Source organism: Heteronotia binoei, chromosome 4 (genome assembly GCF_032191835.1).
Source record: "Heteronotia binoei isolate CCM8104 ecotype False Entrance Well chromosome 4, APGP_CSIRO_Hbin_v1, whole genome shotgun sequence".
In the NCBI taxonomy this organism is placed as follows: domain Eukaryota; kingdom Metazoa; phylum Chordata; class Lepidosauria; order Squamata; family Gekkonidae; genus Heteronotia; species Heteronotia binoei.
This window is the reverse complement of record NC_083226.1, coordinates 71,279,422-71,567,779: the sequence shown is the minus strand read 5'-3', so window position 1 is coordinate 71,567,779 and position 288,358 is coordinate 71,279,422. Positions and strand designations below refer to the sequence as shown.

Below are 288,358 nucleotides of genomic sequence, written 5' to 3'. Positions count from 1 at the left end.
GATTCTTCCAAAAATAGGTGCAGACCATAATCCATTAATGTGGTTGGCAAAAGATAGGAAAAAGGTGAGGAGATGGAGGATAAATGAAGATTTACTGCAAAAAGTGGAAGTAGTGGCATCTCTTGAAAAAGAAATTAAAACTTTCTTCCAAATAAATGAAAATCAGGATGTTCAATTTCAAACCATGTGGGACATGTATAAAGCTGTGACGAGAGGAATATTAATTATAATGAACAACAAAGATAAAAGAGACAACGAAAAACAAATGGTGGACTTACAAAAAGAAATAGGTAAAAAAGAAAGGAAACTGAAAAAAAGACAGGGGAAAAAGAAAATTTTGCGGGAAATTATAATATTACAGGGTCAATTGAGTCATTTATTGAATAAGGAGGTGGAATGGAATTTAAAATGACTGCAGCAGAAATCCTTTGAGGGTGCTAATAAACTTGGGAAATATTTGGCATGGCAAATGAAGAGAAAATGAGAGAATAAATTTATAAACAGAATTTTATCGGAAGATAAAGAAATTGTGGATCAAGCTGGAATTAAAAGGGAATTTTACAAATATTATGCTAAACTATTTAAAGGTCAATAAGTAGACAAAAAGAAAGTAGAAGCGTATTTGCAGAGAATAAAAGTAAAGCCCTTAACAGAAAGCATGGAAAAAACTTTAAATGAACTAATTGAAGAAGTTGAAATTGAAGCAGCAATATGTTCAATGAAATTAGTAAAAGCACCAGGTCCTGACGATTTTTCAGCAAAATTTTATAAAGTTCTGGTAGATACATTAGTACCCAAACTTCAAAAATTGATGAATAGTATCAGACAAGTTGGGGATAGTGCCAAATACATGGAGGGAAGCAGTTATTTCATTGATTCCAAAAGAAGATAGAGGTGCCACGAATGTTAAGAATTATAGACCGATTTCGCTTTTTAACAATGACTATAAAATATATGCTAGAATACTAGCAGAACATCTCAAATAGCATTTGAATATTATTGATCCAAAAATTGTTGAAGGTTTTCAGAGAGATATTTTAAAGTGCTGTGTAATGTAAAAAAATTATAAATTGACTTAGGAGAGTGTTGGTGGGTTTATATAAATTAGTATAAAAGCGATGAAAACTATTTACAATTGATTTAGGGTGGGTTTGTAAAAGACCAGAGGTATCTTTAATTGCTGATATTCCTGAGGCTTGAATGCGCTTCTTAAGCTTCCAGGCTAATAAATGCGATGAATTTGGGCCCTTGTACCAGTGGGCTTGTTTCACAAAAAGTAGGTTGCACTTAATTTTAGTAGTTTCTAGTGCAGCTAGCTTATCTAAAGCCAAATATATGACTTGGAGAGGATCTAACAGGTCCATACCTTGCTGTTACCTCCCTCTAAGGGGACCAAATTGCCCAGGAACCTCGGAGGCACTCCATCCCCCCCACCCCTACCCAAGTTGAGGATTGGGAACCTAAAACGAAAGGCGAAAAGAGGAGAGGAAGTGAGAGGAGAACTTCTCCTTCCCCCTCTCCCCCCTCCCCCGTCCTGATTAAACCAGAGCACCTAAAGTTGCATAACTAATAAAGACATTTTTTTTAAAAAAAAGAACACTTATCGTTTCCACACTTTTTCTTGACTAGAAATAGTAATGCTAGTGGTCAGTCTTTGAGTCCAGCACTGGGAGTCTGCTGATCTTGGAGGTTTTTTGAGGTGACTTAAGATCTCTCTTCCGCTTCTGGGTAGCCTGGGTAGTCCATCGGAATTTTAAGATCCAAAACCTGTAGAAGGTGTCGGCTGGCATCCATGGTGTCGGCTGGCATCCATGTTATTGATGGACCAGAATCTGCCTCTGTGCTGGACTTTGAGGGAGCCTGTCATGGTCCATCTATAACTAATTTCCACCTTCGAAAGCTGATGCACTACCAATTTCAGCATCGGTCTGTTTTGCAAAGTCTCTGAGGCCAAATTGGGGAAAATCAAGATCATACAATCCTTGAATGGCAGGCCATTTTTCTCACGTACAATGCCTAAAAGTTGTTTTTTTTATTTTAATGTCGGTGAATTCAATGATGATGTCCCTGTTACTGTTGGGTCTGGTTGAAAGACATGCCCCAATTTGGTAGGCTCGAATTATGTAGGCCTCAAGATCTTCATTCATTTGCAGCACTGATTTCAGCCAGGTGGTATAAAAGGGAATGAGTGGTTCTGCTCCCTCCTCTTTGTCAACAAATTCACATAATTTTACGTTGCATTTCAAGAGTCATTATTAGATCTCTGGCCCATTTTTCATGGGCTTGGAGGTTATGGATCCTGTCTGCGTTCGCTAAGCTTTCCTTCATAGCGGTCTCAGCCATCTCCGTGGTTTCCTTAAGAATTTTTTTCATAGAATCAATTTGGTCAATTATTGGGTGCATAAAGTCTTGAAAGTCTGAGAAAATTTCATGTTTGAGATTTCTAATAGTGCTATGTGAGACCGCTTCCATGAGGGGAGCTGCTTGAACAGGGTCTTGGGAGTCTTTGGCAGCCATGTTTGTTTCAAGCAGGAAAACAGGTGAAGAAGGCCTTTGCAGTTCTTTCGCTTGCAAGAAGTTTCTAAAAGTGTTCGAATTAGATTTGAATGATTTGGGTTCAGTCCCATCAGGCTTACCCTTCTTCTGAGAGCGCATAATTAGTTAAAGGTGCTCTTAGTTGATAAGGTGGGGGGGAGAAGGCGAGGAGTTCAGCACTTATGCATCTTCCTTCATCTATGTCAATGCCCCACCTCCCATGTCATAGAGTTATAAAAGATGATAAGAAAAAGTTAATGTTTGGAGGACAGACCATCAGTATACTAGAGGTGTCTAGAACAGCTTTCCCATTTGCCGAGTTCCGACTCAGTAATGGGCCACAGATGCCTCAATACTGGTCGCATTAGACTCCCTACCCCACTCTCTCCGCCGCTGCTACCACCGTTGTTCTCCTCATCCCACTCTGCCCACCGCCACCATTGCTCTCCCTGCCACTGCTATTGCTCTCCCTGCTCCGCACTTTCCGCCACCACCATTGCTCTCCCCACTGCCACTGTTGCTCTCCTTGCCCCACTCTGCCCACTGCCGCTGTTTCTCTCCCTGCCCCGCTCTCTCCACCACTGCTGTTGCTCTCCCCACCCCGCTCTGCCCCTGTTGCTCTCCCTGCCAATTGCTGTTGCTCTCTCTGCCCCGCTCTTCCTGCCACCGCTGTTGCTCTTCCTGCTCCACTCTGCCTGCTGCCACTGTTGCTCTCCCCGCCCCACTCTCCCCATCGCTGCTGTTGCTCTCCCTGCCCCACTCCCATTGCTCTCCCCACCTCGCTCTTCCTGCTGTTGCTATTGTTCTCCCTGCCCCGCTCTCCCCGCCACGCCATTGCTCTCCCCGAGCCATGGGTTGGGGAGGAGGAGTTTGGGAAACCCTGGTCTAGAAAGATAAGGTGGTGGTGTTTCTGTTCAGATGGCTGCTGGAATTGTATAAGTGAGGATCTTTAAGCACAGGTTGTATTTTATGTAAACTAACCTGCCGAGTTTCTTCATAAGTGGCTGGGATCAGTTCTTTGCATAACCTGGAGGATTTTTTAAAATTCTCATTATAACAAAATCTTGTATTTGAGATTTATATTATAGGGATAGTCAGGCCTTAGATTCAGTAGGAGCTCACAGGAGCGCAACTCCTGAACCTTTCTGAGGCTTCCCCCTCTGCAACTTGTCCATTGAATAGTAGGTGCAACTGCATAACAATCCCTGGATAAGCTCCACCACCTATTTTTCTACAAAGGGACCCCTGGATATAGTTCTCAGGATCTTGGGGTGACTGGTGAAAATCTCCCAGGTTATCACCTGATAGTTTTCTTTGCCTGCTTGTGGCAACTACTTAATATGTAGATTGGAGGTGGGACACAATACTCCAGTATTAACATTTTAGCTACATTTGATATTGACCAATTCATAGTGATGTATAACATTCCACATTTGTAGTGCTATTCAATTTGACACCACCAAGCCCCACTCCATGAGTTTCAGAGTTTGGAATACAGATGGGCCTGGCAGCCTTCAACAAAACAAAGTGACCTGTCCCTAAATTTCAAGGGTGCATGATGGACAGATCACGAATGGAAGCATAAAGGGCATTTTAAAAATATAATAAATAGATCCAAGCATTTCAGTAAGGGTGTTAATTTTGCTACTTCCTTTGTATGACCCTTGTCCTACAAGTGTTTTAAAACCTCCATTAAATGTCACTTCTTGGCAAGCAATAGGGAAAGAGTTAGCAAAACTGCAAATATTACTGAGCTAGAAATAGGGATTTGTCTGTTTTGCTCAGGAAAATAAAATTCTGGCATTTCTGCAAATCCATACTGAAGTGACATTTTTATTTTGATTGAGTGACAAATAACTTCTTATGACTTTAAAACAGAAAATTATGTGTATTCTCCTGGGTTATAAAATGCTCTCAGCGAGCATTCAAGAATAACAAATGTGCTGCACAGTTTCATGTCACATCTAAATCTATAGAAAACAAAGAAAGCAAAACACATAGGGAAAGGAGAATTGAAACATTTGATAATGTAATACAGGTAATATCAGTAAAGGACTGACAATTAAAAATGTATATTTCTGAGATTCCACAAACATATGATCCAGAATACAGAGATAAATAAACTGAGAATTCAGATATAAATATTTAGATTGAATATATTATCATATTTGCATACTGTCCTTTCTTCAAAGGCTGTACATAGAGAAAATCCCTTTTAATCTTCCCAACAACCCTGTGAGGTAAATTAGGCTGACAGACATAGCCCAAGCATGGGGGCAAATGGGGACCAGAGCTTCTGGAGGTCCAGCTCTCTCTGAATATTCATTACCAAGAATAGGACTACCTTGAAGTTGACTCTGGAACTATAGCTGATACAAAATGCCTATTTGTTATCAGGGGATAGCCACAGGAAGCATATTATTCCCATTTCACAGTGATTAAATTGGTTACCCATATATTTCCAGATCCAATACAGCTACTGGTGCTTTCCTTTCAAGTTTTTGAACTGGGCACTCACAAACTTGAAGGCCTGTCTTCTTCAGCGTTAGCCTATGCAGCATTTTTCAGTACACCAGCATCTGTTGGTCATTTTTTGTTGCTATCTATTCATGGTCTTTCTTGTCTTCTCCAGCCCTGTACAATAGTCTTCCAGAGGAGCTAAATCCCTCTTGGATATCCTCATCCTACCCCCCTATTTTGTAAATTATAATTGTATGAAACAATATTTAGTTTGAAAGTCAACTGATATACGTTAATTCCTAGCTAAAAGACCTCTTGTATTTTCTTACAGGCTTCAAAGGCCCTTTTAGAGCCTTTGAAGCCACTTGATGGCTTTAGTGTCTTTTGGACTTTGGGGGCAGGATCTACAAATAAGTATAATTTATTTGGTTTTCTGGCTGTCTAAATTGTTTGATGCTTTCATATTTCTGTATTTAAAATTTAATTTTTAATTTTTATTACATGCTGTGCCCTTTATGCCTGGGGAGAACAGTAGGCATAGGAATGTTCCAAATAAATAAAATGTTGCATAATTTCAGAAATAAAAAATATTTTTCTTTCATGATACATGAGATTGTATGTATGGGATAGTACTATGATGGGAGAAGGAAATGTGTTACCAGTTAATAGCAGGCTTAGGAAAATGACACACGTTCTGCATAATATCTGCACAGAGTCATTGAAACAGAATCTGGAAATAAAACGTGAAATACCATGTCACTAGTAGGCTTATGATTCTCTCTCTCTCACACACACACACAGTTTCTTCAGTCTCAAGTGAAACAGCTGAAATCCTGAGCAGGACTTTGGAGACAGTAACAAATGGTAAATAATTTGAAACTTTATTCAGACAACAGATAGATAATGATGCTCAGGGGATGTGGTGAAGCAGTTGACAGGTGACATGCCTGACCTAGATAATAATGGCTGAAAAACAGATTCACACCTTGTGGGTTCTCCTTGACTCAGCTTTGCTTCTCAAATCACAGATAGTGTTTGTGGTCCATGGTGCTTTTTATCAGCTTTGGCTAATTTGCCCACTATAACCTGGTAGTGGAAGAGAAAGACATTGCTGCCCATGCATTAGTCACTTCTACCTGGGGTCTATCTTGAAGAATGTTGAGCATTTCAATGGCTTCAAAATATTGCCATCTGTTTTGTTGGGTGAATGCAGAAGAAAGTCTGTAATGCCTGTACCTCAACAATTTTGATTACCAACATGCTTCTGAAGTCCACTCTAACGTTCTAGTTTAAACCTTTTTGCCTAGAAACAATCCGAATCAAGATCTGCTGGTAATGTTCTGCTCAAAAGTAGATAAAAGAGTGGTTTCAATCAGGAATGCCTTTCAGTAGTTGCTACAATTCTATGGACTCATCTGCTTGCCTCATCTAGAAGGACAATGAAGCTGTTCTTGTCCTGCTATGTTTTTTTTTTATGGTGCAATATAGCTATTTGATGTGCTGTTGTATTAGAATTGTTTGTCCTTAATTGTTATCATTCTGAGATGTATTGTTGTTTTATGGTTTAACATTGTGAAATTGCTTTGACTACTGGATTTTAAAAGTAGCATAGAAGTTTAGTAAGCTTAATAACAAAGTAAATAAACACATACATACTGAGTGATTCAAGGCCACCAGGACATAAACACAGGTACCTAAACACAGGTCCTTCTGGTGTCAGCACAATATTGTACCAACCCCCATTACACTTGTGCCAAGTATGTGTAAAACATCTGTCCATAATGATTTATTGCAGAAATTTCGTTTCTAGCAGCCAGCTGCACGCTGCTAGGCTGCTGGAACGACTTTACCTCCCTGGGAGGAAAGGGAGGATTTTTGCGGCCCATTCGGGTGTGCTTTTGAAGGGGCGGGGCTTGCTGTGATAGCAGCAGCACCATCTGCCCCCTACCTCAGCCTCTAGGCTGAGATCAGGGCAGACGGAGCTCTGTGGGCTGCTCTGACGCATTTGTTAATTTCAGGCTGGGAGGCAGCATGTTCGCTTGCTCCTCTGTGGCCTGATGGGAGCGTAGATAAGGGGCACTCCTGAAGAGCAGCCTTGACGGAGGCTATAGGGGCTTGTATTAAGTTCAGCTGCTGCGATCGGGCCTCTGATAAGGCCCCGCGGCTGGCTGTTTTGCTACGTTGGGCTGGTGGCGTTTAGGAAGAGGAGCTCCATTTCATGGCTGTTATTTCTTCCCCTTCCCCCCCTCCCTTCCCCAACTAGGGATTTGTGGGTACTCAGAGTGGGGGTGTTTTTCTGTGCACCTTTCCCTTTTAGTTTGGCTAAGGGGAAGGGGATTTTGTTTAGGGCCAAAGAATTTTGTTTTCTTGGCTGCTTCAGACAGGGTCGGCCATATTTGCTTCTTATATATAAGGACAGCGACCATTTTGGAGGCAGTGAAGCGGAGGCCATTTTGGGGGGTCTGTTTCAGTATAAGGCAGCTTCATATGGGCATCCAGTATCAGCTTCCGGTGGTTGTTCTTTGTGAAGGTGTAGGCAGCCATTTTAGGGCGGCAGCCATTTTAGGTCAGTTTCAGTGAATTTAAGGGCAACCAATTTTTAGGAGCATTTTGTTCATTTTTATTCTTATCTTGGTTTGCAAAATGCCTGGAAAGAAAGGGTCCAGAAAGCTTAAAGGCAAGCAGCTGGCACCGAAGGCCCCTAAGGCCCCACCAACGCCAGCCCCCTTTTCATCTTCTTCTGATGAGGAGGGTGATGAGGGGGTTAATACAGCTATTCTGCAAAGGCTTTTGGCATTGGAAAAGGTGGCGGGCATTACTTCCTTGCAGAGGTCAGGCTTGGGCTTGGGGGAAACCTCTAAGTGCCATTGCAGGCTGATATATTAACTAGGTTGTCCATCCTTGAGGGCAGATCTGCAGGACTCAACTCTGGAGGAGTTGAGGGCACCGGCGGTGCAGATAGAGGTGCAGCTTTGTTTCCAGCAGATGCTGGAGCAGGGTCAGCACTAGTGCCGATTGGATCCGGGGGTAAGGCTGGGGGCACTACACAGTCATACTCGGGCATGGCTTGGCCATGGGGTCCTTGGGCCCCTGCTTCTCAGGTGGTGCCAGGTGCTGCTGCTGGGGCTTCAGGTACCTCTCCCTCCATTGGCACAGGTTGGCAGCAAGCTTGGTCATGGCCAACGGGCCATTTTGGCTTCTATGCACCCTGACCTGTGGCTGGTCAGCAAGGGATGCCATGCCCCTTTTCGGGGGGGATGGGACTCTTCCCCTCAGTTTGGTGCTGCATATGGGTTGGTCCCATTTACTGCCATGCCTTTCAGAGACATAGCATTACCTTTAAGCGATCATTTGTTGCCTGCAACAAAGGATAAGATCCTAAAGGGTGAGTATGTTGACATTTTCTCCTTCCTCTTCCGTGAATTGGAGAAGAAAGATAAAGAGGAGTTGGATGACAAAGAAAAAGAGAAATTGAAGAAGTGCAAAGTGGACCGAACTTGGGCCAATTGGCTGCCTGGGTTTTTTATATATGCTAGCGTGGTTGCATGCGCACAGCCTTGGTGGGCGGCTGCACTTATCCAGTATATGAATATCATTTATAAGGGGTACACGATATTTAGTGGGCCCTCCTGGATTCAATATGATGAAGAATTCAGGATGAGGGCCACTTTGTACCCTTCCCTTCAGTGGGATCGCATCTACCAGCAGTTGTGGCTTCAGGTCATGTCCCTGGCGTGACCAAATTTGGGTGACCACTCTGACAGTGGTCATTTGGTTGCTAGGACATTGGCTACTTCTGCTTTGTCATCCTCTTCTCACAGTTCTGTGGAGCAGGAGGTTCAATCCTACTTGCTTTGCTGGGAGTTTGACTCCCAAGGAGTGTGCAGCAGGAAAGCTTCTCAGTTCAAGCATGAATGCCCCATGTGTGGTAGCCCGCACTCCTTTAGTAAGTGCCCCAGAGCCTGGCCATGTAAGGGCCAAAAGAGACAAGATAGGGGCGGAAGTACTTACCAAGGTGGAAAAGGGATGCAGTTTGATAAATGTGGGACCTCTTGAGCAATGGCTATATAGGTACCCACAAAAGGCTGACAGGGTTTACTTGTTAAATGGTTTCACATTCAGTTTTAGAATTCCTTTTCAGGGTCCCCAGGTTGCATTTCAGTCTGAGAACCTTAGTTCTGTTAAAAGTTTAGAGCATGTAGTTGAGGATAAGATTGCCAAGGAGTTAGCAGAGGGCAGGATTTTGGGCCCATTTCCTAATCCTCCAGTGCCTAACCTTAGGGTTTCTCCCTTGGGAGTGGTGCCAAAGAAGGCGCCTGGTGAATTTTGTTTGATTCACCACCTTTCCTACCCCAAGGGTGCATCAGTTAATGATGGGATTCCTGAGCATTTATGCTCAGTTAGGTATACCAGCTTTGATCAGGCTGTGGGTGTTGTACGACACTGTGGAATAGGGCAGAGATGGCTAAATGCGATATTAAGTCTGTGTTTCGCCTTCTACCTGTCCATCCGGCTGATTTTGAGCTTTTAGGATTTTCCTTTGAGGGGCAATTTTACATGGACAGAGCTTTGCCAATGGGCTGTTCTGTCTCATGTCCAGCTTTTGAGTGTTTCAGCAAGTTCTTGGAATGGGCTGTTTTCGAAAAAGTTGGTCTGCAGGATGTTGTTCATTATTTGGATGACTACCTCTCTGTGGGTCCTGCAGGGACTGGACATTGCACACAGTTGTTGTCTGGCTTCATCAAACTGGCTGCAGAACTGGGGGTTCCGTTGGCTCAGGAAAAGACGGAAGGTCCTGCCCAAAAACTTATCTTTTGGGGGATTGAGCTGGATACCCTGGCACAATTGTCCAGAATTCCTATTCAAAAAGTGGAAGATTTGAGGAGTAGGATTAATTCCTTCCTTAAGAAAGTCACATTGCTTGAGCTCCAGCAGCTGGTTGGGCATCTTAACTTTACTTGCAAAGTGGTTGCTCCTGGACGAGCTTTTCTTCGTAGGCTATATGATGCTAAATGAGGCCTCTGCCTGCCCAACATAGAACACAGGTTACCAGCAGCATGAAGGAGGATTTAAAGGTACGGCAAGAATTTTTGGAGTCCTTTAATGGGATTTCTTTTTGGAGAGATGACATGAGGCTTGAGGCGGAGCTTCAGGTCATGTCTGATGCTACTGGGTCTTTAGGTTTTGGGGTTTATTTCCACAGACATTGGTGCATAGACACATGGCCAGAGTCATGGACTCAGGCAGGTTTGAACCAAGATCTAACGTTTCTCGAGTTTTTTCCCATTCTTGTTGCAGTTTCACTGTGGAGGAATTATATGGCCAATCGCACAATTCATTTTTGGTGCGATAACATGGCAGTGGTCCATGTCATTAATTCCTTTTCATCCAAATCGCAAAGGGTTATGAAATTGGTGAGGGCCTCCACTCTGCGCTGTCTGCGGCTTAACATATTGTTTTTTAGCCAAGCATGTTCCTGGGGTAGATAATGGGGCAGCTGACACTCTCGTAAACAGATGGAGAGGTTTCATCAGCTGGCCCCAGATGCCAAAGAAGAGCTGGCGCCAATGCCCCAGGAGCTATGGGTGATTGGAGAGCTGAGGCCTGCAGAGCGATAGGCCTAGCCATTGCACCTAGCACCAGGAAGTCTTACAAACATGCTGTGCGGCAGTTTGAGGACTTTAGGGCTGAGATAGGGTATCACATTGTTTGGCCACTCCCGGTGGAGCAGTTGCTCCACTACTGTGTTTCTCTAAAAGGTAAGGGATTGGCTGTGCGATCCATTAGGGGACACCTGTCTGCTCTGGCTTTTCCTAGCAAGGCATTGGGATAATAGGAGGAAACAGCAGACTTTTGGCTTTGAAAGATGCTGGAGGAATGGGCCAGAAAGTCTGGGACTAATCTCAATACTAGGAAGCCTATTTCCCCTCTGATTCTTAAGAGTTTGAAGGGGTGTTTGGGCACAGTGTATGCATCTTATTTTGAGTCCACACTTTTCCATGCTGCTTCCTCGGTTGCCTGTTTTGGGGTCCTTAGAGTTAGTGAGTTAGTCATGGGCTCCAGAAATGACGTTTCTGGTAATGCTTTGTTGCTGAGGGACCAGAGGTTAGTTGAGGGTAAGATGCTCTAAGACTGACCAGCGTTGCAAAGGGACCATGTTGGAGCTAGGCACGTGCTCTGAGTTTGAGTTGTGCCCAGTTTCTGCTTTGGCTGCTTATTTGGCAGTTCAGGGGACCAATGATGGGTTTTTGTTTTGTCACATTAACAGCAGCCCACTAACAAAGCATAAGTTTTGGGTTGTGACTTCCCAGGCTTTAGCTAAGCTGGGGTTGTCTGGGGTGCAGTTTGGTACCCACTCCTTTAGAATTGGGGCAGCCTCCACAGCTGCTGCCCTGGGATATCTTTCTTCCTCCATTCAGTGCTTGGGCTGTTGGCAGTCACTGGCCTATACATCTTATGTTCATCCTCTGCTCAGTTCCTAGCTTCATTTGTTTGTAATTGAGATGTTATGGTTCTTGTTTCTAGTTTGACTGTTTTTTTCTTTTTAGATGCTGTTGTTCCTGGCCAGAGCAGTCGAGTTCTCATCTAAGGACACAGCTATGTGTTTTGGGCCACACAACAGGCTCGGAGAACTTCGGTTGACTCTCAGGTGAGACTCAGCCAATATGTTTCTATCGAATGGCATGGCCGCTGTGGTCTTCAGTGGTCTGGCCTGCTGCCATTGTTATTTCATGGGAATGCGGGCCCTCCTCCTGAGGTTATAATCATCCACCTGGGAGGGAATGATCTAGGGCTAGTAAAAGGCAAGGCTTTGGTCTTGCAGGCCCGTGAGGATTTTTGGTACATTAGGGAGAGATGGCCCAGGACCACTATAATTTGGTCAGCCATGATCCCCCGCCTTGTTTGGCATAGTGTTTGGGACCCTGCAGGTATAGAGAGGGCCAGTTATAAAGCTAACAAAGAAATTAAGAAGGCATTGGAAGGGGGGTTGGGTCACTTTCTGCCCCACCCGGATATTTCTATGAAATTTCCTGACCTCTACAGAGGGGATGGGGTGTATCTCTCTGAAAAAGGTAACTTCCTTTTCTTGAGAGATCTCCAGCAAGGGCTTTGGGTGGCCTTGGGCTTTTTGGTGGGTGCTAAGCCCTAAGCAAAGACTTGGCCTTAGTAGTGGCAGGTTGTTAATGGGTTTATGGTTCTATGCGGCTAGGGGAGGACCAGAAAGCATCCCCCTTTTGGGGAGTTAGGGGTCTTGAAGGATCAATCTTAGGGTTTGATGACCTGGGGTGTGAGAATGCAGACCATCCTGGAGGCTCGACTAGAGGGTGCCTTCCATTGAGATGTGCATCTGGTGGTCAGGCCCTCTGGGCCTTGCCTCCTTGCTGGGCTGGCCTGGCGGGAGCTGTGCCACACAGCTCTGTCTGGGGGGCTGGGTCTCTTGCCCACTAATGGCAGGGGAACAGTCTGTTGAGACCCCTGTCCTTGACCAGGCCGCAGTTCTTGTTGCCCTTGCTTTTTATTATTATACTTAATAAAGTGGCCCTTAGTTATGCCAATACCTTGTGTCTGACTCTTCATTCCGATTTGGGGGGGCAAAAAGATTTAACATGTAAATGTTGTTGCACAAGAATAGCAAACCATGACCAAAGATGCAAGTATAAACCAGTCCATAGTTATCAGCTTGTGGCCAAGTGGTCCAACTAAGAGTCTTTGATAAACTATATCTGTACAGATGGGTTCTTCATTTGCTTCTGAGAGAATGGCACCGCAAGTAACTGCCATGATGGGCCCAACAGTGGTAATTGTTGCTAGGACTGTTACATCAACCCATAGTGCTATAGACAGAGCTTTCTGGGTTATGTCCTAATTAATTAGTCACATTTTATATGTTTTATTGCCCATTGCACACACACATGCACAAACACTTTAATTACCATTATTTATTGCAAGCCTTCAGAGTAATGAAAATTAAATATTTTAATAAGTAGAGTGCCATAAACTGTATCACCATAGCTAGTCTTGTCCCTAATTGCATCCCCTTTGCTGTTTTGATCAGTTCCCTACTCTTTGCATTTAAGGAAACTGTTCTGTCTATGGGAGAAAGGCAGGCAATCCTGAATTGCAACAACAAATGTTCAGTCTGGCAGGAGAAAATAACATCTGTTTCACATCTCTATTTTTCATTCTTATTTTAACAGCCATAAACACTATATAAAGATGAAACAGAGCAGGGCTGCAATTCAGACAAAGTAAGAATTCTTACAAAGTGCATACTTGGATACATGTACCTAGTCAAATCAGAGTACATTTCATGCTGAATGTGGATTTCTCCCCCCCCCCCCCTTTGTGAGCCAGAAAAGGTGTTGATGGATTTGCTAATTTTCTTTCCTTTGGGTCTTATAGCTCTATGACTGGTGATAAAATGCTTATCTCTCCTGATAATCCTGCCATCTCCCTATATGGGGAAGGTTCATGTTGGTATTGGTAAGGCAAATCCATTGTGTTGGGTTCAGGCTAAATTTTCCTTGAGCAGAGTGGAATCTTCCTACCTCTGCCTTGTAACTCACAGATCACCTTGATATTCTGGTCCTAGGACCCTGAGGAAAGACATGAGATAACAACAGAGAACTGGTAAAAACTGCCCATTTAGTCTGAATCCAGCCTGTTGGCAGAAGTTCTCATAATAAATGAGGTTTGAAAACCTCAACAATTAGACCATTTTGAAAGTTTAAAATGTAAACAGAATGAATCTCAGAGGGAATAAATAACTGAAAATATTTTTTTCCAATTTGAATGCTTTTCATCCAAGGTATTATATGGAACAAATCAGAACTCTCTTCAGTTTTTTTGTCCCCAACCCATTGCTGTGCAGCTGCTCTCAGCATTCCCTATGTACTGAAGAGCAATGAGCATGCTCAGACCTCATAATGCTGGGTGGGATAGGGTGTGTGTGAGGAACTGGTCAGGGTCAGCTTGGGAGGATGACCACTATGAATTTTTCCCTGTCACCTTCCCTCAGTACCTCAGCCACCTCCACAAAAATCTTGCCAGAACTCTAAAAATAGGCACCAAAGGTTTTTAAAATTCCAAACCAAAATAATGTTTATTGGTTCACAAAACGAAAGGAAGAATGATTAATACTAATTAGTTATCAAAATGAATCAGTTGGCAGGCAGGAAATCAAAATAAACAATCTCACAACTCCAGAGATTTATCATGCTGAGATAGTTTTAAAATATAAACTACAAACAAGCAGGCTTTTTATAAATACAAGAACTTTGGACAGGCAGGCAGTGCCTAATTGACACTAGGAACACTAGGCAGAGATGATGGTATCGCCCTATGCTCTGGCTTCTCAAATCATAAAAATAATAAACTGACATTCACTCTTCCAGACTCAATGAGGACTCCTGATTTGTGTCAGATCAATAATCCCTCACAGACATACACTCTAGCATACAGGATCCACACCTTCTGAGTTCTATTTCCAGCCCCTCCTGTGTGACCCACTCAACTAGATTCCTAGTCTGAATCTTGGGATTCCTTCTAGCCACAAGAATCCAGTCCTCTTTTCAGAGTGTTAGAGTGTTCTCAGTTTTCACTAGAAGTCTGTCCTGTTGTGCTGACAGACCTCCACAGAGAGTGCCTGGCTGTGACCCCCCCCCCCTTCTGACCAAAAACTCTCTTCTTGACAGGAGTTTTTTATTTGGATCTGTCCACACAAGGAACTCAGCCCCACTGGCTGTTCTCAGCTCCTTCCAGTTGCTTCCCACAGCAACTCAACAGCTTATGTACCCAGACTCCACTCCACTCCACTATTCAGTACTCAAACTCCAGCTCCCGACTGAATCTAAAATCCTGAGGCGTTTTATTTCCCTCCAAGCATCTCTCAATTTGCTACATTTTTGTTACCATAGCTGCGGCCCAGCCAATCATTGAAAGGCTGTTCCCAGCTTCCAGGCTAACTTGTCTGAGTCCATCACAAGGGGTTATGCTTCTTTTATTTACTCATACCAGGCCCAGCAATGGCTTTTTCAGCGCCCCAGGCCAAAGTCAGTCCTCTGCCCCCTTTGTTTTTAATTTTTCGTGTGCATGCCTGGGGACATCACCAGAAGTGACATCATCAGGCCATCCCTCCCCCCCATTCTCAGGTCTCTCCCGCTTTAAAGCAGGACAGGGCTGGGACCCCCACCCACCTTGCGAGGCTTGCAAAGCCTTGGTGAGGGCAGGGAGACAGTGGGCAAGCTCAGAGCTGCTGGCTCTGAATGCACTCACTCCCCGCCCCCCGAACTCACTGAAGGTTCACTGCCACACCGCCTCCCGACCTCACCAATATTAGGGGGGGGGGTGGCAGTGGCAGGGAGTTTTGGCAAGGTGGAGGAGTGAGGAGTGGATGTGATCACAGCATCCCAGCAGAATCTGCTGCCCCTCCACTACCTCCTCCCCCCACACCCAGCACAATCGGCTGCGCCTGGGCCCTTCCGCTCCCACCTCCCCCCCACCCAGCGCAATTACAGCACACTGCTCCCCCACCAGCTGCAATGCGGTGTGCTTCTTATCCTTTTTCTTCTAAGAATATGCTGGAGTGGAGGACACTTTTCCTCCCCTCCTTTCCAGAATCGGAAGGGAAGGGGAGTCAAGCCTTCTCCAGCACATTCTTAGAAGAAAAAGGGTAAGAAGGACACTGTATCGCAGCTGGTGGAAGCGTGGTGTGCTGCGATCGCGCTGGGTGTGGGGGGGAGACGGGAACAGAAGGGCCCAGGCACAGCTGATCGCACCGAGTGTGTGTGTGGGGGAGACAGGAGCAGAGGGGCAGCCAATAGTGCCGGGAGGGAGGGAGGCACTCCTGTGGGAGCTGGCTCCCTAGACAATCACCTAGTTTGCCGACTCCCACGTGCCAGCCCTGACTTCTACAAAGGGGAACATGCCTGTTTTGCAATTCTTGTGATTTGATGATTACATGCATTTTCTATTAGAGGACAAACTTAGGTCTATGAGGAAGTAGGGGAATGGGTACAGTAAATGATTTAGAATTTTCTCCTATGCCTACTTTGCCCTCACCAAGATTCTGCCTCAGGAGTTTGTGCAGGTCAACTCCCCTCTCTTATTTCCCACCCCCTTCGATTATCAAAATAATTAATCATTCTGTGGCTCTACAAAAGCTCAACTTGCATTGTGCTGTTTTGGGTTTTTTTCTCTCCTGTTCATTTTGTTAATTTACTTGGGCTGTTCATTTACCTGATTAAAGATGATGAGAGTTTCTTGGTGAACCATGCATCAGATGGCCTGAAAGCCTTATTTTTCTGCATATCTATATGTATATGTAGAAACCTCTACCTTGTCTGTGGGAAGCCTGGTGTTGTTGTACTTGATTGGTGTGAGCCATCTATTTAACCATTAGATATTAACTAGGTGGGAAACAGCAAGGTTCATAGGATGAAGGAACAATTTGTAAATTGCCCAGACTTTAAACTTTATCTCCTGAATTGTATAAGCCATCAGGATCTTGTACAGTCTAATGTCTCCTCACCCTTTTCTGTGTTTTAATTGACTCTCACAGATCTCAACAACATTCTTGTTCAGATTATATTCAGGTCTTTTTTTGTAGCAGGAACTTTTTTGCATATCAGGCCACTCACCCCTGATGTAGCCAATCCTCCAAGAGCTTACAGGGCTCTTGGTACAGGGCCTACTGTAAGCTCCAAGAGGATTGGCTACATCAGGGGGTGCAGCCCAATATGCAAAGGAATTCCTGCTACAAAAAAGCCCTGGTTATATTCATAGTTCATCAGGCCAATCCCCTCCCCTTTAGTTAAGTTGCAGTATTCTACATGTTCGGGAGCCCTCCAAGTTCTCCTTCAGTGTCCATGGATAGTCCTGCTATGCTGATCATGCCTCCAGTCAGGCCTGGTGCTAGGAGTTTTGGCACCCCAGGCTGAACCCCATGCTCCCGCCCCATTCTAAGACTCACCTTGCATGCGCTTTGCATGTGCAACCCAATGACATCACCAGAAGTGACATCATCGGACCGTGTGCACTTTGCACAAACGCTCAACCTGCCTCTCTCATGCTTCAGAAGGTGCTGGAAAGAGGCCACATCCTTCTTTCTTTCTTGTTTTCCATCCTCCCCCCCACTCATTCCAACCTTCAAGCGAGGGAGGCAGCAAACACCAGCATCACCACTGCTATTGGAAGCGGGGGGTAGGAGGTGTACCTGAAGTGCTGTGGAGAGGGGGGAGGGAGAGATCCTCCTGTGGCTTCCTCTGAAGCAGGAGAGGGCCAGGCAAGGGGTGGGCCAAGCCATGAATTCAGAAAGGACATGTGGCTCGGCCTGCCCCTTACCCACCGAAAAAATGAAAGGGTTGGCATGAGCAGGGAGGGGGTGTCTGCCTCCCCCATGGTGAGGTGGCACCCCAGGTGTCCACCTACTTCCACACACCAGGCCTACCTCTAGTCAATCCAGATGGCAGTTTCACCAGCCCCAATGCAAGTAGGCCTGTTTCTCTGTATCTGCTTCATCCAGTTCTAAAATCCTTTGCAGAATGTGTTAGAATGTCCCTATGCCTCAGACCTCCAGAGGCAAGTGACCATAGAGTAGGTAGGCATACACTAAGCATTTTTCTGTTTACTCTCTACTGTCACAGTCTCCCTTTGAAGTGCAGATGAACACTCAGCTGCCCTGAGCCCGCTTCGGCGGGGAGGGCGGGATATAAATAAAATTTTATTATTATTACTCCTAGAGAAAGGCAACTTCCATCCCTCCCCCCTCTCTGCCCTCCCTTCCCTCCTCCCTCCCCCCCCTCCACACAAAATGGGGAGGATGCTCCTCTCTGCATCCTCCCAATCTGCCAGGTAGGTAGTATAGGATCTGTCTCTATCTCTTACCCTGCACTGACATGTATTTCTAGAATAAAGCAGATATTATTTTGACAGTGTGCGTCTGCAATAAAAAAGGCCAACGCCATGCTGGGAATTATTAGGAAGGGAATTGAAAACAAATCAGCCAGTATCATAATGCCACTGTATAAATCGATGGTGCGGTCTCATTTGGAGTACTGTGTGCAGTTCTGGTCGCCGCACCTCAAAAAGGATATTATAGCATTGGAGAAAGTCCAGAGAAGGGCAACTAGAATGATTAAAGGGCTGGAGCACTTTCCCTATGAAGAAAGGTTGAAACGCTTGGGACTCTTTAGCTTGGAGAAACGTCGACTGCGGGGTGACATGATAGAGGTTTACAAGATAATGCATGGGATGGAGAAAGTAGAGAAAGAAGTACTTTTCTCCCTTTCTCACAATACAAGAACTCGTGGGCATTCGATGAAATTGCTGAGCAGACAGGTTAAAACGGATAAAAGGAAGTACTTCTTCACCCAAAGGGTGATTAACATGTGGAATTCACTGCCACAGGAGGTGGTGGCGGCCACAAGTATAGCCACCTTCAAGAGGGGTTTAGATAAAAATATGGAGCACAGGTCCATCAGTGGCTATTAGCCACAGTGTATGTGTGTATATAAAAATTTTTGCCACTGTGTGACACAGAGTGTTGGACTTGATGAGCCGTTGGCCTGATCCAACATGGCTTCTCTTATGTTCTTATGTTCAACTTGAAACAGTGGGTCTGTGTAACTTTGTAAGTTTGCAACCACATAGTCTGCTCAGGTTCAGTCCAAGAACTTGTGTTAAAGCCTTGTGCACTCTGCTAACTAAAGGAGAATCTGGACCACTAGAACCAGTACCCTTCCCAGCAGGATGACTGCTTTCTTTCAAACAGTACTTCAATTTGTAATTATAGTCCAAATGCGCCTGATGACTATGTTATTCATCATCAGCTGCCTTAATAGATCCAGCTTTTACACTCTTCCTGTATCACTTATCCAACCAAATTACAAGTTCATTGATCATTGACCCTCCAGTCTTTATTGGAAATTTCTTCTTTAGATAATATTGTTACATTTGCATCCTTTTTCTTTAAACATGACAATAGCAGTCTCTAGGTATAAAGTGCCTTAAGTGAGGTGTTCAAAGGAATTTTTATTAGAATCGCTTTCCCTAAAGTGTGCACCAAGTTCCCAGTGAGTACAATCTGACATACAGCTTGTAACTTTATACTTCTCACTGGTGTGCTGTTGAAGGCTAATGGAAGTTTAAGAGTATCATTCCAAGGCATTAGTGAACCCACGTTAATTTTAAACTATGCAGGGCATCTTGCAATGCCCAGCTTAGAATGTCATGATAACCAGCAAGGCTTCCAAGGAGAAACTAAGGGAGACATGCAGCTATGATTGCTAAAAACTAAACTAGATCCTGATAGACAATATTAACCTTCAGAATGAAAATTAAATGTGTTTCTCAGAGCTTCAGTAAAGGACATGGAGGTCCCATTGGATGCATGTTGAGCCCATCTGCTGTTAAGAATTTTTTCTTTGGATGATTATTCCTGCTACCTGTAATTCTCTGTTTGGTTAGTTTATCCTAAATACACCTTAGCATACACATGTATATTAGTAGCCATATCTGCAAAAACACATTGCTCCATACAATCCCTATGTTATCTTTGGCTGCTGATATGCGTATTTTACAGCTCAGGTCTGTTTGTGACAGCATTTAATTTATGGAGATGTATTCAATACTACCAATCAAATTCCAGGGTGTATTCAACAAGGTTGAATAGTCCAGGAAGAGAGATCTCAGGCAATACACACACACATATATTCATTTCAGCTCTCCCATTGGCTATGGTGCATACCTCATCAGCCATTGGCACATCAACCACCAGTCAACAGTACTTACCTCCTATTGGTTGAGTCTGCTCCTCTCTGGGTCACTGGGGAAGCTGTTAGGCAGTGGCTATTCCTAGGCAACCAAGTTTGCTTCTGTCTGTGAAACCTTACCCAACCATACTTGGTTTTGTCAGTAACAGGGGGGGAGGCCCTTTTCTAGGCCTATTTTGGTCTTTGAGGGAGAACTCATTGGGGTTAGTCTCCCCCCCAGTGTGATGCATCAGTTAGTGTTTCAGAGCAGGGTCTGCCAGACCCAGGTTCTTGCTGTGGAAGCTGACCTGGGGATTTCAGACCAGTTACAGATTTTCAGCCTAACCTACCACACAGTGTTGTTCTGCAGATTAAAAGGGGAAGAGAAGAATGATGTAAACTGCTTTGGTCCCCTCTGTGGAGGAAGACTGTACTTTTCCTAGGTAGAGCCTGCATGGAGGGGGGACGAGATGGAAAGCTGAACTCAGGGGGCCCAATAAAGGTAGGCTGATGTTTGGCTGAGAAGGAGATAAGGTTGCCAACTTCAGGTTGGGAAATTACTGGAGATTTGAGGGGTGGAGCATGGAGAAGGTGGTGTTTGAGGAGGGGTGGGACCTCAGACTGGTACAATGCCATAGACTTTATCCTCCAAATCAGCCATTTCTGCCTGGAAAACCATTGTTGCCAATCTCCAGGTGAAGGCTGGAGATCAGTCAGAGTTGCAACTATTCCTCAGGTGGCAGAGATCAGCTCCCTGGGAGAAAATGCCTTGAGGCACATACTTTATGGTTTACGTTATCACAACCATGCCAGGCCAAAAAAGACAGATCATGCCACAAGTTCACACTGATGCTAAATGCCTCAAAGCTGAACATGACAGGAAAAGGTGGCAACAGTGTACACAAACAAAAGGAATGCTGAGCTTCAGTATCTGCGTGACCATCATCATGCCCTCACCCCATAGTTTGGTGTAGTGGTTAAGTGTGCAGACTCTTATATGAGAGAACTGGGTTTTATTCCCTACTCCTCCACTTGCACCTTTAAAGCCCTATATGGCCGAGGACCGGCCTACCTGAAGGACCGTCTCTCCCCGTACGAGCCCCAGAGAGCACTGAGGTCAGTAGGAAAAAACAGATTGACTATCCCTGGGCCAAAAGAAATCAAACTCCAGAACACCCGCACACGGGCCTTTTCTTCCGCAGCCCCATATCTTTGGAATCAGCTCCCAGAGGAGGTGCGGGCCCTGCGGAACCTTGATCAGTTCCGCAGGGCCTGCAAGACCACGCTCTTTAAACTGGCGTTTATGAATAGCTGAATTACAAGTGCACAACAAAGAAATATCCGCCATCAATACCAACTGATAGATAGCGCCAACGATAATATTATGGTTAGATTTAACTCAATTGAATGTAATTCAATCTAATGTAATTAATTAATAATGGCTTTTAATTAATGTATTAACTGGTTTTTAAGGTTAATTTAATGTTTATTAATGTAATGGTTTATCAATGTACTGTTGTTTTCTGTTGTTGTTAGCCGCCCTGAGCCTGCTTTGGCGGGGGAGGGCGGGATACAAATAAAATTTTACTTACTTACTTACAGCTGCTGGAATGGCCTTGGGTTAGTCATTGCTCTCACAGAGCTGTCCTTGAAGGGGTAGCTTCTGTGAGAGGTCTCTCAGCCCCATCCACCTCACAGGGTGTCTGTTGTGGGGAAGGAAGGTAGAGGAGATTGTAAACTGCTCTGAGATTCAGAGTGAAGAGTTGAGATTTAAATCCAATATCATCATCTTCTTCCACCCCCTGGCACCCCACATAATTATTTTTCCTTCTCTCCATTCTGGGCCCATTTCAGGGCTTTGAGCCACCACAGACACAGGGACAAACACAAGGAATCTGGCATCTGTTTCAGCTGTGGAAGGAGTGGGGAAGACAGCAGGGGTGGTGGTGAGTGAATGCCAAGGGTTGAGGGTGGATGGGAAGACAGCAATGGTATAGGGTACTGAAGATCACGAATCGGGGGAGTAGTGGAGTGCTAAGGGTGTGGGGGTAGTTGAAAGGAAGAGGTGGATGGAAAGACACCAAGGGTGGAGAGGAGTGAATGCCTTCACTTGAATGGGTAGGAAGACAGCGGGGGGGGGGGGGGATATTTGCCTAGAGCCTCTTTCTAGAGTCCACTGCATTTTTCTTCACAATGGGCCTTATTCCTAGTCTGTAATTATGACTGATTTCTCACTTCCTGGGGTGTAAATTAGGTCATTTACATTGTAAACCTAAGTAGAGTTCAGTGGATTTAAATGGGTCTAACTTTGTTAAGTATTGCACTATTAAATAGTTTAGATACGTGGCAGTGAGCAATGGTAATATATGTATTTGTATGAAGAACGGACTCACACATGCACACACTACCTTTGATACTTCAGCATTTGATACTTCCTTTGATACTTAAGCACTTTCTGTTGATTAGATAGCAATGCAACAGCCTCTGTTCTCCTGGAAAAAGGTAAGATATATCAAATTAGCACAGGAAGATGCTTGTTTTTCATAAGTGATAAAGGTGATTAATTTAGTCCAATGTGGATCTTAACAGAGCTACATCACCATCAAATTTGCCTAAAACCTTGTTATATATGTTGGCTGAGCCTATTGCAAGAGTAACAGTGCAGTTCTTATACCCTTCTAAATCCACTGAAAGCAGTAGATCTAAAATGCTGTAATTCTGTGTAATGACTGGGGAAGGCAATGGCAAACCACTGCCTTGGGGAAGGCAATGGCAAACCACTGCCATGAAAACATACTGATGTGACATCACCCCATGGGTTGGTAATGACCCAGTGCTTGCACAGGGGACTACCTTTACCTACCTTTACCTACGTTTATCTTTTACTTAACTTTTTTATAAACTGATGCTAATACTGTAATGGACACTTGTATTATTTTTTAAAAGATATTGAACTAGAAAACCATTTTACTTGAGGCTAATTATGAACAGAGTATTAAGAAAATAAAAGAAGCTATGTTAGGTCAGTCCAATTCCTCATTTTGTCCAACACTGTCACACAGTGGCCAAAACCAAGGTACTATCAGGAGGTCCACCAGTGGGGCCAGAACTCCAAATGCTCTTCCACTATTGCTCCCCAAGCACCAAAAATACAGAGCATTACTGCCCCAAACATAGTGTTCTATCTATACATTGCGGCTAATAGCCACTGATGGACCTCTGTTCTGTATGTTTATCCAACCCCCTCTTGAAGCTGAATATACTTGTAGTCACCACCACTTCCATTTGTTAATTACTCTTTGGGTGAAAGAATTACTTCTTTGTATATGTTCTAAACCTAATGCTCATCAATTTCATTGAGCACAAACAAGTTCTTGCGTTGTGAAAAAGGGAGAAAAATACTTCTTTCTCTGTCTTTTCTATCCCATGCATAATTTTGCAAACCTCTGTTATGTCACCCTCAGTCATTGTTTTTCCAAGCTAAAGAGCCCTAGCCTCTTTAACCTTTCTTCATAATGAAGTTGTTCCACCCTCTTAATAACTTTAGTTGTCCTTTTCTGCACCTTTTACAATGCTATAATAACTTTTTTGAGGTGCAGTGACCAGAACTATATACAGTATTCCAAATGAGGCTGCATCATCAATTTATATAAGGGCATTATGATACTGGCTGATTTGTTTTCAATCCCCTTCTAATAATCCCCAGAATAGCATTTGCCTTCTTTTTATTGCAGTCACACCCTAACTCATCATCTTCAGTGAGTTATCTACCAAGATCTCTCTTGTGGTCAGTTAACACCAGTTTGGAGCCCATCAAGTATATTTATAATTAGGGTTTTTGTCATTACTTTGAACTTGCCCACATTTAACCTCATTTGTCACATTGACACACACTTGCCCAACCTTAATCCCTCCGGAACACCTCACAATCTTCCCTAGTTCTCACTGCCCTGAACAACTTAATGTCATCCACAAATTTAGCCACTTTACTGCTTACTCCCAACTCCAAATCATTAATGAACAACTTAAAAAGCACCAGATGTAGCACCGAGATGTAGCACTGCTTACCACCTTCCACTGTGAAAACTGCCCATTTATACTCACTCTCTGTTTCCTGTTAATTAACCAGTTTTAAACTCACCAGAAGACTTGTCCTTGTTTACTTAGGAGCTTTTCACGACGGATTTTATCCAAATCTTTCTGGAAGTCTAGATAAACGACATTTACCTGGTCACTCTTCTCCACATTATTGGGGAGGGGGGCGTTGGATTTGTGATGGGTATTTCATGTTTCATTAAATATGATGTTACACGTATTGGTAAGCATGTATGTCTGGATTGTGGTAAACTTGTATGTCTAGATTATCCATTTTCTAAAATCCTATAGCACTTTTTATCTCTGTGCTGCTCCACATTAATATGGCTGCCCTTTTGACTTCAGCCTACTCCATTACACAACAACCCAACAGAGTACCAATAGAACCCCATTCTATTCAATTGAATTTTTTTAGTATACTTAGATATTTATTGGAAGTCCACATGGAAGCAAAATCATGACAACAATCAGAATTCCCTTTAATATGAAAGGACTATTTCTTGTTACCTGTTCCGTTGCCTGGAAAAGAGCAATATGAAAGAGCTGGTAGGCCTATATTGATTTGCTAAATGAGTATACAAACAGCATACAACCATGTAATTGAATAAATTGCCTTGGTGTACCTTTACTATCTGTCACTGCTGAAAACTCATAACCAACTGACAAACACTCAGGTAACTCCAGAAAGTAAAACAGTTAGAATAGACTGCATAAAGTTCATGCCCTTGGGCCTGAAGGTATTGTATATCTATCCAGTTGAAGGAGAGCAGATCAAAGCAGACATGCTGCCTCCTGATCATTTCCTCTCAGCATCAGTTTCACCACTTTAAGTATCTGCTTTCTCTTTTTACATTACCTTGTCTGTACCTCATGATTCCTCTGGTTCTGTACATGCATTGCAGTATTAAACCGCTTTGGGAAAATGGTATCGCCTCCCAGTTTCTTTGTTCTGTATATATTTGGTGTATATTAACACTTCCAGAAAGACTAGTTGCTTTCTCAACTTCTGCATATTTCTGAGACTTAACAATAAATCATATTTATTTCATGAAAACAGTTGGATTCACCATTGTGGTGAAGTCACTGAAGCAGTACTGGTTCGTATTGATGAAAGCACTTGCTAGATGTACTTGTGGTCTGAGCAAAGTTTTTTGCTCCTGCTATGTACTTGTGAGAATACATTTCATTACAAATGAAGAGTTTGTGATTGTCAAAGAAGAAAAGCTTTGTACCTGATGCAGAGAAAAGCATTGGGTTAATATGCTCATGGCCCATTTAAAATCTTTGTTCTTCCAAGAAGTTTGCTAGATGGTGCTGGGCATTTTACTGTTTCTGGATTTTGTGACATAATTAACAGCACCATCCTGAGCAGTCTTCCAAGGCTTCAGTGCTTCAGTTACAGTGCTGTAAAGTTCATCCTGAATGTTAAGTTTGAAAGAGTTCTGAAATCCCTCAATGTCTTAAAATGATGCTGCCATGGATTAAATCTATATGTTCCCATGGAGAGCAGGGGTAGGTTTGGGTATACTTCATTTGTAGAAGGATGGTGCCTGTGGGCTAATGGAGGGAAAACATACATCCTTCCAAAGCTCATCATGCAGTGCCCTGTCATTTGAAGCATTTCACTTTAAGCAAGTCCTCAATTGATTCGGGGAAGCTGGTTAAGCTGGTTGGGTAGGGTTGCCAGGCCCAATTCAGGTGGGGCGTCAGCATAGCTTCTCTGAGCCAGACTTCCCTGCAATGTCAATAAATGTGGGTGATACCCAGCTCTATTTTTCTTTCCCACCTAGTTCCAAGAATGCTGTTGAAGTTCTGATCCACTGCATTGAGTTAGTAGTGGGCTGGATGAGGATGAACAAACTGAAACTTAATCCCGGCAAGACAGAGCTTCTCTGGGTTAGTGAAAAGACAGACCAGGTATATCCCTGGTCTCTGATGGGGTTTGAAAAACCAGGTTTGCAGCTTGGAATTGTTTCTTGACAAAGCCTCACCTTAGAAAACCAGGTGGCTGCTGTAGCTCAGAGGGTGTTTGCCCAGCTATGGCTGGTGTGCCACAACAGTGTCCATTCCTGGGTCAGATCTAGCTACAGTGATCCATGTCTTAGCTACATCTAGACTGGACTATTGCAGAGTGCTCTACTTGGGACTTCCCTGGAAGAGTATTTGAAAGCTGTAGCTAGTGCAGAATGCTGCAGCTAGACTGCTGGTCAAGGCCAGCTATTGGGAGTGTATGTCCTCAGTGCTTCAACAATTGCACTGGCTACCAATCTACTCCTAAGCCCCATTCAAGGTGTTTGTTTTGTCTTTTAAAGCCCTACATGGCTTGGGAAGGGGGTATCTGAAGGACTACATTCTCCCATATATTCTTGCCCAGGAATTAAGATCATGGGACAATGCCCTTCTGATTGTCCTACCAATTAAAGATACTCATTTGGCACACAAGAGTTGGCTTTTTCTGTGGCAGCCCTACAATTATGGATTGCTGCCCCCCTCCCCCAATTATCACTTTTAGAGTTTTATTTAGGACTGTATTTTTATTTAGCTTTTATTACTGGAAGTCTTAATTGGAGTTTTTAAACTGAGACTTTTATGGGTTTTATAATTGTTACTTTTATTGTGGTTTTTAATGTTTATTAATTTCATAAACTGGCATGAGCTGCAATGGAGAATGGCAGCTAATAGATGTTTTAAATAAAAAAGAGGTTTGGAATTTTAGAATTAGGCTATAAGAGTTTACTTGGTGCAAAGTCGACTAATTATGGTCTACAGCAGGAGACCTTAGGCAATAATCTTTTCCAGGTCTACTGAACCCAAGTATAGCTTTGTTCAGTCAATGGTAATTAATCTATGGACCCTCCCTATTGTACCTGTGTTGTGGTTGAAAAGAAATTTAACACACTTCTTCATCCACTCTGCTGCTATTATAATGCCCTGTCATTTTATTTTTCCAATACCACTTTAACATTCACAGTTCTAGAACATTTAAAGCATGATCAGCGGCAGAAGAGGATTAGTTCATCCTGGCAAAAATTCTTTTTTTTTGTTTTTCTCTTAGAAATGGTGCTAATACAATTAATGAAAAGAAAAAAAAGCCAAGCCAGACAGGATCAGTAATTGTATTTAATTGGGTTTCCATACAGCAGGATTTATATTTCCCAAAGCTACTGTTATGTGTCTTGTGGTAACAGACTTTCTTTTGTGGATCTCTTTTTCAGAGCTGCCAAGAAACATTTGTCCCCTGGCAAGCAGCCAGCACATATATTAGGCCCATTGTAGGAGGCTGCTTTCTAATGTGGGCACTCACTAGTCGAAAAGGAAAATGGAAAGGTGTTCTCCCAGCACTGTTGTGATGAATATGAATGCATTTAGTTTGCATAGCCAGGTATTGATTAGAGGTAGGATGTGCCAAGAAACCTTGACCATTCCCCTATGACCCACCTGTTCTGATATATGGATGAGGAACTGTAGATGGACCACTAAGATGATCAGGATGATGGAATAACTTCATGTGAAGAAATGTTTAAGAATCTAGTATATTTTACAGTTAAAGAGTAAGCTGATATATGGGATAAAGACTGCAAGTCGTGTGAAGAATGACACAAGAGAATACAGACTGTTGTAAGAATAAACTGAAGTTCTAGTATGATGTTAAAGAGGATAAGAGATAGCATGTTTGGTTTGGCCATGACAGAAATTCTCATTACACTAGAACTTGCTTTGGATGTGTTCTAACAACACATTTCTCTTTTCCTTTGCATAGACACACTCCCCTTTGGGGTTACTGGCTGCCCATCTGTGACATGTCTAGGGTGCAGGAAGATGCCATACCTCTTGGCCTTCATCACATGGCCGAGGCAGAGCCAACTGACATCAGGTCAAATCCTGTATTTTCTGTACAAAGCTACATAGGCCCTTAATTGTGCCACTAGGTCCAGTGCTGGTATCCAACCATTGACTGTTTTCTCTCAATCACCCCAGGGGCTAAGCCCTACCTGAGACCAGGTGGTGTGCTGCTGAGGTATGGTTCTTCTTCCTTCTCACTCCCCAACACAGTATTCCTTGGGGCTTTCTACCTGTTTTTCCTCACCTGACTCTACCCCCGCATGTAATTGCAGATGTAACCCCCACCACAGCCAAAGATGGTGGGATTACTCACACTAGGGGTGTGCATTTGGTTCAGCCGAATCAAAGAAACCTCTGAATCACCCCTGATTCGGAAGTATACAGCGCTGTATACTTCCGAATCCATTTTGAAGCCATTATACGGCTCCCTGTATACTTCCGAATCAATATTTGGAAGTATTTGGAACTCCATGGAAAAGGCGGGAAATGAGTTTCTGCAGCTTTAGGGGAGCTGCTTGCATCTCCCACCTTTGGAAGCCTTTTCCTGCCTCTCCCATAGCCTCCCTGGGATCAGGGAGGGAGAGGGAGGGGGAGAGGAGCCCCAACAGCCAATCCAAAGCATGAATTTGCAAAATGTGTAGCTGATGACTGGACTAATCCGCCATCCATCAGCAACATTGTTGTTCTTTTCTTTACTTGGGTATCCAAGTAAACAGTGTTCTCTGGCCAATCACAGCGCAGTGGTATTTTTTGAAACTGCTCTGTGTAGGGCCAGAGAACCTTTTTAAGGAATCTGCCTGGCTGGACTCCATTCCATTGCTGCTTTGTTGGTGTGTGAGAGAGACTGTGCTGCGCTGGCCCTTGGCCTCAGCTGCTGCTGCTCTCTCTCAGCCTTGTCTGATTTGCCTGGAGAAGAGAAGACATCTAAGGTAAGACAGTCTTGGGCTTCTTGTTTTTATTTTAGTTAGTAAAAGGAATTTTTTAGACTCAGAGTCCCTTTACTTATCCAGATTGGGTGGGTGAGTACTGGGTAGCTTATTTGGGGTTAGGGTGTTCTGCTGGGGGTGGGGGCCTGGGGTGGGGGGATTGCCAATTTGCCCATATCTTACTTGAGTGAGAGGACTTTTAAAAGTGCAGTATCCTTTTACTTTTCCTGATTTGGGTGGCTTGGATTTCTTGGGGTTAGGGTGAAGGTTTTTTTGCGGGGAGGGGTTGGTAAAGTTCCTGTATTGTTAAAAGTCAAGTTTTTTACTGTTTTAAAAGGATTCTGTGTTTGATTTGTTGCTGCTGTGTTGTGCTGCTGTTGTTTCTTTTCTCTTCTGGTTCTTTTTTTTGGGGGGGGGGGGCTGTTTGGCCTAATTTCCATTGTTAAAAAGGTCACTTTTTAACAGTTGAGTTTGTTGGCCTTTTCTCAGTGATATGTTTGGATCTATTCTCTGTTGTTGCTGGTTTTGCATCCTGTCCTGTTGTCCCTTTTCCTGGTTCTGGTTTTTTTTTTTGGGGGGGGGGTGGTGGTGTTGATGACTGATTTGGCTTGAAGTTTTTTATTGTTGAAAACGTCACTTTTTAAACAGTTGAGTTTGTTGGCCTTTTCTCAGTGATCTGTTTGGATCTATTCTCTGTTGTTGCTGGTTTTGCATCCTGTCCTGTTGTCCCTTTTCCTGGTTCTAGGGTTGTTTTTTTTTGGGGGGGGGGGGTGGTTAAAAGTTAAGTTTCTTTCTGTCACGTTATGTTTTTTTTTTAATTACCTCTGGTTGTGTGGGGGTTGGTGTGTGGGCTGTGTGGGGTGGGTTGCTTTCATGTTTTTATAGAGTTATTTTTGGAGTCTGAGGGTGCTTTCGGTTTGGCTAGGGCCACTAAATAGGCTGCCCCACTAATAAGGGTGTTTTTAGGGATTGTGTTTTTTGAAATTAAAAAAAAATAATCCAGTTTAAGGCTTTATCTTCTTTCAAAATTCAACTAGGCCACATAGGATTGATTTAAAATGATTTTAGGTTTATCATAAAAGGCAGCATGACTACTAGGCCACATCAGGCTCCCTTTTAAAGAGACTAGGGTTGCAGTGCATCTTGCTTTCAGCCACTGAAAGCTGGTGCATCCTTAGATTTCCATAGGGTAAACCACAGCTTCTCTCAAGTTATAGGGGACACCTGATTTCTAGTTTGCAAGGAAATCCGGTTTGTCCCAGGATCTAGTTAGGAGAAGTTTAACTAGGAGGATATAACAAGGATTGCCTTCATCTCAAGGTAGCCTTTTTAAAAACTGTAGCCGGGTAGAAGCAGGATCACCTAGTCTCCTAAACTTTACCAGACTACTACTACCCCAACCCAAAGAAGGACAGGTTAAGGACCAAAAAAACAAACAAGTTTTGGTGGGAGGGTTTTTAAAAAGAAGTCAGGACACTTTTTAGTTAAAGGTACAGTGTGGTGAGTTAGGTTTGTAAAAATCCCCACTCTCAGTTCAGGTTGTGTGAGACTGGCCAAGAGTGACATGAGTGAAAGCAGCAGAAGAGGGGCCCTAAGGACAAGGACAAGACTAAAGGGGTGGAGGGGAGGGGGAGGACCCAGTTTCCCCCCCACCTGCGCGTACGGCCACTCCACAGCCGCCTTCCAGCACTCCAACCTCTGGCCGGAGTGTGATGAAGAAGTCCCACCTTGGGCCCTTCATCGAGGCTGCTGCTGGGGCGCCCCCAGCAGAAGTGCCATTAGGTGCTGGCACTGAGCAGGGGTCTGCTGTTCAGGCAGTCTCTCCTCCAGCAGACATCGCTCGGCCTCAGCAGCCGGAGGAGGGGCAGCAAGAGCAGCCCTCCTTGCAGATGAGCTTTGGGGGTGCAGAGTGTCATGCAGGAGCTGGAGGAGAAGCTGGTTGAGGAGGACCAGCCCCCTTCTTCGGTTCTTTCGGGCATTAGCAGTCCTTCGGGGGATGGCCAGGAGGGGAGGCCACATGGGGTGGAGGGGGAAGAAATGGAGACACACGAGGTGCCTCCATCTCTGCCCACTTCCCCCCGATGGCCAGCCCCTTCTGCCACCCCGAGACACGATGTGTCTGCCCTGAGCACCTCACAGGAGGTGGTTCCGGACACCCAAGCTGCCGGTCAGCTTGGGCATCCATACACCTCTGAAGTCTGGAAGCATTTCTGACTTATGGCGGATCCACGCTATGCGCAGTGCCAACTGTGCAGGGCCCGGATCAGTCATTGGCGGGACCTTGCCCACTTAACTCCGGGGGGGATGCGGAAGCACCATCAGGCGGTGCTTCTTAAGGGGGAGAAGCAGGCTGGTGCTGGGGTGCCCAAGCAGCCAACACCACCCAACCAGGAGGTGGTGTTGTCCCACTGCGACTACCTCCAGAGCTCTCCAGGAGAGTTCCATGGCAGTGCAGGGACACCAGCCATCTCTGCCTGAGATGTTTGGTGGGGGTGGCACCTGTGTGCCAAGAGGGGAAATCAGGTACAGCAGGAAGATGATCGCCCATGGGCTTCCATTTTCAGTGGTCGAGGATGCTGGGGTGCTAAGGTTGCTCGAGTACCTGGCGCTCTGGTACAAAATTCCTGCTAGAACCACAATTAGCAGGACCATTGTGCCATCTGTTTTCAGGGTGACCAGATCTGTGGTGAAGGCGCATTTGTCCCATGCTGCTGAGGGGACTGTTCATTTCACCTCAGATATCTGGAGCTCCCAACATGTGTTTGAGGGGTATCTCTTCCTGATTGCGCATTGGTGGCAACCCAGTGAGCTACAGGGTGGAGGTGGCAGTAGCGGCAGGTAGGGTCAGGGCCGCCAGGCCAGCTATCGCTGGGCCTTGCTGCTCGCTGAAGCAGTTGACGAGCTGCACAAGGTGGACACTCTCATTAGCCATCCTCTCATGGAAGTTAGAGGGCTGGGTAGGCAGCTGGGATGTCGCCACGGGCTTCGTGGTGACTGACGGTGGCTCCAACATCAAGGTGGCTGTCCAGCATCAGGGCCTAAAATACCTTCCTTGCATGGCCCACCTTCTCCACCTCATAGTTAAGCACGCATTGGGCCAGACGAAAAGCCAGGATTGTCAGTATCTAGCCGCGACCCATGAGTACCGACTTCTGCTCCAGAAATGTCAGCTGGAGCACTTTCCCTATGAAGAAAGGTTGAAACGCTTGGGACTCTTTAGCTTGGAGAAACATCGACTGTGGGGTGACATGATAGAGGTTTACAAGATAATGCATGGGATGGAGAAAGTAGAGAAAGAAGTACTTTTCTCCCTTTCTCACAATACAAGAACTCGTGGGCATTCGATGAAATTGCTGAGCAGACAGGTTAAAACGGATAAAAGGAAGTACTTCTTCACCCAAAGGGTGATTAACATGTGGAATTCACTGCCACAGGAGCTGGTGGCAGCCACAAGTATAGCCACCTTCAAGAAGGGTTTAGATAAAAATATGGAGCAGAGGTCCATCAGTGGCTATTAGCCACAGTGTATGTGTGTATATAAAATTTTTTGCCACTGTGTGACACAGACTGTTGGACTTGATGGGCCGTTGGCCTGATCCAACATGGCTTCTCTTATGTTCTTACGTTCACATCACGGGTCACTTCTCATGCAGGAATATGGACTCATATCTGCTGCGTGAGAAACAGACACTGACAGGCGTACCAGGGCACCGCCTGATCGGTGACATCAGCACACGCTGGAACTCCACCTGTGCCATGGTGGAGCAGAGAGCAGCCCCAAATGCCTTTTGTCTCTGAGACGAGGGTCTTTCAGGATAACCATCTCACCCAAGAGGATGGAGTGGTCATTTCTCAAACTGTGGAGGTTCTTGGGTCCTTCAAGACCCACACAGAAATGCTCTCATATGACACGGCGAGCATCGCACTGGTCATCCCCATGGTCCACATGGCCCGTGAGGACCTGGCCTCGTTTCCAATCCTAGCTCATGGCCGTGCAGACGTTCTTCCAGCGGTGTGCACCCTGGTTGTTAGGCTGCAGGAAGGTCTTGAGGCCCGCTTTCAGACTTTCACCCAGGATAAGATCTACATGATGGCGACCATGTTAGACCCATGCCTTAAGGGCACAATTGCCGAGTGGGCCAATGAGCTCGATTGCTGGTGCGACGAGCTCTCTCAGAAGGTTGAGCGCTGCAGAGTCAGGGTGGGCCCAGTGCCGGTACCTGAGGAGGAGGGGGGTGGAAGCAGCTCATCTGCCACTTCCACTGATGTTCATCCCCAACCTCCCCGGCTAGGCAGTGTTTCCCAGCAAACTCACACCACGAAGAGTCCCAAGATGGCACTCATTGGCCCCTCTGGGAGTGGTAGGCCCCTGAGAGCGGCGATGGGTGCTGCGATGGTGAAGGACTATCTTTCGGAGCCCAATGAGTTGCAGGAAATGTCTCCTTTGGACTACTGGGTCACGAAGGAGGGGGTCTGGCTGTCCCTTTCCTCCGTGGCCAAGGCGTTCCTCTGACGCCCATCGACTAGCGTGCAGAGCGAGCGCGTCTTTTCGCATATGGGCGACATTGTCTGCCCACATCACAATCGCCTGCAACCCTGGACAGTTGAGCGGTTGGTCTTCCTGAAGGTCAACTTGCCTCTGCTTGGCTCCCCAAACATAGACTTTGAGAGTGAATGAAGTGAGCACCTACTTGTGTCTGCATCCTTTCATGGCCCGTGCTTGGAAGGTGGTTGTAAAACGCTCTCCCACTGAACATAGACGAGAGTCCAAAGACAGCCCAAAAACTCACAAATTGATTGGCAGTGTATCCCCCTTCCTACCCATCATCATCCCCAAACCAAAAGTGAATGCTGGTTTAAAATCTGCGAAGCAATCCAAATTGCCCCAGTCCCTATCCACACATGCCTAATGATACTGAAAGGGCGATTGCAGCCCCCAACTGTAACCGACAGCAACCACAGGCTCAGCCAGGATAACCCAGGTTTTTTCAGGGGCAGGAGGAAGAGAGAGGGAGGTGCCAGTGATGATGACAGGCAGCCAGCAGCCATACCAATGCTGAGGTCCCTCTAATGGTGTGTTGCTGCTGAGTTGAGAGAAGGAATAGTTCCCTTCCTCTCACACAATCTGAGGCCCTCCCAGTGATCTTCCTCATTTGGGGTGCAACTCTCCTACTCGTGGTGCAAAAGAGTAATGCATAAGAGCCTGAACCAACCAACCATTCATCACTCAAGGTAAGTCTAAATGCTTCTTGCTTTGTGCCAGATACAGAATGATGTGGAGCTAGGTGTGGTCCACCTCTTGTTTGAGAGTTGTGTTGTTTGGGGCAGGGCTGGAGAGCTGGCATCTGTAAATTACATGTTCTGTGGCAGGGAAGCTGGCAGCTGGGTGAGAGACCCAGAACCAGCATGGTTGTTGTGCTTGGCCAGCTCTCCCTGCATTGTTTGGGGCAGGGCTGAAGAGCTGGCATCTGTAGATTGTGTGTTCCTTGGCAAGGAAGCTGGAACCTGGGTGAGAGACCCAGAACCAGCATGCTTGTTGTGCTTGGCCAGTTCTCCCCATGTTGTTTGGAACAGGGCTGGAAAGCTGGCATCTGGGTTTGCTGCAGCCAGGTCTGCAGAGCAGACCTTGAGCAGATTGTGTTTTGTGTGGCAGTGACATTGGCAACTGGGTTTATATTGGTTCCAGGCCAGCACGGTTCATAGAACAGATAGATGGATGTAGTGCATTTGGATCCTATAGAGATTCTCTGGTGTGAAGTTAGGTTTGGCTTTGGGTGCCCCAGAAACTGGACCCCCTTGTCTAATTTTTTTTTTTTGGCCTTGTGGGTTTTGTGTGTGACAGCACCCTGAAGCTGCACAGCAGTTTGGGGAGCTCTCCTCAAAACCCCCTGCTCCCCAGAGCCACTTTTCCCATGACAATTACAGTGGGGGAAGTGGCTCTAATTGTTTTTTTTCTCACCATTGGGAACAGTGTTTCTTTTGGGATGCCCACAGATGGGTGCAGTCTTTTTGGGCCAGGGGGATTGCATGTGGGGCAGTCCCCTGAAACTGCCCTGCAGTTTTGGGGCCTCTCCCTCAAACCCCCCTCTGGCCAGAACCACTTTCCCTACAGTAATTATAGTGGAGGAAGTGGCTAATTGGGCTTTCCCCAGCATTGGTGGCAATGGGCCTTTTGGAAGCCCAAAGACATGGACTCCCTGGCCCAATCTTTTTGGGACTTTTGGGGTTTTGTAGGGGAGAGTCCCCTGCAGTTTTGGGGGCTCTCCCTCAAACCCCCTGCCCTCCAGTAGCCTCTAATTATGCCCTATGTTGCCATTGATTTCAATGGCCCTTAGGGTATAATGGTGGGATAGGGGTACCCTCTTTGGGTGCCCCTGGAATAGGACTCCCTGGCCCAATCATTTTGGGACCTGGGGGGTTGTAGGGGAGAGTCTCCTGCAGGTCCCCTGCAAATTTGGGGGCTCTCCCTCAAACCCCCTCCTCTTCAGGCAGCTGCCAATATACCCTATTTTGCCATTGATTTCAATGGCCATAGGGTATAATGGGGCCGTATATTCGGAGATAGCCGCACATATACCATATATGCGGCTATTCCGAGTACTGGTATTCGGAAATATATGGTATTCCGAATTTTTTGGTCCCGTATATTTCCGAATCCGATTTTTTCCAATTTTTTTTTTTTTGCACACCCCTAACTCACACCATCAGAATATTAGTTAGATTGTATTTATTGTGTGGGGAAACAGTGGGAGTTGGATCTAAAGTAGCATCAGGAGAACTCTGCTGACAAAATAAAGCTTCCTGCCTTGCCTCAGCTGCTGTTCACTAAATTCACCCAAATATTGGTCCTGTTGAAGAGCTGGCCTTCAAAAACATGGAAGCCAAAGTGGGGGCCATTAGTAAAAATCATCCCTTCTGGCTTCTTCCATCAGTAAAAGATGACCTTTAAATCCACAGCAAGTGAAAGTTATATTACTTCTTTTTCCATGTGTCTAAAGCCTTTGCAATTGTTTGATAAATTTTAAGCTATTTTACTACCGGAAACTGCTTTGGCACACTTATCCTAGCATTGTCAATTATGGCTGTTCTCGAGGATTTCAGGCATGGATCATTCTTAGACCTGTTAACTGAGTTCCTACTAACGAAAACAAAAACTGAAGCTTGGCTCTTCTAAACATAAAGCATGTGGTCTGCTCAGAAATATGTCCTTTTCCTCCAGACACTTCAGATCTGAATCAGGCCATAGACACAACACGTGGATATGCTTTTCCAGAATGCCTGAGGTATATATAATGTCCTGGAGCTATCATGACATGAGACCTGGAGCCACATCTTCTGATAAGCAAAAAAGAAGAAAATATGTCATTAAAGGAACCAGTCATGCATATTTATAAAACCCTCTTCTAAGCTAACCTGTATTACCACTGAAAGCACTAGTCAAGGTTACCACTAAATAACTGGTTAAACATAAAAAAACAAAATGGCATAAGTCAAAAGGTGGATATGTTTGCTCTAAAAAAGCATCTAAGAGTTGAAAAGACCTTGAGTTCAAATTCCAGTTTAACAAATTACTAATTTTTAATCTCAGTTCTCCACTAGCAAATTGAAAATAGTGCTGATCAAATTCAGAGAATTATCAAAGCAGAGACTGGAAAACATAGTATGTATAAGTGTTATACATATTTTTAAGACAAATATTAGCTCATCAAATCAGAGCAATCATAATGAGGTTCTTCTAATTCATCAAGATGATGATAGTTGCAGTTTTGATGCACAAGCTATTACATGAATCTGAGGAAATAATTTCCCTGGATGATTTAGATATTAACGTGTGCTTGTAACTATTCATTGTTCACACTTTCCTGAACCAACACATTATTCATCACCATCCTGCATTTTTTCCAGTTCTAACTTCAATACAAACTTCCAACCAATGGAAGATTCCATCCCATTCTTCAATTGTCTGAACAGACTTTGCTGATGCTATTCTGTCAATCAAGAAAGGGATGAGAAAGAAAAATACTACCTTGATAGTTAAACTCCGTTTTCCTGGCAGGACAGATATACCTTTGGTCTTTTTATAGTCAGCAATATCAATGGACCAATTTAAATTTCAAATAATAACTATCATATGGCAACACTGTGATTTTATTTGATTGTTTTATTGTAGCACCATTGTGATTTTGATTGTTTTGTTATGGTTTTAATACTGTTTACTAATGTTGCCTCTGCTTATTTTATGTTGTTAGCCACCTTGAGTCTTTGTAGAATGGGTGGGATATTAACCTAATGTAAGAAATAATAATAAATAAATTCCATGTAGAAGAGCCAGGAGATAAACAGGTTGCTTATCTGTAACTGATGATCTTCGAGTGGTCATCTGTGCAATCACACACATTGGGGGTCTTGCCGCAGGCAACGAATCCATATCTCAGAGTCTCCAATAGCTCACCTAGAGCGCTTTTTTGGCGCGCTTTCCACTCACTCTGGGGAGCAGGCATCGACTGCGCATGCCTGGAGCGAGCGGGAGGCGCCATTCCCACTCAGTTTCTTCCAGCCGCTACTGACAGTCTACGGAGGTAAAATCCAAAGCAGAAAAAGCTAGCAGAAGGGAAGGCTGGGTGGGAGTGTGTGACTGCACAGATGACCACTCGAAGATCATCAGTTACAGGTAAGCAACCTGTTTATCTTCTTTGTGGTCTCTGTGCAGCAAAATAGGCCAAATAATTATTCAGCTTTGAGTTGGTAGAAGCAAGGTTGAAGATCTTCCGTGCTAAGGTGTCTAATTTATGGCCCTCATGATCAGGAGGAGTTGGGTGTCTGGAAGGCTTAGCCTTGGTTGCTGAGTGCACTATGATGGAGTTAGGAGCCGGATGAGAGGCTAGAAACTTGGAGTCAGGGGCGTGTACCCTGTAGAGGGAGTCGAAGAGCTTCAAAGTGGGTGGGATTGAAGCAGGCTTGTCCCAGGCCTCACGCAGGCCCACCAGGTGCACCGGCAACATAGGGAGAAGGGAACCCGCCGGGAAATCTGCTTGGACAAGGTCGTGTACAATATCCAACACCTTGGGTGAATCGGAGGGAAGTGCAATCTTTAAGGCTTCAGCCATGGTGGTAATCAGGTTTAGGTAAGCCTTCGGACCATCGGAGGGAGAAAGATGGACTTGCTGAGTGGAATCCGAAGCAGGAGAGGCAGGGGGGTCCTTGGAGTCAGAGGAGGCTGAGGTGTCCCTGTCGGAGTGGGATTCCTCAGTGGATGGGGAAGTCGGAGGCTTGGCCGGTCCGGAAGTGGACGCTTGTGCATCAGAGGATTTGACTTGTTGGGTAGTAGAAGGTCTAGGCGGAGTGGTCACCGTAGGTGGAGCAACGGAGATGGTGGCGGTGGCAGTACGAGGCATCTCTGACTCCTGGTACCAAAGGTGCTCGTGGACTCGGAAGAATTCTCAGTGTTGAGAGGAGAAGTACTCTGGATCTCGAGTTCGAGAGGAGTCACGGAACCGAGGCAAATCTACTTGTCGGATGCGAGGTGTTAATACATCACGACCAATGGAAGCGGATTCAGATTTGCGGTATCGGGAGCAGCGGACACCCTCATCCGAGGGGGAGTGCGAGTAGCGATGGTAGGGTCGGTGCCTGGGAGATGGTGACCTGGAGAAAGATGAGTAGTCATATCGGCCTCTGACGTAGTAGTCATGGTGTTCGTAATAGGTGGGAGAGCGTGAGCGGGAATCATGACATCTGCGTGGAGAACGGGATCGGACCTGATGAGTGGAGACCTGTGTTGTAGATTCTCTGAACAGCGGAGAAACACCAATGTCCCGGAAAGATCCAGCCCGAAGAGAAAGTCGAAGATAGATTTGGGTCGGATCCGAAGCACAGGGATCGGGTTTGAGGAAGTCTGAAGGCACCACACTGTGAACCGAGGGCGAATGAGATTGTATCGGAATCACCTCAACAGTAGCAGGGGAGTGAGGCGTGAGTTGAGGCATCTCAGTGATGACATCAGAGGGCGCCGACAGCTCTGGTGGAAGCAGCAGTTGGGCCGGGGCCGATTGAGGTGAAAGGGAATCCATCGAGGTCGAAGCCGAGGCCGAAGCCCTTGCGGGGTCGCGAGATTTTTTCGAGGCTGAATCCGACAGATCGCAAGATTTTTTCGGCGCCGAATCCGACGGATCGGTATGTCGAGACTTCTTCGAAGCCTTGTGGATGGTATCGGCATGCTTCGATGGTCTCTTGCCGGACTTATGCTTCTTCTGCAACTGAAGAGCAGCCGACGAAGCCGAATCTCCCGCTCGCTGTGGGGGAGGCGGCGAATCGCAGGTGGACATAGCCCGCAGGGACCTTTCGAGGAGGAAACTCTGAAGCCTCACCGCTTGATTTTGTTGCGCCTGCTTGCCGAAATTGGCGCAATGCGGGCAAGTATCTACGCGATGAGCTTCCCCGAGGCAGAACAGACAGTGGCTGTGACCGTCTTACGTGGGAATTTTTGCTCCCCACCACCTACACTTTTAAAAAGTTATTTTCCCTTCCATACGCTCCGGATGGGAGAGGGGAGAGAGAGAAACAGGGAAAGAAAAGCGCAGAAACCGGTCTTTTTTTTTAATTTTATAAGGACGAAAAAGGGGAGTGGACAAAAATAGAGAGAAAAGGAGGAAAATACGATACCAGGATATGGAACGGAGAGGAAACGAGCTGAGGAGAAGGAACGCAGCAAGGTAGGTGTTGTCCGGGCGGCGAAAGGGAAGAAACTGAGTGGGAATGGTGCCTCCCGCTCGCTCCAGGCATGAGCAGTCAATGCCTGCTCCCCAGAGCGAGTGGAAAGTGAGCCAAAAAAGCGCTCTAGGTGAGCTATTGGAGACTCCGAGGTATGGATTCGTTGCCTGCGGCAAGACCCCCCATGTGTGTGACTGCACAGATGACCACGAAGAAGATCCTAAGATTGTCTGGCAATCAGAAGTGCTAGCTCTTTTACCGTTATGCATCACTAGATGGTGAGCTAGACTTTTTTTTTAATGGCAAGAGATGTTTCAGAGGTGGTTTGTCATTGCCTGTCTCTGCGTCAGGCCCCTGATATTCCTTGGAGGTGATGCTTCCAAATACCAATCAAAGCCAACGCTGCTTAGTTTCCAAGATCTGATGAGATTGGGCTAGTCTGGGCTATCAAAGTCAGAGCTTCAATGGATAAGATGGAGTATATGCTTAATGTCCTAATCAATAAAGTGGTTTCTAAACAGTGGAAAAGATCATTCTCAGAAAAAAAGGTTGATTTCATTTTTTTCCATTCTCCTGCTTTCTAAACTAACTACAAAAAAAAGTGACCTTGGTAAGTTTATGTTTCCCTTTAATCACGATAGCCAAAATAAAATTGCTGAATGAACACCGATTTCTATTGATTTAACACACAGTGGCTTCAAGGGAATTTGTAAACAGAATGAGGGATATTACCTTATGCAGTGCAAAGATGAAAAACAGGTTCATTTTCAATTGTGACAACTGGGATTTGGTGTAGATAAATAAAACTTCAAGAAACTATGAAGCCATGGAAACAGCAAACATTTCATAGATAATTTAAATATATGCAGAATTTACTTATCAGACCTAAACTGCCCACAGGAAATAGCCAACTGAAAGTTCATCAAGACCTTCTTTCAGGCCCAGAAAGTGAGCACAAACCACTTTTAGCTTCTCCTGCCTTTGTACATCAGAATTTACATAAACCATTTCTAATCCTGCCTAAATATGACTGTTTCAGGGTATCTATGGCCATTGCAAGTAATCAGGCTGTCTTTGGTTCAGACAGTGACATCAACTAGACTTCTGTATGCACATACAACAACATTTCAAGGAAATTATAAACTTTCCTTTTATCTTGGCAAGAGTAAGAGCTTCATGGTAAATTTTAATGTACTGACATACCATATACAATTTGTCACATACAAAGAGTTTGAACCACTTTCATGTTAACAAATCACAGCTTTTCATCATCGACTTGCTAAGAGGCTGACACCTTTTGTACCTGGCAGAGAATCACAGTGGAGACCTTTTCTAGTTAATCTTACACCTGGCTTCCCACTGGCAAATCTGCTCCATTATACATTGGTTCCAACTTTGAAGCCTTAACTTTCACATATTTTGCCTAATTGACACCATCTGACACACAAATCTGGATGTAAACATAGCCTGCAATAAATCCTACCATAGCCACATTTTAAAAACACACAACTTGGATGAAGTAGGCAGCCAAGGGTAGCCATTGATTGTATTAAGAAAAGCATGATGGAACTCCTACAGTTCCCTGTGTAATATTGTTTTCACTCAAGTGCTGCTTTAATGTTAATTCACTGAGCTGGAATTTTAATGGACTGCAAATGTCATGTGATCAACAGAAATCCAGAGTTAACAAAAACCATTACTTTAAGTGATAAGCACAGACCAGAGAATAAATTTGTTTTATACCCCCGTCCTTGTATTTAGACCAGGTCTGAACTGGAGCAAAAATATCTAAATACCCTTGTAATTCACAATTCTATCGAAATTATTCAAATGATAGCCTATCTGTGGCTGTGGCTGCTATGTACATGTATGTGGAAGTGAAATCTGTTGAACCTCAAATCAGCCGCCCTGAGCCTGCTTCGGCAGAGAGGGTGGGATACAAATCAAATAAATAAATAAATTGAACTCTGGGGGACTGAATTCATAGGTGCTTAGCATCTATGTAGCATGCTTTAGTGTTCATATAAAATGCCCCAAACAGTTCTATAAGGTAGAGAAGTAGTGTTACTCTCTTACTGCAGATTAGTAGCCCTGGCAGAAAAACTGTAGCCTCTTTAAGGCTATCTAAAAGTTGCTTCCAGTTAAAAATGTTACCTTCATTACCGCTTGCACAATTAAGTGCCTATGAACATATTTAGAAATTGTGGGACTGAGCTACATATTCAGTCGGTAGAGCTCTTGTAGGTGGAACCTGGGAGTTCCCTGGAATTACAGCTCATCTCCAGACTCCAGTGATCAGTTCCTGGAGATTGTTATTAAATTTAATGCAATGTACAGAAGCAATTAGATTTAATGCAATGTACCTGAGCTCAAGTCTAGGGGAAACTGGCTTCAAGTAGCCGGTCAAGGTTGACTCAGCCTTCCATCCTTCTGAGGTCAGTAAAATGAGTACCCAGCTTGCTGGGGGGAAAGTGTAATGATTGGAGAAGGCAATGCCAAACCACCCCATAAAAAATCTGCCCAAAAACATCATGATGTGATGTCACCCCATGGGTCAGTAATGATTTGGTGCTTGCACAGGGGACTACCTTTACTTTTTACAGAAGCATTAAAAACATTTCCCAAATAAAACAAATAAGAAAATAGAAATACAGTATAAAAACAGATGGCAGATATGAATACATTAATTACCCATATTTGCAGACTGCTGTCTACTTTATAAGAGGGGGGGGGAGGGGGGCAAACCAAGCATGAGTAATAGAGGAGGGTGCCAGCCAAAACGGATGCTTTGAAGGGTGGACTCTATGGCATTGTACCCCACCGAGATCCCTGCCTTTTCCAGGCTCCAACCTCAAATTTCCAGGAGTTTCCCAACTTGGATTTCACATCCTTACCTCTCCATCCCCTGCTGGTGGGCGAGGGAGGACCTGGCAACCCTAATTATACCACATCAGGCTGCAGATGAGCAACTGCATCACTCCTCTCTTGCCCCAAAAAACTAGTATGTCAGGGAGATAGTTTTAGGTTGCTAGCCTCCCCATTTTGCTAGCTTTCTGTGTACACAATTGGTTTTTGTGTGGGAAGCATTTAAGATACATGTTCACCTACAGCCTGAAATGGTATAAAAAGAGAAAGGCTATGACATTATTTATGCTGAATGTGCAAATTCTTATGTTAAATTCCCTAGATATACAGGGTATATACTAAATTATGTGAAGACAGGACAAGATAGCAAAGAAACACAGGAGCGAGTCTGCAGAACATGTTATAATGCATTCAATATTCAACTTTCAGCACTTAGGATGTGTATGTTTAAGGATCAATAAAGAGCCATTGTGGGTAGGACTCTGGACTTTCAAACTACTAACAGTGCCTGGATCCTAAGCTTGTCAATTTATGGAGTGATGGGAAGCAGCAGAACAAAAGGTAAGAAACAGAGCTAAGACCAGGAACAAAGAGCTAGCAACTGAGCAATACATGCACACCTCTACCTTCCCTTCCACTTATCCATTAACCTGCCAAAGAACTTTCCACTTCAGCTCCAGTCATCTAAATGCAGCTTACCCAGGAAGTCTATTTAGGATGGAGAATCATATAGCATGGCTTGATTTTAATTATACCAAATCCTGCTCTCCGCAGGAAGAGATGCTTGATTCTGAAGGAGTCTCTCTTGGCATATTACCCATTTGTAGAATGACTCTGCATACTCCTGTACTATTGCCCAACATACTTTAGAAGTCAAAAGTGCACTACATTCCTAATAGCTCAAAAGCAACCAGTCATTTTGGGTGCTCAACAGAGAGAGGTATAAACAGACAAAAGTACAGGGATCCATAATGAGGGGAGAGCAGGACTCTCTCTTTGTATCTGGGTTTAGATACTATCTACCTCTCACTCCCTAAAAGGGCAATGCTAAGCAACTGAGCGCTCTTCAGAAGATTTAGGCTGTAAAATTACAGTTACATAGCACTCTTGAGAAGCTACGTAGTTCTCATAATGTGCTTTATTTCTAAGTATTTTGTGGACAGATTTTTTTCATTAAAAAGGTTTTATTTCTGTTCTAGAAAGGCGTGGCACAGAGTGGTAAGCTGAAGTACTGCAGTCCAAGCTCTGCTCATGACCTGAGTTTGATCCCAGTAGAAGCTGGGTTCAGACTGCTGGCTGTTAACTCAGCCTTCCATCCTTCTGAAGTAGGTAAAATGAGTACCCAACTTGCTGGGGGTAAAGTGTAAATGACTGAGTAAGGCAATGGCAAACCATACTGTAAAAAGTCTGCCATGAAAACATTGTGAAAGCAACGTCATGCCAGAGTAGAAAAAAATGGTGCTTGCTCAGGGGATTACCTTCACCTTTACAAAGGTCTCAATTGTGCTTCATACTCTTTTGTAATAAACCAAACTTTTAACTTCATTTCATCAGTTGAATATTTTTAATTTTTTAATTTTTCCTGCTCTTTTTCTTAAATGCTCTAGGCAGCACATATTTTTTCTCCTCCATTTCATCTTCACAGTCACTTTCTGAGGTAAATTAGGTTGAGGATGAACAGTGGACTTCATCAAAGAATGGTTCTCATGGGCCTACTCCAACTCTTTCAAACAACCTTGAACATTAGCACGCACGCACACACACACATTATATAAAGGCGTTTTCCTTGCTGTCACTGAATACCACTCAAATGATAAACTGATTGAAATAAACTGCTGCAGAAGTTACTCTGAATGTAGCATCTAATATTTGCTCTGCTACTCTTAGTTTTCACTAAATTTTGCTTCAAAATTCACAATACTACTTTTTCTAATATCCTGGTGTCTCTGAACAACACTTTCATAACTTTGAGGGACTCAGAAGCTTTTAAGGAGTCAGATAACTTCATTGTCCTCCACAAAACACATCACAAATGCATAAAAAAATAAAAAGTAAGCAACATTTCCCAACTGGATCCACATGGAGTGACCCACAGATGTACTTCACTGCAGTCAACAGCAGTTTTATGGGCATGTTGTAAATGTCAGGTTACGCCTTTTTTAAATAATAAAAAAGATACCACAATACTGTTTTCTTGTAGCCAGGACAGAAAATCATTTGGTAAAAGTAAAAACATTTACTGGGTTTGTCATAAGAAAAAAAATCACACTGTGAGGTGGAGATGCAGTACTCCAAATACCGGAAGAAACGTGAAGTCTCGAGGGTTATGTTCAGTAACTCTCAGTTCAAAAGCAGATGCGGCAGGTGCATTATTTAAGAGCTTGTCAAAGATGATCGTCTGCAGCACATTTCTTCAAGCTTCATCTCTCCCAGTGAATGTGAAGGGGGCACACTTTGGAAAATGTGGGTTTTGCTATTGTCTGACCATTCTGTCTCCATTCCATTACTTCAACACTAGCTTGGTTATTGCCCTAAACCATATTAACACAACTAAAAATAAGTCAGCCTTCCAAACATTAATGTCCAAGATCATGACCAACTCCCTGTATAATCTGCAACCTCCAAATTATGACTATTCACTGATTATTAGTATGGCACACAGTATATGATCCATATATAACCCATACATTCTCTGGCAATTATTGATATCATCATAGAGCTATTTGTCTCTGTGCATTCTGCTTTTTAAGAACATCTGAAATATCTGAATAGAAGAAATGAATGGTTTCTCAAATAAAGACGCATATGAGTCAATAAGCAATATCTTATCTCACACTGAAACAAATACTGTCCTGAAGGAAAGAAAGGTGCATCATTAATGCTTTGAACAATGCTAGTTACTTAAAAGGTGGCTTAAATTAAGCTATTACAGGAAAACAGCATCAACAGGGCAAGATGGACAGCTGACTGCTTTTCATTAAGGCCTGATTAATGCTGTCCTGAAGTGCATGGTGGGCTGTTTCATGCTGGTTTGAAGCTCAGTTTCAAGTGTGCTAGTACATAAGGATTGTATGAGTTTGTTATCATGATTATGCAGTTCGTCAGTGTGGCATTTTAAACAGCCTAAATCAGGCTGAGCGGCTGCAATCCAAACCAGAGCATTCAGATACTTTGTTCGAAGCACATTTTAACCTAAGCAGGAAAAAGTGGCTGATCATGATTAAAGACCTGGTGATTCAGGCCTAAGAGCCAAAAGAAAGACAATGTACATCAGGGGTCTCCAAAGTCACATCAGTGGAATTCCATGACACACAATGGAATCCTTCCTTGGATGTAGGAAAGGCAATCTCACATAGACTTCAGTTGCTGTTGTTCTGCCCCTAGGCTTCTGCTCTTGTCAAATCAAGCAATCAATTCCCCACCTGTTGCTGTGTGGATGCATTTTTGACCCGCAGCTCCCTCTGATTTTCCTTGCGCCTCCTCTATCTTGTTTTTAGAGATCAAGAAGGCACAGCAAGAATTGGAGGGAGCCGTGTGTCAAAATGTGGCTGCACAGCAACTGGTGGAGAATCAATCACTTGAACCAGGGAAAGCAGAAGCCTGGGGGCAGAGCAAGAGCAACGGCAGGACTGGTCATGTTGAAGCAAAGTCTGACAGCTGCATCAACCATTTTTGTTCAAGGGCTTATAAAAACTACACACTTTCTGTGTACTTGTAACTACTGGATATAACTCATCAGCCTAAATGAAGAGGAATGCTGTATGCTGCTTTTCAAATTGGAGTTAAACCTGTATGAGTACAAATCTGCAACTATGTTTTTAAGTCTTGAAATATGCAACACAGCCACACTTCTTACACTGATCTCCATGCAGTGGAACAACCTGCTGCCCCAGGCTGTTCATAAAATAGAAGAAAAGTCCAGGGACATATCTGCTCTACAAACCCTATATCAATTTTATTTTTCTCAAAGCTATGACTATTCCTGGGACTGATAACTTGCCAAGAATGCTGAGAATTATTTGGTAAACATTTTAGTCGCTTTCCCAAACTATAGAACTAAAATTCCCAGTGTTTCCTGAGGGGAAAAGAGTATGATTACTTTAAAATATGAAGACAAGATAGTTCTTGATCAAAACACGTGAGCAGGAGATGAGTGCTGTAAACTGAAGTCTTACTTAGCTTCAGGGCTCCTTTTGTAGCAGGAGCTCCTCTGCATATTAGGCCACGCCCCCAGATGTAGCCAATCCTCATAGAGCTTACAGTAGGCCCTGTACTAAGAGCCCTCTAAGCTCTTGGAGGATTGGCTACATCAGGGGGCTGTGGCCTAATATGCAGAGGAGCTCCTGCTACAAAAAGAGCCCTGCGCTCTAACGAAAAGGCAAATAATGCACTTATTGTGGCTATAAACTGGGATCTCCAATAAGGTGCTTGTGGGTGCCATGGTGCACACTGACACCTGTCCTGGGACCCAAGGGCCTGGTTCACACAGCCTGTTGAGTCTGTGTTAAACTGATCCGGTTCTGTTCCGAATATCTTTTTTCCAGATATTATCAATCAGACTGCCATACTGCAATTCCAATCACTCCGCGGTGAAACTGTCTTCTGCTGTCCACATGACAGAACCATGCAGTTCTTTTTTCTCTCCACTATTATGCACATGTGCATGCATGCAGTATGCACATGTGTGCATTGTGCACAGTTTAAAACATTATGTGGTTATGCGCATATCGCTAAGTAGTAAAAAAATGGCAACCGTAAATTGGACGTCTGGGGCTCCTTTTGCTCTGGGACAGCCTTCAGACATCTGGAAGTTGGTTAATATCGCAGCAGAACTATCCAGACAGAGAAAGTTACAAGGTGAAACTGGAGAACTCAAAAAACGCCACAAAGGAGCAGGTAACAAAATAATCCGGTTCCGAGAAGGATTGGGGGGTGGGGGTGGCTACCACGAGTTAATACCGGGAGGCAGTTGTTGCTGTCTGATCAGCCACTTTAAATTCGGAAGGAAAAAGCAGCAACATCTGATTATACTGTGCGTCTGAACAGGGCCAACAAGTGTTTTTAGAAAATGTGGGGCCTTGTGGGGCTTTTGCTCAGCAAGGCTTTTGCTTGGCTATGAAGATTTTTACCTTGTTGGTAGCTGCCACCACAGCTCAAGGATCAGTCACTCTGTGACTGAAGTTAAGCTGAGACAGGCACAATGAAGCTGGTTTGACCTCCTGCAGCAGCCATTTTGTGGATGTGCCCATCATGCCGTGCCAGAGCTCCAAATGTGTCTGCAGGCTCAAAAAGGTGTGTGTGTGGGGGGGCTGCTATACATTGTTTCTATGAACAAAGTTAACTGAGAACATATACACTGGATGAAAAAGCATCCTTTACCACACACTGTCCACTCTGAGGTTTGAAATGGGCTTTACCTCTGTCAGATCTCCTCATTTTGCAATGCAAATAGGAAGGAAAAATAAGGAAAACAACATCTTACAAGTTACTTATGTTTAATGCTTAAAAGTTTGAATGCACAAACAATAATCTACCATTATAGAAGTACTTGTGGTCAATACAATGCATTAGAACTATGTACAATGACACAGTTTAGTATCAAAATCTTTCTACACTGTAGAGTATTACGAAACTGTTAATGACATCAAACACTGAGCACTTAAAACACATTTTTTTTGCTACCACATTTGGAACTTCATTGAACAGTCCATTTCAACTTGCAGCATTAACCCATTTCTAGTATGAAATTAAGTAATTTTCTACTTACACAATAAAGGTTTATCTACATAGTTCTTTTGATTTTGATCCATAGCAGCAAAGGCACTGTACATCAGCAGATCCACAGACTTAAAGATTTTTTAAAGCATTAAAAAAAGTCACAGGTCATAGTTTAACAGCAACAACAACAACATAAAAAGATAACACAATGTTTCTGGCACAATGGCTCAGCCTCCGTCCATTTCAGGGACATTCAACTAAGACTTGGATAGAACTGGCGGTAAATAAAGCAAGTCCTTCTCCCAAGTGAAAATCCATTCTGTTCCGCACTTCAGAATGAGTGCTCTTCTAAATCCTACCTCTAAGGTCCCCGCTTTTATAGTTTGTACACTTGTAGAAATCCATTCCCTTCTCAGTGCCATTTCCAATGAATATATCAAATATTTTTCTGTACTCTTTGTAACTGCAAAATTGCCCAAAGACACACATCTCCCTTTTCAAAGAAATGTGGCAAAAATGTCCAGGAGGGATGAAGGTGATTCTTTGAGACAGGTTATTGTACTTCTTGCTGAAACACACAAAAGAGAAGTGATATTAAAAAACTTGAACCACACACTGTATTTAAAGGTCTCAAAAGCATAACATTGTACGTAGCTCTGTTTACAAGCCATCTAAAATGGCAGTATTATAGAAGTGAAGAGTACTATTGTTTGGAGAACAAGTCTTTAGTGTCTTCTTTAGATGCATTTAAGTCTGACCGTGAATTAGGCAATTATTAAACTTGCCACTGACAGTTATGGCATTTTCCCCAAAACATGGTACTTTACAGATGGGCTGGGATGGGCAAAATCCTGCACTCTCATCATGCTCTAGATTCATTTCCCTAGCAGGTTGTCCAGCCAGGCAATGGACTAATACAGTAATGACATTATTTGTAAAACAGGAGCAGTTCACAGGGCTTTTTTTGTAGCAGAAACTCCTTTGCATATTAGGCTACACCCCCCTGATGTAGCCAATCCTCCAAGAGCTTACAGGGCTCTTTTTACAGGGCCTACTGTAAGCTCTTGGAGGATTGGCTACATCAAGGGGGTGTAGCCTAATATATAAAGGAGTTCCTGCTACAAAAAAAGCCCTGGCAGTTCATAAGGCATCCACTTTAAGAACAAAAGTGGCAAATAGTGTAACAGTGAAAATTAACCGTTTTCATTTTTCCTTTGAATTTCCATTTACTTCCCTGGATGTTATGCTAAGCATAATCTACTCCCCTTGGGGGTGTTTACATGAGTGGGGCCTATCAGTGCTGGACTTTACATGTATAGGTCCAGCATATTTATGGTCCATCTGCAGATACTTGGAAGACCCAGAAGCAGGACAGGCAGCCCTAGTGAAGTGAGAGAAGATTATCTTCTTCTATCATGTACAGTCTTTGTCCCTCTAGAAGTTCATTCAAATCAGGCTATTGCCTCTGACAAAATGTATGCATTATTTCTCAACAGTGCCACTTAATGAACTCATTTGTGATCAGAGCTGGTAAATAGCCGACGTGCCCCCTCCCTTAGTAATGCATTGTGATATTCTTTCTTTTCCCACAACCACTCATGCCCCAACGATATAAAAACAAACGCACCTTTAAATCCAAGGCAGAAGCTGATTACTTTATTTAGTCAGTTCCTTGTTAGAAAGTTTTCTTTTAAACAAAATAAATACATTACAGCTATAATACATAGTTAAAAGAGTCAGTTCCCTGTTAAGTATGCTTATTCCATCTTCTTCCAAGTAGATTGCTGGAGATTTGGTATTATAGGTTCTTAAAGAGTACTTGCTACTAAATAGCAAGTTTGGTGGGGGAAATTCCAGGTTTTTGAGTCCTCGGTTTGTGAAGGAGAGAAAGAAAAAAGTAATATACAGCAAAGTGCTACAAGGAGGAGTACGATTTGTCTCTAATAAATAACTTCATAGACTGTAGCTTTCTTGTCCCCAGAGCCAGTGACAATGTATTTGTCATCCACAGAGATATCGCAGCTAAGCACTGAAGAGGACTCTTTGGACTAAAGAATCAGAAGGGGAGGGGGGTGGGAAGAGGAACAGAAAGGAAAGAGTTATTAACCATTCCTTGTACCAAACAGTTCCAATATTTCAACTTTGTATAAATACTAAAATCTAAGATGGCTAAGCCACATTCTTTACTTTCTCTAATTCTTTCATCTCTATGTCCTCCTCCATAACTGTGTTGTGACCTCATTTGGTGGACTTGAAACAATGACCAGTCAATGGAACTGCTTGTCTAAGTACAATTCCATATATACCAAACCCCCACAAAAAAAATCAGCTGCAGACTAGTACAACATGAAACAGCTCAAAAGTGATTTTGAGATACTTGTGTTCAGAAACCACAATGAAAGCAACCTGGGCTAATGATCACACAAATTAATTATCGTATGGCAGTGTGTGTAGTATAGGCAGAAGATCCCAAGTGTGTCTGTCAGCTAGAAGTTCTAGCTCTTTTAATGTTACTAGGTGATGAGCTAAAATATTTTTTATTTTAAATAAGAGATATTTCAGAGGTGGTTTGCCACTTTCTATCTCTGTGTCATAACTCTGGTATTCCTTGGATGTTGCACATCCAAATATTAGCCAAGGTTGATCCTGCTTAGCTTCTGAGATCTGATGAGATCAGGTTGACAAGATTGGGCTATCCTGGCCTATTCAGGGCAATAAGAACTGGACAGGAACACAGGGGGGAAAGTTTGAAAACATCTCTAACTCAAAAGGAGGCTGCTGCATGCTGCTGAGAAAAGTTCTAGATTTCACAACTGGCTTATGTAGTTTCCAATATAAGATTGCACAGTAAGGGAGTATTAAGGGAGACCCATCTGGAAACAGTCAACAAAGGACTACATTGGCTTACAGGTGACCTAATTATTATTGTTATTTTTTACTTGGTTCAGAGGCTGATGGATTTCTTCCATATTACAGGTTTGGTTTGAAAAGTACCAATTCCTCTCCATATTGCTCTTTAAGTGTACATATCCCAACCAACAGTTTGCCATTTTACAAAGTTTCTATCTGGCTGGAATCTCTCCAGGTTTTATTAATACAACATAACAGAAAGGCTTAGCAACATTATCATTCTTGGCCAGCTGCTGGAACAATGAATTGATTCAATTTAAAGCTAAAACCCTCAGAGGTTGATGAAGTTTTACAATATTTTCCTAAAATCCTCAAGAATAAATATTGCAAAACTGCTTGGAGAAAGATTTAAAGATTATAACTCAGATACGTTAAGTTGCCACTTTCCAAGGCAAGCTGCAGGCCATTTGTAACTTTTCACAGCATTCCTAACAGATCAGCTGGACACCCAGATAGTCACTGTCCTACTATCATTCCCCAAACTCACTCACTCCAAACTGAATCAAGCCCAAGCAACAAACATATTGTGCAAAAAAAATAGTTCAACACGCAGGCCTAGAGTCCAATAAGATCTCTAATCATAATACAACTTTTTCACCCAACTCCTATAATTAGTTGTTAGAGAAAGTGAGTTTTAACTGAGGCTGCTATGTCACATTTATACCTCACATTTATCTCACATTCTTCCTCAAAGGAGTATGAATGCACCCCCTTTTTATCTTCACAATAACCTTGTGAGTTGAAGAAGCTAAGAAGACTAGTCCAAGGTCTCCCAGGGAACTTCATGATGAATAGAGATTTGAACAAAGTTGAAATACATAAATCTTAATTGCAGCATAATTTCACTGTGCCTAATAGCTCTGTATGCATGCAATAGCACTGTAAGAATGCACTGCGTGTGCAAAGGAACTGAGATTATATACAACTTCTTGCCACCTGTATGTCAGGGCAACACAAACATGTAAGGAATTTAAACACTTGTTCCTTTGATATGAGCCTAGCTAGGCCGGCTCAGATTAAGATAATTAAGACCTTTGCTTGAGGGCCCACACAATTTCCCTCCATTAACTGAAGATACTATTAGATTATTTTAATGGATAATCATATTTTTATTGCATAGCTCTTTTTGTTTGTAAAGCAATTTAAAAGCCTGTATTGGCTGAAGAGTGCATTTTAAATATAAATAATCATAGAGCTGAGAACAAAAATCTCAACTGTAGATGTTTTTTAAGTAAACATGGCACTTGATGCTTAAACTTGTAAAACTGGGAAATAGCTAACCCATCTGCCACCCCACATGGAAAAACAGGTAGGCAGTGTTTAGAGTGATAGCATGTCTGAAGCACAAGCATGTGGCAGTGCACAGGCTGACCTAAAGGAAAGGCTGACGATGGGTGCATCTGCTCTGAGGTGTGTTGGAAGGGATGAGGGAGCAGGTAATGTCTGGTCTCCCCAGCTTCTATGATTTTACCTGAAATATACTTGCTCCATAAGGTGTTCTCCATGCATTCAGAAGATTATCTTTTCCAGTGCTTACAAACCATTTGCCTGAAAAAAGATATTACAATTAGAAGCTGCTGGAAAATAGTCATTTTAACATCCTCAAACTATATCCTCTCTTTCCCCTTTCTTGGTGAAAATCACCATATGCACCAGAACCAGGGCGTTTTTTGAGCAGGAGAACACAGGAATGCAGTTCCAGCAGGCTTGATGTCGGAGTGTGGCCGAATATGCAAATGAGTTCCTGTTGTTTTTTTTCTACAAAAAAGCTCTGCGCGAAGCAATGGTGATCACAGGGGGTGTGGCCTAATATGCAAATGAGTTCTGCTAGGCTTCTTCTACAAAAAAAGCCCCTGGCAACTCTTTACCAAAATACGAGGTATTAAAATTCAGTCATGCCCATAAAATCATGCAACATTAGACACCTGGCTTCTCCTTCCCTATTTTGAGATATGTATTTGGTAAATGGAAGAAACTACTAGTGCATATATTCAACTGCTTACCACAATGAGCAAATTTCAGAGACAACACACAACTCTCATGAAGATGCAATTGATACTTGTCCGGTTTAGTGACATGCAAGACCTCAACATTGCTGTTCTCCATCCCTACAGCCAACCATTCTCCAGTTGGGCAATAACCCAATGAAAAGATCTGAAAAATAAAACTGTCCATTACTTGATGGTTCAAAGGAAGACATAGGATGCTTCCTAAAGAGCCTGTTATGGTACCTCTAGAAACAAGGAAGCACATTTCTGTCTACCACACAACATTTTTTTACAATGCAAATCAGACTGCTGCAGTACATTAAGATGCAGCAGCTCACAAAAACAAAATTCATCAATTAATGATATTTAACATAAGGCACTAATCAAGATCTCAAATTTATTTCTGAGTTGGGTTAAATTAGATGTTTTTAAACATGACCTCGGAGAAAGATCTACAGAAAGGACAAGTCACCAAGCCATTTAGTCTGGCAACCAAAATATATTAATAGGATTATCTGCTCCTTGTAGTGAAGTGAATAGTTTATTGTACATGGCCACTGGCCATTACAATATAAAAGCACAGTATAAAAAACACAATGTAGAATTTACATTCAAAATACCAAGCTTAAAAACCAAGTTTTCAGTCTGCTCCTTGTAGGGGTGACTTGGGTCAACCCACACCTATGGTACTTCAGGGTGGAGATGTAGAGAAAGATTTTTCTACCCAATGATAACCAGTGAAGAAAACAAAGGAAAGATTCTTCTGTGGGTTCCCTTCAAGACTGCTTTGAAAACACCTTGATCTTATAAAAATTAACACTGTCTAACTTGGCTTTTAGTAGGAGAGCACCTGAGATGTGAAGTCATGTTGCTGTAGCTGTCTTCCTTCCCTCAGATCCCAGGATCTCACAGTGTTGTCCAGGCCTCCTGTCCAGAGCTTAGTGCCATCATTAGAAATGTCAATGCAGCTGGCTCCATCTGTATGGCCCTGGAATTGTCTGAAAATGTCAAGTTGGGAGAAAAGTGAAATATGGAGCGAGCACATGTGCTTTGGAAATATGTTGTTTTGAGATGCAAGTTTCAAAGTGCTTCAGTACTAATTTTTAAGTGTGGAAAGTGTTCTGAAATCAAAACACAAGGGAGAACCAACTCATTTTCTATTTGCTGGGAACAACCTTTTGAATTACAGTGAACTCTTCTTCACAAGCATAAGCATCTTCCTCAGGGACATTTAGCACACTGTCCTAAATTTGCCATCTTACAGCAATTTCAGTGCAGAACAGTCTGCACAGGATTATTAGCTGATGATGTTCCAAATATTCATGTACAATTACTTATTAGATTATGTACATGTTATATTTCAGCTTAGTTATCCTTTCACTGGAGGTAACTGCAAACCAACGTGTATCTATGAATTCCCAGCATGAAGCTGCTCAAAATCTTATTTAATTAGGTTTAAAGCCTGGTGACCTATCCACAGTTCCCAGGAGTAAGCTGCACATTTTTCCCCCGAAAAAGGTATTCCTTTCCCCTGAAAAGACTCATAATTCAGTGACAGTGGAGAAATAGGGTAGGAAGACATAAGGCCACAAATGACTATGGATAATAATTCATTTGCTCATCATTGCAAATGGTTCCTGTTTGGTGGATTACAGCTAATCTGGAAATTGTCTCTTGAGAGAATGGAAAGACTCCAAGCATACAACAGACCAAAAAAATGCCCCTGCACCAATGGGATGATGAGTACAAGAAGTTGCATTCAGGCAATCAATTTTTTCTCAGGCTGTTTAGGTTCTGGTTGCTGTTTATGTATGGGTCTAACAATGTGACACCACACAGGCAAATACAGGTTATAGTCAACATATTCATCACAGCCTGACAATCCAAGCTTAGCTGACCTACCTGACTAGAGTCTGATTGTGCAGATCCCACACGGCAATGTTCCCATCACTGCAGCAGGAGAAGCAGACCTTGGAGTCAGGGCTGATTGCTAGAGCATAGCAGGCAGGAGCAGAGGATGTCAGTTCCGCTTTGATACGTGGAGTTGGAGCTGCCAGGTCCCAAATGGATAATGTGCTGGCTTCCCCACCGACAATCAGGGTGCGGCCATCTGGGAGCAATCTGCAGGAACGGATGTAGTTATCTCTGTTCTGTGGAGACAGAATCCATCAAGAGATTATTCATGAGGAAAGGAAAACAGCATTAACATGAGAGCAGAAATCCATAAAAGTATTATATTCCCTCTTGGCTTTAATGAGCCATTTATACTTATGACAATGATAAAGTGGATTAATGCCAGAAAATTACATGACATTAGGGAAGTACTTAAACTAGATCTACAAAATTCAGCAGTGAGAGATATTTAATCTTAATTAGCATCAAAATGCACAAATCCGCGCCCAGCCCCAAACAGTTCAAAGCTTGTGTAGTTGATTGCTTCTGTGGCTGGCTATATCGAAAAACAAAAACACAGAGCCCACTGCTTTGATTCCATTAGTTTAACCCCTTGAAGGAGACAAATACAGTTCTCAGCAATCACTTCATAAATTTTGCTGCCAATGCCAAGGAAAATTCTGAGAGAGATCTGGCAAACATTTTTACTTTCTAGTACTTTATTACTTACAGATTGATTGCCAAACCACTATGCTGGTAACAGCAGAAGACCACAATAACAATGCTTATTCTTTAAAAAGCACTGTAAAGGGGCTCAAGGACTTCATATATATTATTTCAGTTATGCTTGCGACAATTCTGTAAAGGAGGTCAGAATTATATTTCCCCATATTGACATTGGGGTACCCAAGTCCCACAGGGCAAATTACACTGGAAAAAAGTTCCTAATAAATGGTGGCTCTCGTTAGCATATACAAATAATGTGTATGTTCCTATATAATACCTTTTGGAAGATTTTTGTTGTGTCATATGCTAGGAGGGGAGAAAAGTGAATCAGACTTTAGGCTAGGCTGTATTGTTACAGCTACAGGACCATACTGGCTAGAACACAGCTTTAAATCAAATAGTACCAGATTCAGATGTTATTTCTGCTGTGAAGCTATTAGTAAATTTTAGGGAAGCCATTACAATTAACCTGGGTACCCCAATGTCAATATGGGGAAATATAATTCTGACCTCCTTTACAGAATTGTCGCAAGCATAACTGAAATAATATATATGAAGTCCTTGAGCCCCTTTACAGTGCTTTTTAAAGAATAAGCATTATTATTGTCCTTGGAAACATGCATACCATTATAAGATTATTGCTAAGGTCTTCCCTATCTTCAAAGGCTGAAAAGAGTTTCATGATTATTAAGACATTGCAGAGAGATAGAGAGGACATGATTCCATGGCTCCCAGAAGCTTACTCAATGAGACTGGAACATCAAAAACTAGTTTGTCAACACTAGTTAAGCCACTACATTTAAATCACTGTAGCCTCATTGAGTTAATGGAAATATACTGTCATGAATTCAAACGCTTCAGCTTGATGAAAACTTCTGTAGAGTACTTGCCTGCCTTTAAATGGTACAGATTTTTGATTCAGGCAACAATTAGAATCTCTATTACAGCAAGTTTTTTCTCTTAGCTACACACAAAGCTAAACTTTTTTGCTTTAAAAGCACAGAGTATATTGCCTAAACTGAGAGATTCACAAACTATGCCATCAGTGCTGAAATCTCTCATCAAAAGGGACAACCCCAATGAAACCCAATTAAATTAAGTTCCACAGTTTAAAATATGTGATTAATGGATTAAACACTTGGTAAAATGGAATATTAAATGTTTTTTAAACCCTGCTGGGGAAAAAAAACAACAAAAAACAAAACTATATATAGAAACATGAAAGAGGACAGTTCATTTACAACATCTATAACTACCAATGATGATTATGCCCTACTATGGCTGTCTTGTCAACATCACATTTCTATCCTGCCTGGCTCTGAATATGCATTTTTACTCACCAGACAATCCAGCTGAGACACAGGGCTTTTGTTCCCTGGATGACTGATATCCCAGACCTTGACACAGCCTTTCCCACCAGTATACACATGTCTTGTAGGATTGCTGATGGTCACTGCACATACCACTTCTCCATGGTTCAAGGTGTTAATCTGTCGAGCATGGCGTGGGATGCCTGGCCCAATAAGGGCATCTGGAGGGAAAGGAACCGGCTGCATTTGACCATCAGCGCTAACGTGAAATGAGTAAGCTCTGTGGGGGAGGGAGAGAAAAACATTTTAATTAGTCAAGCAAAAGAAAACTGCATCAAGTATAAAGCACATTCTTTAAAAAAACTTCCACAGTGATGTATATAACTTATCTAGTCATATGCTAGATTTTTATAGTCCTACACTTACTTTTTGACATGGGCACCAAGGAATTACATTTCTTTCAGCAACAGTTCCAAAACAGCAGGCCAATCAATGCTGAACTGACATGACAACAGTCAAGAACATGTTGTATGAGACTGCCAGCTTGACCACTTGTGAATAACCATCTCAAACACCCTGCTAGGGAGAGCACTTCAGTGGCCAAAATTTTGTTCTAAAATGAATGTGCTAGAGTACTTTTGTCATTGAAAACAACTTTATTGAATACACAGCTGAAGCACATTATATGGAAATATATGGTCACAGAAGCAGAGAGAAACTAGCTGTTTCGTAGAAGTAGTAACCATGTGGAAAACTCACACAGGCCTCTGAAGATACCTTACAAATCTCTTGGAAGAGAACTTCTTCTTAGTTGTGGTACTGAAGCCGATGACTGAGCAGCAAGTCTTATTTAAATATATTCTGGCATCTGTAAGCAGTACCAAATGGCATTTTCTCTGGGTTTTTTTGTATATGCTTGCATATATTTAGGACTTTGAGCAGGCAAAGCCAAACGGTAAAAGGTAAATTGGCATACTTCCATTAAATTGTATGAAATCATGCCAGAGAACAGCAAACTAAGGCTCCAGTTGATGTCCCCGAAGGTCATTCATCTACTGGATCTTCAGACTTCTTTGTATCTTGTGTAAGGGTTCTGAACAGTAGAACAAACTACTCTCACCAAAAAAAGGTAAAGGTAGTCCCCTGTGCAAGCACCAGTCATTTCCAACTCTGGGGTGATGTTGCTTCATGAAATTTTCACAATAATAAAACAGAACACAGTAGAAAATTCAAACCAAACAACAAAGCAACGGTGTGGACAAACAAGTCACTTAATATCTTGAACAAATTTACTTCAATAACTTTCTACACAAAAGTATCTTATGCAATACAACGTCCCGCAAGGCAATACATAATCTCAAAGTCCAAACAGTCTTGTAAAAATAATTCCAAACATGAATGGAGTGGTGAAAATAGGTTCAGAGGATGACTGTAGCATCCTTGTGGAGAGGAGAGAGGACGACTGCGCTACAGTCATCCTCTGAACCTATTTTCACCGCTCCGTTCATGTTTGGAACTATCTTGGTTTGACCACAGCTTAGTGGTTTTTTACAAGACTCTTTGGACTTTGAGATTATTTATGTATTGCCTTGTGGCACTTTGTATTGCATAAGATACTTTTGTATAGAAAGTTATTGAAGTAAATTTATTCAAGATATTAAGTGACTTGTTTGGCCACACAGTTGCTTTGTCATGAAATTTTTACGGGGTGGTTTGCCATTGCCAACCCCCTCCAAAATTCTACTTAACCATTAGAGACTTAAGAATTCTGCAATTGTTGAATATAAGTCGGAAGCAGCTAAAAATGAAACAAAGCAAAAGTCCAAAATGTGTAGAAAGAGAAATTAGTACTCTACCTCATGTCAAGTTTGTAAAAAATCTGAATAGTTATTAACTATTCTTGACTTCAATATTATTTAATTTGTTTTGCTTCCATAAAAGGAAGTGTAGTGCCACAAATATACAAACATTTTGGATCACTGTTACTTGCTCTTCACTTAAAGAGAAGTGAGAGGGAAAACTTCATATTAATGCCACAATTACTTTCTTCTTTGCTCCTAGGGAGCCAAGCTTGCTATAGTATGTCACCTTTTCTGGTCAGCTCTATCAAGAATGTATTTGTACATTAAGATACCATAATTCTTTTCAGTATTTTCAATCAAACAGAACATTTCAGTGCTCCTTTCTTTGCACAATGCTGTTTATGGAATCCAGTAAGTCTGCGATTGATTGAAGGGCTTGTTTTGTGCACAAAGGAATTATTTTTATACCAAGAGGCAGCATATAGAAGACATGCACACCAGAGAACCCTTTGCAATTTACATTTTTTGCCAAGTCGTGCAACCTTAGTCCAGCACGGCCAAGTGCAGAAGTATAACCCCATCCCCATGCCCTCTTTTATCCACAGCATCTGATATCCTTGGCGAACGTTCACCTATGAGAAAAACTGCCAAACAGGCTTTTAAGATTAAAACAAGGATTAACCACCCTCTGCCACACATGGAATTCAGTATTGCAGAGGAAGGAAAAGGAAAAAAGCTTAATAATATGATAGAGTTAGTACGTTTAATACTCACGGTTTTCCTCCTGGAATGCCTGTCAGGTTTGGAGGGATGCCTGGGACTCTCATATGATGATGTGGATCGAAACCAACCTGAAGTTTTCACAAAAAAAGAAAGAAAAAAAGAGAAAAGTTCACAGCATTACTGGGAAATGCTAACATTTCTAGCTGGTCCTCTTAGATGAAGGGCTTGCAAACTTCACTCCCCCCAAAAATAAAAACAAAGATGAAACCTTCTGAAGGTCTACCTAGTCTATTTCTAACAGAGCCCAGACCTTTTCAGCCCTGCTGAAGGTCTACCCGAAGGTCTATTTCTAACAGAGCCCAACCCTTTTCCTCTCAAAGGTCTACAAGCAGAAGATAAAGCTTTTAAAATTGAATTTATTATTTGTTTTATATCCCACCCTCCCTGCAAGCAGGCTCTGGGTAGGGTACAGTTAAAATACCACATAATATTAATACAAGTCATACAAGGTTAAAGATTTAAAACCAACATCACAGAAACTCAATTTCAGGCATCCGCAAATGCCTCCTACAAGTACAGGCCATCATGGTGACTAAAGCAAGGACCCATTCAATGGATGCTGTAGCAATCTTTTCTTTTTTTTTTTTAAAAGGCAGTTCACCAGGGCAGTGTAGGCAGGGGAGTCCAAGGTCTTCAGGTGTCTGCCACCTCAACCACAGGCCTGGTGGAACAGCTCTGTTTTTCAGGCCCTGTGGAATTGCATCAAATCCTGCAGGGCCCTGATCTCGAGTGGGAGCATATTCCACCAGGCTGGGACCATAGTAGAAAGCAGAGTAGAAAGCGAACATCTTTCAGGCTGTGGAATACCAGCAGGTGTTGCTTGGTAGAGTGCAAAGTTCTTTGGGGCACATAAGGGAAAGTCCCCCAGGCTGTACAGGGCTTTAAGGATTAGTGCCATAACCTTAAACTGGATTCCATACTTGATTGGCAGGCAGTGCAATTGGTTTGGCACCAGCTGAATGTGCACCTGCATTCCCTTTCTTGTATGTTCCAAATTTCAGAAGTACTTTGCTCTGCATATTTTAAAATACCCAAATGGAGAGAGAAAGAATAAAAAAGTACAAAAGAATCTGATCATTTTATGAATCTAAATAATATAACCAACACCATTCCATCAGTATGACTCTTATGTGAAAAACAACTGAAAATGCCTTTTCACTGTAGTATTTCCATTCAAGAAACACCAAGAACAAAAGTCTCTCACTATGTGGGATTGTCTTTACTGCCTAGAGCAGGGGTGGCCAACGGTAGCTCTCTAGATGTTTTTTGCCTGCAACTCCCATCAGCCCCAGCCAGCATGGCCAATGGCTGGGGCTGATAGGAGTTGTAGGCAAAAAAACATCTGAAGAGCTACTGTTGGCCACCCCTGGCCTAGAGTATGGATCAGAGATCCAAGGGCCAAATCTTGCCCCCTGAATACCTGTAAAGTGGACCAATCAGTTGTCAACCTAAACAAAAGATAGCAGCTGCAGCAACAGGACCTTGGAATTCCTTTAAAGGGTCTTACTTCTATATATCTAACTGGTAACGGGCATAAAGACTTCTATGCCTAAAAGTACAGTGTGAGAACTGAGTTCACAGGACCTATTAGAAGGGTTCAAGAGGAAGCTGATGTCTCCACATAAGCATTTCCTGCTCTCAAGATGGGCCTGTCATAGAATCATAGAATTGGAAGGGACCTCCAGGGTCATCTAGTTCAACCCCCTGCACAATGCAGGAAACTCACAAATAACTGCCTCTAAATTCACAGGATCCTCATTGCTGTCATATGGCTATCTAGCCTCTGTTTAAAAACTTCCAAGGAAGGAGAGCCCACCACCTCCTGAGGAAGCCTGTTCCACTGAGGAACTGGTCTAATGGTCAGGAAGTTCTTCCTAATGTTGAGCCGGAAGCTCTTTTGATTTAATTTCAACCCATTGGCTCTGGTCCTACCTTTTGGGGCCACAGAAAACAATTCCGCACCATCCTCTATATGACACCCTTTCAAGTACTTGGAGATGGTGATCATATAACCTCTCAGCCACCTCCTCTAAACATGCCCAGCTAAATATGCCCAGGTCCCTCAACCTTTCTTCATAGAACTTGGTCTCCAGACCCCTCGCCATCTTTGTCGCCCTCCTCTGGACCTGTTCCAGCTTGTCTATATCCTTCTTAAAATGTGGTGCCCAAAACTCCAGGTGAGGTCTTACCAGAGCAGAGTAAAGTGATACCATCACTTCACATGATCTGGACACTATACTTCTGTTGATACAGCCCAAAATTTCATTTGCCTTTTAGCCACCACATCACACTGCTGACTCATGTTCAGCATATGGTCCGCTAGATCCTTTTCGCACATACTACTGCTAAGACAAGTCTCCCCCATCCTATAACCATGCATTGGATATTTCCTACCTAAATGCAGAACTTTACATTTATTATTAATATTCATTTTATTGGTTTGAGCCCAGTTTTCCAGCCTGTCAAGGTCATCCTGTATCCTATTTCTGTCTTCTATGTATTTGCAACCCCTCCCAATTTAGTATTATCTGCAAATTTAATAAGCATTCCCTCTATTCCTTCATCCAAATTGTTTATAAAGATGTTGAACAAAACAGGTCCCAGGACAGATCCTTGAGGCATTCCACTTGTCACTCCTCTCCAAGAGGATGAGGAACCATTCACAAGCACTCTTTGGGTGCAATCTGTCAACCAGTTACAGATCCACCTAATGGTAACAGGATCCAAACCACATTTTACCAACTTGTCAACACGGATAGTATGTGGAACCTTATCAAAAGCCTTACTGAAATCAATATAAATTATGTCTACAGCATTCCCCTGATCCAGCAAGGTAGTCACTTTCTCAAAAAAAGAGATCAGATTAGTCTGACATGACTTGTTTTTGAGAAAACCATGCTGGCTTCTTAGTAATCACAGCCATCCTTTCTAAATGTTCCAGGACTGAATGACTGATGATTTGTTCTAAAATCTTTCCAGGTAGAGATGTCAAGCTGACGGGTCGGTAGTTAGCAAGATCCTCCTTTTCCCCCTTCTTGAAGATGGGGACAACATTTGCCTGCCTCCAATCTTCCAGAACCTCTCCTGTTCTCCAAGATTTCTCAAAAATAATAACCAGAGGCTCAGAAATTACATCCACAAGCTCTTTTAGAACTCTTGGATGCAGTTCCTCTGGCCCTGAGGACTTAGTTTCATTTAAAGAAACTAGGTTTTTATGTACTACCCCTATGCTGATCCTAGGCTGGAACTCCATACCCTTATTATATGTTCTGTTTATGCCATGTTGAGCACTGTTTTCCTCAGAAGAGAAGACTGAGGAAAAGTAGGAATTGAGCAATTTCACCCAATTTTCACTACCTGCTAAAATTTTACTTTCCTGTCCTCGCAATGGGCCCACCATGACCTTGCTCTTTTTCTTGCTCTGAATATAAGAACCCTTCTTTGTTTTTTTTAGCATCTTTGGCCAGCCTAAGCTTATACTGAGCTTTAGCTTTCCTAACGTTTTCTCTACAAACACTCGTGATTTTTTAATGTTCATCCTTGGTTATAAAGCCCTTCTTCCAATTCTTAAAGGAGTCTTTTTTATTTCACAAGTCTTTAGAGAGCTGGTTATGGAGCCACCTTGGCTTCTTTAGGCTTCTTCCATTTTTTATTCTCACAGGAATTGTCTGTGATTGCACTTTCAGTATTTCATTTTTAAGAAATTCCCACCCCTCTTGAACGCCCTCCCTTCTTCCTAAGAATTTCTGACCATAGGATTTTACCCAGCATAGTTCTAAGTTTGCTGAAGTTTGCCTTTCTGAAGTCCAACCTATAAGTCTGACTATGTGTAGCTTTTCCCTTCCCTAAGACTAAATTCCAAAATCACATGGTAACTACTGCCCAGGGTGCCCACTATTTCAACTTCTTCAATCAATTCTTCTTTATTGGTAAGAATCAAGTCCAAGATAGCAGATCCCCTTGTTTCGTTCTTCACTTTCTGGAACAGGAAGTTGTCAGCAAGACAAGTCAAGAATCTATTTGACCTTTCATTTTTAGCAGAGTTGGACTTCCAACAGATGTCTGGGTAACTGAAATCTCCCATGATCACTGTGTCCCTTCTCCTGGAGAACTTTGCAATCTGTTGTAGGAGTATCTCATCCAAGTCCTTTGCCTGGCTTAGTGGTCTACATAATATCACTGTTATTTCTTACTCCTTTTATTTTTACTCCTTTTATTTCTATCCAGAGACTCTCAACTGAGCTGCCATGCTCAAATTCACATATTTCCTCACAAGTATATACCTCCTTCACATATACTGCTATGCCTCCACCCTTTCTCATTTGTCTGTCCCTTTTAAATAAGTTGTACCCCTGAATCCTAATATTCCAGTTGTGAGTGTCTCATGCTTTGAAGACTATCTTGAATGAAAATAAGACCTGCCTCATTCAAAAACAAAAGTGAGAAAGCACAAGTGCTTACCACAGGAGACCTCCCATAAGCTGCAGCTGCAGCCGCTGCTGCAGCCGCCGCACTCATCTGAGGAGAGATGTTATGCAGGCCAGCATATGCAGCTCCAGGGCTAGTCAGCTCACCGTTCATTCCAGCATGTGGTACTATTCCAAATGGTGCAGGGTAAGGACAAGGTACTGCCATGGGTGTTCTTAGGCCTGAAGCTATGAAGAAGGAGAAAACAGACTTTAAAAAATACAACACAAAGGATTTTACCAATATGAAAATGTTAGGAGTATGTTGTTAGGGAAGGAAGTAGCAAATATTCAGTGTTTCAATTACACCCCCCCCCCCCCCCCAGTAATAGTTCAGTTGAACAGCTGTACTTCATTTCAGACCACTGCTGGGAAATTGTGTGGGAATTATGCCCATACTTACACTGCAGAGTATTCAAACAAGAAATTCCATCAACAATCTGAACTGGGATAGTCTAGGGAAGACTGCAATTTGGATACATTGGTAATTTCCATGGGCAGAAGAGATTTCCATCTGTGGTATGTGACTTTCTCACCCTCCCCTCTCCACTGCAGTAAAAAATATCTACTTAACATGCTACTTCTCAGAAACAAGGAACCCCCAAGAACAGCATAAGGGGAGAGTCAGAGTTTCAGACAATGACCCACCTCCATCTACGGATAGCTTCTTGTTGATCCAAGCCTGTACACCACATGCTGTTTCTGCTCATTTAAATAATCTCAAATAGAAACAATAATTACAGCTGATCATTCTATGTAGTGGACATCTAACGTTCAATGTGCATTACTAGCTGCATTACATTCTTCTTCACTATAGTTTTGTGAGATGGACCATTCTGCACCACAGTGACAGAGATACAGTGACTTGTCCAAGGTAATCTAGTTTAGCCTATGGCAACAGTGACAACTGACCCCAGATCGAAACCCAAAATATTGCATCCATTAAAAGCTCAGTGGCTGTCAGAGGACAATACATTTAAAAGCCCACTCCCAGGCATCCAATCTCTACTAACCTAATGGGTCAACACCTGGTGGCTTGCCAGGCACGGGCCTCAATCCAGGTGTAGAATTACTGCCTGGAGTAGGAGCATCAGTCCGCGGAGTGGGAGTACTTGATTTAGAAACAGGGGTGGTGGACTTCTCATTCTAAAATGGAAAAAGGAAAAAAAATTACTTTCACCATCAGACAATGACAGCCATCATACATGAGGGATGCCTGACTTGCACAATTATGCTGTGTCAATTTATGTACAATCCACATCGGCTCAATTAATATTTAAGGTCTGTTTTCCTATAGGTCACTCAACAACAGCAAAGGTAATACTGCTAATGTACAAACTTCTGTACTTATTCAGTCATTCTCACACAGACTAAAGCATAAAAATGTTCTGGGAGATCCATACCTGGATGCTACCAAAGTTTTTACTATGCTAACAGAAACTGTACTGGCAAACTATTTATACTGAAGCTACATGAGAGTAAAAGAAGAAGGAGTTGAATACATTTTGTCTCTATGAGGTTTTGTTGATTGGAACCTCCTCCTCCCAACCCCCAGCCATCAAAGGAGGAAAAAAAAGACATACTGTCTTGTGTCCTTCAACAACTATAACACTACAAGGGATTAGTCAGTTTCAAAAGTCACACAAGGGGAGGGGAGACTTAAAAAGACAGATTGCTTACCTGTAACTGTAGATCTTCAAGTGGACATCTGTGCATTCACACTCATGGGATACAGCGCCTGCGCCAATCCCTGAATCGGTACCTAAAAAGCCCGGGATTTTTTCGTGCTCGGCACCAATGTGCATGCGCAGGTGTCCCAGTGTGCATGCTCGCCGGCGCCAGCGCGAGGATCCCACCAGTTCCTTCCTGACCGCTGGAAGCCCCTACTGGAGGGAGACCGTCAGCAGTGGGGAAGGAGGGCAGGTAGTATGAATGCACAGATGACCACTCAAAGATCTACAGTTACAGGTAAGCAACCTGTCAATCTTCTTCGTGGTCTCTGTGCTTCACACTCATGGGAGATTAGCAAGCAAGACATACCTGGAGGCGGGAAGACGGTCAACCAGAAGAAACAGCTTGCAGCACCGCCGCTCCCAGACGAGTCCTCTGCTGAGCATGCACATCCAGCGCGTAGTGCTTCATAAAGGCATGCGGACAGGACCAGGTGGCAGCCTTGCAAATGTCCATCAGGGAAACGCCTTTCAAGAATGCCACCGATGTCGCCATCGCTCTCTTAGAGTGTCCGTGAATAGGCCCAGGTAATGGCTTCTTAGCCAACAAATAACACAGTTTAATAGTCTCAGTGAGCCATTTCGAAAGCCCTGAGACGAGATCCTGGAACCTAACTTAGGAGCAGCATAAGAAACAAAAAGCTGCTGATCCTTACAAAAACTCTTGGAGCGACTTAAATAAAACAATAAAGCATGCTTCACATCTAGAGCATGCAACCTATGTTCCTCATCCGAGGAAGGTGTAGGATGAAAAGTGGGCAACCAAACTTCCAAGTTGAGGTGGAACTGAGAAATTACCTTGGGGAGAAAAGAAATATCAGGAGCTAATGACACTCCAGCCTCCTGAAAAACTAGATATGGGTAGTAACAACGCATAGCTGTGAGCTCCCCTGCACGGCGTGCTGATGTGATGGCTACCAAAAAAGCAGTCTTCCAAGAGAGAAGCTGTAACGGACATGTGGCCATCGGCTCAAAAGGACGTCGAGTCAGCCTGTCCAACACTAAAGTCAAATCCCACAACTGTGGGGGTGATCTTGATGGAGGATGAAGCCTAAAGCAAACCCTTCAAAAACCTCTTAGAATGAGGGTTGGCAAAAACAGAGTGCCCCTCAACTGGTTCATGGAACTCAGAAATTGCTGCCAAATAAACCTTGATGGAAGAAAAAACAAGGCCAGCATCCACCAGAGATAACAAAAACTCAAAAATTACCGACAATCTTACCCTTTGGGGTGAAACTGAGGGATCAACTAAGAACTGCAGAAACTTCTGCCACTTCCTATCATAGAAAGCTATCTGCTGTTCAAGAAAACATGTTGGACTCTGCTAGAGAACCCACAGGGTTGATGAACCATGTTGTCAGCTTCAGGTGGGGCATGTTGTGATGGAGTACATGACCGTCCTGAGCTGACAGAAGGTCAGGTTCTGCCGGAAACTGGTAGAAGACCCCCCTCGCCAGTTGGAGCAGGATCAGGAACCAGTTCTGGCAAGGCCACCAGGGAGTCACCAGGATACAGCATGGTCTCTCGTGCACGATCTTGTTGACCACCCTCATCAGTAGTGGCAGATGTGGGAACAGATAAAGGAACCGACCTTCCCACGGGAACAGCAGACCGTCTCCCAACAACTCTGGATCTGAGCCCCCTCTGGAGCAAAACAGAGGACACTTCCAGTTTTCAGCTGCGGCCAAGACATCCACCTGGGGATACCCCCAGAGCTGAAACACGGGTTGGAGGAAGCGCCACTGTAACTCCCACTCGTGCGGGGAAGCCGCACCCCTGCTGAGGGAGTCTGCTTGCAAGTTGAGGACCCCTGGGAGGTGCGCTGCCTTCACAAAGATGTCGTGGTCCAGGCACTTCGACCACAGATCCAGCGCACAAAGCCATCGAGAGACTGTCCCTCCCTGCTTGTTGATGTAACACAGGGCAGTGGTATTGTCTGTTAGCAGAGCAGCAAACTTCCCCGCCACCATGGGGCGGAAAGACTGAAGAGTAAAATGAACTGCCAGCAGTTCCAAGTAATTTATGTGGCAGTGAGTCAATTTCGAAGGCCAAGGGCCCCCCCCCCCACAGATCGTCCATGTGGGCCCCCCAACCCCATAAAGACGCATCTGTCGTGATAGTCACAGTTGGTGCAGGTAGATGTAAGGGAGCTCCCTGACAAATGCTGTCCTTTGAGTTCCACCATTGCAGCGTTTGAAGTGTCACAGATGGAATTACAAACCTCTTTCTAGGTGAGTCTCGTAATGGGCAAAACAGACAAAGAAACCAAAGCTGTAGGCCTCTCATCCTCAGCTTCGCAAAGAGCTGCAAGCTTGTAGTCGCCGCCATCAGCCCCAGCATCCGCTGCAGCTGCTGCGCCGTGCCCCACTTTTGACTCTGCAGAAGTTCGACAAGGTTGATAATGTCCATCGCTCTCTGCTGAGGCAGAAACGTGCGGTGAAGGTTCGTATCCAGCAAAGCCCCTATGAAATGAACTGTCCTTGATGGAGTAAGGTGTGATTTCTCCAAATTGACCTGCAGATCCAAGGTGTCGAGAAGATGAAGAGTGACGGCAATGTGGGATGACAAACTCTCTTTCGACTCCGTCACAAGGAGCCAGTCGTCGATGTATGGAAAGACGACTATCCCTTGAAGCCGGAGATGGGCAGCCACAACGCTCATCATCTTCGTGAACACCCGAGGTACAGTGGACAGGCCGAACGCAAGAGCTTTGAACTGGAAGTGCTGAGAACCTACTGCAAACCGAAGGAAACGTCTGAATGCAGGATGGATGCTGACGTGGAAGTATGCATCCTTGAGGTCCAGCGTTGCCATCCAATCCCCTTGGTTGATGAGGGGCAGAATTGTTTGCAGAGTGAGCATTCTGAACTTCTGGTACAAAATGAATTTGTTCAGATTCCGAAGATCCATGATTGGTCTTAAACCCCCGTCCCGCTTGGGAACCAGGAAGTAACGAGAGTAGAAGCCTCCTGTCCTGGCCTCCATCGGGACCCTCTCTATGGCTTGTTTCTGTAAGAGGTTGCTCACCTCCGCCGGCAGAGGTGGGGAAGGGGGAGTGATAATTACCACAGATTGGTTCGGAATCTGAGCAAAGTCTATTTTGTAGCCTTCCGCTATGATGGAAAGCGACCACCTGTCCGTAGTGATGGACTCCCAGGCCGACAGGAATGGGCGGAGGCAGATAGACGAAGTGGAAGAGGGAACGGTGACGCGTTCTGCCAGAAAGTCAAAGGCCCTGCTTTTGAGGGCAAGCGCCCTTGGATTTGCTGGTGGTCTGTGAAGCATAACGGTTTCTGTTGTTCTCCCTGTATGGGGACCTACTCTCAGTTTGAGCAGAGCGAGGTCTCCACTGCTGTTCCAGGGAGAACTTTTGGTATGGCTTCTTTGCCCAAGGCTTGTGCCACTGTTTCTGTTTCGCAGCTCTGGAAGATGCCGGTATGCCCAGGTTCCTGGAAGTTTTTATACTTTTGTCCATTTCCTGGAGCGCATTGTCGGTGGTAGAGCTGAACAGGCCTTCACCCTCGAAGGGCAGTTCTTCAACAAAGGCCCTGGTGTCCTGCTGGAGAACTGTAGATCTGAGCCAGGAGTGGTAGAGGAGGCAGACGGCAGAAGTGATGGTCCTTGCTGAGACGCTGATCATGTGCTTTGCTGCAGCCAGTTGTTTGGCTACAGCAAAGCCTTCCTTCTGCAACTTCTTTGCAGCCGACCTCTTCTCCTAACTCAGGAAGGCAGGAGGGGGGTTAGCCGTTCCCATACTGAGTATTGATATCTAGCCATGCATGTGGCATAGTTAGATACCTTTACTCCCAGCACCCCAGCAGAATAGAACTTCCTCCTGACGTTATCCAGCTTCTTTCCCTCCTTGTCTGGTGGAGAGGAGTGCGTCTTGTGGGCCTTCAACGAGGAGGAAATGACCACCGAATTTGGCTTTGAGTGTGTGAACTTAGCCCCGGACTCTTGGACACGGTACATATGGTCCAACCTTCGTGATGACATGGGTTTAGAAGCAGGCTTCGCCCAAGGCTCCTTCACTGCCTGTAGGATGACCTTCATCACCTTCGTCACCGGCAGGCAACTGCTGTAGACGTATCCCGTTGCATGTCAAACACGTTATCGTCTACAACGGGTTGTGGCTGTGACACCGGAAGCGAGAGGGAGAGTGCCATCCTCTTCACCAGGTCCCCGTACGACTTCAGATCCTTTGACGGTGAGATGGGAAGATCCTCAGCCGTATGAGACACCGGGGAAGGTTCCAAACCCCAGTCCGGATCGTCGGTACTGACGTCGGAGTCCGACGATGAAGACTCTCTGTGTAGAGACCTTCTGAGAGCACCGGAGTAGACTCTCTGACAGGCAACCGGATCGACCCCGACGACCAAGGTTGGACATCCTCCACCACCACGCCACGTCTGTCAAGTGGGACAGCGATTGATGCCGAAGGATGCCGTCTAGAATGTTGAAACAGCCTGGACATGTGGGATGCCTCAGACTGCTGGTCCCAGTCTGCGAACTCGCGAGGAGGGTACCATTGGTACGGTGGGTAAGGAGGCCATTGGGGCTGCTCCCATGGCGGAAGCGGTGGGAAGTGACGAGCTACTGCAGTCGGTTCCAGCTCTCTGGCCTCTCACCTGATCCATCGGCGCCGACACCTCCACCTCCACCTCCGAGACCGAGTTGCTCTCACTGCGATGCCTGGACCCTGAAGAGTGGGAGCGCTGAGTCAGGTTGATCTCGTGCTCCGATGCCAATAGGCGCAGCTGCGAAGCACTGCCTCTCGACACTGAAGGGCTACGACATGGGGACGCCGAGATCTTCCTTGGTGGGGCTGTTGATGTTGAAGTGTCATGCGAAGGCGAAGGGGTGCGAGATGGTCTCTTCTTCCGCCTCTCCTTCGATTGCCCCTTCTTCGGCGCGGATGATCGGGTCCCCGAATCATCCCGACGCCTCTTAGCTGGGGTGTCCACTGACCCTTCAGAAGGGCGTTTCGTGGAACACCCGCGCTCGACCGGCATCTCGGTCCTGATCGGCGAAGTGACCGTCGGGGCCGTGGCCTCACCCATCGGTACCGATGGGCCTGATGCCATTTTCTGCGGACAAAGTGCCGACTCGACCAAAGCCGCCGAAAGCCTTGCTGCTCGATTCTTATGAGTTTGCTTCAAGAAACTCAAACAGTGAGTGCAAGAATCAACTAGATGTCCCTCGCCCAGACAGAGGAGACAGAGGGAATAGCTGTCGGGGGGGGGGCAATCTTCTTCCCACAGGAACGGCACCTCTTAAAAAAACCCCAATGTCTTTCCATAGACGCTCAGGAAAAAACCCTGCCCAGGAAAGTCTCTGAAGGGGAAAAACCGAGCCCTGAAGGGCAAGTCCAACAAACTTTTTTTTTTTTTTAACCAACACTAACTGTCTAACAACTAGCTAGCTACACTAAGAAAATAACAAACGGGCTATATACAAAGGCAAAAAAGCAATCCAAGATTACTTTACCGACTGGGGACACGAAAGGAGATCCTCTCAGTGCGGCGGTCAGAAAGGAACTGACGGGATCCTCGCACTGGCGCCGTCGAGCATGCGCACTGGAACGCCTGTGCATGCCTGTTGGTGCCGAGCGCGAAAAATCCCGGGCTTTTTAGGTACCGATTTGCGGATCGGTGCAGGCGCTCTATCCCATGAGTGTGAAGCACAGAGACCACGAAGAAGATCCAGGGGTGGCCAAACTTGCTTATCATAAGAGCTACATAGAATAAACATCAAATGTTTAAGAGTCACAAGGAAGGAAGGAAGGAAGGAAGGAAGGAAGGAAGGAAGGAAGGAAGGAAGGAAGGGGAGAGAGAGGTGGAAAGAAAGCAACTTTAACTTTAAATGCATTCCCAAGCAGCCAACTGACTTGGCTTGAAATGATTTAAAGAAACAAATGCTTTCTCCAATCCAGCCAATGGGGCAGTGGGGGCTTTGAAAGCCACATGATATTTGTGAAAGGGCCACCCTTGCTTAAAACCGTTTTTTATTATAAGGCACTGTTCCAAACCAGATCCTCACACAACTTCTATTAATATTTTACATTGTGAAGAACCAAACAAGCGCAAAAGATGTCTTGTTACAATGAGATAAGAAAGGATTTCAGCCAAGCTATCACATTTCCAAATTTTTGATTCAGAAAACCACCTCCCTTCTGGAAGAAGAAGAGGAGGAGGAGGCAGAGGAGGAGGAGGAATTCATAATGAAACAAAGTATAAACCAGCTTCTTGAAGAACCCAGCACACAGTGCATCCCACAGGTCTGGCTCTAGACTGCCTGGTACCCTAGGCAAGACTAGCTTCTGGCGCCTCCCCCCGCATTGATAATGTCATCAAGTCACATGGGGTGCCCAATTTAGCGCATCCAGAAGGCTGGCACCCTAGGCAATTGCCTAATTTGCCCAGTGACAAGGCTGGCCCTGCCACAGTCAATGCTCATTACAGAAGTGACACACTTTTAACTTGTTCAATGACTCAGTGGTTGTACAGTCCATTATGCATAATTGTCTTAAGACAACATATTTAATTTACATGTCTACCATGCTATGACTATACAAATCAATAAATGCTTGTGAGGAAGAACATGTCATCTGAACTCACCCTTTCTACAGTAGTGACCTTCAGACTTTCCTGAGTTAGGACTGTTAAGTATACGTAAAATGAATTTTGAATTTAGCCTAAGAACTTTGGATAACTAAGGCATGTAATAAAAGTTATCTAAAGTAGATGTCTACTCAGTCTAGGAGGTGATTCTCACCACTTTCAAGGGCTTGTGGATACATTATTATTATTTTTCTCTAAAGGCTACCATTCTTAATGCTAAACTCACATTTGACTTCTTCCATTCCCTAAGTAATGACATAAGAAATGCAAGAATTCTGCAGAGAAGCGTATGAAAAATCATGGCATTTTCAATCCAGAAAGATGATGCACTACTGTCACAAAAGGAAGAAGCTAGCACCACTCTGGGTATGCAAGCAGTCCTTCCTTCTCTGAATTGTGACTAACTATACAAGTCAAGAAAGGCTCTTATAAATGACAGATTATTTTTTAGATAGAAAGTGATTGTAGTTGAACACAGCCCAGGAATACAAATAAAGCCAAGAACCAAATCACGTTCAAGCAGGTAGCTGAATTTACTGTAAACTGCCATACAAAAAATATTCCAAGAAACCTTGTGCGCTCTTATTTATCCACAGAATGGCAAGCTCCCTGATGCAAAAATAAAATAAAGGCATGTACATCATTTCAGACACTGCTAGCAGAAAAAAAACCACTGCTTTCTCCCCAAATATTCTGGATTTCAATTGTATCTTTTTGTACTGAAAACAGTTTTATATCAAGAAGTGCAACTGGGGCACATCTCATTATTTTCTCCATTTAGATACCAAATGGTGCATACTGACATATGGAGACAGGCATAGATCATACAGTCACTTACAAGGCTAAGTTCTTTGGATTTGGAGGATGGAGTGCTGCTGGAAGAAGCTATTGAGGCTGGGCTAATTGGTGCATCTTTCTTGAGTAGACGAGTCTTGTCCAAGCCATTCTCCCGTGGAGAATGTGCTGGGCTTCCTCGTGGAGAGGAAGGATCCTGAAAACAAACTGATATTATTATCAAGGCATGCTATTTGCTGCAAGTTGGAAAACTCCTTTGTTTTTGCGATGCAACCTATGCACAGCACTTTCCTTTATGGCCTTCATTAACAGCAGCTGGCCATTACAGACATATTCCATCACCATCCCTGCCAGACAATAGGAATAGCATTGTTACTTGATCTATAGGAGAGACAACTGATTCCTTCTGTAAATTAATCCTCCAGTAACAGAAAATATTATCCTACAGAAGCACCCAACATTCAACCATATGTAAATAGTATGCCCAATAAGCAATTGGACCAAAAATCCCACTGCACAAACCTCATTGGAAACATCAACCACCAAGTTGTCATCACTCTTCTCACCATCACTGTCCTGCATTGAAGAACAAAAAAGCATAAGCATCTCTGACAGATTCATTCCAAGCAGTTTAGTTCACATACAACTGTTGGAAACAGGCCAGTTTTGGAAACCTTTAAGAACACAAATTTACAACATTTGCTTAGTTACTTAAATTATTCAGATTAGAATGGATATTCGAATTTGAAACATCCAACAGAAATCCTTTACTCACATAACGAGTTGATATTTCTTTTTCCTCTGTTTTCTGTTTTTTAGTGTCAGAGGAGTAATCTGTTGAGTTTCTGTGTTTTTCCGAAGCTCTGAAACTGGCTGAGGGAGACACAGATGAGCTCTGAAATGAGAGGATAAGAGAGAGGAGATTGTTAGTGCAATTATCCTTTGATTCAGGTTGGCTTTAGTGCTTATACCTCAAGAAGATGAACTACAGGCGACATGATCAAGGAGGTCCAAGCTTCATCCAGTTTCTCGCACAATCACAGAGCAGAACAAGAATTACTAGGGAATGTGAAGCCTACCACACATTAAGCACCAGGCAAGGTGGTGTGCTTGGTATGAAGAAACTCCATCTTCCACTGCAAACAGGAAGCTAAATGTACTTGCAAATATATTCACTTGATTCTTACAACCGTGTATATTACAAGAAGGCAATTCTGTGTTATCTTGTCAGGCTGCAGAAACTGCGTGCTTACCTGAAGGTAAATCTACTGAGTGAGTATATCCACTTAGACCTCCTTCAGCTTAGGCATCTGCAGATGGAAAGACCTACTTATAGACACTCTGGGGCAGGGGTATCAAACTCATTTGTTATGAGGGCTGGATCTGACATAAATGAGACTTTGTCAGGCCGGGCCATGTTGGGCTGGGCCACGTGTGTACCTATTTAAGATTAGGTAGCAGTGATATAAACAGGGCTTTTTATGAGCAGGAACGCACAGGAACGCAGTTCTGGCTGGCTTGGCACCAGGGTGTGTGGCCTGCTGGGCTTTTCCTATTTTAAAAGCCCTAGATATAAACTTTATAAAGGACACAACCACAATTAAAGATTTTTTTTTAAAAAAACTTAAAATATGTTTAAAACATTAGCGCTTGCTGGTCTTAAAGGTGCTTTCTTTGTATTTCTCCAGTGGCATCCAGGGAACTAGGAAGCTCTGGCTCTTTCCTTCCCTCCCCAGGGGACCAGGAGGGGTAGGAGCCTCAGCTAATGTAGAAAACAGAGGCTTTGCTCTGTAGCTCCTGTGAGATTGAGCAAGCCTTGCAAAGCAACTTGAGATGCAGAATGAAGCAAGAGAGAGAGAAGGAAGCAGACAACAGCCGATTGCTTGGGAGCCTGATAGGATCCCTCTGGGGGCCTGATTTGGCCTCTGGGCTGCATGTCTGACACCCCTGCTCTGGGGATTGCCACTTCAAATTACAAAATAAGTTGGACACAATGTCCATTGTGATGGTCCTACAGGAATAAACATCTTTAAAAGGGGACAGATTAATGGAGGATAGGTCCATCAGTGGCTACTAGCCATGGCGACTGAGGGGAACTTCCACAGGCAGAGGCATTAAACCTCTGAAATTCAGAGCTAAGAGGCAACATCAGGGGAAGATGCTCTGTGTTCTGTTGTTAAACCTCCAAAGGAATTGGTTGGCCACTGTGAGACAGGATGCTGGACGAGATGGACTACTGGTCTGATCCAGCAGGGCCCTTATGTTCTTGAATGCTGCAGAAAAATTAACAGCTCACAATAGAACTAGAAGTGGAGTTGCTTTTCCATGCCGACAGGTTTTTACTCAAGCAAGCAAGAATTCTAGTATGTTTCTGAGAATTTACTAAACATATGAATTGACAAAAATAAAAAAAAGAACCTTACCAAAGTGCACTAATTAAAACAAACAGCTTTAAGGCTGAAATGGAATGGCCTGTTACTTAATCATTAAATGCAAAATTTGTTGGGTACCTGGATTGACCCTTGAAGTAAACACCATTGAAATCAATGGCACTTGGTTCCAAAGTAAAGACAGGTAGCCAAGTAAAACAAATTGATGAAGGAAGTGGATTTTAAATGTTTTTCTTCAGTCAGGGCTACCTCTAATTCATGCTCAAGAACAAAGTCGCTGATTTTATAAGAAAGGGAAAAAACAAAATCTGTAATCTTCTAACAAAAATCTGTAATCTTTCATTGAAATCTGCCTCTGTTCCTGAGGCCTGGAAGGTAGCAAATGTCACTCCCATCTTTAAAAAGGGTTCCAGAGGAGATCCGGGAAATTACAGGCCAGTCAGTCTGACTTCAATACAGGGAAAGTTGGTAGAAACCATTATCAAGGACAGAAGGAGTAAGCACATTGATGAACACGGGTTATTGAGGAAGACTCAGCATGGGTTCTGTAGGGGAAGATCTTGCCTCACTAACCTGTTACATTTCTTTGAGGGGGTGAACAAACATGTGGACAAAGGAGACCCGATAGATGTTGTTTACCTTGACTTCCAGAAAGCTTTTGATAAAGTTCCTCATCAAAGGCTCCTTAGGAAGCTTGAGAGTCATGGAGTAAAAGGACAGGTCCTCTTGTGGATCAAAAAGTGGCTGAGTAATAGGAAGCAGAGAGTGAGTATAAATGGGCAGTCTTCGCAGTGGAGGATGGTAAGCAGTGGGGTGCCGCAGGGCTCGGTACTGGGTCCCATGCTCTTTAACTTGTTCATAAATGATTTAGAGTTGGGAGTGAGCAGTGAAGTGGCCAAGTTTGCGGATGACACTAAATTGTTCAGGGTGGTGAAAACCAGAGAGGATTGTGAGGAACTCCAAAGGGATCTGTTGAGGCTGGGTGAGTGGGCGTCAACGTGGCAGATGCGGTTCAATGTGGCCAAGTGCAAAGTAATGCACATTGGGGCCAAGAATCCCAGCTACAAATACAAGTTGATGGGGTGTGAACTGGCAGAGACTGACCATGAGAGAGATCTTGGAGTCGTGGTAGATAATTCACTGAAAATGTCAAGACAGTGTGCGTTTGCAATAAAAAAGGCCAACGCCATGCTGGGAATTATTAGGAAGGGAATTGAAAACAAATCAGCCAGTATCATAATGCCCCTGTATAAATCGATGGTGCAGTCTCATTTGGAGTACTGTGTGCAGTTCTGGTCGCCGCACCTCAGAAAGGATATTATAGCATTGGAGAAAGTTCAGAAAAGGGCAACTAGAATGATTAAAGGGCTGGAACACCTTCCCTATGAAGAAAGGTTGAAACGCTTAGGGCTCTTTAGCTTGGAGAAACGTCGACTGAGGGGTGACATGATAGAGGTTTACAAGATAATGCATGGGATGGAGAAAGTAGAGAAAGAAGTACTTTTCTCCCTTTCTCACAATACAAGAACTCGTGGGCATTCGATGAAATTGCTGAGCAGACAGGTTAAAATGGATAAAAGGAAGTACTTCTTCACCCAAAGGGTGATTAACATGTGGAATTCACTGCCACAGGAGGTGGTGGCGGCCACAAGCATGGCCACCTCCAAGAGGGGGTTAGATAAAAATATGGAGCAGAGGTCCATCAGTGGCTATTAGCCACAGTGTGTGTGTGTGTGTGTGTGTGTGTGTGTGTATATATATATATATATATATATATTTGGCCGCTGTGTGACACAGAATGTTGGACTGGATGGGCCATTGGCCTGATCTAACATGGCTTCTCTTATGTTCTTATTATTGTGTACACATATTGCAAAATTAAAATAGAACATTAATATTGTACTATTCTACACATCACAAATATAAAATGAATAGAGGAACTACAATTTGGTACATACATGCATGCTATGGCTTGATACATTGCTGGTACAGCATAGCAGATGCTTCCATACATTCTGTAGGAGTACACTATGGAATCCCATAGAACTCTGACTTGCTCCCCTTGTTATTTAACATTTACATGAAACCACTGGAACATGTCATCCAAGGATTTAGACTGAAATGTCACCAACATGGAGATGACACCCAGCTCTGTTTCTTCTTAACAACTAAACCAGGAGGGTCTGTGAATGGAAGCTCAATCCACACAAAACTGAGATGCTATTTGTCAATGGAGAAGTTTCCTGGGAGTTGCAAGTCAGCCTGTCCTGGAAAGGGATGCACTTCCTCTGAAGCAGCAGGTTTGTAGCTATGGGGTTTTATTGGATCCCAGCCTTGTGTTCATGATGGTAGGCTCAGGTCTCCTCTTTGGCACATAGAGCATTTTAATCAACTCTGGCTGGTTCAGCAGCAAAGATTAATCTTTGGGAAAGTATGATCTGGCCACAGTGATTCAGATTAGATTACTGTAATGCACTCTACATGGGGCCACCTTTGAAAATGGTCTGGAAACTTCCAAGTGATCCAAAATGCAACAGCCAGGCTATTGTCAGGGTTGATTACAGGGATCATAATCTCTCCTGCTGAACTGGTTATGTTTCTGGGTACAATTAAAAATGTTAGTTGGCTTTAGGTCAGGGTTATTGAAGGACTGTCTCCTCCCATACTATCCAGCCCTCCAGTTAAGACCTGCTTCTCAAGCCCTTTTATTCAGCTGCGATGAGCATGGCAAGGAACATGGCAACTAGAAATTGGGCACTGTCTGTGGTGCCAGCTTACCTCTAGAACACCCTTTCCCTTCCCTTGTCTGCCTGATGCCTACTTTTTTGGAGGGACACCAGTCAAAAGTAATCTTCTAAGGATGCCAGGTAAGGCCTGGGGATCTGGCAGAGTTACAGCTCATTTCGAGAGTACAAAGATCAATTCCTGTGGAGCAAATGAATGCCTTGGAGGGTGGAGTCTAAGGTATTGTATCCCACCAGGGTCCCTGTCCTCTCCAAGCTCCATCCCAAATCTTCAGGAGTTTCCCAGCCTAGAGTTTCCCCACCTGTGGACCTGGCTTTATACAGGGTTTTATCTTACTCGCTTTTAAATGCTCAGTTTCTGCTTTATGGATAGCTTTTATGCTGTTTATGTTCAGTGGTTTTTTTTAATATTGTGATGTGGTTTTAATTCTAAGCCACCATGAGCAGGACCCTGAAGAAGTGGCACAGAAATATCCTAAATAAATAATAACATGAAAACAGGAATATGCGTATCGGGTGTAGGAAGCTATCACCTTATCAACCTATGAATGTGATACAAGCATTATCGGACAAATCCATGCCTCCATTGATTCCATCCCATGAAGCATCTTCATTGTCTCAGTCACTCAATGATGTGATACATGGGGAATTATCTTTTATGAAGGATTCAAGACTTAGAAGAGGGCAGGGCGGGCAATACATAGAGATCAGAATTTGTATGCCTTTCCTGCAGACTCCTTCCCTGTGTCCCAATACTTGTAAAAACTAGACACACTTTTAACACACATATCTATGCAAATAACCTTATGCATGTTTTAAGAATACCCCATCTCTATTTATATTCATTCCACAAATGAAGAGAAGGCAGATTATAGTTTGAATTCAATTCAGTATGACTCATTTTTTTTTAAAAAAGTAATTGGCTGCAATAAAGGGGAAAACTAATTACTGAATGACAATTAGAATGATGGCTAAAGAGCCAAGAGTAAACCACTGCACTGATTTTAGCCAAAGTATTTATTTTCATAAATTCAAAACCACATGAATTCATTTTTCTCAATCTAGTTAGTCTCAGTGCCATAAATATCCATTTAATCTTTGATTTTGGTGCTTAATAAAGTTATAATTTAGAGCACCCCACTAGCATGAGAAAGAAGATAATTATGACTAGCTCTTTAAAGGATGATCTAAGCATTGTATACTGCTTAGTGGCTGAGTGGCTTTCTAGGGTATAATCAGGTATACACATACTTGTAATTATCTATCTAGCTGACCTCCATGCTATAGAGTTTGTTAGTATAATATGCATACATGTATTTCTTAAAAGAACTGGAGAGTAAGAGCCCATTTAACACTTCAGACAACTGGTTTCACAGTCAAGTCCTCTCCCCAGGAACTATAATCCACGGGGAGGGAGAGTTCTCAGCATGTTTATGAAATGACTTCCCCCATCATGGCACTTTTATCATTTAAAAAAGATAAAGCAGATATAAATGATAAAGAGTAACTCATTTAAACAAGAAAGTTTAATTTCTCTATGCAATTGCGCACTTGTGTAAATGGCTATATCAAGACATTTTAGTGAGAGCTAGCTACTTATATAAGGATGGTCATAGGTCTTTTGTATTTTGTGCAGGAGATTAGTGGCAGGGAGGGCAAGTATTGGCTTCAGTTTCAGTTTTGGCTACCAGCTGCATATTGCAAGTAAACCTTGTAAATTAGAAAGTTTGCAAATCGCTTGGTGGGAGACACTCCAAAATAGTCCAGAAATAGCTTGCAAGTCCCACTGATAGAAACAGAAATTACTTAAAAAATCAAAATGTGGATCTTTATGTAGCTAAAGACATTTTGTTGTGCATCATACACAGATGCTATCATTACAGTATTACTGTCTCAGATATTACATATGGCATTTGTGGACATCCTCTCCAAAAGAAAAAGTGCTCAGATACAATTCTTTTTTTAAAAAGTGAAGTTTTGTTATTTATAGTCTGCCTTTCTCACTTGGACCCAGGATGAATATGACAAATGTTTCTCAGATGTTATGTCCATAACCAAGTTCTTAGAGATTATCATGAATAAGTGGTCAATGTCTGGTAAGTTAGGAGCTGTGAGGATTCCCCCATGTAGACAGCCATCTTACTGACACATTACTCATATGTCCTTCAAGAAAAACTGTTAATGAAAGTGAAAAATGCAAATATGTCAAATCCAATGATGGAGAACAGTTCTATGTGCAGGAGACTCATAACTTCTGTCTTCAGGTTATTAACATGTTTAGTCATCTCCTCGTCACCATCAACCAAACTGACCTAAAAGATCAACCTTGCATTCATACAAAGTCTTAGTGAAGATAATAATGATCAAGAGGTTATGCTTCTATTTGAAAGGGATCTCTCCAGTACTACATTAAAATAATCCCATCAGTTATATGATATATCTATGATATATCTAGCTTGGCATGCTTGCAGCAATTTGCAAAAAAACTTAAAGACACTAATCTATCACAGAAATAGTTCTGCCTTAGTGTCATTAGTTGGTTTTCTATATGCCCATGTACACAAATAACCTTTCATTAGGCTATATATCAAATGATTTTAAGGAAAGTATGTAAATAGGCAAAACATAATGTCTTGCCTTAGAAACTGGACCAGATGACAGAATTTGCTCAGTAACTCCAGATCTGGAAAGCCTGAGACCATGAACCTGAGACGTCGCTATTAAAAGCTTTAAGCAATTAACAAACAGCAGATCTGTATCTTACTAAGCAACTCATCGAATCCCTCCCATGCCCCTTTCAGCCTAAAAATGTTGTGTTTCTTGAATTCATCCATGAAGAGGACACGAAATGCAGCAAGGCAGGCAACACAACATTGAGAAATAATGTAAAATTTCAAGATACTATTTTTCAGTGAATCAGTGCTCATAGGTGTAGGAGTATACAAGCTTTGCAGAATAAGCTTAGCAGCAATTCAAACACACAGGCTCAGATTCTGATCCAACCACCCAATGGCTTCCTTAATTTTCTACATGGAAGATTTTGGGTTTTGTGCCTTTGGCTGAAAATACTACAACTCATTTTGTGCCTATATTTTTACAAATACATACCAAGTATACGTTTAGCATAAAATACAGGCACAAAATTTATTCAGCCATTATTTACCAGCATACTTTTTTCTAATCTGTTGATTTGGCAAACCAAGACATGTAACCTGACTAGCACAGCAACCATCTCCTCTGTGGCTACTTTTCTGTATCACTCAAATTCCCTAGGAAGGCTTCTATCTATCCAACTTCATTTTAGAACAGTCTGTAGGCAATATGGCATAAACTGTGAGATGCCACTGTTGTGTGTTATGCTAAATATACAGATGGAAACTTTTATCTCATGAACAACTGTATTGGGGCAGTCAAAAAAAGATTCTGTGAATCCTCAACTACTAGACCAATCTATGACAAAAAACTTAATTCCTTTATCATTATGTTAGGGTGACAATCAGCATTGGAAACAGGTGCCAGACATGGCCTGAAATATCTTCCCTGACAGTGCACAAATTAGCTGATCATAAAGGTGGTAATAGAAACCATCTTACAAAGTCATAAATATCTGGCCAGCAAGAGGGCAGCTTCAGTGTGCTGCCTGCCTGCAGTAATTAGTACTTCACATGACTTCAACAAGGCAAGAATTATTATTACCCTTCAACCCCCAATGGCCATTAAAGATTACTTACATTACCCATGTGTGGCTCCAAGCGCAACAAGGGGGTGGGGGGAAGCAATGGAGTAAAGAACAAGCTGGCTTTTCCCAAGCCATGCTGCTGTTCAGCCATCTGACAAAGCACCTTGGATTGCTGATCTCAGATGGGCAAACAAAAACTCAATGAAATTAGCAGTAGAAATAATAACTAAAGACAGCCCAGAATCCTCCCAAGCAATAAGCTAAAAACTTTAGAAACCTTTGCAAAATGTGATCATTCCCTTGTGAAACTTTACAACACTGGGACAATGATATATTTGGAGTGCCATAATTAAAACAATAATTCCCACCAAAGTGGGAATTATGAGATAATTGACCATTCTAAGGTATTAAGCAAGCCATAGTAAAAGCCAAGGATGCTCAGCACTAAGGTCAATTATGATACAACTATCTGAACAACATTATTGCTGCTATAAAGTCTGCTCAAAGTACAAAGCAAACAATTAAAAATGGATAAAGTACTGTACAGCAGGAAAATGACCTTAGAAGAAAAGAATACTTGGCTGACTTTCCACCTGTTTTGAGGTCTGCCAGGTATATGAACGAAATGATCACTCAATGTTAGGGTTGCCAACCTCCAGGGGGTAGGTGGAGATCTGTTATTGTGACAGAAATCAGTTCATCTGAAGAAAATAGCCACTTTAGAAGATGAAATCTATGGCATTATACCTTGTTGAAATCCCTCCCATCCTCAAACCCTGCTCCACCTCCAAAATCAGGTTCTACCCCCCCCCCACAAATATCCAAGTATTTCCCAGTGCTGACCCTACTACTTTTTTCATGCTGAAGAAATTCTGGGGGATGCCATACAAACAATTCTGGGACACTTGGGTGTGAAAATTCAGCACAGCTAAGGTCACATGGGCACCTCTATACAGCTCACCTCTTTTCAACACCAATGCTCAAATCTATCTTCTTAGTGCTAATAAGCATCACCTAGCATATATGATGTTCCCTTTAGGTATTTGGAACAACTTTAAGCAGGTCAAAACCAACACAAGGTTCTTTTTTGGTAACAAACATTAACAATGAGCTTTGCACAAACTACTTTGTATCACATGGGCTTTCTCAGATAATTAGATTGTCGCTAGTAATCCAAGGATCTGATTATTTCATTTTAATGGAAATCACGATTCTAAAAGGCAATATTTGATGTTTTTTATTGCATCTTACCCACTAATTAACTTCACTAATTGCTGATTAAATGATGTTAATTAACAATGGCTTTATATAACACAGCATACTATACATGTGGTCAATTTTGAATAGTCAAAGAATTATGAAATAAAAAGGGTGAGATGTTGCTTTTAAAAACCAGAAGCCCATATAAAGTAAGCCACTGTGAAAATGACTCTAACAGCAGCATTCATTACATAACAGAAGACGTAAAGACCTAAACAGTCACGTATTCCAATTCTTCTACACAGAAGAAAGGATATTTGCCCACTATTATTTAAGCTAGGTATTAGAATAGGATGAAGTAGTTAAAGTGTTGGGATAGATTAACGAAGTCCTTCTAGGGTTTTAAAAAGAAAAGCCTCCTTAAGAGGCTATGTTTTCAGTGGAAAGGAGGGGCAGTTGCATGTACTTAACCCCCTTTTGTTAATTGTTTAATACTTTTTGCTCAGTGGTAAAGTGTGTGTCTGGGATAAATGTAATTAGCTTTTCTCTCTATTTATGTGTGTCCCTGTATACCTATTGTTCCTATCTTCACTCTTTCACCTCATGCCAGCTCCTGCTCACTGCCCTTTTAAGAAGAGCCTTAAACCCCACCTCTTAGGCAAGGTTCTTGACATATCCAGGAACTGCCAGTTGTAAGAGGTACAACTGGAACTGCCAGCACAGTTCTTAAGTAGTGTTCCATTCCCTGTTCCTTAGATAAAACTTTAGGAAGAAGAAGAAGACTACAGATTTATACCCCGCCCTTCTCTCTGAATCAGAGACTCAGAGCAGCTTACAATCTCCTATATCTTCTCCTCCCACAATAGACACCCTGTGAGGTGGGTGGGGCTGAGAGGGTTCTCACAGCAGCTGCCATTTCAAGGACAATTCCTGTGATAGCTATGGCTAACCCTAGGCCATTCCAGCAGCTGCAAATGGAGCAGCGGGGAATCAAATCTGGTTCTCCCAGATAAGAGTCCGCACACTTAACCACTACACCAAACTGGCTCTAAAAGACAAGTAGTGGAGAACTATTTAAGCTCCAATCTGATTTTCAAAAAGGGCTCCAGCCATGCCTCTGAAGAACTGCTTTTGGCATGTGGAAGCTGGCTGTCAAGCCATGGAGAGGGGCTGGTAAAAATCACAGGGACCACAGAAAATTGTCAAGGTGCAAGGCTCCTGGATTTCTGAAAGCCTGGCAGAGCAGCCAAAATATTAACGCCACCAGGGCTTTTTTTGTAGAAAAAGCCCAGCAGGAACTCATTTGCATCTGACATCACAAGAATGATATCACCCATTCAGTAGGTTATTTTCTGCATATTGACACAGAACAGTGTGTCCTGGGAGTGCTCATATCTCTTGCTCTCTTCGCACACCTGTAGTAAGCTTGCCCATCCCTAGGTCCCAACGGGGGTTCTCCCACTTTCCCAGGCTCCTTCCCGCTCCCAGTCAGCTGGCCGCCGAGGGGAAGCCCTGCCCCACAGCCCCCATGTACCTTTCCACCTCCGGAGGCTTTCAGACTCCATTGGAAAGTGGAATTGGGATGGTGCATCTGCGTCTTTAAGGCTGGGCGGGGGAGTAGGCAGAATAACATGGCTGTGAAAGCAGCCCAGGCCCTCCGTTGGTTGCACAATCTTTGCAGAGGTTGTTTGCAGCCCAGGCCCTTCCTTGGTCACATAATCTTTTCAGAGGTCGGTTGCTCTGTGTTATTTTGAAGAAGTTGTAAGTTCAGAAACTCGTGAGTAGACATTCCAATCCCCAGGTGGGAGCAGGCCGTCCCCGCTTCAGAGTCGTCAGAAACAGGGATGGGGGGGGGGAGGGAAATGTCTGCTCGACACTTCATTATTCCCTATGGAGATCAGTTCCCATAGGGAATAATGGAAAATTGATCTGGGGGTATCTGGGGCTCTGGAGGGGCTGTTGTTTGAAGTAGATGCACCAAATTTTCAGCATAGCATCTAATGACTCTCCTCAAAATGCGCTCCAAGTTTCAAATAGATTGGACCAGGAGGTCCAATTCTATGAGCCCCAAAAGAAGGTGCCTCTATCCTTATTTATAATGTAGGGAAGGCATTTAAAAGGTGTGCGATTCCTTTAAATGTGATGGCCAGAACTCCCTTTGGAGTTCAGTTGTGCTTGTCACAACTTTGCTTATGGCTTCACCCCCAAGGTCTCCTGGCTCCACCCCCAAAGTCCCCAAATATTTCTTGAATTGGATTTGGCAACCCTAGTCTGTAGAGAGGATGGAGCATGCGGTCTGGCTGCATAGTGCCTTTCCTCTGCCAGAGACCTTTTTTTGAGCCAGAACCCTGGCCTAGCAAGCTGGAACTGCTTTCCTGTGTGTTCCTGCTAAAAGAAAAAAAGCCCTAAATAGCACTACATGAAAGTTCACTTTTTGTACACGGCTGGCCTAGAGAATTTCCCTACCATAGTGCCTTTTCCCTCTTCGAAAACTGAGTGAAGCAAAAAGACACAAGATTCTGGGGGCTAGACAAGCCATTCTGTATACTCTTACAGTGAATCAAATTAGTTAGACTGTTCTTAACAAAAATGAGCCAGAGGGCTCTGGAGAACGCCCCCCCCCCCACAAAAAGCATAAAATGCTTAATCAAAGTTTTAAGAATGACAATATATAAACATTTAACCTATTTGGAAGGTCTTGCTAAGATTTCTCTAGGTTTGTTTGAGTGCCTTGCAGTTAATACGCACACACACCAAGCACTTCAGTATTTGTACAGACATCTCAGGTTACACAGCATAAGTCAAAGAGCAGCATTTTTGAAGAATAATTCTGTCAGCATGGGCTGCTGAGTCCCTGGCCCCTTCTGATGCACAAGTGCACAAAGGCCCACTTAACAGGAATTTAAAGTAATGGACAGGGCTGCTGCCTAGTGCCACACAGGTGAATGTTTAAACTTAATCCTTTCACTTCTAGCATCCTCTGCAATCATTGACTGAGGGAGTGTAGCACGGTTGAGGCCTTGCTGCTACTGAACCTACAAGGGTCAATGGAGAGAGAACGTAACTAGCCATGCTGAAGTACAACCAGTACAAATTACTGAGCAGTGCAGCAGCAAGAGTAAAAGGAAGGAAATGCTTAGGAGGAAAGGTCACTGGAATGCCATCCTGGGAAGGCAAATTAAAATAAAGGCACATGGCACAACAACAGGTAGTGGGAAAACAAAGAGGATGATACAGAGGTAAGAGAAACAAATTTAGGAATTCTTCTGGTCCACTTGTTAATAGCAAACAAAACATCATTCGTGACTTCCTGTTCAACTAACCAGCCCACCAACATCAACCCACAAAGGGTAGGCTTTGCATCTCAATGGTGAAATGTTTCAACGGATCGAAGGTGCCTGCCTTGGGGCGCACCTTCCTCTTTGCTCTGCCTTGCAAGCATAAGCAAGTGTGCCTCTCTGTCTGGTCTCCTCTCTCTGCCTCTCCAGAAAGCTGGAGTCATGGCCCACTCTTCAATACCAAAGCCAATGATGCATGACAGTAAATAGTACTACTCTTATATAAAGAAGACAAGCAAATGAGGCTGCTGAAATTCTCAAAATGCTTCATCACATGCGCAAAAAAAATATGAACCTCCTCCCCCCTGATGAACAGATGGAATTCCTGAGGGGAAGTCTGAATGGATCCCACTGATAGCATAATCATCAGAAGCAGCACAACATGCACAAAAATGTGAACAGCAGCTGCAGTCTGAATAGGATTGTCTGGTCTCCTCTGGCCACTGGTGAGGGGCAGGGGGTAGAGTGCCCAGGTCCAGGTTGGGAAACTCCTGGAGATTTGAGGATGGAGCCTGGAGAGGACAAGGACCTTAGTGGGGTACAATGTCACAGAGTGCACCCTCTAAAACATCAATTTTTCTCCAGGGAAACCTGATCTCTGTAGTCTGGAAATGAACTGTAATTTCAGGGGATCCCCAGGTCCAACCTGAAGGCTGGCATTCCTAAAATCATTTACAACTATAAAGAAACCTGCCAATAAAGTCCATAATTGTAGTGTATCGTCAGCTAAACGCGCCACACGCAGAGGCGACCTGGCTGCCCCAGGCGCTCCAGCGCAGGGCACGGAATCCCCCGCCAATCACCAGCTGTGGCGGGAAGTTTAACAGGCCAGGATTGGCCTGACCTGTCCAGTAGGCTGTACCGGGAATTGTACATAAGCGGGACCCGGCCCGCGTGTTCTCTCTCTTGCAACGTGCTCCGAATAAAGAATGTTGCCCTACTCGCGTCTCCTGTTTGAGTACGTTACAATAATCACAAAACATTTAGCAGCCTAAACTATCACCATGATAGGAGCATCTCATTAAAGTGGTTTAAAAGATCGAAACCCCAGCTTAAAGCCTTGGTAAAAAGAAAGGTTTTGTTCTGGTACCTTAGCAGATAGAGTAGGTGTCAAGTGAGCCACAAAGTGCAGAGTATCCTACAAGCTAGGTGCCACTACTGACAACTCAAGTCTCCAGTTGCCATTGACCTCATCTTTGTAGGTAGGCCACAAAGGACGAAACTTGTAAGGAGGATTTTAACTAGTGAGCTTGATAGTATACAAGAGGAGGTTCCAGGGCTCCAGACTGTTTGCTGTCAGATGGAGGGAGGAACATTTCCTGTCTTAAAGAACACATCAACAATTGTGCAGGGCCGCAGCATCTTTTGAATGAGATTCTGCAAATGTTCAGAAACTCTAGTAAAAAAATCAAATTTGCAATATTCCTTCAGTAACACTCAGGGCCACCTGGCACCATTTCAACACAGTGAAGGCTAGGGAGCATCTGTCAAGAGAGACATAAGCAGGACATTTTACTAGAAAGTAGCAACAGTAAGCAGTATGAGAAACAGAAGATGCAATATAAGAAATGAGCCTTAAGGCATACATGAATGACAGAAGAATGCAAGTATTATGAAGAAAGCCAAAAACACCCACCACCATTAGTAAGAGAAAATGGAAGCAGACAATGGCCGTTTTCCCACTAGCGTTTGCTCCGGCGTAGCGCCCCATTTACCTCCGGATCTTCTCTTGGATTTCGCACATGTTGCTCCGGCGCTGCGCTTTGCTCCGGCGCTTCAGGGATTTTACGCCGGAGTATGTTTTTCAGCAAGTTGCCGGAGTTTCCGAAAACCTCCGGATCCACTCCGGATCCACTCAGCGGAGTTTCCTGTGCGAAATCCATCCACGCCGGATCGACTGCTTTGGGGGCGTCACCCTCTCCCTTTCCGTCCTCCCACCCCATCCACCCGCTTGGCCAATCATCAGCATTTCGCGGCGCTTCCCCAAAGTGCCGGCACGGCCATTTTTTTTTTTAAACTTCACAGTTTTGCGTAATAGCGATATTTCGAAATTAACAAATAGAAAAAAAAAAAAACCCTCCTGGAATAGCCTCAATTGGCACTTCAATTGGTTTCGTTAGAATTTTTTTTTTATTATTGACTTTAGTTGCGTTATTCCGCTGTTGCGTTATCTCGATAATGCGAAAACGACCATTGCTGGGGGGGGGGGGAATGTAGTGCCGGTGCGGGCCACAGCGTCCATGTGTGTGTGTTTTAAGAAGGGAATGCCTCCCTCAGCTGTGCCACCAGGATTTCTGGACCTGCACAAAATCGCCATGTATAAAATGGGAAGTTGGAGTCCTGCATTCTTCTCCCTGGCTACATTCCGCTCGGTTAGAAAGTAGACGCGACCGAGCTCCTCACACGCGCCACAGAAGGGGAAGGAGAGAATGGAGCGGGGGGGGGGAGCTCTGGCAGCAGGAATCAGTCAGGTCCCCGTTGCAAGCGCCAGCCGGGGAGGGGAAAGAGAGCGGAGGAAATTTGGGGGGGGGGGATCTAGTGCTTCAGAATTTGGGGGGGGGAATCTAGTGCTAGGATTCTCCACTGTGAATGCTTCCGTTAATACATAAAGGGCTGTGGAGGATTCTACAGCTGCAGCCAATCCATAAGCAGCAGCAGCACACGTGATGCGGTTTGTCCAAGAAATGAAGGGGAGGCAGCAGCTCGATGTTACGTTAGTACGTCATTACGCGACCAGACTTGCGCTTAAAAAAAAAATGATTGACAGGGCATCGGACTCAAGCCGATGCCAGTGGGAAAACGATTTGAGCCGGGGCTTCAGGGAAGGCGACGCCGCAAAGAGTCACTAGTGGGAAAACGAGAAAAATGCTCTGGACATAATTGCGCCGCGGAAAAAGGGGAGCAAACGCTAAGTGCGAAAACGGCCAATGAATTTTATTCAGACTGATATTTTTAGCATTATTTCCTATTGCTGTAAATAACTCCATACTAGGTTATCACACCTTCACTCACACAAGGTGATAAGCCAATCCATACAGATTCTAAAATGTACCACAGGGCAATAATATTGACAGTTTTGAAGAGGAAAAAAAACCCCAAGGAAACCCTGAATTCCTGCTGCATATTTAAATAACCCTCAGGTGGGTCCGGCTGCGTGCAGCTGAAAACTAGCCCAAGTGGAAACTAAAGGTAACAGATGTGCTCTACTAATATTTTATCAAGCAGCAATCCTTTCCACATTTACTTGGGAATATGCCCCATTGAACTCTAGATTTCTAAGTAAACATGCATAGGGTCGGGTTGTGATATAGGATCAATTGTATTAATGTAATGGATGGAATACAGAATCACTATTTTGTCTCTTGTTCTCAAAATTTCTGCTAATGAAGAATCACGGCAAGGTCCATCTCTAGAATCCAGAAGACTTGTGGGCAGATCACTATAGGTAGAGATTATACAGTGAACAGAATCAAAGGATTTTGTCTTTCAGGTTAGGATTTCAGGGCACAGGGTTCAATCACAATATCCAGTGTGAAGACCAAATGTGGACCAAGCATCAGGTCAAAGGGACCATCAATCCATGCCACCCTATATAGTCCACTACCACTTAACAACATTCCCACTATTTTAAGTAAATTAATTAATAGTAAAAACTGGTTGGACCTTAACTCATTTCAATGCTGTTCAACTGACTGGCTAGGGTACCATAGAGATTTAGGGGATAGACTTAGACTTCATCTAAATGGATAGTCATGGTCTCTCAATGGCTCTTAGACCCCTCCCTCCAAAAGACACATTTGAGGTTACTCTAGATATCTAGGATATTCGACTCCCACCCCCTGTAAAATATTATCTATCTCTTCAATACATTGCTCTTTTTTTTTCATATCTGAAAGAGTGCAAAAAATTACTTTTCTTTGTTATGAAGGTGATCAGCAGTTAAGATACTGAGTGCTTGCAAGAGCCCTCCTACAATTTAAGAGTGAATGTCAGATAAAATTAGGCAACTAAGGCCATTTCAGTCCCATAACTAGGTCTAAACCAAGACTGGAAGGGATCAAAACACTTTGCTTCATCCAGGAAAGCTTGAAGTTGTCTAGCTACCACATGTTCTAGCTACCATGTTCTAGCTTGAAGTTGTCTAGCTACCACCTTGCCCAGGAATGGAACACCTGAGAGTGGTTGATTAATTATTGACATCTCTTGGGTCAATGGCAGGCTTCATAAAAGTGGATGAACCACAGACATTTCAAGCCTGGGACGACCACTCTCTTAAGGAAGCATTAACCACCTCTCAAACCAAGTCAGCTACCTCCTCACTGGAATAGTCAGGTAATCAGGAAGGGCAAAGGTGGCAGACTTCAAACTTCCAGAGATCTTGTAAATAGGTGACAGACCTCAAACTTCCAGTGATCCTGTTTTTATTATCTAGCAAATAACCACAATTATGCCACAGGTGTGGAGAGAAGACTAACATGTAACTTCAGTTTCCTGCTTTGCCTCCTGCTTTCTACTTCTCTGGTTCTATGGAACTCAATAGGATCAACTGAAAATCAAGGCTCCTCCTATATCAACTCCAGAAGCCCTGATCAGCTTCCGGGACATGCTGGGAGCCCAAATAATGTAACCATTGCAACCACAACAAAATGAAGGTGGAAGGATGCTTGCGTGAAACACCCCAATTCAAGAACCAACCTCAGAAAATCCATTACACTTATCCAGATAAAAATAGGAGGAAGATACGGATTCAAAGAAGGCCACATAAATCATACAATTAAGTGTTCAGGAAACTTCAGCTGCTCACCTATTTGTATTCCTTTTGGTTTACTCACGTTCAAGCTGAAGGCACTGCTCTGCAGCTGGAATCAATAGACAATGCTACCTATTTATGGCAATCTGTGCAGAGTCCCACATGACTTAAATCTTGCAAAAAACTCCCCAAAATACACCCTTGCTTTGAAATCTTTTTCTGGTTTTGAAAACAACATGGCCTTGTTATCAATCAATACTTCTGGATTTTTTTCCATCATTGCACTTTCTTTATTCTAATAAAGTCTAGTAAATTCAGTATTTATCATAAATACATTAGATTTAGTTCACCTTCTATATGGCTTTTTCTAGTAAAATATGCTTCCAGTATATACTTACAAGTTACTCCTAATGTTCAAATAATCACCCCTTGGGCAACTAATGTTTCCAACAAGTACACATTGAGCTGGATCCCCTTTGTTCAAGACAAAGGAGAAAGAAAGGAATCACGGGCACAACACAATAAAGTTAAGAAGATTTTTTTAAAACTGGGGAAAGGACAATAATATGAAAGAATTTGTAATGGCTCTTGCTTAAAGCAGGATTAATACAGGTAAATAACAGAGGACCAGATTTCTATTGATTTGTTTATGGCAGCAATATTCAAATTTTTCACAAGGGGAGGGTTTAATGTTTTCTATTTCTCTGTCCAGTTCGGATGATCAAATCACACGTGGCAACTTTTCACAAGCTCACCATCAAAGATTTTTACTACTTTTGAATTTGTGAGAGGAGCCTCTTTATTTATAACACTGGTAAAAACTTGATACAAAAGGCTAGTACATACGATTAGAAATAAGATTTGAAAGAAAGGAAGTTTAACACCTAAATTACCTACTTCATATGGATTTACCAACTTCATATGGAGTTTTGGTAATGCAAAGAAAACGTAATTGCCTCTAGAGGTTTTTAGCCAGCATTTCTTTTGACTCTGTAAAGTGTAAACCAACTCTCAGACTGGCTTGTAAGAATGCCAAATTACCAAGGTGCCTAGCAATACTGAATTGATCTAAGAGCAGCTGCTTAAATTGGCTGAGGAAAGACAAGAGGAATACGTGTCTAGCGTTGGCACAAGTGATAGCCATAGATGGATCCATCCATATTTAGGGTAAGCAATGTGAAAACACCCACTTAGCAATTGTTAAAACATGCCACAGACTCTTATATATCTAAACATTTTGCCTCTCTGAAGCTTCATTTCTTTTCATTTTTGGTAGGAGACAGGGCATTCCATTAAATCTTCAGATGTTAAAAGCATGATCAAGACTGTCTGGCTGAAAATGTTTTAATGTCAGCAACGAGCAGCCAATAAATTTTTAATCCAAGCTAGAGCAGCTGAAAAACAGGCTTCGTAGTCTAGTGCTCTCCCACATTCTGCCAACACGTTAAGTGTGATAACTGATATTCAAACATGTAACCTTCTGTTCTATTCAAATGAGTTATCTTTAGATACATTGAGAAGCCTTTTTTTTGTTAGTAGTTCATAATAGAATCGTATTTCATTTTGTTTTTGTTAAAGGCAGACTACAGAAATCCCTCTAAAACAGTGTTCTGGCATACACTTCTAAATTATGTAATTCACCAGGGTCAACTCAGCTGTTACAATCACTTTCAAGGAAAAGGGGTATAATACATTATCATTACAGCTCTACAATTTGATTTGAGCGTTCCTTGGCCCCATTCCTAACATTTTCATGCTGAAATTTATCTGTTTTAAAAACATGTTTTTGAATACTATACATGTTCAAGCTCTTCATTTTAAATAGTTTAGAAATGAAATGGTATAAACAGGAGGGGAAAATGTTTCTGTTCTCTAATCTAGCATTAAGTACCATTTTAAGGAACAACAGGCATGTTTCCAAACAAACTACTGCAGTGTACAAATTACCCAGCAGGGATGGAGATAACAATGTCTCTGGTGTGGGTTTAGATCTTTGTGAAAGCTAACATTTCATCAAGGTTGTCTAGGAAACCATATCCTTAGATATCTTTCTTCAGATGTGAGCAGTATGTATCCAAGTTTGAGATGCTTCTTGTGAAGCTACTGGGCTACAATGGCAATTTAAGGTTAGTTATTGCTTACAAGGCAAGAAAAATGCCAGTGCTTAATTACCGGAAGGTCCTATCAATATGTTAATCTTCTTAAGGACTCACCCCACCCAAAATGTCCTTTATACACACCCAGATGACCCAAAGAGAAGTTGTGAATTTCTCTCCAGTCCTATTTATTTATTTATTTATTTTTATACTTATATCCCGCCCTTCTCACCGAAGTGTCTCAGGGCGGCTTACAACATTGTAATTTACATAACTTCAGTTTAAAAACATTTACAAATAAGTTACTGATGTTTACAAAAAGAAGAATTTGACTTTGCTGGTGGAACTTACCGATGAACTCAAGGTTAAACTGATCAGGTAAGCAAACTGGCTAGTAAATACCATTTCCATGAATCATGCAAATGGAACTTCAACAGCCTGCTAGAACCTGCAACATTTCAAACTAAATTTGGTTTAGCCAGGAGACAGTGGTCCTAATGGTGGATATGGTAGAAATAGCTCTGATCTCCAACTTATAAATATTTCCTAATATTTCAACTTTGAAACAGCACTTCTGACATACTGCATTCAAAACAACTATGGAAGAACATTACTTGACCCACAGATGCAATGATTTAAGATTTATGGATGAAAATATAAGGTGGAAAAACCTGGAGAAATCAGTTAACATAAGAAAAAACAGATACGTTCACAAGTGGCTGCTGATCAAGTGGAGGGAAGGTTAGAGCTAACCATTTGATATCCTTTGTAGATATGATGCATTTCTGCTAGCATCACCTGTTCTGACATGCTGTGGGTGTTGGTCTAAAACCACAAACATTTGTATAAGACATCTCTAGGCTTCAGAAAATCTTGAAAGGTCACCAAATGCAGTGCCTATCTACCCATTAACACTTCAATGCAAAATCAACCAACATGTGTGCAGGGCTTTTAAGCACTATTTTGTACTATGTAACCTTTGGGAGTTAAAATCCAACAGCAGACCAAAGCAGGGTGCTCCCCCCCACCACTCCCAATCCTTAGTCTGGTAATTTCACACACATTTCTATGGCTCCCTGCCATTGCTATGCTGTTTGGCACAAACACAGCTGAAAAAAGTTCAACAATCTCAAAAGACTATCCCTTTGTGTTGTAAATGCTCATTCAAATGTGTTCAGTATATCCTTTCTCTTAAATACTATTTTTTTTTGTTTGAAATCCACCAGGTTTACTGATTTTCCCAACGGACTACCACTCTGAGTCTTTTCAGCAGGTCCCCAGAGAAAATCTGACTAATCCTGCAGGGTTTTGTACTAGTCCCCTCTGACTTTCTGAAGTGTGTGAGGATGGGAGGGGAAATGAGAGGGAAACAAATTTCCCTCTCTTTAGAGAGCTTAAATGAAATCATCTTGCAGAAAGGGGACAGCCACTTCCTCATATTCAGTCATTCACAGTCACACTATGCTGTCCAGTAACCTGCATTGATAATTCCTCATGAATAAAAATGCCAGTATTATCATCCACAGCTATGTTGTTGACATGCTTTTTTGCTATTTCACTAAAAATACCATTAATTTTCTGGCTTCACAACAGCTGAGCTACTCCCTATTTGAATATACAAAAGAGCATTTTGTTTAAACCAAATTAAAAGCGTTCCAGTAAATGACTTCAATTTTGCTGGCTATACTATTCCAGTGGATAGTAGTCTAATCCTGCCTTCCCCACACAGACACAGTTGTTCAGCTCTTCCTTCACTTCCCCAATTTTTATCCTCTTCCGCTGCCTAACCCTTTCTTGTCAGGAACCCAAATTACCCAGCATGGCAGCCATGGTCACTCACACAGCAGAGACTCTATTAAATCAAAACAAACATTCAGTGCTAAAGAGTTAAGATGCAGTAGAAGCATTTGTTTTATTAACACCTTTGTTTGCAAACAGCAATTGAAACTGGGTGGGGGGAGGGAGAAAAAAAGAGGGAATACAAACATTCTGAGGCACCTTCCAGACACTTTCCCATCCTGATAAGTGTCGACAGCCCTCATTTTAGTCAGCCTGTAAACCACCATGTCTGCCAAGCCCTCCTGGCACCTCACCACTTTACTTGTTCCCATTTGTATCTAATGCTTTTGTCAACAGTTCAACACAAGGCAAAGCAAACAACCTACTACAAACACTGGGGGTAACAGCGAGAAGCTCGAATCCTTCACAATTATCCAACCCCAGCTGCTCAAGCCCTGTCTAGGCTGCTTTCATTTACAACAATGTCAACAAAAGACTGAAACCCAATAACTAGGGGTGGGTCAATACTACCACTGTAAAACCCTCTGGAGGAGGAAATGCTCTTCTCCCGCTTTACTGCTTCAGCAAACATGCAGAATAATTCAGCCAGATAGACGAGGGCTTGTCTAATCATTTGTCGTGCATGAATTATTCAAGGCTCGTCACATAAACTGCTTAAAGGACGGCTCCTCAAATATTTCAGAGGAAGTACCAGCTGTCCAATTTGTTAAACGGAAGGTGCATTAGGCAAATCCTGACACAGAGGACAGAACTAAACTTAGGTCATTAAAAAAAAAAGACTAATGCCATAATGTTCAATTGATGGATTCTATTTTCACCCAAAGGATCTTGGCACAATCACAGCAGATAGCATTCGAATACAAACTACAGTAATAAATAACTGATACTGGTGCTCTGGGATCATAGTGATGCTTCTGAGATCATAGTGATACATTACAGTTTTATGAGAAAAACACGTGTTGATGCAGTTATAAAAATGCTAAATCTATAGAACATAGATATATTCCTTTCAAAGTCTGTATTTATACCAATTTCTAGGAAGCTTGGTTTTATATGAACTTCAAGAGTATACAGATTAATACATACATAGGCTCGTCCAGGGGTCATTTTGTAGAAAAATAGGTGGTGGAGCTCATCCAGGGATTGTTATGCAGCTGCACCTACTATTCAGTAGACAAGGTATGTAAGTGGAAAGGAGGAGGGGGAACCCTCAGAAAGGTTCAGGAGCTCTGCTCCTGTGAGCTCCTGCTGAATTCAAGGCCTTGGCTCATCCTGACCTATATCCTAAAACACGGAACCTTTCTCAAACAGGCTTTTCAAATCTGTTTCATAGCCCAGCAGGAACTGATTAGCATATTAGGCCACACCCCCTGACATCACTGAAGGTGTAGTCATCCAGTCATGCCCACCTCAGTTTCTGGTGACTGCTGCTGGAAGTTTTAGAGCAGGAGTGGCCAAACTGTGGCTCAAGAGCCACATGTGGCTCTTTCCCACATTGTGTGGCTCTCAAAGCCCCTACCACCCCCATCAGCCAGCTTGGAGAAGGCATTTCTCTCATTAAATCACTTCTCCAAGCCAAGGAGCTGGTGGCTTGGAGAATGCATAAACTTGCTTTCACTCCTACCCCCATTTTCCTTCCTTCCTGCTCTCAATAGGGTTGCCAAGTTGGAAAATACCTGGAGACTTTGGGGATGCATTCAAGAGAGGGTGGGGATTGGGGAGGAAGGGGTCTCAGCATGGTACAATACCATAGAGTTCACCCTTCAGAGCAGCCATTTTCTCCAGGATAGCTGATCTCTGTCAGCTGGAGATCAGTTGTAAAAGCAGATCTCCAGGCCCCACCTGGAGGCTGGCAACCCTAGCTCTCAAACATCTGACATTCATGTCTTGCAGCTCTCAAACATCTGAGGTTTGTTCTGTGACTCTTACACTAAGCAATTTTGGCCACCCCTGTTCTAGAGTAAAGATACTCTAGTCACTCAAGTAGACAAACACCACACATACCTTAGCTTTAAAGCAGTTTCCAACACAATTGTTAAAATTCTTCTCTGAAATGTTTTTGCTTGTTATCCTGCTGTTTGTTGTCAACCTCAATAAAATATTATTTAAAAAAAAGTTTCTAAACTTTCAATGAACTTTCCAAACTTTAATTAAAAAATGGGCAAACAGATCTAACCTTAGTAGTCACACACTTCTGGCCTTTAATAAACTTGTCCTGAATAAAAGCCTCAATTGTAAACTTCTTTTGGTAGGCAGTGGCACTGATGTAAAATGCCATGTGCAAGTCAAGAAAGGTAAACAAACTGCCCTTCCCTCTAGCTTTCACCTCTGGCGTACTGTAAATTGTTAATTCCAGAGGTGTAGCTGCATTACTTTGCTGGCACCTCAAACACCAGCCAACATTAACTTTTTTTTTCCAGAGGTTATATGACAGATACATGTTGTGAGTCCTCATGAGGCAGATACACACACACATAAAATACAGGACGAGACATTATTGCATCAAAATCTGGAGATAATGTCTATGCTGTAGCAATGTATAATTGCTATAATAGTGCTTTATCCTTAGCTTCAACTGCACATGGCACGTTTATCATTTAGGGAAGACTGCAGGGGCATCCTGGAGAGGTCTGATGATGATGCCAAGCAAGGACGTGGGTGCTCAGAGGCACACTGTAAGGTTTTGCTCTGAGTATCAGTCAAGAGAACTTCTCAGGATGAATGCAGAAGCAGCTTTATTTGAGATAAATCAGTGAAGTAAACACTTATGGCAAGAAAACCTTTCCTTGTAAAAACTGAAGTAAAATGAAACTTTAAAATACACAAATACACATACAGATAACCTAACAGCCCCAAGCCTTACACACCAGAATTCTGGGCTCGCAATTCCATCGCCAAAATATATTTAAAAGAGTTCTCAGGTCCATAATGTTTTGGGTAAATCAAGGCTGTTTATGCCAATAAAGGCTAACTTGACTTGACCTGAAGTCAAGGCTGCACATTCCAGTTCTCTTGTCTCCGTCTTCTGTTTCCAGGGAGAAGTGATAACCAGCAATTCTTTCAGGGTCACATTTCCCTCTTCTGGGCCTCTAATTTGGAGCAGTCTCACGTTAGGAGGATTAAGTATAGACAGGGCTTTTTTTGAGCAGGAATGCATAGGAACGCAGTTCTGGCTAGCTTGGTGCTAGGGGGTGTGGCCAAGTATGCAAATGAGTTCCTGCTGGGCTTTTCCCTACAAAAAAGCCCTGAGGATAGAACATAAAATTCGTGAAATACAAATCTTATAGATATATCTGTTGTTAATGATGCACACCAGTCTATACTACTATATATGAATACATGAATATATGAATAACTTATAAGCAATGAAAATACAGCCAAAACATAATTCATAAGCAATGAAAATATGACAGAGGACATTCAGTTGATCAAACAGGGTTGGCCAAAAGACCATAATAAACTACTACTACTACTACTACTATTACTACTACTACTAGCAGTTGATCAAACAAATAGAACTGCACTTTTAGCATCAATAACATTCAGGAGTATTCAGTACCACTGTCAGAAGACCATCCTGAGACATGTAAGTCAAGAATCCTACAGTCCAAAGAGCAAAAGCGGGGGGGGGGGACCACCTAGCACATGAGGGGGTGGAAAATTGGAAAACCAAGATGAGGGACAGGCAGAGCAAGGCCATCTGATGATGTCAAGCCAGGATAGATGGGCAGAGGTACAAAATTTGAGGATCCTAGGTCCAAAGTGCAAAGAGGAGGAGAGAACCTTTATAGCTTCAGGTGGACTCTACCTTACTGTAGCCGACTATGCCAAGTTCTCTCTCCCCCCACCCCCATTCATGCCAATTATTTATTGAACTAGATTTCTGTACACAGTGAAAAACCCTAAAAAAGAAACTAACACACAATCTCAGGAAAGAAAGGAAGTCAGTGATGATTGGTGTGTGGAGGGGGGTAGAATAGGCTGCATAGGCTGTACCATGGCTCCCCGGGAGGGAGAACCTTCTGTCTAACAGTGATTTTAAGGTGGATGGTGGTAGAATAGGGTTTAGGGGGCAATCATTGCAAAGTTGTGTTAAGAATTTTTTTCATAATCTATTTACAGGGAGAATAGTAAAAGGAAACTATTTGGAAATAGAGGAGTGGGGAAAATGGGGAGATGTATTTGCAGTTAGAAAGGGGGTAAAGCAGGAACTTAAAACTAGGCTGATTCTGCACTAACCTTGCTCCGTGCCAGCCTTCTGTTTCTCCCCAGAGCAAGCTAGCGATTTCACACCAACTGCTCCGTGCTGCCATTTTGTGCAGGGGCAACCCGCAATTTGCTGCATTGCAGCGTCAACCTGAAAAAGCAGGTTTACACTGTGGCATGGAAAATCGTGGGTTGTCCCCACACAAAATGGTGACGTGGAGCAGCTGGTGTGAAATCACTAGCTTGCTCTGGAGAGAAATGGAAGGTTGGTGTGGAGAAAGGTTAGTGTGGAATCAGCCATACTCTTTTCTGTGTGCCTTTTGAGAGCACCTCCTTCCCATCTACGTGAATTTGCAGTGCTGGGGAAAGATCCATGATGGGAGAGGGGGCAGGCTCTTGGCTCTTTTTTTATACTACACTGTAGCAAAACATGGGACTTCCTGCAGGAAATTCAGATGCTGATGTCAGAAGGTTGGATTTGAAAGGAATGGTTGGCTGTGCCCCCACCACAAGCTGAGGTGGGGGAGGGAGAGAGAAGACTCTTGTTTTCAGTAAGGAAAGAGAGGCACAGCCAATTAATGTCACAGATGGACAGCCGATGAAAGATGAGAATGGAGGTGAAAGAAGAGGGAAGAGTCAGGGGAAGGTCTGACTGAGAGATAAAAACCAAACAAAAACGTTGACCAAGAGGACCTTAAAATCAAGATGGGACATACTAGAGGAGGGGGGGAGAGAGAAAATGTTGCAGGCAGCTCTCTTTGCCAAGCTGTTTGGTGGAGACAGGAGGAAGGTATGGTATGGTGAGGGAGCAGGGTATATTTTGGCTTGGGTGGGGAGCATTCTACCTCATCTCCACCACTTGTTGCAGCCTGGATCAAAGCCCTGGGAGGGCTAGATCTCTCCTGTGTAACATATGTTTGACACCCCTGACTTTAGATTCCTAACCGGGTGCAGACAGACATTTGCTAAAATTCTACCTAATGTGTAGGCAACTATAACCAGCTCCTCGTATTGTTGTGGGCTCAGCATAACATGGTCAATCACAATCTCTTGACCCACCACACCTCACCAATGTGGGGATTTGGGGGATTGCCTTACAGTGCCTCTCCTCCTTTTCTCAAGGTTGGAGACAGAAAGTGGTGTTGGGGAAGCGTTTCCCAATGATTCCCACTGGACAGTGGGGTCCCTCAGGGAGTGATTCTCCTCCCAGTATTATTTAATATTGATATGTGTCCTCTCTCCCAGCTAATCAGGCTTGGGCGTCACCAAAATGCTGATGACACCCAACTGTATCTGTTAATGGATAGATGGCCAGATGCAGCCCCAGACATTCTGGACTGGGCGTTGAGAGTTGTGGCTGGTTGGGTGCAGCAGAGCCAGCTGAAGATGAATCCATCAAAGACAGAGGACCTGTACCTGAGCTGCAGGAGTTTAGATATAGGAATCTGGTTCTTGGCCCTGAGTAGGGTGCCAAGGATTCTGGTGCCCAGGATTTGGAGTCTAAGCATGATACTGGATGCCCAGGTCACAGTTGTTGCCAAATCAGCCTTTTTTCATCTTCAGGAGGTTTGCCAATGAGTCCCCTACCTTTTCATTCATGATATGGCTACAGTAATCCATGCAGTGGTCACTTCCCAATTAGACTATTGCTCCTAGCTCTATGCGGGCCTACCCTTGTACCTGATCCGGAAGCTGCTGTCTGTGATGCCTTCACAGGCATATATTCAGTCGGTGCTGTGCAAACTACATTGGCTGCCGATAGTTCCAGATCCATTTCAAGGTGTGGGTTCTAACCTTTAAGGCCCTGAGTGGCCAGGGACCAACATACCTGTGGGACTGCCTCTCCCATTATGTTCCCCAAAGGACTCTACATTTGGCCGATCAACATCTACTGGTAATCTCCAGCCCCAAAGACATCCATTTAGCTTTAACAAGGGTCAGGGTGTTTTTGACCATGGCCCCGATCTGGAGGAATTAACTCCCATCAGAGATCAAAGTCCTGTGGGATCATCTACAGTTCCAAAGGGCCTGCAAAATGGAGCTATTCTGCCAGGCTTTTAGTTGAAACGTCTTTTAGTTGAGGCAGCGGGTGTCCAATTCTATCAGCCCTTCCTGCTCAAACTGCCTGCCAAAAACTGCTTTTCCAACTGTTGTTGGCTGAGAGCCATTTAATTTAGGAACCCATGGATCAGGATATATCCAGTAGAATCTGAAACAGAATCAAAATAGCATGATCCTTTCAGAATGCCATCCTTATTATTGTTCACTGTGTTTTTAATTGATGTTTTAAAATTGTAACATAGTTATTCTTATAACTTCTTATACTGCAACTCGCCCTGAGCCCGCTGGGAGGGAGGGCAGATAGAAATCAAATTAATAAAATAAAATAACAAGTTACTAACTTAGTCACCTGTATTTATCCAAGTAGTGAATTTAAAATTAGCACAAATATGCAAGTAACATATTCATATTTTGAAATGTATATTCAACTATTCAATCCCAAGCTTCCATGTATTAAAGATTTTTATGTAGTACAGCAGTCTGTTTTCTTTAGAGTCATAATGTACAAACTAAAACTTCATATACATGTGAATGTGTGTGACACTCTCATAAACACATTTAGCCTTTGACTCTGGCTTGGTTCAGACTGGGGTACCCAAACTGAGGCTCAGGAGCCATGTGTGGTTCTTTCACACACATTGTTTGGCTCTTGAAGCGCCTCCCACCCTATCAGCTGGCTTGGAAAATGAATTTAAAGTTGCTTTCCCCCCACTTTTCCTTCCTTCCAAACATCTGACGTTCATGGCTTGTGGTTCTCAGACATCTGATTTTTATTCTATGTGGCTCATATGTTAAGCAAGTTGGGCCATCCCTGGTTCAGACACAATTCTCCAAATCATAGTTTGGACTTTGTAGAACTGTAAGCAAGTCCTGGACTTGTGTTCTCTTCTCCTTCTCTCCTCATTGCAGTTTGCCTTCCAATTTCCATTTAAGTGTTGATCATCATAGTTTGCTGTGGTGTCCAGATTGGCTTCCTTATTTCTGGTCCTTCATATTAGTCTGGAGGATTGTATGAACAGAGTTAATTTCAGTTCCATAACAGAAGATAAGCACCTCTAACCAATGCAAAATGGGGTTGAAGTTCCTAGCACATCTGTTAAGAAAGTGGTGAAATCAGGAAATAAAGGCTTTCCTTTACAGGCTGATTACCAGAGCCAGTTTGGTGTAGTGGTTAAGTGCACAGACTCTTATCTGGGCGAACTGGGTTTGATTCCCCACTCCTCCACTTACAGCTGCTGGAATGGCCTTAGGTTGGCCATAGCTATTGTAGGAGTGGTCCTTGAAAGGGCAGCTGCTGTGAGAGCCCTCTCAGCCATACCCACCTCACAGGGTGTCTGTTGTGGGGAGAGAAGATATAAGAGATTGTAAGCCACTCTGAGTCTCTGATTCAGAGAGAAAGGCAGGGTATAAATGTGTAGTCATCGTCGTCTTCTTATCATCAGTGCCTCTTTTCTCTCCCTGGGTTTTAATGGACAGGAAATCCTTAATTCCTAACATTGATCTATTCATTTAGAATAACTGTTTTATTAAGTATGAAACGTTTATGGATTAGGGTTTTAATTGCAAGTCTGGTGTTGGACAGCAAAGTATGCATATGAACACAAGAGTAAACATGGTTTTAAATAATTCACATAAAAACTACAAAAACTGCAACAAAGAAGTTTCAACAACAAAGCATAACTGGAATTATGGATAGATGCCATATATTTATAGTCTTGTGGCCTCAAAAGTATCAACTGCTAATCAGGCAAAAGACAGAATACTGACAGAGAAGACCCTCAAGCTTACTCTACTCCAGGTAGTCTTTCTAGTATGACAATATTCCCCCACCTGACACACACATTGACACATATACCTTAAGCTAACAACTGTCCCATTACATGTCATATTACCTATGTAAGAAGGCCATTCTGGTAGTTATGCATTCATGTGCATTAAAATATAAATCATGGTGATGAATACAGAGTCTGTAGGAAGTAGGAAACAGATAGCTTATATTTGGGTATGCAAGTAACAAAGCATAACTAGTATAGTGTTCCAAAATCAAAGCACACCAGTCTTCACAACTGATGGCTAGTTTTTTAAACTTAGTACAACCTAGTAACAATCTTTCCCCCTAATGCATTCAGTCCATTCTAAGCAATATGGCAGGGTTGGATACTAAGCTTGCAAGCCCAGAGGTGCTAACCCTCAGGAGAAGGGAGAGTACGAGGGAGAATTTCAACTATCAGTGTCACACCAGTGTTATAATGGCAGTACCATCACAAACCCACAGAATTCTGGCTGAGTTCTAGAGAGTAATGAAGATGCAGTGATATCACTATCAAGTTTATGACAGAACTGACATTGTGGTAATTGCACAGTGCCCATTCCCCCATCACCAATTTAGTTGCTGTGGCTCCACTGAGCAGTAGCAGAAAAAGAAAGCCTCTCACCGAACTGCAACACCTAGCATATCTAGTGGGTACCTGGTGAAGGTATTATACTGTTCATATGTTTAAAATTAAGCCTTTACACAGCGTGACATAAATGGTTCATTTAAGAAATGTGGCAAAGATTTATTTATTTATTTAGGGTTTATATCCCGCCCTTCCCACAAGTGGCTCAGGGCGGCTTCCAACAATTAGTCGAACATAAAAATTGAACAATATTTAAATATGTAAACAGTTAAACATTTAAAACAGATAAAACCTTAAAAACTAATAAACAATCCAAATATATATAAAACAGAAGTCTGGCAAGCTACATTGAGTTCTCATCTTAGCTAGGTGTAAGCTAGTCGGAAGAGGGTCGTCTTACAGGCCCTGCGGAACTGAACAAGGTCCCGCAGGGCCCTCACCTCCTCCGGCAGCTGATTCCACCATGTAGGCGCCATAACAGAGAAAGCCCTTTCTCTGGTGGATTTCAAGCGGGCTTCTTTTGGCCCAGGGATAGTAAGGAGATTTTGTGTTCCCGACCTCAGTACTCTCTGGGGAACATGTGGGGAGAGACGGTCCTTCAGGTAGACAGGTCCCAGGCCATATAGGGCTTTAAAGGTAATAACCAGCACCTTGTACCGGACTCGGTATATCACTGGAAGCCAGTGCAGGGTCCGAAGACCCGGCCAAATTTGTTCCCACTTTGGGAGACCCAGTAACAGCCGGGCTGCGGCATTCTGCACCAGCTGCAATTTCCGAGTTCGGGACAGGGGCAGCCCCATGTAGAGGGCATTACAGTAGTCCAACCTCGAGGTGACTGTAGCATGGATCACTGTTGCTAGGTCGTCGCGCTCCAGGAAGGGGGCCAGCTGCCTTGCCCGCCTAAGATGAAAAAACGCGGACTTGGTAGCAGCTGCTATCTGAGCCTCCATCTTTAGGGAAGGCTCCAATAGCACCCCCAAGCTCCTGACCCTGTCCGCCGCTGTCAGCGGTGCACCGTCAAAAACTGGTAGGGGGATTCCCCCTCCCGGGCCGCGGCGACCAAGGCAAAGGACCTCTGTCTTCGCAGGATTTAGCCTCAGCCCACTCAGTCTGAGCCACTCAGCCACGGCATGTAGTGCCCGATCTAGGTTTTCCGGGGCACAGACCGGCTGGCCGTCCATCAGTAGATAGAGCTGGGTGTCATCAGCGTACTGGTGACACCCTAGCCCATACCTTCGGGCAATCTGGGCAAGAGGCCGCATATAGATGTTAAATAACATCGGGGAGAGAACCGCCCCCTGGGGCACACCACAATCGAGTGTGCACCTACGGGATAGCTCCCCCCCAATTGCGACCCTTTGTCCCCGACCTTCCAGGAAAGAGGAAAGCCACTGTAGGGCCAACCCCTGAATCCCCGCGTCGGCGAGGCGACACGTCAGTAGCCGATGGTCGACCGTGTCGAACGCAGCCAACAGGTCTAACAGCATCAGCACCGCCGAGCCACCCCGATCCAGATGCTGTTGAAGGTCATCCACTAGGGCAACCAACACCGTCTCCGTCCCATGTCCCGGGCGAAAGCCGGACTGAAATGGGTCAAGGATGGAAGCGTCCTCCAGGAAAGTCTGTAACTGCATCGCCACTGCCCTCTCAATACGTTTGCCCAAAAAAGGCAGATTTGAGACCGGCCGATAATGTGCCAATTGGGCCGGATCTAAAGATGGTTTTTTTAGGAGGGGACGGACCAACCAGATTGCAAGTGAACTGGTTGACCTAAATTCTAACATTCATTGTGCAATGGTAGATGAAGTATAATGATGTGACATTTCAGATATTTTATAAATATCCAATACAATGTTACCAAGTAGTGTCATTCAAAACGTTATATGACTTTCTAACTCTTGTACTTAAGACAATCATGTATTTCCAATTCACTCGAATATATCCTTTGCTTTAAGCAAAGAAACCATATTAAATAGTCAATGAGAAGTCAGTATATGCCCCAGTTATTTGGATATTATACAAAGTCTAGCAAGTACCTGAAGCCTCTGTATGTGCTTTATTGGCTGTTAATATTATAATTCTCCACTTGACCTAGCCATTTTCATATATCTGCTTGTAAATCCACATGCATTTTCCTGACTGAAAGCTCACCTTAATGCTGCTTCAGTGCATCACACTGATGGCAATATGAAATAATTAGATCATCATACTGTGATTTTTTTTTACTGCCAGATGCTTAATCAGGGTATCATTTAGGTGTTATCTGGAGGTAAAATTAGATGTATTGCATTTTGTATGCAACAGTTGGACTACTCATAGACCAATTTCACACTGGGCTTGTTCCTGTCTTGGAGCCCTTCCCCCCCCCTGGCACTTCTGTCTGATTTCACACAAGTTGCTGTGGGGCTGCGACTTGGCCCGCATCTTTCCCACAGCAAGCAGAAACCAGTTTTCAGAGGAACTTGCTTGCCATGAGAAAGAGGCGGGGCAAGTTGCAGCCCTGTAGCAGGTTGTGCAAAATTGGACAGAAGTGTCGGGGGGGGGGAGGATGGAGGGCTCTGAGACCAGAACAAGCATAGTGAGAAATTGGTCACATTGTAAACACATTCTGTAGGGATGTATATCATTGGCTATTACAGAGGAAAAGAAGCAAAGCAAGACTTGTGGATACATGAGGACAATGCAGCAAGATTAACATAATGGAAGAATAATGGTTCTCCATGAAAACTGCCTATGTCACACTTTTTACTCTCTGAGACATAGTGTAATATAGTGGACAGGCTGTTCGACTAGACCTTCGAAGACTGGAGTTCTAGTTGCCTCTCTCTCATGAAACTCACTGGATAACTTTGGGCTAATCACTTTCAGCCTAACTTACCCCACTACAAGGCATTGTGAAGGTAAAATAGAAGGAGGGAGTAGAGAATAAGAAACTGTGCATGTTGCCCTGAGCTGCTTGGAAGGAAGATGATATAAAACTAGACTTGCCAGTCCCCAGGTCCTGGCAGGGGAGCCCCCAGTTTCACAGGCTCCTCCCCACAGCCAAGCCCTGCCCCAACAGCCACAATGTGCCTTTCCACCTCAGAAGGCTTAGAAGAAACTTGGAAGGTGTATGTACCTTTAAATCTCAGTAGAAGTAAGGCTGAATGGGGGTGGGGTGGGGCGAGCCAGCAGAGCCACGTAGCTGTTCCCAGTGAATATTGTGAAGCTGTGAGAAAGCAAGAGAGCCCAGTCCCTCTGTTTCTTTTACATTATTTTCAGAAATCGTTTACATAGTAAAGAGTAAACTAGAACCTTTAATTTCCTGTGTTAGTCTGCAGAAGTTGGTGGAAATACAGCAGATGGTTACATTTAGGTATCTGCACGAGTAAATTGCTCCAATGAGATCACAAAAGACTGTGCTTGCAAACTGTGTTTATTTGTCTGCTTTGTAAGTGTATGTGGGTGTGTTTACTTTCATTTAGTGGAAGTGCAGTCAGCTGCTGGGGAAAGAGGAAATGAAGACTATATTCAGGGAAACTGCACTGATGTATTTTTATTTATTTATTTTAGGGAATGGGAAAGTCTCTTGGTTGCACCCCCCAAAGTCTCCTGGCTCCACCCCAAAGTCTCCAGGTATTTTCTGAGTTGGACCTGGCAACCCTATATCGAGATTTTCAGGCTGTGCTGCAATAAGATTCCCCATGGTGTTCCTGGGAATGGCAACTGCAAAGATGGCCCATGTACTTTGGTCATCCCATTTGAGAAAAGTAGGCAGCAAGAGACAGGTAAAAAGCACACAGATCAGGTCAACAAACGGTAATGCCTGTGGGGGTGGGAGGAAGAGACACTGAGAGACAATACATGCATTTGGGGAAGCTATTAAAAATTTAATTCCAAGTTGAGGACAAGCTAAACTGATCCCTATGTAAAGTCAGAAAAGGCTGTTGTATATGGGAGCTCTGTAGAACCTAGGGAAGGATTCACTCTGCCAAGTGCTGCTGTGAATTCTTCTGTTGGATCTAACTCATTTATTCTAAAGTTACAATTATTTAAATTGCTTCACTATTGTCAGTCTTATAGTCTATAATCTTTGGATGCCTGTCATATAGTTCAACTATGATAGGAAATTAAGTACCCAATGTAGTCTGTTTCGAGTACTGAAGTAGGCCCTTAGAGGCCAGGGTTCAAATCCCTATTTACCAAGCAACTCACCAGGCATCCTTGGTCTTCTTTCAGAATAACTTACTTCACAAGGTTGTTGTGATCATAAATGGAAAAGGAGAGAATGATTAAGCTACTCCAAGCTACTTGAAGGAGATGAAGCATAACACACATACCTTAAAGCAACTGCAGTCCCCCTTCTCCCTTATTCTTTAATATGGGTTTAATGAGCATTTGTACAAATCTAGAAGGGTCAAGAAAACCAAGACGTGCAGCTGTAATCACTTAGTATTTGGATACTAATGAGGAAAGGCTGAGTGGATGCAACATGCATAACTTAAGAGCACCTCAGTATTCTTTGGTAAACTCATAGCTCAAAAGGAAGGAAGAATAAGGAGCAATCTGTTTTCCTCTTAATGCAATTAGCAGATTAAAGCAGTATTTCACTTCATTAAGATACTGACTGCATGCAGCATTAACTGATTATATGACGTACACAGTGTTCCCCCTACAGTCCTCTCGGAGACACAGTGGAAAACAACAAGGGTAAGCCAAGCAGTTTACAAGTGAGCATCTGGTATTGACATTAGGAGCTGAACACAAAATCTACACTGTAGTGTGCCCAAGGGGTGCAGTGAAAGAAACACTACTTATCAACAGTCAGATTCATCAGTGAGAACCACCGAACAGCTGATTTTGATAATGTTTAATAATTTTTGAGTGTCACACTGCAGTTCATTGCCACACACACAAAACTCCCACTATTTTGGCTCACAAATTACAGATCCAGCAAAATGTGTCAGAATTCTACTGGGGCTACACTGCCTGTACCCCCCCCTTCATATTTTCCACCTGGATTTGTTCTAAATCTTTTTCCTCTCTCCATAAACCAATGAGAGCCAAACAGAGGAGTGTAAGGTCCAGTAAACTGTGGTATAAACACAAGCGATTATTTCAATTTTCTCCTCAGATTATTCTTTCGTGGCAAACCAATAAACCCAATAATGCCTAGATTTACTAGAAAATTTTTTATTCATTTCCCCAACGTAGCAGCAAGTAAGCTAATAACGTCCCACCGAGAGGGCTGTCAGACTAAATCCCTCAACTACTGAAAGCACTGCCTGGATAAATCTCACTTCACTTTCCATTCTGCCAACCACTTAGGGCAGGGCCCAGGGGAACTCTTCAGCTTATCCGTCCTCACGCAATGTCACAAGCGCAAGCCAGAGTGGTCCAATCAGTGCCAAGAAAAGAACAAACTAAAAAAGATTAATTCACAGATGTTCATGCATTTCACATACACTGTGCCCTATGGCCCGTTGCTAGGACAACAGGAGACCACCAGTGTGCGCTTTATTGGCTTTATGAAGTGCATCTCGGGGACTATAGTCCAAGAAATGCTGCATGATAATAGCACGGCTTTTCAGAAGCCTTGTTTTGTGTTTATCCACATTTAGCCCTCAGAGTATTATTAAGTACATTGCTATGCACAGCCATGGCGTGTGCATACGCACATACACACACACCATCACCACCACCACAGGAACAGGTTGGGAAAGATGCTCAGCTTCCAGTTCCGATATGTGCTGACACATTTCCTAACATTTGGGTTCAGACAGGCCTAGGATAAAATTCTGTGCAAGCTAATAAACTCCTAAGCATGTTGAGTGAATCTTGAGGCAACATATTTTCCTATCCTTAACAAAAAAGAATAAGGCATTTGTCTGCCTCCTCCCCACAATTATGTACGTTAACAGTGTTAAGATTACAATATACTTTACAAATTTGCACAAGCCTAACACCACACACCAATTTAGAACTTCCTATTGTGCTTCATTTTCTCTTTCAATCCAACATCACTCTTAATCTGAGTTTATTCATACACAACAGGCAAACAAATGCTTATGAATGAGGGTTTTGTTTTTGGTTAGAACCCCTTTCCCTCCTCCTTGAAGGGATGGGGGTTAAAATCACAAATGTCACAACTCTTAGACCAGCAACACATATCAAGTGTTAATCCAAAAAAGAGAGTGGGGGTGGGGTGGGGAGGACTAGCAGAATAGATCAATAGAAGAAATAGTTTACATTCAGATTCACAAGACAAATAATATGCAGACACAATCATTTCCTGGGAAAGCTGAAGCTTAATGAGAATTTACTTTGTCTCTTTTCTTCACACAACCAGCCCTTTTGTGGCAGGGGCTTCCTGACTGACAGGAACTCAGGGCCCCTTAATAGGATTTCCATATTATTTCCAACACCTGCCTAGAAGTTATTTGTTTACATGAAGGAGGTAAAATTCTCAAATCAGACATCTGCTTCTAGTTCAGGCATATCTTAAGAAACCATCTAGAAAGCAGCTTTGTTACCATGGTGACATTTTTTTTATTTCCTTCCCTTAGTTGGCTGAAAAAAACGTTAGCATTTCCAATTTTATTTTGTGCTTCAAAAGGCCAATGTTGCTTAAGAAAACACAGAATTTCCAAAATTGCTATACACAATGGGTCATCCAAGGTGCATGTGTTTATTTAGTTTAATTAAAAGAATCAGGCATAGAAGGTAAAGAAACAGCAGCTTAATTTCCTTGAAAGATTGCAACAATTAGTTGATATCCACAAAATGGTTTTAAAGTTAATTTATTATTAACATATTTGTTCTGTAAAGCAATATAAAATCAAAACTATAACACATTGGTGTGGTCTTAACATCTATTTATCCACAATTTACAGTAAGGGAATATACAAAATTAGAAGGGGGAACCACCTTTCTTGCAATTTAGATCATTTTATATGTTGAGTATGAAAATGACTGGTGCTTGCACAGGGGACTACATTTAACTTTTTATGAAACTTTTACAACTTTAAAATTGCATCATAAAAATCCTACTTTGCATTACAGGACCAGGAAGGATCAAAATCCTATAAAACCCACCCTACTCTCCTATTTGAGAAATAATGCACAGTCATCCCCTCAATGATCACATCATCAATGTGCCTCAGACAGCAGAGGCACTAAATCTACAAGGTGCCTGAGAAGCAAAACAACTCAAGCATAGTAGATAAGTCATGTGCCTTAGAGAGTATCATCCTCAAGCCATGAGTTCATAAACCAATGTAAACTAGGAGCAAATTATTTCATATTGGAATAGATCAAGAGCATGGGCAAAACCAATCCACTAAATAATCTGAAGGACAACTGAGAAGTACGTTATTCCTACAATCAGCCCAGTATCTCATTGAAACAGTCTGTAATGTTCTCAGAGGAAAAGAGAACATGACAAATTAAAAATATGCAGCGAAGACAATGCTTTCTGACTCAGTGGGTCACAACTGAGGTCAATTGACTCACTGTGTAAGAAATCTGTGTTCAGAACTCCTGGGGCATTTATAAATCTTAAAAACGCAGCCAGGTGAGAGACCAATCTGAACTGGGGCCATGCTGTTGAGAAAGGAGCTTAATTTTCCCATTTATAAAGAAATGATAGGTTTAACAGAAGTACCAGTCTTTTCCCCTACTGGACCTAATAATAACTTGGGAGATTTCTACTGGGAAAGTGGCATGGAGTGACCAATTAATCCAGTCTCCTCAGTGCAACAGCTCCAGTCCAAATATCATCCCAGTAGCTGCTTTTCCATACTTAAAACATACCTTCGGAGATCTGATCACAGAACTGTGTTGTCTTGTACTTGGATGCTCCTGAGGTACTACAAAGAAGTTTGAGTCTATAGGGTACAGTGGAGAGATTTCTCTCCCCTTCTTGCTTCCCTTCCCCAGCAAGGGCTGGCTGAAGAAGCAAAGAAAGATTGGAGAAAGGTTCAGCTGGGTTGCCCGATTGAAGCTGGACAGCCCAGCAGATCCTGCAAAATGTGGGAGAGGTCTCCCTGTGGGCTCTGAGGGTAGGCAGTTTGAACTGCCTTCATCCCTGGAATTGACTTCCATGGGTGCCCCCTTCCATGGATTTCAAGCTGCCTTCCCTTGCCTTCCCTGGGGGGAACCTTGGGGAAGCCAGGGGTGGATCAATTTAAGCTTCCTTCCCTCCTGGGATAGGCTTCAGCCAATAACAGGAGGGGAGGCAGTTCAAGCTGCCTTCCATTGCCTTCTCCAGCGGGAAGCCTTGGAGAAGCCAGGGAGGCAGTTTAAACTTCCTCCCTTCCTGGGATCAGCTTCCACAGGCACCCCATGGCTGTGGGGCACCTGTGGAAGCCAAGGCATGCTATCACATACACCATGTTATCACTTCTGGGAAAACCTGGAAATAAGCTCATGTTGCTCTAGTAATCACTGGAAACTCTAAAATAAAGCCATGGAGTTTCTGGTTTCCCCCAGAAGTCACATCATACTGTCACCAGTTGGAGTAGTGGCAGGCAGTGAGGGTTGCTGGCAGGAGGAATCCCACCATAGTGGGAGAATCTAAAATCCTAATACTATCCTGAACTAAATTGCTCACTGAAATGGCTGTACCACTTTGGATTGTAGGTACCATCATCTCTATAATAAAAGCACTGTAGGGTGGTGTCCCGACTCAGGGGGGGTCTTATCAGTTGCTGCCACCACTCTGGGTTAAGGGTCTCCCTTGAGAAGGCCCAGAGTACCCACCCAAGCCCTCCCTTAGCTTAGGACAAATAATGGGCATGAGGACCAGGCAGAGTTAACAGGGGAGAGGGGGGAGGAAAGGTTTATTTAAAGGTCAGTGCAATATAACAAACAAGGTGCATAAACAGTAAAAGGGGTGAAGGGAAAAATAACCAAATGCCCTATTGCGTCTGAACTTACTGTCCCTAACTGCCTCAGTCAGACCTGGGCCTACTCACCCTACCTCACAGGGTGAGGGTCTCTCCCTGGCAGCAGCTCTTCCTCAGCTCTGCCTCCTAGGAAAAGAACACCCACTTCCTGGCCTTGGCCTTTATATATTCTCTTCCCAGAGGCTCACTCAGTCATGTGAACCTCCACTTACAGTCTGACTCAGACAGCCTAGGTAGTTTTATCACCTCAGTAAGAACAAGGCCCAAGACCCTTAGAGTAGGCTTCCCAAACCTCCCGCCCTGGAGGGAGACCCCCGGATTCAAAGCCTCTTCCCCCGGTCTCCCAAAAAATGGCAGCGGGGGGAGGGGAGGGGGGAATGGCACCAAGCAGCATACTGAGCCGTGAGTCCGGGTCCTGAGCTGGTCTCGGAGGAGCAGCAGCTAAGGCGAAGGCGAGAAGAGGCGGTGGCAGCATCGCAGCGGGTCACCGGCTCCGCTCTCCTCCCCTCTGAGGTAAAATTAGAGAAGGGGAGGGTGGAGGCATTCAGGCACCGCCGCCGCCGCCTCTTTCCCCGGCTCCAGGCCCGGGGTGGGAGGGAAGGTTGGCCGACGCTGCTAGCGCCTTGCCTTGACCTGGGGGTGGGAGGAGGCAGCCTCCTGGTGCAACCCGTCCCCCACCCAAAGCAGAGGCAGCCAAACGCGCCTCCTCCTTGCAACAGGGCCGAGCTTTGCACCCCCCTTTTCCCGCCCTCCCCGGGGCCTGAGGAAATAGGTGGGTACAGCAAGAAAGAAAAAAGAGCATTGCAAAAAAAGAGGCAGGAGGGGAAGAAGCGCTGTCCTCGGCAGGTCGCGCCTTTGTAATGGCGGGGCTTTGCAAATGCAGGAAGGCGTGTTTTTTTTGTTTGTTTGCACGGAGCGGCTGGGGGGGGGAGGCAGAGATGGCATTGCAGCAGTGTGTGTGGGGTGCAATTCCCGAGGGAGCGTCGCGCTTGGGCCTGTTGTGGGGCTGCCCCCCCTCCTCCTCCACCCGGTCCTGGGGGGTTTTTTTGCAAGGCACTGCTGGGGCTTTTGCTCCTGGTGCCGGCGCTTGCGGCGACAGCGGCTGAGCCCCTCCGCGATTCCTTGAGAGAGGAATTATTGCTTAGTCCCCTCCCTTCCGGTGACCTGGCCGCCACTTTTCAGTTCTGGACGCGCTGGGACTCAGACTTGCAGCGGGAGGGCGTTTCTCACTACAGGCTATTCCTAAAGCTTTGGGACAGCTCATCTCTAAGTATTCAGTGTGCGAGTTGCATCTCTCCCTCACTCAGGGCTTCTGGCGAACACAGAGTTGGGGGCAGCCATACCTACAAGCTCCTGCTGGACCCGAACTCTGGGTCTGGTTTCAGGGCTCTGTTGCTGATGTCGACAAGGCATGGAAAGATCTCAGTAACATCCTCTCAGGGATATTCTGCGCTTCTCTGAACTTCATTAATTCCACTAACACAGTCATTCCAACAGCATCCTTCAAACCTCTGGGATTGGCTAATGTTACAGATCATTTTAAAAGGTGTGCTGTCCCTTTAAATGTGATGGCCAGAACTCCCTTAGAGTTCAATTATGCTTGTCACACCCTTGTTCCTGGCTCCGCCCCCAATGTCTCCTGGCTCCACCCCCAAAGTCTCCTGGCTCCGCCCCCAAAGCCCCCAGATATTTCTTGAATTGGACTTGGCAACCCTACCTTAGAGTCAATGTCATGACTTGTTCTAATAAAATTATTTTGATAACCCATACACATTTTTTGCCTTTTGGATGACTAGAACATCAAGGAAAAATATTTAAGTTACTCTGAACCATTCAATGGCTGAAAGTATGATAAAATGAGCAATCGAAGATTTTACAAGGCTACGTAAACCAACTCAAGTAAGGCTGGCAGAAGATACTGGAGAAGATTTTCCAGCACACAAATGAAGAGGGGCAAAAGATGTATACAGTAAGCAAGGCCAACAAGACAGACAGAAGAATCTCCTTTTTTCTGAAACCAGAATACTTGCTGTTGTTCTTAAATTAATACCATGCTAAATTAAAATATACAAAATGGTTTCATTAAAAAGGAAATAACATGACCGTAAGATCAACAAAAAACTGAGAATGAGTTCATCAGAAAGCATTTACCAGTGTATAAGGCAAATGATATACTGATAACATATCTACATGAGTAAAATACCTGTGAACAAAAAAGGAGGGAATCATAAAGAACAATGCTAAACTTAAGATAGACCAAGACAACAAACAGGGCTCTGCTAATTAATATTTGTTTCACTTCAGCAATGGCTAGATGAGACTGCAACAAGCAAGCCTGTCTCATCCAATCATATCAGCTACCCACTCATGTTCCACCACCCAAGGACTGACTCTGCCTCCTACTCCAATATTTATAAATTTGCTTCACAATTATAACATTTTCCAGAATTAGAACACCTGTTACATTCCCCGTGGTGCAGAGTGGTAAAGCTGCAGTACTGCAGTCTGAGCTCCCTGCTCATGACCTGAGTTTGATCCTGGCAGAAGCTGGGTTCAGGTGGCCGGCTCCAGGTTGACTCAGCCTTCCATCCTTCTGAGGTTGGTAAAATGAGTACCCAGTTTGCTGGGGGGAAAGTGTAGATGACTGGGGAAGGCAATGGCAAACCATCCCGTAAAAAGTCTGCTGTGAAAACGTGAAAGCAATGTCACCCCAGAGTCGGAAACGACTGGTGCTTGTGCAGGGGACTACCTTTACTACATTCCCCACAGTTTACACATCCAAAGGCAGGTAATCAATTAGAGGAGGAGGACGACGACAACAATGATATTGTATTTATACCTCACCCTTCACTCTGAATTTGAGTCTCAGAGCAATTTAAAATATCCTTTACCCTCCTCCCCCACCTTTGTGAGGTAGATGAGAAACCCTGTGAGACACCCTGTGAGGTAGGTGGGACTGAGAGCACTCTCAAAAAAGCTGCCCTTTTAAGGACAGCTCCACAAGAGTTATGGTTGACCCAAGGCCAGCAGCTGAAGTGGAGGAGTGGGGAATCAAACCTGGTTCCAGATAAAAGTCCGCACACTTAACCACAACAAGTTCCTAATTGAACAGCAATAAACCTACTTTTCCCCTGCTAATGACCTTTGGGAAAATAAACCCACTTCAAAGGAGTATAACTCACACTGGGCTTCTTTACAAAAACCCATGGTCCTGGGATAATTAACAGTATGCTAAAATGAAAATAACTGATGGCCCACACAATGGCTGCTTTCAAATAACTTGCTATCAAATACCTAATAACAGGGCCGGATCTAGGGGAGGCAGAGGGCAGTGCCTGCCTCGGGCGCTGACGGAGGGGGGCACCAAATTGGGTATGGAGTCCATTGTATTCTATGGGACCATAAGAAAAAATGGCCCATAAGAGGGTGCCATTATTTAATTTCCCCCCCGCCCTCAAAAACACGTAGATCCGGTCCTGCCTAATAATGAGATCTGGCCTCCATCTATGGATATCTACAGATCAGGGCCACACTGACACAAAACAGATTTTCTTGCAAACATGAGAGAACCCCTAAGTTTGCAGAAAAATCTGAAATCTTAAAACATACAGTGTGTGTGTGTGTGTGGGGGGGGATTAGATTGCTTCCTAAATTAAAAAAAAAAAAGTAGACGTCACTTGTCTTTACTCATCAGAGCTGATGGAGGAGGATGCTGGGAGACATTCTGGGTCTGGCCATGGCTGACCCCAGGAGGCACTCTGGGCCCAGCTGTGACTCCCAGACACCTCTGTCACTGCTGCAGCCAGGCCCAAACGTGGGTGTGAGGGCCTGGAGCCATGCTGAGCTTAATGGGGGGATATGGGATTCCCACCCCCCGTGACTCTCGCAGGCCCAACCCTTGTGAGAATCTTAATGTTACTCCAACCAAGAATTTGAGAAAAATAAGATTTGCAGCAAATCATGCTATGGGTTGATTTGCCCTACCCCCAATTTCTTTATGATGAGACATGAGATTCTATTTCACGGCAAAGCAGAGTAGCCAGTCAGATGAGGGCAGCAGGCTGTTTTGCCCAGCTGCTTCCTCTCACTTTCAACTTTCTTGCTGTGGCACATCAGTAGAAAAGGAAAAAGCTGAGCACCCCCTGCTCATACAGCACAGGTGACAGCAAGCAAGCCAGTTGTGCAGTTGGTGGTAGGCAAGGCCAGCTAAAATGTGGGTTGAGCCTGGAGCTAGAGTGTATCTGCCCAAAAGACAGCCCATGTGGATGCCCACTCTCAAAACTGTCAGTTTATTGAGAGAAGCACAAATCAGTCATTTTTGTAAGCTGTATATGTTTAAATAAATAAGTTCAATCCACATTTGGTTGTCTCATGTCATCAGCTGGGGAGTGCTGGGGCAAACAGAAAGTGTGGCAGAAGTGGATGGAATCTTCATGTGGCTTGTTACCTGTTGAAGAATGACCATGTAGCAACTAGTTATAAATCTTCCATTATATACCTTAAAGCAGTAAGCCCAAGGCTGAGTTGAACTGACATTCATCAGCCACTGTCTAAATGAAAAGTTTTTGAGGCACCTCTCTTTCACCTAAAATGTGATTTTGTAAATACAAACTGAGTTCTCTCTCAACAGAGGTATGTTTGGAATACGGCACTATTAATCAATTCTCTGTACTGGTTATTATTACAATATTCATTTTTTTTCTCAAAAAGTGATAGACTGCACAGAAAATAATTGTGCTGAATACAAGAACATGCACAAATTCATAAAAGTCTACAATTATGCATTCATATACCTTTTCACTAGCAACATTGATCTAGTAGGTCGCGTACTGCAGGTACTTATTTCTGTTGCTTCTCATTTCACATCTGCATCCAAGCCCCACTTCTGGTTTCCCTGTACAATAATTCTTGGGATTTAAATTAGGTTACCAGAGAGGGAAGCCTCCAGAGAGACTGTGTTAGTTCTAAACTCTGTAAGTAAAACAAAGTGAAATATCACTGCAAGTCCTAGTAGGTGAAACTATTCCCACCTCACTATGGGTCCCACTATGAGCCAGGAAAACCACACACCTCAAAAACTAATTCCCTATTTTAAAAAATCAGCTATTAACAAGTATTATAAACATCTAAGGCAAGGGCATCTCAGCTATGGCCTGGAGTCACCACTACCCCACTGACCCTTTTTTTATCCAGCATGTAAGGAGCTGACAGTATGATCAAATAAAAGGCTTTAAAATGTCCAAGACAGCTTTGTTCCTTTCAATAGCACACCTGGAAGGAAACATGGGTACAATGAATTGATATGGAGCTGCTTTAGGGCCTGTAAACAGGAGTTTTACTGTTGTAGATGGAACATTCTTGGGGTGAAAAGGCAGAAATGGGAAAGACCCCATTCCCAGCCTAGCCCACCAAATGTTTTCTGTATCACAACATGACCCTCAAACCAAAAAGTCTGGATGCTCCAATCCAAGGGCACTCTACCTATATCTGTCTGTCTGTCCATTCTTCTCCATACACAGCCTTCTCTCATCTGACTCCTGGATAGTTTCTCTTCGGCTTTAAAGAGCAGCAGAGCACCAGTCCCCTTGCTGGAAAGAACAAGACATGGCTGCTCTGCAAGCCATCCAGTTGCAAAATATATTTACTTTTAACTTTTCACCATTTTGGTCTTGTCATAGTTTACAGAGGTGTGCCAATAAAGTTGTTCTCAGTACTGATGGTGGTGGAATTTCATGCTTATTATATTTAGAAAACTTGTATGCTGCCTCTTCAGAACTCCTTGAAGTGAGTATGTAGATCTTTCATTCCAAAACACTTTTAAGCCCATTGTCCACACTGGATGAGGTTGCCAGAAGATAAATATCCTCTGTAATAGCTCTCCAGCACTATCCATTTGTATGTGTATTGCATTTGTGTTGTTACCACCATTTGCCAACACCAGTTGCTTCTTGCTGGCCCCAACCCTTCTAACTCTCACTGCATGCCCATCCCATCATGCTCCAGTCAGGATGGGACAGATTGGATAGAATTCAAATTTGTGATAAGACAATCATTTCAACCCCAAACTTCTACACCAGGGGTGTCAAACTCATTTGTTATGAGGGCCTCATCTGACATAAATGAGACCTTGTCGGGCTGGGCAATATGTGTCATAAAGTGTAATGCCAGGTAGTGGAGATATAAACTGTATAAAGGACACAGACAAACACAATTAAAGATTTTGTATCTCTTCTGTGTTATCAAGGGAACTGGGCAAAGGAAACTCTGGCTCTTTCCCTCCCTCCCCAGGGGAGGAGGGGGCAGAGCTTCAACCAACAGAAGGAAAAGAGGCTTGGCTCAGTAGCTGTACTGTGCAATTGAGTGAGCCTGGCAAAGCAAGCTCTCCCTCCTCCCCTAGAGAGGAGCCTCAGTCAATGGAAAAAAATAGAGGCTTTCCTCTGTAGCTCCTGTGCAACTGAGCAAGCCTGGCAAAGCAAACTGTGACTCAGAAAGTAGTGAGAGGGAGAAAAAAAAAGGACTTGCTCGTGGGCCTGATAGGAACTCTCCTGGGGCCTGATTTGGCCCCTGGGCCACACATTTGACACCCGTTCTACATTGTATATGAGTTGAGGGGCAGCCTTCCTCCAGTTTCAAGGCTGATCAATCAGAAAACCTACTTTTGTGTAATAAAATTTCAGAATATCACCTGTAGATCTGGTAATTGCCAAGTGAGCTCTCCAGGACAGCGTTTTGTTGAAGGTTACCCTAGATATTTTAAGGTGATGAACTGATCTACAGGGATTCCATCTATGGGCCACTTAAATTTATGAGGTCTTTTCCTGAAGACCATCACTTTGGTCTTCGAATAGCTGATGTTTAAGGCCTCTGGATTTAATGAATCCTTTGATCTCAGAGAACTGAAGGGGGAGAGAAAGGACTGAGCCAGTGTAGTCATGACAGAAAATAAGGAAGTCAGAATAATGAAATCTATACTACCTGGAATAGTGACAGCACTTTTTAAAAAATGGGAATAAAACTACAATACAATCGGACATATTTTCTCTTCACACTGAAGAGTTGGTTACCTTAATTATCTCATTCTTACAGCGACACTTAAATTTACATTTTATGAGCTATTCTAAAATCTGCCCTGTTTAATAATCTGTATCTTCAAGAAAACACTTGAAAGCGTCTCTCACAATTAAACCCAGCCACAACCTTGTATAAATCAAACTTTTGCTACCATATCAAAACGTTACACTGGGGCTACATAACGTTGCCCACATCCTCATTACATGGTACACTAATTACTACCAGCAGATTCAGAATTTTCTGCACATTAGAGGCTTTTAGAGGAGCTATAAAAAATTTCAGGCACCATTAATTTAAATTAGTATTGAAATTTCCTTTTGACAGATGGCCAAAAATTACTTATTATTTAGAGCACCAGAGCTGCCTGTTTGCACATTAGAAGAGGAAAGGGAAAAATTAAAAGCAAGGAGGAAATTTATGTCACGTTCATTACCTGTTAAATGTTAAGGAGCATTATCTTGCATGAATAAATTATTTCATACAAGCACGCAGTCTTCAGCTACGGGCAACTGGCACGTTCTGGCTGATAAAAACCATCTCAAGTCACATAGCAGACAATAATAAAAAGCCTCTCTTAACCAGGAGCCACTTAGGAGAGGGCAGATCAATAGAACAAGCAACTAACTGCTTCTTTGGGCATCACAGATAACATTTAAGGAAATTAGCAAACTATTTCACCTTGCAAAGCTGGCAACAAGCCCTAGATGCCCTGCTGACATAATCCAACTTGCGACACAAGACAAATATTTATAGCCATCACTATCTATCAATTAGTGCAAAAGAGTTGCACCTTGAGTGCTGTCATGGTTTAGGAAAAGTAAACTCCAAATAACTGCAGATAAATTAGTCTCCTCTGCTGAAAAATGACACACCTCATTGGTTACTTTCTATTGCCTTTTCCCCTGTTTCTTATGCAGTGTAGCGGAATACAGCAGTAGCGCACAAGATGTTTTTGGTCCACAGAACTTTCTTAGGATTGGAACTCAAAAGTGTGGGGTCTTGCTGTTCATACAATGTAAAAATCAAAAATCAAAATTCATTCCACACACACACTCCAATAAAGACTGCAGCAGAGTTTGAGCTCCTAATAAGAAACTCTCATAAATTATATTAAGAGAAAGAACAGCACATTCATATGGAAGCAGACATTGTTATTACACCACAAACATCCCCCTCTTCCACAACAGCACAACCTGTGATCTATCTAATCTGATGCATCCTACCAGTCATTTATTGCAAGTCGCCGACAGCTGCTCAAACAAGCCTGCAGTCTCAGGCAGGAAGCAAAAACAAAAGGCAGGACCATTAGCAGTTATCCTGGCCAACAATCTGCACCTGTATGATGTGTCACAAGAATTCAGCCACAGCCATCAGTTTGCATATACCCAAGGAAGAGATAAAGAGGCACTGAGACTGATGGTGTAACACTAAATAGATTGTAAAGAAACTGTTGCACACTCATGGGAAGTTCTAGATTAATGAATGCATGATGGATCTCTGGTATTTCCCCACTATCAGGCAAGTTTTCCCACCAAAAATTAGTTCCCAGTTGTGACTGAGCAGTCCCAAGTAGTGTGGATTTTGTTTAAGAAGTCTTTCTGTCCCATCCTAGCCCAGCCCAGGAACATGATGGGATAATCAGGAGCTCTCTTGTTTTTCCCTTTTCAAATGGCACTTGAGATGGTATAGTATTTGAACCAAAATAACTATTTTATTTAACAGGCAGAAATTGGATAGGTGTAGTTAGGGGCTGTAAATGCTGAGGTAAAAATTGTTGCTAATACAGATTACTACTTTTAACAATCACAAGTGTTATTGAAGTTTATTTTCATATATTCTTGGATCTTAACAGTGAGAGGCTTTTGCCTGAGTATTTTAGTTACAGTTACAGTGTTTCTTCATATAGTTTCCTATGACTCTTCATGTATCCTGGAGACAGCCTCTTTGTGTACTCTATCCCTTTTGGAAACCACAGTTTATTTCAATGTTGCGAAGTGTCTATATCCAATTCTCTTATGACAGACCAGGAGTCTCCTCAGAGCAACCTCCTCTGTGTAACTGGGCAAGAATTCTCCTGGCCTGAATGGGAGTTTCAGCATACTACCTACTTGTCCTTGCGAAAATCTCAGTCCCAGTTCTGCTGTCTTGTAAAGTGGACTTTAGCTTAGGTTGACTTTCAGATGTTCAGATCTGATACTGAATTCCTCCTCAGAATTAATAGAAAACAGTTAAGGCAAGGAGTCATTTCCCTTCACTCTGAAGGTCCTTTTGACTGACTCCATCAGACTTACTGACTCCAACCACCTCTGTCAGAAACCAACCGACTGACTTTCAGAAGACCGACTAAGATACTCCAAAAAAGACCATGCCCTCAGCACTCAGCTAATCATATAGTTCTCCTCAGTTGGCACTGGCCATTCAGAGGAATGGAGAAGGGAAAGGGAGCAGCCTGTCACTCAAGCTCTCCACTCCAGTGAAGAGTTAACTCTTCACCTCCCAGCTCTCTGAAATTGCAGTATTAGGAAACCTTTAGTTAAGGGCAGTCCATCACAGAATGCAATTCCCATTATACTTCTCCATCCATTTTGCAACTTATACTGTGCCTTCAGATGTGGATCCTCACCCGAGTTTACAGTCATAAAGTAAAACACAACAAATAATTAAACATTGTTATCCCAAACAGAGCAACAAGAACATGAAGACGTTCCTGAAGCCATATAAGCTGATACTTCCGAAGATTTCTAAAATTAAAAAGGATGTTCAATAGTTTCCTGAGGACCAACACAGAGCAAGCCCAGAAAAGGAGTTCCATAAGATCTGGGCAGAGACCATGGTTTGTTTGAAGAACTTTGTATGAAGAGGGTCCCAGGTTCAATTCCTGTAAATGCCAATTAAAAGGATCAAGCAGTAAATGATATTAAAGATCTGTATGTGAAGAGCTGCCATGTCAACGTGATCTTAATCAATCCTATTTAGTTAAGGCAGCATCATGTGTTCATGCATGTTTATTTCTTGCATCCAAAAGTATGCCTTCAAAAAGCTAAGGCACTCAAAACAGAATCTGGTCAGGATCCAGGGGTATGAAAACATACATCTGTACGAAAAAAAGAAAAGCAAAAGAAACAGGGCATGATAAACCTTATCACTTTTACTCCAAAGGTGAGTAGAAAAAGGTATCAAAGGGCTGACACTGGTTTACACAGATTTTAAAAGGTTGCCTAAAAGGGGTTGCAAGTTTCTAGGTCTTTTTGTGTGGAAACTTGAACCAAGTGTAAATTGATTTAGTACTGGCTTTTCAGCCTGCTGAAAGGTAGTTCTACCGCCTCTGCTGAACATAGTGAAAATTACTGCAGATAGGAAACTGACAGTTCTTGTCATTTTGCAGCTGTTATTAGGAACCCTGAGGGCAACTGTGAAACTGACAAGAACAAGATCAATTTCACTCTGTTGTGCTATAACAAAGGAAAGAGCAGCTCCAGCCTAAGACTACAGTAAATTCAGGCTTAAGACCACACCCACCGCAGGAGGGAGCTAAGGATGGTTTTAAACATGAAGCCACCCAATGAGTTTGCAATGTTGCTCACTGCATCAGGGGAAATTCCCAAGACAGATGCATGACTGACTTGTCTATAAGACAACATACATAACATCAAAAAAAAACACATTGCTTTGAATGTTGTATTTTCTGTTATTAGTAAATATATATTTGGACACCTTTCTTTGTGTATGCTGGGAGTAAAATTTACTGTTGCCTTTGTAGGACAAAACTACAGCTATAGCTGATCAAATGGAAACTTGAAACCATCATGACACTTCCTAAAGTCCCCACAGTAGACAAAATACCTCTGGGATGAGGAGAAGGAATGTGAAGTATATGCTTAGGCAGGAAACACAAAGCATATGTTTTGCAAACAGAAAACCTATGGCTAGGAATTGGCTAATGTAACTTGTGAATTGATGGGACAGCTGCTGCTGCTAGATGTGCTTCCCACTGCCATAGGTTCATACCCTCAAAGTACTCATTCTGTCTAGATTCTAAGGTTGTAGATGTGATCTGGAATACTCTTCTCCACGTTTGAGGCTGAACATATCACTTGTAATACATAATTTGTGAATTTGACTCATCCCAAGAAACCCTGGTGAATTTCAAAGTACCATAAATATCCAGATTATGAGACTCCTCTTCTCCATTTTATCCAAACAAAGACTTTGTGAAGTAGACTAAGCTGAGTGTGTGTGTGTCTGGCCCAAGATCACACTGTGAGTTTTGCAGTTTAACTGGGATTTGAACCTAGATGTCACCAGTCCCAGCTTGACAGTCTAACAAGAACAACGTACTAGCTCATATATCCAGGAGCATGGCTGAAGAGTGCAATCAAAAGGACATATTCACATTCACATTTAGGTTGCCTCAGAGACCTAAGGATCTGAAAGGCCATGCTTCCATACTGTTCATTTGCATTAAAATATTCTAGGCATAAATTCTCTAAAAAAAATTCTAGCACTAGACTCAAGTTACAAGAGTCACATCAGATAACAGTTTAACAGATGGAAGAGAAGCCCACTGTTTAAAGTGAAATAGAAAGTTACTTGGGAATTACAAGTTCAGGAAGATCCCGAAAAAACAGGATGCTTACCTGTAACTGATGATCTTTGAGTGCTAATCTGCGCAGCCATACTGATGGGATTAGGCGCCAACGCCGATCACGATTGGTAAACTTAAAAGCTGCGGATTTCCGCCCCTACATCCCAGTGCGCATGTCCAGAAGCCCCACTGCGCATGCTTACTGAGACGAGAGTGGACATCCCGCCAGTTCCTTCTGACCACTGCATGATCCCGATCATGGACCGGGAGCAGAGGGGAAGGAGGATGGGTAGTGTGACTGCACAGATGATCACTCAAAGATCATCAGTTACATGTAAGCAAACTGTTTATCTTCTTCGTGGTCTCTGTGCATCACACTGATGGGCGATTAGCAAGCCAAAATCCTACTTGGAGGCGGGTGCAACGGTCCATCAGCAGGAAAGAGACTGCAGAACAGCACGGCACACCGACGTATACTGGCGAAGACGCAGTTCCAGTGCATAGTGAGTCACAAAAGTATGCAGAGAGGACCAGGTGGCAGCCTTGCAAATGTCCCGGAGCGGAACGCCCTTCATGAAGGCCGCTGAAGTCGCCATAGCTCGAGTGGAGTGGGCTCGTATGGGCCCCGGCAGGGGCGTCTTGCTCAATAGCAAAGTTTTATGGTTTCAGTTATCCATTTAGAAAGTTTTTGGGGCGATATCCGCTGCCCCAAGGATGCAGTGGCATAAAATGCAAAAAGTCTGGAGTCCCTCCGAGAGGGATTTACATGATGGAGATAGAAAGATAGTGCCCGTTTCACATCCAAGACATGCAGTCTCTGTTCAGATTCAGTAGTCGGATTAGGAAAATATACTGGCAGGTAGATTTCAGTGTTCAAGTGAAAGGAAGAGATTACCTTGGGAAGAAATGTGATATCTGGACGAAGTACTACACCTTCAGTGGTGAAACACAAGTAGGGGGCGTTGCATCTTGAGTGCTGCTAACTCACTCTCCTTGCAGATGTAATCGCCACCAAAAAGGCTGTTTTCCAAGCTAGCAATTGGAGGGAGCACGTGGCCATCGGCTCAAAGGGTTTCCCTGAGAGAGCATGAAGAACCAAAGATAGGTCCCAAGCCGGAGTAGGCTGTCTCACAGCAGGATACAGTCTAGAGAAACCCTTGAGGAACCTCTTAGTATCAGAATGCGTGAAAACAGAATGACCATCGATCTGGGAATGATTAGCAGAGATGGCAGCCAAGTAAACACGTAGCGATGAGACTGCTAATCCCTTATCCAAAAGGAAAAGAAGAAAATCAAAAATTGCCAGTAAGCCCACTGATGACGGGTCTAAGGAAAGATTAGAAGAAAACTGAACAAACTTCGACCATTTGTAGGCATAAAATCTGCGTGTAGATGGTTTCCTGCTGTTCAATATGATGAATTGAGCTCTGTCTGACAACTGATTCACTGCAGATGCCACACTGTTGGTTTCAGATGCGGAACATTGTGGTGTACCACACAACCTTGATGAGAGAGAAGAAGATCTGAGACCTGAGGGAAATGATGGAACGTTCCCTTGGCTAGGTGAAGAACCCGGGAAAACCAGTGCTGTCTGGGCCACCAGGGTGTTACGAGGATACCCACAGGTCTTTCCCTCAATATCTTTTGCACTACCTTGGTGATCAGGGGAATGGGGGGAAACAGGTATACATGATGTTGATGCCACGGCACGAGAAGGCCGTCCCCCAAGGATAGGGGATCTGCCCCTCCCCTGCAGCAGAAGAGTTTGCATTTTCTGTTTTGCGCATGGCAAAAACGTCTATCTCTGGAGCTCCCCAATTCAGGAAGACGGGTTGAAGGAATTCCCAGTTGAGCTCCCACTCATGGAGTGAAGCTCCCCCTCGACTGAGGAAATCTGCACACACATTCAAGTCTCCTGGAAAATGTGTCGCCACCAACGACACACACAGTGTTGTGCACATCTCCCATATGTTCAGAGCGAGTATACAGAGTCTGCGGGAGACCGTGACCCCCTGTCTATGTAGGACACAGCTGTCGTGTTGTCTGTCATAATGGCTACCATTTTGCCCCTGAAAAGTGCCTGGAAAGACTGGATAGCATGGAAGATCGGCAACAGTTCTAGAAAATTTATATGGTGATGCGCATGATGATTGGGCCACCTGTCCCCCACGCAGAGGCCGTTCATATGTGCTCCCCAACCCCACAGGGACATGTCCGATGTTATCGTGACCGATGGGGATGGACTGTGGAAAGGTGCCCTCTCCATCAGTTGATGCCACTGTTGCCACCAGGTGAGGGAGGATAGGACTTCTGGAGGGATGGTCATCAGCAGAGATGGCGAATCGAGATTGCATTTGAAGTGTTTGAGGAACCATAGCTGCAGAATCCTCATATGAAGTCTGGCGAAGACCAGAACAGAAGTGGTGGCAGCCATGAGGCCCAGAAGACGTAACCGGCAAGCTGTGACCCTGGGACTGCGGCGAAAGGTCTGAACCAGGTTGACGTCATCTGCTCGATTTGATGGCAGGAAGGCCTTGCAGGCAAGAGTGTCTATTATGGCCCCTATAAACTGCACCCTCTGGGAGGGTTGTAGGTGCGACTTCTTTTGGTTGATCTGTAATCCTAACTCCCAAAGAAGGGAGAGAGTGATGGTGATGTGCTGCAAAAGACTGGTCTTGGATTCTGCCACGAGGAGCCAATAGTCTATGTACGGGAACAGGGTCACACCCTGCAATCTCAGATGGGCTGCGATAACCACCATAGTCTTGGCGAAAACCCTGGGGGCCATAGAAAGACCGAAAGGCAAAGACCGGTACTGGAAGTGGGCTGCTCCTATGGTGAATCTTAGGTACTTCCTGTGGGAGGCGTGAATAGAGATATGGAAGTACGCGTCCTGTAAGTCCAGCGTGGCCATCCAATCTCCCAATTGAGAAGAGGGAGAATGTTGGGTAGAGAGGTCATTCTGAATTTGGGATATGAGATGAACAAATTCAAGGCTCGAAGGTCCATGATAGGCTGAAGACCTCCGTCTCGTTTTGGGACCGTGAAGTAGCGTGAATAAAAGCTGAGTCCCCTTTGGTTTAATGGAACTTGTTCGGTGGCTTGTTTGAGAAGGAGCGACTGAACCTCTTTTCTCTTATGGTGTTTGAAGGGTTGGTGGAGACAAAGGTCGGGGTGGGAGGATTCTGATGAAATTCGATCACATAACCCAGCCGGATTATGGAGAGGACCCACTGGTCTGTGGTTATTTTGGACCATGCCTGAAAAAAGGGAGAAGGGTGGGTATGGCACAAAGAGGACGGTTGGGGAGGGAGGATGAGCAAAAGGCAGTTAAAGACCCTGTTTGGGCTGTTTAGGGCCCTTCTGGCGACAGGATTGAGAAGACGAGGGAGAGTATTTAGGTTTGGCAGTATAAGGCAGCTTGGTGAATAGTGGTGTGGATTTCGGACGCCAAGATTGATCTGTGGGAGATTTCGAGAAAGGTCTCTTATTCCATGGCCAGGGTCGTTTATTTTGGGAATGTGGCGTGGAAACCCCTAGATTTCTGGAGATTCGGATACTCTTATCCATCTCCTGCAACACAGAATCGGTATTTGAGCTGAAGAGACCATTGCCATCAAATGGCAAATCTTCGATGTAAGCCTGCATGTCCGGTTGTAAGGCCGTAGAGCGCAACCAGGAATGGCATCTCAGAGTGATGGCCATTGTCAGGGTCTTGGCACAGGTGTCACCAGAGTGCTTGGCCGATACTCTTATCCATCTCCTGCAACACAGAATCGGTATTTGAGCTGAAGAGACCATTGCCATCAAATGGCAAATCTTCGATGTAAGCCTGCATGTTCGGTTGTATGGCCGTAGAGCGCAACCAGGAATGGCGTCTCAGAGTGATGGCCATTGTCAGGGTCTTGGCACAGGTGTCACCAGAGTGCTTGGCCGAGTTAAGCTGCTGCTTGGTTAGGGTCATTCCCTCTTTTTGCATCTTCTTGAGAGCATTCCTTCTCTGGTCCGGAAGACTAGGCAAGATGTTGGAAACTTGCTCCCAGAGAGCGTATTGATAACGACCCATACAAGCTGCGTAGTTGGCAATTTTGATACCCAAGGAACCAGCAGAATACAGCCGCCTACCCAGGTTGTCTAATTTCTTCCCTTCCTTGTCAGGCAGAGCAGAGCGTGTCTTCTTCGCCTTGGAAGATGAGGACACTACCACGGAATTGGGTTTAGGGTGGGTGCAGAGGAAGCCTGCACTGGACTCTTGTATACGATACATGTGGTCCAGCCTGCACAATGAAACTGGAGTGGACGCTGGTTTCTCTGCTACCATTCGAGGCCGATTAGGTGGGCTCCTTTCGGTACCGGAGCATTGTGCCAGCTCTATCTCGCAATCGGAATCAGAAGATATGACGAGCTCCGTCGACATTGAAGCCGGTGAAGCGAAGAGCTTCAATGGTGGAACGATCAGTGCCGTTGGTTCCGATGGCAAAGTCGGAGAAGCTGGAGAGACGGATTTGCTATGTTTCGGCTTATCCAATCTCTTAGCCTTCTTCTTCCTCTCCGGGTGAGAGCCCTTATCCCTTATCCTCCTTATGCCTTTTCGCAGGCGTAGAGGAATCCGACATAGCAGCCAAGCCTGAGCGTTTGTTAGGGTGATCGACGTCGGAAAGGTAACTACCGGTCTCGAGCGACTTCGAGACTCCCACACTTGGAGCACCTTCTGAAAAATCCCCAACGTCTTTCCATACGAATAGCAGGAAGGAAGGACGGGGGTGTGGGTGTGTTCACTGACCGTAGCTACGAAAAGATCGACTGATCAGCGCGGCGGTCAGAAGAGAACTGGCGGGATGTCCGCTCCCGTCTCAGTGAGCATGCGCAGTGGGGCTTCTGGGCATGCGCACTGGGACGTAGGCGCGGAAATCCGCAGCTTTTAAGTTTACCGATCGTGATCAGCATTGGTGCCTAATCCCATCAGTGTGATGCACAGAGACCACGAAGAAGATGTGTTATTTTGCCTTTCACACAAAATTTCTCACAAAATGGCCTGCATATATCATCTAATCTTTGTCATGTTTTATTATGAGATTCTGAATCTGAGAAAGGTCACAAGAATATGAATTTAAGTAATATTCACTGGTTGATTATCTGGCAACAGTTGATATTTATATTATTAGAAACTGTCTTTATGTAACACCATTGGAAAAATCTGCTACTTGTGATAATCGATCACACATGCTCAACAATGCAGTTTCAATCCATTTTCAATGCACTTTCAAACTGGATTTTGCCAGTTCATATGGCAAAATCCAGTTGGAAAGTGCACTGAAAGTGGATTGAATCTGCATTATTTAGCATGTGTGATTCCAGCCGATATGCATGTCACTGGCCAGTTATAATTAATGCAACATTCTCAGTGCAACTGTAATAAAAGGCACTAAACATGACTGAGGCTACTAGCTGTGAAATGGAGTCTTACCTTTATAGAGTCTCTGTCTTCATGCAGAACAGCAGCAACATGAGGAGAGATAAGCACAAGAGAAATATAGTAGTTAATTTACAAAAACTTACACATTTTTCCCATTACAAAAACACATTATCCCCATTAAATAATGCTACCATTCCAGTGGGACTCGGAAGGACTCTAGGTGGAACAGCGTTTTCGTAATACTTACTGCGAATTCACTTGCCCTGAATCCGTATGACATATCACTGACCCTACATGCCATAGATAATCTATTCATGAATTTTTTGAATGCTAGTAGTAACCTTGCACTTGGTGTTTCTCCTAATCCTCTGTTCCTGCTGCCCATAAGCGTCTTGGACATGCTGCTTCCTGCTAATCCTACTTGTCAAGGATTATTCATTGGGTTTCTGAAATTTTTTATCTTCTTAAAAACTTATTACACATGATAAATATAACAGAATGCATATGAACATGAAAAGCGGGCTTTGTGTCATAGCGGGATCCAGGTTCTTGATAGAGTAATTGGTGGGATATAAGACACAAAAGGTTGAGAACCACTGAAATAATCAAATGCACAGATGTTAACTTTACTGTAATGTTCAACCGTACAACCAGTTCTCTAACTACAGTAAAGGCAGATAAGCAGTAAAAAGTCTAGCTGCTAACTAGGGGTACAAGAAAAGAGCAAAACTATTTCCTTCCTCCTAGGATGGACCCAATTGTATAGTTCTTAACTACTGTACTGTATCATGGTCCCTGATCACCACGCTCTGCTGCTATTTCTAAATCCTACTGCAGACACCTTTCTCACAATACTATCTTTGCATATTTTTAAAAAGCAAGCACATGACAGGTATGTTCTGAGTGAGTTGCCCATGACCTGAAATGCCTGCCTTTGGAAACTATGCAAATCTTCTGCTACCCACTCCATGCTGTGCATTCAAACAAGGCACATTCCCTCCCCCTTAGATCAATGAAGGATCTTGTACCTCTTTGGTGATCATTATCATGATGCTTCTTTTCATCTTTAATGGGGAGGTGGGACTGTCCCCCGAGGGCACTCGACAAGGCTAGAAGGCCAGCACTGCTGCCAATGGGTGGGATGGCTGGTGGCTGCAATCCTGAAGGGTGTGGAGTAAGAGGCACTGGGAGACCATGACCATGTGATAAATGCTGGGCTTGGAGTTGCTGCTGCTGTGAAAAATCAAACACAGATATTGAATTTGTTCCAAGAAAGCTGTGCTTTAAATGCAGTTAATTGTGTGCTGGATTGCACTTGTGTATTTGCAAGGCCTGTCAACCAATCAAATTAATCCATCAGTAAAAATGGGACCAATTAAAAATGGTATACCCATACTCAGGTACAGGTGACAATGTCTGATGAATGTAACAGTTTCTCTTGGATGAAGTGAACAATTGTTTATTGTTTGGAAACCTTCTTAAAACATAGATCAAGTGCTCACTGTGGGACCAAAACGGGGGAGAAGTTACACAACTGTACAGACTTTATTAAACCTCATTTTTACTGCAACATTAATAAGATCAAAAATTCACATAGGGCGTTTTCCCACAGAGCTTACCTCGGAGCGACGACCCTCTTCACCGCACAGCGTCTGCACGGATTTCCCACCAACTGCTCCGCATAACCAGGAAGTGCCGGACCTTTTGCGTCGCAGATGTAAACCGCTAAAAACCAGTTTACATTAGCGATGCAAAAGCCACAGCTCTTCCTGGTTATGTGGAGCAGTTGGTGGGAAATCTGCACAGACGCTGCGTGGTGAAGAGGGACGTCGCTCTGAGGTAAGCTCTGTGGGAAAACGCCCATAGTAAGGACAGCTCTTTTGGCGTTAAACTTCTGGAGCAGTTACACACAGATACACATGTCTAATCAAAACATATGAGCTAACCATAAATGCAGTAATAAAGCTTTTTTAAAAGAAAGCTGAAAATTGAGAAAATTAGCGTTAAACAGTTCTCCCAGAGCTGCTGCACAGCATGCAGCGAGAGTTAATTTGAAAGAGAAAACCTGAATTAACAATCCAGAAAAAGAAACTGGTTGCAGCCACCGTTTTAAGTCCTTTAAGTGTCCTCAGCGGTACTTGAGCAAATTACTAAAGAAAATCTAATGTAGCAAGGCTTGGGTCCTCCTGTAGGCTTGCTCAATAATGCTGAAATAATTGGGCACTCTGTGCACGTTTAGTGATGCTCGAATGAAAAGCTAGAGGCCTGCCCTTGTACTCTTCTCTAGCAGCTGACTCTGTGTTGTGACAGGTTTATTTGAGTGGGACTGTGATGCATGCACCAGTAACTGCACTGACAAGAGTTTAAAGTCATTTTTACCAGTACACTGGCAACACATACAGAAAGCCCTTGAGAGGTTAGAATTGGAGTGCTTGACCTCAGCCAAGGCTGCATCAAGCTTTCTGCTATACTAACCATTGTGGGGTAGATGGTTTGTTGATGCTGTTGAATGAGGAGGAGGGGGGGTTGAGGTGGTAGAGGGAGGCAGAGAGGGAGGAAATGTGTCATGCTCAATCTATCCCAATAGGGAACTGTTTCACTTCTGTGGGACTGTGATGCATGCACCAGAAACAGACCAATTTTCCTCCTTACAAAGAATTCACAGACTGACTCTGAAATCAGCTTTCACTTTCACCAGCCAGAACAATCTCCCTTCAAGCAAATGAAAATCTTCTTTTACTGCTTGCTTTCTCTTCTTCATACCCGTTTTTTTTTTTTTAAATGATTGGACCAAACATACATTCCTATGTTTCAAAGATGCCTCCTTTAAATATTTCATTGCTTGTTCACTTTGGATTAAACTCTGGATTAAAACCAAACACAGGAGTGACTTTATTTACAAGTGTATAATCTAAACAAAGTACTTCTAAAGCTTTGGAAATAATAGTCAACATCTGATTCCTATTTAAACTAAAATTAACCTTTTAGCCAGTGAAGGTGCATCAGGCCAAAATTTGAAAACGCAATCTCAAGAAGGTAGGTGATAATTTTGGGGGGCAGCTATTTACACTTTAGTTTTCTGAAAGCAAAGAGTGTGAACAAAGTTTTTGAATGCACCAGAGATCCTCACTTTGCTATGGACATCTGGGTCTATCATCAAATAAAAAGGACATGCATATAAAATGTGCCATCTTTCTCTTTAAAATCCTGGGAAATGGAAGCCTAGTGAGTTAATCAGAGTCTTTTAAAGGAACATGCATGCATCCTTGGCATTTGGCAAGAGGTGCCAGTATCCTGTGTTTGATTTTGTGTGTGTGTGTTTGTGTATCTGGGCATAAATAAAGTAAAAATCAATCCAACTTTACATTTTAAAGGGCTATAAGAAAAAGAGGAGGGGGATGTGAAAAAAAACCTGAGGCTTTACATTGATTTGATTGCTCTTTCCCACCAGGAAGATCTCATCTATTGATGGCAAACTGAAATCTCCTCCCTACATATCTAAAAAGGATCAAATTAAAAGCACAATGTGCTTAAACACCATGGACAAATTAGCTTCTAATGTTCTCTTGTTAGAGTCAGCACATTCAGAAGCCTATTTTCCTGGCCAGGATTCAGCTTTCTGCTGGATATAGTCCAAGCACTGCCCATGCCAGAGTAATCTAGCACTTTCTCCCTTATAGACACTGAAAGCTCATTGCCATTATCCAAACAGCCCTAACATCCTCCTCCAGCCCTGAAACATTTCTAATGTTAACTGACAAATTAATCTCTCACAGATCTCACTTTGTATCTCATCCCACATGCATGATCTGTGTAGTTCCTTCCAAAGTGCCCTCCCCAACTGAGGCAAGATCCAATAAAAAAAATTCTCATTAGTATTGCTATTAAAATCACATTGCATTTAAAAGGAAAAGAAAACTACCAAGCCGTTGAAAAGCAAGGAAATAGAACAGGAAAAGAAAAGAAGCAAGCCTCATATAAAGAGGGAAAACAGAATGGACATTACATACCATACAATTAAACATATTATAGAGAGGATTGACCCTTCTGGGACACTGCATACCAATGGGTGATGTAATGAGGCCCTCTTCACAATTGCCACCTTCTGTTTCTGACCATGGAAAAAGGAGACCAGGCTCTGCAAAGCAGTCCCCTTATTCCCACATCAGCAAGGCATTGAGTCATAAGGTCATAACTGACCATGTCAGATGCTGCTGTCAGGTCAAGAGACAACAGCATTGCTGACCCACCCAATCTAGGTGTCTCTAGAGGTCATCCGTGAGGGCGACCTATGCTGTCTCTGTCCCATAACCAGGTCAGAAACTGGATTGGAATGGATCCAGGACTGAGGAGTCATTCAGGAAGATCTGAGGCTGCTCCACTACTGCTCTTTCAACCACCTTGCCCAGGAATGGAAGGTTTGACACTGGGTAGTAGTTGGCTGGATCTGTAGGATCTAAAGTTGGCTTTTTCAAAAGCAGTTTCACCACTGCCTCCTTCACAGGCTCTGGGAAAGTCTCTGTGCTCAGGGATATGTGGATAACCCATAATTCATCACTGCTGGTTTTCACCAGCCATGAGGGACACAGGTCAAGGAGGCGTGGTAGGTGCTTCACAGCTGCCAAAGTCCTGTCAACCTCATCCTGGAGCAGTTGACTGAATTGGTCCAATACAGGGCCGAGATATGGCAAAAGGGCTTCCAGTTCACATACTGTATTAAAAGTGACTGGCAAGTCTTGGTAGAGCAACAAAGAGCTCATTCTTAGCAGCCTTCACTGTCATCTCATAGGTTATCATAAAATGTCATTTAAGATGCTCTTGCAGCTTCATCACGAGTGTGCCACCACACTCACTCAAGCCATCTTAGCTCTTGCTTCATTCTACATAGCTTTGGGTTATACCCAGGGCTAGTTTGGTACAGAAGCAAGGAGGGCTTCGGGGAGTGATCTTATGAATGGCTGCAGAGATCCAACTATGGCAGTCCTCTACCAGCTCATTCAATGAGTCACTAGGGGGCATCTGATCCTGCAGAGTATTCTGGAAACCAACTGGATCCATTAGTCTCCAGGAGCACTCATAACTCAGTTTGCTATCTAAACAGGGAGGGGTTGGGATACTCAGATGAGCCTTCAGTACCAAATAGCCTTACCATGACCCAAGCTCAGTTTATTCTAGATTCACATTTATCAGAGCCCCCCAAATCAAGTCCAGCATGTGGCCTGCTCAATGCGTGGGACCAGATACAAATTGAGGGAGTCCCAGTACTGCCATAGATAGCACTAGGTGCATAGCCTGAAAGGAAGCAGAATCATCTGCATGAACATTGAAATTTCCCAGAACTAAAAGCCTGCTGTACTCCAATGCCCAACCTGACACCACCTCCAACAGGCTCAGCATGATATCCACTAGTGCGTTAGGTGGTCGGTACATCAGTCAAATAGCTAAACTCTCCTCTGCATCAGGCCAACACAATCAATGCCAGTGATTTCTGGTGTGGGGAGTGGTCAATCACTCACTTTCTCACTGAAGGAGAAAGACTCTTGGATAAGCCCCATAGTCCGGAACTGATGAAAGACTGAGAAATCTGGGGGAGCCAGTTGGTTCAGGATGACTGTCTCACTCTCTTGCACCCAGGTCTTGGTCACACACACCGGGTCTAGTTTAGCAGCTGCAAGCAATCTTGGAGGGTTGAGGTCTTATGTAATAATGGAACAAAATATGTAGTAATGAAATAAAATTAAAATGCTAGTTAAGACCCAATTATCTTACTATCACACACTTAATTTCCCTTAACTCCTTCCTAAAAGAGGCCAGAAGCATTCATTGTAATGTTGGATATAAGGAATGAAAGCCATTTGGAGAACTCTGTTCAATTTACCCAATCCAATAAATGATAACTTAAAAACCTTGCTTACTGTTCTTAATCAGAGGGGCTACTTCAGTAACTATCCAACTCTTCTTTTAGTGATGCTTCTCAAGAATCTTCTTCTTCATCAGGTGAAATGATTACAATACAGACATAAGGAAGACTGCTTCCCACTGGCCTGCCTTAACTCTGTTTAAAGGGACTGGTCTCATCCTTTCTTGCTTGACTCTTTCCGGCCCCTTCTTCCTGAGCACTAAACTCCAACTTTCTTTAATGGGCTTTAGTGGGGGGGGGGGGCTGTCAAGAAGACAGGTGTTCTGTGTTCCTCTTAGAAAATCACACTTTTTTTTTAGCCCTCATAGGGGCCTAACCACTGCTCATTGTATTTATTATTTCTGTAACCTTGCTATGTCACAAATGTCCTCATACTTGAAAAAGGTTTGCAACCAGAAGGCATGTAGAAATGGGCTCTTCATCTGTCCTTATGAGACATCTTCCTTAAAACAAAGCCTGGAAGTAAAGGCACACAGACCTGCCCATCTCAGAGGATTACATGGCAACTTAACCACCAGGTTACTGGTGGCAGTGGGAAGATTATTATTACAACATATGACATTGTGTGTAGCCCAAGAGATCCTAAGATTGTCTGGCAGCCAGAAGTTCTACCCAATCCCAACATTCCCCTCCCCAGCTACAAGACCTCCATCTTTGATGGATTTAATTTCAGCTGGCTCTGCTTCAACCATCCTGGCACAACTTTCAGTCCCCTTCCCAGATTTTCTGGGGCAGCATCCATCCATCCATCAACAGATACAGCTGCCTGTCATCAGTGCACTGGTGACAACCCAGCCTGAAACTCCATACCAGCTGGATGAAGGGACAGATGTAGATGTTAAATAACACTGGGGAGAAAATAGCCTCTTGGGGGGACACAACACACCAATGGATGTCGTCAGGGGTGGAATTCTAACAGGAGCTCCTTTGCATATTAGGCCACACACCCCTAATGTAACCAATTCTCCAAGCGCTTACAAAAAAGCGCCTTGTAAGCTCTTGGAGGATTGGCTACATCAGGGGGATGTGGCCTAATATGCAAAGGAGCTCCTGCTAGAATTTCACCCCTGGGTGTCGTGGTGAAACTCTTCTCCCCTTGAGCCACCTTCTGTCCCCAACCTCAGAAAAAGGCGACAAATCACTTTAAGGCTGTCCCCCAAATCCCCACACTGGCAAGGCAGTGGATCAATAAATCATAACCAACCGTGTCAGATGCTGCTGACAGATAAGGTAACAACAGCAGCACTGACCCACCTTGATCCAGATGTCTGCAGAGATCATCTGTGAGGGCAACCAGCACCATTCTCTGTCCCATGAACAGGGCAGAAACTGAACTGGAATGGGTCCAGTATCAATGCATCCTCAAGGCAATCCTGGAGTTGTTCTGCTGCCCCTTGCACAGGGATGAAAATTCAATACTGGGTGGTAGCTGGCTGGATCTGTAGGATCCAGTGATGGTTTCTTTTAAGAGCAGTCATACCATTGCCTCCTTTTAACTCCCTGGAAAGACTCTTGAACTCAAGGACAGATTGATAAAGTCTGCTGGTGTGTGTGGGGGGGGGGGTATTCCATCTCAGCCGCCCTGAGACACTTCGGTGAGAAGGGCGGGATATAAGTCCATTAAATAAATAAATAAATAAATAAATCTCTGCTGGCTTTAACAAGCCATGATGGACACAGATCCAGGAGGCAAGTGGTCAGCTTCATGGCCCCTAGGATCCTATCAACATTGTTCCAAGAGAGCAAGCTGAACTGATCCAATACTTGAAGACAGTCAAAGGGCCTCCAATTCTCTTACTGTATCAATATTGGCTGGCAGGTCCTGGTGGAGTGATAAGATTTTATCTGCAAAAATGCTCACAAAAGCCTCACAACTAATTTCCAAATTACTAACCTTTTGGGTTCCCTCAGAAAGGGATATTAGAGATCTAATTACCCTAAATAATTGTGCTGGTGTGGACATGATGGAAGAAGCATAAGATTCTTCCTTTGCTCCTTCACTGCCACCTCACACAAGATCTCATAAACATCCTATAGTAGGGGTTCCCAATCCCTTCTTCATCAGGTGAACTGATTACAATACAGACATAGGGAAGACCACTTCCCACTGGCCTGCCTTAACTCTGTTTAAAGCAGAGGTTCTCAAACTTATTTGGCCTAGTGCCCCTTTTCAGAAAAAAAATTACTCAGTGCCCCCCTGGAAATCTACCTTCAAGAAGTGGACTAAAAGATGCAGTGACATAATTGCACACAGAGTAAACAAAGATGTTGTAAAGAAGGCACTTCGAAGTGTGAAATTCTAAAATTATTTTATAAAATCAACTATAGTAACATTTGCATTCACAGAGAATTTTTTAAAATTTCAATTCCAACTGACAGGAGGCCATCTAGTTTGTCAGGTATTTGACAGGAGAAGATCTAGATGGGCCCAGCTAAATTGGCTGCTTTGTACCAATGATTGGTTGCACAATTCTAGTACTCTGACAGACAGTAAGGAATTTGTGGATTAGTAAAATATCAAAACTCAAGACAAGGAAGAGAAGACCAGCGCTGGTGCTAGGGGTTCTACCACCCTAGGCAGAACCGCACGCGTGCCCCCTTGTGCTCCTAAAGGGGGATATTCTTCGCATGCCGGTGATGATGTCATTATGCCAGCAGGCAAGTCCAGAGTCCTGGGTAGTGCACACAAGTGCTGCCGCAATGCCGCTTTTCTTCACAGGGCAAATGTTGTCTGTGCTGCTTGGAGCCTTCAAAGGAAGCCTCCAAAGAGCACCCAGTTTTACTGCTGCCTGCTGCTTTTGAATTGAAAGCAGCTGGGTGGGGCAGCACCTTCCCACTGCACTTATCAGCTCCAACTAGTGCAGTGGGAAGGTGCCACCACCCAGCCACTTTTAACCCGAAAGCAGCAGGCAGCAGTAAAATGGGGTGCTCTTCAAAGGCTTCCTTGGAAGCGTTCGACAAGTGCAGGCAACGTTTGCCCTGTGAAGAAAAGGCAACATTTGCCCTGCAAAGAAAACCGTCCAGGGTTCTCGGCTTGCCTGCTGTCTGGCACGATTGTGCCACATGGGAAGGGGGAGTAAGGGGTGCCCAGCAGTACCCTCTGGCAGGGTGGCACCCTAGGTGGTCGCCTAACCTGCTTTCTCCCATGCGCTGGCCCTGCAGAAGACACTGTGTCTGGGGCACTGCAGTTGGCTGAAATCAACAGAAGCAATCAACTTGTAACCAGAGGACTGTAAGAAGTTTGACGCTCTGCGGAGAACTTTGTGAGGAGGAAGCCACAGGTTGCAACTCTTCAGAGAAGTTTGTGCAATTGCTTCAGTGCTTCCACTGTCCTGATTTAAACTGTATTGCTGAGAGAGAAATTGCAAGCAACCTTGAGAAGCTGCTACCTGTAACAAGTATTGGCTAGGATAGACTAGTAAGGTTTTTTGTTTCTGTGTTTCTTGTTTGTCTGTACACCCTTATTTTTTATTCTGTCTTGTAAATAAACCGCATCCTTCTTATATTTTAACTGGACGGAGTTCTGGCTCTCATTACTAGTCTAATTGGGTGAATTCGCACTAAGTAGCAGACAAAAAGGAACCCTCTATTTTTGTTAATTGGAATTTCTCTCTAAATGAGAAAATCTGGACCCAGGAAAGTGATGTTTTGACACCTCCCACCCTCTTCTCTTCTCCCTTTATACTTCCACCGCCCCCTTATTTTTATTCACTGCCCCCCAATTGCACCTAAGGCTACTACCGCCCTCCCTGGATTGTTCCAGCGCCCCCCAGGGGGCAATATCGCCCACTTTGGGAAACACTGGTTTAAAGAGACTGGTCTCATCCTTTCTTGCTTGACTCTTCCCGCCCTCCTTCCTGGGCACTAAACTCCAACTTTCTTTAATGGGCTTTAGTGGGGGTTTTTAGTTTCAACCACCTTCAAAGAGGTGGCTGTGCAACCCCTCCAGTACCGGTCCATGGCCCATTAGCAACCGGGCCATGGAGTGAGGCAAAGACCTTCACCTACTCCTTATTTAAAACCCCCCATGGGGGAGCAGGGATGGGGTGTGGGTTTGGGGGCAGCCTGGTGCAGCAAAAACCCCAGCATCCCCACCCCCATCGGTTCATAGAAAAATTGTCTTCTTCCACAAAACTGGTCCCTGGTGCCAAAAAGGTTGGGGGCCACTGTCCTATAGCTTCATCACAAATTTCTGGAGAGGCTGGGGAGGGGGGGTTAATGTGTTTCTGCTCTTGGTTGGCTGATTCCAGAAGATGGTACTCAGAAATTGCTACTCAACCCAAGGACATTTATGCTATGGAGTCCCACAAGACTCCATCTCATTCAACAGCATGGGGGACATCTACATAAAGCCAGTGAGAGAGTTCACCAGGAGATGTGGAGTAAGATGCCACCAATATGTGAATGACATTCAACTGTACTTCCCCTTAACACCTGAGTCAGGTGGGTGTGTTGACATCCTGAATATGTACCTGGAAAAGGTAATAAGCTGGATGAGGGCTGATAAATTGAAGTTCTATATGGACAAGACTGAAGCAGTGCTGGTCAAAGACAAAGCTACTAAAGGACTGAGGAGTCAGCCTGTTCTGTAGGAACAGGTTTGTAACTTGGGGTAGTGCTGGATCCTAGTCTATAGTTTGAGGTCTGTAGTGCCTTTTATCAGTTTCAGCTGATACGTCAGCTATGGCTGTTCTCCAAAAAGTGTGGACACAGTAATCCATGCTCCGATTACATCCAGGTTAGATTACTGTAATGAACTTTATATGAGGATGCCTTCGAAAACAGTCTGGAAACTTCAGCTCATTCAAAATGTAACAGCAAGAATGGATATAGGGTTTGACCAGGGGATGGATATAGGGTTTGTATCCACCTGGTGGAGAAGGATCTGCACTGGCTGCCCATTTATTTCCAGGCACAAGTCAAAGTGCTGGTTCTTACCTTCAGAGCCCTAAATGGCTTAGGGCCAGAATACATGAAGGGTCACCACTTCCCATATTGTCCTGCCTGCCAGTTAAGATCTGACTCACAAAGCTCTGCCCTCTGTGCCCCCACCTTCAGAACTGAGGCAGGTGGCAACCAGACACAAGGCTTGAGGGCTCACATGCCGTTTACTTTGCTTTCTTTTACCCACCAGGCAAAAAAAAAAAGGTTGACCCAGGCTTTTAATTAAGATGTTGGCTTAAAAAACCAGCAACACTATTTTAGCCTGTAAATAGTTGTTTTAACCTGCCTGAGGTTTGGTTTTATGATCTATGTGTTTATGTTGAGGCTTTTTAATACTGGATTTTAATTAATATAATTTAATCTGGGTTTTTTTTTTCATTTTTAAGCCATCTTGGGCAGATTCATGGAGAGGCAGCATAAATGTTTTCAATGAACAAATAATGTCTACCATGTGTAGAGCATAACGAGAGGAATTCTCCACCCCATAGCCACCACCCTAAGCTTGTTAATGCAGAAGTGGGGGGGGGGGGGATCCTCACAACATCTGCTAAGATACAGCAAGAATAATTAAGGACTGCTTAGATGGGGTCCTAAGCTACTACATTAAGTGAAATCTTCACAATGTAATTCAAACTCTCCAAAATGGATCAAATATCAACAGAGTGCAGACCATTTGAGCCAAGCCAACCTGCATGTTTGACACACAAATAAATGCAGTGATTAAATAACATGTAGCATCTCTTGCTACTCCTGTAACATGCAAACAAAGGCAGCATGAATCAAAGACACCACAGAGCCAGCCTGCTCTTCCCACCTTTCTACCATAACAATTTGTGTACAGTATACAGCAGGTGGCCAATTTGTTTTACAGCCTTTAAGCTCCAAGCACAGCTTAATATAGGCAAAGCCTTTGATCAAATAATAAAAAGCCAGAAAAATAAGTGATTGCTGCATAGAGGTCGCAGCCTATTACTAATTTATACAACACCCCACCCTGGCTCTCAGAGGTTGGCAGCTCTGAATACGGCATACATTTTGTGGAAATGACTTTACTAAACAAACTGAAATGGTTACCATCCATAATTTACAGGAAAAATGCTCCTCTCTCCTCCATGGGCATTAAATCAAAATGTTCAGAATTGATGGGGACAGCCAAGTCCTCTCCCCTAGTACAGATTCAGAACCAGACACTTGCAGCTGGCATAAATCAAGGTATGTCAACCACGATCAGTAGAGCTGCGCCAAATTATGCCAGGCAAAAGCATAGCCCTTATTTCTTAACCTTTGTTTCAGATCAAAGACGCAAAGAGTAAACTCATTTGAAAGGCAAAAAAACAATTCCTTTGCACACAATTCCTCCCTGCGTTAAGCACCAGTGCAAAAATGCATTAGCATTTAGCAGCATGAGCCACAGACCAGTGGCGCCATGGGGATAATAGCATGCACTGATGCTAAATTTTTATTAGAAGTTGTATGCACTTATCTACATCACATGGCTATTCAGAGAATTCCCAACACCTTCTAAACTCCAAGACATTTCAGGATGTATTTTTTAAAAGTGACATGGTTCATATGAATGGCTCATCTTGTTATGAAAGCTTTGACCAATGAAGTCCAAAATGAAATGCCAGTCTTTCAATCTCAACACATGACAGCTAGCATATTAATGAGACAAATTTAAGCTCTATTAATTATATCCTACACCAAAGGAGCTCCCCACCAAAAAGCTTCTTGTTCCTTTAAATAAATAAAAAACCCTGAGCAAATATCATCGATGTCATCATAAAAATGCTTAAAAACCAGCACTGCATGCATGCTGTATACATATATGTATATTATACACATACATCTGTGTATATGAGAAAGACAGTAAAGAGAGAAACTTCAGGCAAAATCATTTAAATCATTTTCTCAGTAATACAAGTAATATTTAAATAGATTTAATAGCACTGCTCCAAACCAGTGAATTATGAGTTTAAAACCTATTAAAATGTAATGTTTTTTTTTCCTTGAGCTGAGGGGAGAGAGATTTAAATCCACTGAATTTTAATATTTCAGCTTGAGCTGCAGGAGGTAGAGAAAGTCCAAATGAACTATTCCATCAGCACCATTCAAGCATGAACATTTTAATCAGTTTTACTTCCTTGGAGTTCTCTAACACAGTTTACGCTGTCATTCTGAAAGCACTTAACACAGAGAGTGTGAAAAACCACCAAGGCTTGTTATTGCCTTCACAATTGATAGCAAATAATTTTGCAGGCTTCCTATCATTAAAGTGTCACTGCTAAAAATTGAGGTTCAGCACTTCTTGTGCTAAATTGTATTTTTTCCCCCCTGGAACATCACTGCATACCTGGTTTGTACATTTTTGCTATATTTCTCTCTGTGATAAACAGGCACACAAGTGCTATCCATTTGTATGCCACAACAAACACTGGTATGCAGTAATACCGCATGGGATGTGTGCACACAAAACATGTTCATTTTAATATATACATTTAAAGATGAATGATAATAAAAGCCAAATAATTGAGGAGGGGGGGGGGATGAACAAATGTTTCTTCAATTTTTATGGCAGTACATTTTCCCTAAAATTGCCACAAGGAACAACCCATGTCATTGTGTTGCACAAGATGAGATTGGGAAAGGGTCATCAAATCTAATCAGCATTATCTGGATACTTAATAATTAAATACTGGTATATACTACCTATTCTACAACTCTATTTGAAGGATTTGTGTCAGACAGGTATTATGTCCTCGTATATTCCAGCATATGAATAAACTTGTTGAAATCAAACACTTTTGTTTATGTTCTGAAAATTAACCTCACATTAATTACTAGTGCAATTACTGAATCATATTTTCTACTGAGCGAATGCCAAAAGTACCTGAAGGAGTAAGCAAGCACTGTCATTGTGGACTTATTTCCTCTAAACAGGTCCTCACAAACTGCTTTGGAAACTATATTTTTAAAACATTAGTTAATTGTGTTTCATTTAAATTCAGACACATTAGTTTGATTGTATTCAAGGTATCTCTTAAATAAATATGCAGATATTCCAAGCACAACCAATACTTGAACAAAAACAGGGGCATAGACTTTCCAATTTCCAGGGGGGGCTGGGGAGGGAGAGGCATAGCTATTAGGGGTGTGCATTCGGTTCGGCCGAATCAAAGAAACCTCCGAATCATCCCTGATTGGGAAGTATACCATGCCGAATACGTCCAAATCCATTTTGAAACCATTATATGGGAGCTGTACACAGCTCACCGTATACTTCTGAATAGATATTCGGAAGTATACGGAACTCCATGGAAAAGGCGGGAAAGGAGCTTCTGCAGCCTCAGGGGAGCTGCTTGCCTCTCCCACCTTTGGAAGCCTTTTCCCGCCTCTCCCATAGCCTCCCTGGGATGAGGGGGGGAGGGGGAGGGGGAGAGGAGCCCCAGCAGCCAATCCAAAGCATGCATTTGCAAAATGCATTACATATGCATGCTTTGCAGAGCTATTGTGTAGCTGATGGCTGGGCTAATCCCCCAGCCATCAGCAACATTGTTGTTCTTTTACTTGGGTATCCAAGTAAACAGTGTTCTCTGGCCAATCACAGAGCAGTGGTATTTTTTGAAACTGCTCTGTGTAGGGCCAGAGAACTTTTTAAAGGAGTCTGCCTGGCTGGACTCCATTCCATTGCTGTTGTGTTGGTGTGTGAGAGATTGTGCTGCACTGGTCCTTGGCCTCAGCTGCTGCTGCTGCTCTCTCTCAGCCTTGCCTGACCTGCTAGGAGAAGAGAAGACGTCTAAGGTAAGACAGTCTTGGGGTTCTTGTTTTTATTTTAGTTAGTAAAAGGACTTTTTAAGACTCAGAGTCCCTTTACTTATCCAGATTTGGATTGGTGAGTACTGGGTAGATTATTTGGGGTTAGAGGGTTCTGATGGGGGTGGGGGCCTGGGGTGGGGGTGGGGTTTGCCAATTTGCCCATATCTTACTTTAGTGAGAGGACTTTTAAAAGTGCAGTGTCCTTTTACTTTTCCTGGTTTGGGTGGCTTGGATTTCTTGGGGTTAGGGTGAAGGTTTTTTGGGGGGGAGGGATTGGTAAAGTTCCTGCATTGTTAAAAGTCAAGTTTTTTACTGTTTTAAAAGGATTCTGTGTTTGCTTTGTTGCTGCTGTGTTGTGCTGCTGTTATTTCTTTTCTCTTCTGGTTCTGGTTCTTGTGGAGTGGGGGCTGTTTGTCCTAATTTTCATTATTAAAAAGGTCACTTTTTAAACAGTTGAGTTTGTTTCTCAGTGGTCTGTTTGGATCTGTCCACCGCTTCTCTTGTTCAAGAGTTGTGTTGTTTGGGGCAGGGCTGGAGAGCTGGCATCTGTAGATTGTATGTTCTGTGGCCGGAAAGCTGGCACCTGGGTGAGAGACCCAGAACCAGCAGGCTTGTTGTTCTTGGCCAGCTCTCCCCGTGTTGTTTAGGGCAGGGCTGGAGAGCTGGCATCTGGGTTTGCTGCAGCCAGGTCTACAGATTAGACCTTGAGCAGATTGTGTTTTGTGTGGCAGTGACATTAGCAACTGGGTTTATATTGGTTCCAGGCCAGCAGGGTTCATAGAGTAGATAGATGGATGTAGTGCATTTGGGTCCTATAGAAATGGTGATGTGAAGTTAGGTTTGGCTTTGGGTGCCCCTGGAATGGGACCCCCTGGCCCAATCATTTTGGGACTTGGAGGTTTTGTAAGGGAGAGTCCCTGCGGGTTCCCTGCAGTTTTGGGGGCTCTCCCTCAAACCCCCTGCCCCCTAGTAGCCTCTAATTATGCCCTATGTTGTTATTGATTTCAATGGCCCATAGGGTATAATGGTGGGATGGGGCACCCTCTTTGGTGCCCCTGGAATGGGACCCCCTGGCCCAATCTTTTTGGGACTTGGTGGGTTTGTAGGAGAGAGTCCCCTGAAAATATGGGGGCTCTCCCTCAAACCCCCTCCCCTCCAGATGGCTTCCAATATACCCTATTTTGCCATTGATTTCAATGGCCATAGGGTATAATGGGGCCATATATTCGGATATAGCCGCGCATCTACCGTATATGTGGCTATTCCTAGTACCGGTATTCGGAAAAAAACGATATTCTGAATTTCTTGGCCCTGTGTATTTCCAAATCCGTGTAAATCCTAATTTTTTTTTGCACACTCCTAATTGCTATGCTAGGTCCTTAAAGGAACCGGGTGTCAAGTCTGATGTTTCAATAACGAGACCTTCTTGATAAAAAAAGTTTCTAGTTTATTGTAACATGTTGCAAGACTGTAGAAATAGATTGAGAGACTGGCGAGCATGCACAAAGAGCAAACATTTAAGGTATACATCAAAGGGATTCCTGAGGGAGGGGGCACTCTATGCAGGGCACATTCACACATTGTTGTTGTTTTATCGTTCTCAAGCACCGGCTGGCCTTGGGCACTTTCTTAGCACCGGCTATCTCTGAGAAGGCACCACAATCTTGTTCCCATATTCCCAGTTCCAAGCATTGCTACATAACAAAGGAGGGGAGGGGGGGGGAAGGAGAGCTTGAGCTAGCAGCATCTGAATACAGAGTGGTTTTACCCAGGATCCTTTTCCTGAACCAAAGTTTAGCACTAAACTACTCATACATTATAGCAGACTTGACACCGGGGCCCCAGTGACATCATAGGGAAGAGCCAGTAACATCATAGAGAGAAGCCTTAATTCTGTGGAGGCGGAACCATGGAGATTTAGGGAGGGGCTCTCCAGAAATTTAGGGGGACCTAGGAACTCCTGGGAACATCCCTAACAATGCCCTTATGCTAACTCAAACCCAGGAAAAGTGGTTATAGTGGTATGTCAGTCGTTTCTTGCTGTGTCCTGTTTTTGAAATTCACTTTTAGAAACATCACTTTAAGATCTGCAATTACATACTATGTGCACAGGACAAACTAATGGTCACAAATTTGACAGTAAGAAATGCAACACAGAGAAGCTTGTAGGGAAACACTTGAAGTTTTCCTTGACATTCATTACAGAAAACTTGCTTCTGCCTTATTCACAAGGGTAACTTTGTACTGAAATTTACTAAATTATGGCATCACAGATGCCTCTGTTTGGTCAATAGATGGCTGGAGTCTCCAAGCCAGGGCAGAATACAAAACAGTTGCAGTGCACTCTATTTCTGAGCAATATACAGAGTTCAGAGTAGTAGCAATCTTCTTCTCATTTCAAACTCATATCCTATGAGCGAAAGTATATTTTGAGGCAATTCATAACCATGACCCCAAAGAAAACTCACACTTATGCCACCTAGGATTTTATATACCTTGCCTTCTTAGAAACAGGGCCATAGTTAGGATTTTAAAAGTTAGGGGGGGGGGGGTCTTTTTTAAAAAAATCAGGAGACACACTTTCCCATCCACTGTGAAGCTTTCTTGTGTAGAGGCAAAAGCTGGAGGCTCTGAAAGTGGCAATATGCAGTTGAGGCAGCCAATCCTAAAACTTCAAGAAGTCAAGAGTAAAGAAGGGACTGCACCTTGCGTGCAAGCTGGGGACTGCAAGCCTTCCACCTCCCATGCCAGCGCTTTGCAGCCTGCAGCTCCATCTATCCCCCCTCCCCAGCCCATTCCACTTGGCTTTCTCCACCTCTCTCTCCTCTGCCTCCCTCCTCTCCACCTGCTGCTTTTGCCGCTTCAGTGCACTGTGCCCTGCTCAGCTCTTTCAGTTTTGGCTGCTGCTGCTTTGCCAACTCAGCCATGGCAAAAAAAAAAGCAGGTTGCACCCCGGAGTCAGCAGCCTTGCTTGGAAGTCAGAGGGCAATGCTCTCACAGGCCCTCCTGGGGCTACAGGCCTGCTTAGAAACTATCATTCCACTCTGGGGGCTGTCATTCGAGCTCCAGAATGCTTTTGCTACTCCAAAGCACTGCCATTCCATTTTGAACAAAAACAGGGGCATAGACTGTCCAATTTCTTGGAGGGTTGGAGGGGGGACAGAGGCATTGCTATCCTAGGTCCTTAAAGGGACCAGGGGCTCAATGGCATTCCAGTTCCAGAGTAGTCTATCTGGGCCCAGAGACCTTAATAGAAAATCCATTCCACATTTTCTTTGCAACTTTTCTTGTGCTTTGATGTATTTCAATGAAGCCCATGCCAGTCAACTAGCATTCCGGGCTCACATTATATCTAATGGACTTTCAAGCTTCTCCCATTGTTTTCAATGGAAAATGGACAATCCTGTCATTCCTTTTAGTACATTCCTCCCAAAGAATCCCCAAATCTATATCAATACATTTGCTGTAGTTTTGAAAGTGCTACTCAACTGGATGGGTCCCCCCCCCCAATTTCTTCTCAAAGCATTCGCTGGTTGGTTGCCCCTTTGAAACTGTACCACACCTTTTTAGGTAACAACAAAATGAAGAGCTTGAATATACAAAGTGCACATTCCTTGCCAATGTTCTTCCAGGGCTGCATACAGGGCAAAAGAAAATCTTAAAGGTCTCTGATCTGCAAGTTGCCCCCCCCCCCCCACAAATCTTAACTTCCCCCCAAATGTAAATTGGACTCAAGGAAGTAAATTGGGCCCAACAGAGGCCTCACAGTCTGCTGTTGCTACACACTGAAAGTGGGTGGAGTCAGCCAGGGTTAAGGACTATACTTTCTTTTCTGAAAGACACCAAACATATTCAAGGACTTATGTATGCTGTATATCAAAACCTAAGTTATTAATCCTACAGAGTGTAAAGTTACAACTGAAAACCTTTGCAGATCACAACTGCCTTTTACAATATCAAGTGTCCTTCAGCCCTCTAGGTCAGCCAGATGGACAAAATGGCCACCTTCCCTAGACACTGGGTTAGAGGTCTGTCTCTGATAGACCTAGCCACGAGAGACCTTATCTTCCTCTTGAAGGAATGTTATCAAATTTCTTTCCCCACCCTTTGACCCAGATCTGCCCAGGTCAAGGCAGCTTTTCCTATCTCCAGAGATCCATCTTCCTAAAGACTCTCTAGCATTTGATAGCTCTACACATATACCTCCCTGCTTGGAAAAGGGAGGGGGGAGAAGATGGATGTTTAACCATCCCACTGTCTATCCTGCTAGCTCAAATAGCAATTTAAGACGAGGAGCCTGGAAGGTCATTACACACTGACTCCCTTCTTTCCATCCCAGAGGAAAACATGCACACAGGGAGTTTTCCTGTTTGCCAATGTCCCAGGAGAAAAATGCATTTTTTCACAGGATGTATTATCCCACTCATTTCTCTGAGGATCACTATCTTTCCTTCTTGTAAATCTAAAATGGATTGGAAAACATCTTCATAAACTTGGAGTTTGTCACTATTGCCTGGCACTGGTTTCCTGGGGGAGGATCAGATACCACCCCAGCAAAACCCAAGGAAGAGTGCCCCCCCCAATAGTATATGCCTATGAATGAACGTACAAAGGGACCCGATCTAATTGCAGGCATCTAGATCTTATTTAGTGCCTAACACTACCAATACAACACCTATTGAACCTCAACTTATTTCAGAGGATTTAAGTTTACGTTTCCAGTAAAATTAACGCAACTTATACATACTTTTAAATTGTGACTTTATTTCATACCACAAACTTATAATTAATGTAACATTACACCAATGAATAATAACTTCAGATAAAACAATGTTCAAGGTCCCATTCCAAAATGCCATGAACAATGCTGGCTCAAAACACTAATCAGGGTTGTAAGTTCCTAGGTGTTTTGCACAATGGTGTACAAAAACCTCTCTCAATTAAACTCTGAACTGCAAAAAGGGAACTATATTGATAAGACATCTAGGCCCTGTTCACACAGCGTGTTGAGTCCATGTTAAACTGACTCGGTTCTGTTCCAAATATCTTTGTTCCGGATATTATCGATCAGACTGCCATACTGCAATTCTAATCACTCCGCAGTGAAACCGTCTTCTGCCGTCCACACGATAGCACCATGCAGTTCTTTTCTGCCACTATTATGTGCATGCACACATTATGCACATGTGCACATAGGTTAACACATTATGTGGTTATGCGCATATCGCTAAAAAAATTGGCGACCATAAACCAGATGTCTGAGGCTCCTTTTGCTCTGGGATAGCCTTCAGGCATCCGGAAGTTGGTTAATATCGCAGCAGATGGAGAAAACGATGCAATGAAACCAGAGAACTAAGAAAACACCGCAAAGGAGCAGGTAACAAAATAATCCAGTTCCGAGAAGGATTTTTTTTGGGGGGGGGGGGAGGGGAGGGCTACCATGAGTTAATACCAGGAGGCAGATGTTGCTGTCTGATCAGCCACTTTAAATCCGAAAGGAAACAGCGGCAATATCTGATTATACTGTGCGTCTGAACAGGGCCCTAATGTAATTTCATGTAATCAAGCAGACTACATTTACGAATGCTACTATTGCACATCTTTCACTTAAGATATGTATCCCCAGAATGCAAAAAAGTTGCAACTAAATCAGTCTGAGCCATTGCCAACCCTAACAAACTTCCCCAGATAAATTTGTGCCATAGAATGACAACTATTTTTCCTTGCTGGTGTCTTTGCCTTGAAGAGATGCATCAAAAGTAAAAATTTAAAATTTTTCTCACTCCCCCACTCATATATACATTGCATCTCTGACAAAAATTGTGAATATATAGGAGACAGTTTTGTAGGCTGAACTGATTCAAATGTAGTAGCATAGAAAAGACTTGCACACAGGTTGCATTCAGACATGCTGATAAACTGTGGCCAGACTGAAGTCCAGTTAATTGCAACGTCAGTTGAACAAACCATTAAAAAAAATTATTTGTATATTTGTGCATGAATGTCTGCACCTGGAAGACTTGTTAACCTCTGGTGACTGACCCCTACTGGGGGCCTGGTGAATATTCGGAGAGATGGTTGAATAGAGCCTGCCCCAGTCCTCTCGACTGGGTATTTCAAGGTCTCCCATTCAAGTACTAACAACAGTCGACCCTGCTTAGCTTCTGAGATCAGGTTTGCCTGGGCTATCCAGATCAAGGCAGGTTGTTTTTTTTTTTTTAAATTAGCACTAAACTGGGATTGCAAACTATGATTTGAAGCAGGTTTATACTAATTTTGGTTTGTTGTGGCTTCTGAATTCTAACCACTATTTGTAAAGCAGTTCAGCCCCACAGAGCTGCAGAGTCACAAGGAATGAAAGTGGGTTTTCCATGTTCAGAGATGAAATGAGATTTCAGCATAACTTGACATTTGTTACTTATTTGTCAGACTAATCACAGGTTAAACCCTGGAGCAGGGGCCACTGAAACTGTTGAACATGTTTTCCTTTCATGCCAATTTTACCAGGAGATACCGGCAAGATTAATTAGTTCCTTAATAAATAGATTTCAGGGTCATTTCAGTCTTTCTAATTTTGAGATCACTAGGAAGTTTCTTATGGGAGTGATCCCACAGATTACAGGTCCTTGCACAAGGTTCTTTTCAATTGCATGTAAAGTTCGCAATGATATGTTCTGAAACCAAATTTAATTGCTATTTTATATAACGTCCCACTGTTATCTTATGCGATGTTTGAATATTTTGTAAGTATTTTAGTTTTTTTTAGCTTTTGTAATTTTTTTCTGATTTGTGCTGGTCATTGACCATATTAAAACTGAACGAACAAATTAACCATAGCTTATGTTTCCTAAATAGAGTCTTCTCAGCCAACTGTTGCACAATGGAATGGTGTCTCCTCTTGATTCTATTACTTGTTCTTATATTATAGATTAAAGGAAAGAAAATTATTTGTTAATAATAACTTTTTATTTAATAACAACTTTTATTTATATCCCGCCCTCCCCGCCGAGGCAGGGGAGGGTGGGATATAAATATTGTTTTTCTCTAGGTGCCCCAAATACTCACATGCTGCCTCCAATAGCTACCTACAGTAGTTATAATCCCTCACAAACAGTGTTCCCTGTAAGATGAGTTAGTGTAAACTAACTCAAAAGTTTTTTAAGCCTCCAGCTCACACATTTTTGTCTTAGCTCAGGAAAAATGGTCCCAGAGCAAACTAATTTATGCAGTACCTCACAACTTTAATGCCAGTAGCTCACAAAGTAAAATTTTTGCTTCCTAGAAACAAACAAAACACTTTCCCTATCTTGGTTTCACATACACAGAATCACTGCTCCAGAGGTAAGATGGACACAGAAATGAAGGGGCTAAAGCATCGAAGTCTCACATTATAGAGTTTACTGATTAAGTATGGGGTCTCCTCATCCTGTAAAAATCATACATGAGCTTCAGATTCTCAGTTCCTACATGTCCAGTATCTGATTTGGATTGTGTCTGTGGTGTAGCTTCAGCATTTCTCCCTGAACCCATTTTCTGACCTCAAATGGAACTGGGGGACACAATTAGGGAAATCCACATGTACACATGGGTTACCCTCAAAAGGCCAAACAGTCCAGGCCAATTGCAGGTCAGGAAAATGGCATGGGGGTGGCATTAATCCCTTCTCTCATGTGCACCACAGATTCAATTCAAATCAGATACTAAATGCATTAAAATTAGGGAGAGTCCATTAGTTATTTGGGGACCCCAAACTCAACCTGTGTACTCCCATGGGATAGCCAGCAGTACCAAGCCTTTGTTTTCATGGCCTTGCCCTCTGATGACTAAGGAAAAAATCAGTCCTACCCATCCCTCCTAACCTCAGAAATCACCATAAAAACCTGATCTCAGACTAGCAAGCATGCTAAGCAGAAAGAGCTCTATTCCTAGACTGGCAGGAAGACTGGTTGGCATCAATGCGCATGGTTAAAGCAAACTACACCTTATCTTAAATTTAAAAAGTAAGATTCAGATCTTTTCCAGTGGTCTCCCAGAAATCTGAAAAATGCTCAGATTTTTCCACTGTTATAATAATAATATAATAATAATAAATTTTATTTGTACCCCGCCCTCCCCTGCCGAAGCAGGCTCAGGGCGGCTAACAATACGGTGACCAATGGTGCACCAACAATAAAACAGTTAAACATTAATTGACCTTAAAAACCTGATTAAAACAATTAACTAAAACATATTATAACGCTATCCTTGACGCTCTTCTAGTTGATGCTGATGGCGGATTTTCTTCGTTATCAGTATAATTCAGTTATTCATAAGCTAATTTAAAAAGGGTGGTCTTGCAGGCCCTGCGGAACTGATCAAGGTTCCGCAGGGCCCGCACCTCCTCTGGAAGTTGGTTCCAGAGATATGGGGCTGCGGCCGAAAAGGCCTGAGAGCGAGTGTTCTGTAGTTTGATTTGTCTTGGCCCAGGGGTAGTCAGTCTGTTCTTTCCTACTGACCTCAGTGCTCTCTGGGGTTCATACGGGGAGAGACGGTCCTTCAGGTAGGCTGGTCCTCGGCCATATAGGGCTTTAAAGGTGATAACCAGCACTTTTCAAGGAGAGCTGATCTCTGCCATTTGGACTCCAGACAACAGATCCCTCTTCCCCATCTTGGAAGAAATAACTGATTTGGAGGGTGGAGTGCATGGCATTATATTCCCCTGAGGCCTCTCCCTTTCCTGATTAAAGCAGCCTGGGTTACCTAGCAACAGCCTCTGGTTAGTGCTTCCCGGGGGCAGCCATGGGCTCTAAGGAAACACTTCTAGTGGGGCTTGGCCTCCTTGGCTATTTCTGTGGCCCTTGGAGGCCGCATGTCCTGGGAGGCCTTTTGTGAGGCTGCAGTTGCTCTTGTGAGGTAGGTGGGGCTGAGACAGCTCTGAGAGAGCTGTGACTGTCCCAGGGTCACCCTGATGGCTTTATGCAGAAGAGTGGGGAATCAAATCTGGTTCTCCAGATTAGAGTCTGATGCTCTTAACCACTACACCAAACTGGCTCTCAAACTAGCCACTGTTCTGATTTGACTAATATTTGTCAGTCTCATGTTTGCCTGTCTTATCTAGTTGCACATCTTTTATAAACCATGTTTTGATACAATTCGATTGGTTTTTAATGTTGTGTTTTAATGTCTTGGTTTTGTGATGCTGTATGTTTAATTAGCATTATTTTATTAGTTGTAAACCACCTTTATAAGGCTCTGGAGAGACAGCATGTAATTTATTTATTTATATTTTGATTTATATCCCGCCCTTCCCACCGAGGTGGCTCAGGGCGGCTTACAACATATAAAACTTACATAGGTTTGGCTTAAAAACAATTACATGGCAACAGTTTAAAACAATAAATTAATAAAACATAGGACATAAAAACCAGTGGTCTGTCAGAATGCACTCTAGCTCCATCCAAAAATTCTCAGTGTCAATTAGTTATAGGCCAGCTGGAAGAGGACTGTCTTGCAGGCCCTGCGGAACTGCCCTAGGTCTCGCAGGGCCCTCACCTCTTCCAGCAGCTGGTTCCACCAGTAAGGCGCCGTTACCGAGAAGGCCCGATCCCTGGTGGATTTCAGACGGGCCTCCTTTGGCCCGGGGATTACTAGCAGGTTTTGCGAACCCGATCTCAGTACTCTCTGGGGAACATGTGGGAAGAGACGGTCCCTAAGGTAGGCAGGTTCTAGGCCATATAGGGCTTTAAAGGTAATGACCAGCACCTTGTACCGGACTCGGAATATTATTGGCAGCCATTTCTCCAGCTGTATAAATAAAATAAACAGATGAAACATCTTTGATCCAGTTAACTACAATCAACTTTTTAAAATCTGGATTGTGACCTTAATATTTAATGTTCAGTAGATTTACACACTAGAGGCATGAAATTATACTATTATGTTGAGAGGGCCCTCTAAATGGTATGAACAGTTTAGAAGAGGAAGTATTAAATGCTGCAATATGAATAAGTTAATAACTCTAGAGGACATTCAGTTATGCATTGCAGGCCTGAAATTATTTTAGTTTTAAATAGTTTGCTACAGTTATGACAGTGAAGTATTCTCCAACAGCCTCTTCCTCCCTACCCTCACTTCCTCCTATCGTTTTTCGTCAAACCATTTTTTAAAATGATGGATAATGTCTAACTTGTGTCAATCTGTTGGTAATTTTCAGTGGAACACGACCAGTGAAAGAAGTCATTATAAGTGTTTCATTCCATTAAACACAACTAGTTTACTGTCAAGAGAACAAGTTGTCTTTCCCTGTTTCAAGTTCACTTCAGCATTCCGCATCTGAATTGCACGGATAAGTGATTTCGTTCATTTACCAATGAAGGTAAAATACTACAAAGTTAACAAAGTGTTTCATCAGATTTCATGAAATTCTTCCAGGATATGAAAGATCTACAAGGCATCGAATATCCATATATTCAAAGAGTAGAGCCACATAGTAGAATCCCTTTTAATCAGTCCTTGATCACTTTCACTTATTGTGTATCCCCTGTGTACATTTCACTTCACAAAAAATCTACCTTTTTCTAGTAATTCCTGATTTTTTACATCTCTTGAATATCTCCAGGGTATTTACCTAAATGAAGCAGAACAGCAGAATAGCCCATGTGTGTAAACTGATGAAAAGGGCCAGGAAGAGCAAGTGGTGGAAATTATGCTCTGAGCTTCAAATTCAGGAAAATGAAGAAGAGGACAAGCCTCCTGTCATAATTTACTTTTTACACCCCAGTTTTCCCATAGCTCAAGGTGATAATTATTCAGATTTTTAAAAAATACAAAATACAACAAAACGTCCTCTTTCTCCTTAAAAATATAAGACTTTTGTATAATTTTATTTTCACTTTTTTAAAGTGTATTTCCTTATTTAACTATACTCTTTTAAACTAATTTAAATATTGAATTAAATATTAATATTTAAATATTAAGTCTTCCCCAGTGAAATCACTACAACTCCCATGGGGCAGTGCAAGTATAGAGAGACAGCCATGTAGGTGGTCAGTATCAATCTACTATCAGGGAAGTCTAAGATCAAAATCCCCAATCAATCAAAGGAAGATGTGAAAGAAAAATCAAAGGACATGTGCTGGGTAAATTTAGCCTGGACACACACACTCAGCCTAATCATGGCTTGTTATTCCTCTTCTAAATAGTTCACATGCTTTCCTGCTGAGAAAACTGGATAATGAGGGCATGAATACAAGGATAAAGAGGGAGGCAAACCAGTTGCACCCAGGAGACACACACACACTCTCTGTAGCAGGGCAAAAACCTCATATCTTGAATAAAGCATTTCTGGTCTTAAAGGTGCTTTTCTTTGTATCTCTCCCCTGTGATCAATCAAGGGAACTAGGCAAAGGAAACTCTCCCTCTTTCCCTCCCCCCCCAGGGTACAAGGAGGGGCAGGAGTCTCAGCCAACAGAAGGAAGAGGGATTTGGCTCAATAGCTCCACTGTGTGAGTCAGAGAGTCTGGCACCCCAGGCTCTCTCAATTACACAGCAGAGCTACAGAACGCAGCTCTTCCAGTGGCTGATGTTCCTGCTCCCTGCTCCTCCCTTTGGGAAGAGGGAAAGAGTGAGAGGCTGCTTGGCTTGGCTGCCTTATCACAGGGGAGAAATTAAAAATGGTGGCCAAAGGACGCAGGCAAGGGAAAAGGAAGCAGATGATGACCAGTTGCTCATGGTCCTGCTAAAAGCCCTGTGGGGGACGATCAGGTCCAAGGGATGGACATTCAACATCCCTGGAAACAATTAGTAACATTAGTAACAATTTGTAACTGGAGAATATACACCAATGTCCCATTTCTACCTCTTTGGTTTCTTGAAACAGTTACAGAATCTTCTCCACTTTGCCGGAAAATGTCATCAAGTCACAGCCAATGTATTGGGACCCTCTGGCAGGCCCATAGTGCCCCATGGAGCCCAGAGGTTCAGCCTCCTTGTGGATTTTATGGGCCCCCTTCCCCAAGCCTTGGCTCCCCCTCAGGACTCCTCACCCTGATTGCCTCAGCACATGAAGCAGGTAGCAGCACTGTCAAGCTCTGCCCTGAAGCAGTCTGAGCAGAGTTGGGTGGATGGGACAGCAGATTCTGAAAGTTGGTGCTCCCAGCAACCCTTTGTCCAGCCATGAAGAGCTGGGGGCTCCATGTGCTGCCTTGTTTTCCACTGCCATGATCCTGAACAGTAAGTTCTTGGGTGGGAGGGAGGAGAGGTCCCTAGATTGCACAGGCTGCAAGGGCAACTAGAGTCCTTTTGGGTGGGGGAGGAGGGAGGGAGGAGGGCAGCCAGGACATGTCTCCCCCAGCCAGCATGTACAAGATGTGTGTGTTCCCTGCTGTCCCCGGCTGGGAAAGGGCACAGGAAAGCAGGGAAATGGGAAGGGAGTGCAGAGATACAAATCAGCCTTCTTTTGAACTTCAGAACTGGAAGCTGAGCTCCAGGAAAGGTATAAGGGGAATTGGAGTTTACATGCAATTTAAACTGCACTGGAGGGGGGAGGGAGAGGGGTGGCCCCGAGCCTCTCTAGCTTCTTGCTCCCACTCCTTGGTCCCCTCCTAAGGCCCCCCTGTGCCCCCCCTCCCTTTTCAACTCTTAGCTACAGGGCTGCCCTGTGGAATTTTCAAGGCAAGGGACAAACAGAGGTGGTTTCCATTGCCTGCCCACAAGCAACTTTAGACTTCCTTGGTTGTCTCTGTTCCAAGTACTAACCAGGGCTGACCCTGCTTAGCTTCCAAAATCTGACAAGATCAGGCTAGCCTAGAACATCCCTCATCCACTAAACATTCAAAATATATTATATTAAGAAAGAAATTAAGCTAAAACAATAATTAAGTGCATCTCTTACTTTCCAAACCACCAGAAAGCACACTTCTAATTTGCTGCTATTTGGTGATTTAAGCTAATGCTGTGAATTTAATTTAATAATTTAATAATTTAACAAAACCCATACATTCTTACCAACAATACACAGTGCCTTTAATTAAAACAGTGTTCAGTATTAGGAAAGCTATACACACATACCTGCAAACCAGAGTCAAAAATTAAGTTTAAGTTACATGGACAGTGTGTGCTTTAAAAAAAAAAAAGCAGGCCTTTGCAATTTATTTCATCAGAAGAATATTTTAGACAGCAGTATTTTTATTAGGTAATGAAATCTAATTGGGAAATTATTCATCTTCTAGTTTCCCCATTGGAGCATAAAAGACATACAACAAATGTTATTCATGATTGTGGACGACCCACTCTATCTGATTCATCCCCTTCTTTCTAAGGGGCACTTCAGAGGAAATAAAGGTTACTCTTTCCCATTTATATATTTTAATTGACTGCTGGTATTTTCTGTGGTCAGAAGGATAGGAAAGAGTGCTCAAAATAGCCCATTAGGAAAAAAAAAAGTTACAATCAGACCACTGCTTCACTCTGCTGTCAGCAATGATCAGAGTGCCCCTATTTCCTTGTTAAAAGACAGAAGCATAAATGAAGGAATATCTTCACTACATATTGATTATTCGGCAACTCTTATCCACATCTTCACTCAGCAATGTGAATTTTAATGAAAGTAAATGGAGTAATTAGCATTTCAAAGTGTGTTTGATCCACTGAATTTTTAAGAGAGACTTTTATGTATATTCTATATACAAAAGGGAAAAAACGCATTTGGAAGTGGGCAGAGAAAGGGAAGGTGCATTGTGAGGTCTTCATTAGAATAGCTTAAACAACTGCTTGCACTAACTGAATAATTACAGATGTGAATCATGGGCTATTAGCAATTTTCCCACCTTTATTTTATATGGTTCTGAACATCCAACTGTTTTATCAGCCTTTAGAAGTTAGTCATAAGAAGTTTTTTTTTCAGGAGTGCTATTAAATATTACAGGATTTTGGTGCTATGTTTATTAAATACTGCCTCTAATGTCTGATATGCAGGAAGCATATTTTAGTTAATGAGAAAAAGAGATAGGCACAGACCCAAACCTGAGTCAAAGTCTGTGTTGGACATTACCCAGTTTGGAGTTAACAAGCTGAAGTCAGGAAAAGCACCTTCCACCAAATACGCATGAGTTTCTCTGCTCAGTTCGGATCGCATGTTTGGCAAGCCACTTCCAGGCGGTATTGGGCCCCACCCCCAGTGTGCCAGTATTATCTGTAAATAACACTGATGATGTGCTTGTGTCACTTCTGGGTAACAAGGGCATTCCAGGGGGCAGGGGCTGATGCCACCTGAACAAGTTCAGTTTGGGCGGGATTTTTGTTCAAGGGTTTGGTTTCGGATTTGGTTTGGGGCCCCCTGGTTCATGAGCCTCGGACTGAGCCAGGTTTCTCAGTCTGTTCCCATCCCTAGAGGGAAACATTAGCATTTGCTAGTAAATTCAGCATGACTGGATGGGCCCTTGTCCAGTGAACACCAGACTGTCAACACAGCATTTTTAAAATAATTAAAGGTTGACAGAATATTAAAGACATATGAACACTGTAAACCATACCTGCCAATTTCACAATGGTAATAAAATTTACTATGGCAAGCAAGAAGGAAACTTTGCTTCCAGTCGAGAGCAGATACAGGCTGACATCTAAAAAAATCCTACCCTTGAGAGCAAAGCACTTGCATAAGCCACCCTGAGCCACTCGTGGGAAGGGCGGGATATAAATCTTAAATAAATATATATATGGCATATATATGCCATTTTAGAGGGTCTTACAACCTCTGGGACTCACTTTTAGGGGGTATGACAACCTGAATCAGGAAGGTCTAGAACAGGGGGTGTCAAACATGCGGTTCAGGGGCGGAATCAAGCCCCCAGAGGGTTCCTATTGGGCCCCCAAGCAACTGGCTGTCATCTGCTTCCTTCTCTCTATATCTTGCTTCCCTCTGCATAATAGCTTGCTTTGCAAGGCTTCCTCAATTGCACAGGAGCCACAGAGCAAAGTTTCTATTTTCTCCATTTCTTCTGAGGCTCCTCACTTGGGGAGAAATGGGGGAGGAATAGCTTGCTTTGCCAGGATCTCTCAATTGCACAGCTACTGAGCCAAGCTTCTCTTCCTTCTATTGGCTGAGGCTCCTCCCCACCAGCCCCTTGGGGAAGGAAGGAAAGAGCCAGAACTTCTTTTGCCCATTTCCCTGGATCCCATGGGAGAAATACAAAGCAAGCATCTTTAAGACCAATTAAGCATGTTTTAAGAATATATATGTGTGTTTGTTGTGTTTTTTATAAAATTTATATCTCTGCTACCTAATCTTAAATAGGTACACACATGGCCCAGCCCGATGTGGCTTGGCCCAACCCGACATGGCCCGGTCCAACAAGGTCTCATTTATGTCAGTTACAGTCCTCATAAGAAATGAGTTCGACACCCCTGGTCTAGAATGATATGGTAGTTAGACTACAAATATGGAGACCCAGATTTAAATTATTTCTCCATAGTGAAGCTGAATGGGCAAACTTGGGTAAGCCACTCTCTTTTCCTCACATATTTACAGTGAGAAGGGGGGGGGGGAGGGAAGAAATATATTCAAGGAAAAGTGACTAATAAGGTATTAAAAATAAATAATAAAAATGAATGGGGAAATCTTAATGCACATGAGAACTATGTTTTTACCCTTCAGAAGAAAGAGTGCAATTATTATATGGCAATATATTTGCACAGAGGTTAAAAGAATGCTGAACTGTAAGAGAAGATTGTAAGGATTCAAGGAACAGATAAAAGACTCCCTGGTTTTATTCCATTGATTGATATATGAATATAATCAAAAGTAGGAGAACAATTTCACACAGGATTATGGGAACCCAGGCCAGGATAACTCATTAACATTCCTACAAGATATTTGCATAGGGCTCCTTCAGCATGTCAGTCTCTTGCTGGTAAGGTCCATTTTACTTTTCTGTACATAGGGATTCTTAAAATGTACACAGACAAATGGACAAAGAACAAAATAGACAGAAATGATATGTGCCTGACCAGCCATCTTGTATGTTCTGCAGCAGAACCTACATTGAGTTTCTTTCTTCATTCAGAGAAGACAGCTACTACCATGGACCATGTGCACAGAAACCATCCAGATCTAACAGGCAACTAGAATGGACTTACTGATGGCTGTTGGCTTCTTCTTGTGTTGTTTTACAGGATTTTATATTGACCTTTTTACTGTCAGCTACCTCAGGAGCTTCGGTTGACAGGTGGATATAATTTTGGGAAACTCCAAATATCAAATAAATGCTTCACAGAAGCACTCAAGACACATGGCTTCAGCAAGCCTCACATCTGCACTGTCTGATTTGATCTTCCACCATGGAAAATTCCATATTCTCAGAAAGGTACATTTTAGATTGTGGAAATGCCTGATTTGGTCTTCCACCATGGAAAATTCCACATTCTCCGAAAGGTACATTTTAGATTGTGGAAATGCCTAGACCTGAGATTGACAAAATCTCAGGTTACCCACTACACTGTTCATGAAACTGGATAAGAGCCCAAGATGTGTATCTTCTACTACTGTCCACTTTCTGGACTTAAATAATGGTAACAGCAAAAATAAAAATGAGAAGTGGCAACACAGTCAATGAAAAGTCTGTGCACCAGCTGTTATTAGAAAGTTTCAACAGTACTGTAGGATAGGCTACAACAAAGGGCCATCTTGACCAGTTTGTGGTAGCACAGGCTAACTAGAATTGCTGCATCCATTGGGTACTCAATCTGCCTTTGACTAGCTAAAGAAATTAAACAAAAACAACAAAACCCAAAGTTCAAAAAAGAAAAAATAAAAGAAAGCAAACTGATTTTTTTTTTAAAAAAAATAATAAAAGACTATTAAAGCTAAAATGGAAAGACCACATACCCCAATGATTGCGTTCAGTTCTGCCATGGTCACTTGCTTGGCACGTTCCACAGCCTGCACCACTTGTTGCTGGTGCTATAAATGAAGATCAGAGACAGAATAAAATTATTTGCTTTCTCATGAATTAAGCATAGAATTTCCTGCTGGTTTTTCTCCTTTAAAAATAAACTTTAAAAATCCCTTCAGACAGCATGCAGGCTCAAAATAAAAGATGTCTTAAAGAACTTAAATCTGGAACAGATGCATAAGGGACTCAAGATGAGGGTTTATTTTGTTCAGATCAAGTAGTTACCTGGGAATCAACTCTTATTCACTGTTCCCACAGGAACCAAAATCCAGTCCAAAGCAACCGTGACTCTGTAGGGCAGGGATAGCCAACAGTAGTTCTCCAGATGTTTTTTGCCTACAACACCCATCAGCCCCAGCCAGCATGGCAAATGTCTGGGGCTGATGGGAGTTGCAGGCAAAAAACATCTGGAGAGCTACCGTTGGCCACTCCTGCTGTAGGGCACTGCTGTCCAGAAGTGCAATACCTTTTTCAAGGTTTCAACTAGCAGTATATTCTAAACAAAATTATACTGTCAAGCACCCCACTGCTTCCTCACTAAAAAAGCAAATGTTAGTTCCCATTTTCTGTTGATATGGTTGCTTGCTTGGATGTAGTTTCCCTACACTTGCTTCACAACTTATTTTAAAAAAGAGATTCAGACAAGTTGAAGCAGCTTAATGCAAAGCAATCAGAGAAAGGAGAGTAAGAGAGAATTATGTACTTGGTACAGGTGAAAAGAACCAAAGATAATGTTGCCAATTCAGGATTCCTGCCACCTGGTTTTAGAAATAAGGAGTCTGGCTATAGGAAGATGCAGGAAAAGTATGGTTCTTGTTTCAATCAAAATGTGACTGAGTTTATTTCAGCTACCAAAGTTAAGGCTGTGATTCTAAATGTGCCTAACTGGAGGCTTCACAGAAAAAAAGTTCACCATGACTATCAGATAAAAGAGTATTAGAGTATTGGTTTAGAGGTGGCCTTCTCCACCATTCATTTCTCATATTTAAAGGCCACTTTTCCCCCAAGAAACTCAGTGTGATCCCACCTCTCTACATAAAAAGAATATGGAGAATTTGGCTGTTTTAGGAAAAAAGGAGATCCCTTTACAGACTCCAAGTGCTGCCACAGCAGATAACAAAAATCTGGCTTAGCAACTGGCCAAGGAAGTCCTCTAAAGTGTAGTATCTGTGAGACCTAGCAATTTCTTCTTCAACATGTCCTAGCCCTTTTTCAGTCCAGCGCTCCCATCCCTCAGACCCACGGCAGAGAATTTCAGTGTTCACTGTTCCTTCAAGATGAAGGGATGGTCAGTTAGCAGCAACAGCAGAGAAGCTGCCTGACAACTAAGAATGTCAATTTATGTATTAACGTATTATGCACACATTCTACAATCACAAAATTTCAATCCAGAGAATGAATGGTCATGAACATGGACGCAATCAATTCCACCCAATATCCATAACCTGATAAACACCAACAAGAGGCCCCCAGGATTTGACCTGCCACACATAGTATGGAAGACAGCTAACAGAATTTAAACAGGTTTTGACAGATGTGCAGACCTACTGTTTAAATGGGGCAAAATACCAGGACCCAAATGTGACTGTGGTGCAGCCTTCCAAGCTATTTTTCATCTGTCACAAGAATGTGAGCACTGTGCTCTTCAAGGATATGTGACAGAGCTCTTTGAATTTTCCCAGCTGGAGTTGTTGCTTTAACTTCACACATCACAAAACCTTTATTGGCATAACAGACAACATCATATGGATAACAACAGAGTCTGTGGTTGAACTGATTGAAAATTTAGGTATTACTATTTAGGGAGACTGTTCAATCTGTCCGTATACTTGTATCAGCTTGGTCACATATTTTATATTATTATATGCTTCTTATCATAGATATAATAAAAGCCCATTATGCTGGCTCATTCCTCATTTTCTACTGGAAGATGAAGCAACCACAGGAGTGGCCTTGCACTCTGTCACCACTCCCCCTTGCCATTTGGTAGCCTGTCTGTGACCCGCCTACTGCTGGCCCTGTCAGATCAGAACCCCATCAGTCAGCCTCAGACTACTGAGACAGTTCTCTGCTGAGAGGTTCTCCTGGAGCCTTACCAATCACTACTGCCTAATGGCTGCCTACCTTCCTGCCTGCTTGCCTGTCTTCCTTTCACTTCTGTCTCCCTGTCTTCCTTCCTTCCCCTTTATTTTATTTCTTTCTCCCAAACTTTTACATCTCTCACTTCATTCATTCCTCTCATTCTTTCTCGATCTGTCTGTCTTTTTTTATTCTATCTTCCTTCTAATTTTTCTTCCACTCCTTTCCCCCCCTCTTTTTTCTACCTCCCTTTTGTTCTTTCTCTCAATCTTTCTCTGTATCTCTGTCTTTCTGCCTTTTTATTTCATTCTCCTGCAGTCACACTAAATAATGCAATTTCAATTACATTCAAGAAATATCTGGGGACTTTGGGGGTGGAGTCAGGAAAAAGGTTGTGACAAGCATAGCTGAATTCCTAAGGGAGTTCAGACCATCACATTTAAAAGGACCACACACCTTTTAAACGCCTTTCCTCCACTGGAAATAATGAAGGATAGGAGCACCTTCTTTTGGGGCTCATACAATTGGACCCCCTGGTCCAATCTTTTTGAAACTTGAAGGGTGTTTTGAGGAGAGGCACTGGATGCTATGCTTCAAATGTGGTGCCATGACCTCAAAAAACAACTCCCTTAGATCCCCAGATACTCATGGATCAATTCTCCATTAAACCCTATGGGAATTGGTCTCCATAGGGAATAATGGAGTGCCCAGCAGACATTTTCCTTTGCCTCCCCCCACTTTTTGATGACCCTGAAGTGGGGGGGGAGCTTCCAAACTGGGGGATCCCCTGCTCCCACCTGGGGATTGGAAACCCTACTTTCAATCCACTTCCAATGCACTTTCCAACTGGATTTTATTCTATGAACTGGCAAAATCCAGATGGAAAGTGCTTTGAAACTGGATTGAAACTGTATTATTTGAGTGATTGCAGCCTCTGTCTGTCTGCCTTCCTTCCTTCCATTTCTCTTTGGCTGTTTCTACACTTGGCAGAAAATCCTGTCTTTTTTTGCGCATATTTAAAAGTAATAATCTACAATGCATATTGCATTCACTTCTGTCCTGCTTTGCATTTTCTTAAGTCTTCTACATTCATTTTTTTTTAATGGGCACTGAAAATGCTTTCACCCTGCCTTGCAGCTCTCGAGTATTTTTGAACAGGAGTTTTCCTGAACATCTGGATCTAAGGTTGTAATTGTAGAACTTTCCCTCCAGTTTCCAAACTCCTCCCCAAAGCCCTATCCATCATTTGCTTGTGAGAGCACTGATTCAGGAAGTCACTAAGTGAGCTACTCAGAGGCACAATGACGTGTGCTCTCCTCTGAGCAGGGCTTCCCTCGCAAGGAAAGCCTGGCTTAGAGAATGCACCCCGCCCAGCTCCTCTCGCCTTCAAGGAGAAGGCAGTCAAATGGGGCGTCAGCAAGGTTTCTCTGAGCTCGTTCCCCCACAAGGGAGACCCAGCTTGGAAGAGAATGCACTCCACCTGACCGCTCTTGTTTTCAAGGTGAAAGCAGCCAAACAGGAGTCAGTGTAACTTCCCTGAGCGCAACCTGGAGGACAATGCTTCCACAGTGCACTCTCAGAGGTGCTCTGTGCCTCCAAGAGTGCACTATGCAGAACTGGCTCAACCAGAGCCCACCCAGCCCTCCTTCCATGCCACCATGCCTGCTCTCCCCATGGGTGGGGATGTGGCAGAAGGGCAAGTGCAGATGGGGGGCACGGGGCAGGTGCCAGCCTGGGACACCCGAGGCCCTAGCATCAGGCCTACCCAGGTCCTGGGCAGGTGAAAGAGGCGGTGGCAAAGGAAGGCAGCCCCCAAGTGGCAAAGAGGCACCCCGCAGTCCCCTTCACCTGCCTAGGTCCCAGAAGGCAAAAGAGGCAGCACACGGCAGCAATGTGCACACTGCTGTGCGGTGGGCAGGGGTCCTTGCCTGGGGCTTCCTTCTTTTTCAAATATAGAAGTAAAACTGCAGAAAGTGAGGAACAATTTTTTAAATGCAGAAGCATTTTGAATGATGCAAGTTTGTAGCAGGCAGATTCAGTGCTCAGTAGATCTGGAGCAAAGCTGAATAGAGAAGATGATGATATTGGATTTATATCCCGCCCTCCACTCTGAAGAGTCTCAGAGCGGCTCACAATCTCCTTTACCTTCCTCCCCCACAACAGACACCCTGTGAGGTGGGTGGGGATAGAGAGGGCTCTCACAGCAGCTGCCCTTTCAAGGACAACCTCTGCCAGGGCTATGGCTGACCCAAGGCCATGCTAGCAGGTGCAAGTGGAGGAGTGGGGAATCAAACCCGGTCCTCCCAGATAAGACTCGGCACACTTAACCACTACACCAAACTGGCTCTCTTTTCCACAGCTTTCTTTTTCCACATCTTTTTCCTACCATTCCTTCTCTGTCCCTCTCTTTTTTATTTCATTCTGTTTGTCTGTCTTCCTTCCTTTCTGCCACCCAGGGGCAGCACTGAGGTTTTTGCCACCCCAGGCCATTGCCCCAGGGGGGGGGGGTCTTTAAATGGGGGAAAAGACAGGACTGCTTCTGCCACCTCCCCACTACATGGACAAACAGCAGAATCTGTTGAAGGCGCCTCTTTCATCCACTCGAGACAGGCAGGCAGAAGGAACAGCAAGGCACCAGGCAGTGTGTGGGGAGAGGGTGCCTAGCAGTGCCCCCCATAAGCCAGGCAGTGCCCCAGGCAGCCACCTACATGGCCTACTCCCATGCGCTGGCCGTGCTGCCAACTACACATTCATTACACCTCTCCCAAATATTTTTTCTAGGGACCGTTGTATTTCTTCCTACAATGGGCTTTACTGCTAGTGTGTAATAAAAAAAATATGTATTAACCCACTGAAAAAAAGCCCAGCATTATAATGAAAACAAACAAGAGACAGGTTAACAGTCAAACAGTACCTCTACGATCTGACTGTCTAGCTTATAGAGTTCAAGTACATTTCAAAATGAGAGAGTCAGGAGAGTCAAACTGACAAGGACCTTTCAGATAATCAACTCAAGCAGATTTTGCAACATAACAGTTTGGGTGTTGTTAGATCTTCAGTTCTAAAGTGCTTCTATCAATCATCAATAGCTTGGGGAGGATCTTTTGGCATCTGTATAAGCAGTTTGCATGAATTATTCAATTATCTTTCGTAGAATGAGGGTCCCCCTACTTTCTTTCCTTTTATACATAGTTTAACTCTAGGTTAAACTTCCCCAAGCCACACAGGGGAGGGAGCTCAGAGGCAATTGTTCTGTTTGCACTCAGGATGCCAGGCAAGCAACACTGTAAGATGGGAGGGAGACAGAACATTATATTTTGATCCATGGATGCCTTCTCAGTGTGCGCACATCGAGGCAGACAGACTCATAAATTACTAAAGTGCTACTGGCTGAGTGGAAGTTCTGAATAAATACAATAAAAATAAAGGAAACAAGTATGAAAGAGGACCTCAGATACCCATATCACAATGGAGGCAAAAGGCTTGGACCCCAAAGCTTCCCATTCCTCATTATTTGGGTCATGATTTCTGCCACTGTCTATCACCCTCAACCACTGACAAATCACCACCAGCACAATGTGTTATCACCTTTCTATCATACAGCTGGTTGCCTGGAGAATGTTGGCAGGTACATGGTTCTAGTGAAGAACATGGGCAAAAGATGGAATCCACTTTTACCCTCTGCTCATCTTACCAACTGCTCCTGCAGGATTCTTCCCCTCATAAGTGTAGCTGTGCTTCCATCTTTCACCTTCTGCTTAGATCCAGCACAGTCTGTGAAGTGCTTATACACCTCCATCTTCCTGCTGCAGCCTGAAAAGCCCCCCAAAATGCAACATCTTGAGAGCCAGTTTGGGGTCACAGCAGGGAAAGGTAGGGGAGGAGGTCGCACTGCCCTCACCAAAACCGTTCTGCCCACTAAAATGCTACATTGGATTCAGCCCCCTCTCTTTCCCTGTGATCTCACTTTAAAAAACAACTACTACATGCCGCATAGTTTATAACAAAATGCAATGTCTGGGCAACTAGAAATCAATCAACAGTGTTGGATTTCAAAGATTTTAAAATAGACAGGCACTGGGTAACAATCTGAGGGGAAAGGAGACTATTGAAGAAGGTGTTCTTACATGGACTATAGCGGAAACAACTGCTATCGCTTAGAATCAAGACATTGTATGGCAGCTGAAAACCAGCTTTAGGAAAGCTGGCAGGTGCTGAAAAGCACTCCAAGAATGATGAACCAAATAGTATATGATCTGACAGTGAAGACTGCAGCATGTGGAAATTAACAAGAAATGATAAAAAAGAAATGGTTAACTCACTCTACACTGACCAGAATGTGGCAGCATGGGTTCTCGCCTGAACCCCATTAACAGCACATATTCACCTGGTGTTCTGCTAGATGCACTGGCTCCAGGTTGAATACCAGAACAAATTCAGGCTTCTGGTACTAACCTTCAAGTCTTTAAACGGTTTGGGACCAACATACCTTTGGGATCATCTATCCTCATATAGCCCCTAAAATGCTCAGCGGAGAAAAATCTTCTGGAGAGCCCAGGCCCAAAAAATGTCAGGGTATCCTCAACCAAACCCAGGGCCTTTTTGGCCCTGACCTGGTGGAACTCTGTCAAATGACATCCATACCCTGGGGGACCTAGAGCAGTTTCACAGGGCTTCTAAGGCAGAGATGTTCTGCCAGGCTTATGGCTGAGGACCAGCAACATTTTTTTAAAGATTAGCCTGTCCTCTTCTCCATTCATTTCCCCCTTGGGGTTAAGATAACTTGATGTTAAGACATCATCTGGAATGGTTCTTCTATTTGTTTTACTGTTTTTAATTATTTTAAACTGTACTTTTGAATGTTGTATACCACCCTGAGCTCCAACTATGAGGGTAGAATGGTTTATAAAATGAATTAATACTAATACCGCTATTAATAATAACACTGGCAAGTGCAAAAGAAAAACAAGTTATTCACAAATTGAATATTTAGAGAAAGTAATATTTTATGCAAATTCCTGTCAGGTGAAACAGAGATGGCTCCACAAGTTTATCTGCCACCTCATTCCCACAAATAACTATTCATATAAGCAGTCCCCTTGTAAGAGCAGCAAGCAGATAGCATACGTAGCACTAATTTGCAAAAAATAAGCCCATGGAAAGACCTTTTGAACCCAGTTCTTATCAAGTACCTAAAACTAAAACAAAATATAGAGGCAGCAGGCAAATCGGAACCATGGAAGAACAGGGGAAATCAATGGGATATTGTTATCCCTGAATAAAAAATCCGTAGAAGAGGGAGAACAGGTCATGAAGGCAGCACTTCACTGAACATCAAAGGAAGAAGATATTCCACAATCTTCTGGGAAAATAGTCCTATCCACTCAATCGCTGCTGGTAGGAAAATCAAGCTAAACAAGAGAAAAGCAATATAAGACTAGTCATGTCTTAAGCTACCTGACAGAAATTATAATGGTGATCTTGCAATGAAATAAAGGAAGGAAGCAAAAGTAGAAAATATAATAAAGCATATATTTAACTATCCAGTCATGGTGGAGACAAATATCAAGCTTCAAGACAGATAAAACATTCCCAATATAGCCAATTATAAGTCTACAGGTGGACAGGTAACTCTTCACTTAATCCTTAGTAGTTCCAAGAATCTGAAGATAAGGATTGTTGATTTTCTTAGAAACTGTAGTCATAATACCGTAACATTAAACTTTAAGTGTGATCAAAAAATTACCCAGAAAAACCATACTCAGTCATATATGATTTCCCAGGAGTAAATTTCTCAAAACCTACAGGACCAATTAATAGGTAGCTAAAGGATGGTGTTAGGAAGGTAGTTTTCCTTCAACAAGTGTGAACAGTATTTTTTTAAAAAAATAATAATAATAAAACAGCATAACAAAGACTAACATACAACACATACCAAATATTAGTAAAAAGTTACTGATATACATGATCCAAATGCTAAAACTTTTTTTGGTGGGGGGGAGGGGCTAGCAATCAAGCAGCAAATGCATTTGAAGTACAACTTTTCCATTCTTTTTAACCTTTTGTGCATGGTCAGAAAGACCATTTTGATCCCACCTATTTTCTTGGGGAATTCCTCGTTTTTTTATAATTTTCCCTTGCATTATGTACTATTTTAATTTCCCCTTATGGGCCAGTTATATGCAAGAAGACAAAAACCAGTGTCAGTAGCAAGAGTTATCAAATTTGGTTAATGGGGCAAGAAAATAGGATGATCATACCTTGAGTGTACCTAAACCACCAAACAGTCAAGCTTTTGAGTGGACCAGAACTGTCAAGAGATCAGCTGAAGTTCTAAGCCTGCTGGGGGACCTTGGGTGAGCTATGGTTCTCTTAGAACTCTCTCAGCCTACCTACTTCACAAGGTGCCTGTCGTGGGGAGAGGAAGGGAAGGCAGTTAAGCTGCTTTGATACACCTTAAGGTAGAGAAAAGTAGGGCATAAAAACCTACTCTTCTTCTACTGTTATGGCCGTCTAGGCTACATGCATCCCACTTTGGCCACAGCTCAAGGCAAAACCTCCCATACACTCAAAGAGACATGCAGCTAAAAGATGCTGTCATTCAAGCTCTCAAGACAGGGATACTTATCTGGGCCAAATGCTCCGTAGCCCAAGTATGAAGTTCTCTTGCCTGAAGTGGTCAGACAGGCAGGCAGCAGTGCAATGGTTGCTTCAATACGTCTCTTCTTACACTGCACTGCACCTAGGGTTGTCAATCCCCAAGAGCTATCAGGAACGGGGGAGGGCCACAGGATGCTTCTCTTAGCAGCAGGAATTACCCCCAACAGGCAAGACACAGGAAATAAATGTGACATGCCTATGAAGTAATGTAGCCACATCAGTGACATCAGGGGTGATATTCTAATTTTTGGGCAAGCCTCTATGGTAGAATAAGCTTCAAGCTATAGAGTTTTACCCCAAAACCAGAGCAGTGACATAACCACATCGCACTCATTTCCTGCTTCTCCCTCCTTGCTTCCAAAAAGGTAAGCTCCATCCCCCGCCCACTGATTGAACTGACCCAGCAACCATAACCTCACCCTACACTGTCCATGCTGATGCTCACCAGCTCATCCCTGTGGGCTGGCATTTAACAATGTTGCTGAGGCATTTGCTGGAGGGCCCAAGAGTTAAAATGGCTACATTATTATTCATGCTGTTATCTATATCCAGACACACTTTTAACTGAAATCTCCCTTTATACCAGAAGTCAGCTTAATAAATTTCACAAGAGCATACAAGCATAATTGAGAAAAACCTAACAGCTGACCCAGATCCACCTATATTTGGAACGTAAACATATAGGATGAGACCCCATTTGGCTTTGAGCTACAAGGTTGCCTGGTACCAGAGGTGGGGCTGATGCTTACTAGACAAGCAGAAGGGGCCAGGCTTATTCTCACTCTTTCCCTTCTGCCCACCATACATGGAGCTGATCAGTATAATGACTGACTCTTATAAGTATGAATATGACAATTTACTCCATTACCCAGAAAGGGGTTCAAAATGCCCAATTCTCTAGAAGCAACTGGACGAAACAAACAAAATGCACATAAAGAGAAAGTCATGCTAATACTGACTTGTCCTTGTCAGTGCTCCACTAGTGACTGATGTGCAACAGATGTGGGAAAGTTAGTGTTGTTTCTCAATGCTACTGGGAGGGATGCAAATGCATATCAAGACTATGGTTGCTCCCAGAGAAGTACAAGGAAGACTTAAATATGCCCTTATTTCAAGCCATCCTAGAGAAGCATAAAAGAAAAGCAACACTTAACATGTTAAAACATTAATTCTAGCCATTAATAATAGGGGGCATCCTATTTGAAAATGTTGGGGCAACTCCATGTTATCTATTTCTTAAACATTTCAGGCCCTTTTAAAATTGAGGAAGGGAATCTGCATTTCTAAACATTTTAGAGATAACATTTACTTTAGAAAAGCTTTTTTAAAAAGCCTGAGCCACCCCACAGAGAGCTAGGAGAGCATTAAAACCCCTTCAAAGTACACACTGTCTGAAAAGAGATTTAAGAACTGGTGGATTTTCTATATACTGATGGGAATTGGAAGAGGTGGGTGGGTGGGAAGAGCAGGTCTTAACTACAGTAAGAGGCTTTTCATCCAATACAAAGAACTGGACAAAGAGGAACTGAAAACATTGTATTCATAACTGGGTGGAAGCCACAGTTTCCTTGAAGCAGATCTTTCTTCCCCTATATATAGAATATTCTTTCCTGGTGTAGGAAGAGTGCCAAGCTTAGCACACTTTAATATATAAGAACTTCAATGGAGAAAAATGTCCTTGCTTGAAAATGCATTAGCTAACAGTTTTACGTAAAAACTAACAAATGGAGTGCTGCAGTTTCATTTGAAGTAATGCAGGGTACAAGGTTAATGCTGGTGCAGATGATCACAAAACATGTCTAAAATATGAGCATGTACATAAAAGAGAAAAGAATGAGGGCATTTGATGTCTGATGCCCCATAGTGCAGTGGTAGAGTGCCAGTTAATTTGGGTCCTCCCTGGGGAGAAAGGTGAAAAAAACTTCTAAGGCTGATTTCAGTCTTGCATGACTTGGCTTTTCTTTTTTAAGGAGCCCACATTAACTACTCCATTATAACGGAGTATAATGAACTACTCCATTATAAATTTACAAAACAGAAGTACACATACTTAAGTATTAATAGTAAAGGTATAGGTGAACTGTGACAACTACACACTTGTGAAGGGACACAAAAAGCACACTGCAGGATCAGCTCAAGGTCTGCCTAATTCAATATTCTTTGAAAGAACTCCATCAATCATTAGATATCAGGTAATCTACCATCATCCATGAGTAAACCACAGTCTACCTTCTGCACACCCTGCTCTAGACTTAGTTTCTAAAAAAGTGACTACCTTGCTGGATCAGGGGAATTCTGTAGACATAGTTTATCTTGATTTCAGTAAGGCTTTTGATAAGGTTCCTTGTTGACAAGTTGGTAAAATGTGGTTTGGATCCTGTTACCGTTAGGTGGATCTGTAACTGTTTGACAGATTGCACTCAAAGAGTGCTTGTGAATGGTTCCTCATCCTCTTGGAGAGGAGTGACAAGTGGAATGCCTCAAGGATCTGTCCTGGGACCTGTTTTGTTCAACATCTTTATAAACAATTTGGATGAAGGAACAGAGGGAATGCTTATTAAATTTGCCGATACTAAATTGGGAGGGGTTGCAAATACAGTAGAAGACAGAAACAGGATACCTTGACAGGCTGGAAAACTGGGCTCAAACCAATAAAATGAATATTAGCAGAGATAAATGTAAAGTTCTGCAATTAGGTAGGAAATATCCAATGCATGGTTATAGGATGGGGGAGACTTGTCAGCAGTAGTATGTGCAAAAAGGATCTAGTGGACCATATGATGAACGTGAGTCAGCAGTGTGATGCGGTGGCTAAAAGGCAAATGCAATTTTAGGCTGTATCAACAGAAGTATAGTGTCCAGATCATGTGAAATGATGGTATTGCTTTACTCTGCTCTGGTAAGACCTCACCTGGAGTATTGTGCTCAGTTTTGGGTACCAGATTTTAAAAAGGATATAGACAAGCTGGAATGGATCCAGAGGAGGGCGACGAAGATGGTGAGGGGTCTGGAGACCTAGTCCTACGAAGAAAGGTTGGAGGAGCTGGGCATGTTTAGCCTGGACAGGAGGTGGCTAAGAGGTGATATGATCACCATCTTCAAATACTTGAAGGGCTGTCATGTAGAGGATGGTATGGAATTGTTTTCTGTGGCCCCAGAAGATAGGACCAGAACCAATGGGTTGAAATTAAATCAAAAGAGGAAAGAACATTGCATATGTGGTGGTAAGCATATTTGGGAGGTAGCTTCAGCATCAAGGAACTACATTCACTAATTCAGTACCAAACTTTGCTCAGTAGTACCTAGACATATGCATCTGTAAATCAACTAATCAAAATTCAAAGTGAATGTCTTCTGGTCTTTAGTATACTGAACTGATCAGTAAAAAAAGAACTACGTGATAATATCTGGACATTTATCAGTCATTTAATTCTGGCACTTTGTCTCCTTTTTAAAGCTAGATGAGCGGAAGGCAGTGGAGAGAATGACAACAGATAATCTGCCATGTGGGGATCTTGTAATCAACTTGTCTCCAAAGCTATCAGAGTACAGCATTTCCACTTTCTTCCAATCACTGCACTATCACTGTTATTTACCTAAGTAGAAATTGATGCTGTATGTTTGATATGCCATTCAGAGGTGGGGGGAGAGGGTGCCTCCTTTGGTTTATTTGCAAAGGGGCAAGCATTTTGCTTGCAGTTTCTGAGAGCAGAAGCAATATGGAATGCACAATGCACTTTTAAGGGAAACCTGGAATGGAATGCACAATGCACTTTTAAGGGAAACCTGGTAAATATTTTTTCTTGTACCCCCTGGAAAGCAGTCAGGTAGCTGAAGGAAAGAGCCCCGTGGTGCAGAGTGGTAAGTTGCAGTACTGCTGTCCAAGCTCTGCTCATGACCTGAGTTCGATCCCAGCAGAAGCTGTGTTCAGGTAGCCAACTCAAGGTTGTCTCAGTCTTCCATGTTTCCAAGGTCAGTAAAATGAGTGCCCAGCTTGCTGAGGGTAAAGTGTAGATGACTGGGAAAGGCAATGGCAAACCACCCCGTAAAAAAAGTCTGTCATGAAAACGTCGTGATGTGACATCACCCCAGAGTCGGAAATGACTGGTGCTTGCACAGGGGACTATCTTTACCTGAAGGATAGAGGCAAATATTTCCTTTAAAACCAAACCATGCATTCTCATGTATGAGAATTACGTGACGAAGACAACTCCAAGATCTTCCCATGTGACAGGTCAGTAATGAGCATTACATTTTTGAGATCTCTTGACACGTTTCCTTTAAAAACGGCAGCAGAAGGAAAACAGCATTAGATCAGGGACAGAAACAGGCAATCCCATCGTATTCAATGTCAAACGCAGTCCTTTCCATATATTTATGCCTATGCCTCTCTAGTCATCTTTAGGGGAAAGGAGGTAATTCTATTTTACAACAGCAGAAAATACAGAGGGGAAGGAAGCTAAATCCAGCCCACCTCCACCTCATCTTTCTGCACTCAGTTGCTTGATTTCAGTATTTTTCTCCCAGCCAGGTTCCAGTATCAGCAATCAGCTGGGAGAAAAATGATGAAACTAAGCAAATCCACTGAAGAGAAGCAGGGGACAACAATGCTGTTCCTCTTGTCTACACACACTATTTTTGCCTAAAAACCAGACAACCCTACTACCTACCTCAGGATCACAAGAATGGAGGAAAACAGTAACCACACCTATATGTTCATGTTTCTCCCCTGCTCAGTAATGCTAACTGCTGATAAAAATGGGAACACTTTTGTATCTGTTTGATATTTTAAAGCCAGGAGGATCCCTTAGGTGCCCTTATCTGAGAATTTCACCTCAGTCAGCTAGGACAAAAAATAGTTACCCCACAACAACAAATGTGTTTCCCACTAAAAACAATGGAAACAAAGATTAAAGAACCAAGCATAACAGCTTTGGGAAAAACAAAACCAAACCTAAAATGGACTAAAACTATTTAGGGCATACCCCCACTGCCTAATGGCCATCCACCAGCTTTAAACTCTGGCAATTGTTCACGACACTTAGCTGAATTGCATGAAAGGTCACTCATATAGTAAAGGCAGAATCCAGTATAGCATGCTGATTAAATTGCCATTAAAACAGTTCATATAACAGTGACACACCACAACTCCAATCCTAGCAAGAAATCTCTAGTGACTTTGGCAATGATCTCTTGCATCAAACTGTGTTAACACACACCATTGATTTCTTGCAAAGTTAACAAGCAATAAGATGAGCTAACCTGGCACTATTATGAAGCACTAACTTCGTCATCAGTGCATGCAGCCACTATATTGTGTTCATTTTTTCCCCATAGGAATAATAAGGAAGTAACTGATGACATTTCCCAGACTTTTTAAACATTATAATGCAAGCAAAATTTAACACAGCAACAGGATATATACACCACAGTATGATTTCTAAAGAATTCAAACATAGACAGAAAGAAGTGCCCACCAAATTAAGAAGCACAGCTTAAAAGGTGGTCAGGTTCTTTAATCAAAATGGAGAAGAAATGTAGATCAAAAGACTTGTTATCAACAGATGGACCCATAGAGGGGGAGAACTCCAACATTAACAACACTACAACCCTTCTCATTGATAACAAGTCCTTATTCTTCTACCAATATAAAATTATTCATATAGCTCTCATAACATTCTACTATGATACAATTAAAACACCTGGCACTGACATTTCTAAGAGCCAGATAATTGACGCACATTGTAGGATTGTTTTTCTGGTGTTTCAGTTTAGCTGTGTACCCTGCATGATCTTATGATGGAGCAGAGTTCCCAGGGCAATCTCATCTCCCAGTGCATTAGGTAATACCAAAAGCAGTATGGTCAGGCCTCAGATTCAGTGGGAGCTCACAGGAGTGCAGCTCCTGAACCTTTGAGAGTTCCTCCTCCTCCTTCTGAGAATTCCACCTCCTTGTCCATTGAATAGTATGCGCAGCTGCATAACAATCCCTGGATAAGCTCCACCACCTATTTTTCTACAAAATGACCCCTGAGTATGGTGATGAATACTATGGGTTCACCAATATCAGTTTTTCCATTGGTGAAAAGGGACAAGCAGCTGGTTTTGACTACCAAAGAGACTACCAACATGCAGACAAAACATACATAGGGTGGCAGTAGTGCCGAGGAGAATCAGATAACAAAAAAACTAATAGGATCCAGCTCCATGGATTCATATCCCAATAAATCTCGCATTAGAAAAAATTGATGGACAAACAGTAGACCCATGCAAGATCTGACTGCTATCGTGTCTAGATGGCAGAAGGAATCTTCCCTTCAGTTAAATTGTCTAGTGACCAACAGAACAAACCTAAAAATACTTTCCTGTGAGCCCCACTGAATACACCTAGGTAGAATTCTGAGTAGACCTGTTAATTGCTAAAGGAACAGTCTAAGCAAGTTTACTTGCAAGTAAGTCCAATTTTATAAAGCAGTGCTTATGCCCAGGAAACTGTTCTGAGGACTGCTGCCTAGGTCATCTTCCTCAGAATGGTCAAGAGACTGTCAGTTGATTCCATCTGGGAACATTTCTGATCTCTGTGTGTATATACATGTGTGCAAGATTCCTGCCTTACGCTGTTCTTCTCCCCCCACCAAAGGAGTCAATTAAGACAGCTATTTTAAAAAGCCTTTCTCCTCTGCGAATATACCAATCTGCCCCTCTGCATCAGGACCCCTGCCACCCAAGACAACCCCTCCTTCTGGGCCAATGGAGGACAATATTATTCTCGTAGATCAGGTCAGTGCAACAGTACTACTTTTATTTAATTATTCGATTTCTGACTTTCCCTCCCCTGCCAGTGCAGACCACAGGGTTCAACATATCACAATAACAATAATTATAAATTAATTAGAACAGTTCAATATATACAACTAAGTTACTAATTAAATTACTAATTGCAGCAACAGATAACACATAAAATTATAATGCTTCCTAGACCCCCACCCACTCATACCTACCTTATACCTGCATTACATTGATGACATTTTTATGGCCTGGACACATGGGAAAGAACACATGGACAAATTTAGGGAAAGAAGCCCTGGATGCATTCCACCAAGCATTCAATGTCTTTCACCCTACCATCAACCTGACAGTGAACCAGTCTATGCAAGAAATACATTTTCTAGATACCACTGTAAAAACACACAATGGATGCAGAGACACTACCTTATGCTGGAAACCTACTGACCGACAAACATACCTAGGATATTGTTATATTATCAGAGGATTGTGTGGGATTCAGTAACAGCCAGTATGCAAAGGGAGTTGGAAGGTAAGATTTTGATGGGGCTAAAGGGCTTCATAAAGATATTTTATAGAAAGGGAAATAGGAGAGGTGAAAAGTTGCCACTGGCTAATTAAAATCTAGTAACCAAATATTGTAGATTTCATTTATACCCCTGCTTTTCTCCCTAGTGGAGGCCCAAATCAGCTCACATCATTTTTCTCTCTTTTGTTTTATCTTTACAACACCCCTAAACTAGGGTGTAGCTTAGGCTGAGTGTGTGTGACTGGCCTGAAGTTATCCTGAAAGCTTCCATGGCAGAGTGGGAATTAAAACCTGGGTCTCCCAGAACCCAGTCCAACTATTTAACCACTACACCTAGACTTATGATGTTGTTGTGTTATCAGTCTCACAATTTTTTTAAAAAAATACTTATTCTCACAATTTTTATTGCTTACTCTCACACATTTTTTTTTAAAAAAAATAAAAACTGTAAAATAAAAATGTAAAAAGTTCCATCATTTTTCCTATGATTCTGTTTCTAAAAATGTATAAGGAGGGTGATAGTGAACAGCTCACCTAGGGCACCAAAAACCCTAGCACCAGCCCTGCCAGTATGGAGGTGACTGCTGCATGGATTACTGTGGTTAAATCAGGGAAGGACAAGAAAGGGGCCAGTGGTATGACCTGGCACAGATATAGAAATGCCAGCCTGGCAACATCTTTGATCTGGGCCTCCACTGAAAGGGAAGCATCCAGAATCACACCCAGATGCTGGTGTTAAAGGCACTTTGTCAAGAGTCTGGAATTAACACTGCAGATCCAAAGCTCCCCAGTTCAGCCACAGGTCCTTCATCTTCAACTGGACTGAGTTTCAGCCAGCTTTGTTTCTGCCATCCAACCACAGACCCAAAATCGTCTGCCAGATTTTTAGGGGTGGAGTCTGGTTGGTAATCCATCAACAGATATAGCTGGGTGTCATCAACAGATATAGCTGGTGACAGTCCAGTCCAAATCTCTGCACCAACTGACTAGGGGGTGGTATATAGATGTCAAATAACACTGAGGTGAGAATAGCCCTTTGAGGGACTTCACTTACCAGGCACTGCTGTGACGTTCTCTCCTCTAGTGACACCCTCTATCTCCGGCCTTGGAGGAAAGAGACAATTCACTTTAGGGTTGTCCCTCATATCTCCATGTCAGCAAGGTGGTGGGTCAATAGAACATGACAGACCTTGTCAAATGCTGCTGTCAAGTAGTAACAGCAGTGCTGATCCACCTTGATACAGGTGTCTGCAAAGATCATTTGTGAGGGTTACCAGTGCTGTCTTCATCCCATGCCAGGGCAGAAGTCAAACTAGAATGGATCCAAGGCTGATAAGTCATCCAGAAAAGCCTGGAGCTCTTCAGCTTCCACTTGTTCAGCTACGTTGCCCAGAAACAGAAGGTTCAGCACTGGTGGTAGGTGCCCATATCAGAAGGATTGAATGATGTTTTTCTTTAGGAGCAGCCATATCACTCCCTTCTTTAAACTCCCTGGGAAGACCCCTGTACCCAAGGACAGATTTATAATGTCTGCCGGGAGGGCTAATTCTGTCATCGCTGGCTTTTACCAGCCATGATGGGCAAGGGTCCAGGATGTAAGTGATAGACTTCACAGTACCTAGGACCCTGTCAACATCATCCAGGGAGAGTTGGCTGAATCAGTCCAATATCAGACCTGAAGATGGCCAAGAGGCCTCTAGTTCATATACTGTATTTAAATTCACCCATCTTGATGGAGTGACAAGATCTTACCTTTCCCCTTCTCTGTATTAAAGCATTTTTGGTTCTTTAAAGACTTAGTTCAAAATGATTTCCTCCACATCAACATTTCTTTCAAAACTATTTTTAAGTCTTACATCTTTGTATGCATCTCCCTGAATGTTAACATTAGGGAAAGAAAAGAAGCCAGCAGAATATGACTAGAGGAGAAAAGAAGCCCACAGAATATGACTCTATAATACAGTACAGTTACTGCTAGTAATATTAAAAACTAGATTTCATTCATCTTGCAGAAATGCCCTTAACTTGTTGCCTCTCAAGATTCTGACTGAGTTTTGTGATCAGCTTAGGGTGGCCAGACCGTCCCGGTCTCCCGGGACATTCCCGGTTCTGGCCACCCAATCCCGGATCCCGGGCTGCCTATACCGGGACCATTAAAGGTCCCGGTTTAGGCAGCCCCGGAGCCGGTGGGCCGCGGGCGCCGGCGGGGAAGGCGGCGAGGGAGGGAGGGAGCGTCCCTGCGCCTGCGCAGGGCCCCTGCGCACGCGCAGGGACGCTCCCTCCCTCACTGGCCGCCTTCCCCGCCCGCGCGCGGGGCCCGGCGGCAGTGGTGGAGGCCTCTCCGTGGCCTCCGCTGGTCGTTGGAAGCCCTCCAGAGACTCTGGAGGGCCTCCAGCGACCAGCGGAGGCCGCGGAGAGGCCGCGGGGCACCCGGCGCTGGTCCCGGAAGGCCTTCCAGAGCCTCTGGAAGGCCTTCGGGGACCAGCGCCGGCCAGCGGAAGGCTTCCCCGCGGCCTCCGCTGGTCCCTGGAGGCCCTCCAGAGTCTCTGGAGGGCCTCCAGGGACCAGCGGAGGCCGCGGGGAGGCCGCGGGGCACCCGGCGCTGGTCCCGGAAGGCCTTCCAGAGCCTCTGGAAGGCCTTCGGGGACCAGCGCTGGCCAGCGAAGGCTTCCCCGCGGCCTCCGCTGGTCCCTGGAGGCCCTCCAGAGTCTCTGGAGGGCCTCCAGGGACCAGCGGAGGCCGCGGGGAGGCCGCGGGGCACCCGGCGCTGGTCCTGGAAGGCCTTCCAGAGCCTCTGGAAGGCCTTCGGGGACCAGCGCCGGCCAGCGAAGGCTTCCCCGCGGCCTCCGCTGGTCCCTGGAGGCCCTCCAGAGTCTCTGGAGGGCCTCCAGGGACCAGCGGAGGCCGCGGGGAGGCCGCGGGGCACCCGGCGCTGGTCCCGGAAGGCCTTCCAGAGCCTCTGGAAGGCCTTCGGGGACCAGCGCCGGCCAGCGAAGGCTTCCCCGCGGCCTCCGCTGGTCCCTGGATGCCGCGGGGAGGCCGCGGGGCACCCGGCGCTGGTCCCGGAAGGCCTTCCAGAGCCTCTGGAAGGCCTTCCGGGACCAGCGCCGGCCAGCGAAGGCTTCCCCGCGGCCTCCGCTGGTCCCTGGAGGCCCTCCAGAGTCTCTGGAGGGCCTCCAGGGACCAGCGGAGGCCGCGGGGAAGCCGCGGAGCAGCCGGCGCTGGTCCCTGGAGGCCTCCAGAGGCCAGCGCCGGCAGCTCCCTCCCTCCCTCGCCGCGAGGCCGCCGCCGGAGGACTCCCCGCCGCCGCTGGACTCCGCCGCCCTGGAATAAGGTAAGGGGGCCGAAAGCGGGGGGGGGCGGGGGCGGCCTTCCTTTCTTCCCTCCCTCCTCCCTTCCTTCCTTTCTTCCTTCCTTCCTTCCCTCACTCCCTTCCCTTCCTTCCTTCCCTCCCTCCTCCCTCCCTTCCTTTCTTCCTTCCTTCCCTCACTCCCTTGCCTTCCTTCCTTCCTTCCCTCCCTCCTCCCTTCCTTCCTTTCTTCCTTCCTTCCTTCCTTCCTTCCCTCCCTCCCTCCCCCCTTCCTTCCTTCCCTCCCTCCCTCCCCCCTTCCTTCCTTCCTTCCCTCCCTCCCTCCCCCTTCCTTCCTTCCTTCCCTCCTTCCCTCCTTCCTTCCTTCCTTCCTTCCCTCACTCCCTTCCCTTCCTTCCTTCCCTCCCTCCTCCCTTCCTTCCTTTCTTCCTTCCTTCCTTCCCTCACTCCCTTCCCTTCCTTCCTTCCCTCCCTCCCTTCCTTTCTTCCTTCCTTCCCTCACTCCCTTCCCTTCCTTCCTTCCTTCCCTCCCTCCTCCCTCCCTTCCTTTCTTCCTTCCTTCCTTCCTTCCCTCCCTCCCTCCCCCCTTCCTTCCTTCCTTCCCTCCCTCCCTCCCCCTTCCTTCCTTCCTTCCTTCCTTCCTTCCTTCCTTCCTTCCTTCCTTCCTTCCTTCCTTCCTTCCTTCCTTCCCTCCCTCCTTCCTTCCTTCCTTCCTTCCTTCCTTCCTTCCTTCCTTCCTTCCTTCCTTCCTTCCTTCCTTCCTTCCTTCCCTCCCTCCCTCCCTCCCTCCCTTCCCTCCCTTCCTTCCTTCCTTCCCTCCCTCCCTCCTTCCTTTCTTCCCTTCTTCCCTCCCTCCCTTTCTCCCTTCCTTCCTTCCTTCCTTCCCTCCCTCCCTCCTTATGTTCTTATGTGACGCAGAGTGTTGGACTGGATGGGCCACTGGCCTGATCCAACAGGGCTTCTCTTATGTTCTTATGTGACGCAGAGTGTTGGACTGGATGGGCCACTGGCCTGATCCAACAGGGCTTCTCTTATGTTCTTATGTGACGCAGAGTGTTGGACTGGATGGGCCACTGGCCTGATCCAACAGGGCTTCTCTTATGTTGTTATGTGACGCAGAGTGTTGGACTGGATGGGCCACTGGCCTGATCCAACAGGGCTTCTCTCATGTTGTTATGTGACGCAGAGTGTTGGACTGGATGGGCCACTGGCCTGAGCCAACAGGGCTTCTCTTATGTTCTTATGTGACGCAGAGTGTTGGACTGGATGGGCCACTGGCCTGATCCAACAGGGCTTCTCTTATGTTGTTATGTGACGCAGAGTGTTGGACTGGATGGGCCACTGGCCTGATCCAACAGGGCTTCTCTCATGTTGTTATGTGACGCAGAGTGTTGGACTGGATGGGCCACTGGCCTGATCCAACAGGGCTTCTCTCATGTTCTTATGTGACAAAGAGTGTTGGACTGGATGGGCCACTGGCCTGATCCAACAGGGCTTCTCTTATGTTCTTATGTGACACAGAGTGTTGGACTGGATGGGCCACTGGCCTGATCCAACAGGGCTTCTCTTATGTTCTTATGTGACGCAGAGTGTTGGACTGGATGGGCCACTGGCCTGATCCAACAGGGCTTCTCTTATGTGACAATACTGACTTTGGTGGACCCAAGCACTGATTCAGTGTAAGGGAGCTTTGTGTTTGTGACTGGAGTGGACAATACTGACTTTGGTGGACCCAAACACTGATTCAGTGTAAGGGAGCTTTGTGTTTGTGACTGGAGTGGACAATACTGACTTTGGTGGACCCAAGCACTGATTCAGTGTAAGGGAGCTTTGTGTTTGTGTCTTCTGGTGCAATTTTGTTCTCAGATCCTGTATTTACTTCATCAGTATATGGGATAAGGCACTTTCTCAACTGTGCTGCATAATGCAGCCTATTTATTTTGTCCTGTTTGCTCTGTTGGCTCTATCTGCGCCACCTTCATCACTTTCGGGGTGTGGATCCCCCAGTGGGGTGGTCTCGCGACTCCCTCCGCCGGCTGTTTCTGATAGCCCTGCGCCCCCTCTTTCATTTGATATGTGTCCCGTGTGGATGCCACCCTCCCGCCGGGAGATGCCGCAAAATGAGCCCCCTTGAGGCTTATGGCGGCAGGGCTCGGGGGAAGCGAGCTAGACTGCTGTTCTTTTGAGGTGTTATAGAGTGTTTCGAGCCCGTCCCTGTGGCATCGGTCCCATCGTTGTGGGGCCCAGGGGGCCGGCGCAGCGGCACGCCGAAGCAGCCTGTCACTAATAACACAGGTCGAGATGCAGGACAGGAACCTGGAAGTGACCGACAGGCTGCTTCAGCGTGCCGCTGCGCCAGCCCCCTGGGCTCCACAACGATGGGACCGATGCCACAGGGACGGGCTCGAAACACTCTATAACCCCTCAAAAGAACAGCAGTCTAGCTCGCTTCCCCCGAGCCCTGCCGCCATAAGCCTCAAGGGGGCTCATTTTGCGGCATCTCCCGGCGGGAGGGTGGCATCCGCACGGGACACATATCAAATGAAAGAGGGGGCGCAGGGCTATCAGAAACAGCTGGCGGAGGGAGTCGTGAGACCACCCCACTGGGGGATCCACACCCCGAAAGTGATGAAGGTGGCGCAGATAGAGCCAACAGAATAAACAGGACAAAATAAATAGGCTGCATTATGCAGCACAGTTGAGAAAGTGCCTTATCCCATATACTGATGAAGTATATACAGGATTTGAGAACAAAATTGTTTCCGGCGGTGATATTTGGGGGATTTTTGGGGACGTCACAGGAAGTGCTGTGAAGTCACTTCCTGTTTCCGGCAGTGGCACTTGGGGGAAATGATGTCATTTGGGGGAAGTGATGTCACAGGAAGTGATGTCACTTCCCGTTTCCGGCAGGTGACGCGGGGAAATGATGTCACAGGAAGTGATGTCACTTCCTGTTACCAGCGGTGGCATGACATCACCGGAAGTGACGTCACCGGAAGTGACGTCACTTCCTGTTTCCGGCGGCGCGCGCGCTTCGCGCGCGCACACCCCTACCTTCCCCCCCCCAAGGTGTCCCTGGCTGGCCTTCAGACATTATGGTCACCCTAGATCAGCTGCACGTTCAAAACAGACTCCCTTTGCATCTTTCTCCACCCACAAAAAGGGGAAGTAAAAACTTTTTTAAATGTTTATATAAGCTTCTCCAAACACACACACAGTCCTGGAAATTCTACTTTAAAAGAAACAGTCAATACAAATTATGAACTTCCCCTGGACTTTTATCAATTTTTCATGTATCCTCAGTTTATGGCACTTCACTACTCTGAAATAAGAACACATACAATGCCTAGATTTTTTTTTATGTCATTGTACAAAATGGACAAACCATTACGAATTCAGCATTTTTTAATTTTTTTTTTTAAAAAAGCAAAGTCTCTTCTCTGGTTCTGCTGAATAAAACACAGAATAATTTGCATCTGAATTCTGGCTGAAGATCTCTTAAGAGGTTCAACTGTTCCCTTTATTTTGGAACTGTCCTAAAGTATTGTCACCTTTAAAAAAAATCCTGTTCCTATCACTCAATTTAAAGATTCCCTATTACAACCCTGTTTATTAAATGGTAAATTCTCATACTTTCTTCAGTATCTCAAGGCCAACCACAGATGAGATGCTGGAAGATTCATTTTTATTGCTAAGCAGCATATGCAGAATATATGAAAGTTCTCTTTTCTCCCTGTATCATTTCCCTGATGCTCCTGAAAAGCTATTTGCACTCCTGGGAAAAACTGTACCTCCCTCCCCTGGTTAATATATGTGTTTTTCCAAATATCCAAGTCCACTAATTAAGATCTGGGCAGAGCACTGGTCCATCCCTCCCTCTCTCTTCTGCAGGCACTTTAAAGCCTGGCAGTTCCTGTGGAAGGGGAACCCAAACCAGTCCAGTATGACCCTTTATCTTATCACCTGCTTGGAGGGTGTACTGAATGGGATTCTGCTGGGTGGAGTAACTTTCTTTAATTATTATCTGAGATTATCCACTTCATTTTGTAAACTGCTTTTGAGTCCATGAGTGGGAGAAAAGTTGGGTTAAAATATTTAATTAACTAGTAGCTCTGATATACCATGTATGGTTTCGAAAACAGGAGAGATTTCTTAAAAAGCCAAATTGGGGATCCCCCATGTCTGCTTATATTACAATGAAAACTCCATGGGAGATACATTCATGTCCTTAACCACAAAAGATACTTATCTTGAATTTTTAATTAATATCCATGTTTACTTTATCAGTTGGTCAAATGGCAGACAATTTACTACTTGGTTCTACCTAATACACTTAAAATTTACAAGTTTATTTATTATTTTGAACAAATGCAGGCCTTGAATTCAGCAGTTTACAGGAGCACAGCTCCTGAACCGTTGTGAGGGTTCCCCCTCCTCCTCCCCACCTACTTTGTCCATTAAATAGTAGGTGCAGCTGCATAACAATCCCTGGATTAGAAGAGCAGGCAGCCAGTCAGCCACTAGGAGCTTTGTCATGCCCCCAGCAGCCATCATTAACCCTGAAGAAGCCTGCACCATCCTTCTCCACTTCTTATGTGATTTTGGGCAGGTGGTGGCTTGCTGTTCTTTTGACTGGAGGCCCCAGGAGAGTGAGGCCTGCTTGGGCTGGCTGGATGTCTAGCCAGTTCAAGCAGGCCTCACTCACCTGGGGTTCTCCTTTCTTGTGTTGGGTTGCTTTTGGCTGATGGGGGCATATGCTAATTATGCTAATGAGCTCCACTACCTATTTTTCTACAAAACAACCCTTGAACAAATGGCAGACTATGAGAAAAGCAGGAAAGTCAAGTGCAGAGCTGTATATATGCCAAAACTATATGACAGAGTTCTGAAAAGGTACAGCAGATTCCAGAATATCCTAGCTTGCTTTTACATTTTGTGTTTGTTTTTTACTTTTCAGCTCTTATAGCAACACTTGCTGAAATCATGGAAACAGAAAAGGGCAAAAACAGACTTCCAGTGGTAGAGAGCAAGACTTCATTGCCTTCACTTTTCCCATTCCCATCAATAGTAAAACAGAATAGATTGTGTACAACAACAACAACAAAAGCTTAATTTGGAGAATTTATACAGTGCACATGATTCTGTTTGTGTGTGTTTACATGTGTATATTTTGGATTGGCTAGGCACAGATTTTTAACTGGAGAAGGAGGTAGTTTACGCTCAACACCAGTAAAGGAAATCCAAGGAAATGACTGTGCTGAAGAACCAAACACATAAATGACACAAATTTCAACCAATACCCTTTCCTAATTTTATTACAGAGTTCACTCTCCCTTTACCTTTAATGTGTGAGATCCTTTATGAATGATTCTTTTTTGGTGGTCCTTTTCTTTTGACTTCCAGTTTACCATCAAAAACTACCCATATATTGCTTTGTTTCTTTCTATTGGTGTCACAATTTTAACTAATCTACAACTCAGCAATGTGAATGTCATGAACTAAAAAGAATGTGACTTGGGATAATGGCAACTAGAGATGGGCATAAATCAGGAAAAAGGAGGTTCGGGAAAGTTCATGGGGTTCATGAACCTCCATGAAACTTTCAGTTTAACTAACCACTTTGAAGTTCATGATGTAGCAGATCTTGTCAAAACCATATAAAGGATTCCCTTTAAATGACTTCTGCAAATTGAGCTGCATTGGCATGACATGCAAGTGAACTCCAAAGGCACTTAAATACCTTCTGAGTTCACTTGTCAGGCACACTGCTGTGGTGTCATGCATTACAAAAACCATTTAAAGGATCCTTTTAAATTGCTTTTACTAGCAACTCCACAACTTCACTTGCAAGTGGCACAACTTGCAAGTGAACTCAGAAGGCAGCGGTGGAGAAACTCAGCAAGTGAACACAGAAGGCAATTAAATGCCTTCTGAGCTCATTTGTGAATCATGTAGTGGTGGAACAGATTGCAAAAACCATTCAAAGGGATCCCTTTGAATGGTTGTTGCAAGCTGCACTGCCACAGTAAGTCGTGCCACCGTGGTTTGGAGAAGTCTCTTTAAAATGCCTTTTCCAAGCCTCGCCTCTGGCACCATGTCTGCCAGTGTGAACCACACAAACCTCACAAATCACCTGAGAGTTTCACAGAAGCTTTACAGGGGCAGGATAGCAAAAACTGAGATTCGCAAACCATGAACCAGGCCCAGTTTATGACTGACTTTGGCTCATAATTTGGGTTGTGCCCATCCCTATTGGTGACTCAAGTTCAAATCCCTACTCCATAGCTGTCAACAAATCACTTTCTAACACTAAATGACTGTAACTGGTGTTTATAAAGATAATCAAAGTGCCACACAAGCCATGCCAGATTTTGCATTTCTCAGCTGTGTTTCGCATTTAACAGCAAGATCATGTTTGTGATTTCAGAATGCCCTTATGAAGAGAAATGGACTAATAATTTGGCACAATTCAACAGTATTGTCTAACAATAAGTATGATTATGGGAAGGCGTTGCTTAAATGAAAGTGTGTGGTTACTGGCATTCAAAAACTTGCTTCCTGTGGCCAACCAGATGGTGAGGTGGTGAGAAGAGAATACAGAATTGACGGGAACTAGGGAGACTTTAATTTCAGCTTCTTGTATGCAGGGCCTACACGCAGTGTGGGGGAACAGGGTATATTGAAACCTACAGAGATTTAGCCCAAGCTGCAAAGTTGTCTTTCATTACTTAGGAGAAGGTATGGGTTAAGACAGAGGAGATCATGTTACAAGTTTGTACCATGTGCAGGGGGAAAAAATGTTTGGTCCCTGCTTGTACATACTGCTTGCACAGGCTGCAAAGGAACAGAATCATCATCATCACCACTCTCCTGTGAGCAAGGACCAAACAAGGCTCAGGGTGGTGCACAGCACTGGGATACATTCATATAATAAATACATAATAAAAACAGTTAAAATGCAGTGCATTAAAGTATAGTGCATTCCTACAGTCACTGCCTTCTCATCCTTCCTAGCATTTGATTTAAAATCTATTGGAAACATCTTCCCAAAAGAACTCATGTTTTAAATCACATTACTTCCTAGTCAAACCGGCATGACTGTCAAGGAACACACCCAACATCACTCTGAGGAGGTTTGCTTTAAAAATATGTGCTCAAGAAATCAAACTTCAGTTGATAAAACATGCAGTACTATAACCTATTTTATATTGCTGATCAACTATATATGTAATTCTGATAGGAGACCCAGTTAAAAACAATGGAACCTATTTTGGACATTTGCATTTTAAGAAAAACTTTATGTTATAAGTTGTAGTATTACATGAGAAAACATGAAGAAACAACTTGGGTAGGATTTCTCACAGAGAAACACCTAAAGCAGCAGTTGCAAAACAAAGAAAATACGCCAGTTTGGTGAAGTGTTTAAAAGCAGTGGACTCTAATCTGGAGAACCGAGTTTGATTCCCCATTCCTCCACCAGGGCCGGCACCAGGCTTTTTGGCATCCTAGGCAAGGCTAGGGCACCCATGTCCACCCACCTGCCATGCCCCTACCTACCTCATCTGCTGGTGTGGCCCACCCTTGGCCACCATCTGGGGAAAGAAAAGGTCACCTCACCTTGGAGGGTTGGTTTTTGCCATTGGCCATGGCCAATGCCACTCTCGCAGCAGGGGGCACCAGCTGGGCATGCAGGGCACACAAGGTACCGCTTCCAATTGGCCACAGGACCCAGCTGTGCCAGCGAGGCTGGAGGAGGCACAGGCCAATCAGGAGGCCCCAGGGTGCCTCGCACCTGCATCTTCCTGCACCACGGCATCCTTAACCCTTCCGCTCCCAGGGCAGCAGTGGCAGCTCCAATGGTGCTGCAAGCTTTTAGGTGGTGGCAACACGGAATGCTTCAAGGCAGAGCTTTTGTGTGCATGCAGGAGCCCACCCTGTGGCCAGATGGCACTCTAGGCAACAGCCTACCTCACCAACTCCTTAGCATTAGAGGACACATAAAGCTAGCCAGGGTCAGTCACTGTTCTCTCAGAACTCTCTCAGCCCCACCTACCTCACAGGGGCTCTGTTGTGGGGGGAGGAAGGAAAGTTTATTGTAAGTCACTCTGAGACTCCTTTGGGTAGTGAAGGATGGGGTATAAAACCAACTCTTATTCTTCGAAGTGCTTGAAAACGGATGAGTAGCATTTCCACCCAACAATGGGATTAGCACTGTGGCTTAAGACACAATCAAAAATTGTGGTTTAAGCAAATGTTTCCAAGTCAAGGTTTCTCACAAGGAACCCTGAGAAGGGAAATGCCTGGAAACTGTTAAGAATCCTCTCAGCAGGTTCTGTCAGGGCTCCTTCAGTGGAAGCCATTATCATTAAAAATGGCTCTCTTAACAATGGCACACACTGCTTTTTTTTACAGCTTATTATTTACCAAGCCATGGTGAGGGATCACATTCAGATGTGCTTACAGAGGCTGAATCCAGACAAGTGAGAAGTAACTGTGACTGGCAAGCAACGTGACTTGCAACCACACCACCTTTATTAATGGAAACAGACTCACTCTTATCCCTCAGGTTGCCACTAGGAATGGAATGATGGGGACTGAAGCTGGAATCAGTGCTCTCGGAATGGCATGGCAGCTCCCAGAGTGGAACGACTGCCCTTGGAATGAGATAAACTACTCTGAGCTTGGAACATCAGTCCCTAGAGTGGAATGATGGCTCCTAGGAATAGATTCAGTGTTCTGGGACTAGAATAGCAGGCCACAGAATGGAACGACAGCAACTGGAACCAGATAAAAATGCTCAGAGATGCTCGTAAATCCGCTCCACATTTTCACTGCTGTAATGAAGTCCATGTGAGCCAATTGGCATTCCTGGCTTCCATTATATTGACTAGAGTAAACATTCCATCATCTCCCATTGTTGCCAATGGGCAATCCTGTCATTCATTTTGGGATGTGCTCCAACATTCAACTAAAGAGCCCAACATAAAGCAATTTGAGCAAAGCACACAATATTTTAAGACGAACAGAACTAATTTCAAAGTTCAGAATCCAAGTCAAACCAACCTGGCAAGCTGATAAAAAGCCCTGGCAAGAAGACACTGACACACAGTAAAGTTAAATAAAAACAGTTCTGGGAACCTTAAAATGCTGACCACCATTATTCCCACATACTCCCAAATATTTTGGAATTTTGAAAGGAACCATTTACCAGTATCCCAGATACCATCAGACACCTAAATATGTCCAGATACCATCCCAGATACCATCAGACACCTAAATATATCCAGAAAATACTTATATTTTTTGCAGATATTTATTCTGTGGAATATCAGAATGCATACATCTAGTTGTCACCCTTCTTTTCCACAACTACACCTGGAAACCTAGGCTGAAAAATTGGTCAAGGTACCTTCCAACAACTTTATTTGCCAAAAAAGCAACCCTAAATAGGTCCAGTCTGCAGTGGAGGGAATCATTACTCTTCATCATCTACCATTTTATGTTGGTCAACCTAATCCAAATCATTTTTTTCTAAAAAGGTTTTCTCTTCCTACTCCAGCTTCTCAGAAAACTTATGGCCTAATGAGTAAGAATGAAACAACCAACTGATTTTGAAAGTGCAACTTAATCCACTGGACTACTTTAATTTAGCTCTCTTAGTTGGTAAAATGTTGAAGATGGTATTATGTTCTAAATATACATGCTTGGAGGTATGGTCTGAGCCTCCTTAAAAATCCTGGGCGAGTGGGCATCAATGTGGCAAATGAGGTTCAGTGTGGCCAAGTGCAAAGTAATGCACATTGGGGCTAAAAATTCTAACTATAAATACAAGTTGATGGGGTGTGAACTGGCAGAGACTGACCAAGAGAGAGATCTTGGGGTCGTGGTAGATAACTCACTGAAAATGTCAAGACAGTGTGCGATTGCAATAAAAAAGGGCAACGCCATGCTAGGAATATTAGGAAGGGAATTGAAAACAAATCAGTCAATATTATAATACCCCTTTATAAATCGATCGTACAGCCTCATTTGAAATACTGTGTACAATTCTGGTCACCACACCTCAAAAAAGAAATTATAGCATTGGAAAAAGTGCAGAAAAAAGCAACTAGAATGCTTAAAGGATTGGAACACTTTCCCTATGAAGGAAGGTTAAAACACTTGGGGCTCTTTAGCTTGGAGAAATGTCGACAGGGGTGACAAGATAGAGGTTTACAAGATTATGCATGGGAAGGCAGAGAAAGAAGTACTTTTCTCCTTTTCACATAATACAAGAACTCGTGGACAGTCAATGAAATTTCTGAGCAGTCGGGTTAGAACTGAAGTTAAAAGGAAAGACAGGTTGCTTACCTGTAACTGTAGATCTTCGAGTGGTCATCTATGCATTCACACTTGTGGGATACTGCGCCTGCGCCGGTCCCCGATCGGTATCTGTAAAAAGCCCGGGAATTTTCCGCGGTCGGCGCCACTGAGCATGCGCAGGCGTCCCATCGCGCATGCCCAACGGGGCCATCGCGGCAATCCCGCCAGTTCCTTCGTGACTGCTGGAAGCTCCTACTGGAGGGAGACCGTCAGCAGTGGGGAAGGAGGGCGGGTAGTGTGAATGCACAGATGACCACTCGAAGATCTACAGTTACAGGTAAGCAACCTGTCTATCTTCTTCGTGGTCTCTGTGCATCACACTTGTGGGAGATTAGCAAGCAAGGCATACCTGGAGGTGGGGAGACGGTCAACCGGAAGCAGCAGTCTGTAGCACCGCAGTCCCCAGCTGAGTCCTCTGCTGAGCATGCACGTCCAGCGCGTAGTGCTTCATGAAGGCATGCGGGGAAGACCAGGTGGCAGCTTTGCAGACGTCCGCCAAGGACACGCCCTTCAGGAACGCCACTGATGTTGCCATCGCTCTTGTGGAGTGTCCACGGACAGGTCCAGGCAACGGCTTCTTCGTCAGTAGGTAGCAGAGCTTAATCGTCTCTGTCAGCCCCTTTGAGAACCTCTGGGACGAGATCCTGGAACCTAACTTGGGAGCAGCGTACGAAACAAACAGCTGCTGGTCCTTGCGAAAACTTTTAGAGCGTTTTAAATAAAAGAGTAGGGCACGCTTGACATCTAGAGCGTGCAACCTACGCTCCTCGTCCGAGAAGGGGTCAGGGAAAAAGGTTGGTAACCACACCTCTAACTTAAGGTGGAATTGGGAGGCCACCTTCGGGGGAAACTGATGTCTGGGGCCATAGAGACACCAGCCTCTCTAAAAACTATATAAGGGTAGTCACAACGCATCGCCGTGAGCTCCCCCACGCGGCGAGCAGAAGTGATGGCCACCAAAAAGGCAGTCTTCCAAGACAGGAGCTGCAAAGAGCACGTGGCCATAGGTTCAAAGGGACGCCTAGTTAGCCTGTCCAGGACTAGTGTCAGGTCCCACAACTGAGGGGGTGACCTTGATGGTGGGTGCAGCCTAAACAACCCCTTCATAAACTTCTTGGATTGAGGATGGGCAAAAACCGAATACCCCCCCCCCACAGGGTTGTGGTGGGCAGATATTGCTGCCAGGTAAACCTTAATAGAAGAGAAGACCAGGCCTGCATCCACCAGGGACAGCAAAAAGTCAAAGACTGCCGACAGGCCTGCCTCGTTCGGGGAGCCTGAATGGTCGGCCATAAAGCTCGAGAACTTCCTCCACTTCCTATCATAGGATGCACGGGTAGAGGGTTTCCTGCTATTCAGTAGGACCCGCTGGACCCTGTCAGAGAACTCTATTGGTCTATCAGCCACTCTGTCAGCTTCAGGTGTGGCACGTTGTGGTGCAGGACGTGCCCCCCCGAGACGACAGAAGGTCCAGCTCCACTGGGAAGTGGTAGACGTTCCCCCCCCCGACAGCTGGAGCAGGATGGAGAACCAGTTCTGGCGGGGCCACCATGGTGTCACCAGGATGCAGCATGGCCCCTCCCTTGCTATCTTGTTGACCACTTTCGTTAGCAGCGGAAGGGGCGGGAACAAGTAGAGGAACCAACCCGCCCAGGGGAGGAGAAGTCTGTCTCCCAGAGATGCTGGGTCCGCCCCCCCCCCGGAGCAGAACATGGGACACTTCGTGTTCTCTGCTGTGGCAAAAGCGTCCAGTTGTGGGTATCCCCAACGCTGGAAGACTGGCTCCAGGAAGCGCCACTGCAGTTCCCACTCGTGCGGTGACGCCCCCCCTCTGCTGAGGGAGTCTGCCTGCATGTTGAGGACCCCTGGGAGATGTGCCGCCTTCACGAAAATGTCGTACTGGAGGCACTCCGACCGTAAGTCCATTGCCAGTGTACAGAGCCGACGAGACACTGTTCCACCCTGCCTGTTGATATAGCTCAGGGCGGTGGTGTTGTCCGTGAGCAGTGCCACTGTCTTTCCCGCCAGTTTCGGGCGGAAGGAACGAAGGGCGAAGTGCACCACCAGCAGTTCCAGATAGTTTATGTGGTGCAGAGCCAGCTTGGGCGGCCACTGGCCCCCCACACACAGGCCTTCCATGTGGGCCCCCCAACCCCACAGGGAGGTGTCTGTGGTGATGGTCACTGTGGGAGCTGGAAGGTGGAAGGGGGCTCCCTGGCAAATGTTGTCCTTCGACTCCCACCACTGGAGCGATTGTAGTGTCATTGGTGGAATGGTGAACCTCTTTCGAGGTGAGTCTTTGGCTGGGCGAAACTGACGAAGAAACCATAGCTGCAGGTCTCTCATCCTCAGTTTTGCGAAGAGTAGCACGCTTGTCGTCGCCGCCATCAGCCCCAGCATCCGCTGAAGCTGCTGCGCTGTGCCCCACCCCTGCCTCTGAAGTAACTGTACTGTGTTTACAATGTCCTCTGCCCTCTGGGCGGGAAGGAATGCCCGATGACGGTCTGTGTCCAGCACTGCCCCATGAACTGCACTGTCCTTGATGGAGTGAGTTTTGATTTCTCTAAGTTGACCTGCAGTCCCAGGGCATCGAGAAGGTGTAGTGATCTTGAGCAGTCAGGTTTTCCCTTGATCTGGCCACCAGGAGCCAGTCGTCTATATATGGGAAGACCACCACTCCTTGTAGCCGGAGGTGGGCAGCCACCACACTCATCATCTTTGTAAAGACCCTGGGTGCTGTGGACAGGCCGAATGGTAGGGCCGTGAACTGGAAGTGCTGAGGGCCCACTGCAAACCTTAAAAACATCTGAACTCTGGGTGGATGCTGATACGGAAATACGCATCCTTGAGATCTAGGGTAACCATCCAGTCCCCCTGATTGATGAGGGGCAGGATCGATTGCAGTGCGGACATCCTGAACTTCTGGCTCTCGCTCCCTTCTGCCTCTAGGCACCGTCGATCTGGCTGCATCGGCCAATGTCGACGCCTCCACGTCTGAGGCCGACTCGCCGCTTCATTGATGCGAACCCGCCGATGGAGATCGTTGTGTCAGGTCGATCTCCGCTTCCACTGCGGGAGGGCGAGGCTGATGAGTGCTGCCCCTTGGAGTCGATGGGCTCCGAAGTGGGGAGGCCAGGACTCTCTTCGATGGTTTGGTGGCGATCAGCGCCGACGCATCGGGGGAAGGTGATGGAGTGCGTGGCCGCTTCCGCTTCTCCTTGGCCTTCACTTTCTTGGAAGAGGGCTCTCGCCCCGAGTCCTCCCGACGTTTCTTGGCTGGCACATCAGCCAACCCTTCGAGGGCTCGTTTAGTAGGGCCTCGCTCCGTCGGCGATTCCGCCTCCACTTGGGTCACATCGGCCGATGGGACCATCGGGGCCTGGGTGTCCGCCATTTTCGGTACCGATGCCGATGGGCCCGCCGCTGATTTCGGAGGACGAAGTGCTGATGCAGTTAGTGCGGCCGATAGCCTGGCCGCCCTGTTCTTCCTCGTTTGCTTGGAGAAGCGGAGGCAGTGTGGGCAGGCCTCCACACGGTGCGCTTCACCCAAGCAGAGAAGACACAGGGAATGGCCGTCTGGGGGGGCGATCTTCTTCCCACAGACTGTCCATAGACAATCGTCGCTATGCAAGCCCTCTCAGAGTCCTCTGAGGGGAAAAAATCTGGGGGAGTCAACAGGGGGAAGGCCCCGGAGGGCGATCCGCCGCTAACACACACACACACACAAAAAAAAACCTTTTTTTTTTTCTAACTAACTAACTACTAAACTAACTACTACTCTATCGAAAATAACAAACAGGCTATATACACAGTAGGGAGAAAAAGGGCAAAAACCCGAAAGCTCACCAACCAGGAACACGAGAAAACGCAGCTTCTCCGCGCAGCGGTCAGAAAGGAACTGGCGGGATTGCCGCAATGGCGCTGTTGGGCATGCGCGATGGGACGCCTGCGCATGCTCAGTGGCGCCGACCGCGGAAAATTCCCAGGCTTTTTACAGATACCGATCGGGGACCGGCGCAGGCGCAGTATCCCACAAGTGTGATGCACAGAGACCACGAAGAAGAAGTACTTCTTCACCCAAAGGGTGATTAACACACGGAATTCACTGTCACAGGAGATGATGGCGGCTACAAGCATAGATGGCTTCAAGAGGGGATTGGATAAGCATATGGAGCACAAGGCCATCAGCGGCTATCAGTCACAGCGTATTGTTGGAACTCTCTGTCTGGGGCAAGTGATGCTCTGTATTCTTGGTGCTTGGGGGGGCCACAGTGGGAGGGCTTCTAGTGTCCTGGCAATGATGGATCTCCTGATGGCACTTGGGTTTTTTTGCCCTTGTGTGACACAAGGTGTTGGTCTGAATGGGTCATTGGCCTGATCCAACATGGCTTCTCTTATGTTCTTATACCCAGCCTGCATGGTTAAACTTCTTATGCTTCTTCACATGGAGGATGTTATACATCCTGATGTCATCTTGGGCATGGCTTAAAACAAATTGATTATTCCTGCAACTCATAAACTTTAAAACCTTGCTTATATAGTACCAATATAAACAGAGGTTCCATTTAATTATTTTTTATATTTTTTATTAATTTTCTGCTTACTCCTCAATTTAAGCTGTTAATTACAAATTATAAAGGACTGTGGCATAGGCCCAATATATTTTAAAACAACACTTTTTCCTGTTCCCATTTCGAACTCTAACATCAAACTATGGCCCATTTTTAAGGATATTATTATACAGTTTTATTTTACAGCAGAATTTAAACAGCAAAAAACTTTTTCTCTGTAATCTGCTAATCTATCAAGACAGTGAAGGATTCAGCCTATGTTAAGTTGGGTGCTATCATTCATTCAAGTACACTGAACTCAGACTAGACATGTTATCCACAACCCACAGATATCAATGGCAATACTCTCACATCAGTGGCTCAGCATTTCCCTTCTTAAATAGGTTTACATTATCATCATCATTTCTATACCTCCCATAGCCAAGCAATATAAACAGCAAAATACAATAAACAGACATACAAAGAGAAATAACCAAGCCACTGCAAATTCAGCAGGATTTTCCCCTACTATATCCAACCCTGTTAGCTTCAAAGCAGTCTACTTGATTTGGGAGTAGTATTATATTATGATCTCAGATCTGCCCTTCACAATTGGGAGCTGGAATTTAAGATGCAAAAGTAATTTTAAATTCAAAAAATGAATCATGGAATCAAAACACTAATACAATGTATTAAATTTACCCATTGAGGGAAGGGTTGGTTATTTAAAAAAATGAATACATTGACTACAATCACTTAGGTTAGCTGTATTGGGGTTCAGCATCTCTGAAATCTTTTATGGCAAGCCACTGAGACTCATTCCATGGGGCATAGGAAGTTCAAATCTCCATCAACATTGCTCACTAGCTCCTGTAAGAAGGAAGTGGCTACAAAACCGCAGGAAAGACTGAGAACCAGATTTTTGCAATTAATGTCAGTTCACAGCCAAATCATAAACCACACCACAAACCAATACAAACCAGAAGGTTGGTCCACGAACTGAACTGGTTCATGGCAGTTCAAGACCCCTGCTTTCTGCTCCCCACCACTTTAACCCCCTGCTTTTCAAAACTTCAACAAACTGCCTCAAAATTCGTGGACGTTCGTGGTGGCTCTTCAGTTTGCAAACTTCAGTTCATGAACCACGGATTGGCCAAAAGTCCTGATAAATTTACATTCATGAGCTAGTTTGTGCCCATCCCTATTCAGAGTGAAATAACCCTACAACATGAGAAACAAATAATATCTGAAGGGGATCCTTTGCTCAAGACCTTTGGTCAGAGGAGGGCAATAATTAAAAAAAAGGGATGAAGGAGTTTTCTTATTCTGAATTCCTTTGCCAATTTTATCTTTTAGGTCCTTCCAAGTCAATGGCATCAAATTACCAAAGGTATAACATTCCATCAGTTTCTACCTGTTCTCAAAAGCTAAGGTTAATAGGAAAACACTGGAGACTCATCATTTCAGTGAAATCATATGCTTCTGGAAACTAGCTTACCAACTTACACTTTGGATACTTTCTCCTCAAAATGCAGATAATGACTAAAAAAAGCCTTGGTTAAAAATCAGGATAAAGTGAGGAGGAGAATAGGGAGTGGAATGAACCTGCATTAGCCTGTTTACTGTCTAAAGCATCAGCAGTTGATAACTCTTCATATTTTCTGCCGAGCTTAACAGCAGTTGTCAAGAATGCTGCACAAATCATGCCTTTCCAGCAATTTTTCAATATATCCTATTAGATGCCAGCTTGACAGAGTCATATTTCCAAGTACCAATGCATTGACATGGCAGGCAAACATTTTTATATAACTAACGGCCCGATCCTAATGCTTACTGCAGCAGGACACAACAGCGTGGGATGTAGGCATACAGCTGCTGCGGCAGCACAACACAACAAAGCCATTGTCAGTGACATCAACACCCCAACAAGATTGCAACTAGCTAAGGCCCTGAAAAAAGGATTAGACAATCTTATGGAGGTCGATTAATGGCTGTCTGCAATTGTAGTTGACAGGAAGCTCTGTTTGGAGGCACTGTAGGGACAAACAACAAGAACTGGCAATCACTACCCTGTCCTACTTGTCAGTTTCCAGAGGCACCTGGCTACTGTAGGAAAAACAATGCTGGACTAAAAAAAAACTTTAGTCTGATCCAGCAAGGTTGTTCTTGTTCTTGTCTGCCTTTATTCTGGTGTTGAAGGAGGTAGATCGGTAAAAATTTTAAGGTTGCTATTTGAAATTGTCTTATGCATATGAAGTCAAGATTAAGATACTGGGGAGATGACAGTGGAATGAGAGCGAAGAAGAGTGAAACAGAAGTGCTAAAAGCATCACACCGTCAAAGGGCTACCTCGGTTCACCTCAAGAAGAAACAGTTATCCTGCAGTTTGAGATCACTGCATACAAACAACATCTCTTACCTCCTGGGATAAGAAGGGTATGACTTGGGCACATATAGCATTCAGCCTCTTGACAATTTCTGCCTGTGGGTGAGAAAGGAAACATGTTAGTGAAATGATGCAAATATACCAAGGTGATCTTATAGATGACAGATAATGCATTTAAAATGGCAGTTTTCACAGAGAACCAAGATAAACCTTTTGAGTGGCTTCAGATTCTGGGTTGTAGCTGCTATAGCAATATCCATTCTCATGTTTCACGAGTACATTAAATTCTGCTCACTACACAGAGACAGCAGCATGAGATAGGGGGTCAACATTCATAACTCCCAGATCAAGACAGGGTTCATAACACACCAGGTAAATGGTAATTGTAGCTTTTCTCTACTCATCTCCACAACCCCAAAAAGAAATCTTACTAGAAAAGGGAATCAGCTTTGGTGACTTCAGCAGCCCTACATAGCTGTCTTAATGCCAGGGTACAGAAATGAGTTATGCCATGCCAGCCCTGTGATTATTCCGTAAGCTGCTGCTTGGAGTCCAGAGTCATATAATTTTCTAACTCCAGCATCCAGTTCCTTTATCACACTAAAATATGTCCTGTACAGGGTGATTTATGTGATGAATATGGAGGACCCTGCCTGAAAGTACAATCTTGGTCATATAGGTGACCTTTGGATTTCTTGGAATGTGGAATCTTCTCACTGCAGGCATTCTCCTAAAAAGAAATAAAATGTAAATGACAGACCCAATTGAGCAATTAGGCAGTGAATAATGGTAAACAATAATCACTCGCCACTTACAGAGTTTCTTGCAATAGTGAGTGCTCAAGCTTCAGTGCAGTACAGAGAATTTAATTTCCCCCAGTCAATTAAGTTCTCTTGAAAGGTTTCAGGATGCTTGTACAGGAAACGAACAAACCATGTTTTTAAAAAAACCCTCATGTTTGGACACATTTCTCCCCTCCGGAACAAGATCATTTTCAAACAAAGGGGACAGAAAAACTACTGACTACATATAAGATCAAATATTGAAGGAAGAGGACTTTTTGAAATATCATAAAATGAGATTTGAATACTATAGTGTTATTTTAAAAATAGCAATTGGCTAGTTACTATTCAATCTGAAATAGTCTTTTAATGCCTCATTAAAAAAGAAATACGAAATCTCATCAATGATTTTCACGTTTAAATTGCCCACCATGCAATGTCCACTGACCTAATTAAAAAACAATATCATACCCTTCCCTTATTTTCCAATTTCCTGATATCCACAAGTTCCTCAAAGTAGACCTGATTTCTGGGCTCAATTCTGAGTTACATTAGATGAACAGCCTTCAAATACACATTGTTTTTAATTAAGCAAAATATTTAGAAGTGTAAAGGCAGGGGGAGGAGATAGAGGCATACAGTGAATGACAGCACACCTATTCTTGCTTTTTTTTGAGGGGGGGAATTACCATACAAACAGATCCAACAGAGGTGAGAAAGTGGTGGAAAGTGCATGTAGATACACATACGCACAGAGCATTTTGGATATGATGATCAAGGGAACCCAAAATGTGCTGCACTAACTGGGGCTAGTCATATATATTCTTGATTTAACTCCCAGAAGCAGATACTGATGCATGGAGATCTGACTCTCAAAAGCTTACACCCCAAAAATCTTGTTGGTCTCTAAGGTGCTACTGGACTCCAGTGTAGCCTTCTACTACAGCTAGCCTCTGAATATTTGCTCCAAGAACCTGACACCCAGATTGCATGTCCAACCTTCCTGGTGGTTGTGTCTGAGAAGAGACAGTAGGCGATGCTGACAGATAATTAGCAGTTCATCCTGGGACTTTGCCAACAATTTATTCATTTGAGCTCTGCAATGACAGAAGCCTTTTGTAAATGATCCCAACAGTGGAGATCCCACATCACCCTTGGAAACAACATACAGGACAAGAATAAGGGTCCTCACACTTAACTAGTACACCAAACTGATATCTTGTCTATGACAAGCGTAAAATAACCAGGGTAGCCTGAAGGCAGCAACATTAATGGGGCTAAAAACATACAGCAATTCAGTTACATTATGAAGCAGTTAGTATGGATGGATGCAGGCAGTTTTCTGTTGATAATCTACAACTCTAGCCTTGGCCCAGTGCACAGCTGACTACTCTGCCTAACTAATTTCAATAATGCTGAAGTTTCAGATGCAGCAGTTTCAAAATGAACACAGTTTCAGAGAAACACTGTCAGACTGCTTGATGTGCCTGCTAGTACTGACACCTTGCCCTAAGTCAGCCTTTCACACAGGATTAAACTTTTGCAGTCATTTTACAAACACATACATAACTATGTTTGCTGTGATATGGCAATGGTCACCCACAGCCAGCTGGTCATGGACAGAGAGTCAAAATGGACAGGAATTTCAAGAAGCTAACATCATCTAGAGGGTCATGTGAATCAGCAGCCCTTCATGAACTGTAAATAAATTTAGACTAGACCAAGGGCTTATTCCCTTAGACTTCTACTTCAGCAGTAATAAAATGAGATTCATAAAGTTGGTTCACACATCAGTAATGCCAACTTATTGGGTGTTATTAATATCCCTACTGGACATGGGCACGAAACAAGCCATGAATCATGATTCATGTATGAATGGGGCTGATTTGTGGTTCATTCCAAACTGGTCCAGAGATCCTGTTGCTTCATTTGGTTTGGTTTTACATTTCGTCTTTCCAGACAGCCTGGCACTGATTCAATCAATCCCTAGGCAACACTTGGGTTGGACATCTGGGAGCCCTAGAAACACCAATAGCAGTTGTCCATAGCTTGATTGACAGCTCCAGGAGTCAATCACAGAGCTCCCGATCTGAAGCACAAAGAGTTGCCATGAAAACCAAAGCTGATCTTTCCTGGGGGGCACCTGCTTTGAGGGGCTATAACTCAGACATTCCAAATTCAATTTTCACCAAACTTGGTGGGTGGGTGGAGGAGAGCCTGCTGAAGACTACTGGTGAATTTCACACCTCCCACACCAAACTAACCAATGAAACACAATCTGGATCAGAAAACAAACAAATAATGAAATGAAGCAACCACCATTTCTCCTGGTTCATGCCAATCCCTAATCCCTACCTATTTTGAATCTAATGTATACAAGGTTGAAGAGTCCAGTAACATCTTAAAGACAAGAAAATTCATGGCAGGGTATGAGCTTTCATGAGTCACTACTCACTTCTTTAAATATCTTTTCTACTGTTACAGACAAACACAGCTACCCATTGTGATCTATACACAGGGATGGTCACCCTTTTCACACAAACCAAGAGACAATCTTCCTTGCTTTCAGTTTAAAGACAAATTCCAGAGAAATAGTTGTGCTAGCTTACTGTTCTTTAAAGAACACTAGCAAATTTCTTCTTACACTGGTTTACCTAGACAAACACCTACTTCATTGGTTGGCAATCAACTGAGGTAGGGCCTTGGTGAAAAAAATTCATGCCACAACATCTGTCATTGCTTGTAAAATGCTACAGGACCCTCTGTGGTTGCTTTCTCCTGAATTAGAGGCTCATGACATGGCAGTTCATCTAAAGACAGGTAAAGAATAAAACAAGAATATACTTGTAGTTCATGCAGAACAGTGGAAGCACGAGTACTTCATAATCTACTCAAAGGTGACAGTAAACTGAAAGGAAGTAACTAAGCAGGATGGACTCAGCTTTAGCAGTCTGGATTCCCGACCCATTTTCACAAGGACAGATTCTTCCAGAATGAAGATATTTTGAAAATCAAGATAGCCAACACCACTCTGATTATAGAAACAAGCATTTCAGAAAGGAGTACACACAGGGAAAGACCTATTAGCACTTGAGACCAAGATTCAAAGGCCACAAGAAATCAGAACAGATTTTTCCATTCCCCCTCCCTCCAGTACCTGGGGGAGCACTTTCCCCCCTTTTGCAATGCATTTTAACATCATTTTTTCTTACTCAAACATATAGTATGACTTTTTAAATAATATAAAACAGTCTACAGCATCGGCTAATGACCTGTGAGACATTTGTGGGGGTGGGGTGGGAATCTTATCCTTCCTTCTGCTTGCTTGGCCACTGACTGGCCAACTCACATTCCAAGAGTGTTGCCAGCTCTGTCTACCTGCCTTCCTCCTCCTCCACCTCACAGTGTCTTACCTTCACTTGCCTGGTTCACTCAGAGGCGGCAATGACAGTTCCTGCTCCTCCTATCTCACCCCCCAACCTGCAGCCCTGGCGGCTGAGGAATAACGATGGCTCCCACCCCTCACTGGTCCTCCTCCCCACCTCCCACTCCTCGCTTGCCCAGTTGGTTTGTTCCCCAGCAGCTCTTTCTCTTCCACAACTGGTTCATGCTGTGACGGGTGGCAGCTCCTCCCTTTTCAAAAATGGAACACAAGCTTTCACAACATATATTTTAAGACCCCTGTCGTATTGTAAAAACATTTAAAATATTTACTTATTTTTGTACTTTTCTACAACCATGGGGGTGCCCCAGAACTGTAGTGAAATACTACCTATCTGGACTTGGCCACATTCCCTGGGTGTTTTGATCCACAAGGGGCCAGGTAGATATGTGATCAATTTATACTGTAAGCATATACAACACGTTTTTAAGACTGTTTTATTTAAACATAATTTTGGTACCAATTAATATGCTTTAATTTGCTTAATAAAAACTTATTATAATGTCCAGTGCTTTCAATGTTAAAAAGTTTATTACATGCAAATGTTCTGGTATTTTTATTAGTGTTTTTATTGAAAAAAGAAATTGTTTTCTATCTTCAACTTTTTTCTGTCTCTCAGATGACAAAAGTTAAGATACATGTGCTAAGGCAGCATAAAGTATAGCAACTTGCAACTCCTTCTGAAGTAATGGGTACGTTTGCAGTTTTTCTGGTAGAAAACCAAGACATGCATGTATTTTAATTCCATAAACAGACCAAACAGTACAATTGTATAAGCTAAATGGTAAGTTGCATTAAATTGTTAAATAGTGTCAAATCTGTGAAAATGTTACATCTCTATTCCCACCTTATTCCTTTAGCTTACATGTCCTATTATATAGTCCACTTTTCTTAAAGTATCAACAGATTTTTGCTGAGTGCAAGGTATGTCAGCTAAACAACACTAAAGATCAGCAGATCTGTGAACAAAATATTTAACCTTGAATAAAAGACACTGAATAGCTCAGAGAGAAAACAAGTGATTTCTGTTCTCAAAACAATCCTTTAATTCACATGGGGGTGCAACATTCATTTGTCCTTCTACCCATAAGTTTTTTACTTTAATACAAGGAGGAAGACAGACCACCTCGAAAGGGACATTTTAAAGTTGGATTCTACTTTGCATCAGTTTGTTATTACATTCAGTGACAAAATGCTCTTTCATGCAAAGTCATTATCCCAACAACAGACACACTCATACTTGAGTAATTTACATTTCCTTCTTTCATCAGCACCCTTCTGACCTTCTCACTATGCAATCTTCTAAAAGGCAGTGCCTTCAAAACCTATCTAACCTACAAAAAAATACAGAACAATATAACATTCTCAACAAGATACTCATTAATGAAATACTTCAGTTGCACAAACACATTTCCAAAGTAAAAAAACTAATGAACCAAAGATTCTCATATTTTTCAGCTGTTTAGACCAAAAACCATAATGTAAACTTATATTTGCCTGGGCTACACAGGAAAATAAAGAGTGCAAGGATGTTCATATTATTACAAAGGCAAATGTATGCTCATGCTCCCTCATGTGTGCACATGTGGAGTTACATATACATGGTCAAGCATGATCAGCAGATTTCTCACTTCGATTCTTGTGACTGTGCTGGTCCTCTTCTACACACTCAGAGCTGGCACACCTATTAGGTGACCTTAGACAGTCATCTAGGGTGGCAGCCCTGGGAGGGGACTGAACTGGGAACCCCCTGGGAAGGGGGAGGCTGTCCTCTCCCTCCCAGGTCATTTAAGTTGCACAGGAGGGTCCCAGAAGCTGCTGGGCTGGCCTCCCCTTCCGCTTAAAGAGCCCAGCAGAGATTTTACAACACATGGGGAGGCGTGCAGCTGCTTCTGCTGTCTCTCCCATGCGATTTGGGTTGCTGGCACAGGGGGTGCTGGCAGAAGCAGCTGCAGCCTCCCAGTGTGATTTAAAGACCCCACCAACCAGCTGGTCAGTGGGCTCTTTAAAACACATCACACTGCTCTTTCCATGTGATTCGGATCACCAACAGGGGTGGCCATGGCAGGTTGGGCTGGACAACGGAAAATATAAGAGGGACCCTGTGGGTTTAACTTAGGCTCTGCTGGGCTGCCTGGTTTCTGGCAGAACCTGAAGAACAGCCAGTCCTGTGGAGAGATCTCTCCCCAAAGGATTGGCTGCTTTGCCAGCTCTGCTGCACTGCCCAGTTTCAACCACAGGACCAACTGTTTTACAGGCTCTGCTGTGCTGCCTAGTAGAAACCAGGCAGCCCAGCTGAGCTTGTGGGGAGAGGTCTCCCCACAGGATCAGCTGCTTTGCCAGCTCTGTAGTGCTGCCCAGTTTCAACCAGGCAGCACAGCAAACCATAAAGAACAGACACTTAAGAACAGTGCAACAGAGCCCGCAAAGAGCTGATCCTGTAGGAAGACCTCTCCCCATGAGCTCAGCTGAGACTCAGAGAAGGAAATTTAAACTGCCTCCCCTTGGCTTTCTCAGAACCCTGCAGCCACTTGGAGCCTGGGGAAGTCAAGTGGGGAGGAACTGTCCCGAACCTTCCAAACTTCCCATGGGAGGTTTAGGAAATTTGGAGACAGTTTGTGGGATGCATGGTTCTGAACCAAGAACCAGCCTGATTTGTGCATGAATCATGGTTTGGTTTGTGCCCATGCCTGCTTCACACTCATCCACAATGACCCAGGATTCAGGAAAGGCTGCCTTGCCTCCCCTTTCCCCAGAGTCAGGGGAAAACAGGAGGTAATGGGCACACTTGGAGTTCCTCAAGAGGAGATATACGCACCTCTCAGCTCAGCATTTACCAAATCAGGAGGAACAGCTGGGGCTAATGAGCCAAAAGGAGGGCTCTCCTGCAAGTTCAATGAGACCCAGCTGTGAGCTACCCATAACACACGGAACTTCAGACAGCTCAGGCATGGGAGCAACTCGACAAAATTCCAGAGACGCTGTGACTACAGTTTCTGACCCTTATACCTCTTGTGCTTTCTGAATGCCTGGTTTTGACCCATGGACAAGCTGGCCTTCCATGTGTATGACTTCTGGATTGACTTCTTGGCTACACTAACTTGGTTAGTGTCCCTGCTTTGTCGCTCTTGGTTGCTATTTCCTGAGTTTGACATGTTTCATCTCTGAATCTAAGCTTGTCTAAGATTGGGCAACACATACACAAAATACGATGCTGGCCATCGTAACTAAATAACAATGCCACTCCATATTCTTCCTGTGCTTCCTATTCTATTTTATATTGTGATGTGTAGTCTGAATCTACAAAATTAATCCACAGGATTCATCACTTCTGCTTCTACCACATGAAACCACTATACCATATGTATTTACACTTTAACCATACAAGAAAATGATGATATTGGATTTATATCCCGCCCTCCACTCCGAAGAGTCTCAGAGCGGCTCACAATCTCCTTTACCTTCCTCCCCCACAACAGACACCCTGTGAGGTGGGTGGGGCTGGAGAGGGCTCTCACAGCAGCTGCACTTTCAAGGACAACCTCTGCCAGAGCTATGGCTGACCCAAGGCCATGCTAGCAGGTGCAAGTGGAGGAGTGGGGAATCAAACCCGGTTCTCCCAGATAAGAGTCCGCACACTTAACCACTACACCAAACTGGCTCTCCAAGACTATTTATAGTTCCTACAACCACACATACATTTTCCCAGTGACAAGTCTTCATATTACAAACTGTATTAAGTATTTCTAGATGATGTGAGGAAAAGACCCCTCTTTCCCCAATATCATAGTCACCAGCATGGTTGCCAGGGCGCCTGGAGAAGTGAGCTCACACACCTTTGGCCAGAGGGTGTGGGCAAAGCCATCCAGGAACCTAAAGGGACTCATGTGTACAAACAGCCCAAGTTTGCAGGCATTCTAAACCGGTATAGAGTGCTTCCTAACGTGCACGGACGTTTCCCCGTCACTGCGTGGATCCGCCATGGTAGGGAAGAAGCTGCGCCACTACGGAGCTATCCAGGCGACCGGTGAAGAAGCGCTGTACATGGAATCCACTGTGTATCACTGACACCACTCGTAGCCATCTTCCTGCCAGGCTGGATTTCATTCCTTCATAGAGGGAAGCTCACGTACACACCCTGAGTCACCCTTAGCCCGCAAGCAACCCATTTGCCCCATGAATGGATTAACAGCTCAACTGTTAGTCCTGATTGCCTGGCAATACCCTAAACAATAACTCCTGCCCAGAAGATGATGAGAAAAGAGGAAGAACATCTCCTGTCACAACCAAGTCTTTTGTCTACACTGGGGATAACTAGGTCAATATTTGATTCCCTATTGTCACCTTCCCAGATAAGCCCACTTAATCCCAAGTACCTAGCCATTTCCATACTGACACCCCTGGAGCCGCCTCAGGCCCTGTCGCAACCTGGAAGTTTCCAGGTTGTCCAGGACTAAGGTGTAGTTCATTGGTCCAAGCAAACACCCAATCAGGTGTCACCAAGGGACTCACCATTGGCTCTGCTAATGTCCAGCCTTCATGGTCATCGCAGAGCCTCCCCTTCCTCCTCCCCGTTGCCTCCCATCCCCTAAGGGCTCAGGGCTCAGGTGAGGCCTTATAACCTGTGGACTAGCGACCCAAAGGTGTGCTTCTATCAGCAACCCACATTCCGCTGCATAGATCCATCCCCGATTCCTGATCAGTTTCGGGTCCTCCCCCAGTCCCTCAACTGTCATCACCGGAGCCTTCCTTGAAGACTGCGAGAGGTAAATATTGCCCTGTCTGTCTACCCGTATATGTTCCCCTATCAATCTATCTGTGTTTCTTAGGCCTGTGTGAATGTGTGATTGTATTGTATTTTTATCTTGTGTGGAAGAACTATTATTCTAAATAAATCACAATTGGTTTTATTAAATTAGAGTCCTTTTATTGAGCATTACCCTCTGGATGGTTGAGCCTGGTATATATTGGTAAAAAGATTCCTAGTGAGCCAGGTGCCCACCTAACTAATTCCCCAACCTCGTTTTGAGGGCATTTTGGCTAACAATGAGTACTTCTGATCTCAACATAAATCTGTTGTCATTTTCATGTGTATCCCCTTCTCAGACACTCAAACATATTCACTGGGCATTTTGAGTTGTTAGTGAAAAGGCTGCAAAATACAAGCATGCACACAAACAAGTGCTTACTTTCCATCACCACACTACAACATTACCTTTCGAAAGGGGTGGAAATCTTATTACAGGATGACTCATTAATCAAAGGACAAAATTCTGACCAGGCCTTTTTTCCTGTAAATTACTCTTCCCAATCTTCCCTAGCATGGCTTCCTACCAGTACTTATTGTTGCTGTTTCTTTGGTGAATTGGAAGGCAGAAAAAAACCCCTACAACTCTCATCAATACCAGAAATCTAGTATGCACCAACAGCAGCTACCAGCTGACTGCCTAGGTAAGGATTAATGTTGCCAACTGCGCTGACACAAATGCAATCTAGTAACTTTCATTTAAAATTGCAATTATGCACCAATGCAAAGACTGGTTACCAAATGCTCACCTAGCCAGAAAATGGGTTGTAATTAAAAGGGTAACTTTAAATATATAATTTGTATGGACTGCAGCATCACTATTAATAAGGTTTCAGGGCCTCAATGTAAGAAAGAACTTTGCTTCTATTGGGCATCACTATTAATAAGGTTTCAGGGCCTCAATGTAAGAAAGAACTTTGCTTCTATTGGGCAAAAAAACCCAATAGCTCAACAATTGTCAAAGTATCTACTATTTACTAAGCATCTCATATTGTCCATTCTGTAAACAAAATCACCACAAGCTAATTTATTTTTTCTTTGCAAAGAAGCAAACTTAATTTCTCAAAACATCTGAACAATTTAGATGCTAAACATGGGAACCTGAAATTTCAAAAGCCAATGATCTCAAGCATTACAGGGTTGTCTCCCTACCCTACTCCCCAGGTTTCTTTGCACTATGTTTCTCCTGAGTAGAAAAAACAGGAGAATACGAGAACACTAAATGCTGAGGAATAAATAACGAAGCCTTCTTTTATTTTAAAATTCTCATGATCATTTCAGGGTGGCTGACTCATTGTTTTTAAAATATTTCAGGCTGGCCACCCAGAAGCCTATCTAAATACTTCCCTCAAAGCCAAATATTTATCTTAACCATCAAATAAAAGTTTATTGCAAATAAGCAGGTTGTTCTGCATGTTCACCCTAAACATGCCATAACCTGCCACCTGCTAAACCAGAGGATTATAAAAGGAGGAGGTTAGTATAAGAGGAGACGTTTGGGTACCTCCCTTCCCTGAAAGAAAGAAAAAAAAGCAGCCTCACCCTGAAAAAATACAGGCCTGAAACTGAAGCAACCAGATTCCCTGGCACTATGATAATATACATATAAACATATAAACACATACACACGCGTATATATATATGAACCCTTCATTTTGTTTCTGTGTGTTCTATCTGCACAAAGGTATTATTAGTGGTATACAAATTATTCGTGGTCACAGGCTTGTCGAAACAATTCTTCAATCATTTTTTCACATCCCATTAACAAGGATGATGGAATCACTACACATCTGCAGTTTAGTGGTGGGGATGTTCTGCTCTACTGTAATTACAAGCTAAGGCAATCTGAGTTGTGACATGCCTTGAACTCTCCCAGTAAAAATCCAAGTTAAGTCCTTTTAAATGCCAAACATATGCTACACGGCAGCCTTTCAGTGCACTGCCAAAACTACCTTTGGTTCCACTAGCCCAGCAATGGAGTTTTGCAACTCCTTGTCTTTTAGAATGGGCAGAATGGTCATGCAGGTACCATAAGACCTCCAGCACTGGAAAGCCAAGGTCTGCTTCTAGTCTGAGGTCTTTTTTATGCCATTTATTTCCTGGGGTTGTTTTGATGGCTTGTTTTTATAAGGATAATTTATTATTACAACTGTATGGTGCCTTGAGCAGGAATCTGGAGAAGCAGCATAGAAACATTCTAAAATATATAAACATACATTCCGGGTACAAAAACCCTGTATCGATCAAGCAGTATTTTGGAGGTCTGAGGATGGAGCCCTACACAACTGCTGAGAACTATACCAAAAGGAGAAAAAAAGACTTGGAGGAAAAACAACAGCCTGCCTCTTACTCCTCTGATAGTTGGCTTACCAGGGATAAAGGGAAGGGGTATTTCTAAATCAACCCAAAACTCTACTGTGGCTCCCCCTGTTCTTTTCCTGAGACTGATTCCACATCTAGCTGCACAGCATGTATCTCGTATGGCTGTCACTGTCACTTTTAGCCCTCTCTCAAATGTCATGACCTCCTGACAACAGCCAAGGCCTAGACCTAGAGTACGGTTACCAGCCTCAAGGTGGGACCCTGGAGATCTCCCACTTTTACAACTGGTCTCCAACTGGCAGAGATCAGCTCCCCTGGAGAAAATGGCTGCTTTGAAGGGTGGACTCTATGGCATTGTACCATGCTGAAGTCTCTCACCTTTCCAAACTCCTCCCTCTCCTGGATCCACCCCCAAAGTTTCCAGATATTTTCCAACCCAGACCTGGCAACCCTAGTCTAAAGTCAGTCCTAATGTACCTTGAAATAGGATGGCAACTCAAGATCAACTCCTTTCTGAAAGTATTAGACTTTCAATAGACTCTGAAGATGACTTTTTTAATCCTAGCAAAGAAATATAAATTAAACCATGCCAATCAGGCAAGTATTAACAATGTATTCATGTCTATCCATGATAAAGTGAAACTGCTATATTTACATAGAGCATGATTCTTGAGGGAATCATAAACTACAGATTAGCCAGGCAATGTTCAAGCCCCCAGGAGAGTCATGAACTAGATGACAACGACGACTATTATTTCGATCCTACCCTATGGGTGGGTAACTAGGTGGCTCAATTATAAAAACTAAAATAAATTAAAAATGAACAGATAATAGCAATGGCAACAAGATGAAAATTCAAATGCCTCTTTCTAGCAGGCTCAGTTTGGACAAAACACAGTGACAAGAACTGTGTGTTGACGTGACTGGAAAGGATTGGACATCCACCACCTCATCCAAAGGCCTGGCAGAACAGCTCCACTTTACAGGACCTGTGGGACTCTAATAAACCCCACAGGGCCCTGATCTCAGGGCATGTTCTACCAGGTTGTAGCCAGGGCAGAAAAAGCTCTGGCCCTGGTTGAGGTTGACATCTTTTGGGTTAGGGACTACAATATGTTGGTCTGTGGAGCACTAGGCTCTACGGGGCACATACAGGGAGAGATGAGATGGTCCCTTGGGTATACTGGTCCCTAGCCGCGTAGGACTTTGAAGGTTAATACCATAACCTTGAACTGCATCTGGTATTCAATTGGCAGCCAGTGCAACTGGTACAGTACCAACTGAATACACACCCACACATTTTTGCACTAGCTGCACTTTCCAGGACAGCTTCAAGGGCAACAATAATCCAACCTAGAATAAAAGAAGTTACAATAATCCAGCCTGGAAGTGACCACTGCATGGATCACAGTCCTCTGAAATGAGATAGGGCACCAATTGCCTAATCAGCTGAAGATGATAAAAGCTGACCTGAAAATGGTAGTGACTGGGCCTCCATGGAAAGCAAGGTATCCATGATCACCCCCAGCCTCCTCACCGGCATCAATGGCATCCCACTAAGGGTTAAGAGATGGATTCCAACTAGTGAACTGCTAGTGAATGCATGCCAACTCTTATCAAAGGGCTGAACATAGTCATATAAGTAGAAATTAAGGCAACTCTCAATGTTTTCCTGCATAGATGCAGCTACCCATTGTTTCTGGTAAAAGCCCATGTATCTGTCTCAGCTCTTTGCCAAGAAATCCTATCAAGCCTGTGCCACAGAACCCCCAATAAGCACTGTTAGGAAGAACTAATCATTGATTGTAATAATCCCATCTTGCCATTTGAGAATCACTGACTGCAATAGAGCTTTAAGTCACAGAAGAACACAGGAAAGTCTACACAACTCCCACACAGAATGATAGGCAGAGATTTGCCATAGTGAAAATCCATGATGTCCTGTTACCTCTCAGAATTTACCATAAAACTCGGGACTTCTGGGGCTGGAACATGGTGAGCTGACCTACTTCTTTCTGGAGGAGAAGACAGAAATCTTTGTTTTGGGCATAAAAGGCATTCTGCTGCCTACATTTTCCAGTAACGGAATCTGTCTAAGACAGGCTTGAAAATTTTGAGGGGACTTACTTTGGCTGACGAGTGATCCCAGGAGGGGTTTCTTTTCAGCTTTGAAGAATTCCCAATGAAGAATTGCATTCCATCATCTACAAAGGATCTCCGGAGTCATTAAACTGACATAAACTCATCAAGATTCCAGCTTTCTATGGACTATAATAACATCTGAAGCCAAAGTGGACGGTATAAAGAACAATAGACTTCGTTAAGGTAAAACTATCACTCCAGGACTAAAATAAGATTGTTAAAACAAAAGGTTTAAGATCTGGAACTATTTGTAAGAGCATAAAATCAAAGAGAAGTGGAAGGGGGTAAAAGTGGAATTTTTGGAGTTAAGAGCAAGCAGAAAAGTGCAGAATAATTGTTGTTTCGAACTCTTGTGGCTTTGAAAAAAAAAACCCAGCCACAACACAGCTGCAGACTCTGAATACGAGACAGGAAGTGATGTTTTTTTCAACTATCGTGAGATTTACAACCATCGAGAATGAGACTTCACGGCCAGAGAGTCAGGAAGTAAGTACTGAAAGAAGAGGAATCTTTAAGCATCCGGATCTTCTCTAGAGCCAGGAACCATAGAGAAACATCAGTGGCCATTAGAGAAAGGTCAAAGGTTTTACATAAAATAAATTGGAACTGGACTTTAAAAAATTACAAAACTGACACAAATCATTCCCAAAAGGTAAAACAGCTTGGACTATTTGTTTGAAAATAAAGAATAAGCCCTAGGGGGAAAAGGAAAACTTTTTAAAAAAGAGGATTGGAAATATCGCGGCTGCCATTTTGGAAAAATTAGGAACTTTAAAAAATAATATCTGGAGCTAGGAAGCTCAGAAGACGGTGATTTTGGGTTTGCTGGAAAGGGCATGCTCTAATCTATTGAAATCTGGCATCAGATTGTGGTTTGGTGAGGTCAACCTAAGAACCCATTTTATGCAATAGGAGGACAGTGATGTCTGATCAGAAGCTGGGTCCAAGGGTTACATTTCTAAGAGCAGCCTCGTTGGGAGAAGGGAAAATGGCTAAACAAGTTCAAGAACAACTGGATGCTATGGAGGTAAGATTGGTGAAGGTAATGAAAGATTTAATAACTGGAAGTGAGAAGAAGCTAACTAAAGAAATAAACTCCAGTGCTGAGGAAGTCAAGAAAGAGATTAAAAAAGAGATTGATGATCTCAGAAAGGAGTCTCAAGCAACAGCTAAAAAGACAGAGGAGATAGAAGTTAAAATTAAAGATCAAGATGCTACTATTAAGATGATGCAGGATAAAGCAATACTACAAGATTGTAAGTTAATGGAGAATATGATTCACCTAAGGGGAGTGCCTGAAAAAGACCAAGAGCATCTAAAGAAGTACATTGCTACAATCATTGCTGAGTTTATGGGAGATGACCCTGAGGTAATGGGACATCTGTGTGACTATGTATACAGGGTCAACTCAGAATTTGCTAGAAAGCGCAAGTCACCAAGGGACGTGGTAGTAAAGTTTACTTCAAGGGACATGGTGGGAAGGATCTTAAGTCAACAATTTGAAAGCCCAATGGTTGTGGAAGAAAGCAGAGTATGAATAATGAAGGAGCTGCCAAGGAAGGTTATTAGTGACAGAAAACAATTAAAGAAATTGACAGACAAGTTAAGAGAGAAGGGAATAAGATACAGATGGATTTTACCTGAAGGTCTTAGCTTTGAGTATAAAAGACTGAGAATGACAATAATAGATACTCAAAGCATGGAGAAGTTTTTTTGCGAACAATAAAGAGTTTGGGGATACAGAATAATTGAAGAGTCATTATGGATTACAAAATTAATTTCTTGGAATGTAAATGGACTTAATTCACTGCAAAAAAGGAAAGCAACTTTCCATTGGATTAAAAAACAGAAATGTAATATAGTTTGTCTACAAGTAGTACATATTAAGCGATTGGATTACAAATTTTTATGGAACAAATCTCTTGAAGAAGAATGTTTTTCACTAGCTCAAGAAAAAAAGGGGGAGTGGTTTTTTATATTAAAAAAGGATTGGAGCCAAAATTGATTTTTAAAGACTATGGAGGTAGATATGTTGTGGTGGAGGTGTTTATGAATGAGAAAATGTTGTTGTTACTGGGACTATATGCCCCAAATGCGGCGAAAGATGCTTTCTTTAAAGACATTATGCAACAATTAGACCAAGTGACTTATGATCAAATAATGCTAATGGGAGACTTTAATGGAACTATCTATAACTTTTGGACAGATCTGGAAATAAAAAGATGGTAAGCTACCAAGGTCATTTTTTGAACTTACAAAGCAAGAAAGTCTGGAAGATATATGGAGAAAATTTAACCCTAAAATGTGTGACTATACTTTTTTTTCAGCAAGGCACAACTCCTCAAGAATTGATATGATATGGTCCACGAAGGATTTGGGACTTATAACGAATAAAATAGAGATTCTTCCAAAAATAGGTGCAGACCACAATCCATTAATGTGGTTAGCGAAAGAAAGGAAAAAGACGAGAAGATGGAGGTTAAATGAAGACTTATTGCAAAAAGTAGAAACAGTGAAAGCTCTTGAAAGAGAAACTAAAGCTTTTTTCCAAATGAATGAAAATCAAGATGTAACAATTCAGACCGTATGGGATGCGTACAAAGCTGTTATGAGAGGAATACCAATTACATTGAATAATAAAGATAAAAGAGCTAAAGAAAAACAATTGATGGACTTACAAATAGAAATAGGCAAAAAGGAAAATGAACTGAAAAAAAGACCGAGGGAAAAAAAATATATTGCGGGAAATTATTATTTTGCAGAACCAATTGAGACACCTATTGAATAAAAAGGTAGAGTGGAATTTAAAAAGGCTACAGCAGAAGTAATCTGAAAGTGCTAATAAGCCGGGAAAATACTTGGCTTGGCAACTGAAGAAAAAAAGGAAGAAAAAAAAATCATAAATAGAATTTTTTCGGAGGGTAAAGAAATTGTGGATCAAGCCGGAATTAAAAGGGAGTTTTAAAAATTTTACGCCAAATTATTTAAAGGTCAACAAGTAAATAAAGAGAAAATAGAAGCTTATCTGCAAAGAATAAAAGTGAAACCCCTAAAAGAAAACATGGAAAAAATCTTGAATGAACCAACTGAAAAAAGTAGAAATAGAAGCAGCAATTTGTTCAACGAAACTAGGAAAAGCTCCAGGTCCCAACGGCTTCTCAGCAAAATTTTATAAAGTTCTGGCAGAAGTACTAGTACCTAAACTTCAAAAACTGATGAATAGTATTACACAAGATGGGATGGTTCCAAGTATATGGAAAGAAGCAGTAATTTCATTGATACCGAAAGAGGAAAGAGATGTCATGGTCAAAAATTATAGACCAGGGTTGTTTCCGGTTCCTGGCGGAGCGACGCGGCGGCGTCTCTTAACCTTGCTAGAGACAAAACCGAACAAAGGCTTCAGGAGGGCTAATATCAGCCCGTGCTGGGTTCCAGTTGTGGAACGAGCATATAGAAGGGGCGAAGGCAGTGACTACAATCCTTGGCCGCTGTCATACACCTTTATTCCGAAGCCGGCGGCGTCGTGAGACGAGTCAGCTCCTGCCTACCGGAGAACGAGACTGAGCGCAAAGGCGTTGGCGTGTGAAAAGCGAGGTCGGAGATTTTCTTTTTATTTTGTCTGCGGCTGTGGCTCTGTGTGCTGGGGGAAGTGCATGGTGGTCGTAAATCACCCGAGGAGGGGTGAGAAGTCCTACGAAGCCAGTGGAAGGTGCCGAGAGGCGGTGGGACGGAGCGGAGCTGAGGAGAGAGAGGAGCCGACAACAAGACTGCTGAAGCTGAAGCAAGTCTGTTGGTTAGGCGTTTGGAATTTTACTCTGAAGACGCCGTTTTGAACTCATTGGTTTGGATATTGGTTGAATCTTTATTACTGAGGCGAGGGTTGACTGTTCCGGGGACCTTTAATAAGAAGGTGGCGACAAGTAATCATAAAAGGGAAAGAGATAAAGGACTAAGCAGCTGTCTGAGAGTTACACTTCGACTCCTGAGGTGTGTGGAAGACGCTGGAAATTGGCAGAGGGGTAGGACTGGTCTCTGAAAGTTGCTGGGACAGTCTGACGAATTTGGTGGAGACAGAGTGTTAGAAGTGGGAAACAGCTGGAAGTTGTGGAAGAACGGAAGAGTGACGGAGAGAGAAGGTGTCGACGAGGCAAGAGAGTAGAGTTATTTAAAGGGACAGTAATTTATTTTTCAGGGGGATTGAGTGATGCTTAAACTGTGAAGAAACAGTATCTTTTATTAAGTTGATTATAGGGGTGCGTTGATATATTAATTAATTAACACTCTTGGGCTACTATTTGTATCTGGGCCATTAACTGTTATGTTAAATATTTTTTCCTTTGCTAGATGCTTGATATTTAATTATTAATAAGTTGATATACAGTCTGATATAGTAATAAGAGAGATGTCTCAACAAGCTAAGGCCAAATTCTCCCCTGGCCAACCTAAGGCGGTTGGTACAATGTTATCAATGGATGCTGTAAAAGAAATACAGCAGACTTTTGCAGAAACATTAGGTCAAGCTCAGAAAGTGTTAAGTGATCAAATTCAAGGTTTAGCTTGCAAACTGGAGGGGTTGGAGACTCATTCTAGAGATACTAAAAAGGAAATAGATGAATTATTAAAAGTTACTAAATCAATTGAAAATAATCAGAAAATGTCTGATAAACGTGTAGAAGAGCTAGAGACAAGACAACTAGATCAGGATAAAAAGCTATCAAAATTAGAAATGGATCGAGCAGAATATATATTGAGGTTTTTGAACATCCCGGAAGAAAAAAATGAGAACCTATACGCCATCTTAGCTGAGGCATTGACGGAATTACTTAATATGAGGCAGGAAGAGATAGAAATGGAGTTTGACTATGTATACAGAGTAAATTCATTTTATGCCAGGAAGAACGATCTCCCGCGGGAAGTCCATCTGAAATTTGTAAGGAAAAGGATTAAGGATAAGATTTGGGTAGTCACAAAGGAACAACCTCTTATAATAAAAGGTATAAAGATAAGAATTATGCGCGAAATTCCATGGTCAATTAGAAGCAAAAGGAAAAGTTACAAAAAATTAGTGATGGCCCTACAGGAAAAAAATATATCGTACAGATGGCTCACGCCAGAGGGAATATTGTTTAGTGTGGCTGATATTAGGTATAAGATTGACTCGATTTTTAAGCTTGAGGAGTTTTTAAATAGTCAGACGGGGAGTTGGCTGACAGAAATACAACGGAAGAACCCCAGAGAATTCAACAATAAAATGACTCCGGAAGTAGAGCTGAGTGAACATGAGGAGGGAGAGGTTAGTATAGAAGCAGTAAGAGAGACCAGACAACGAAAAAAAGAAAGAGAGACCGCAATTAGCAAAAGATAAAGACAGGTAATAATTAATTATGTCTACGCAACTAAAGATACTTTCGTTAAACGTAAACGGATTAAATTCTCCACAAAAGAGAAGACGTGTTTTTGAACAACTCAAAAAATTTAAGGCAGACATTATATGCTTACAAGAAACACACATAAAACAGAAGGATGTAGCTTTACTGCATAATAAAAGGTTGGGGAAGGCAATAATTTCGTCGGACAAAGACAAAAAAAAAAGAGGTCTGGTCACTTACTGTAAGGAGGAGATACAAGCTAATTTGGTTTTTGAAGCAGAAGATGCCAGATATCAGGGCATACACATTACTAAAGGTTATCATAATTTTCTTCTTATCAATATATATGCTCCCAATGGAAAACAAGGCGGTTTTTATAAGAAGCTACAACGAGTGGTTGACATAAATAAGTTGGATAACATCTGCATAATTGGAGACTTCAATGCTGTGACGTGTCAAAAAATAGATAAACAATATGGAAAAGATAGATCAAAATGTAGACCAGTCTCATGTAAAACTCTTTCAGATAGCTTCTTTAGAATGGCAGATGAACACGTTTTAGTGGACGCTTGGCGAACCTTAAATCCAGATAAGAGAGACTTCACCTTTTTCTCAAATCGACATTGTTCGTGGTCTAGGATCGATATGTGCTGGGTTTCTGCGCCACTTATGCAAGAGGTAGAAGAGGTGGAAATTTTACCCAGAACAGTAGCAGACCATAGTCCACTTATGATTCACATGAAAGGCCAAAGGAAAAAGCAAGGTTGGAGGATGGATCAGAGATTATTAAACAATAAGAAATTTGTTCAATATGCTGAAAAAGAAATGGAAGAATTTTTTCAATGGAATGTTAGAGAAGAAACAACATTTATGACGGTCTGGGAGGCAAGTAAAGCCTTTTTTAGAGGCCTAGTAATAAGCTTCAATGCACAAAAGAAACGCGAAGAAAGTGGTAAATTAAAGGAAATGATAGAAGCAATAAAAGGGCGAGAAAAGAAACTGAAAGATAATCCAACAGTACTGCACATAAAGGAAGAGTTAAAAATTCTGCAACACAAGATACATTTATTTTATTTGGAGAAGATGGAAAAGAATATTAGATTTGCTAAACAATATTTCTTTGAAAATGCTAATAAGCCGGGAAGATGGCTCGCCCATAAGATCAGACAAGAACGAAATAATAAGATTATTAAAATCCTTAAGAATAACGGGGGTGAATATAAACATACACAAGAAGATTTGAAAGAGATAATAAAAGATTTCTACTCCCAACTTTATGGAGCTAAGGAGATGGACAGGAAAAAACAAGAAGATTATTTGCTGAGAAAGTCTTTACCCAAAATAACATTAGAACAACAGGAGGGATTGAATCGCCCAATAGCAATGTATGAATTAGTAGAAGTCTGGAATAAATTGAAGAAAAATAAAGCCGCCGGTCCGGATGGCATTCCACCTGAATATTATATTGTGCTCAAGGAGACATTAATTAACCACTTCAAAAGGCTTCTTGAAGAGGTGTGGTCTAAAGCGGAAATCTTGGACTCTTGGAAGATGGCGAACATTGCATTAATACCTAAATCAGCACAAGGTGCAGATGAAGTTAAAAACTACAGACCGATATCGCTTCTGAACGTGGATTATAAAATTTATTCTGCTATTCTCGCTAATAGATTAAAAAAGGTATTAAACAAAATAATTCATACTGATCAAGTTGGGTTCCTGCCTAAAAGACATATGAGGATGAACTTAAGAATGATACTGAATGTTTTGGAATATTATGAAATAACGGGGAAGAAACAGTTGGCTTTGTTTTTTATAGACGCCGAAAAAGCTTTTGATAACTTAAATTGGGATTTCATGTTGGGTCTATTGAAGATGATGGATTTTGGACAGGATTTTATTCGGAATGTGGCAGCAATATATAAAGACCAGAGGGCGAAGATAATAGTGAATGGAGATCTAACAGAGGAGATAAACCTAAGGAAGGGGACTAGACAGGGATGCCCTCTCTCGCCCCTACTTTTTGTGTTAGCTCTGGAAATATTACTGGAGTCCATAAGGAAAAATGACAAAATTAGGGGTTTAGAAATCAAACATGAAAGCTATAAAGTGTTAGCATACGCAGATGATTTGGTTTTAATTGTTCAAAATCCAATTGAAGCAACTGAGGAGATTTTACAGGAATTAAATGACTATGGACAAGTGGCAGGATTAAGAGTTAATTATAATAAATCTAAGCTTATAACTAAAAATATGTCTTCATCTGATACACAAACGGTGGTAAAAGGTACTGGCTTCCAGAGTGAATCTAAAGTTAAATATTTAGGGATAATGTTAGATAACAAGAGTAGTAATATATATGCACTTAATTACGAACCACTTCTAAAAGAACTTGAAGGTAAATTAAAAAAATGGCGTTCATTACAATTATCTTTTATGGGTAGAATTGCCTTGATAAAGATGTACATACTACCTAAGGTACTATTTTTATTCCAAGTCGTTAACTTTGCAGCTCGGAAAGTCTTTTTTGTTAAATTAGAACGTATTACCAGATCTTTTATATGGTTAGATAAAAAACCTAGAATCAGAGGGAAAATTCTTATGGATGCTAAAGAAAATGGCGGTCTTGGTCTCCCAGACTGGGAAAATTATCACACGGCTTGCGGTATTCCGTGGTTATTGGAGTGGATAGGGCTTGAAAACAAAAGAGTCTTGACATTAGAAGGTTTTGACATATTAAATGGTTGGCACTTTAATTTATGGTATACCCGGAAAACGCAAAAGTATTTTGTTAACCATTTAATACGGAAGGGGACATATAGTGTGTGGTTGAAGCTTAAAAGGTTAATTTACAACAAAGTCCCAAGATGGATTTCTCCTTATGAGGCCTCCATACAACCTCAGTTATATGATTATACAAAAACAGTTAAATATTATGATTTGTTAGATGAAAATAATAGAATAAGAGGGAGGGAAGACCTAGAAAAGGGAGGTATAAAGATAGACTGGTGGCCCATGACACAGATATTGGCTAAGTTATTCAGGATAAGTTGTCTGGGTTCACCAGTTTAAGATTTGATTTTGACAAAATTTTACAAAATAAGGTTGACAAAACAATTAAGTGCACATATAATTATTTGATGCAGCTCAAACTAGAGGATGAAATAGTTAAGGTAGTCATGCTAAAATGGTCCGAAAACTTAGAGAAAAATATAGATTTAGAAACTTGGATGTTATTTTGGAGATTAAATCATAAAATAATTAAACCGATTAATTTTAAGGAAAATTTTTTTAAATTATTTCACAGGTGGTATGTAACGCCTGTTCAATTAAATAAGATTAACCCGATTACTTCACCAAAATGCTGGAAATGTGGGTCAAAAATAGGCTCATTTTATCATCTATGGTGGACCTGTGTAATTGCAAGGAAATTCTGGGTTAAAATACACGGAATGCTGAAAAATATGCTGGGTATAAATTGGCAGTTTAAACCTGAAATTATGCTCCTTTCTTTAGTGAGAAAGGAAGTCCCCAGAGAGGACGAATATCTTACGATTTACGTACTAACTGCTGCTAGAATTGTTTATGCAAGGTTTTGGAGGCAAAAAGACAGCCCAGAAATAGAGGAAGTAATAGACAAGGTTTATCAGGCCGCTGAGATGGATATTTTATCCAATATGCTGAAAGGGATTTCCAAAGTAGAAGCCACTAATAAGTGGGAAAAGTTTTATTTATGGTTAAAGACAAAAGGCAAGACATAGAGAACGATTGACAAATGATAATGTTAAGTATCTATGGTGGTCAAGTAATGAAGTGAAGTAATAACTGGAAAGAAGATAGGTGATAAATATGTATTGGGTAATTTGTTACAGGCAATATGTGATGTTACACTGAAGTATCACTGCCCTCAGTCTCAAGCGGAAAAATAGAACCGGGTGAAAGTTTAGGTTAATTTTTCGTACTATAACTTTTTTTGTTAGTTTGTTTGTTTGTCTGTCGGTTTCATTCAATGTAAGCCTTATAGAAGGCGAATGATAAAGTATACAAAAGTTTGTAATTTTCTTTTTGTGGAGTTGAAATAAAGTCTTTTTTTGCCATAAAAAAAAAAAAAATTATAGACCGATTTCATTATTGAATAATGACTATAAAATATTTGCTAGAATTCTAGCAGAACGACTCAAACAGCATTTGAACATTTCTATTCAAGAGGAACAAGCAGCTTTTCTCCCCAGAAGGCAAATAAGTGACAGTATTAGAACAGTAATAGACATTGTAGAATATTATGAAAAGCATCCAGAGAAAGAGGTGGCTTTATTTTTTGCAGATGCAGAAAAAGCTTTTGATAATCTTAATTGGGACTTTATGTTTGCTATGATGGAAAAAATGAAACTAGGAGGTGATTTTATAAGGATGATCAAGGCAATATATACAGAACAACAAGCTAAACTCTGTGAATGTTGACTTGACAGAACAAATGACAATTACCAAAGGCACAAGACAAGGTTGCCCTCTATCTCCGTTGCTATTTATAATGACCCTAGAGGTCTTGTTGATGCAAATTGAAGAGGATAAAGAAATAGAGGGATTGAAGTTGAAAGGATTTTCTTACAAGTATAGGGCCTTTGTGGACGATGTGATGTTTATTAATGAAAATCCAATAAAAGTGACACCCTTGTTGTTAAATAAAATTAAAGAGTATGGAGAACTGGTGGGTTTTTATATAAACAAAGAAAAATTGAAAATCCTTAGTAAGAATCTGTCACTAAACAAACAGAAAGAGCTACTAAACGCTACTGGATGTGAAGTCACCTCAAAAGTTAAATACCTAGGTGTGGAGAGATCATGATGAGAAATATTGATTTATATAAGAACAATTACGAAAAGCTATGGCATAAAATTGAAGAGGATATGACAAAGTGGAATAAATTGAATCTATCTATGCTGGGGAGAATATCTGCAGTTAGAATGAATATTCTACCAAGAATTATTTTTTTTTCCAAACTAACCCAATAGTGAAAGATAAGAAGCAATTTAATCTCTGGCAAAGAAAGATTTCAGAATTTGTATGGGGGGGGCAAAAAAACAAGAATTAAAATGAAAATTATGATGGATGCGAAAGAGAGAGGTGGCTTCCAGTTACCTGATTTAAGGTTGTACCATGATGCAGTTTGTCTGGTATGGATTAAGGAGTGGATAACTTTACTTAGAAAATTATTGGCATTAGAAGGCCATGGGAATGTTTTTGGTTGGCGTTCTTATATGTATTATGGGAAGGAAAAGATGGATGGTTTTTTCTCACATCATTACATAACAAAAACCTTGTTGAATACTTGGAAAAAATATAGTAAGCATGGTAATGAGAGAAAACCACTTTGGATTGTGCCAACAGAAGTTATAAAGTTGTCTACAAATGTACAAGAAAAATATGTATCATACAAACAACTGCTAAAGATTCATGGAGGCAAAGTAGAATTGAAATCGGCCGAAGAGTTGCAAGATAAGTTTAATTGGTTTCAACTGCAACAAATTAAAAGCTTGGTAGAGAACGATATTAGGAATACTGGTATAAGGCATGAACAAACAGAAATGGAAAAAATGCTGTTGGGTGAAAATGAAAAATTGATTTCAAGGACTTATAAACTGTTATTGAAATAGTCTAGAGAAGAAAAGGTGTTGAAACCTCAAATTATTAAATGGGCAATAAACTTTAACAAGGAAATACAAATAGAGATGTGGGAACACCTATTGAAGAACTCTATGAGAACATCGACGTGCTATAACATAAAAGAGAACTGTTTTAAAATGCTGTATAGGTGGTATATGACACCTAAAAAATTAGCAAAAATAAACAATCAAGTTTCTGATAGGTGTTGGAAATGTAAAAAACATGAAGGTTCTTTCTACCATATGTGGTGGACTTGCAAAAAGGCGAAACAATTTTGGCTTATGATTCAGCAAGAGATTTCGAAAATCTTGGGATATAATATTAAGAAAACACCGGATGTCCTTCTGGTGGGATTACAAATGGAAAGCTTTCTGAAGCGAAACAGGACATTGTTGTGGTATTTGCTTTTAGATGCGAAGACATTGTATGTGCAACTGTGAAAGCAAAACAAAATACCAGAAAAATGGGACTGGGTCTTAAAAGTACTAAACTGGAGTGAAATGGACAAACTTACTAGAACCTTAAAAGACTGTAATTTGGAGAAATTTAAAGAAGACTGGGAGAAGTTTCAAAAATATGTGGAGAAATAATGGAAAGTGAAGAAACATTTAGTGGTTTTTGATAAAAACAGGTTGCTTACCTGTAACTGATGATCTTCAAGTGGTCATCTGTGCAGCCATACTGATGGGATTAGGCGCCAACGCCGATCATGATCGGTAAACTTAAAAGCTGCGTATTTCCGTGCCTACATCCCAGTGCGCATGCCCAGAAGCCCCACTGCACATGCTCACTGAGACAGGAGCGGACATCCTGCCAGTTCCTTCTGACCGCTGCATGATCCCGATGATGGACTGGCAGCAGAGGGGAAGGAGGGATGACCACTTGAAGATCATCAGTTACAGGTAAGCAACTTGCTTATCTTCTTTGTGGTCTCTGTGCATCACACTGATAGGAGATTAGCAACCCAAATTCCTACCTGGAGGCAGGTGCAACGGTCCATCAGCAGGAAAGAGACTGCAGAACAGCACGGCCCACCGACGTATACTGGCGAACACGCAGGTCCAGCGCATAGTGAGTCACAAAAGTATGTGGAGAGGACCAGGTGGCAGCCTTGCAAATGTCCTGGAGCGGAACGCCCTTCATGAAGGCCGCTGAAGTCGCCATAGCTCGAGTGGAGTGGGCTCGTATGGGCCCCAGCAGGGCGTCTTGCTCAATAGCAAAGTTTTATGGTTTCAGTTATCCATTTAGAAAGTCTTTGGGGCGATATCCGCTGCCCCAAGGATGCAGTGGCATAAAATACAAAAAGTCTGGAGTCCCTCCGAGAGGGATTTACACGATGGAGATAGAAAGATAGTGCCCGTTTCACATCCAAGGCATGCAGTCTCCGTTCAGATTCAGTAGTCGGATTAGGAAAATATACTGGCAGTAGATTTCAGTGTTCAAGTGAAAGGAAGAGATCACCTTGGGAAGAAATGTGATATCTGGACGAAGTACTACACCTTCAGTGGTGAAACACAAGTAGGGGGCGTCGCATCTGAGTGCTGCTAACTCACTCTCCTTGCAGATGTAATCGCCACCAAAAAGGCTGTTTTCCAAGCCAGCAATTGGAGGGAGCACGTGGCCATCGGCTCAAAGGGTTTCCCCGAGAGAGCATGAAGAACCAAAGATAGATCCCAAGCCGGAGTAGGCTGTCTCACAGCAGGATACAGTCTAGAGAGACCCTTGAGGAACCTCTTAGTATCAGAATGCGTAAAAACAGAATGACCATCGATCTGGGAATGATTAGCAGAGATGGCAGCCAAGTAAACACGTAGTGATGAGACTGCTAATCCCTTATCCAAAAGGAAAAGAAGAAAATCAAAAATTGCCAGTAAGCCCGCTGATGACGGGTCTAAGGAAAGATTAGAAGAAAACTGAACAAACTTCGACCATTTGTAGGCATAAAATCTGCGTGTAGATGGTTTCCTGCTGTTCAATATGATGAATTGAGCTCTGTCTGACAACTGATTCACTGCAGACGCCACACTGTTAGTTTCAGATGCGGAACATCATGGTGTACCACATGACCTTGATGAGAGAGAAGATTTGAGGGAAGTGATAGAACATTCCCTTGGCTAGGTGAAGAACCCAGGAAAAACAGTGCTGTCCTGGGCCACCAGGGTGTTACGAGGATACCCACAGGTCTTTCCCTCAATATCTTTTGCACTACCTTGGTGATCAGGGGAATGGGGGGGAACAGGTACACATGATGTTGATGCCACGGCACGAGAAGGCCGTCCCCCAAGGATAGGGGATCTGCCCCTCCCCTGCAGCAGAAGAGTTTGCATTTCCTGTTGTTGCACGTGGCAAAAACATCTATCTCCGGAGCTCCCCAATTCAAGAAGACGGGTTGAAGGAATTCCCAGTTGAGCTCCCACTCGTGGAGCGAAGTTCCCCCTCGACTGAGGAAATCTGCGCAAACATTCAAGTCCCCCAGAAGATGTGTCGCCACCAACGACACACACATTGTTGTGCACATCTCCCATATGTTCAGAGAGAGTATACAGAGTCTGCAGGAGACCGTGCCCCCCTGTCTGTTTATGTAGGACATAGCCGTCGTGCTGTCTGTCATAATGGCTACAATTTTGCCCCTGAGAAGTGCCTGGAAAGACTGGATAGCATGGAAGATCACCAACAGTTCTAGAAAATTTATATGGTGATGAGCATGATGACTGGGCCACCAGTCCCCCACGCAGAGGCTGTTCATATGTGCTCCCCAACCCCACAGGGACGCGTCTGATGTTATCGTGAGCGATGGGGATGGTCTGTGGAAAGGTACTCCCCTCCATCAGATGATGCCGCTGTTGCCACCAGGTGAGGGAGGATAGGACTTCTGGAGGGATGGTCATCAGCCGAGATGGCGAATCAAGATTGCATTTGAAGTGTTTGAGGAACCATAGCTGCAGGATCCTCATATGAAGTCTGGCGAAAACCAGAACAGAAGTGGTGGCAGCCATGAGGCCCAGAAGACGTTGTAACCGGCGAGCTGTGACCCTGGGACTGCGGGGAAAGGTCTGAACCAGGTTGACTACGTCGTCTGCTCAATTTGGTGGCAGGAAGGCCTTGCAGGCATGAGTGTCTATTATGGCCGCTATAAACTGCACCCTCTGGGAGGGTTGTAGGTGCGACTTCTTTTGGTTGATCTGTAATCCTAGCTCCCAAAGAAGGGAGAGAGTGATGGTGATGTGCTGCAAAAGACTGGTCTTGGATTCTGCCACGAGGAGCCAATAGTCTATGTACGGGAACAGGGTCACACCCTGCAATCTCAGATGGGCTGCGATAACCACCATAGTCTTGGCAAAAACCCTGGGGGCCTTAGAAAGACCGAAAGGCAAAGACCGGTACTGGAAGTGGGCTGCTCCTATGGTGAATCTTAGGTAATTCCTGTGAGAGGGGTGAATAGAGATATGGAAGTACACGTCCTGTAAGTCCAGCGTGGCCATCCAATCTCCCCGATTGAGAAGTGGGAGGATGTTGGGTAGAGAGGTCATTCTGAATTTGTGGTATGCGATGAACAAATTCAAGGCTCGAAGGTCCATGATAGGCCGAAGACCTCAGTCTCGTTTTGGGATTGTGAAGTAGTGTGAATAAAAGCCGAGTCCCCTTTGGTTTAATGGAACTTGTTTAGTGGCTTGTTTGAGAAGGAGTAACTGAACCTCTTCTCTTAGGGTGTTTGAAGGGTTGGTGGAGACGAAGGTCGGGGTGGGAGGATTCTGATGGAATTTGATCACATAACCCAGCTGGATTATGGAGAGGACCCACTGATCTGAGGTTATTTTGGACCATGCCTGAAAAAAGGGAGAAAGGTGGGTACGGCACAAAAAGGACGGTTGGGAAGGGAGGACGAGCAAAAGGCAGTCAAAGACCCTGTTTGGGCTGTTTAGGGCCCTTCTGGCTAGAGGACTGAGAAGACGAGAGAGAGTATTTAGGTTTGGCAGTATAAGGCGGCTTGGTGAATGGTGGTGTAGATTTCGGATGCCAAGATTGATCTGTGGGAGATTTTGAGGAAGGTCTCTTATTCCATGGCCATGGTAGTTTATTTTGGGAACGTGGCAGGAAACCCCTAGATTTCTGGAGGTTCGGATACTCTTATCTATCTCCTGCAACACAGAATCGGTATTTGAGCTGAAGAGACCATTGCCATCAAATGGCAAATCTTCGATGTAAGCCTGCGTATCCGGTTGTAAGGCCACAGAGCGCAACCAGGAATGGCGTCTCAGAGTGATGGCCGTTGTCAGGGTCTTGGCACAGGTGTCACTAGAGTGTTTGGCCGAGTTAAGCTGCTGCTTGGCTGGAGTCATTCCCTCTTTTTGTATTTTTAGAGCATTCCTGCTCTGGTCCGGAAGACTAGGCAAAATGTTGGAAACTTGCTACCAGAGGGCGTATTGATAACGACCCATACAAGCTGCGTAGTTGGCAATTTTGATTCCCAAGGAACCGGCAGAATACAGCCGCCTACCCATGTTGTCTAATTTCTTCCCTTCCTTGTCAGGCGGAGCAGAGTGTGTCTTCTTTGCCTTGGAAGATGAGGCCACTACCACGGAATTGGGTTTAGAGTGGGTGCAGAGGAAGTCTGCACTGGACTCTTGTATACGATACATGTGGTCCAGCCTGCGCGATGAAATTGGAGTGGACGCTGGTTTCTCCCAAAAAGATTTTGCAGTATGCAACATGACGGCACTTAGTGGTAGAGCTACTGCAGTAGAAGTGTCCATTTGAACAATGTCAAAAACGGTGTCTGTAATCACTGGTTGAGGTTGTACTGTAGGGAGGGACAGAGATTGAGCCATGCGTTTAATGAGGTCTCCATAAGACTTTAAGTCTTCCGAAGGCGAAATGGGTTGCTCCTCTGCTATCTTCTGCAGTGGAGAGGGTTCCCCATGTGATGAGGTTGTTTCTTGTTCCTCCAGAGTCGACCCATCCACGGACCTGGGTGACGCATCAAGACAGTCAGAGCGCTCCGATAAGTGTGGAGTCGGGGATGAAACAGGGTCCGTTGTTACAGCCTTCGTTCACTCCGAAGAGCTCTGTTGAGCGGGTTTCCGATGATGTCGAATCGGTTCGGCATCGGGCAGTTTCTATACCAACGCGGATGGTGCTCGTCGGGGTGGTCTATAAGAGGTTCAGGATCGGTAGGAGGCTTCGGAGTACTGATCCCAGCCCATCTGGCGAGGAGGGAGCCAAGGAAACTATGGTTGCATGGGATATGCCCCGTATAAATATTGCCATTGCCACTGATCCCACAGAATCTGTGAAGGCAGGTGATGAGGAGAAGAGCGCTCATAAGTACATAAGAGAAGCCATGTTAGATCAGGCCAATGGCCCATCCAGTCCAACACTCTGTCACACAGTGGCAAAAATTTTTATATACACACACACACACTGTGGCTAATAGCCACTGACGGACCTCTGCTCCATATTTTTATGTAAACCCCTCTTGAAGGTGGCTATGCTTGTGGCCGCCACCACCTCCTGTGGCAGTGAATTCTCTCGAAATCTAGGAGAGCGGCTTCTCAAAGAGCGATCCCTTCACATGTTTTGCAGTTGACCTCGAGGAAGAGGGCTTCGGGTTCGGGGAGTCTCTGCTACCGTTCGGGGCCGATTGGGTGGGCTCCTCTCGGTACCGGAACATTGTGCCAGCTCTATGTCGCGATCGGAGTCGGAAGATATGACAAGCTCCGTTGACATCAAAGCGAGGATCGGAGGGCTTAGCCGACGACCCGATGAAGCGAAGAGCTTCAATGGTGGAACGATCGGTGCCATCGGGTCCGATGGCGAAGTCGGAGAAGCTGGAGAGACGGATTTGCTACGTTTCGGCTTATCCGATCTCTTAGCCGCCTTCTTCCTCTCCGGGTGAGAGCCCTTATCCTCCTTATACCTTCGCAGGCATAGAGGAATCCGACATAGCAGCTGTGCCCAAGCGTTTGTTGATCAACCCGTTCCGATGAAGGCATCTTCCAAGGGGAGAGTGCCTGTTCCATAAGTGCTGCGGCAAGGCGGGCAGCTCTGTTCTTCTTGATTTGTCTGGAAAATTTTGCGCAGTGTGCACAAGAGTCCGTTCTATAGAGCTCCCCAAGGCACAACAGGCACAATGAATGACCGTCCGGTGGGGCGATTTTACTCCCACAATTGGAGCACCTTCTGAAAAATCCCCAACGTCTTTCCATACGAATAGCAGGAAGGAAGGACGGGGAGGGTGGAGGAGTGTATGGAAAGAGCGGGAAATAGTTCTTTGAACCCCGTAGCGACGAAAAAGATCGTCTGATCAGCACGGCGGTCAGAAGAGAACTGGCGGGATGTCCGCTCCCGTCTCAGTGAGCATGTGCAGTGGGGCTTCTGTGCATGCGCACTGGGACGTAGGCACAGAAATCCACAGCTTTTAAGTTTACCGATCGTGATCGGCATTGGCACCTAATCCCATCAGTGTGATGCACAGAGACCACGAAGAAGATCTGAACTTTTAAAGAGAAGAGAAGAACTGTGATTACTGATATTGTGATTTAATTTGTAAGCTAGATAAATAAGAATTAAGTAGAGGATAAAGCATAACAACTTTTTTTAGAGTTAAAACAATGGTAATTTTTAGTGAAGATTCTATAATTATGAATTTTATCTTTAGAATGTTTTTTATATATTTTAAGTCCCGGCAGAGGTCATGAAATAGAGGCGGGGGGGGGGGGGGAGGAAAATTTGTAATATATTGGTGGATTATATTTGCATTATGTTAGAAGTATATTTTTCAATATGTTGCAAAAATAATAAAAATTGGTTTACACACAAGAATTTACCATAAAACTCTACTTTTTATTGATTTATGGAAATTAAACTATTTGAAATTATTGTATATAATGCAGACTTGTGAATGCAGACTTGTGAGTGTGCATATTAGTATCGATGACAGAAAATGGGGGACAAGGTCAGATCATCCCACTGAACAGCTCTGTATACAAACTTCCTTGCACTGATTTTTTTTTTAAATCTTCAACACTGCAAAAGAATTTCAGGGACTTAGTTTCACTTAAGATCCTCATTCAGGTGCTTTGCCAATAGAGTTTTTTATGATCCCTCTAATTGGCAGCAGGAAACAGAGAAAGAGGCAGAGAGAGGGGGACAGAATCAGGATTTCACAAAATTAAGCAGCCGATTCTTCACTTTGAAAGCTAAAGTTGCCTCGGAAACACTGCTGCTTCCCTGGTCATCTAATTTTGGTCCTTTTGTCCCAGGGGGCCATGCTTTAGAGAGGCATTTATTTACAGGGCTTTCCAGTGGGCTTCAGTTATCGGCCAATAATACTGTGGACACACACTTCTAATGGCCTCTGTTTTGAAACCAAGTCTAATCTAATGGCATCGAGCCCAAACTCCTTTACCAGCATAGCCATTAAAGGATGTAGGTTATTGCTGTTGTCACCATTGATATTTGTCATTGTAATGTAATTAGGGCCCTAAAATGATGCATTACAGCCTTTGGCACAGCTTCTATTAAAATCTTTTCTTCTGCTCACTGAACTGCGACCTGCTTTCTGATGAACAACAGACAGACAGCTTTAGGGTGAGGAGCAGATTCATCAAAGAAGTATTTTTCAGCCCTGGAAATGGGATGGGGAGGGGGAGAGATATAGGCAAACTACGAAGAAAAGCACAAGAAGAAAAGCCACACAGCATATTTGAATTTCATCTGACCACTTGAAATTCTGATTGCATCTGATGAATCTTGCTTAGACAATATATATTCCTAGCCTGTGAATCACATGGTTAATCAGGGTTCTAATCTGCTATCCATCAGCCTATGCTGGCAATGTAACTTCCAATCAAATTTATAGGTTATGTGGGTCACGCATCCCCGAGCAACTACATTCACAGATCTTCCATTAAAAAAAGAGCCATGGATTCTGAAAATGCTAAGGTTAGGGTGACTGAGTGTTAGAGAAGACTATGCAGTGCTTTATGAAAGCTCAGGATAAACAGCTGCTAAATTATGGCCTGCGGATGCACCACAATGTTCCAAAAGAGCATTAATGGCTAATAAAATGGTGATTGTTGATGCCAAAATCTAAAAAGGATGGCCTCTGATGCCATACTTTGTCAAATATGTTAACAAATGCTGACATGTTTGCCACTGTTTTGCCTCAAAACTTTAAAAGCAAAAATCTCCCCTTGCATAAAAACACCATTGTGATAACACAGGGAAGAGAGGGGTTTTTTAATTTCTTAATATATATATATAGATATATTTTAAAAATACATTTTTCTCCTTTAGAGCCATATTTATGTACACTACAATACTTGAGGGAAAAAAGGAGTTAACATACCTTGGTATTCCGATTTCCAATAACACATTTCTACAGCATTACATTAGTTAGAATTACAAATGCAACATGAAGTTAAAATATGGCCTTCCATGACATTTCCAGCCATCCCACATTTATCCACATTAGAGATGGGCACAAACTGAACACAAAGCAAAATTCATCACGCATTTTAACCTATTTGTGGTTTGCAAACAGAAGACTCCCATAAACTTTTAAAGCAGTTTGTGGTGGTTCGTGGATGGAGCAGAAAGCAGGGGTTTAAAAAGACCTTAATCCCTTTAAACCCCTGCTTTTTCTGTTCCCTGTTACCTGCTTGTTCTGTTCCCAAAAGCTGCAAATACATCTGAACGGACTTTAAAAGGACTGCACAGCATGAAACAGCTGAAACTTTAAAGGGACTGCACAAACAGCCCAAAAAATAGTTGTGCAATGTGCAGATGTCCCCTGCCACTCAGTTGTTTTGAGTTATCTTATGTGGTCTTGTAAACATTAAAGGAACTGCAGTAGACAACCAAAAAACAACACGGACCTGACTCTCCACAGATCGGCTGTTTGGGGCTCTTATGTGCAGTCCCTTTAGATGGGTGCATTTAAAGAAGCTGCACAGGGAAGCCCAATGCAGCTGAGTCCACAGGGAGAAGTCTCCCTTCCTGCCCAGCTTCGAGCTTTCCTATGTAGCTCCATTTAAATGGAGCTGCACAAGGGAGCCCCAAACAGTTGAGTCTATAGAGCAAAGTCTCCCCCACAACCAGCTTCAGACTCTCTTGTGCAGCCCCTGCGGGCTCATAAAATGGAATCACAGAGTTGGAAAGAACCTACAGCAGGGGCATCAAACACATGGCTCAGAGGTCAAATGAGGCCCCTGGAAGACTCCTATCAGGTCCACGAGCAACTGGCTGTCATCTGCTCCTTCTCCCTCTCTCTTGCTTGCTTCTGCATAACAGCTTGCTTCGCAAGGTTTGCTCGATCACAAAGCAGCAAAGCCTCTATTTTCTCCATTGACTGAGGCTCTTCCCTTGAGGAGGAAGGGGAAGGGAGAACTTGCTTTGCTAGGTTCCCTCAGTCACACAGCAGAGCTACTGAGCAAAGCCCCTCTTCATTCTATTGGCTGAAGCTCCTCCTCCACCTGGTCCTGAGGAGGGAAGGAAAGAACCAGAGTTCCCTGGATTGCACAGGAGAGACACAAAGAAAGCACCTTTAAGACCAATGAGTGCTAATGTTTTAAGCATGATTATTAAAAAAACTTTTTAATTGTGTTTGTCTGTGTCCTTTATAATGTTTATATCTCTGCTACCTAATCATAAATAGGTACACACATGGCCCAGCCCAACAAGGTCTCATTTATGTCAGATCCAGCCCTCATAACAAATGAGTTCCACACCCCTGACCTACAAGGTCATCTAATCCAACCCCCTGCACAATCCAGGGAATTTACAAATACCTCCCCACACACAGACCCAGTAATCCCTGCTCCATGCCCAGAAGATAGCAAAAAAAAAATCCAGGATCCCTGGCCAAACTGTATTGTGCTTCCTTGCACAGCCCCTTTAAATGGGGTTGCATAGGAGAGCCCAAAGCTGGGCCAGCAGGGAGACTTTTTTAAATGGCCCTATCTAAAGGGATTGCGCAAAAAAGCTCAAAACAGCTGACTGGTAGGGAGACTGCTCCCCTCTGGCTCAGCTTTTTTGGGGGGCTGTCTTCTGCAATCCCTTTAGATCGGGCCATTTAAAGAAGTCTCCCTGCTGGCCCAGCTTTGGAATTTCCTATGCAACCCCATTTAAAGGGGCTGCACAATCCCTTTAATGTTTAAAGACACTCCAAAGTAGCTGAGGGGCAGGGAGCAAGCTGCTCCCCATGAGTCAACTATTTTCTGGCTTTCTGCAAACCCAATTTAAAGGGAATGCAGTTCCTTTTAATGGGGTTTGCAGAGCCACAAACCACAAGCTAGTTCACTTTGTTAACAGACCTCCTGGTTCGGTTCATGGTTTGGCTATATTTTCCTAGTTCATGCCTATCTCTAATCCACACCTCACTTTTAGCCAAGTTCATCATGAATTCTGTGCACTCAATGACAATAAAGTACTATGTGACCAGAACTTGCATTTATCTAAACTGGTGGTGTGAAGTGCTGTCAAACCACAACTGACTTCTGACAGCCCCACAGAATTTGTTTCTGGTATTCCTTGGTGGTCTACCATACAAATACTAACCAGGGCTGACCTTGCTTAGGCCCTTTTCATATGACCATTCTAAATCAGATGTTGTTAGTGAACCAGTTCAGAGTAAAGTCATACAGGGGTAGAGGTTTCATACAATAAATTTCATTCTGTTAATGAACAGTTTTTGAAGTGATTTGGCCACTTCAAACAATGTCAAATATTTTGCCCACCCCCTTTCAACATGAGGTCTTCCTTGATTTCTTTAAATCATTCCAAATTGAGTGCTATAGCAATAGACCGAAATAGCAGCAAGATGCCTCAATACTCCTGCTTCAGCACTGAAGTGCTACAGTGATCTAGCACTATAGCACTCAACTTAGAACATTTCCCTCCCAAAAAGCTCAAGGAAGAACATACCGGGGGGGGGGGGGGGGGAAGCACTGCAGACATTTTAAACAGCACACTACAGTGATTTAGAAGCACAAAAAAGAGATAAAAATGGAAGCAAGCCGTTTACTTCAAGAACGGCTCAACCCTGCTTTGCTAACCAGACACGAGGCTTTGTATGAAAAGGTAAATAAAATCTGTTCACAGCCAACTGCTAAAATGGTTGTTTTTGAAATTACACAAAAAAATTCATAAGCAATTGGCTACCCAAATGGATTATAAAGGCTGTCTCTGTTTCTAAGATCTGAAGATAGGGCTAGCCTGGTCCATCCAAATTAGCCACATGTTTCTGTGTTTCCCAAATCTCCTGGATGACAGAAACCAGAACACTGGGGCAAAAAATTAGAATGACCAGTGGCTGAAACAAAATTATGTGCTGGAGCAACATGCACAGCAACTGCTGCCTTAAGTACATGCAGACACTCTTTAATCGTAGAAAGCCATGCCACACCACCTCCCCACATCTCCATGTGTCTAGTTCTCCCCTATCCCTTCCTGCCTCTTCTCTTCAGCCAGACAGAATTAGTCAGCAACAAGCAATCATGTAAAGACCAGATTTGATTAGCAAATTTGTATGGCATTCTTGAATGCTGGCCCACTAATCGGAGCACAAGCGACAGCACCTCTGAGGCAAGAAAAGCCTGCAAAGAAAAACAGGTTTCCTACCTGTAACTGATGATCTTCGAGTGGTCATCTGTGCAGTCACACTGATGGGAGTAGGCGCCAGCGCCGACCTCGATCGGTAAACTTCAAAAGCTGCGGATATCCGCGCCTACGTCCCAGTGCGCATGCCCGGCAGCCCCCCCCCCCCCGCGTATGCTCACTGGGACAGGAGCGGACATCCCACCAGTTCCTTCTGACCGCCGCGTCAGCCCCTCAGGAGGGACCGTCAGCAGCGAGGAAGGCGGGCGGGTAGTGTGACTGCACAGATGACCACTCGAAGATCATCAGTTACAGGTAGGAAACCTGTTTATCTTCTTCGTGGTCTCTGTGCATCACACTGATGGGAGACTAGCAAGCTCAAGCCTACCTGGCGGCGGGTGCGACGGTCCATCACGAGGAGATCGACTTCAGCACAGCGCGGCCCACAGAGGAAGCTTGCCTCCGCCTCAGATCCAACGCGTAGTGCGAAACAAAGGTATGTGGCGACGCCCACGTGGCAGCTTTACAGATGTCCTGCAGGGGCACCCCCTTCAGGAAAGCAGCTGAGGTCGCCACAGCTCGCGTGGAGTGAGCCCTGAGCGGGCCAGGGAGAGGCGTCTTGCTAAGCAGATAGCACAGGCGGATCGTCCCCGTGATCCACTTGGACAATCGTTGCGAGGATATCCTCTGACCCATGGAGGGCCCGGCATAAGAAACGAACAGTCCAGGATCTTTCCGCGACGGGTTCGTGCGATGAAGGTAGAAAGACAACGCCCGCTTCACGTCCAGGGCGTGCAGGCGGCGTTCAGCGTCGTTGGCCGGCGACGGAAAGAAGACCGGCAGGAAAATTTCTGAGTGTAGGTGAAACGGTAAAATCACCTTGGGCAGAAACCTGATATCAGGGCGGAGCATCACCCCGTCCGTCGAGAAGATGAGGTAGGGGGCATCGCAGCGCAGTGCCACCAGTTCTCCTACCCTCCTTGCAGACGTGATGGCCACCAGGAAAGCTGTTTTCCATGCTAATAGGTGTGGAGAACAAGAAGCCATTGGCTCAAAGGGTTTCCCCGTTAGGGACCTCAGGACCAGGGGCAGATCCCAGGCTGGAGCGGGGTTGCGTACCGCCGGGTACAGTCTCGCCATGCCCTTGAGGAACCTCTTGGTGTCCGGGTGCGAGAAGACCGACCGACCCTCTATGTGATCGTGCTGTCCGGAAATGGCAGCCAGATAAACACGCACTGACGACTGGGCCAGACCCCTGTCAAGCAATGCAATCAGGAAGTCAAAAATTACAGGCAGTCCCGCTCTGACTGGTTGTGTAGAGCGACCTGACGCGAAATCGGCAAATTTCGCCCATTTAGCCGCATACGACTTCCTAGTGGAGGCTTTTCTAGAGTTCAACATGACAAACTGTGCCCTGTCGGAGATCACAGGCGCCAGGCGGTTAGGCGGAGGTGAGGCACATCGTGATGTAGAACCCGTCCCTGATGGGAAAGCAGGAGGTCCGGGGCCTGAGGGAACTGGTAAAACCTTCCCTTGGACAGGCGCAGGACCAGGGGGAACCAGTGCTGTCTCGGCCACCACGGGGTCACCAGGATCCCCTTTGGGCGCTCCCGTAAGAGTTTCTGCACCACTTTGGTAAGCAACGGGATGGGTGGGAACAGGTACACCGCGTGGTGGGTCCAGGGTATCAGGAGGCCATCTCCGAGGGCCAAGGGATCTGCTCCCCCCCTGCAGCAGAACAGGCTGCACTTCGCATTGTGCCTGGTGGCAAAAACGTCCAGTTCTGGGGTACCCCACTTCTTGAAGACCGGGTCTAGAAATTCCCAATTCATTTCCCAGTCGTGGGATAGGGCCCCCCCCCCCCCCGCGGCTGAGGAAGTCTGCCTGCACATTCTTTATGCCGGGCAGATGTGCAGCTTGCAGAAAAACCCCCAGCGACCTGCAGAGTTCCCAGATCCTGATGGCCAGCTGGCAGAGGCTGCGGGATACCATCCCCCCTTGCCGGTTGATGTATGCCATCACCGTCGTATTGTCGGTCATCACTGCTACCGACTGCCCCCACAGGAGGGGTTGAAAAGAGAAGATGGCATGGAAGACGGCCAGTAGTTCCAGCAAGTTGATATGCTGCTGGCTGTGGTGAGGCGGCCACCTGTCCCCGACACATACTCCTCCCATGTGGGCTCCCCACCCCCACAGGGATGCGTCCGTCGTGATCGTTAGAGCGGGCGCTGGCTTGTGGAAGGGCGCCCCTTCCACCAGGCGCTGCTTCTGTCCCCACCACCTCAGGGAGTCCAAAACCTCCTGAGGTACTGTTAGGCGACGGGAAAGCGGCTCCCGGTTGCACTTGAAGTTTCGTAGGAACCAGAGTTGCAGTGTCCGCATCATCAGTCTCGCAAAGGGGAGCACCGCTGTGGTGGCTGCCATGAGCCCTAAAAGCCTCTGGACCTTCCTCGCAGAGACCACTGGATTCCGCTGGAAAGCCGCTACCATCTGGACAATGGCGTCTGCGTGATCGGGAGGGAGAAACGCCCTGCACTCTTGCGTATCCAGTATGGCCCCTATGAATTGTACCCGTTGAGCAGGTCGGAGACGGGACTTCTCTTGATTGATCTGAAGGCCCAGCTCTTCCACCAGGGCTAGGGTGATCTCTATGTGCCGCAGCAACGACTCCCTGGTCTCCGCCACCAGGAGCAAGTCGTCGATGTATGGGAAAAGTGTTATCCCCTGCAGCCGCAGGTGTGCGGCTATCACCACCATAGCCTTGGTGAATACTCGCGGGGCCGTGCAAAGCCCGAACGGCAGAGCCCTGTATTGGAAGTGTTCTTCCCCGACTGTGAAACGAAGGAATTGCCGGTGGAAGGGGTGAATCGATATGTGAAAGTACGCGTCTTTCAGATCGAGCGTGGCCATCCAGTCCCCTGGGCCCAGTAGCGGGAGGATATACGGCAAAGTTGTCATCCTGAACTTGTCGCATCTTACGAAGAGGTTCAGGGCTCGCAAGTCCATTATGGGCCTGAGGCCCCCATCCCGTTTCGGGACTGTAAAGTATCGGGAATAGAAGCCACGTCCAACTGGTGCGCGGGAACCCTTTCGATCGCATGCTTGCAGAGGAGGGAGCACACCTCCTCCCTGAGGGTCTGTGAAGGGGGGGTATAAACGAAGGTCGGGGTGGGTGGAGGGTCGGAGAACTCTATCCCGTAGCCCTGTTGAATAATCGACAACACCCAGCGGTCTGACGTAATGCGGGCCCAGGCAGGGAAAAAACACGCCAGCCGGATGAGGTCCGAGTCCACAGGGCCACCCGGAGGTAGGAGGCAGTCAAAGGCCCTGCTTCTGCTTGGATCCCTTCTGCCTGGGTGTCTGAGTAGGAGGAGGAGAATATTTGGGCTTCTGTTGGTACTGCGGCCGGGTATACGCCGACGGCTTGGACCACCACTGTCGTTCAGGTGATTTCAAGTAGGGCTTCTTGTGCCACGTCTTTGGCCACTGCCGTTTTGCTGGAGTACGAGGGCTGGACACTCCCAAGTTCCTTGATGTTTTTATACTTTTATCCAGCTCTTGGAGTACTGAGTCCGTGTTAGAGCTGAACAACCCTGAGCCATCAAAGGGCAGGTCTTCCACATATGCCTGCGTATCGTGCTGCAGTGCCGTGGAGCGGAGCCAGGAGTGTCTGCGGAGGGAAATGGCCGTCGTCAATGCCTTGGCGCACGTATCTCCGGAATGTTTGGCCGAATTAAGCTGCTGCCGCGCCAGGGTCATGCCCTCCTTTTGCAGCTTCCTGAGTGCGGTCTTTGCCTGTTCGGGTAGGGAACCAAGTATGGTGGAGACTTGGTCCCATAGAGCGTATTGATATCTGCCCATACAGGCCGCATAGTTCGCAATCTTGACTCCCAGGGAGCCTGTGGAGTAAAGCCTTCTCCCTATTGCATCCAATTTCCTTCCCTCCTTATCGGGGGGTGTGGAGTGAGTCTTTTTTGCTTTCGATGAGGAGGACACAACTATGGAATTCGGTCTGGGGTGGACGTACAGGAACTCTGCCGATGACTCCTGGATCCTATACATATGGTCCAGCCTGCGGGAGGACACAGGCGTGGACGCCGGCTTGTCCCATGAGGACTTGGCAGTTTGCAGCATAACATTGGTGAGAGGAAGTGCTACAGCGGTAGATGTGTCCTGCTGGACTATATCAAACACCGTGTTGGTAACGACGGGTTGCGGTTGGACCGTCGGTAGCGAGAGGGTTTGGGCCATTCGTTTTATCAGGTCGCCGTAGGACTTGAGGTCCTCCGACGGCAAGATAGGTTGTTCCTCCGATGTCTTCCCCGGTGACGATGTCTCGTCCAGCGACAATGGTCCTCCGTCGGGTGACGAACCACTCCGCGATCTGGGGGATTCGCTCGGATCGGAGTCGGACAGGTCCGACGGTTGCACCGGCTTCGGGGACACTGGAGCTTTCGGGGTCGACTTGGGCTTCACCGACGGGGTGACCTGCTGTTGTTCCTTCCTGCGCAGCTCTGGAGGCTTCGACGCCGACGCTGCTTCTTGCACTGTGCGGAAGGAGGTGCGAGACCGGTAGGATGTTTGAGAGGCTTGGTCCCAGTCAACCTGCCGTGGTGGCAGCCAGGGATAGGGTGGATAGGCCCCGTACAAGTACTGCCACTGTCTTTGGTCCCACGGGACCTGAGCTGGGGCTCCGCGTGGCGAGGCGTCTTCGTCCTTGCGGAGAGGAGACCGGGACTTGCTTGCCGAGCGGTCTCAACGCCGATCACTTGGCCGAACCGGCGGGCTGGATCGAGGAGTGCTTTGGCCGACAGGGCTGCGATCGGTACTGATGCGTTGGCCCGACTCAATCTCCGAGTCTGAGTCCGAGATCACTAGTTGGGTCGACCTCGACTCCAGCGGAGTGCCCGATTGGCGTACTGGGGACGCGAAGAGCTTGAGAGGAGGGACTATCGGAGCCGTAGGGTCCGCAGGAGACACCGGTGCTGAGAGCGGCGCCGATTCGTGCCTCTGCTTCTTGTCCTTCTTCGCCTTCGCCGAAGGCGCCCCTTTGTCCTCTTTGCGCCTCTTAACCGGCATCGAGGATTCCGAAGTGGCCGCCGAGCCCGATCTCTTTCTAGGGCGATCGGCATCGGAAGGGGCCCGGTCGGTATCGACCAACTGGATCGGCGCCGACTGGTCGGACTGACCGGAAGGCTTTTCGGCCGATTCCGCCGGCTGGCGACTTGAAGAAAGAGCCTGCTCCATCAGCGCCGCCGCAAGTCGAGCCGCCCTGTTCTTCCTGGTTTGCCGCGAAAACTTAGCGCAATGAACACAGGAGTCGGGACGGTGCCGCTCGCCCAGGCACAGCAAACACAGTTCGTGCCCGTCAGGAGGGGCAATTTTACTCCCACACGAGGAGCAGCGGCGGAAAAATCCCCACCGTCTTTCCATACGAGGGAAAGACTAGCGGCGGGAAAAACGAAAGTAGGGAGAGGGGGCCCTGAAGGGTGGGAAAAACCTGCCCCACTCTCCCGCAGCTATAACTAACTATCTACAACTATACTACAACTAAAACTACAACTATCTAACTAACAAGAACAGAGGAAAACTATCCAGATATAAAGTTCACCGACCGTGGCAGAGAAGATCGACTGATCAGCGCAGCGGTCAGAAAAGAACTGGCGGGATGTCCGCTCCTGTCCCAGTGAGCATGCGCGGGGGGGGGGGCTGCCGGGCATGCGCACTGGGACGTAGGCACGGAAATCTGCAGCTTTTGAAGTTTACCGATCGAGGTCGGCGCTGGCGCCTACTCCCATCAGTGTGATGCACAGAGACCACGAAGAAGATCTTGGGTTCTACTATTACAAAATGCTATGATAACTTTTAAGGTCTCCAGCATGTATGCTGCAGGACTGTTTATGGCCATTTAGGCAAGAGGACTCTAGATACAGAATATGCTTTTTGGAACAGTCTGTCTGCTTTATTTTATTCATGTAATGTTGGGACATTTTATGTCTATTTGGCTCTTACCAAACCCCAACTTTGGCTGAATAGAAGCTTTTTGGAAGCCAAACAGTCTGTCAAGCCATTGGAAATCATAATCCTCTTCAATTCCTCTGCATATACATACAGTTAGATAAAATGACTTAACCCCACCCTGGCAATCCAAAAGGATGTTGTTTCTTAACACTCTGGATATTCCTAACTGCAATGCTTTTCTTTAAGAATTTTTCCTATATATTTCCTGCACTACTTTCTCTTTTAGCATAACTTGTGATGAGGCAACAAGAGCACTTTACAGAACCCACTTGAAGGCCTGTAAGTGGCAGCAAAGGCAGCAAAGCACTCTTTTTCCCCTCCATTGCACCTGCTACATTGTGTCCAGGTCAGTTGTTTAGACTTATTAAGCAAATGACCATAACTTAAGTGGCTCCAAAAGTAGATGAAAATTTGGCTATTAGCTGTGACACATTTGCAATGTTCTTTTCAGATAGTCTCGCTCCTTTGCCAAGACTTGGCTGCCAAATTTGGAGTCAGCAGGAATCTCAGGATCACTCTCCCAGGCAGATGTTGACAGGTCCTATCAGCTGTTTGGCCTGCTACCTGCTCCTTGGATCCCTGCCTTTACTAGTTGGTGAAAGCTCCTCCTCCAAGGTAGGCCATTATATATCTCTCACTCTCCCAGGGCTCTTGCTCCCTCAAGGAGGCAGTAGTTATACCCCTCTTGAAGTAGTCATTAGATTGGAGGGACCTAGCCAGCTACCACCCAGTATCCAATCTTCTATTCTTGGGAAAGGTTGTTGAGTGGACACTGGCTGAACAGCCCAAGGAATTCCTGGATGAGACATCTGCCCTAGACCCCTTTCCAATCAAACTTTCAGCAGGGGTTTGGGACTGAAACAGCTGTCGTTGATGGTCTCCAGTTACACATTGATGCAGGTAGGATGGCATTACTGATTCAGTTGGATCTGTCTGCTACCTTTGACAGAGTATATCATTTGGCCCCATTTAACTGCCTATCCTCCCTAAGTGTGAGGGGTATGGCATTGAGCTGGTTCTCCTCATTCCTCCAGGGTTGGTCCCAGAGGGTAATTATGGGTGGAGAGAGATTGTCACCATATAAATTTTATAAATACATAAATAAAAAATAAAATTGATGCTTTGTTTTGCTTATGAGTTAAAGGCTGAATTGGAATGAATTAACTGTGATATCTGGTTTATGGTGAGTGTTATTCTTATATAGTTGTGTTTTAAAACTGAAAATACTTAAGAAAGCCAAATAACTATAATAGCACTTTTTTTTAAGAGAAAGCCAGTACTGGTTAAAAACATAATTTGGTTCCAAGTGGCAAGCTATAGCTTGTGTTCGCCATATAAGCCAGAAACAACTTGGTTTGCAAAACTAAATGCAGCTAGTACACATACAGCATTAAACTAAGGTTTGCCAGAGACCAGGATGTAACAAAAACTTGTGGCCTGTGAGAAACACAGATTCTTTTAGGCTAATACACATAATTAATATATCTAATTCTCAACACGGCTATGCCTGTGGATACTTAGAACGAGAGATTGGGAACACGGCCTCACAAAACAGATTTCCTCCAGGGTGTGACAAGCAAAGCCCCAGGTGTGACAAGCAAAGCCCCAGGTTTGCAGAAAAATCTGAGCTCGTAAAACAAAAATACATTGGTTGTCCCAAAACGACAAAGGCAGTGCCTGTCTGTTAAGAAACGAAAGTCCTCAGTGGCTGTTGCTAGGCAACCATAACAGTACTGCTAGTCTTATTCTGGTTTTTTTCAGTAAGAGGCAGGAGTAAATAGCAGGGCTCTTTCCAGGGCTGTTTTGGCTTTTGAGGAAGGCCATACTGGGGCTGGGCCTCACAGCAAACATCGGGGGAATTGATATCATGTGACTTGCATTACTCACCCAGGACTAGCTGCTTGTTATTGTTCACCAGTTGCCACCCCACAAAATCCACTGTGGTAAAGTGGTTAGAGTTTCACACTAGGATCTGGGAGATCCAGGTTCAAAGCACCACTATGCCATGGAAGTTCACTGGATGATCTTGAACCAGTTACACATTCTCAGTCTAACCTATTTCACAGAGTTGCTGTGATGATAAAATGGAGGAAAGGAGAATGATGCAAACTGCCTTGTGTCCCTATTGTGGAGAACAGGCTATAAATGAAGAAATAATAAATATAGCTGAAGATGGGAGACAGATGCAAGCTAGGTTGGTTGGTGAGAAGGAAGCTACTAAAGGTGAGGATCTAGACTCTGCCAGGAAATGGGTGGGAAGAGGATACAGGGGAAACTGAGGTTCCCCACTTTGCAACTGAGCCCAACCCAGCAGCCTGCAACTGTGTTATAGTCTTCCTGGATAGAGGCTGGCAGGGAGCAGAAGGAGCAGGAAAACGGGGAAACACAAAAGAAGTTCGCTAATGAGTGGGAGAAGGGAGCAGAAAAGGCAAAAGGCTTTCAGGGAAAGGAAACAGTGGTGGAGGGGAAAATGAGATGTCCCACAAGTCCCTGAGAGTCCCTTGCTTGTTTATACTAAATACATAACACATATGCTAAAATATGTTTATTGCATATGCCTATTTTGTTAGCATTTTGGAGGCAAACTGAACAATCTAGACATACAAAGTAATCTTCAGGAGCGTAAGGTATTCAGAGCAACAAAACTGTATCTACACTATACAAACTTTTAAATGAAGCTATGACCTTGATATCTCAGACAACTAAAACTCAGTAGTTAAGCATGTTTTCCAATTTGCACAGCTGTAGCGTAAAAATACTTTGTACTATTAAGAGCATCAAAAAGGGGTGAAAGTTCTTGCCAGATTTTGCATTGTACCATCTATGCTGTTCTGTGCACTGATATTAAGTCTTTATGGTTTGTTCTTCAGTACAGCACCTATGCTACACCTAGGTTCCACACAATACAGTGTATTACACAGCAATTTCCATAGGCTGTTCAGCATCAGAATATATTACAAAACATATGACCTCAGAACATCTTTTCACATACTACATATAAGACTGGGTTGCTTGGGAGTAATGTTGCATGATCAGTGTATTGTGATATACTATGAAGCATTAGCACACACTGTAGTAGCCTAGAAAAGAAAAAAAACTAGTATTTTTGCTTCCTACTTTATATCTTTACTGCTTTTTCCTAGCTGCTAATTCAGAAGGAAGTGATACCCCTCAACTGAACCACATAGTATATTGCAGGGGTGGTCAACGGTAGCTCTCCAGATTTTTTTTTTGCTTACAACTCCCATCAGCCTCAGCCAGCATGGCCAATGGCTGGTGCTGATGGGAGTTGTAGGCAAAAAACATCTGGAGAGCTACTGCTGGCCACCACTGGTATATTGCATTTTCAATGTGCATTTTCTTACTAGCAATGCTGCAATTCTTGCAAATAAAATAGTTGAAAGCCAAACCTGACCTGCTTGCAATGGCTGTTTGACATATGAAGGACATATGCTCATACTGATTTGTTCACCATTTAAAAATGAACAGCGTTTCAAATGTATTAGCATCTGCACTTTAGAAGGCAAAAAAATCCCCATTGTTAGTGCATGCTAGAAATGACTAGATTGACAGGACCTATAATTTTCTCAGCCTTCTAATGAGTTTGGAAGTTTGTGTCCAATGAAAGGGAGCTTTGACTCTCAAAAGCTTATACCCTGAAACTCTTTTTGGTCCCTAAGGTGCTACTGGGCTCAAATCTAACAGTTCTAATGCAGACCAACATGGCTACCCTTTAAAAGAACAGTAAAATATACATTCCATTGTTCACTCATCTACATGCGTGCATCACATTTACAGGAAGTATGCAGCCAATATAAATTGGGAAAATGAAATAAGATTTTGTGGAATCAGTCTTAAAAGACCACCTGAGAAAACAGCCTTTCATGTAATTCAAATTATTTTGAAAGTCACTCTGATGCGCCTTTTATTCTATGTTACAGTAGTAACTACACTGACAGCAAAAGTGTGGCTCATACATAGGGTTGCCAAGTCCAATTCAAGAAATATCTGGGGATTTGGGGGGTGGAGCCAGGAGCAAGGGTGTGACAAGCATAATTGAACTCCCAAGGGAGTTCTGGCCATCACATTTAAAGAGACAGTACACATTTTTAAATGCCTTCCTTCCATAGGAAATAATGAAGGATAGCGGCACCTTCTTTTGGGGCTCATAAAATTGGAGCCCCCGGTCCAAACTTTTTGAAACTTGAGGGGTATTTTGGGGAGAGGCACTTCCCATATGCTCCCCAGAGAGTGCTGCGATCCGGCTCTCGAAATCTGCTTGTAATCCCCGGGCCAAAGGAGGCCCGGCTGAAGTCAACTAGGGACAGGGCCTTCTCAATCACAGCCCCTTGCTGGTGAAACCAGCTACCGGAAGAGGTCAGGGCCCTGCGGGACTTTGGACAGTTCCGCAGGGCCTGAAAGACAGTCCTCTTCCGGTTGGCTTATAACTGACCGGCACTGAAATATTCTGAAGGAAGACAATAAGATAGCATACTGACATTGATTGATACATTGATATACTGGTTGTTTTTAATTATGTAAATTATTATTGTATTTTAATTTTTAAACCTTATTGTTAGAATTATTATGCTGTGAGCCGCGCCCTGAGCCCACCTCGGTGGGGTAGGGCGGGATATAAATCAAATAAAATTAAATAGATGCTATACTGAAAATTTGGTGCATCTACATCAACCCCCCCCCCCCAAGCGCCAGATACCCGCGTATCAATTCTCCATTATTTCCCATGGGAATAATACTCCATATGGAATAAGAGAGTCCCCAGCAGACATTCCCTCCCCTCCCCCCTGCTTTCTGATGACCCTGAAGCAGGTGGAGGGCCTCCAAACCGGGGAATCCCCTGACCCCACCTGGGGACTGGCAGCCCTAGCTTTGCTGCTCTCTCTCACACTCATACCCATCCACTTACTTGCTCTAAAATGAAAGCAAAACAAACGGAGGGGCTGTTCTCTGAAGAGCTTCTGCTACTGACCTTTCCCATGAAGTACTTCCTGCTCGACTTTAAAGGCACACACACAGGCATTTTTAAATGGGACCTGTTTTTTTCTAAACCTGCTGGAGATCTAGAGGTACATGGGGGCTGTGGGGGCGGGGCTTCCCCCTGCTGGCCAGCTGGCCAGCAGGGGGGGAAGCCTGTAAAACCGGGGGATCCCCCGCTGGGACCTGGGGATTGGGAAGCCTACTCATACATACCCCTTCAAACACAAGACTGTCTTTTTCTAACCAAAAATGTCTGAAGTTGTTATCCTGAACCAAACAAGAGATGAGACAAGAACCCCTAAATACCCAGTCAATTTTTCTTGATCTGTTTCAATTAGACCTGAGGTCGTATTAACCATTAAACAATGTGACACCAGTTAAGGGGTCATCACAGGAGAAAACTGATCATGTAGATACATCCCATCTTGGGACTATACTTGCCTGAGCTCTGATTGACATACTGGGACCCTGAACTCTATTTAGCTTTCAGTCAGTATGCATAAAAACTATTGTGTAAACATAACAATGCATCGCAGATATATGACTGCACTACCCATATGCATGGTTAATAATTAGCCCTTAGCTTTCAATACCTCTCTTGTTTTCCAGAAGAATAACACAGAATACATTTATTACATGGAAGATTTTCTGGCAAAGTTGAAAGGGTCATAAATTCTTGCATATAGTCAATGACACCTTAATGATATAAAGCATTAGTTCTATTGTTGAATCATAAGTGCTTGTTCATTGTCCCTTGAGCTAAAAAAAAAAAAAACAGTTTCGGCATCAGTTTTATTATCTGACATTTTTTGTTAAGAGAATCAAATGTCTCCCTCTCAAAAAGGCTTAAAGGACCCAAAGGGATTGGGGCTGCATATGGCTTCTTGAAATAAGCAACAAAGGTCACATAATAAATACACCGAGAGGTACAGAGCTAATTCACATTATTTCATGTGAAGATTAATATGTCTTGCACAATATGTTCATAAATATATCCTATACTTAAGTGCAGTAAGAATACATTGTACCATCTATATTACAACACACTAAAGAAATGTTGTGGTGATGACACTAGCAGTGACTGGTTGAGTGGCTATGTCTTGGTCACAGAGCAGTGTCAGAAACAAAAGTGTTTGTGGCTGCATTCAGCAAGGCTGCCCTGAACCTAAGGACCTATGGACAAGCATAAAATCCTAGGGAGATGTGGAATGGAAGAAGGTGAAATTTAAGAACAGAGATGGCAGAGGACTCAGAAGGAAGCAAGCCAAGGGCAGGTGTAGGCCTTGGAGGCTTGGAAGTGATCCAGAGGAATTTGAGAAGTAAAAAAGGGCAACAGAGACAGGCATATAAGACAGAAAGCAAAACTTAAATATACACAGGGTCAGAAACAGCATAAGTATGACTGTAAATTCACATATCAATATTAACTATCAAACAATAAGAGACTGAAAATGAGAGGGAAGTGACCATATTCCTCATATTCCCAGATGCAAAGGCTGCAAGGAGTTATTAATTTGGGAATTGGCTTTCCCCCTTTAATCTGTTCCATGAAGACTGGAAGCTTGCTTTTAAGGCTCATCAAGAATCTATGACCTGCCCAGAAAAGGAAGGTGAATGCAGTTTATTGAAGTAGTATCATCTCTTATCAACAAATACTCAAGCCAACAATACTCAAGTCATCTTAGTACCAGTCACTTTTTGCAATTGTCCCAAGAGCCCAGCAAACTTGATAGATGCCTGCTGCCTAAAGTCCCTTACCAATGAACTTTGTAGCTGAACAAGGATTTAATCCAGAGCTTCTCATGGTCAAACAAAAGCACTACAGCCACTGCTAGCAGTTATCTGCGCCACAAGAGAAACTGCTGATTGAGTCATTGCTCAGTTGTTCAGAGAAGCAGTAACAAAAATATGCAAAGTAATCTTATTTGAAAAATCACATCTATGATCTGCAAAGAAGATAGGCAAATTGTTCCTTTGCAAATTTCACTGAAGCTATGTGCACCGCTCATAGATTTTCTTCTGCCATCTCTTTGAACAACTGCACTCATTCTTAGAGTGGGGCAGACTTCCTTCTTTTCACAACCAATGCAGGCCAAAAAATTAAAATTAAAAAAACTGACATCTATTGCACCAACCTCTTTGCGCCAACTTGGCAAACATTGATTTGATTTGTCTGACTGTTATTCTGTCCTTCCCATAAACAGGCTCAGGGTGGGTTACACATATAGTTATAAGATATAAAAACAGCTAAAAAAACCTATTACAGCAATTATTGCAAAACAGGTGTGGTCAAACTGTGGCTCAGGAGCCACATGTGGTTCTTTCACATATTGTCTGGCTCTTGAAGTCCCCACTGCCTCATCAGTCAGCTCAGAGAAGGCATTTCTCTATTTTAATCAATTTTTCAAGCCAAGTCAGACAACAGCTTGGAGAATATTTAAAGTTGCTTTCTTTCCACCTCTCCCTCCCCTCAATCTATTTGCCTTCCTTCCTTGTCTCGGACTTTTGACATTTATGTCTTGCTAAAAACACTGGAACCCCAGGAAAAGTGCACAAGCCAAGCAAACAAAACAAAAAATCCCCGTGTGACAATGCAACTAAATAATGCCACTAATGTGTTTTTTTAAATCTTTTTTGAACATATGAACATATGAAACTGCCTTATACTGAATCAGACCTTTGGTCCATCAAAGTCAGTGTTGTCTTCTCAGACTACCAGCGGCTCTCCAGGGTCTCAAGCTGAGGTTTTTTCACACCTATTTGCCTGAACCCTTTTTTGGAGATGCCAGGGATTGAACCTGGGACCTTCTGCTTCCCAAGCAGATGCTCTACCACTGAGCCACTGTCCCTCCCGTTTTTATATAATTTTCTTTTTATTTTATATATCAAAATTATGTTAGTATATTACCCTTATATGACATGCAACATCCCAAAAGTACAATACAATCTCTTGTGGCTCTCAACATCTGACATTTATTCTATGTGGTTTTTATGTTAAGCAAGTTTGGCCACTCATGTTCTAAAAAATTGTGATTCAGACTCTTCCACACTGTAATGTATCCATAGCATCCTGGTAACAACTTCAGTCACTTCGCAACATGTTGTGGTCCTTATAGTTAACAATACATAGTGACTGATGGTAGCAAATAGAGATATTGTCCTATTATGACTTAGATCTTAAGAAAAGAATGATTATAATACATTCAAAATGGGTGGCACTTAATGAAGAGCCAAGAAGATACTTTGGTCAAACTTGTGAAAGCCGATCAGAAAGCATCAAATGACAGCAGAAATCATAGGATGGAAAGAAAAACCTCACTGATGTGTTTATTTTTTCTTTTCTTTTTTTTTAAAGGCTTGCTACAGGGGTTTTGCACTAAATATTAGAGGGCTCTCTCTGTATATATAATCTTGTCAGTCTCTCAAAGTTTCTTTCCATAGTACATTGCCCCTAGGTTATAAAATTTATAAATTACTAACTCCATGGTTTCTCTTTTCTTTTTTTTTACATCAATGAACAACTTCATAATGCTTCACATACTGAACTCATTACACTTTTGCATTATGCTTACTGATGGACATACAACTGTCTCCAGGGCTGATCACAATCTTTCCTCATGTACTTTATCCTTTCAGTTTCTATGTGCTAGGCAAGTATTCCTATTTTGCAACTATACTGCTTTGACTAAAGAGACAGGCATGTGAAGGCCACACAATGCTGCAATACCATTAGAATCCAACTGGGTACCGATCTACACATGTAGCAAAGCAGACTTCTGAGGGGACAGAATAAGGTGCAACATTCAGAGCATGGGGGGGGGGGTGTTATATTTTTACATGCTCTCCCTTTTTTAAAAAAAAATGCTACAAATAAAGAGATTAAGAAGAAACATCTGACCCTATACTCCATATGCTAACCTAGTTGTCCAACTTATAGGGAATTATTTGTGCAGGGAAAAACTAATTCCTCATCTGCAGTCTGAAGGGATACAGTTCACTTCTATCACTTCAATGTTCTACCACCTCATTCTCCTGGAGACCAAACAGAAAATTCCCCACACCACTAATTTAGGACCACCATGAAGTAATGGCATGTTCTCTGAACATCACCATGCTCAATTCTGATAAAAATATGTAAAGGAGGTATCTATTTAGATGTCAGCCACATCTAACGCCACAAATATGGAATCTCCATGAAAACATGAGGAGGATGTAAAACTGAACATTATAAAGTCTCTCAGCCCTGAATACCTACCATGTGTGGCATTTGGGACATACATAAAGCTTTGTTTCAGAGGCACTATCCAAATCTGAATGCTTCTCTTAAGAGTAGCAGCCTTACTTTGTGCTGTGTCTTGTGCTCTTTATTTTTTTCCCCTTTTCCCTTTTAAAAAATGCAGACAGTGGCATTGCTATGGTGGACTCTCTCCCCCTTACATTCAGTTGTCTCACATGCTAATACACTGCCATCTTTCAAAGAGAGTACTGTGAAATGGGAAGGCTGTCATACAGAGTGAATGGTACTGCAGGGAAATTGGAGACGTGTAGAGAAAACTAATTAAGTAATTTCTTCCCATTGTTCCTTGTTCTCTGCAAGCCTCCCTCAGACCAAGACTCCAGCATAGACTTTGATTGACTTAAGCCTGATGTGCACTGCCTTCTGTGCCCATATAACTTTGCTGGTTATTTTTGCCAAACCTGCTTATACCAGCACAAGAAGAAAAGAGACCAAGAGACTGGATTTCTTTCTTTTCTACACTACTACAATCCCCATCCTACCTTCCCATGCTTGGTTATGCTCATTAACACAGATCTAGCCAAAGATTCTTGACATTTACAGATAGCTGAGATAGGGAAAAGGGGTTCTAGCTATTCTGTCTTTGGAAATGGGATGGAGAAAATGATGTGCCTATCTCTTTCCTCACCCTCCTCTCAGGCCTCCATCTCCTGCTTACTACTTTCATTTCCACATTCCCTGGGGCTATATGCTCCTCTTTCCTAATATCCTTCACAGCTTTTGAATGGACCATCAGAGAAGCTCCTGTCTGGTTTGGTTAGAGAAGCAGCGGCCTTGTTGGGTAAAGAACTAATGGCACAAAGACCAAATGAGATAGAGCAAGCCAAAATGTAATTGTTTAATGTTGAAATCATCATAACATTTTAATGAACCCTCCTTAGTAATTTATCATATATAATTATGCACAAACCTCATTATATTTTACTTAACTATGATGAACATAATCCACTTGTATACAAACATGCAATGTAGTTAAGTTCTTGGGAACACTGCATTCTGTGCAGGATCATTTATTGGAAAATAGTCCTGTACAAGCTATTTTAATTGTTGAGGCAAAGAAAAACATGCTTAGACTCATCCATGCTTGCTATTTCAATTGATGAGCTATTTTTATCTCATTCACAGGAGTCAAACTACAGTATTCTTCCCTGATCACATTTTACATTCATGCCAAATCATTTTCGCAAGTATTTTTATCCCTAATTTCTAAATCTGCTTGCAATCTCTGGGTTTGTCAAACCATACACACCACTCTACAGTTGCTTTTTCTGGAGTTCTGCAGAAGTACTTCCTCAAAGGATTAATTCTCAGAATGGTGGTGGAGGAGAAAATGACAATCACTGCCAAAACGCTTCTACTGTGGTCAGCCTCAAGCTACATTTCACTCACCCACCCTCTACACTCTCCTTGTCACAGGATCTCTTTCCATACTCCTAGTACCAGACATTAAATTTTACATGCACTCATCAAAGCCCAGATTGAATTTGAAAGCACGTAATAGCTGTTCAGAAAGTCTCATAAAGTTGCCAGCTCCTAGCTTGCCTTAACTTTAATACACAATTGGCCTTTTTCTAATATGTTGTATCTGTAGATATACCATATTAGGTCCCTCACCCACTGCTTTTCAGTCAGTATCAGGCCCCAGTATTTATCACAATAGAAGCTGCAGGTTTTTAACTTATCTTCCCCTGATGTACTATTGTGTGTGTGTGTATACACCCCCCCCCAAAGCACTGCTGAAGGTCAAGTGTCACCAACTTGAATGGCTCAGACTTTCTCGACATTGCCATTAATCTTTTGTAGACCATTTTACCTGTGCAGCAAGAAAAAGCAGGCCACTGGCAAGAACTAGTGGCCTTGAGCTCAATCTCTTTCCCTCAATAGGAAGAAATCACAACTCATAATACACTCCCAACTAGATTTGTCTCCAGTATACAGCCTCAACCTAGTGCTGGTGGATTTTTATTATTATTATTCACTCTCTTTTTCGCCCCCCCCCCCAAATTCTATTTCACCATCCCTCTGCAGTATTAAATTTCCAAGCAGCTTTTGCTGTCACTTCCTACAAGTACCAAAATGTTTTATTAAGTCTTTGCAGAGAGCATATGCTGGTCTTGTTGTATTTTGATTTGTTGATTCTGGGTTCAAACTCTGAAAAGGCAAGGGGAAACGGGTCCCTGTGCTTTCAGAAGTGCTTTTCTAAGACAGTAAATCTGCATCCCTAGGCTAAGGATCCAATAGAAACATGGCTGATGGATTAACTGCAGCATTACCATATGTTTTATTTACTATTCCTCTCCTACTGATGCGAAAGGCCTGGAGTGAGTTTGTGGCTACTCATCACTCTAATTAGCCTTTTATTTTCTTTTGATACCATCCTACACAAAGAAAGGAGCGGGAGATTGAAAACTAAGATGAAGAAACATGGAGATTTAGGAAGTCAAGCATTGGGGTGGGTCAAAATTTCTCATCTATTTCAGAATGCTTACACTCTGCTTATGGCATATTAGGGGTCACATTGTACAGGCTTATCTATGGGAAGGTAGCAAAGGACTTCAATATCAGTGCATTACAATTTTGAGAAAGCAGAAGATACACAGTATGAACAGCCATAGAAAATTCTCCTGTGGGAAGTGGGTGGAGAAGAAAAAGTAACAAATGAATAAACACAGCTGCCAACTTCTGACATTTCCTCTATCTCTGAACATGTGATTAGATGTACTGGACTAAATGGAATAAACCATTAAGATCTGGTGACTGTCTTTTGCTATCTTTTTGAAGAAAACGTAGCCATGAATCTGTCTCAGAGTCAGTTTTGTGTAGTGGTTAAGTGTATGGACTGCAGGTCTGGGAGAATCAGATTTGATTCCCTACTCCTCCACATGCAGCTGCTGGTGTGCCCTTGGGTTAGCCACAGTTCTCACAGAGCTGTTCTCTCAAGAGCAGTTAGAATCATAGTGTTGGAAGGGACCTCCGGGGTCACCTAGTCCAACCTCCTGCACAATGCAGGAACTTCACAAATACCTTCCCCACACACATACATCCCTAGTGACTCCGGTTCCAAGCCCAGAAGATGGCAAAAACCTCCAAGATCCCTTACTAAACTGGCCTGGAGAAAAATTGCTGACTGACCCCAAAGTATCTGTTGAAAATGCTGTGAATGATAGTTGTGAGATATATAAGTAGTTTTATTTTTAAAATACAGTAGCCCATAAAGAATGAACTCTGTTGAAAATACTGCATTACAATACAAGAATGAATTTTGATGAAAATGTCATATAACTTTGTGGTTGTTACTGTTAATTCTTTGTGTGAATGATAGTTGTGAAACGGAAAAGTAGTTTTATTAAAAAGATATAGCAGCCCATATATCAGTTATGGTTTTTGTATTTAGTATAATATTCACACTGTGATCCCATTTATTGTCTTTTAATTCACAGATTCAGCATTGCTGTCAGATGGCTAGCTAGCCTCAGCTTAAAAACTCCAAGGAAGGAGAGCTGCCACCTCCCAAGGAACTGTTCCATTGAGGAACTGCTCTAAGTTCTTTATAACGTTTAGCCAAAAACGCTTTCAATTCAATTTCAACCCATTGGTTCTGGTTCAAACTTCTGGGGCAACAAAACAATTCTGCACCACCCTCTGAGTTCCCTTTCAGTCCCACCTACCTCACAAAGTTTCTGTTGTGGGGAGAACAAGGGAAGGAGATTGTAAACTGCTGAGACTCCAAGTGAAGGGCAGGGTATAAACCAATCTCCTTCTCATAGGCAAAAATAAATTTGGGGAAACTGGATTATGAAGTGCTAGAGGCCTGGTTGATACAGAAAAAAACCTGATTGATGTATGTTAGAGAATCTTAAATAGTCTTAATTCAGATTATGGAATTCCTTTTTATGACACTGACATTGACAATAAAGATCTCAGCACAATGGGCCCAGGATAAAGGAATCTAACTAGTTTGGCTAACTTGCCCAGCCTTTGGTATAAGATCAGAGGAAGAAAAACAACTTCAGCAGAAGTGGTCTCAGAGGGGAAGATATTCCCCTGAATGAAAACTTCTCTTCTAGGACCTATTGTGTGCATTGATTTCAATGTGTAGAATACAAATTTACAGAAACATGAGGACTTGTTACTTGTACATGAAGTGTAAGGTATTTTCATGCATTTGTTGCACTGACATGACAGCTCTAAAGCAGAACCACTACTACTTTTAACAGCATTCAGCGTCTGAGGTAAAAGAAATTATTTGAGAGAGAGGCTGTGGCTTAGTCGTAGATCACATGCTTTGCATTCTCATCTGAAATAGATGAGAAATCCCCAGCATTTCCACTTAAAAGGACTGCAAGGTAGCAGCCATTTGTAAAAAGCTTTCTCTGACTGAGACCCAAGCACATATAAATTGTGCTGAGCTAGTTTGATGTGGTAAAAAGGAAGCTTCATGGGTCCAAATTCATACTCTCAAGGCAAATATTAGAGAGACTACTAAAAAAAATGGTACGTAAGAACCTTGAAATTAATTATTTCCAAACATCTATTAGAAATCACTGAACCTGAGAAAACAGTTCATTTAGATAGGCTAAGCTTCTATGCAGCTTTCCCTGTACTATAAATATATATGAAGAGAATTAGGGAGAAAATGCTTGAAGTTTAATACAGTACTGACAACATACCTAAAACAATCTCAAAGTGAAATCTATATAGTTTTTCCATGAAAGGGGTCAAAATAGTCTTAAGTTACAAAGATTCATTGAGATTTATAAATTCTCTGTATCCTCCCTTTTCAGTTTCCACTATCTTATCAAGAATTCATACAAACCACTATTTTCACAATAGTTAACACCATCAAATATAGCACAAATATTATGTAAATGACAAAAATACATCTGGCAAGAAAAATACAGTAACTAAGTTTATGCAATTAAATGTTACTAACATTATACAACCTTTGGTACTGAATCTGAGAGAATCACCATAAATTGTGCCTCAAAAAATCACTAAGGCCATAACAATCATAGTAGACTTCCTTTCATCATTCCACCTAGGACTGCCACATCTGGGTTAGAAAATATTTGGAGACTTTGGGGGCAAATCCAGGAGAGGAAGGGATGAGGGAAGGGGCCTCAGCATGGCACAGTGCCATAGAATCCACCCTGCAAAGCAACCATTTTCTCCAGGGGATGATCAAAACAACTGGAACCAGTGTAATCAATGGAAATAACAGAAAATCCACCGGAAGCAATGAAATTTGTGTATAAATACGTTTTAGTGCAAGCTTAAATGAATTAAACAAAACAAAACTAAGGAACACTGAGCTTTCAACATATGAATTTTCCCATACAGTCTTTCAGCAGCCCTGTAAATTGGCTTAGTTCGAGTAGACTCAGTTGTGGGTAAACGTTTTTTTCCTCAGTGCTCGACTCCTAATGATGTGGAGAGAGTAAGGAAGGAACTGCTTATGAAAGGACTCCTCACGGTTTTGATCACTTCATCAGCCTCCTTTTCCTGATGTTACATGGAGCCTCAGCCAGGCCCGTAGCTAACCAGAGGCCCATGTGGCCTGGCCCCCCAACAGTTTTGGATGGCCCCTCACCTTCAGGCTGCTGTCTCACTCCTGTATGATTTAAATCTCATGGGCAGGCTCCTCTGCCTAGTGTGGCCGGAGTAAAGGCAAGCAGGCAGCTCCATGCAGGCAGGCAATCTTCAGGTAAAGGCGCATTGTGCAGCTGGTTCCGTGAGGGGAGGACAGGAAAGTGGAGGTGACGGGAACCTTTGCTATGGAGGAAGGTGTGGTGGGAGGTAGGGGAATGAACTTGCCATCTACAGAAGGAGCAAGAGACACCTGCGGCACGCGGTGCTGCTCACGCTCACCCTCCTAGTTGCAGGGGAGGGAAGAGCAGCCAGCACCACCCCCCAAGGCCCCAGCTGCTACAGCTGCTGCCAATGAGAAGGCTGAGTGTGCACCTACTTGGTGCACGAGCCGCCTTCTCGTTTGCTCCTGGGAGGTGGGAGTCGGAGAGGAGGGACGCCTCCTCCACGCCACCTTGCAAGCAGAGCAGCTCCCCTGCACTTCGCGGGTAGAGTGGGGGGGAGACAGGCAGGCAGGGGCACGGAGTGCTTCAGGGGCACCGTGCCTAGAGCGTGATCATTTCAGGACATTGTCACACATTTCTCCCTCTTGAGTGCCGCAAGAGCAGCAGGCTGGAATGAGGGTGAGGAAAAGGAGGTGGTGATGCACCTTGCAAGTCCCACCCACTTCCTTCCCTCCTCTGGAGGAAAACAACAGTACAGTATTAGCTGATCAGTGGGGTCTAAATTATGCAGGAGGGTGTGGCAGGAGCAGTCACCAGCCTCCTGCATAATTTAAAGGTTTCTCTCCCCTATGGCCCCCTGCAGCCCCTAGCTATGGGGCTACCCTCAGCTCAATTTTTTCAACATGGAGAGCCAGCAGCAACCAATGAGAGCATCAGGTTTTCAACAAGGAGAGCCAGATAGCCTCTAGCAACTGTTAAGCACATGCGTAGACCCATGTTGAAAAAATTGAGCTGAGGCTCCATATAACGTCGGGAGGAGGCAGCTGATGAAGTGATCGAAACCGTGAGGAGTCCTTTCATAAGTGGTTCCCTCCTTACTCTCTCCACATCGTTAGGAGTCAGGCACTGAGGAAAAACGCATTCACCCACAACTGAGTCTACTCGAAGGAAGCCGATTTACAGGACTGTTGAAAGACTGTGTGGGAAAATTCGTATGTTGAAAGCTCAGTGTTCCTTAGTTTTGTTTTAAGTTTCATTTAAGCTTGCACTAAAACGTATTTATGTACATTTCTGTGTAAAGTTCATTGCTTCCGGTGGTTTTTCTGTTATTTCCATTTTCTCCAGGGGCGTTGATCTCTGTCACCTAGAGATCAGTTGTAAAAGTTGTAAAAGCTGGAGGCCGATAATTCTAATTCCACCCCATTTAATGCAATACAGTCATTTCTACACATATGGCTGCTACTTCCCTCAAAACATTTGGAAAGAAGGATTATAAATTTATTTGTATAAAAGGTGTGAATCATCCTGTTAAACTTTTTAATGATTCCACAAATCACTAATTGCAATAATATATACTGGGCCTTCCAAAACGGGTACAAGAAAATACTGTGTACCTTAATTAAAAGGGGTCCCTTGGAAGAGCTTTGGAATGGAGCTTGAACAAAGCCAAGATCTACATTATACTTATAGACCTCTGTATTTGCCTGGCAGCAGTCCAGGGAGCAGATGTGCATAATACTACACAACCTGACTACACATGAGGTGTCCAACTTCAAGACAATGCAGCATTTCTAAAATGTTTCGAAGAGGAAAATCATTTCAGGTAGAATTTCTGGCTGTGGCAAGATGGGGTGAAAAGAAAGTAGGATTTCTGTCCATAGAGCATGACTATCTGTGGATATGAGACAACAACTGGTCAAGGAAGAGTCTACATTAATGGGGCAGATATGCTAAACCAGGGGTGGCCAAGCTTGCTTAACGTAAGAGCCACATAGAATAAATGTTTGAGAACCGCAAGACACAAACATCAGATGTTTGAGAGTCACCAGGTAGGAAGGAAGAGGTGGAAAGAAAGCCACTTCGACTGCATTCTTCAAACCGCCAGCTGGCTTGGCGAAGTGATTTAAAGAGGGAAATGCCATCTCCAAGCTGGCCAGTGTGGCACTGGGGGCTTCAAGAGCCACACAATATGTGTGAAAGAGCCACACGTGGCTTCCAAGCTGCAGTTCAGCCACCCCTGTGCTAAACCAAAGCCAAGACGTTACCTGAAACACCAAAAAGGAAAAGCATGAAACCTCTGTCACTGACATACACATACCTTTTAAAAACAAAACTGAGTGGCTGGCAATGCTGCCGAGTCTTGTGAACAAAAATTCTACTTTGTGAGCTACTGGCATTAAGGTTGTGAGCTACTGGGATTACAGCTGTGAGCTACTGCATAAATTAGTGCGCTCTGGGGTCATCCTTCTTGAGTTAAGATAAAAATGTGTGAGCTGGAGGCTAAAAATCTGTGAGCTAGCTCAAGCTAACTCAGCTTAGAGGGAACACCGGTGACTGGTACCTTCTACCTTTTTTTAAATTCTACGTATTCTCCACATATTAGTTGAAATATTGTCAAATGAATGGAGCATAGATAAAATTAATTTTTAATACACAAGACACCAGTCATATTGCAATAAAATTTATATTTAAAAAAAAGACACCAGTCAGTCATCCTCACTTAGAAACACCAAAAGCTTATTACCTCACCAAGTAACAAGGTGAAGCACTTCAGTGTACCTTGTTAGCAAATGAGACATGAAAAGGATCTCAGAACCATATAGCCATATAGTTGGAGGGACGGTGGCTCAGTGGTAGATCATCTGCTTGGTAAGCAGAAGGTCCCAGGTTCAATCCCTGGCATCTCCAAAAAGGGTCCAGGCAAGTAGGCGTGAAAATCCTCAGCTTGAGACCATGGAGAGCCGCTCCCAATCTGAGAAGACAATACTGACTTTGATGGACCAAGGGTCTGATTCAGTATAAGGCAGCTTCATATGTTCATATATAGCTACAATTATGAAGACTGTTTTAGGTTGAAATATATAGAAAGGCCACTGTCTTCTTCCAAGTTTAAAAATACCAATACAGCAAATCTGTTAAGACAAAGGTTTTGCACTTGCTTTTCTAGCCCAGGACTATAAATTTTGCACGCATATCTAATTTTTCACAAGATTTACTGCAATGTCCAATATATGTTTAGAATGAAGCTTGCCTATTGCTTTAGCTGAGCAATATCATAAATATGATGCTACGCTAGTCTCATGAGTTTTTATTCACATTGCTGACATGCCAGCAGAAATATTTAGGTTCTCCTCACCCTGACAATTGGTTCAATGTTTACACTCTTCAGTTAAGAGGAATATTAACAGCTTTGTTTGTTAGAGGCTCATCCATACAAACTGATGTAGGTCTACTAATTAGTATCACACCTGCTGAGTTCAGTTCTGCTTTGTAGCTATACGTCACAGCTAGCACACACCCTGCGCCAAGAGCCAATAAAAACTATTACCAATCAATGTATGGTCAAGCAATTTCTGAAGCAAATGTTGTATTTAGAATTACTAAGTTCTGAAGTGGCAAAGTTTCTCTAGCCTTGTAACACACACAACCCACAGATCAAAGCATAGTGTTCATCTGTTTGAAGGAGGAAGGTTTAAAAAAGGGGTGTTGTATTCATTTGTTACAAGGGCCAGATCTGACATAAATAGGACTTTGTGGGGCCAGGCCAAGTGTATCATAAAATGTAATGCCAGGTAAAGGAGATATAAACTTTATAAAAGATACAGAGAAACATAATTAAACATAGTATTTTTTACTTAAAATACAAACATGCTTAAAACTCTTGCAATGTTTTGTTTAAAATGGAAAGGTGGAGGGATAGTGGGATTTGACAATGCAATTTTAAAAACAGAACTTCAAGAAAATAAGAAACTAAAAATATAAAATGGTCTGAGCTTAGGAAAACATGAAATGGCTGGACATTGGAAGCTTCTCCCTCCATCCCCAGGACTACTCAAATTCGTAACAACTCTTCAGTGTAATATCCTCCTTTGGCTGTGGGTTCCCAGGTTAGAGTACTCACTAGTCACCAGTTCTCAGATCCATTCAGCAGAGACAAGCTGGCTCAGAGTATCAACCCTTTATTTGCAAGATCACACAACTCCAGGAGGAACAGCTTCTAACCAGCTATACAAATACTGAAAAGTGAAGCTGAGCTCCACTCCATTAAAATACATTTCAGCACAGACAAAGCCATAAGGAAAACATGGAATGGATTTTCCAGTAAGGTCTCTGCACCCAGATAAACTATTCCCAGAGTAGTCTATCTGGGCACAAAGATGTTAATGGAAAAATCCATTCTGCATTTTCTTTGCAGCTTTGCAAGCCCAGGAGAGGTTCCTGCTGCAGCTGGAAAAACAAGAAGAAAAGAGCTAGGAAAATCAGCAGCCTCTGAGTTTAAATGGTGAGGTCAGGAGGGTGGAGAAAAGAGTAGTGGGCCTGATTAAAGCCCTCAGTGGGCTGATTCTGCCAATGCACTGGACATTCAACACCCCTAATTTAAGAGCTTCAGAATAAATCCAACCCAAACTGATCAGTCAGAACTGTTTCCATTTATGAAAATCCAATAATTAGCAGAGCTAATAAGTTACAAGAAACTCACTTGTGTCACAAAGATACATTAATGTTACACTGATACTTAAGGGATGCGTGTCTGCTATTCATAACTCACACATTCCCTGTGGGCCATCTTAGTGAAACACTATTGTAACACTACTGTATTCACAAAAAATGATGGATATGAGAAAGAGTATGATCAAAGACACAGCACATGCTTTACATGAAGAAGGTTTCCATTTCAACCCATGGCATACTTAAAGGATCTCAAGATAGTCGGTCTTGGGAAGCCCGGCTGGTCAGAACAGAAAATACTGAGCACTGTGAACCAATGGTCTGACTCGTTATAAAGCAGCTTCAGAGAAAGTCTGTGAGCATCCAGAGTGTACATCACCCCAAAATTAACGCTTTGGCTGAACCGGATACATACAGGGTGAGTGATCTAAATTTAGAATAACCTTGGATGATCATGCCAATTTTTCAACCCCTTTCAATATGTTGAAAATTGATGGAAAACCTACAAGCAGAGTTTCTCCCCTTCCCTTAACACCATGAGATGCTGCAGTCTTTAGTTTCCCTTCTAATCTACTTTATTTTAAAGCTTCCCAATTTTTGTTCTGACTTCTCACTGCTTGTATCTTGATTAAATCTTTCCTACTGTTTAGAATGGAGGGAATTCAAGCAGTGTAATTTCAGTTGGATCTCCAGCTTGCCTTCAAATGAAAAACAATATATTGCCAGTCACAGATTACTACGACACACATACTCTTTGTAATTCTACTTACACATGCAACCTCATTTGCAAGCCAAAACATTTGGATAACCAGCAAGTCAAAACAACAACAGGAACAGCATTTAAGCAGTACACAAATGTTTTGGAATTTCCATAGATTACTCAGATACGTGAGAATAGCATAAAAATAGCCATTCCTTCTGAAAAGAGATTTCTTAGAAACATGGAAGTGTGAACATGCACATCAAGTTCTCACATTCATGGGTTCTGCACATTAAACAGTTCCCAACTTCAGCAGTGCCTGCAGACTTTCAGTCCAGAGCACCAGAAATTCCCAGTGGCAGTAATTTGTCTGCATTACTTACAAAGCAAAGAGGCTGGCCTATGTTGCCTAGCTGAATATGCATGCAACTCACAAATCCAATCCCTGTTATCAAAACACTCAAAAGCACTATATTACCAGCAGTTCTCTGCAATACAAGCTTTCTGTGGCCAAGTATATGAAAATAGACAAAAACTTGGCTCCCAATTAAACAAATTGATTCCCTCCTTTAGTCATTCAACCAAAATAATTTACTGAAGCCAAAGCAGCAAGCAGACTCAAGGCTAGGATGTCATACAAGCCATATATTAGCACAGTCAGTGTGAAATCTCCTCCTCCCCCTTCAAGCTCTATGCTACTTTCTTAAATAGCTCACTATAAAGCCCCAACCTAATTAAAAACAGCTTCCTCTGCAACAGCAGCCTTGATTTCACTTATTTACACATTAACTGCAGCCTCCGTTTGGCTGATCCAGTCTATTCTCTGTACTATGCGGGGCCTTTTATCTGCCCTGGACAGCATTTTCTCCAGCAGATGAAGTAGATGCCGATTGATTTGCTGTCGAGCATGGTAAATTAATAGCAACAAATTGCTGAGGGCCCCATCTCACTGCACCACCATGCTTCGGCAGTTTTGCTTTATTTGCTCCATGATGGGCAGCAGTCAGGCCTCTTCAAGTCAATTTCTTCTTAACAACCTGCAATACTTTTCAATGGTGAAAATAGAGCTGTTCCTTGTAAGTCAGAAATCAATATCCTATTGCCCTTAGAAAATGCTAAACAAGCAGTATTGGCAATCCACTTGGTACCAGAGGGTATCAGATATAATGCAAATCCATACCACTTCCCTCCTTGGAGTTATTACAGTTTGCTAAAAGGTTCCTAATGCCATTTATCATCATTTACCATCAACTGCTGCAGCTACGATTATGATATGCTATCAGCTGGCCAGAGCCCTTTCATTTCTACTTAATTAATATTTTAGCAGCACTCAAATGGTTGTTGCCCAAGACTTGTAATAAAATTTACATGGATTGAAAGAAAATTATTTGGGGGGGGAGAGAATGCTCTGCTGATTTTTTTTTAAATGTCATTCATTTTCAATGACTAGCCTCAATGTCTGAATTTCCCAAAATATGCATTGGAAGAGGAAAGTCGTTTCTTTGAGATTCTTCCAATTACAAGGGTTTAACATAAAAACAAAGCCTAACTGTACTCTCAAGCTATTAAAAAAGATCTTTTTACTCCTAACTTCCTACTTGTCTTATTCATAAGACTCTGTTCTTTGCAACCAAGTGCAGATTCTTCTTTGGCAGAGGCAGCACAAATAACAAACAGTGCTGAAATTTCTACTTGACTATTCTACTATACAGTAAGTAATAACGCAATTCAAAGAACAAAACTTATAATAATTAACAGAAAACAGAATTTATCATGTTCACATGTTCTTGACTATAGGTATGTATTCTATTCTATTCAGTTTATTTTTTTTAAAGAAGATATTCAGGACACTGTCACACCCCAATCATGAACATGCAAGAATGCCTTACTAAGTTCAAAACAATTATATCCTAGCAAATGCAAATCACAATTACAGCCTAATTAACAAATTAACATACAAGACAGCATGGAAGAATCTTTCCTACTGTATCCCAAACTAAAATCACAATCAGTTTTTTTCATTTGGCATTTTTCTCAACAGATCCATCATACTCAATTGGTCTCCACAGAAATTGCCAAAAGTGTAAAAGTTTAGGTATTAATGCCTCACATCAAGGTTGTTTTAAAAGAATATACCAAAATAAATCAGAGAACTAATTCTATCAGTCTAATGCTATTTACTCAATTACCAAAATCTAAATTAATTATGTTCTCAAACATAATTGTTAAAAATTGGCAACATTACGCAGGCTTAATTAAGATTAAATCCAATTTACTAAATGTACTTTAATTGGTACTAATTACATTAGCTTTCCTTTCAGAATGACAAATTCCCTATAGGTTTCACTTTAATAGTCTTCTATCAAAATCAACACAAGATGACTAATGATCAGCCTTGTGAAAGGGGGAGGGGACACAGAGAAACCAAACCACATCCTCTTCACCTTCCATGGACTTGACCCCACCCTCAAGGCACACACGCACGCACCACTCTATGCATTTATCCTTTTATCAGTTTGCTAAATCACAGAGTCATGACTCCATCACAGCTATCATTTTCTTTTCCAATGGAAAAAAATTCTAAAAATAAATATTCAGTGTCTGGGAGCAGCCAAGAACAGATGCTTTAACAGAAAAATATACAAAGGTTTCAAATATCAGGGCCACCAATTACTAGGGTACTTCCAAGGACTCCAGGGAGCCCTACATTTGAACCCTCTGAGACACAAATCTAATAAACGAATAAGCGTAACCTGATCTTGAGAACTAGGCCCAATTATGCCGCAGGGCAACTCTGCTGCATTATTGCCTGCTTTCCATTACAAGGGCATCCAGCAACTGCATCTGGAAAAGAAGCTAAGAGGAACCAAGGCTGTCTGCCTAGGAAAACAAATAAAGACAGATAGGTCTCTGTGCTCAGGAAGGGGGGGGGGCAGAAGAGGCAGGGAGAAAATAAATATAATAAGTAGGCGGTTCATAGAGCTGTCTGTATTCCATAATGTGATAAACTGCCCTCAGGATTTTTAGATGATTCAGTATAAGAACAAACCCCACAAATAATCCAGTAAGGTGGATCGTTCAGACTCCACTGGGGTGGGGTGACAAAAAGAAAGACTGAGGGACTAAGGTGGAGGGTCAAGGCTTTTCCCCCTTAGAAGTGCATATGCACATCTAGGAAAAGGCAGCCTTCAATATTTCCATAATGTCAGATGGGGAACATACTGAACAGGATGTTGCAGTCTCTAAGCTGGGAGAAAGGTTATGATGCTCATTACCAAGCCCACATATTACACAGAGGAGAGAGATGAGAAGATGAGATTTTGAGAATGATGTGCTACAAACATGTTCCTTTGTTGCATTTCATTACAGTCATCGCATATGATATAATAAAAATTTTATAGCAGTGCAATGGTTACATTACAAGTCCAAAAAGAAATGATAGTAATGTAAAAAGTTGCATTCCAACTAAACTCATTTCTTCAAAACCTGCACATTTATAATTTAAATTTAACATCTCTGCAGAAATGTCCCCTATTTCCTGTTGTTCCAGAAGTGAAAGATGTGACATAAAAATTAAGGGTGGTTTTTTTTAAGCATCTTCACACCTAGGCTGCTTCTCCCTTTAAAAGAACCCTCACAGATATGCATATTTATTTATTTGTATGGATAGATGAGTCATGAAGCAATTGGTTGGCAGCTATAAACATCTACAGGAGACCATAGAGTAAATTAATTCATTACAATTTATACATTAAGCTCTAAAAGTAAAACAGCTAATACTAATTCGACATTTTTTTCTGCTAGAAAAAGACATAATTCCACCCCTACATACCTCCCCACACACATTTGCTTTCAATTAGTTTTAGCACTCACTTGTTGAATTATGTCCTGTGAATACTCTTCACTCATCACTATTAAACTGTCAAAGGTACATTCCTTTATATGTATCACTAGGATATGAATTTTAGGATGGAAACTTTAGGAAATGCACTAGTAATACACCAACTGTAGTATGTTTCCAATTGCAACTAGTATGGATAGAAGAACAAGACAGACAACTACAAAATCAAAATCAAGACCCAGAAATCAAACATTCTCAAGTATAAAGCTCAACTCTGGTCACAAACAAGCATCATGCAATTCTGTTTCTATCCTCACTGCACTAAGGAACTTAATGTGTTTTCTGAAACAAATATTATTCAATGAACAACCACAATTTCTGACCAGACAGCAAGTCAAATTTCTGGTTCCCTACTTGAAAAAGTTTACAGCAAATCACCAAGAAAAAGAGCCCTATTTACTGCATCACACTTTAACCTGCTAAATGCTGAAGTCTACAGCACAGGGCTAAACTTCAGTATGAGCTTATTTTGGAACTATGGTACACAATTTCTTGATGAGGCCCAACTAAATACAGTCAGGGGTCTGCTACATCATTTTGTACCAATTTTGTCACTCTACATACCTCAGTACTGTCACCTGCTTTCAGATAATTTGACTAAAGGAAGACAACAGTCCTGTAACCGTATACTAATCTCAGAACCATTTCCTTCTGTTTATCTTGCTCTAATAAACCTGCATTTTACAACACATAGATTTAACCTACAAGCCTAATTTTGTGATCAATTTATAACTGGGTTATTTGAAAGCTGAATTAATGTATCTCTCACACCGTGATCCCATTGCTTCTCTCAGTTCACATAAAAATTAGAAACAACTATACCACTTCACATGAGTACACACAATATAAAGATCAGATTTAAACTCCTCTCCCCCCCCCAAAAAAAACCCATTTCACCTATTTTACTGAAACATGAAAGTAAAAAATGGATTAAATGAGAAGGGAAATTGTAATATTACACAAAAAGAGAAAATTATTTGCCTACCTGTTTATGCATCTCTATATTCAACCCATAGGACATTTCATAATACTAAGAAAAAAGGAAGAGGGATTTATTTCACATAAATGCATCAAATTAAACATACAGTATTTATTTCAGTCTTGCCAGATATCACACATTTTTTGTTCATCTTTGTTAATACAGGGTTGTTTAAAGTACTACAGAAAAAAATCACACACATGCATACCAACAAAAAAATTACACTTATTAGAGAACAGATAAGTGCAAGTATAATAGATTTGTTTGTTCCATTGCACTGAATGAAAATTCTAAAAATGTCAGAAGCGCAAGAAAGCAGAGGGGGTCATAAATCAGCAAGGGAAAGAAAAGTTTCAACAATTTTAAATTAAAGACAAAATGACTTCAATTACATTGCTTTGTACGAAATAAAACAGCATAGCAATTCAAATAAATATACCACTTTTTAAAAAAGGGAGGGAGAACCCTCCTGTTTTCCTGTATTGCAGCGTAGCACAATTTTGCAAGATAGCATCATTTGTGTTAGGCACATTAGATATGTGAAGGCCAGAATATACGCTTTGATGGATAGTTTGTGCTTTGGCTAGAAGGCAGCATATCTCAAGGTTATTTTCCTCCTTACAACTGAGTCACTCCATCACATAAAGAAAGCAATTATTTCCTCACATAAGCACAGAAGAGCAGACAGAAAACAGCTCTTTGGATGTCATCATAATCCATCAGAAAATTAGATATTTAAAGACTTCATCATATGCCAATCGCTGCCAAACACAGATCAGAGATACAGAGGAAACATCCTTTCTATGACTCTGGTCACCAATATCCTCAATTAAACACGGAAGGCTTTAACTGATAGCTCATCAGCAATGTAAGCAACAGGTTTGAGAAGTGAGATCCACACTAGAAGTATTGACTCCTTCTTTCCTTCTTAAAAGGTAAATTCATTTCTTGAAAATTTAGATGCATTCCACAAGCTGGGGAGGTGCCGGAGAAAGAAAAGATGTGAAAACATGCAAGCCAATACAAAAACCTAGATATGTCTTAGGCAAGCTAACAATATTTCATCAGTACATCAAAGGGGAGGGGGGGTAAGGAATTCTACAGGCTGTGAACTCCCAAAGCAAAATCTGCCAGGACCTCCTGCCATACAGGACAGATAGGGTGCTGTGCTAACATCTATTCATTTCAACAAAGGCTTGGGCATGAGCAGCTCCTGGTGGATTGTGCCATGAAAGGAAAACATCAAGTCAGAGTTCGCAAGCAGATGAAAAGCTCTCATATCCAAGGTCTCATAATGCAACCTCCATAACCTCTCTTTCACAACTAGCTATCCGCTGCCAACAACTTGTAAGCCACGTTCATCAAATTCACATTTTGAATTGTTGATGCTGCTTTCTTACCATGACATAATGCCGCTGCATCTCTGTCTTTTCACTGGCCAGTTTTTCACACTCCAGCTTTAAACTGTACAGAGAAAGGGGGAAAAGGACCCAACATCCATGAGTACATAGAAGCTATCTTTTATTTCACAGACTGCAACATATAATACAAAGTCATCCAAGTTGTTAAAGGATCTCCATCATTTCCCATTTTTTTTAGTCATTAAGATTTGTTATATCAGTGCAAGGGCAAATACATCTCACTTGAATGAGTTTTTTTAAAAGGGGAAACAGCTAATAGAAAATGGTTGTTCAGAGGCTTGACAATTTCCAAGCACAAAATCACCTGCTGTTGTCTAATTCTTTTTCAAAATGCCACTATTAGGCTGGTTTTACATGGGTCATCTTGCTCACACAAACAATATAACTCAATATAGCAACCACTCAAAGGTAGAAAGGGTTGAAAGGTTGCAGGTTTTCAAAGAAAGCACAACAGCATCTACAAGACACATCTTGTGAGCAATAAAGCTTCCTTTGCCCTCTTTTTTTCCACCCTCCTTTTAAAAACCAAAGAAACAATCTTGAAAGAGGTTGTTTTCCAGGTACTCCTACCCTAAGAACAATGAGCCAACACTCCAAAGTACAATCCCATTTATCCACACCTGAAATTGTAATGCAAGATCTGAAGGGGGGGCAGATGCAGACCCTAAATAGAAAAGGAATCCAAAGCAATCCAGCCTTTGCATCCCAAAAGTTGAATGAGGAAAAATCCTCCAATTTCTTAAAGCTTCCTTTATTCCTGATTGATCTTTTCTATGCAAGATCTTTATTTTGGTCACCAAACTGCCCTGAGTAAAGAACAATTTCCTCCACCTGGACTAATTCACAATGAGGGTTGCCCCTCCCCTTTCGGAGTAGCTCTAAAGTGTTTTTGAACATGTGCAGTGTGATGTTTTGAAGCACACTCACAATATTTTGAAACCTCCTTCAGTCAAGTGGTTCCAGCTCCAGCTTGGGGCAAGGAGGAGAAGGGTTCTATCAGGACTACAACATGGGAGTGGATGTTTGTTTTCTGTGCTTTATTACCTTCTTTTTCATCTTGGTATGATTCCCCCCCCCAAAAAAAAAATAAAAGAACACATCTATGCCGAGGGGGAGGAGGTAACAAAAGATAAGCAAACACGAGGATCACGGAAAGTAAACAGCATTACCTGTGGTACTGAGCCTGTAAAAACTGAAACTCCTCCTTAATCCGATCACAGGATTCAGAAATGGTGAATTTGAAGGGTTGAGCAGGCTGATGTGGTGCCTAGAAGCGGTCAGCAGAATTAAATGTTTTAATTACTTCCCATCACTGCCAGCCACTGGTGCACACAACACAAACAAACATTTCTGGTGAAGTCACCCATATATCATTAATGAAAAGACCTATTAAAACTCACTTTGTTTGATCCTGTGGGCACCCTCACACACAAGCATATGCGCACACACTAAGTGTTGTTCTCTCTCTCTCTTTCAGTCTTGGAAGTCCCTTTCTTGCTTTACCACACAAGCATAAAGTCTTCTCCACACCTCTGAGCCTCTAATTGAGGGAGAAACCAAATCTACTTCAACCCAGTCGACCAACCGCAGCAACCGAGGCTTAGGAAAGGGAGAAGAAATTCCGGCCACTTTCACGAATAGGGGGTGAAGGGGAAATGGGATAGAAAAGGGGCGGGGGGTTAATTAGAGGATGAAACTGAACAGCGAACACTCTTGGAGATAAAAAGGATGATTAAGAACCCTCAACCCACAGTCTGGCTGTTTAATTTCCCTTTTGAACCTTTCAATTGTTAATAAGACGGGAAGTACTACGCACTCCTCAGATCGCAAAGCCTGGAAAGCCAAAGACAACAATAAGAAAATGGCTACAACTCAATTGTTTCATCCAACTCTCCCTCCCGCCTCCTCTTCTCCCCCTCCCTTTCCCCTTATTTGCCTTCTCAAAGCATGAGGCAAAACGGGGTGGGAGAGAGATTTGTCTTTATTCTTGTTGATAGTCTCTCGTCTACCCTCGACCCCCCCCCCCCCGCACAGTTCCGCCCCTCCCATTTTGTAAACAAGACTTTCGGGAGACTGAAAGGAGCGGGGGGGGGGGGCGCGTCAAGATCTAGCCTACATACAAGTCTCGCGCACACACAAACACTCACACCCCGCGCGCTGCCCTTTTCCCCAGCTCGCCGCTACTCACCGGGTGTCTGGTTTGAGGGTACATCTTGCTCAGATCGCGAATCATCCAAACCGATTTAGTGGGTGCTTTGGGCCAGAAGAAAAACTCGGCTCATTGATTTTAATGGCAACAATGCAAAGGAGGAGGAGGAGAACGGGGCTGCCCGCCGCTCGTGCTTCGAGGAGCGTCTCCGGCTCACCCCGTATTCTCCCACCCCGGGAGCCGAGCGAACACACAAGGGGGAAAAAACGCGCGGCGGCGGCAACGGCGGCTCTGTCCCCGGCAGAAGGGGACCGCTGCAACATTCCACAAAGGCTGTCACTGACCGACGAACATCGTCGCGGGAGAGACCGCAGCCTATTCCCACCGCTCCGGCGCTCCCACGCCCAGGGCCCTACCAAGCCGAAGGGCCAGTTGGCTCGACGTTCCAAAGCGGCTTGGCCTCGTCTCCGAAAGCTCGGCAGGTCCTTTTTCCGCTGTCCCAACGATCGGAAGAACTTCTCATTCACGGCTCCCTCTCCGGCGGTCCGAGAGGGGCACTGCTTTCACCGCGATTGACCCTCCTCCCGCTCCCTCGGATTGTGAGCAAAGGAAAGGAAAACTCCGCTCATACCAAATACGCTCCTCTTCCGTAGAGATGCCTCTCTGGCAGCCGACTCTTCCGCTTGAAAACTTTTATTGATCTTAGTAGTTGTCCCTTCACAACAAGCGAGAGAGAAATCCTTTTCTTTATAGAACTCCCAGTATGAAGAATGTCGTTGTTACTCTCGTCTTCTCCCCAAGTGCTTATTCGTGTCTTCAAAGGTTTAAACGCAATAACCTTTTGTTGTCTTTTTTCCGTCTTCCCTTTTAAATGGCTCTTGAACCCTCTCCTTAAGAATATCTTTTTAAAAGAAGAAACACGATCCTAATTGATTGACTTGTTTATTTTGCCTTTTTTTCTGTTCCCCTTTTCCTTTCAAACTCTGGCAAATAGCAACACAGAACAATATAACACAAAACCGCAGCAGCACCCGAGCCCACCGCTCTGAACAGCTCTAACAACACGCTCTGGCGAGGTGACTCCTTTGACCAAATTTAGCAGCAGCAAATCATTAACATTCTGATACATATTCACAACAATCGGAGGACAAGGCCACGGAGCACCTTGGGATACGTAGTCCTTAATGGCAGTACTCTCGGTGCCAGTATCGTACAGAACAACCAAATAAACTACCATTCCCGTCAGGTTGCGCGAGGCCTCCTTAGCCTCCTGTCTTTTCCCCCAGCCGCTCCTCCCATGGAGGTTGTCGTCAACGGCCAATCAGCATCGGGCACTCATTAATCGTCGTTCTGTATTAATGCCCATCATTTCGCCGCTGACAAATGGGCTTACGGGTCTGAGGTGGGGGGGCGGCTCTGCTCTGATTCCCCCACGTGGGGAGCATACGTAGTCTCAATTGGTAGCCAATCAAAACTCGTTATTTGAAGGGACCCACCCCCAACCCTCCCTTCTTTGCTCTGCCTGAGGTGGAGCTTTGAGATTGCTGACGTTCGATTGCGCCGGCGTTCGAACAGGGGAAACATTTGTTCAGCTGTCAATCAAAGTAACGTGGGGTGGTTGCTACTGCTGCTGGCTCTTGTTCGCTGGGTGGTGGCACAACAAGGGAGGTGTGTGGAGGGAGCGGAGGAGGAGAGGGGATTCATTGAACTCCCTGGGTCCCACCCCCATCCAGTGCCACTCACCGCCGCTGTATCACCCACACCAGGAGGAATGCGGACTAATTAGGGGCCAATGTCTCCTTAAAGAGACAAGCTCGGCCTTGTGTAACGTGCCGAAACCCCTGTTGAGACAAGAGAGGGAAGATCACGCTGATCCCTCTTCTTTCAGTTCACATCAATTTTACGCGCCACTGGAGCTGGCATAATTTTCATGTGAACGGGACTGAATCGCTGCATAGAGCGAGAGAGAGGGACATGAAAGCCCAGGGAAGGGAGTGCAGAAAGGGAGATTGGGATCTTTTCATTTTCTTCCATTTAGGGAGATGTCAGGATTTCCCTCAGTATAAAAGGCTTGCTGTTAATTGGGCACAAAGACGCCTGGCACTGAAAGGGAGAGACGGCAGAAGGAAATGAAGGCTGCTCAAACCAATAATTTAGTCGGATATCATTTACTCAGCGCTAGTGACCTCGGTCCAGAGAGGGGGCGGGCTAGCCAGATGAAGAGGGGTGGGGGCTACCTAGACGGCGCAGATTGAGGACTTCCCTCGGATGCCAAGGAGATTTTACTCAGAGGTTAATTGGGAAATCATAGCAGATGCAGATATTTCGCCGGCTCCGCCAACGTGTAGGCTTCTTATTTCCAAATCGGAGAGGAGGAGTTACAAGGGTCGGCTTCACGTTTTAAAGCTCAATCTGACAAGCAGAAGGGCGGGGAGGGACTGGGGAAGGAGATGTAAAAAACTGAAATGACAGAAAGCCTGTTGAGAACAAAGGAAGACACCTGAAGCCCATTGGATATAAGAGGAACCAGGAATGCCAGTTGACTTGAACGGGCTCTGCTGAATACATAGATGGTGGGAACTGTGGTCAAATCACAGCCTACTTACGGTGACATCACAGGATTTTCAAGAGATGTTTGCTATTTCTTGCACAGGGACCTTGAACTTCCTTGGTGGTCTCCCATCCAAATAGGACACAGTGCAAACTCTGCTTGACTTTTGAGATTTGACAAGATCCTGATAGGCTGGGCCATTGCTACAGGACATAAAAGTTGCAATGGAAATGTGGAAGGGATTTAGAAAAATCGGCGCTGGGACTGCAATGGATGACAGGCCCCACATTGGAATGACAATCCCTGAGAATGGCATACCTGTTCTGGGATTGTGAAGACACCCACTGGAGGGGAATGGCAGTGTATTAATTGGCTGGCTTCTGGTATCAGGTTCCAGTATCTCTTGCTCAGGACTGGTCCTAGGGTTTTGGGTGCCTTAGGTGTTCTGCCCACTAGTACCTCCCCCAAATAAAAAAAACACACCAAAATTGTAGAAGTTAAGGAACTTGAAACTATTTACATTTTTAATTTACATTTTTTTAATTTAATTTTTTTTTAATTGTGAGATTAAGCAATAAAAATTGTGAGAATACTACTTGATCCTTTTAGCTGGAGGTGCCAGTGACAAGATCTTGTGCATGTGAGAAAGATGCTCTACCACTGAGCTATGGCACCAGGCCCGTAGCACCCCAATGGGGCCCAGAGGACCCAGCCTCCTTGTGGATTTTACGGCCCCCTCCTCAAGCCTTGGCTCCCCCCTCCCCCTTGGGACCCCAAACAATAAATTCTTGGGTGGGAGGGAGGAGTGGCCCCTAGATTGCACAGGCTGAAAGGGCAGCTAGAGTCCATTCAGGGCAGGGAGGGAGGAGGGCAACCACGACGTGTGTCCCCCAGCCAGCGTGTACAAGCCATGTGCACTTCCCCCTTACTCCTGGTGGGGAAAGGGCATAGGAAAGCAAGGAAATAAGGAGGGAGCACAGAGATCCAAATCAGCCTTCTTTTGAACTTTGGAACTGGAAGTTGATCACTGCAGGCTGAGCTCCAGGAAAGGTAAAAGGGGGAAAGTTGAAGGGAAATTGGAGCTTACATGCAATTTAAATCACACTGAAGGGGGGAGGGGGAGGGGTGGCCCCCAGCCACTCCAGCTTCTTGCTCTCACCCCCATGGCCCCCCTCCTACAGCCCTCCTGTGGCCCCCTTCCCCTGTAACTATTAGCTACGGGGCTGTATGGCACCCACCCCATGACTCTGTTAAAGTACAGTAGGAAGAATGAGTGGCAGCATACAACTTCAAAAGGAGGCAGTTTTTAGAAACTGTAACTGGCTGTTCTTCAGCTTTTACAATTGGTTAATTTATTCCTGCTAGGCTCTGAGGAGCACACTGCGCAGGCGCCATCCACTTTCACATTTTGGAATGCAAAACTGGCCAGGCAGCATCTGCGCGCTCCATGGAGCCTGCTTTCCATTGGGGAAGGCAGGTTCCAAGGAGCACACACGCTGCCCATGGAGAGAGGGGGTGACTGGCAGTGCAACTAGGCCAGGTGGCATCCTAGGCGGTCACCTACTTGGTCTACTCCTATGCACCTGCCATGCTCTTGCTGTTTCTCACAGATAACAAGGCCAAAGGGGTCTCTGAAGTCCAGGAATATTCCATCTGAGGTCAGGTTTTGCAGCAGTCAATCAAGGCAGTGATGGCAGTTCAGCATCTAACATATGCCTTGTGTCCAGGTTCTCAGGAATAGTCTATTAAAGACTCATCTTCACTATCTACAGGCAGCTGGCATTGAGCCAAGAGATGTGCACTTTGTCTCCTAGCTTATAACTGTTTTCAGCCTTCTTCTGGGGCATTCCAAAGGTGCAGGGGATCCTGGAGGGCTGGGAGCAGCTAACTGATCATTGCCTGCTGAATTAGAGGTGGAGGTGGTTCTAAATCAGCTTTTAGCTGTAAATCATGGCATGCCTGTACCTTATTTTATTGCTAATTTGACTCTTGACTGGTTACAAAGGGCCCCTCCTCTGAGGAAGAGGCCTCACTGTTGCTGACCCTGGAATTGGAATCAGTGCCCTGGGACTCAAATGCCAGCCTCCAGAATTGAATGATGGCCCCTAGGAGTGGCATAAGTGTTCTGGGACTGGAATGACAGCTCATGCCACAATATATAGTATACACTACTCTGGGGCTTGCATGACAGCCCCCAGAATGGAATGAAGGTCCTTGAGAATAGAATCAATGCTCTGGGTCTGGAACAACAGTCCTAGAGTGGAACAAGGTCTCTTGAACTGGAATCAGTGCTCAGGGACTGGAATGACTGTCCCTAGAGTGCAATGTAAGGAGCACATCTTTTTTAACTGGAATTTGTAGATCAGTATATCTTGTCCCAAGGGTCATCATATCCCTCTGAGGGCTTCCATTCTAGTTCCAGAGCAATTTATTATGTCTCTGAGGCCATTATTCCACATGCAGAGCAGTATATTTTGTCTCAGTGGCCATCATTCCACTCTGAGGGTTTCATTCCAGGTCCAGAGCAGTTTACTGGTCCCAGGAACCATCATTCCACTCTGAAGGCTTTTATTGCAGTCCCAAGTTGCGTATCTTGTCCCAAGGATCATCATTCTATTTGGGAGACTATAATTCTGATTCCAGAGCAGGATTCTCAAAATTAATTTAAGGTTTTTAGAGCCAATGGAAGAAAATTGGCATTCCTGGATCCCATTATATCCAATGGGCCTTCAGACATTTCCCATTGTTCTCAGTGTGCCTTAGGGCAGGGGTGACCAATGGTAGCTTTCCAGATGTTTTTGCCTACAACTCCCATCAGCCCCAGCCAGCATGGAGAGCTACCGTTGGCCACCCCTGCCTTAGGGGATGGGCATGAACATGCTCACAAACTAAAATTTGTCATGCATTTTGGCCTGTTCATGGTTCACTAAGCGATGTTCGTGGAAGAGTGCCTGCCACAAACATTTCACAAACTTTGATTCTGTTTGTGGCAGTTCGTGAATGGATACATTTTCCAGACAACTGTCTCTGCTCAATTAAACTGTTTACAAAACAGTTTATATACACACATATACACATATATATACATATATACCCTCCAGCTCCTCCTAATTGTGAACCAACCTCTCTGTGCCAAGAGGTTGAAAGTGGATGCAAAGGGTGGCCATCAAGTGGGAAAGAGATCTTCTACCACCACCACCACCCCATGCCCACGGGCACCAAACTCATTGTGCCAGCCCACAGGAGCACAGCCCTAGCAGGTCATGACTAGAGATCTTGGAGCCTCCTTTCCCTCAGCCTCCAGATTGTCCGGAGGTTTGGGCTGGGTTGTCATCAGTATGCAGATGACACCCAGCTCTATCTGCTAATGGATGGATGGCCTGACTGCGTCCCAGGGAACCTGGACCGGGCATTGCAGGCCGTGGCAACCTGGCTTAGGCTGAGTGGGCTGAAGCTGAATCCAACGAAGACAGAGGTCCTTTGTGTGGGCCGCGGTGCTCTGGGAGAGGTAATACCTCTCCCGGTTTTTGATGGCGCGCCGCTTTCAGCATCCTAGGCGGTCACCTACTTGGTCTACTCCTATGCACCTGCCATGCTCTTGCTGTTTACTGGTCCCAGGGAAGGTAAAGAGCCTGGGAGTTCTACTGGAGCCTTCACTATCGATGGAGGCCCAGGTAGCTGCCACTGCCAAGTCGGCATTTTTTCATCTGAAGCGGGCAAGGCAGTTGGCTCCTTTCCTAGAGCGCCGGGACCTAGCAACAGTGATCCATGCGACGGTCACCTCAAGATTGGACTACTGTAATGCCCTCTACATGGGGCTGCCTTTGTGTCGAACCCGGAAGCTGCAGCAAGTGCAGAACGCAGCGGCCAGGCTGTTATTAGGACTCCCGAAATGGGAGCATATACAGCCGAGGCTGCGCGAACTGCACTGGCTGCCAGTTACACACCGGGTTCGCTACAAAGTGCTGGTCATTACCTTTAAAGCCCTATATGGCTGAGGACCTGCCTACCTGAAGGACCGTCTCTCCCCATACGAGCCCCAAAGAGCACTAAGGTAAGCAGGGAAGAACAAGCTGACTGTCCCTGGGCCAAGGGAGGCAAAATTACAGACCACACGGGCACGGGCTTTCTCCGTGGCAGCCCCGTGCCTGTGCAATCAACTCCCGGAGGAGGTGCGGGCCCTGCGGAACTTAGATCAATTCCGCAGGGCCTGCAAGACCATCCTCTTTAGGCAGGCCTTCTCAGAATGCTGACAGAGGATGGCTGAACAGAGGGTCCAACAAAGTGATTCTTTAATGATTCTTGCCACCATTTAAATATGTAATAGCGCCCGGAACACCTCTGCTGCTGTTAAGCTATAGATTATATATGTTATAGATTATATATGTTGGATTAGTTCTTAAAATGTAATAACTATGTATATTATTAACTATGTATAATTTTAATGCTTTTTTATAATTTTAATGTGTTTTAATTACTGTATTTATATCATGTCTTATTGAATGTTGTTAGCCGCCCTGAGCCTGCCCAGGTGGGAAGGGCGGGATACAAATAAAATTTAATAATAATAATAATAATAATCTGCTCCAGGAGCTTTCCACAGAGAACAAAGAGTTGTTAGCACTGCCCAAAGACCAGAGGTTGATAACACAAATCCTTGTTGCTCGTCCTGCCTCAAGCACACCCTTCATTGGCCCCTTCTGGTCCAGAGACAGAAAGCAGTTGTCTCTCCTCTCACCTTCTCGTCCTGGGGTGGTGATTCCAGCCTACACTTTGGAAATATTTCCACACCCTGCCCAGTGACCCCTGTGTGGTAGAGTTTCAGGTTTATCATACCCATATCCAGAAGGGTGCAAACCCCCAACACTTGTCCTCCTCCATCCTCTACAGGCACTTGCAAAGAATGCACCTCAGTATGTTGCCACCAGGATAAAAAGTGAGTGCTAGTGGGAGGAAGAAGAGTCCCACTCTCTCTCAGCAGGGAGAAGTGTAAGGGGAGCAGGAGGGTCCTCCCATAAAGACTCCCCACACTCAAGGTGCCATGGGTGGAGGGACAATGGCAGGCTGCCCTCCAGGAAGTCATTCCCATGGGGACACCTGCAATGCTATCCAGAAGGGCTACTTGGGGGGCCCAGGAAGCAATCACTCTCCTTGTCAGCGAGATAATTGCTGTGGATGGCCAACACTTCTCCCTCATGCTGTGACTCCTGGGTACTCTGTCCTCTCATGGAAGACCAGTAGCCAGCAAGTCTTGCCTGCCATGCAACATTCGGCAGTGCCTCTTTAGCATTCTGTCTCCCCCCCCCCCACCCTCGACAGCCATTCCTCCCATGACATCAAGGCTGATCTCTCCAGAGCGCAAGGCAAAACTGTGCACTTCATGGTAGACTTCTGGAACAGCCAGAAACATGGCTACCTTTCCCTCACCATCCGTTGGTAGAAACCAGAGGACCTCAGTCCAGACTGTCAGCCCTTGGAGAGCACAGTCCTGCCACTGGGCTACAGAGTGGTTGTGTTCCATGCACAGGGAATGGATGAAGACCGCACAGTGCAAACCATCACTGCCATGATATAGAGTAGCCTGAAGGAGTGGGTAGGTGGTGGCAACATCATTTGTGGCTACATGGTCATGGACACCAGTGACAGTATGCTGGCAATGGTGAAGGCTGTGCACTTCAAGGGCATTGTCTGCCTGGCTCACATGCTTCCCCAGGTGAAGGATGCTTTGGGGCTAGGGAGCACCATCAGGGCCACCTGGGATGCTTGCACCCTTGAGATGCAGGCCTTGCTGGATACCTGCCAGCGCCTAGCCACCCACTTCTTCTTGTGCAGCATCACATCTGCTGCATGAGAGGCAGGGGGAGGGGAATGAGCCTGAGCAATAGCTCATCCTGGATTTACTGAAACTGGAACTCCACCTATGCCAAGACTGGATTTGGCGAAGCAGTAGAGTGCAGTGCAGGATGCCATATTCTCTATGACCATCCTGCAGGGGTAAGAGGAGCTCAGTATCAGTTCTAATGAGTGGCTGACCCTCTTCCAAATGGTGGGACCAAATGGTGGGAACACCAACAACATGCTGTGCATCTATATAGCGAGCCTATTGCAGGTCATCCCACTGCACAGAACTCACTTCTGCACAGCAGCCGGGCCCCAGGGGGATGCCTGCTTTCCCATGGGTCAGGGCCTTGGCATAGAGGTTGAGGGTGGGCATCACTACTAGGCTGCATCCTCTCTACAAGGAAGGAGAGTGCAGTGTGACCTGTATGCATGACACCTGGATAAAAGGCAGCATTGCCCTCCAGAATGCAGAGGTGGTGCAATGGAAGTATGAGATCTGTAAAGAAGTGGGAAGGCTATAGACCAGCAGACATGGCCAGAGGGAGCAGTGGGTGGAAGAGGCTGTGGGGGGGGGGTGAGCTGCAGCCCAGCACCTTTGCCTCAAAGAACTCTAAGCCATCATGGGGTATATTTGGGGATCCACTGTCAAAAGTCTCTCATCATGTCTGCCTTTCTATTAATGCATCACTAATCACTTTAAATGGAAAACTCTGACTTCAACCAGTTCCCACCAGGTTGCATGGTGAAGTTTTGGGGAGCCCCTGTTGAAACTCTGGGGGTGTCTGCCTTTCTGTCCTTCAGAACCTCCCTTTGGAGACTTGGAGGGGGGCTGTGAGTGTAAGGGGGAGGATACTTGCCATGCTTTCAGTATCCAGCTGTGGGGGGGGGGGAAGGACTGCCCAGATGAAGTTTCCCAGTGAATTTAGTGTCACTGATTGTTCCTGAGCCATTCTATAGACTCCTGAAACTGGAACTGTCTTTTCCAGAAATAGCACTGGGGAGACTTTAGGGGAAATTTGTTACCAGCCCCAGAAATATCATCTGCTCCCAATTTGGAGAGATTGTAGAGGAGCAGTTGGAAGGTTGAGGTTCCCTGTGTATTAGTTATGTGTAGTTTGCTGGAATCCATTCTATACACTTTTGAACCTGTACCTGACATTTCATCCAAAAGCACTTTCTTGGCTTGACATTAGTCCTCCTGTGTTTGCAATGTCTCAATGGCACTGGTTCTGCTGGGGCTTGCAAAAATGCCCCCCACCTTCAGTTTCTATTGAGAGATTCTCTGGTTTGACCTTAGTCCATTGTAAAAAGTGGAGGATGGGACATCTTCTTGGGGGGGACAGAATATGGACCCTGTAAATCCAAAATTTACAAAATTTCCATTTAAAGGTAAAGGAGAGTTAGCTGAAGATCTGCTGTGAGTTTGCACAGGATCTGTTCTATATACTCCTGAACTTTCTTAACCTGTGCCTGTCATTTTCCTTTAAAGCACTTTCCTGGGGTCACCTTTTTGGGGAGGGGGTTGTAACTCAGATTCTGTAAATCCAATCCTCACCAAAATTGGAGGGAAGGTAGAGAAAAGTCAGCTGGAGATCTCTGTTAATTTGGTGTTTCTAGCATATCATGGTGCATTCTACCACATGACAAACCTCATAAACAGAACCAGTTCATCTAGCACAAAAAAGTTCATGATGATCTGTGGTTCTCAAACCATGCATTCTATGAACCAAACCTGGTTTGTGCCCATCCCTAATGGACATTCTTATTATGCATTCCCTGGAGAAGGCATCTAGGCTAATTTCTGAAGCTTTATTGATTTCATTTCCCCTGTAACAGTGGATCTTATACACAGTCACAAGAAAACCAGCCACACAAAGACTGCATCTTGCACACAAAGGTGTGTAGCAAAGCTCCACTGGCAAAGGTCCCTCAGCCACATGAGGAACAGTCTAGGTCTGAACCTGACATAAGTAGACCACAAGTAGTCAGGGTTCCAAAGGTACTTGTTGGACAGGCTGGCCTGGGTCCCTATGGATGTTTACTCAGGAGTAAGTCCTGTTGACCACAACATGGTTTCTGAGTAAACTGAACGGACTTGAGCCATTAAGGCAGTTTCTTTACACCACAGACATGTTTGCTGCATGTACACTGGTACCACCCCAGCATTTCCCACAGCTGATACCTAAAATGGGGGCAATTTATGCATGTACATGTGTCAAGGAGCTCTGATTAGAGCCCTCAGGCAAAGATATTTAATGATGTGCACATGTTTATATCACCCACATTTATCTGTTGACTATAATAAATGCTGCTGTACTAGTATTGCTCTTGAGTGCAGTACTGGCTGAAAGGTAGGGCTAGATCAGAGCCAGTTGATGGATGGCCCAGAGGTTTATTCTGGCTATTAAAGTAATTATGTATGACTTCCAATAAGGCTTTGAAATTTCAGTCAAAAGCCCCCATGGCCCCTAGGAGAACCAGTTTGGTGTAGTGGTTAAGTGTGCAGACTCTTATCTGGGAAAACCGGGTTTGATTCCCCACTCCTCCACTTGCACCTGCTAGAATGGCCTTGGGTCAGCCATAGCTCTGGCAGAGGTTGTCCTTGAAAGGGCAGCTGCTGTGAGAGCCCTCTCTAGCCCCACCCACCTCACAGGGTGTCTGTTGTGGGGGAGGAAGGTAAAGGAGATTGTGAGCTGCTCTGAGACTCTTCGGAGTGGAGGGCGGGATATAAATCCAATATCTTCTTCTTCTTCAAATGCCCCCATGGTATGCTAGAGACACCAAACTCACAGGAGATCTCCAACTGACTCTCCTCTACCTGCTCTCCAGGTTTGGCAAGGATTGGATTTACAGGGTCAAAACTACACCACCACCACCCCCCCAAAAAGAAGATACTCCAGGGAAAGTGCTTTCAGGGGAAATGACAGGTGCTCATTTTGACAGGCACAGGCTAAGGAGGTTCAGGAGAGTATAGAACAGACCTTGTGCAAGAGACACCAAACTTGCAGGGGATTTCTGGCTGACTCTCCTCTACAAGTCCTCCAACTTTGGTGAGGATTGGATGATCTACAAGGTCTGAGTCACAGCCTCCCAAAGAAGTTGCACCCAGGAAAATGCTTTTTGGTGAAATGAGAGGTGATGATTTTGACAGGGACAGGTTCAGGAGTGTATAGAATGGATACTGTGCAAGCTAGAAATATCAAAGTCTCATGGGACTTTCCCCAGATGCCCTCCAAGTTCTCCCCCATTGCTTTGAAGTCTGGATTTAGATTGCGTGAGGATAGTCTGAGTGGAAAGGTATGCATTCATGAACTGCACAAGCCACCACAAACTGCTTTAAAGTTTGTGGAACGTTCATGTCCATTGACCTGCCACAAACTTCACTTTGCAAAACACAAACCAGCCAAAATTCATGACAGATTTTAGTTTGTGAGCCAGTTCATGTCTATCCCTAATGTCTACCCATTGCCAGGGGGGAGCCTTGCAAAGTCAGGCACCCACCTAGATCTATCAATGTAATTTCATCAGAAAAGCCAAGTCTTCCTGAATACACAATTAACCCTTTTACAATCAACTCAGGTGGGCATGATTGTTTTTACTGACTTTGCCTGAATGTCTCATATCAACCTGCCACAAGCATAAATAAAGTCTTCACCCTGTTAGCCTTTTTGTCCACTCCCCCCAGATGCAATCTTTTTTTTATAACTCTTTCTGGGAAGCCCCACTTCCTAACTCAATCAGAGTAATTCTAATCCTGGACACTGTGAATTCCTGGACTTCACAATTATTTCTTTGATATACTCCTATAACTATCAGTGTTCAGCCAGCCACAATTGTGCAGTCTCACCCCTTTGTTGACTCAGAGGCCACCCACTCCTCTCTTTTGAAACCAACAAATCTTACTATTTCCTTGTGACACTTGGAAGTTCTGCCTAAAGGTACCATAAACTGAATCACTAGATCTGGGGCGAGTATCTGCATACCCTGAGGGAGGGGGCAGCTGCTGGAGTCCTAGGTTTCTGGGAGTGCCCACTGTTGCCAGCACCTTCTGCCCATTTGCTTGTTAGCTGCACACACTGCCCAGTGCCACTGGGGAAAGGTCTGCAGGCAACTGTGAGCATGGGCAGTAGGAGAGCTCATGGGTAGGTAAGTAAGGAAAGGACACACAAGCAGGTGGAAGGCAGGCAGATGTTGGGAGGAAACAATGGCATGAGCACCTGGTGGTAGGCAGAGGAGCAGAATGTCCCAAGGAACTCTCTGCTCAGAGTCCCCAAAGCTTGGAACTGGCCCTGCTTACATAATCTAAACAGACAACATACTCTACCCAGCTCAGCAGACTGAGAATAGGGGAACTCCTCTGTTCACTTCTTTTCTCTCAAAAACACTCCTTTCTTCTTTTTAAAATCTCTCATACACTCACTTCTCTTTGTGGCCATTTCTTGGTGGAGAATTCTCACTCACCCAAAGGCTTGGATCTCTTTAACTTTCTCTCCTCTTATGTAACTCTTTGTATGCCTGTCCCTCTGAACACAACAATTGCATTGTATTTATGCTTGAGTAACTATTCAGTTCTGGTATCCCTATATTCCCCTTAAAGAATTCTAAGCCTTGCTTCGAGAAATATCTGTTTCATGGGGGGAAGGGGGGATTGGTTGCTTTTTGCCATCAAGTCACAACTCATTTATGGCAACCCCATGGGGTTTTCAAGGCAAGAGACATTCAGATGTGGTTTGCCATTGCCTGCCTCCATGTGACCATGGTATTCTTTGTTCACAAGGAGATTTTAAATAATAATAATTTTATTTTTGTATCCCGCCCTCCCCCGCCACAGGCAGGCTCAGAGCGGCTCTATTGATAAATAAAGTATCAAACTTACAGACAATGAAGGCTAAGCTTCCATCAGTTGGGCCTCAAGTGCATACACACACAATGAAGCTTGCCAGAATCCAAGACTACATGATTAACTAAAACTAGGTGTCTTATACCTAAATGCTGGCTATCAGTCAAATGATCATTAATTGAGCTATCCCAGACACTTGGATGAGCCAGTCCATTTGGCACCTGGCATCCAGTGGTGGGAAGAAACAACCCAGGCTTTGAAGATAAGGGTTGCTAACAAGCATGGAGTGAATGTTCCTTTGGGAGCAGTCGAACACTGTTCTCTTACATGACTCAGGGCAACTAAGCACCAGCAGGTAACAAAGATGGAGTCACACAAGCTATACATGTCAAATAGTGGAAATAGATTATTTTTTTAATCTTTCTGGATGATTTTTCAAGATACTCAGTTGCATTTCTGCTGAGGCAAAAGAGTGAAGTTCACAAATTCTTCACAAGATATGTTGCTATGGTTTCAAACACATTTTGAAGAAAGCCTCTGTTGTTTATTCACAGCCTAAGCCAACATTTAAGACAGTAAAATCATACAAAATTAAAACTGATTGACCATAAAATCATACATAAAAAGGCATAATATACTGTTGTAAAACTACAAATATAACAGAACATGGCAGTTACAGCAAACAGATTAGCAAAGGTGTTTAGCCATTTCCTGACTGAATTATTAGAGTTTTCCTTATTTTTGTGGCAAGCCAGCCAAATTTTGCTAATTTGTATGTAACCTCAGGATTCTTATCATCAAGAAGATTCTTAAGGAGTTGCAATTTTTGGCTACCGGCAAAAGGTATGGCTGTGGAAAATGGAAGTACTTCTTGATGATCATTATAAGCCTCACAGTCAAATATAACAAGGACTAGAGATCTGATACCATCATTGCAACAGGGACATAATAGTTCTTGGAATGGCACCTTTTTGTATCTCCCCTCCACCACCACTGAAGGGAGAACGTCCCACCTCATAAGAGTAAACGTTCTCCTATATTCATTATTTGTTAAATGGTATAGGTAAAGCATTGGGGTCACCCTGTTGATTGGTTCTGTCAGAGCTCACCATTTGGTTGTGCTATTAAGGTAATTTTGTCTGACGTCTAATATTCTCTGTTTCACTATCTCCCTAGCATTATCATGTGAGATATTGTTTTGAAAGGCCATAATAATGAATTTTGACCTTTATGGCCCTAACCCATCTTGGGACCAAAGTATCTAGCAGAATTAAACTGATCAAGCCCTTAGGAAAAAACATAAGTTTCAATCAGAACTGGATGGCCAAAATCCAAAGCTTCGCTTCTGCTGTAATCATGCCAGTTTCTATTTTAATTAATGTGTTTGGAATGCCCTTGGGTAGAATCATAGAATCATAGAGTTGGAAGGGACCTCTAGGGTCATCTAGTCCAACCCCCTGCACAATGCAGGAAACTCACAAACACTTCCCCCTAAATTCACAGGATCTTCATCGCTGTCAGATGGCCATCTAGCCTCTGTTTAAAAACCTCCAAGGAAGGAGAGCCCACCACCTCCCGTGGAAGCCTGTTCCACTGAAGAATCACTTTAACTGTCAGGAAGTTCTTCCTAATGTTGAGCCGGAAACTCTTTTGATTCAATTTCAACCCATTGGTTCTGGTCCTACCTTCCGGGGCCACAGAAAACAATTGTACACCATCCTCTATATGACAGCCCCTCATGTACCTGAAGATGGTGATCATATCACCTCTCAGCCGCTTCCTCTCCAGGCTAAACATCCCCAGCTCCTTCAACCTTTCCTCATAGGACATGGTCTCCAGACCCCTCACCATCTTCGTTGCCCTCCTCTGGACCTGTTCCAGTTTGTCTATATCCTTCTTAAAATGTGGTGCTCAAAACTGAACACAATACTCCAGGTGAGGTCTTACCAGAGCAGAGTAAAGCGATACCATCACATCATGTGATCTGGACACTATAGTTCTGTTGATACAGCCCAAAATTGCATTTGCCTTTTTAGCCATTGCATCACACTGTTGACTCATGTTCAGCGTATGATCCACTAAGACCTCTAGATCCTTTTCGCACATACTATTGCTAAGACAAGTCTCCCCCATCCTATAACCATGCATTGGATTTTTCCTACCTAAATGCAGAACTTTACATTTATCCCCATTAAAATTCATTTTATTGGTTTTAGCCCAGTTTTCCAGCCTGTCAAGGTTGTCCTGTATCCTGTTTCTGTCTTCTTCTGTGCTTGCAACCCCTCCCAATTTAGTATCATCTGCAAATTTAATAAGCATTCCTTCTATTCCTTCATCCAAATCATTGATAAAGATGTTGAACAAAACAGGTCCCAGGACAGATCTTTGAGGCACTCCACTTGTCACTCCTCTCCAAGAGGATGAGGAACCATTCACAAGCACTCCTCTCCAAGAGGATGAGGAACCATTCACAAGCATTGATAAAGATGGTGAACAAAACAGGTCCCAGGACAGATCCTTGAGGCACTCCACTTGTCACTCCTCTCCAAGAGGATGAGGAACCATTCACAAGCACTCTTTGGGTGCAATCTGTCAAGCAGTTACAAATCCACCTAACGGTAACAGGATCCAAACCACATTTTACCAACTTGTCAACAAGGATAGTATGTGAAACTTTATCAAAAGCCTTACTGAAATAAAGATAAACAATGTCTACAGAATTCCCCTGATCCAGCAAGGTAGTCACTTTCTCAAAAAAAAAAAAAAGATCAGGTTAGTCTGACATGACTTGTTCTTGAGAAAACCATGCCGCATTTATGCATTTACCCCTAGTAGAATTTTTGGATAGCCCCAGCACTCCTTTTGGCATTTGAGGTAATCATGTTTATATTGGTGGTTCTTCTTCCATTCACTTGAAACATGACCTCCAGGTACTTAAAGCATGAAACTTGTTCAATGGGAATAGAATTTAAGTACCAATGGTGTGATCTGGGTGTTTTTCTGCCAAAGGCCATTACTTTGGTTTTAGCATAATTTACCTCTAGATTGTTTTCCAGGCAATATTGAGCGAAAGCTTTCAAGGCTCTTCTGAGGCCCAAGGGAATCCTTGAAAGTAAAACAACATCATCAGCATAAAGGAGCACCCCAATATGTTTTTTACCTAGCTTCGGTGGGTAGCATTCTGGTTTATTTATATGAGATGCCAAATCATTGATATAGAAATTAAATAAGTAGAGGGCCAGGAGGCATCTTTGTTTAACTCCTTTGTTGGTAGAAATGGGATCTGTCAAATAGCCTTGATGGGAATATTTGACCCAGATGGTTGTTTGATCATAAAGGGCCTGAATAAGAAATAACAACCATCTGTCAATGTTAGTGGCTCTTAATTTATCCCTTAGGATGGTCCTAGAGAGGGAGTCAAATGCAGACTTCAGGTCTAGAAATGCAGCATATAATGACACATTTGAGTTTGAGGAATATTTTACAACCAAGTGATCCAACAGCATGCAGTAGTTTAATATGAAGAAAGTCTCAAATGCTACAGATGGATAACAGTGGTGAGTTTATCACACACAAACCTTCTTGGCAAAGGAAGGCATCCTGCACTGGAAGGCCTTTTCACATTACCATTTTAAGCCGGATGTTATTCGTTGTTGGCCTATTATCAAGTAAAGCAATACAGGGATGAGGATTTCACATAGCAATCTTCCTTCCTTTAATGAGCCATCTCTGAAGAGATCTGACTATTTCAAACAGTGCTGCTTTCTTTCCTCTTCCCTTTCCCCATGTGCACAATCTTCCTTGGCCTTTAAAAAAACCTTCTATGTTGATCATTATGGTGCTCAACACAATTGCAATTTAGCGAGATAACAGCACCATTGAGATGCCTGGACTCTGTTTAACTATATTGAGATACAGTAAGATTGTGGCTGCTGTCACTTGGAAACAAGAAGAGAGAATGACAGAAGGTGTCTGTAGCAAACATCCTGATGTTAATCTACCCATGCCCAGATGCAATTGGGTGTTAAGTGACTTGTTGCCAAAAGTTTGCAGGACAGGAGAGGCAGTGTTGACTATCACACTCCAGTTTTTCAGGGGATTAAAGAAATGCCGTTTCCCCCCCCTTCTCCTTCGCCATCACATTTTCTAGCCCTGCAAACAGGTACCAGGTTTCCAGCTGTATCCAAGTCTCCCTGAATTATGGATCCCAGACTACAGGTGGACCTGGGGGATTTCCTGGATTTACAGCTATTCCCCTGAGGCATCCTTTGGAGGCTGGAGTCTGTATGGCATTGTACCTAATGGAGGCCCTGTCCTCCCCAGGTTGCACCCCCAGTTCTATGAGTTCTCCAACCTGGAGCTGGCAATTCCCATCCCTTGTCCATGGCCAGGGGGAACCTGGCAGCTCTAGGAGAAAGACACATTCTTCAGTTGGCAGCTATAACCTACTTTCTCTCCCATTATTCATCTCTCCCTCTTTCTCTCATTATGGCAACTCTACTCTCCACCTCACCGCCTCTCCAGCCAGGAAGAACATGGCACACCCCTTCCAGGCACACTAGAATGTTATCAAACTTGAATTGCCATGAGAACACACATACACACAAATGCAAGAGAACCAGAAAATATGGGGTTCAAAACACAAGGAAAAAATTATTATTAAAGTACTTAAAAGGAAAACATCCCCCCCACCACATGCACAAACGAAACTTTCCCCCATGCAAATTGTGTTGGTGGGAAAAGAAAAAGGGAGGTGGCATCAGAACATCAGAGCAATGGGGGAAACACTATAAAGACTATGGGCAGGGCTTTTTTTCATAGCAGGAACTCCTTTGCATATTAGGCCATACACCCCTGATATAGCCAATCCTCCAAGAACTTACAGGGCTGTTAGTACAGCGCCTACTGTAAGGTCCAGGAGGACTTGCTACATCTGGGATGTGTGGCCTAATATGCAGGAGTTCCTGCTACAAAAAAAGTCTTGACTATGGGCCATAATTCAAAAATTGAAGGAAGTAAGGCTTTTTTGTATCAGAAACTTATTTGCATATTAGGACACACCCCTGATGGATCCAATCCTCCTGGAGCTTACAGAAGGCCCTGTAAGCTCTTGGAGGATTGGCTACATCAGGGGTGTTTGGCCTAACACGCAAAGGAGTTCCTGCTGCAAAAAAAGCCCTGGAAGGATGGGTTTGAAAATGAATGAAAGCAATTTTCATCAGCAACAGCTCAGGAATGCTTCCCCAACAGGACACAAGTGGATTTGTCTAAACAGATAAACTAATTCCATTAGCAGCTGGTTACTAAAATGGGTCTACCTGAAAAGACAGAAAAATTCCCTTTAGTAACCAGTTACTAAAATGGAATAGATAGGCTGTCTGAAAAGGGCCAGAGTTATTCTATACACCTGAGCAGAATGGCACTGCTGAAAGAAGAAGATGATATTGGATTTATATCCCGCTCTATACTTTGAATCTCAGAGTCTCAGAGCTGTCACAATCTCCTTTACCTCCCCCCACCACACACAACAAACACCCTATGAGATAGGTGGGGCTGAGAGAGCTCTTACAGCAGCTGCCCTTTCAAGGACAACTCCTATGAGACCCATGGCTGACCCAAGGCCATTCCAGCAGGTGCAAATGGAGGAGTGGGGAATCAAACCTGGTTCTCCCAGATAATAGTCCATGCACTTAACCACTACACCAAACTGGCTCTTAAGGAAACAGATTTGTGCTGGATTTCCACTGGAGGGTAATGCAGGCCTACCCAATAAACGGTGGGGCTAAACAATCCTGACTGCAAACTATCTGCAAAACAGGCTGCTCACAAAACGGAGCACGCATACACCATAACAAATATGGCATGGCATGGTGCCAGACACAAGAGTATTTTGCAGCGAGGCCTTCATGTTTGATCCCAAGGAGAAAAGACAAAAATGCGATAAAAGAACCAGAGAAAGTGTTTTTATGGAATATTATTGCCCCATTGTTCCCAACCTGGGACTCAAAAACCCAAACAGCATCAGTGCCACAACAAAGGGCCCCACACACCTCCTGTTCCCCCGTCAAGGAGTCCCAATCCCACACTGAAGAGCCAGGGCGAACCAGTAGAAGAGAAGTTGACATTGATGGCAAGATCTTGGGCAGCATGGCACCTGCCCAAGTAGCAACAGGAAGAAGGGTATGGCACCTCAGAGTCCACCATTCAAAACAGCCATTTTTTCCAGAGGAACTGATCTTGGTTGTCTGTAGATCAATTGTAATAGAGAGATCTCTAGGTTCCACCTGGAGGTTAGCAATCCTGGGGTATAGCGCAATCTTGTCAGATCTTGGAAGCTAAGCAGGCTCAATGTTTGGAAGGGAAGACTACAAAGAAGCAGCTCTGCTTCTCACTTGCCTAGAATACCCCTTGATGGGATCACCATAAATATATTCATCAGATGCATATCTACCAAGTTGTTTTCTCCCCTCTTCTGACCATAAATTCCTAACACAAATTTGAAACCAGAATAAAATGAGA

General features: G+C 43.7%; 1 protein-coding gene across 8 annotated transcripts; it reads right to left on the bottom strand.

Moving 5' to 3' along the window:
• Positions 1-47,662: 47,662 nt before the first annotated feature.
• LOC132569374 (transducin-like enhancer protein 4) lies at positions 47,663-269,930 on the bottom strand. 8 transcript variants are annotated; one of them, XM_060235383.1, is made up of 22 exons: positions 268,647-269,930; positions 267,628-267,725; positions 266,438-266,501; positions 265,044-265,088; positions 197,849-197,911; positions 161,087-161,161; positions 130,574-130,778; positions 129,597-129,613; positions 111,380-111,427; positions 73,701-73,820; positions 73,448-73,501; positions 72,969-73,121; positions 64,794-64,926; positions 63,776-63,969; positions 59,306-59,382; positions 56,760-57,009; positions 54,703-54,950; positions 53,651-53,798; positions 52,816-52,966; positions 52,284-52,360; positions 49,530-49,950; positions 47,663-48,470 (listed from the first exon to the last, which is right to left on the bottom strand). In XM_060235383.1, exons 1-21 carry the CDS (start codon positions 268,689-268,691, stop codon positions 49,843-49,845), a joined length of 2,373 nt encoding a protein of 790 aa, XP_060091366.1. In that variant the 5' UTR covers positions 268,692-269,930; the 3' UTR covers positions 47,663-48,470; positions 49,530-49,842. The 8 variants fall into 8 exon arrangements, with proteins under 8 accessions (XP_060091366.1, XP_060091367.1, XP_060091368.1 ...); XM_060235384.1 differs by having other exon boundaries at positions 130,574-130,775; XM_060235385.1 differs by lacking the exon at positions 111,380-111,427.
• Between the last annotated feature and the right edge of the window lie 18,428 nt (positions 269,931-288,358).

What these genes read in the sequence shown, in the direction of transcription:
- LOC132569374 (XM_060235383.1), bottom strand. Translation starts at nt 268,691, where the DNA reads ATGATTCGCGATCTGAGCAAGATGTACCCTCAAACCAGACACCCG. An exon ending in TGTCTCAGCTGGATTGTCTG is followed by an intron (nt 54,951 to 56,759) that starts GTGAGTAAAAAT and finishes CTGTCTCCACAG; the next exon opens with AACAGAGATAACTACATCCG. An exon ending in CACAATCAGACTCTAGTCAG is followed by an intron (nt 53,799 to 54,702) that starts GTAGGTCAGCTA and finishes TGACATTTTCAG; the next exon opens with ACAATTCCAGGGCCATACAG.